At 35.7% G+C, this 288,358-nt stretch overlaps 2 long non-coding RNA genes across 2 annotated transcripts; both read right to left on the bottom strand.

Annotated features, from left to right (window-relative positions):
- Nucleotides 1-94,706: 94,706 nt before the first annotated feature.
- On the bottom strand, nucleotides 94,707-105,743 carry LOC140594869 (uncharacterized). Its single transcript, XR_011996169.1, has 2 exons — nucleotides 105,544-105,743; nucleotides 94,707-95,049 (listed from the first exon to the last, which is right to left on the bottom strand). It is a non-coding gene; the product is annotated as an uncharacterized lncRNA (long non-coding RNA).
- A 39-nt stretch (nucleotides 105,744-105,782) lies between these two features.
- Nucleotides 105,783-264,899, bottom strand: LOC140594868 (uncharacterized). The gene is made up of 3 exons (XR_011996168.1): nucleotides 264,595-264,899; nucleotides 203,171-203,332; nucleotides 105,783-108,152 (listed from the first exon to the last, which is right to left on the bottom strand). It is a non-coding gene; the product is annotated as an uncharacterized lncRNA (long non-coding RNA).
- Nucleotides 264,900-288,358: the final 23,459 nt, after the last annotated feature.

Below are 288,358 nucleotides of genomic sequence, written 5' to 3'. Positions count from 1 at the left end.
ACATTAGTGTCCCATAACAATGCAGCAGTGGAACTTGGCGTGCCAGATCCCAAATCACAGAGCTTCAATCAAACTAGCCATCTAATAGTCATTGTCATTAGTATAAGGGTTATTTATTCTATTTTTTTCCCTTCTGTCAGAATTCTATGTGAATTATTTGGTATTTTTCAGCCCATATTTGTTATTTCAATGCACAGTGGCTAGAATTTCCCCATTTCCTTCCTTAGAATCTTTAGCTTGTATTTACTTTGTTGTCCTCCTTTCTTCACTGAGGTCACTATTAGAAGGTGTGTTGTTACAAGACGATGGAGTTACTTTTTCCTCAGTGGATTAGAATTAGGTCTGTCGATGAAGGCCACGAGGTTAGGGGTTAGTTCATGGTCTCCCTGTGCACTGAATTACTGAATACATGCTCAGCTCAATTTTGCCTATTTTCTAGTAATTTTAAATCCTGTTATTCAACTTGAGTATCTAACACAGAAGTACCCTTTTTGATCAGAATTTTAAAATTTTCTTTTCTTTTAATATTTCATTTATTTATTTAAGAGAAAGAGAAAAACAAGCAGGGGGAGCAGCAGAAGAGGAGAGAAGCAGGCTCCCCACAGAGCAGGGAGCCCAATGTAGGGCTCCATCCCATGACTCCAGGATCATGACCTGAGCCAAAGGTAGACACAATCCACTGAGCCACCCAGGTGCCCCTTGAAGCAGATTTCTTTTGAGAATGAGAATATTTGCAAAATACTAAGTTGCTAGTAGTATATTTCTAACATTTTTGTTCTGTGCAAAAGATTGGATTAAAAACTTACATCAAACAGATCAACGTTACACTGAAATAGCATTGTTACCAGGAAAATTGATACATGAATACTACTTCTGATGTCTATGACTAACTTAAATAACAAGGCAAATCTACTTGATATGGCGGCAGTAGATATAAAAGAAATCAAAACTCCCTTATAGGAGTCATATTATAACATTTTTATGCTCTTGCCTTGCAGACAAGAATACTTTTAAACATACTTTCATCTTATGTGTTAGAAAGCAGTATGGGGACGGTTCTCCCAGATGTCTGTCTCTTACACTCATTCTTAAATTAAGGTACATTTATTTATGCCTCCCACTCAAGGAATTTCCTAGGAGATCTAACCAGAGTGTTGGTTACCTTAATATATTATTATTTAGTTTTTGTAGAAGCTGCACTACTACACCTCAAATGAAGTTTACTTTACACAGAGATGATCAAAGTCTATGTAAACAAAACACTAAAAACTATCAGCCAATATTTACTGGTACTCCCTATAATTTGATATTTCCACAAAAGTTCTATTAGGGGTACAAGAAAGAATTGGTAAAGGTACACCGGGCTTGGAGAGCTGACATGTATTTGAAACTAAGACAGTTGTATCTGATTTTATTCATAACTTTTTGGCTTAACGTTTAGGTTCAGCTGCAATTTTGCAAGAGAAGAAAATCAATAGGAAAGCACCTAGCAACTGGCCCCTGGTTATTTTGAAACAGAGATTTTAGCTATTAGGGTCCAGAGTAGCATAGATAAACTTATCAAGAGCACATTAGTGTAATTATTACAAAACTAAGTTTTACTTTTTTCATATAGTGAAGATTCTTTGAAGGAGTTAATAAAATGCATAGAGTGTTTGTAATTACAACAGAGACTATAATTAACTTAGATTTTGAGTGGCTTTTTTTGAGTCTCTCCCCACAGGCTACCAAAGAAACCCAATAAGTCTGGAGCAAAATTCCCTAATAAATTATAAAAGTAATTAAGGGCTAGAAAACACAGAATATTTATAAATGACCAAATGTGAGCAGCTGGGAGGCTAACACCAAGTCTCATGAAATATCATGTGTACCAGGGTTAGAGTTGTCTAATTTATTAAGTAAGATTGAGCAGAGAAGTGTTCATAGGAAAAAGACAACCCTGGTGAATATATTCTACATATTTTGGAAATGAAGGGAAAAGCAGTATGTTTCATGCAATATTCATTGAGTGGTGATCGTGGCTCAAGCACAATAGAAGATAATGACAGAAAGACTAAGGACATATGGTTTTTGACAGCAAGGAGCTCAGAGTCCATACAGGTGACTTCAGTAATAAGTACTATGATAAAAGATCCAGAGAGAGCATAGCAGTTTGAGCTCAGAGGTATAAGACTTGACCCAACCAGAGGTAAGGTTATCAGAGAATGCTTCCGGGAAGAAATGACACATGAACTTCTTGAAATGTGAGTAGAAGGTGGTCAAGTGAAGAAGTAGGAGATAGGGAGAGGGTAATTCAAACAGTTTTCGGAGTAGAGCTCAGATACAGAGGAGTGAAGTAGCACAGGGCATGCAGTATTTATTTTCCAGTGTTGAGCTGAAGTGTGAAGCAGGGAGTGTCATGAAGAAAGGCCAAATGTGCAGGCAGGGAACCATTCATGAAAGATGTTTTATTCTAAACAAAGAGAAATGGATTTTATCTTGTAGACAATAAAACTCCACCAAAGCTTTAGCAAATGAACTCCATGGTCGAAGTTTCTTATTTGAATGATCACTTTGCCAATAGAGCTGGGCAGAGGGAGGAAAAGTTGATTTAGGAGGGCTGTTTCAATGGTTTGGGTGATAAATAAGGGCCTGACATAGAGTAGAGATGGAAGATATATGGATTAAGGAAATACTTAGAAATTAGCAGCATTAGACATTGATTTAGGTGTAGGAAATAAAAGAATAAAAATAAGTCAAGGATGTTTACTAGGGGCAGAAATGTACATTTGGAGATAAGAGAGAGTTTTACTCCTCTAGCTATGGCCTTGAGGAAGGGTTACTGAGCAATGTTTGGTGAGCTACATTGGAAAATTCAGCCCTGCCCTTGAGAAAGCAGAACAAGATATAATACCTGCCTTTAAAGACTCTATTGTATTGCTGGAACAAGGGTCTCTTGATGCCAGGATGTTTGGGCCCAGTAATCAATTCTGGAAGTTGACATTCTATCTTATTTTTGGCATTCAAATACAGCTCAAAATAAGATAAACTTCCTAAAAGAAAGGACATTGACTGGTTTTGAAAAATAAGGAAAAATAGCAGAACATTTTATCCTGTTTTATTTTCTCTACCTTTGCCCTAGTATATGATGCATAGTGGTATGTAAAGTTACTATGACCCATGGTTCCACGACGAGAGAAATCCACATGAATAGAGAGTAGGCTACTAAAATGTGAAGTCTTTGAGGGAATGGGCTGTATCTTCTGCATCCTTTGTTCTCAGCACCTCACATGGTGTCTAGTACATAGTAGGAACATAAATAATGAGAGCTAGATTTAATTGAATGACATCAAAATAAAGCTGTTTTACTAATTACTTTCACAGATTAAGCTCTGCAAAATGTGTTGCAAAGCATTTTGGTGCAATATCTTGATGGCTGAAATCGTTACTTGAATTGCTCATAACTGGGTTAAGCAGGAGATTTTTTTTCAAATAGCTCTATATTATAAAGATAGGAGGAGAAGCTCATAAAACACTTTTTATGTACCAGCCTAGAAGGACCATAGGCCCTAATTATCAAAAAGATAGCTTCTCTCTTCTTTTTTCTCACAATTGTCTTAAGATTTAATGTTGCTAAATTCTATTCTGCTCAGTCACAATTGGCTTTACCCTTAATGCAGTCCCAGACTTCTTTTACTCCTCCAGGATTTATATATTCCTGCCTATCATGTTGAATCTCATTTTACTACAGAATCCTTTTTGAAATTCTGCAGAATGCAAGCATACCTCAAGTAAATTTTCTATAAGAAGGAAAATTAACATTTATAATGCATCCAATGTTTTACATAATTTTTTTTGAATACTAGCATTATTATATAGGCTAATTCTTGGAGATACCAATACCAATACTTGGAGAGGTTAAATAACTTCGCAACATCCCACAGATACAGGAGCACAGATGGAAAATCAGCATGGGTCTCCAGGCTTCAAAAGCCATGGGCTTTCCACTGGACCATGTAGTCTAACAAATGCATATTTGAGGAACTTTCTTGCCTTCCATGTGTTCAGCTTTAAATAAATGGATCACCTTGGCACAATCTCCATGTTTTCAGCTTTAATTTTCTAAAATGGCAGACTTCACCTACTCAGTACTTCATCTCCCTTTCACTTCCTCATATCCCTGAATACTGACATCACTGCCCATTGCATCATTCATTATATCTTCAATCACTCCTTCAGCTTGGCTCACCTTCAGTTCTCTCCTGGCTTTCATGTCCACTACCCTCCCAGCAGCATTCTGTTCAGACACACCGCTCTCAAACTGCCCTCATTGTCTTTGAGTCTCTCTTTTTCATATGTTGCCTTTACCTTCTCCCTGTTCCTTAGCCCCATTCCCCAGTGGGTCACCTCTTCCTCCCTCCTATACACCAGCCATTCAGAAATGCATGTGGTTCCACAAAGATACTACGTTATTTCATCCCACTGTGTTCATGGCTGCCATCTTCGCTTGGAGCTTTCCAGTCCGACTCTAAGAAGTACTCCTGTCTGCCATGCAGCATTCATCTCAAGTGAAAAATCCTTTAAAACATATCATGACACTTCCGGAGGACAAAATACCATACTCAAGGTTGTAAGACATATAAAGACTTTGTTAAATAGAAGATACATATTAGGCAAAGCTTGAAACCAGAGGTAAAATTAAAAAGATATAGAAAGGACCTCTGCTTTTCCAAAAACATTGTTCTGCTTTCATACCACAGCCGATTAGGTAAGTGAGCAGTATGCTGGTTCGTGTTTTCTCTACTCCATTAGATTATTGGATGGCTACTGTTTTTCTCTCTCAGTACTACCTCTGCTGACCTGATTCCAAATAAATTAGAGAAGAGTAATTTTAGAATCTTTTGTGCTTGTGTATCTTCCAGTACACGTTTCTATTTGCTTTAATTTAATGACAGTATCATCATGTAAAGACAAATATGTAAAAATAAGCCTAATCCCTTCCTTTTTAAAGAAAAATGAAATAAAAATACTGAAAATGCCCCAAGTATCCTTGAAGCTATGTGTCTGAAGGCTTAAGATGCAATGCTAGCAGTGACAAGTGAGCTTTATGCTGGGCTGCAGCTTCCTTTGAAACTCAAGCACCCAGCTGATACACTTGGTATCATTTTAGATGTAGCTGGGGTTCCTCTCGGTTTTAAATTCTGTTAAAAATCCTAGGCAAGGGTGATAAACTGATTCCAATTTTGCTTCTTCTTTAAACAGAATCTAAGCCTAGAAATGAAGCCAGCCACACCTTTGAAGTGTTGTTGAACATGGCAACTGAGTGGGGGGTGGGAAGAAGCAGAGAAAGAGAGAGAGTTGAGAACTGAGCTGAGTTTAAAAAGAACCACAGGATCTGGGTTGCATTTGCTCAGCCTCTGGGTTGTTCAGGTAAAGAAGAAAATATCATTAAAAATAGTGGGGAACCAACAAAACAGTTTAAACAACATGTACCCTGGGATTTTCCATTGCCAGGTGAAGCACTTTACATTCAGCTTAACTTCTACATTGAAAATAGAAAGGTTCAGAACGCATCTGTGCCTATGACTAATAAGGTTTTTAAAAGGATGTTATTGCCCTGTACCCAGTTTACTTCTGGTTTATCTTTTGAGATAACTGACTATCATCTAGATCTATCTAAGTGTCTAAGTGATGCTATGGTGTTGTCCAAAAGTTTCTCATACCCTCTCCAGAAACACTTTCCCAATAATGTGAAAGTCCTAATACTGTAAATCATTTCAGAAAGTTGAGACATGGCATGTTCACCATTGCTTTTAAAATGGATGTATTTCTGGGAGGAATAATAGTAATCCCTTGACACATTAGAATGACTTCATCAGAGATTAGAAAGCAATGATTTGACAAGAGGTTCAAAAGGGCGAGGAAAGGGGGCAGGTGAGTTTTGATTGGTGAGATGAGGGAAAGAAGATTGATGAGCTAAAGGATGATCTAGTATTGCAGGACTTTCATAGGTAGAGCAGGAGAGATCGGGGATACTGCAGAGGAGTCTGCGGATGTGTGAATTCTGTGAGTAATTGTGCGATCATAAAGACTAAAAAAGAGATAGAATGGGAAAATGAAAAAATAGCCCAAACAAATTACTTCTGACCCATGCAAAATTATTTGTGGTAAATATCTAGGGACAGGAACTTTTTCATTTAACCCCTCAGGCTCTCAGTTTTCCCAGTCTGTAAAACCAAAGCAACAGACTATTGGACTAGATGATGCTTAACGTACCTTTTGGATTTTTATATACATATAAATATATATATTTATTATTACTGTCATAAATATATATTTAATCCAAAAGGTATTTTATTTTTTTTTATTTTTTATTTTTCTCTTTTTTTTTTAATTTTTTTATTTATTTATTATAGTCACAGAGAGAGAGAGGCAGAGACACAGGCAGAGGGAGAGAAGCAGGCTCCATGCACCAGGAGCCCGACGTGGGACCCGATCCCGGTTCTCCAGGATCGCGCCCTGGGCCAAAGGCAGGCGCCAAACCGCTGCGCCACCCAGGGATCCCCCAAAAGGTATTTTAATCATGTAAACATATATATACACACTTTTAAATATATACCTCTTTACCATTTTATGTCTGTTTAATACATTTTCAACAAAAGCCCCCAGAAAGAAGATTGAATGAGAATCAGGAGTACTTTGTTCCATTCCCAGCTCTAATAGTAACTTGCTGAAGGATGACAGAGGAGTCATTTACCAGATCTTGCCTTTAGTTTTCTCGCCGCAGAAGAATTTAATGCACTTTCATCCCTAATGTCATGAATCTACTTTTGGCAAATAGTTAAATTGTCCATATATCAACTATAAAAGGAGCAGCTGTATTTCCCAATGTCCTATGGATTTAAAAGTCACCCAACATGGTGTCCTGCCAGTCAGGGCCCAAGATTCATCTGATGCTACAGTTATGCCCTTGCAGTTCTTACCACAGACCTATAGGGAATCGTCTTGCTTCCTTTCTCTTGTCATAGGGCCAATTCCCCATTCCATTTCTCCCAGATTGTAGAGGACTATGATGTCCCCAAAGCACTTCTTTCCTTCGCTTGAAACGGTGTCCACTTTCTTTTCTCTTCTTTCTATAGTTATGTATCTAACATATTTTAAAAAAAAATGATATCAAGGGACGCCTGGTTGGCTTAGTGATTGAGCTTCTGCCTTTGGCTCAGGGCATGATCCCAGAGTCCTGAGATCGAGTCCCACATCAGGCTTCCTCCATGGAGCCTGCTTCTCCCTCTGTCTATGTCTCTGCCTCTCTCTGTGTGTCTCTCATGAATACATAAATAAAATCTTTTAAAAAAATAAAAATAAAAAAATGGTATGCTTCTGCTCTTTTTTTCTGAGGGGAAACTTAATAAAAATTTCTCCTCCTTCATTACCAAACTATCCAGGAAAGGACACTCTCTTCAAAATTAGTAGCAATTCTTCTCGATGATGTGGTTAGTGGATATACTACATATAAAACACTCGACTATTCCAATGACTCCTCTCTCAAGTGCATCATTTCTTTATCCGGGAACTTTCAGGAAGTGACTCCCACCTCAGTTTATCTCCTCCTATTCTATACTAAAAAAAACCCTCTCACTTCCATGATCAGAGACCAGAAAAGAATACCACCATTGAGTATTGTATTGTTTCATCTTTCTGCACGCTGATTTCAAAACCCTTCTGTCAACAGGAGATATTGGTGTACTATGCTGTATGACAAAAGACCACAAACTTAGTGGCTTAAAACAACACATGCTAATTGCCTCACAGTTTCTACAGACACAGCTTAGCTTGGTTCTCTGCCTTAGGGTCTGACTAGGCTGCATTTGAGGTGTTGACTGGGAGTACAGTCTCATGAGTAGTTGACCAGGAAAAATATACTTCATCCTCTCTTCAACTGTTGGCAGGATTCATGACCCTGAAGAGGACTAAAGAGACAAGGTCACTTTTTTTATTTTCCTGGGTTTGACCAGACTTTTCTCAGATCCAAGAAGTTCCCTGAAGTTCCTTGGAGCGTGACCCTCTCCAACGGCCCTCTCACAACATGGTAGCTTACTTCTTCAAGCCTACTGGGAGAAAGTCCCTGACCTCAGGGAGCTCTCGGTCCCATTTTTGAGAGCTTTCAGTACATTAAGTCATGCCTACCAAGGACAATCTTCCTTTCAATTAATTCAAAATCAAACAATGTAGGATCTTAACTATATCTGAAAAATTCCTACATTTTGCCATAATCTGTTTGCTAGAAGCTAGTCATGGTTCCTGTCCACGTGCAAGGGAAGGGTGTTAGACAAAAGCGTGGACACCACGACATAGGATATTGGGGCTTATGAGGGGTGCCTTAGGGTTTATCTGCCATAAAAAGTATTTCCATTACATTTGTATGTTAGACGTGTTCTCATTAACTGGCATAATGAAAAATAGCTCTGTTGTTTTATTTTTTTTTTTATTTTTTATTTTATTTTTTTTAGCTCTGTTGTTTTAAAAGGGGAAATCATTGTAATTATCTTATCTCATACTAGGTTGAAGCTTGTGTGTGAGCCACAGTAGGGAAATAGCAGGTACTTTCTCCTCCAGTTCATAAGGCTTTAGAAGTAACTAAATAAAGTGCAGAACTGAAATTACTGGCATCCTTTAAATATCATAGTTTTTTACCATTTTATTTTTTTCATCATGATAAATGTACTCTTTAATTCCCATCCCCCATTTTCCCCATCCCCAAACTATCTCCCCTCTGGTAACCATCAGTTTGTTCTCTATAGTTAAGAGTCTGTTTCTTGGTTTGCCTCTCTTTCTTTTTTTCCTTTGCTCATTTGTTTTGTTCCTTAAATTCCACATATGAGTGAGATCATATGGTACTTGTCTTTTTCTGACATATTTCACTTAGCATTATACTATCTAGATCCATCTGTGTTGTTGCAAATGACAAGATTTCACTCCTTTTCATTGCTGAATAACATTCCATTGTATATGTATGCGTATATCTTTATATATCTCTATCTATCTATCAATCATCTGTCTATATCACATCTTTATCTAATCGTCTATTGTGGGACACTTGGGCTGCTTGCTTCCATAGTTTGACTATTGTAAGTATTGGGAATGCATGTATCCCTTTGAATCAGTGTTTTTGTATTTTAGTGTAAATATCCAGTAGTATGATTATTGGATCATAGGGTAGTTCTATTTTTTTTTGAGGAACTTCTATACTGTTTTTCACAGGGGCTTCACAGTTTGCATTCCCACCAGCAGTGTGCAAAGGTTTCTTTCTCTCCACATCCTCAATATCATCTTAAAAACCATAGTTTTTTTTTTTTTGGCCCATATTATAAACGCTTAATTTTATGTAATTTTTTAAATCTTTCCAAGTGTTTTTTATTTAAATGTGTTCATGTGATTATCATTGATAGTTTGTCTATATGTTCAGTGGGAAAGGAACAGTAATATTTCATCATCATTTCAAAATTTAAATATATATAAAATTACAGTGTATTTAATTATGTGTATAATTAGATGGCATCCTGTGTGCCAGATGCACACATACTTAGTGCATTAGCACATCAAAGTCATACAATAGCCATTCCAGCTAAGTAATACCAGAACTTATTTTAAAGAGAGGAAGTTTAGTAACTTGCCCATGGTCATACTGAATCAAGAGCTGGGTAGAATCTGGATTCAAGTTCAGGACTATCTGATTCTAGCTGGCACTTACATTCTTCATTATTACACTATAGTATTGGGAAGTCTGTGTTTTTTCTCCATTTATGAATAAGGATATTGAGCTATTTTCCCAAGGGGGAAGTGTCTTTTCCACTTACTCGTGGACTACTTCAAGGTGAAGAGTCTAGGTGAGGACTCTTGCTCACATTTGTATTATTTTCTGGCACATAATGGCCAATATGTAGAGAATGACCGGAGTTGACTGAGGTCTAGACTTCAATCTACCTCTTCTGCTTCTGAGATCTTTGTATTTCTCCTTCCAATCAGAGTCTTCCTAGATCGAGCCCTTACTGTAATAAAATGTCACCTTGAACAATCAGTAATTTATCCAGTGGATCAGAATTCAAAAATTTTAATATACTTGCTTTGCAAGCATGTTAAAGGAATTAATGAGTTTTGGGAAGAGGTTTTTTTCTGGGTGAATAAACTATGTTTTGAGCACTTTAGCAACCACATTAACTCCTTGAGTCTGTGTGAATAGTACTTCAACTGAGCAAATGGTGCCCTAGTGGCCTTTATTTTAATGAATTTCCCAAAGATGGTTGACTCACCTCATCTGATGAGATCATTTGGTGAAATGACTTGAGCCACTCAGTAGGAGAATTGATAAAAATGCAAAGTGATTGAAATGTAAGAAAAACAATCTGAACTAAAGGAAATGACCTGCCACGAAGTTCAAGTCCTTCTCTAAGAAAATTCAGCTATTAATCTAAAAGTGTTCTACACATGACTAAGAACAAAGCACTGAACTGTTGCTTTAGGCATGCTGTGTAGTTACCTTGAATATGAGATAAAGAATGGCCATTTTAGTTCGTAATTTTTTTTTCTAAGTATTTTCTGTTACAGCTAGGATAGCTCTTCCTTCTCAAGCAGAGAATTAAAGGACTCAATTTACTAGTAGTCAAAAGCAACATCCTAGCATCAGATTTACAATGATAGACATTTTTTTTATTAGCTTTCACATTCTAGCAGGCAGAACTAGCAAGAGTTTTTTCTTTTCAAACTTTCAACAAATCAAAAACATCCTCTTTTCTTTGCAAGGTCCTGAAAACGGGGCATACTTGTCTTGTTAGAATTACAGCACACATCCCAACACTGCCCACAGCTGCCTCAAGCCCTAATGCTGGCCCTCACTCCAATTTACAGTAATTAAAACTTGTTTAAGCGAGTTTGTGCATCTTCACTGAAAATCATCCTTTTGCAAAATCTAATTGAAATTAACCAGTGTTTTTATTCTTATTATATACATGAAGCCCTTCGGCATGTAAGCTTCTTTCAGATTATTGTGTAGCTACAAATGCACTCACTTTTCATGCTCTTTATAGTAATTGTCATCGGTTCCTTAAATAGAAGAGTGCATTATTAGTGCTAGTGAATACCATTCTATGAAAACGAGGTGAGTCAGCACAATGGTGTGCTACTCTATTGATGTGTAAGCCAAGGGAAAGAGAAGCAGTGACTTTCCCAATGTCAAACACGTCAGCAAAAGGACAACTGGAAAACCCTGAGCCCATGAATCTCCATCCAGTTGCTTAATGTGCTGAGCCAAACTGCTCCTCTTTAATACCTGAGGTGAATTATTTCCACATGTCCCTAAATACAGCAGTGGTTGAATTAGAACCTGCTGTGTTTTCATGGGACACATTTTCATATAATTGTGATGTCAGTTATATTGATATGACCACCTCATTAGGAGAAACATTCTGTATTAACTGTCAAAACTTACATTCTACAGCGGTTTTCGAACTCTTAGAAGCTATAAATTTTGGAGGAGCCACACCAGGGCCTACCAAATGGTGTGAGGGGAGAAGAAGGAAGAAAAAGAAGAGATAAGAATAGGGGATGGAAAGTCACATGTCTTCTGAAATCGTCTCAATGAAAGAAGCTTATAAACCTTTAGACAGGAGGATTTCCCATGGAATCGTGTCTGGTAAAGCACTCCTCTGCTCAGAAAATATTTGAAGACTCCACATACATACTGAGATATAATATCCTTTACATTTTATGCTGACATCTTAAAACTTGTATTATCATTTGTGTCGATCTAGAGACTGTAGGGATCAAAAGAGAATTCAATCTGCAGCTTACAATGCAAATGGGAGATGTCATAAGGGAGGCTTTCTTATGAAAATATACAACCTTCCTTTTAAATTTTCCCTAACATATTATATAGATGATTTGTGAGAATTTTAAATTTGAGTAGCCAGTAGAAAATAACCCCCAAAAGCCCTCTGCATGTTAGGGTTCAGTTAACTATGGTTAGGGAAATCAATGCTATTAAAAGCAAACAAATTATATCTATAAATTAAAGACATCATGCTGAAATCTGAGCCTCAAGGAGAAGACTGTATTCATTCATTCATTCAGTTCACCAATACCCAAAGGAATATTTATTGAGTCTCAGTATGGAACAAGGTGCCATTCTATGCTCTAGGGAATGGGCATGAGAAGTACGCCACCCCTGAGTTTCAACTGTGCAGGGAAAGAAGGCAGCATTTACCAGATAGTCCTTGCAGTAACTAGATGTAGCCTCAATATTAGCTTCCTAACCAAGGAGCATATATCAAGCACCTATCACAGAGCTTACACTGTAACACAAATCTTATAAGCACACACATTGTTGCAACAAAGACAGCATCTCACCAAACAAATTAATGAGGATTGCGGGCCTGGATTTTTCTCTCTCATCAGCCATGATCCCCCCTTCACTTGCAATTACGTTCTCTCTCTCGACTGTTTTTTTCCTGCTCAAGGCCGTCAGTTTAATTCCTTACATGCAGTATATGGTCAATGAACTTTTATTAAATACATGAATAAATTAGTTAATATAAAAAAAATCCCAAAGTATATATCCAGTCCCTCCTGATAAGTTAAAAGTTTTGAAATACTTAACTAATTAGAATAATGTACTGCCTTTTTCACACAAGCTATCAGGAAGCTTACACTGGCATTTCGGTTCAATTGCTACAATTTGCCTAATAAGATTTTCTTTCAAGCTTTTTATTTTTCTCGCCCCATTTACTTCTTGACTTTTTTCTTTTTTGTCTCATATTATATGATTTTGCCTTACTCTTCCTGAATTTTTTTAAGTAAGAAGAATTAAACAATTTTCAAAAGCAGACACATTCAAATTAATAATAGTATTTAGGAAACACAAAGGGTAGAAAGTAAAAATATTAAATCAGTACATAGTGTTTAATTCTCGAACATATTTTCTTTTTCCTTATCAGGAAATAAGTTGTAAACTTTAGTTTTGCCAGCAGGGGAGGGAAGTAAAAGATACAAATAATTTATTTATACAGAAGTTTTCTTTTCCTGACTATAAAAGCAAAAAAATAAATAAAAAATCATTACTATGGAAAACGTAATTAAAAAAGGAAGAAAATTAATATCATCTCTAATATTTTTCATATGTTTTCTTCTGGTTATGAAAAGAAAGAAAGAGATGCATATCTGGGGCTTATAATAGTTTGAATCCAGATGATTTTCACTGAGATATATCATAAGCTTTCTTAAAAGTCTTTAAAACTTTTTAAACATTATTTTTAGTGGCTGCACCTCATTCTAGCTTACTGAAATTTCTCCTACCACCATCCACTTAAGTTTTCTTTTTTTTTAATTGTTTATTCCTAGGGTGAAAGTTATATACAGTAATCTCCCCAAATTTTGTGTGAATCTTGTACTTCCTTTGGACTTCTTCTGGAATTGTAAGCCCCACTTCTAGGGAGGTTTTTGAAGATGATATTCTAGATGAAATATCCTTCTATGTATCAGTTATTGTGCTATCCCTCTCCTATCCTAGAAACTGATTCCCATTCGTCAAAGCCTAAAATACACTGACCTCAGATATTATTGAACTAATGAAAAGAAATATGATGCTACCATTATCTTTTTTTGGAATTCTGTGCTATCTTTAGGAAACCCCCAGAGTATGCCAGCATTAGTTCTTACAACAGCATGTTGATAAATCATATTTAGCATAAGGCTAACATCTCCCAGCACATACCTCGGACTTTTTCACGTGTATTACACAATGCAAGTTCCGTTTATAGTATTGTCTGTTCAGAAAGCTAAAGAATTTGAGGCTTTGCCAATGCTCAGTTCTGTACTACAGCATTATTTCGATACTTGCTTCACACCTTTATTTAATTAAGAATGTTCCAAAGTGTCACCAACCCATTTATTCACTTATTCAAAAACATTTTGTCATTTAACAAATATTTTTTGCCTCCTAATTTGCACTGGGGACTATATAGTGGGGTTATAGCTATGAAAGCAAACCTTTGATTATATTTAAGTGTTTGGTTTTATATTAGAAGCTACTCAAACAAGCAATTTAAAGAACTAGAGAATGTAATAAATAATACGTTTTGGAAGATAATAGAATAGAATAATAGAAATAATAATAAAATTGATAGTCAAGTAGTACATCTCTTTTGACTAACAAAGCCAGCAACAGTTCTATTTTGAAGCAAATGAGATTATCTAAAGTCTACAAGTCTAATAGAAACCACCCAGGATCATGAGAATCATGACACAGCGATAAAATATTATATTCACAGATACCTCACTTAGACTGTTGGTAAACAGACACTATAATGTTGAAAAGACCCTTAATTAGACTAAGGAAATATAACGTGAAACCTTTTTCACAGTATTTACAGAATATAATTGCTGCCCTAATTGTCATGATGATTTGAACATCGTGAACATCTCAGTTCACTGTAAAGACATAATTTCATTTCTTCAGAATTTAGTTACTCTGGTTGCTTAATCTAGGAAGGTAGACCAAGAGGTGTTATGATGCAAATCTGTGGTAGGCATGAGGATATGCCATCCAATTCTCATTTTAAGAAAGAACTCGCTGCCCAGCTGCAAGGAGGGCAGTAAGGAGTTAGCAATCAGCTTTACACTCCTCCAGAGTCTGCCTCGACTACAACACCACTTTGCTCAAGGCCAAGGCCTTCCCAAGACAACTTGCTCCCAGTGATTGTGTGAGATACGAGTATGTCAACGAGGTATGAAACACTCTCCAGACCTCACTGGTCAAGGCAGGAGTAAACCTGCAGTACAGTTTGACTTCTTCCTCTCACCAATCTGCTTTTGAAGAGCCCTGATGGACTAGAATTGCATCACTAAGAAAAAATTGCAAAGGCATCAAAGAGAGCATTACAAGGGATCAAATACAGCTTTCTGAATTTTATAAAAGTTTACAGGTTGAAATGCAGTCATTTCTATTGAATTTCATCAAATAGCACATGTAAAGCATTCATCTGAGTCCTGAACATGGGAAGTTATTTCAATCACTCAGTAAGTAATTTCTGGGTTATAGGCCCTGCCTGCAGTGGGTATTGAGGATATAAAGATAAATTTCAGACCCAGCACAGAAGGAATACATAGACAGGTAGAGGTAGCAAGAGTAAAGGGTACCTGGGACATGTTAGTTAAAACTGAATAGCAATAAATAAATAAGTAAGCAAATGAACAAGTACATAACTGAATAGCTAAGAAATGTGAGGGAGAATTTCATGTTCCCTAAGGTTTCAAGTCTGTGATCAAGGATATAGCTAGAGAGCACTACCCAGCTGAAGTCAAAAAAGATAATAAGAGCAATACGCAGTGCCATCTCTGCAGATTGCTAAGAACAGACTTCACAATTTCTTCAATTTGCACAATTCTCTCTTCCATGAAAGTTGTTCTCTTCAAACAGAAGCACATTACAAAATAATCATTTAAATAAGGCATTTTGGAGTCTTGCTGACACAGGAGAGGATTTGTGTACATTTTCAAACTGTTCTTTTTTTATTTTTGATAGGGACAAGATAATAGGCCAGCATTGTGTCTTAACAAAGAAGCCTAAATCCATTCATGGGCATAAAAATACGTGAATGCCAGATCCAGATGAGACTTGAGAGTGTTTTGGGGGAACCTGTACATAGGCAAAGATTTAGAACATACAGCCTTCAATGTAAGTTGCAGGGAAAATTAAAATTCCCCATGTTCAAAAATCGTTAGGATTTCAAGACAGCAAAGGAAAACATTAAACCGAATGCAGGGTGCTTCTGAGTCTGTACCCTGTGTAAGGATTCGAGTCACAAGCCTGGGAAGCTGGCATTGTCTCTCTCCTTCCCAGTCAATGGTGGGAAAGAACAAATATGTTTTGTCTACGAATGCCGTGATTGGTACAGAGGGAGCAGTCGCAAATATTTACTAAATGAATAAATGCATACATGCTGAATATAATTTATATTTTACCTGCCATACTCCGTGCTGGTGAGAGGGGGTCTCTTTAGATGCTGTCATCGGCCTCATGATGCCTGAGTTTTCCATAAAGCTTTAGACAGTGCTGGTGGCCCTTACGTCCACCTAGCTTCAATCTGCTCTGATCCTGCTTTTTTCCCTTTTCCATACTCAGACTGTGTATATTTTATATCCCAGAATATCTTGAACAGCTTATGAAAATGCAAACACTGAATAAAATAGAGCCATTAGCAGTCTTAGAATATAGAACAATATAGATGGAAACATGAGATCGGACCAGAGAAAAAGTTAAAATGCAAGCATACAGTCCATTAGAGCCTGTATAGTAAATAAACTAGCATACATACTTGGCTGTGAGATTCCCGAAAAGCAAAACAAAGGTATGATTAGCTAAAAAATCTCATTGTTTATGGGAACAAAGTTATTATAAATATTCTGAAGAAGCAGAGCTTGTAGATTGACTTATAAGCAACATATTTTGTTTTCCTGTGAGGCAATTTTTTCTCTCCCCTTGAATGGAATTAGGGGCAAATCTCATTAATTTTGAATCACTACCAAGTGATAAAAGGTCCTCCAGTCAGTCCTTTAAATGTCTAATCTAGAAATTTAGAGGCCTAAAGGAATTAATATGTCAAAGGTATAGCTACTCCCCTTACAGGTTTGGTTTGTACAAGCTGTAGGCTAGCCTCATGCTAGCGGGAGGGAAGGCATGGTTGACTTCCACTCTCTTTCTCCACCTTTCATTTTTCTCTTTTCATTATGCTAATAATGGCTATTGATTCTTCTAGACAGTATGACCCTTCGACCCAGAAGCTCACTGTGTACCCTATGCTTCAGAGATCCCGTGTTGGCTGACTTCTAGTTTTGCCCTGTCATATGGGACAGAGAGACTATCTACATGGAAGAGAAATATGTTTTCAGAACCAGCATCCTCCAGCCTCACTGTGCTTGGGAGTATCCAGGACCCTGTCATTCTTCATCAAATGATGCTTAGTCTGATTCCATGGGCTGTGCAGGGCTCTTCCTGGGCAGAGTTTGCTTTCCTGAGGAAGGGGAGCTTTGCCGGTATGAGTATTCCTTAGATTGAGGGTGGGGGGAGGAGTGGGGGTGCCCAGGGGCTAACTCTCTGTGACAGTGTGGATGGAACTTGGACATTTGGTCTGGGTATTTGTAAGTATACTTGTGAGATTTCCAAGGTGCTGAAGGGAGCTGAAATATAAAGAGAGAGGCTGCAGATGCTCCCAAGATATCAGAAGGTCAGCAGTAGGCTCTATGCTGCTAATTTCCAGCAATAGACTAAAAGGGTGTCAAGAATTCTAAACTCAACTTCATCACTCAGATATTTAAGAAGACATGTTTTTCAGGTATATGAATAGATCACATTCTATTTAAGAGTTTTTTTGCTTTGATTCATAACTAACTCTTTAGACATATGATGTTACTTGGGTCCCTCAAATTAGAGTCTGGTTCCAAGATCAGTTGAATTGAGGATGCTGGAGAAAAGGGAAGAAGGACAAAGAATTTTACACTTGATTAAAATTGTGATTCTGTGTCAGGCTCTCTGAATTTTGTTTTTTAACATCATAGACAATTAAAAAATAAGCAAAGAGTTCACAGTTTATATTTCAATGGAGAATGATGCGGTTGCTTTTATATTTAGATGCAGAAAAGGAGAGGAGATACTCAAGTGTTTCAAAATGATGCATTTTCTTTAGGACGTTCTGTGGGTTCTCAGAACCTTGCATCACTGGGAAAAGGACAGATATGTTATAGTCAGTGTTTTTATTCTTCCATTTTTTAAAAGGATTTATTTATTTATTTGAAAGAAAGAGAGCAAGGGGGTGGGGCAAAGGGGGAGAGAGAGAATCCCAAGCAGATTCCATGCTAAGTGTGGAGCCCCACATGGGGCTCAATCTCACGCTCCTGAGATCATGACCTGAGCCGAAACCAAGAGTCGATTGCTTATCCAACTGATCCACCCAGGTGCTCCTTATTCTTCCATTAAAGAAATACCTGGATTGCCTTAACCCTTGCCCCTTCACATGATCTTCTTCTTAAAGTCTCTAGTCTTTAAGACAGCTCTCTATTAGATGTGGTCTACATATGGTACACAGAAAACTTTCATATGTGCTTTGCTCTGACAACACCTGTTCCAACACAGCCATCTCTTTGTTATTCTACTGGGAGAATAATGGGTCATCCAGTCTCACCCTTGAGACTTCCTAGGCTTGGTAGACATCAATTGATTTTTGCTTCCCCATTTCTCAGGAAACATAATTTCTCCAAGAGATTTCCTTAAAGTTTTCCTCTTTTGAATCAAGATGAAGAGAGAAACCCACTTATGGGATGCTGTCTCAAGCAACCAACTCTCCTCAAAGAATCATCTTTTAACATCCCACTTCCTAACCTTTTTACATCCTTGTTGTGATGAGGAGGTTAAGAGTTACAGAACAAGTTTTCAACAAACTTATTGTGCAACGTTCATAGTGGTCTTGTACTTGAATTTAATATATGATATATATTGCTTTGGGGCTTCACATGAGACTGAGCATAAAGTAGTGTACTTTAACAGTCTTTTGCAAAGGCACATTATTTATTTTTCAGAAGAAACAAAGTTTCTTGATACTAGATACTTAGATCTAAAGATACTTAGATCTAAAGATCTAAAGGTATTTCTAACAATGGCCTTTCTATAAGGGATCTTACTTATGATAAGTAATAGTAACATTGATAATGGCAGCTCACATTTAACCAAGTACATGTAGTAAAAGTGCAAGTCAGAAGAAATTCTGAGGACACCAAATATGTAATCTTGAAAACACTACTTTGGAATTTTGCTCCATATGTCATGGACATCTATGTGATACTTTCAAACCAAGTAGTTTTGAACTGTATAAAGAAATCTGATTCATACAGACATATCTTCATAAGCAAGTATATGGAAGCATGGTTCTTGCTTCCTCATTGTTTTATCACATTGGAAAATATGCTTGAAATGGGTGATTGGAGGAATTGTGCAAGTTCTCCTTAGGTGAGCAATTCAGTTCCCAGCAGAAATAGAGGACGAGTCAGATGAAAATACATCTCAATAAAAGGGAAATTCTAGCAGTTCATTAGATGGATATTAAGTGTGTATGAATGTTTCATAACGACATGCACTCTGAAGTCCTACCAGCCAGCGTTTTTTGCTTTCCCACCGTCAGCCGTACTCACTCCCTGAGGACCTGATTTTTTCCTAGTTGGGGGAGAAGCGTACATTGCCTGATCTAAGATGTTATTTCTTCCTTGGATCTCTATAAACTCACACATATTTGGCAGCCGAAAAGACACACAATGTCATCCCTGGGTCGTTCCGCTTGTCCAGTGGGAGTGGTTGGATTCACACAAGAGAACAGGTTGCACAAGCTAACTTTTCCAAACGATAACCCTGAAATCCTAGAATGGAGGTGGACTGAACCAAGAAATCGTGGCTCCCTCTAGCTTAATATTTCATGCCCGATGTGTTGTAGCTCATTCTTTGGAAAAAGGAAAATAAACTTTATTTCTGTGTTGAACTCCTCTCATTTCTTGGAAAAGCATTTCAGGTACTTGCTCCTCAGCTTGCAATATTTGAACTATGAATTCCGAATTTGTGGCTTATCAATAAAAACACATTGACTTTCACAGAGGTTGTCTGGTGAATTCCAGTACAGGAGTAGAAACATTTACTTACATTGTGTTCACAGCTGATAAACTGCAGTTGCTAACAGTTTGTTAATTAAATCTTAGTTAAGCTTTGTCCTTCCTGCTTAGAAACGGGAACTCTTAGCATTTGAGGCTGCAATTTGCATGCATCAGTCAACACAAATGCTGAACAAAGTGCTTGTTTAGGTAATAAGATAAGGAGGTGCCCTCTCCACATTTCAGCTCTAACCGCCTCAGAGGCAACATTTCCCAAGATTCCCAGCTGCGGCTTGTTCAGGCAGCTCTGTGGTTTGCGCTGCATATTAATTTCTGTTCGACACGGGAATTCAATTTGTACTGTACATTTCATTTCTTCACAGATTTAGATTTATTTCATGTTCTCTGCTTTTAATTAACTCTCTGGCACAGCTGCTGGACAGGATAGAAAAACTCATTGCTCTCCCTGTGTTATGAGTACACCACCAATCATTTGCCACTTAGATGGTGGTGCAAGAGCTATCAGTTTCTATGGCAACCAGAGCCGTGGTGATTGATTCCTTGCCAGTATGGCATCACCACAGGGAGTGCAGCTTGTGATTTTTCTATGCTCACAACATCCATCTAATTAAAACAGGATTATGGAATCATCCCAGTATATGTTCAACAACTACACTGCCATCCATTTATGTAAATGTCAACACTATTAAATACAGTGGTCAGAGTGTTTATGAAGAAATACTCGTTCTCGTCTTTGGTTCGTGCATTGGAAAGCGAGCGCCCAACCACCTGGTTTTGGCTACAACATTCTCTGAAATGGTAGCCTTCAATCCGGCGCTGAAAACCGTACGAAGCAAAACCAAATGACTACATTTCGATTGGTGCAATGCTAGCTGAGTCTAGAATGCTATACTAAGACCGACTTGAAAATTGGTTAATTAATTTAGTGTGCATGAATTATTTATTCATCAAAAGCTCTTAATTCACGTGATTGATTTTTTTCTTTCAGCGGCCTTCCTCAAGAGCAGAATTTCCTTCTGCTCTCACGATTTCCTTCTCACAGAGCATTCCTCAAGTCCTCTAACGGTTACCTGGGATTTGGGGAAGGCTCACTTATCAGGTGAGATGAAAGATGGAGTAGTCACAGTTTTGCACAGAGGCTCCAGATGAAAAAGGCAGCTCAGAGATTTCATCAGGGGCTAAAATGGGGGAGGCAAGCCCTTTGGAGAATTGTAAGATGTATGTGCACAGTACAAAGGAAAGGCCAAGGGTGACAGATCTGTTAGCAATGTGGTTTTATACATCAGAGTTTTCACTGGATAAGGCTGACAAAATACTCTGTTATTAACATGAAAAGTGACAGTCTGCACTACCTAATAGCTTCATGTTCCTGTGTGTTTCATTTTCCAGTGTGTTTGTATATTATAGAAGCTTCTATTATGACGTGTACAACTATGAGCTACGTGGCATGTGTGTTTGCTGTCAAAACTCTTCATTTTACAGATTTCCCCCCTTGCCTTCATGTATGTTATATGAAGAAATTGCACATCCAGAAGATACTGCCAAAAGTATTTCTGGTTAAATATTAATTATTAGTACTATACTTTCCAAAAGTTTTATGACATTTCAAAGTTCTCATGAATTGACAGTAAAATTATTCCCAAAGCAGGAAATTCATAAAATGACAAAAATATATAAAACATTTTGACTAGAGAAAGAGAAAGGATTCTAATATCAGCATAGCTATCCACAGAATGTGATGATGGGTTGAGATAAAAATTGATGGAAGTAGGAGTGCTTCACTGAAGGTAACTTTAGTATATGTGCTGCCGAAGCGAACACAGAAGGTAACTTTAAAATACATACTGATCTCCTGATTTTTGCTATTGCAAAAGTGTGCAACTATACTGTGGATGTGATTTGCGGTATTCCTTTGTCTGGCCACACAGTTTTGATTATATGTGTATATCTATACCAGGCAATAGTATAGATATAGTAGTAAAAATATGTATTATTCATTGCTAATTCATTAGTGGGAAGCTGATGAGCATCTGTTTTAACTATGATCAGTAGCAGCATCATTCACCCTGCTGTAAAGTCTATTGTACTTTCAAGGTGTTTATGGCATCACCAATGTTTATTCTGGGTCCAAAGGAACCTTTTATTAATGAATAAATTTTAAAAATATATTTTTGAGAGATTCTTTTTTGTTTTTGTTTTTTTGAGAGTTTCTTTTTTGAAAGGGAAAAACTACATATCACAAATGCAAAACATTTCAAGATAATTTTGAGGTTTATTTTCTTCAAGTGAGGTGATCAATAAATTAACCTCTTTTTAAGTTAATTTTTCTTTCTTATGCAAACTCAGAGAATGTAAATCCATGCTTTCCTTCAATTTTAAAATGTTAAAATGATGTAGTCTGCTACATCAGCGTCAGCAAACGGCAAGAGCATATCAGAAATCTGTATTGCTTAATTTGTATATAAGTGCTGGATATCATCACTGAATGCTTGACTAATAAAATCTTAATTACACAAACTGGAACTAGTAAAATTTGAATAATATTTTCTCTGTCTTCTTCCATAAGCCCCCATCCTCAAAAATTATATTTTATTACAGTTTTTAAATAATCAATATCTGCACTGTTCGTATGTAGAAACTGACAATTTCTTGAGAAGTCACAAAATTTATCTAAGGTACAATTGGACATGTTTCATGAAATTAAAGAAAAATCATGCAAAAAGATAAGAAAACATATTTCAGAACCTAGAATACCCTTGAAAAATGCATTTACTCTCTTTCTGAAAAGAATCGTAGGCATTTTTTTAGATGCCTATTATTTTGTACATTTTTTATGGATCATGACATCTTTGGTGGCATTCCATAGTTTCTAAAAATGAAAATATGTACTATTTTTAAGGAGTTTCTTTTAAGAATTTATTTTTTTTAAGTCCTTTACAGCAAAACCAGAGTAAGTGAAATATTGAGTCAAGGACTTGGTTATGCTGCATTCCAGATGGCTGGAGACATATCTGACAGAGCAGGTGCCATGTTAATCTGACACCATTTTTTTTTTTTAAGATGTGTTGAGGTTGATGGAACCCAGAGAGTCATTATTCCACTATCCACATGTGGGGAACAGCTGGCCAACCCAAGATCTATACCTGTGAGTGCACTAACTATATACAAGTGTTGATGGTCTGGAAAAAAATAAAAGATATATATTTTTCACCATTTCTTTCCAAGTATAACAATTGAGTAAAAAGGAACATCCTTTGTTGTTGAAGTGATTGTTGTCAATGTAAACTTCACTCCAAATACAATCCATTTGTATTGGACCAAAGGAAATGTTTCCAAACTACTCTTTGATTTGTTCTCTGGCCTCCTTTCCTTATTCTATATATGTTAGCATTGAGTTCAATGGACAGAAATAGGAGTCTGAGAATAACCAGTGTCACCTCTTAGGAATCTGATAAAGGTAGGATGAGATATATACAGATATGAACTTCAGTTAAACAAGTAAATGGCAAATAGATGGATGAAGAAGCAATAGAAAATTAAAAACACATAGAGACAAAAATGATAGATGATAGATAGATAGATGATAGGCAGATGAACATAGGTGTATGATGTAAAATGTAGTTTTAGTATGACACTTATAAAAATGTTAGGCTCCCTCCCATACAGAAAAACAGGAAAGGATGGACTCATAGCCTATGTATACCAGCTATAACTTGACCAAACATATAATAGTTACTGCTTCTTGGCTACTTACTGTGTTAGACACTGTGTAAAACAGTTTTATAAAATTATCAAGTTTAACTGTTACAATATCCATGTGAGATAGATAGTCTTTCTCCATTTTTTAGACTAGGAAACTGAGACTCAGGGAAGTAATACGTGCATGGTCACATATCCAGCCCACCACAAAATAGGAATTTAAAGTCAGAAGTGCTAAGCGCAAACTTGGGTTGTTTATTGTACTGGGTAGCACATGAATACCTAGTATGTGGCATGAAATATGACCTGGAAGCATTATAAAAGGCTTTAGGGACACCTGCTGGCTCAGCGGTTGAGCGTCTGCCTTCAGGTCAGGGTCTGATCCCAGGGTCCTGGGATCGAGTCCCACATCAGGCTCCCTGCATGGAGCCTGCTTCTCCCTCTGCCTATGTCCCTGCCTCTCTCTATGTGTCTCTCATAAATAAATAAAATATAAAAAAGAAGAAGAAAGAACAAAAGAGGGAAAGAAAGAAAGAAAGAAAGAAAGAGAGAGAGAGAGAGAGAGAAAGAAAGAAAGAAAGAAAGAAAGAAAGAAGGAAAGAAAGAAAGAAGAAGAAGAAGAAGAAGAAGAAGAAGAAGAAGAAGAAGAAGAAGAAAGAAAGAAAGAAAGAAAGAAAGAAAGAAAGAAAGAAAGAAAGAAAGAGAAAGAAAGAAAGAAAGAAAGAAAGAAAGAAAGAAAGAAAGAAAGAAAGAAAGAAAGAAAGAAAGAAAGAAAAGAGGCTTCAGAGGGGCACCTGGGTGGCTCATCAGTTGAGATGAACTCCTGGTTCAGATCATGACCTCAGGGTAATGAGATAGAGACCCAGTTGGGCTCCGTGCTCAGAGTGGAGTCAGCTGGAGGACTCTGTCGCTCTGCCTCTCCCCCCCTTGGAAACTTTCTCTCTCTCTCTCTCTCTTTCTCTCTCCCAATCAATCAATCAAATGGGGAAAACAGGCTCCTCAGGAAAAAATAAATAGTGTCATAGACATCCAACTAATCCTCTTTCTAATCAATCTTATTTGATCTGGGTATATTTCCATGTGCTTCTGTAGACTGCAGCTAAGAGTTATTTAAATTTGGGAGTGGTCAGGTAACATGTGGTTATTTTAATTACATACAGACACATCACTTTGGAACTTTCCAATGCTAGGAAGAGGGAAAATTATATATGTGCATAGTATTTAGACATTTTTAATAGCATAGTAACTCAAGTGCTGCCTGGGCATCCCCCAGCCACTGGACATCTGGCTAAACTTGATGTGCATTGACATTACACAATCTTGTAAATTCTGTGAATTCTCGGAAATCACTTCTAATTTTTTCTCTCTTGGGCCTCTTGTTATCAGTATGCATTTACTGCCTCTATTCTACCTCAAATCAATCTGGATGTAAATTCCAGCCTTGTCATTAATTCCCTCAAGGAAATTAATTTGATAATTTTACTGAAGATTTCTATGACCCTAGGCAATGTGACTTTGAATGTGAAGGTGTCATATAGCTTCCAGTCTTTCTCATCTCACTAATTTAATCTCCATTTCCCCTCGTGTTTTCCTCTCTGAGATGCTGTAGAAACAAGGAAATTGCTCCTCTCGGTTAGTGAAATAACTGGGGTTCCAGTTTCTACTACACATTTAGACTGGTATCTGCCTTTCTACAAAAACTGCAGAAATTCTATTCTTTTCCTAAAAGAAATAGGCGTGACTAGGGTGGTTTCCATCTTATTCTCATATTATTTTCTTTTGTATCTTACTAAAAGTTTATCAATGAAAACTCTAGAATTTCCATTGAAATATAAATCTATGAGAGTTGTTTATATTAGTAGTAATAGTAGTAGCCAAGGTGAATAATTGAAATTATGAATTTCTAGGTTTACAGCAAACTGTATTACAAAAAGGCTTCAAATCATTGAGATTTTTCCTTCCTCAAATTTAGGCTCTGACTTCCTTTACCAAAATAAGTTAGGGGGAAAACTGATAATGTGTCAAAAGCTTAATTTTTTTATAAGAAAAGTGGGGACCACTTGTGCTTATGTTTAATCTCATTATTATCATAGATGTACAAATACTGGTAAGGAATGAGGGGACCCATCTCCAGGGCCAGATACAGAACTCTGACAAAGTTGTTAAATACATCCCAACACTCAAGAAGAGTGTTGGTTCACTTTTTAAAAGCCAAAAGGTGTCTTGAATTTTTCTGCTCTAGAACCAAACCTAGTAAATGAGATGAATTTAGTAAGTGATGTGGTTTCCATGAAATGTCATTTGATCACAAGTGATCAGCAAAAGGAAATACTGTTTCTAATTCAGTATTACTCGTTGCCACCATTTTTTTGCAATTTCTTTGCCTTATAATGCTAATTCATGGTTATTCTTTTTAATTATCAAGTAATATATCCCCTTGTAAAAAGTTCCAACGAGATTTAAGTCATCTAGAAGAATGGGAATGTTCCTCTTCCCCTAACTTTGTCAGTCTTTTCCCCATAGGTAACAGCTGTTAAAAGTTTCATGTAGCTTTTTCTAGTTAATTTTTCTGTATATGCATAAATAAAAAAGTACAGGACAATATAATTCACATTTTCGACTTTGTTATTTAGTAATATGCTTTGGATATTGTTTTATGTACCAATAATTTGTGATTTTATATATTATTTATTTTCTTTTATATTGAAGGTTTTATGTTTCAATGATTATCAGTGTATCTATTGCAGATAATGTCACTGTATATATACCTTTGTGTACATATGCAAATATTCCTTTATAATAGATTCCTGGGAATATGTTTGCTGTATCAAAAGTAATGCACATTTTTTAATTTAATTGATACCAACTGAATTGTGTTTAAAATGAGAGAGGTGAGGGATGCCTGGGTGGCTCAGGGTTGAGCGTCTGCCTTCGGCACAGGGCGCAATCCCAGAGTCTTGGGAAGGAGTCCCACATGGGGATCCTTGCGTGGTGCCTGCTTCTCCTTTTGCCTGTGTCTCTGCCTCTCTCTTTCTGTGTCTCTCATGAATAAATAAATAAAATCTTTAAAAAATAAATAAATAAATAAAATGAGAGGGGTGAGATTTACTAATTTAACATCTAATTTATCAATTTAAAGATTTCTGTTTGCCTCAGACTTCAATATGACTAGACATGCCACTGTATAATCTGATTATGTCTCTATTTACATTTTTGATATTTTATCATTGAGTTTTTTACACTAATCTTTATTTTTTAATTTTACATTAAAATGTTATTTATCTTGATTATTAAGGTTTTTGGCAATATGTTCCTTAGTTGTGTTTATTTATTAACTTTATAAAATTAGTATTATACCATATAGTCTTCTGGACTTCATTTTTCTCAATATTTTATTAATGCTAATACAGTACTGATATTCCTCGATTCACTACTATAGTAACTCATTATGGGATTGAATATATCACAAATTATTTATCCATTTTTATTTTTATTTATTTTTTTTTTATTTATCCATTTTTAATTAGCATTCAGTTTTTCCAAAGGTTTTTGCTGTTATGGACAAAGTCCTATTAACATTCTTATGTTAATAAAAATGTTCAATGACATGCATTCACCAATTGTAGTATCACAAAATATCTCCTAAATATTAATGTGTAAGTGTCTTTTGAAGCTAGATACCCAAGTAAGGAATTTTTGAGTTACAGGATATGTATGCAGGAAGGTTCACATTTTTAAGATAATAGTAATTGTTTTATAACATGATTGTATCATAATGAACCTAAAGTCTTAATTTTAATGTAGTTGTATATATTCTTTTTAATTAGTACTTTTGTTTTATCTAACTAAGGGCTCCTTCTCTATTAGTGGCATATTGCATTTTCCAAAGAGAAGCACAACAAAAAGTCTCATCCCACATACTTTTCTGTAATATGAGCTCATCCTTCTCCGATCAAGAATTAGAGTATGATTCTCTTGACCTTTAATCTAGGTTGGCCTGGCCTTAGCAACTTTCTGAGCAGAAGTGACCTTCCGGAATTTCTGTGGCTAGGACACAGAATGAGTCTCTTGGAATGTTCCCTCTTGGGACATTTAACTTCCAGATCCCAGTCATTGGGCTCTGAGAAGCCCGAGCCACAAGGAGCGCTGTCTTTAGGCACTCTGAGGGGATAGATTCTACTGAGCTCCCTCCCAAAGTCAGAATCAGTAACCGTTCAGGTCAGCGAGCCATCTTAGATGCCTCGCCAAGGGAAGGCTTCAGAAAACTCCAGCCCATCCACTCTCTGTCCATACACTATAACCACAATAAGAGATCTCAAGAGAGAACTACCCAGCTGTAGAGAGAATAATCAATTGCTATTTTAAACCACTACATTTTAGAGTAGTTTGTTGCGTAGCAATAGATAATTGCACTATTACAACATAAATTTGTTTTATATTCTTTTAAAAGATGACATTTAAGAAAAATTTAGCATCCAAATCTTTAATCTACTTGCAGTTGATTTTTTATCTTATTTTATTTAAATCCAATGAATTAACATATAGCATATCATTAGTTTCAGATGTAGCGTTCAGTTATTCACCAGTTGCATATAATACCCAGTGCTCATTACATCACTTGCCCACCTTAATGCCCATTGCCCAGTTACCCCATCCCACTATCCACCTCCCCTCCAACAACCCTCACTTTGTTTCCTGTAGTTAAGAGTCTCTACGGCAGTTGATTTTTTTGTGTGTAATGAATTTAAAGACCCAATTTTATATAATTTATAATACTAATAATATGAGATCAACTTTTCTGTAGCATTAATTTTTATTTTTAAATAGTGATTGTTTCTAGAATCTCTTACCTTGATGTGGGTTTGTGGCTTTATTGACTTTCAGGTTTGTACAAAAATAAATTTAGCTCACGGCAGATTCTAAAGAATGTAATTTGTACATAAAACTAAGATTAGTCATTATTAATTAAATAAATTACTAAAGAATCAGGGAATAATGGTTAAATATACCTTTTAAAGGTCAAATAAGTTAGATTTTAAATCCCGTGCTCACAAACACTGAGCTTTTTCATCTGCTTAAAAGAAACAACTCATTTTTCAGCACTTTTGTGATGCTGAAATAAAATCATATTAAATTACATAGTGTTAGATATTGGCATAAATTCTCAATACATGTCATCTCTCTTGGTCCACAGAAGGTAGAAAAAAAACTAACTTGTGAGAAAATATGCTGGATTTGAATCTATACCCTATTACCTAATGCTTCTTTGAAACAGAATCTTGCATTTTCATGAAAGATTTAGGGGTGGAAATAGCTATCTTACTTTATGAGACTAAATATGTTTCCTGATTCTTTTCCCTACACTATATGTGATGTTTTTAATTCTATTTTACCAATTTTTAAAAATCATCAAACTAAACATGTTCTGAGAAAATGTTTCACAATAAAGAATAGCAACAATTTTTAAATATTATAATGCATATTTTAACAGCTGTACCCTTTTCTTCTGTATCCACAATATCAAGTATCAAGCTTTTACTTTATTAGCATTAATTTGATTTATAGGTTTGCTTAATCTGTTTATGTGTGTAAAGGTGTTATATGAAAAAATATTATCTTTCTCAGGATCTCATAAACAAAGAGTTCTGGTATGTATCATCAAGTACTTGCTGAGGGGTATAATCCTTTAACTTCCTATAATTTCCTATATAATGTGAAATTTAAGCTACTACACTTTTTTATAGACCTGATTTTTAGAGCCATTTTACATCTACAGAAAAATTGATCAAAAAGTATAGTGAGCTTACAAATATCCCCTCACCACCCTCCCAACACACAATTCCTCTATTTTTTATGTTCTATATACATATTTTTATTGAAGTTCGATTTGCCAACATATAGTATAACACCCAGTGCTCATCCCCTCAAGTACCCTCCTCAGTGCCCATTATCCAGTCCCCCCATCCCCCCACCCACCTCCCCATCCACTTCCCCTTGTTCATTTCTCAGAGTTAGGAGTCTTTCATGTTTTGTCACCCTAATTTTACAATTCCTCTTAATATTAACATTTTTCATTAGTGTGGTATATATGTTAAAACTGATGAGGCAATATTGATCTATTATTATTAAATAAAATTCACAGTTTATATTTGGATTCACTTTGTGTCACATATTCTATGATTTTGACAAATGTTTAATGACATGCATTCACCAATTGTAGTATCACAAAAATAGTTTCACTGTCCTAAAAATCCCCTTTGCTCTACTTACTCATCTCTCTTCTCTTCACCCACAAGCAACCACTAATCTTTTTACCATCTCCATAGTTTTGCCTTTTCCAGAATGTTATGCAGTTGGAATTGTACAATATGTGGCTTTTCAGAAGGGCTTCTTTCACTTAGCAATATGCATTTAAGGTTCCTCCATGTTTTTCAATGTTTGATAGCTCATTTGTTTTTGTCACTGAGTAATATTCCATTGTATAGATATACCAGTTTGTTCATCCATTCTTATTAAAGAGTATCTTGATTGCTTCAGAGTTTGGCCATTCTGAACAAAGCTGTTATTTATAACACTCCTGTACAGCTTTTTGTGTGATGATACATTTTCAACTCATTTGGGTGAATACCAAGGAGTATAATTCTTGGTCATATGGCAAGAGTCCATTTAGCTTTGTAAGAAACTGCCAAATTGTTGTCCCAAGTGGCTCTTTCTACTAGCAATGAAGGCAAGTTCCTGTTGCTCCAAATCCTGACCACCTTTTTTTATTGTCAGTGTTTTGGATTTTAGCCATTCTAATAGGTGTAGAGAGGTATATCATTGGTATTTTATTTTACAATTCACTAATGACATACGTTATTGAATATCTTTCATATGCTTATTTGCCATCTGTCTATATTTTTGATGAAGTATCTGCTTAGATCTTTTGTCCATTTATTAATTGGGTTATTTGCTTTTTTATTGCTAAGGATTAAGAGTTCTTTGCATATTTTGGATACCAAGGATTCATCAGATATGTGTATGGCAAAGATTTTCTCCCACTCTGTAAGTTGTGCTTTCATTCCTCCCAACAGTCTTTCATAGAACAAAAATTTTCAATTGTTATGAAGTAAGTCCAAATTATCAATTTTCTCTTTCATAAATCATACTTTTGGTGTTTTCTCTAAAAACTCATCAATGTAATCAACTTTGCAGTTGTTTCAGTCAGTGGTTGAATAAGCTGTCCTTTCTCCATCAAATGTCTTTGATCCTTTGTTAATCAGTTGACTGTATTTGGCAATTTCTAGGCTTTCTGTTCTATTCCATTCCGTTTTTTGCCTATACTTTCACCAATATCATACTCTCTTGATGACCGTTGTAAAGTAAGTCTTTAAGTTGGAGTAATTTCAGTCTCTTAACTTTGTTCTTGCCCTTCAATATTTTGTGGGCTGCTGAGTTGTTTGCCTTGCCATATGAACTTCTGAAACAGTTTGTTAATATCCATTAATGCATAGTATTCTGGCCATATTTCAAAATGATGACTTTTGTCTTCTTCCTATTGGAAGTGTAAGAGCATTTTCCATTAATCTTCACTGTGAATAACCTGGTAGGGCTCCTAAAAGCAAACTTTGGGAAAGTGTGGGGGCTCCTATGACTGACTGTCCCCAGAATTTTAATTTTCAAGCTTGTCCACATGGAACCTCCAGCAATTCATTAATTGTATTTTAAGTTTTCTTAACCCTGTACTGGCTCCAGCAATGGCTTCTGTCCATGGACTACTACTCTGGTAAGCTGTGATTCTCTCTATCTCCCTGTTTATCTTACTGATGTGTGGGTAGCAGTTGGCCATGTGGTTTCTATTCTCTACAAGATCTCAGAAGAGTTGCTGTTTCTCAGTTTACTCAGCTTTTTTCTAATTGTGAAGATGGAAGCAAGGCCTTCCAAGCTCCTTGCAACCTAGACCAGAAACCAGAACATTTCTATATTCTTTAAAATGTTTTATTTTAAGATATTATAGATTCACATATAGTTGTAATATATAATGCAGAGACATCCTGAGTACTTTTTGCTGGTTTCCTTCAATAATAACATCTTGCCAAACCATAGTACAATTTTACTACCAGGATATTGACATTAATACAATCCATTGATCTTATTCAGATTTTCTCAGTTTTACTTGTAACTGATTTGTATTTGTGTGTATGCATGTGGGGGTATGTACGTACATATGTATTTAGCTCTATACAACTTTATCTCATGTGTGGGTTAATGTGTTCACCCCCAGCCAAGATGAAGAATAGTACTTCCAACACCACAAGGATCCCTCTTACTGCTCTTCAATAACCACATCTGCTCTTTTCCCACTGTATTCCATTTTAACACCTAGAAACCACGAAATAGTTTCCATTTCTGTAGCTATTACATTTTTGAAATATTTAATTTGTATTGTATACACAAGTGCAACAATATTAGAATATTGGTAGGCAAATTCTCCTATATCACATTTTATACACAACAAAATGAAATTTCATTATATATATATATTTTTCATTATATTTTATTATGTAAATATATATACATTTCTTTTTTCTGTGTAATATATGAAAAGAAGGGGCATCTAGTTCACACTGGCATGTAATCTTACTACTCAAAACTCTTGAGATATGATTCCTGAGTTGAGAGTCAGCTATGCCATTTGTTGTCATGGAATTCCTTCTCCTGCCAGTGAATATAGAAATCTAATGGTCAGTGAAGATAGTAGCTAATGTCAGAATAGTCTCTTCCTATGTGGTTAGCAGCAGAATGCCCCTATTATATATCTACCTCAAACAGGAGGCCACTTTCTCTCTTTAACAATGAATCAAGGTGAGAGTGCTTTCAGATGAGTGGCCCTGTGGTGGAAGGATTCAGAGAATACCAGCTCAGAAATAGAATATGGTGGGGGCTACATAGGACTTGCATTTTCTTTACTGGAAATCCAATTTGTTAGTATACATATAATTTAATATTACTACATAAAATTATCACTTTTTAATTTCACATAAGATTGTGTTCTTCCTCTGATTTTCATTCTTACTTGCTTATATGTTATTAAAAGCTGTCTTAATAGATGATCTTAATTGGAGACACTAAACTAGTTTTCTGCAGCTTTTACCAAGACAACCTTAGTGATCTCATGCATGGATTAGTGCTGAATTGATCTTTGTATTGATTATCCATCTCACTCTTAAATTATGCAAAGCTTCAATTAAAATATAAAAATAAAATGTGAAAGCAGGGAAGAATTGAGTCTTTCAAAATATGCAGATCAGATGAATACACTTTATTTAGGACATCTCTCCTTTTTGCATCTGTATTTTGAACATATCCGGTTATATGTTCCAAGAATAGGCATAGATACTACAGAGAAAAATCTGCTTTTAAAATGTACTCAGTAACTATTCACTAATCCTTTCCTCAGAGAGCTTAGTCTGCTAAATATGATACAACATATTCTCTTGCATGCATTGATTGAGTGCCAGAACAAGACTCCAAAGATAGCGTAATCTAAATACCCAAGGGTCCTGAAAGAGGAGATGATTTAATCGATATCTGTAACACAAAGGTTTAGCAAAAGGAAGAGTATTTGAACATTGTAATGTCAGTGAGGAGAATTTAAGTTTGTACAGTTATATTGATTCCAAAAATATTATATCTATATCAGTTTATCTCTTTACCTATTATCTTTCTATAATGTGTATATTAGAGAAAGAGAGAGAAAAGGAATTCATACATACACCACACCAAAATTAGATCAAATCCAATAATAAGTGTAGGACAGTGTCGTGAGTAGCTCCTTGTTTGTAGGACATATTATTCTGAAGAAAAAAAATATCACTTCAAAACCTAGGAATATGGAAGATCGTTATGGCATGAATACAGCTGATACCCATTTACTTAGAAAAAAAATGTCAGTATCAAAACTATATGCATATATTTGCTTTGTGGAAAAGATTAACTGGTGAGAGTACTTTTCTTACCCGATACTTATCCCAGCTGCAATTTTTTTTTTTTTTTTTTTTTTTTTGAAATCTCCCTTTTAGGGACTCAGGTGAATCTACGTGGGCCAATTCACACAGGCATTTAAAATGAAAAATGAAGTCTGGGCAAAAGGTAAGCATGTGATGAGTCTCATATCCCCTGCCCTTATGTGGGTGATAGAAATAATTACTTGCAGACATATCACTGCACTGGGCACAGTTGGCACACGGGAGTCAGCCAGGTGTTAGACGTGATAGGAAATGTGCCGCCTGATTAGACCGACTGGAGTCCAAGTGCAACAACATTCTCTCTTAAATGAGATGGGGGCGGGAATTTAAAAATGCCATTTAATTTTTCATCTGTGGCCAACACATGCCAGTGTTTCAAGATGATTTTGTTAATCACATGGGACTATTCCCTGCATGTGGTAATAAAAGGATAGAAAAATGTTTTTCTCAAACAAGGCAAACATGGTCCAACTCCGTTTCATTGCAATCAGAGCAGTGGAGGATTTTTTTTTTCATTCTCTTGGTGTAGTTCCTCTTATAACTACATAAACATATTTTGCTTTGTTTTGTTTCTATTTGAGGCAAAATTTTCTTTGCAGGCATACCAAGATTTTGATTTCACTGAGCCTTTTTTATTGTGATAATTCAGTCGTCCTCTAGGCCATATGGATGCTCTGGAAACTTTATTACTCTCAAAGATACCCTTGAGTTTTTAGCTGAGAAGATGGAAACCTTTCCCCAAAACATAGATCACATATATAAGATTGCTTAACTTACATTCTTATTCAATTTTCAATCATTTACTGATTTTTTGATTGCTGTCACATTTTAAGAATTCACTAATAATAATTATGGTTAATATTTGCTGTGATTTTATAAAATAGCAGGTACAATGCCAAAGCATTTTGTATGCACTATCCCATCATTTAAATATTATAATAACTCTTTAAAATTAATATTACTATTATGATCATTACTATTTGAAATGGAGGAAATCTTGCCTAGACAAGTAACAGACAACTCTAGGCCATACAGCATACATGTGAGGAACAGGACTTTTTCTGAAATTGAAGTCTGTTAGTCTTATTCATTCTGATGAATGTACCAGTTTATTTTTTATTTCCTATAGAGTGTTCTTGAGGCCCTTTCAGGCAGTTCATCAGGTAAAAAATATCTTCATAATAATATTGACATTCTTTGAGACTATTACTTTTGCACAAAAAGTTCATTTATATGATTTCAGACTCCAACCTTTAATCAAATTTTGATAGAGTATTAAGGAGAAATATAAATATTTCTGATTGTCATAAGGGCTATTAGAATATTCCTCCCGTTTCCAACTACATATCTGTGTGAGGCCAAATTTTGTTAATACACTTCAACCAAGACAATATATTGCAATGGATTGAACACAGATACAGACATGACAATTCAGCTGGTGTCTATTAAGCCAAACATTTTATAGATCTGAAAAAAAGACTCTTCCCTTTATTTTTTTTAATTGTTGGGGGAAATATAGTTAAATTTCATAAAACTGTTATTTACATTAACATGTAATATATTTATTATTGTTGTGTTTTAAAGATTTACTTACTTTAAGAGAGAGAGAAAGAGCAAGCAAGTGAGGGGAGGAGCAGAGGGAGAAAATCTTTCAAGCCAACTCCACACTGAGCAAGGAGGCTCAGGTCTCTGGGCTCAGGCTTAATCTCACTACCCATGAGATCATGACCTGAGTTGAAACCAAGCGTCTGTCATTTAACCAACTGAGCCACCAAGGGCCCCTATTATGGTCTTTTTAAACGAATTAACAACTAAATATTTTAAATATACTTAAGTCTGAACACTTTAAATATTGCTAGTTAGAGCCAACATAAAACTCTCCATAACTTGTAAGAATCTAAAGGGATTCTGACATTCCCCAGAAGAAATATTGCTCCTACACTAATTCCTACATATGATTCAACAAGTAAATACATCATTTTGTTCTTCCTTTAATTCATGTAGCCAAAGTCTAGCGTTTTCACAGAGATAATGTAATAATGCTGATAGTGCAGTGACTTCCAGGTAGGGCGAATTTTCTTCACCAACCTCAGAATTCTGAACTGCATCTTGATGGAAATTGAAACATTGATGCTTTCTAAACTAGAGAACAACATAATTAGGGTTAAGTATTAAGAATGTTCTTCGGGCAACCCGGGTGGCTCAGTGGTTTAGCGCCGCCTTCAGCCCAGAGCGTGATCCTCGAGACCCGGGATCGAGTCCCACATCAGGCTCCCGGCATGGAGCCTGCTTCTCCCTCTGCCTTGTGTCTCTGCCTCTCTGTCTCTGTGTGTTTTCATGAATAAATAAATAATAATTAAACAACAAAAAAAGAATGTTCTTCAAGTTATAGTGCGTAGGATCAATGGTGGAGGAGACCAATTGTGATGTTATTAGGTTAGTAAAGGATAAAAACAGCAAGAATGGGAAAGAATAATTGAAGCTGTAAACAGTGCCTAGCAAAAGACTGAAGCACTGTTAACTAGTTTCAGGAGGAAGAAACATTTCCGTGTTAGGATGACATAACTTAGAAGCAGGTATCAAACTGATATGCAGGGCAGGGAGAAGAAGATACAGAAGATACAGACAGATGGTCTTGAGGTTTTGAGACATATTGCTCTATGTATCAAATTTTATTATTATAGTTGCCATAAAAACTATGATGATAAAAATTGAAGGTGCTTTGCAAATGAAAATGGAAAATAATTTTGTACATGTGGCACGTAAGACAATATTTTTAAAAACAAGTATCACTGCTAACTATAAGAAATTAAGTAGAGTGCTTTTCCCAACTATAATTTATGCTCCATTGAAAGAGAAGCATCCTCTGTATATTCACTATTATATCCCTAGACTCAGAGTACTTGACATCTAGTAGATAGGTACTCCAGTATTTAATGAATTAGTGGTTCTGTTGGAGCGAATAAACGGAATATGTTAAATCAAGAAAGAAACTTAGAAATTGGGTAATTCAGATTGAACCTTTTTGACAGATTATTTTTCTTTAACATATTAGATTCTGAAGTCCCAAGCAGAATACAGAGCTGCTTCTCTCTCTGCCTATGTTTCTGCCTTTCTCTGTCTCACATGAATAAATAAAATCTTTAAAAAATAAACATAAAATTTTTCAAAATGGGGCTAAAGTGTTTCCTGCTCCAGAACTATGTATGATTCAGTGGCTTTTTGTCTATACTGTCATTTTATTGTTTTGAACAATTCCTTATTTGATAAACAGAACCATTCAGAATCTCCATATTCAGTATCTTAGAATATTTTTTACTTTTTCTATAGAGGATCTAGGAAAGAAAGTGATGTAAAACATGGATGGATGAGTGAATTATTGTCTCATCAATGCAATTAATATGCCCCTTATGTTTCAGAGTAAGTGATTTAATACAAAATATACTTCAAGGGGCCATGGGGTGGCTCAGTGTCAGACCCTTTCTTATAAAAATTTCTTTATTTATTTGAGAGAGAGAGTGTGTGTGAACAGGAGTCAGAGGAGGGGCAGAGGGAGACAAAAAGGGAGAAGCAGACTCCCCACTGAACATGGAAACATATGGGACTCTTGATTTTGGCTCAGGTCATGACCTCAGAGTCATGAGATTGAGCCCTGCATTGGGCTCCTGGATCAGTCCAGAGTTAGCTTGAAGTTCTTATTCCCTCTTCTTTTGCCTGTCCCCCAAACCCCCATACACATGCACTCTATCTCTCTCTAATTAATTAATTGATTAATTAATTAATATTTTTTAAATGCTTCAAAATAATAGTGTATTGATTTGTTTCTTAATTAAGAGTCAAATACCATGACCACCTTTTAAGTTTCAATTGCTCAATGTTAACATTTTTTTTTTTCATTTCAAGAAAACTTGTTTGATTTTCCATTGATCACTGTTTAAGATCTTGTGACATGATCTGAGTTTGTTTGGCTCTATGACAAATATCATTAATGTTTTTCTTTTTAAATTTATGTCACCTTTACTCATTCATAATCTTTGAACTACTCACTTTCAGTGAGATTAATAACTATCATTCTGTTCTCCTTTTAAAATTCTATAAACCAGAGGAAAATGGGCCAATCATCGATCTAGTAAGTCCCTGAATAAAGTACATGTCTTTTCATCCAATCCCCTGAGCAATTAATTTTTATATTTTGCTTCTTGGCTCTAACATACTCATTTCTGTCTTCAAAATATAAAATGTATAGTATAGGACTTTTGTTGTTTGTGATTGTTTTAAATACTGAACTTTTTGTAAATACGATGCATAATTCTGAAGCCTCTCAAATGTAATGAATCATCTCTTTTATCCAGTGACATTTCTTATAAAAATGAGACATTTCATCATACTGCATGAAGAGAATCCCTTTCACCCTAGATGGAAGCATTTTGTCATCCTTTACAGCTCTTAACTTCTGAATAAAATCGAAACATTAAGATTTTTAAGCGATTATTTCATAATAACTATAGAGGTCTGTTTCAGTTTTCAAATATGTCAGATTCTCTCATTTTATCACATTTATTCAAGGGAGTAAAAGAAATATGACTGATCTCAAGGACTGTATCACCGCTTTTGTTTAGTAACACTCATAAGCATTTGGTTTATCTCCCTAATGTTATAATTATGTGTTCAATCTCAAGCCTATTGAATAAGGGAAAGGAAGGGAAGGAGGAAAGCAAGGAAGGAAGGAAGGAAGGAACGAAGGAACGAAGGAACGAAGAAGGAACGAAGGGTAGGGAAGGAGAGAGGGAGGGAAGAAGGGAGGAGCAATTGCATAATTACAAAAACACTGTAAGAGATTGATATGTTTGGTTTTTTGTAATTGTATAAATCAGTGAAATAAACCTGGAACTGAGAATTTTAAGAGAACGGTATAATAGTCTTGATTCCATTAAAATAGATTTCAAATATAACTTCCAAAACAAAAGAAGTGAGGGACACAGAATTTTGTGAGAGGACATAGGTATGTGGGGATGTAAGAGAATTAGCAAATTGATAGATTAGCGGAAATATGTTGACATGACATACATTGATTTCAGAAAACTAGCAAGAATTCCTTTGAGAAAACACTTGTGGACAAATGGTATCATGATCAAAAAACTCTAATGAATATTTACAACATATTTTTTTGAACAACCTTTTTGTGTTGTGACAGTTTCCCTTATTATGAGTCCTACATTCCCAAGGTAGGATTTGAGTAACTCTGTCTCAGCTATTCTTGCCCTTAGGACATTGAATGTGAACTAGATTTTGTCAACCAGATACAGTAAAAATAGGCATTGGTTTGAAAGAGATCAACGTGAAAAATCCATTCTGTTATATAGGTGGCAGAGTATGGGAAAAAACAACTCAAGCTTTCAAAATTAGCAATGGTAGAGATTGTACTATAAATTGTGCTATATTTGGGTTCTTGTGCTCAGTGATCTCTATGAAAGCTGCAATGCCAATACTCAGTAGCAGTGCCATTATATCTGAAATTTGTCAAGCGGTGTAATATTTGTGTACTCTTTTCTGGTTGTGTAATCTTGGATGGTAATTCTCTGGTGCCATATTTCCAGAGAACCTGTAAAACATTTAGCACTCCCTATAAAATCATTTTGTATGTTTATAAATTAGAAAGGCTCTTATGGTCTAAGATCCAAGATCTCTGAATGAAACAAGGATCACATCTTATTTGACACAAACCATATAGAAAACTTCCTGCTTGCCTATTCATGAACTACTGCTACAAAGTTTTATTCATTTCCTACTAATCTCTCTTTTCCCTCTTATGTCAACAATGATTGTGGCTCAAATATTTTTCTCCCATACTCCTCTTTCTTTTCTTCATTCCTACTATTCACACTAAAGAATTTTCCATTTTTAAACCTGAGATAGTTTGTGTGCAATTTCGGTTGGAAAGTTCTTCTCTAAAACCAGACAATGGAGACAAAAGCCAACAGTCACCTAGTCCTTAAAGAAAAACAGAAATCATGGTAATTATTAGCTATTTCATTTAGAGACAAATACATGAGAATTTATATTGAACAAAGCAACATTTATAGAATACAATCAGGGAAATAAACACAAACGCACAGGTTTTCCCTATCTCAAAACAAACAAAAGGAACAGTAAACAAACTTTGAAATCTACTTAGTGCTAAAGTATTTGAGGGTAAAATGTTGTGAGAGAGGAAAAATTCTCCTCCAACCTCTTTGGATCTCTGGCTGAGCCTAAGAGTTGAACTGACATAAGACAGATAAACAAGAAAAAAAAAAAAAAAACATACAAATTTTATTGAACTGTTGAGACATTTCCATGGAAGACCTCACAAGAAAATGAAGACCCCAAGAAAGAACCAGAGCAAGAACTTTTATGTCATTTATTTTTTAAGATTATTTATTTATTTATTCATTCATGAGAGACACACAGAGAGAGGCAGAGACATAAACAGAGGGAGTAGCAGGCTCCTCACAGGGAGCCTGATGTGGGACTCCATCCTGGACCCCGGGAACATGCCCTGAGCCAAAGGCAAACACTCAACTGCTGAGCCACCCAGGCAGGCATCCCTTTTATGTCGTTTAGACAAATAAACAATATATATGGAACTAATTACCAAAACAAAGGTGTCAGGACCCTGGGTAGTAAATGGTGGAGAAGTAACAGGGACTGTTCATGCAACCTTCTCAGTCCTAAAAACCCTGTCCGTGATAAGCGTGCTGCATCTCTTCCTCCTGGCACAGGGAGACTACCTTTCACATGGGACATTTATCTCTGTTGTCAGGGAAGAAGGGCAAAAGAGGGGAAGGTCAGAGCCACCTTCCCGCTTCTGCCATTTTCATTAACTCCTTCAGCTTAAGGTATTTAATATGCTGGTGCCATGTTTTGGGATAGCATGCCCTAAACCTCATCCTTGACTACATATTCCTTAAATATATTCACCAAAACTACATGGCAAATATTGACAGAGGGATGAATTGGGAGATGAATAAATGGAGAGCTTTTTAATAAACTACTGCAAAAATTTATTTTTTATTTTTTTTCTTTTTTTTTTTGCAAAAATTTATTGTAGAATCTAGAGAGTAAGTATATGAATATTGTACAATTCTTTCACTTTGTGAATGTTTTAGATTTTAATAGTACACTTTTTGAGGAAGATGTCATTTAAAAAAAAGCAATAAAAACAGGTCTGCATTATATAAAAATAAATGTCCAACATCATAACCTATACCTAATGCAGCAAGAAAATTTTTACTTGATTTAGTTTTTCAATTTAAGACATTAGACAACTATATAACCATGGTAGGGAAAAAAGTAAAAAATGCTTTAAGAGAATTAAATGAATAATCTTAATAGATTATGATATCTGTTATTAGTGTCCTTGCATATTTAACAATTCGTTGTTGCCATAAAATGTATATTTTCCCACTATACTGAAATAGTAACCCTGTCTCTCTCAATTGGAGATCAGGATTAGGATGAAAGATTCCTTACTTTTAAACTAAATTAAAAAAAAAAAAAAAGAAAACTGGCTTGAGTCTTAGAAGTCCTTACTTAAAACTTTCTTAATTTTAAACTTGAACATTTAAAGTGACTTGACTAATGTCATTTGCCTGAGTGATAGAGTGAGACAAGGATCCACGTTATTTGACTTCTAACATAGCACTCGTCCTAATACACCACACTATCTTTTTTGAAGAGCAAGTTTAAAATTTGTGTTAAAAATCATATAAGCCTCCATATAAAACCTTTAATCATTACCAGATTTATCAAATGTCTGTCCGTTAATTTTTATTTTGCTTTCATTCTCCTATATCCCTCTTTGAATACTAAAAATTATTCTCATATTATTTTATAACATATAATATATAAAATAATGTGTATATATACAAAAGTATATATATGTATGTATGTCTCATAGAATCAGGATGCTAAAACATGTTGTTAGTGAATGCAATAGCTACAGAAATACAGTTGGCATTTAAACAATATGGGGCTGGATACACCAATCACTGCACAGCCAAAAATCCACAAAAAAGGTTTGACTCTCCAAAAACTTCTAATAGCCTACTGTTGACAGGAAGTTTTACAGATAACATAAACAGTTAATTAACACGCATTTTGTATGTTATATATTGTATTTTTACCATAAATTAAGCTAGAGAAAGAAAAGTATTATTGAGAAAACACATTTACTATACTATATTTATTTGTAAAAAATCCACATTTAAGTAGATCCATGCAGTTCAAACCTATGTTGTTCAAGGGTCAACAGTACACACTACTTTTTGATTTTTTTTTTTTAAGATTTTACTTATTTATTCATGAGAGACACAGAGAGAGAGAGACAGAGACACAGGCAGAGGGAGAAGCAGGCTTCATGCAGGGAGCCTAATGTGAGACTTGATTCTGGGACTCCAGGATCACACTGAGCCAAAACGGCAGACGCTCAACCACTGAGCCACCCAGGTGTCCCCACACTACCTTTTGAAATGTGGAAAGCAAACAAACAAAAAAATCAAAACAACAGCAACAAAAAGAAATGTGGAAAACATTCTCTAGTACAGTTTTATATTCACATGATTTATAAGAGAAAGACATTTTAAAACAAAGATATTTTAAGACACACTATAATTGCATTTCCACACAAATAAAGCATCTACTTAAAGATGGTATGATTTCACTCATAGGTGGACTTTAGGAAACAAAACAGAGGAACATAGGAGGAGGGAAAGAAAAATATGATAAAAACAGAGAGAGAGGCAAACCATTCAAGACTCTTAACTATAGGAAACAAACTGAGGGTCCCTGGAGGAGAGGTGGGTGAGGGGATGGGGTAACTGGGTGTTGGACATTAAGGAGGGCATGTGATGTGATGAGCACTGCGTGTTATATGCAACTGATTAATCACTATTCTATCCCTGAAACTAATAATGCACTATACGTTAACTAAATTGAAGTTAAATAAAAAAAAATTTTTTTTTTTAAATAAAAAAAATTTTTAAAAAGATTCTAGTAGGTCAGTTTTAAAACTGAAGATCTTAACTGCTTTTCATTGTTTGAATGATAAATGAATATGGCAATAACAATTAACAACTCTTTTCATGCTCCTGATTTTCTTTTGTCTACCTAGCCAAGTGAAGGAAACATTAACAGAAGTGAATTCCTGTGAGTAAGGTCAGAGAATTTTATTTCTGGAAGCTATTATTCCTGGCAAATGATAAGACTCCATTTTAAGTACTGAACTCTGTGTGCTCATACTTCACAACATTTTATTATAAAATTTTCCTGTTGAGATAAACTGGAAAATAAGAGAGTAAGAATTTATGTAATCATTTTTTGTAGATCTCATCAACATTTGAAAAAAAAATTATAATATCTCCAGAGAAAAAATAATTGAGTATATTGCATATTCTTCAAGGATATTTTTCTTTCTCAGATTCAGTGTGCAGTAGAATTACTTTGGGCAATTTCAAAAGACTTTTTAGCTCACTCCAGAATATTCAGATTCAGCGGAAGTATCTCCTCCGATAATTCTGAAGCCAGGGTTTCAAGGGCTAGAATTTGAGAATCATTGCTTTAAGAATCTCTATTGTTTTTAGAATTGAGGGTATAGAATCAATGAAGCGTTACCCTCATAGTCCATATGACTCCCAACAATAGTGATTCTAGAGCATTCTGCTTGCATCTTAAATCTTAGAAGAAAATTCTGTTGAAAATCCAATGTCTCAAATTCAAGGGATCAAAAGGTCAGGATCACCTGTCATAATCCTCAATCCCAACTCCAGGCAAAATGCTATTGATGATCCTTGCCTGGCCGACTAGATTCGAGCTTAGGTCATTATTTGGAGGCTAGATCATTGTAACTCTTCTCCTGCCTTCGAGCTTTCCAATTAACTACAGAATTAACCTTAACATGTACTTTACAAAAATACCTCCAATAGCCCTAACACTTCCACCCAACATTAGCACCAAGAGCTTATACTGCCAGGAAGTATCAACTACAGGATTGTAGAGCCAGATCCCTGAAACCCTATTTACCAAGCAAGCTTGAGTGAGCAGAAGAAACAAAATCTAGCAGCCATCATCAAGTTCGGCATTATAAAAATGCAAAGACAGCAGAAAAATAAGTGGCGCCTTTTTAGTAACAGTTGTAGAAAGCGGGAGTTTAGAAAAAAGCTGCCATCTATTCTCTAGGGAAAGGAAAAAGAACACTATTTCCTTAAAATGACAACAAATAGAAATTGTTCACTCTTGTAATAAATATGACCATCAGTGGAAACATTGGATATTAAAACCAACTCTGAAGACGTCTAGATCAGTAAAACAGATAATAGAATCCAGGTACATGTGTATATTTACATACCAAGGATATTTATATGCACACTGCCTGAAGAAGGACAAGGTGATGGTAAAATACACACTTCGAATTTAGAACCCAGTCTATGAGGTCAGCTAAACCATAGCTGGAGTTGTAGGGCTGCCACATGCAACCATTTACTCTCAGGCAAGTTGTTTAACATCTTCAAGACTCAAAATTTCCTTCTCAGTAAAATGGAAATTATACCTACCTGACATGACCATTGAAAAAATACAGATTAAAACTTATGCAAAGTGTCTAAGTATCCGGTTCATGGAAATCTCAATAAATGACAGAAGATGACACTTAAGAGAGAGTGTTAATATTCACTATGCATTTAGGATAAATTGCTAAAAAAAGAGTCAGAAAATAGTTTAAGAAACAGATTACTTACCATTCTAAATTCTTTACGTACATTAACTCATAAAGTAACCCATGAGATGAGTGCTATGTCATTTTTCAGATGAGAATATTGATGAGGCAGAGAAGTAATAAGAACTTAGAGAAAGAACCATAATTGGATATTTTGGAAAGAGATTATAATTTTCTAGGCAAAATTAATAATTTATGACTTTTAGGGGAAAATTTGGTGAAATTCTACAATTCAAGAAAATAATAGTTAAGTATCTAAATAAAAGAGAAGAAATACCACCAGCAGCACTAAAAATAACAACAAAACATTATTTTCATTGCTGCTAAAATCAAAGTAGCTTTTGAAATTTGCATAACAAATATTGCTGCAGATAATTAAGCTACAATCTTTTGAAAAGTTAAGAGAGGCATCTATGCACTTCCAAACAATTAAAAAGATACTTTCTGCAGAGAGCGTTGGAATAACCCCAGGTGTAAAATCACTATCAGTATAATTAACAAAAGCAGGTTCTAATTATAGAAATAAACAAAAATGACCAACAGAAATAAAAGATTTTTGATTAAAAAATAATTATGTAGACAATTATTATATGGAGCCATTGAGGGCTGGCATGCAGGCAGCACATTTAAAAATTATTCTATTTGTTTCTGCATAGATAATACAAACTCCGTGGTAGCAGTGAAATTAATTTATTTTTACTTTTCCTTGGGAGAATTAGAATAGTGCCCTCTTCTTGAAAATATGTACTTACCCAGCAGATCCCTTTGTAAACTGAACATCCATTGGTAGAGTCTTGTTTTCCATTTGTGTTTTATATACTTTGTGCAGTGAATGGTCAGATGTCAAGGGTTTGGTTCAAAGTCTAGAATCTACCAGAACTACTTCTCAATCCTTGAAAAGAATCAGTTGGCCATGGTTAGGCTGCAGGGAAGACTCAGCTGGCTATAGTTATGCTTTCATGATATTTCTCAGGCGGTCTAGAAGATTTCATGACAGCCTTACTTACTTTTCAATGAAAATGCATCATCTCACGTTATTTTGACATCCTTTACAAACACACAATTATCTTCTTTTCCACAAGGTTAAATTCCATTCAGGTAGATGATGATGTTTTCCCATTTTAAATGTGCAAATGATTTAGCATCGTAAGATTCATTATGCAGGACCCTTGGTATTTAGGGGTTCACATTTAACGCAGTGTGTAGGAAGACCATGAGCTGGTGCAAAGATTAACTCTGACATAATAACTGTTTTTAGATCCACTGGGTAACAGTTTTCATTTTATTTATGAGCCTCATATTTTAAATTGACGTTTATGCTGGGCAATGTGTGAAATTATTTGACTGTGACCAGACTTATTTATAAATTCAATGTGAAGACTGACACATTTCATATGCTGTTTGTATTTTGAATATATTGCAAATGGTACAATTAAAATATCTGAGCTTAAAGAGTGGAGGGAAGCAACACAGATCCAGTTAAGAAATAATGTTTGAGTGCACACATATTTAAAAAGTTATAAAAGGAAAAGAAGCAATATGAACTACTTATCTCAGTGCCTGAAAATATGCAGGAAGCAAAAATAAGACCTGCTAAGGCTGGCATATGAAAAGGACTTCATGAAATGTTAACTTAACACATTTGAAATCATATTATAATTAGTACTGGGTGAGCCATAAATGTTCCTAAAAACACCTAGAAGTTAATACGGCTTCTCTCTCTCTCTTTCTCTCCCTCTCTCTCTCTTACTCTCTCATATATTATCAAGTATGAAGGTCTCAGATGAAGATAGTGTTCCTAGAGAGTGTGCATCTCGTCAAATGGCAAAATATTACAACCTCAAAGAGTTTTCTTCAGGTATTTCAGCTCTGAGTGGACTCCGGAAATGTAAGGGTCCAGGATCCAGTTTGTACATGACTACCTGCCATTTACTGTGATCTCTTCAATTTACCTGGCTAGCAACAGGGAAAGGACTACATATCCAACAGGTTCTAACAGTTCATCTTATTGATTCTGAGACAGCTAGGAAAGGGAACGATACTATAATTACTAGCAAGAAAAATTCTAACAAGGCACATTAAATTTGTTGCTTTTTTGTGACTCAAAATTTCTGACTCACGTTTAGCATAATTCATTTCCTTTTAGTGAAAGTGTCAGTACCATCCTTTTCAAAATATTCCTTCTTCAGAATTCCCCTCTGCATTCAGAAATGACATACAATAGCAATAATAGCAATAATTATAGTAATAACAATACCATGTATTTAGTGATTCGGGATCGAGTGATTGACACTGAAGACAATTATTACTAGCATATAGTAAAGAAAAACTGGTTTGTTGGTAGGTAGACACTTGGCAACTAGTGAAATGATGAAATCTGTTACCAAACACATAGCTCATTAGAATCAGGGAGGCTGTCATGCTGATGGTGGCAGCAGAATACTGTAAACTTTTATTTTTATGTATATATCATTTATCTCACTACCGGGCACTTAGTAGGCACTTGATCAACATAGTTCATTTTATCAGGGTGACTGCAGAGTAAGCTTTTGGGACAAGAAAAGTTGAGAAATCCTTGAGGAATGAGGGAAAATTTCATTTCAGGGAGGGATAAAAGCTTTGAATCAGAAACAAGAATGGAAGTCAGAATCAAAGAATATATCAAAAGTAAGGCTAGGCTAGAGCAGCAGATCAAAACATCTGTTAGACGAATAAGAACCAAAGAACGCTTATACCAGAAACAAAACCATAGGTACAAAGTCCAGTCACACAGTCAGAAATTCCAGCAGATGCTGGAAAAAAAGTAAGAAAAGGAACATGAGATGCTAGCACTACAGAAGAAGCGTGATAAATGATGGAGGAAACATTCCAGTCGAGTATTTAAATGAACCCTGTTAAGGAGGTATACAATGACAAAAGCTGAGCGAGGGTGGAGGTGGGTGTTAATAACAGACGCTAATGATAAACTGTACTACACTTAGTATTAATAATAAATAACAGCTGTTCCACAAGAACCAAAAAATCTAAAAATTGACAATAAGGTTGTAGTACTTATAATTTTTTTTTAGTGCGGGTGGAGAGGGAGAGAAAGATAGAGAAAGCTAAGTAGGCTCCATACTCAGTGTGGAGCCCGAGGCAGGGCTCACTCATGACCCTGAGGGCATGACCTGAGACTAAATCAAAAGTCTGTTGCTTGACTCACTGAACCACCCAGAATTTACTATTATAATTTTTAAATGTAACATTTACCTAATACAGTTAAGTGCATAATTGTTCAGTTAAGTGCATAATTATTAGTGTGCTGAATAAATTATATAAATTATAAGAACTTTTAATAATTATTGATGCAGTTAAATTTAGAGTTTCTCTCTTGCCTTGTTAGTAGTCCAATATCTATAGTTACCATTAATTCCCTTGGATAGCCTTGAAATATTTAGTCATAACCATTACAATCATGTTTATCTTACAAGTACTCTAGATCTTAATATCTGGGTCTTAGAATTCTTCAACTACTGGTCATTCCCACCAGAAAAGGAAATGCCCCCCAAAATATGAGCTCCAGCCCCCTCAAATGAAAGAAGTTGGGATAGAGGGAGAGGAAAGGAAAGCAATAGTACACACAAATAGCAAATAGAAAAATGAAGTGTGAGGAAGGAGCTGACCTCTGTACATGTCTGTCCCTTCTGACTAGGCCACCAAAAGTAACAACATCATCCCAAAAAGTCACTTTGTCACCTTGAACAATCCCGCTCCTTTTCCTCAGGCTATGTACTACACCTAAAAAAAATACCATTAGCAAAAATATTCCACCAACACAAACCATGTATTAGTAAAAAATGAACTACCTATTATCCCTCAGGCATGGTCTCTGTGGGCATCGTACTGAGCATGACTAAAAAAGTTCCTAGTAACAACGAGCTGACAGGAAAGCCAGAAAAATTATAAGTAATAGTCATTGTTGTTGTCATTGCCTCACACATTAAATATGCTAGGTTCCAAAAAAAAAAATTGACCAACTTTATTTCCATACAAAATATAAAGCTTAATCTACATTCTGTTTGTTTCTTTTTCTTTTTGCTTGTTTCTCTTATGCTTGTTTGATAATCACTCTCATCAAAACTTAAAAGATTGTTGCCCTGCGATTATTTTTAATTATTGTTTTATGTTTTAAAATAAAGTGTTTTCCCCATTCCTATTCCTAATATGCTTACAGATTGATTCTTTACAGCCTGATTCTCCTAAAAAAATAACAGTTATGAATTCTGCATAAAATAGAAAACCATAATAAGCAATTCCCTAGGGCTCTGGAGAGTGTGGGGGGGAGGGACCCACAACAAATTATGGAAGGGGACTATAATGGAGCAAGTGACGATTTAGAGTAATTTGTTCCCATCCCTGTGGCTTTATCCTGAAGGCAGCCCAGTTGTAGTGGGATGGCAAAAAAAGGCATATGAACTACAGGTAAACTTTGACTTCTTTATGGGTAAGTCTCCCCAGGCCCCTTATCTACATATGTGCAGGACAAATTGAAAACCACTTGCAATTGTGTCTTTTTTTATTATTACTTAAGATTTTATTTATTTATTCATGAGGGACACACAGAGAGAAGCAGAGACATAGGCAGAGGGAGAAGCAGGCTCCCTGCAGGGAGCCCAATGCGGGACTCAATCCCAAGACCCCGGGAAGATGACCTTAGCCAAAGGCAAATGCTCAACCACTGAGCCACACAGGTATCCCACAATTGAGTCTTAAAGGATTGAACTGAGATTTGAGCCTCTGACCACCAGATGTATGATAGTCTGCATTTTGAGTCCAGTCAATTCAGGTATCTACTGAAACAAAATCATGAATTCATTTTGGAAAAATATAAAGAATTGAGGCACAGCTATGATAAAATACAAAACACTGTGTGGCATAGTCAACAATGAGAAGGAAGAAAGTATTAAATCATACTACAGCATGGGTGAACTTTAAAGCATTATGCTAGGGGAAAGAAGTACAGTATAAGACTGTGTGTTATCTGACTCCATATCTAGGCAATTCATAATTGTAAAAGAAATATATTAAATTTATATTTAATTGTGAAAGTTGTATCAGGAAAGTTTATACATAGAACAGCTCATTCCATAGCCAGGGGATAAATAAGATGTTTCTGTTAAATAAGCAACAGCAGGGACGCGTGGGTGTCTCAGTGGTTGAGCGTCTGCCTTTGGCTCAGGGCATGATCCCAGAGTCCCGGGATCCAGCCCGCATTGGGTTCCCTTGCATGGAGCCTGCTTCTTCCTCTGCCTATGTCTCTGCCTCTCTCTGTGTGTCTCTCGCGAATAAATAAATAAATAAATAAATAAATCTTAAAAAAAAAAAAAAAGGCAGCAAGAACACTTGGCAAAAGGCCCCCATCAATCAATTTTAAAATATTACAAAAAAGGGCAGCCCAAGGGGCTCAGCGGTTTAGCGCCGCCTTCAACCCAGGGTGTGATCCTGGAGACCCGGGTTCGAGTTCCACGTCGGGCTCCCTGCATGGAGCCTGCTTCTCCCTCTGCCTGTGTCTCTGCCTCTTCTCTCTGTGTGTCTCTCAGGAATAAATAAATACAATACTAAAAAATAAAATTAAATATTACAAAATAAATATTTCACAGAGGCTGAATCCTTTTCACTTCAAAAGCATAAATAACCACAAATTAAAGTTTCTTAATGATAAAAATATATGCATTAAAGTATTATTACAGAGTATATTCAACTAAGTGCATTTAGCAGTTTGGAAAAATATAGTATTTTTCTCTTTTCCCTATATATAAAAATTAATTTGGGGATGTTTTATTATCAAAGCAATTTTGGATTTTATTCTGAATAAAGATATACAGCCTCACAATTTAATCGCTAGTGGTAGTTGTTATGAAACTCAAGATTCCTACTGTTAAAAACGATAAAGTAATAACAAAGAAAAAAATAGAAGTGAAATTAAATAAGAATTAAAACATTAGAATTTATCATTTATTTCCTATCTTTCCTATCTTCCTAGTACTGGTGAAACAGCATTAAAGGCCCATTTATTTAATATTACTGGAGTTTTAAATAATTTTAATGAATGTATATCTTATTACTTAAAATTCACATATGCCATTCTATAATTAAGTATGCTTTGAATTTAAATTTACTAGTTTTTTTTTCATATTCATGGTTTGAATCACTTTTGTACAATCTCTGTATTTTCACAGCATTTTAAGGGACAATGAATAATTCAGTTTCTTCATATCTTTCAAATATCCATTTTGTGCTAAACTAAGTAAAAAATCATCAAAGAGAAAAGACTTGTATTTTCTAAATAATTGCCATTAATCTCTTTACTACAATAGGAATTTAGAACAGCATAAAAATAATGTATTCAAATTTTTGCAAACTTATAAAACTCTAATTTCACCTTAATTATTCAATATACACAGAGGTCCAATACTTAATTTAGTATTTTTAAACTGTATAACCTTTAATTTTGCTTTCTGTGAAGTTCTACCTTGCTCATTGTTTTATATAATGTTTATGATTTTTCATTATTATTTCATTAATCAGAGAATATAGATGTATAAATAGAGGGCCACTCTTTCCTCTGAGACAATAGTCTACGTAGAGTTTCATTTTCCCCAAATCTGCTGTCTAGCTTATCTGACAGTAAAAGAATTTTTCCTTTCTATTTTCTTTTTTTATGTAAAAAAAAAACACATAACATAAAATTTACTGTCTTTACTATTTTTAAGTGTACAATAGAGTAGCATTAAGTATATACACCCTGTTGTGCAAGGATCTCTAGAAACTTTACATCTTGCAAAACTGAAACTCTATATTTATTGAATAATTCCCCTTTTTTACCTTCCCTCAGCTACTGGAAACTACCATTGTACTTTCTGTTTCTAGGAGTTTGACCCTGTAGATAATAACTCATAAATGGAATCATGTAGTATTTTTCTTTTTGTGACTGGCTTATTTCACTTAGCATAATGTCCTCAAGTTTCACCCAAATTGTAGCATACGGCAAGTAATCTATTTTTTAAATGAATAATATTCCATTGTATGCATATCTTAATACTTTATCTGTTCACCTCAATGGACATTTACATTGTTTCTATCTCTTAGCTATTGCATCAATGCTTCAGTGAATATGGATGTAAAATGTCTCTTCAGGATCCTCTTTTCAGTTTTTATGAATATATACCCAGAGATGGGATTGCTGGATCATATGGTAGTTCTATTTTTAATTCTCTGAGGAACTTTCATACTGTTTACCATAGTAACTGGACCAATTACATTCCCACCAACAGTCCACAAGGGTTCCAATTTTCCCATATGCTCACCAACACTTATTATTCACCCCCCTTTTTTATGGTGGCCATCCTAATAGACATAAAATGGTATCCTATAGTGGATTTGATTTGCATTTCTCAAATGATTAGAGATGTTGAACATCTTTTTATATACTTCTTGGCCATTTGTATATTTTCTTTGGAGACCTGTCTATTCAAGTCCTTTGCCTATTTTTAAATTGGATTATTTGGGGTTCTTTATTGTTAAGTTGTAGAACTTCTTTATATATTCTGAATATTAACCCTTTATCAAATATCTGCAAATGTTTTGACCCATTCTGTAGATTGCCTTTTCACTCTGTAGATTGCTTTCTTTGTGGAACAGAAATTTTAAGTATGATGTAGTCCTATTTTTCCTTTTGTTGCCTCTGCTATTGGTGTCATCCAAGATAGAAGGCCAAATCCAATAACATGAAGATTTTCCTCTATATTTTCTTTTAGAGGTTTATAGTTTCAGGCCCTGTGTTTCAGACCTTAATCCAGTTTCAGTTAATTACTATATAGATATAAAGTAAAAGTTCAAGTTAATTTTTTTGTACATAAATATCCAGTTTTTCCAGCATCATTTGTTGAAAAAATGATCCTTCCCCCATTGTGTAGCCTTGGCATCATCGTCAAAGAAATCTCTTTTATACTCCCTGGAAGCTTTTCATAGTTCTAGAACACACAATTTCTGCTTTTAACATTTGCCAGTGAAGTAATACCTGAATATGAAGTTTGAATGATCACTTCTATCTGGGAAAAGGCAGGATCAGCTGAGAGCAGATTCCTTCAATTTAATTGAGTATGCAGTGTTAGTTGGTATTGTAAATATCTGAATCAGAGAAAATTATAACAAATCAACCAGTTAACTTTCTATAAAATATATTTCAATTATCCCAGTAATATAGGGCTATAAGATGATATAAGCAATATATAAGTAATATGTGATTTTTAAATATATCATTTCTATATAATTGATTAAATTATTCTTTTTATACATAATTTAGGGATTTACAGAACTGAAGACTTTCAATTTTGCAATCAAGCAAACAGGGATTTACTTGATTTGTATCACCAAAGCTCTACATCTATTATTGAAGATTTCCACATTTATTTATAGGACAAATACTATAATGGTGTTTATACTTAAAGTCTTATATAAAACATGAAACAGGCAATGTGGATATTAAGATATCAATTTTGGTAAAAACAAACAAACCCTACATTTCTATGAAATGAAAGAACAGACATGATACAATGGTGCATACCAGAGTCTCGTCCAATTTAAAATTTTAAGAAAAAAGATATGAGTATTGCCTCTTTTAATCAGAAAAAGCAGAGAGTTAGCTTGTGAAACTTGAATGCCTGGTTTTCTCAGAACCACCACTGTGTCTTAGTAAAGAAAAGTAAAGAAAATTGTGCTATTCTAAATTCCTTGTTCAGTTCCTCCTTTTGGGATTGATCATGGACACTAGCATTTTAATACTCTAAATTTGCTGGGAAGGATAATACCTGCATTTAGAAAGCTCCTCGTGTATATGTTGTGAATATCAGCTAATATTCTCAGTAGAGGAGAACGATTGGTATATTTGTGACTTATTCTTCTGCTTATGCGTTTATACAAAGAGCTAAATGCTATTATACCAGCTTTATGCTTTGATCACAGGTGTTAGCATAAGAAAATGGTGAATAATCTTGACTCCCTCATGTGAAATGCAACTTGTGAAATTCAAACCTACCTGTGAAATTCAAGAGCTATTTCATAGATTAATGATCACTAATGGCCTATTCATTCATAACCTGTGAGTTAAAGAATGTGTCTGTGGTTGGAAATATGAAGAAGAAATTTATTAATCTGCCTATTTTCCTAATTGCAAGTGAGTCTATGGACTCAATTATGGCATATGTTGAATGGTTAACTTTCTGGGATATCACCAATCAGTTCAGAGATATCTATAAAACTTAATAGTTATCAAGCCAACGTCATAATTAATTTCATGACTTTGTATTGGATTCATTCTCTCAGCATTTTTTTTTAGTTCTTGTACAATTTGTTTAATGATATTTTGCATCTGTTTTGCAAACCTAACCAGAATCAGCTGAGAATCCTGAAATGTAATTAAATTTTGGAGCTATTTCCTTTTTGATCATTAATGTTCTATTCTTATTGAAAGACAGAGTTTACTGCATTGCAAGATAATTACCTTAAAAGAGCTTCATAAAGAAGCAATATTTTCTTGCAAGAAGTTAGTCATTCTTTTGATTAATACAATTATTAGGAACGACATGTCAAGGGCAAGATTTTGTGGTATTAGTAAATCTTGTTATGCAGAATCATGATATAATTCTAGTTAAAGAAATATTTTTATGCCTAGTTTTTTAGTTTCCTTTTTATATTTGTTCAGTTCTGCCTGAATAGTATTAAAAGGGGACATTTTAATACAGGAAACTCAGACTATACTAACTTTAATTTTCACTTTTTTTGCAACTCATGCTTACAATACCAAATATAAAACTCCCTCTAGGTTCTTGCTCTGCAAAATTATATTCATGGGCAAGCAGCATCTACACCCTAAAAACTTGTTTAAACACAGAATTTCAGATCTGACCCTAGAGATACTGACTCAGAATCTACATTTTAACATTATACTAGTTTGTTAACATATACCTGTTTGTATAACAGACACCAAACAGATATATATCACCTGCTCCTGACTCTTGCTCCAGAGAAGTTTTCAATACAAACTTTAAACCAATTGAGTGAGAAATTTGATAACCAAGAGACAAGAAATAATGTGACTGTTGACACTACTTGGCACTTAGAGGTCTTGATCTGGAATTTTTTTTTTTATTTTAAACTGTCCATATAAAAACATTTGCTATTTGATCCGAGTTTTAGGAAAGCTGTCTCCTTCTTGACATTGCCAGTTTCTGGACAATCTTGAGAAAGTCTCAGTTATTAGATCTCTCATCATTACAGAAGTCAAAGAGGTGGCGCATGATATTTTTCAAGTAGAATCATAATTTTCTGGTTTAATTCCTAGAGTTTTTATCTTGAGAGTGCTTTATATCTCCACACTCTGAACTTTCATCTTTCATATATTACTGAAAGTGGGACCTAAATAACACCACACAAAAAGTATTTTACAACAATAATTGAAAAAAAAATAGTTCATTAAATTTTCATGAATTTTCTGTTTGCTTCATTTGTTTTGGGAGCAGATTCATACAGCTCAATACCTATTGTATACCTAATGTAAATAGATATAATAAACTATTTGGAGATTTAAGTATGTATGAAAACAATAGTTGAAACAATGTATGAAGTGCATCTTTGCAAATGCCTTCTCTGGTTCAAAAGATAAATTTTTTAGCTCACAAATATTATTATATTTGCTTCTTCCACTTCGGTTCTTAATTTTTAAATTTTTCATAAATAATATTTTTAAGTCTTGATAGCTATAAGTATCTTCTAGATACGCTGATTTCATAGTAACTAAAACAAACCATTGAGTCCATGTTTCCTTCTCATTGTAAGGAGTAAAGTAGCAAATGCTTTACTTGAGTAGCCTCCAGGTAAAACTATTTTTGTGACCTTAAATTTACAAAACATATTTGGTTGGAAGATCTACAGCTCTGCCAAGAAGGAAGAATATGGGAAAAAATACAAAAGTCAATCAGGCTATAAAGAGATTGATGAAAAACTTAGTTACAACCCTAGTGATGTGTGCAGGGGAGTGAAGATCCTTATTTATTCAAAATAGAAAAAAAAATATGATTTAAAGGTCCAAACAGAGGGATTAAACTGTCTCAGAGTCAAATAGAAATATATTAAAATGTCTTTAGAAAAACAAAAAAAATACAAACAGTGAAATAAAATAATTGAGATTTAGTGGTTTTAGGGTTCAGTTTATTCAAATCAAAGAATTATATAACCATATATAAACAAAAACTGTGAAAATCAACTCTATAAACAATATAGAATGTGGTGTTTTGATGGCATAGTAACCACAAAAATGGCTTATCCTGACCTTCAGTGATGTAGAATCATCCTGACATGTGCATTATGTTTAAATTGGAAACAAGCATACTGTCCATCAGTAAGGAAAATGTTTGATTGTGTTTACAACTTTATTAGAAAGTAGAATTTTGTAGATGTATATGAAAAAAAAACACCATAGCCCTAAACTCCCGAGTTGCAGAAATAGTCATGTTTTGTTTTTCAGTGACAAAAAGAAATTCAATTGTAATGTGATTAACGTGATATTATTTGTGTAAAAAAAGATAATGGAGATTAACTATACAGTAGTCTAAATTGGTATGAGAAAGGACATCAGAGATTTGTACATGATAAATGTTGCTTTTCTGCAACAGAGGTGAATGTTCCTACAAAATATTTTGTTTCCCTCATGCTTAATGGATCATGGCTAATGTATATTACTTCTGTAATTTTTATTGGAAATATAAAAATTGTCCTTAAAATTAAGGTAGTAAAATCTAATTTGAATACATAAACAAGCTTTTGGATAAAATCACCAGTTTGTAGAGATGCAAGGGATGGAGCAAGTAATTTTTTAAAAATAATACTTTTAAGCTTAATTAAAAGAAGAAATAAATATACAAGTTTATGTATTGAGAGAGAATCTATATTGTTAAAATATCAATCTCTGTAAATTTACCTATAGATTCAGTGCAGGTATGTGTTCATGTACATATTATATGTATGTAAACTGACAAGCTGATTCTAAAATGAATTTGGAAGTTAAGAAATCTTGGAAAAGAACAAAGTTGGAGGATTCATGTTATCAAGCTAAATACCATACTTAATGTAGTATCTAGTGTGCTTCTGTTACAAGGATAGACAAATGCACCAATGTTTAACAGAGAGAGCCCAGGATCATATATATATTCAGTCATATGTGTTCTTGCAAAGGTGCTGAATTGCAAGTGGATAAATATGATCCTTTCAATAAATAATGACAGATTAGTTGATATATATTTGGAAAAATATATCAGCTCATGCAAACACTAAAATTTATTTACAAAGAATCGTGGACACAAGTGAAAAAAGTAAAATAATAAAGAATCTAAGAGAAAACATAAGAGAAAGTCTTCATGACCATTGATTAATGAGAGACTCTTACACAGGCTGCGTTAAAAAAAATCCACTAAGTCTATTGAAAACTGAAAAGGCAAATCAGATGAGAAAACGGTATTTGCAATACATATATTTAATACTGCTATTAGAGTACATAAAGATATACTATAAATCAATGAGAAAAAATGTATAATATTTGTAATAAAAATGCTTGGATTTCTGTTCCCCACCAAGATGGAATAACAGGGAAGAATTTACTCTCTTGCTTTAAACAATTAGAAATACACGAAACAACAGGAATATGAAGTCCTCAGCTACATGAAGCAACTGAATAAGCAAAACATACGAAACAACTGAAACATAAAATATATATACATATAAATATATATATATATATATATATATATATATATATATATATATATTTCCAATCATTTGGCAATTAACATTGCAGAACTGTGATCTCTTGAGAAAATGGAAAGAAAAAAGTAAGCCCTCTCATTGTCAGTCTTGCACTAGCTTAATGCCTAGATTGACAGTCTCACTGAATTGATGAGTCAGAGATTATAAATCAGGAAACCCAAAGCAGTTCTACTTCACTATTTTTTATTTTTTTAAAGACTTTATTTATTTATTTATTCATGAGAGACACAGAGAGAAAGAGAGAGAGGCAGAGACACAGGCAGAGGGAGAAGCAGGCTCTATGCAGGGAGCCCGACGTGGGACTCGATCCCGAGTCTCCAGGATCACGCCCTGGGCTGAAGGCGGCGCTAAACTACTGAGCAACCCGGGCTGCCCTTCACTACTTTTTAAATTTCTTTTTTGTTTGTTTGTTTGTTTTATTTTATTAATTTACTCATGAGAGACAGAGAGAGAAGCAGAGACACAGGCAGCGGGAGAAGCAGGCTCCCTGTGAGGAGCCTGATGCAGGACTCGATTCCAGGATCCCAGGATCACGACCTGAGCCAAAGGCAGATGCTCAATCACTGAGCCACCATTGTGCCCCACTTTTTTTTTTTTAAAGATTTTATTTATTTATTCATGATAGACACACACACACACACACACACACACACACACAGAGAGAGAGAGAGAGAGAGAGAGAAGCAGACACAGGCAGAGGGAGAAGCAGGCTCCATGCCGGGAGCCCGACGTGGGACTCGATCCCAGGTCTCCAGGATCGCGCCCTGGGCCAAAGGCAGGAGATAAACCGCTGAGCCACCCAGGGATCCCCTGTGCCTCAGTTTTTATATTTCTTTTTAAGAAAGGGAAAAAACATGTCATGGTCATTGTAAAAGTGAATGTAATTAATAATAGTGACATGAATACCATCCTCTTCTATGACCAGGTCATACAATCAAAGTTGACTCTTTCTCCTGGACTTCACATGACAATAGTCTGGTGGTTTCCATCAGTAACTACAGATTGACTAAAATCATAGGCAGACTGATGAGAGAAAGTCGTGGCTAAATAAACAATATAGTTTATGCTTATAAAAGGGATAGTGGTATTTTCCCTGGGAACATGATAAATAAATAACATCTTTTCTTTCACTTGATTTCATAAATTTGTCAGGTGCTGACCTATGTAAGTTTAAAAGCATGGAAATAATAAAAATTTCAAGATGGTGTTTATTTTTCAAGTGAGAGGCATTGGAAATGATCAGGAGAGAACACATAAGTTTATCAATAAGAGCAATGCATCATCTAGCATTCACATTTTGTTGCTGGAAAAAGAAACTCCAAACTATGGTAGCTTAACTAAGAGAAATTATTTTTATCCTCCTCCTCTTCCTCCCCCTCTTCTTTCTCCTCCTCCTCTTTTCTTTTTCCTCTCCCCCTTCCTCTTCTTTCTCTCCTTCTTGTTATTCACCTTTTCTCTCATTCTCCTTCTTCCTATTATTTCTCCCTCCCGGTCCTCCTCTCTCCCTCTCCTTCCTTCTCCATTTCTCATTGTCTTTCTTTGTTTCTCCAGTATAAATGGCAAAGTCCTGTACAAATATGGGAGCTGAACAAGATGCCTTTAATCTAATTTTTGAAGAGAACACAAAACTACATCATTCTACTGTCCCATAGGAATGGGAAAAAAGGAAAGGAGGGGATCCCTGGGTGGCGCAGCGGTTTGGCGCCTGCCTTTGGCCCAGGGCGCGATCCTGGAGACCCTGGATCGAGCCCCACATCGGGCTCCCGGTGCATGGAGCCTGCTTCTCCCTCTGCCAGTGTCTCTGCCTCTCTCTCTCTCTCTATGTCTATCATAAATAAATAAATATATCTTAAAAAAAAAAAAAGAAAAAAGAAAGGAATGGGAAAATTTTTTTCAAAATTAAAGTTTGAAGGATTCATAGGTCACTTCCTCTGTTAGTTCACTGAGAATCTAATCATATAACCACATCAAGCTTCAATATAGATTTGAAATTCTAGTATTTAACTATATATTTGTGTGCAGAGCTAGAACTTTAATTACTATAAAGTAAAAGGGAAAGCATATAGAAGGGAGAATAAGCAGTCCCTGGAAAAGCTAGTGTTTTAGATCTTTAGGTGAGTATTGGGTTTATGGGTACTTATTTATCAACATTTATTAAACTACATATTTGATTTATATATTAGTTATTATATCAGATTTTAAAATAGAAAAACATAATCAACTTTATATAGACTAAGATCGATGACTTTAATGGAAAAAATAGAAATCAGCAATAGAAACATAGATTAAAAGATACTAAGTTTTAGGGATCCCTGGGTGGCGCAGTGGTTTGGCGCCTGCCTTTGGCCCAGGGCTCGATCCTGGAGACCCCGGATCGAATCCCACATCGGGCTCCCGGTGCATGGAGCCTGCTTCTCCCTCTGCCTATGTCTCTGCCTCTCTCTCTCTCTCTCTCTCTCTGTGACTATGATAAATAAATAAAAAATTAAAAAAAAAAAAGATACTAAGTTTTAGAATCAACAATAACTATTCCATTAAATAAAAAGTGAGTTACAGAGGAAATCTAAGGGCAATTGCAAAATCTATAACCTTGAATGAAAATTAATTGCTATATATGACAAATTTTATAGAAAATATATAAATAATTACTTAGAGGTGATTATATTATCATTTATCAGGAAATAAGAAATATTGAGGAAGGTGACCAAGGTATTTAAATTAAGAAGTAGGGGGAAAAAAAGAAGTAGGAAAAAAATTTAAATGGACAAATCTAAAGACACAAGAAAAGATCAATAATAAATATAATGGCTAAATTAACAAAATAAGAAACAAAAATAAGAAAACAATATAGAAAATTGTATCTTATTCTCCTCAAATTTATTAAAACAATTAAGTTCTTGGTGAATCTGATGATGAGAAAGAATATTTGCATTAACAAACTAATGAAAAAGATTTCAATAATGGAATATTGATATAAATAGAAAAAAATCTCTGAATCAGCAATGACTATTAATGTAATTATAATTCAAGAACTTTTTCTTTTAAAAGTCCCGGATGCATGCACCTGTGTGGCTCAGCAGGTTAAGCACCAGACTGTTGATTTCCACTCAGGTCATGGTCGCAGGGCTGTAGATGGAGCCCTGCACTAAGCCTCATGTTGAGCCTTGAGTAGGGAGGGCCCTGCTTTGCAAATGAACCCTACTTAGGATTGTCTCTTTCCCTTTCCTTCTACTCCTCCCTCACCTCTCTCTCTACAAAAAAAAAAAAAAAAAAGGCTCAGATACAGATGGCTTTAAAGTGAATCCTATCAAAATTTAAAGATGTGCATGTATATATTGTACAAGTCATAGCATAAAATAGGTAAGAAGAAAGACAATTTCTCATGTATATGAAATTATTCTAAGCTTATGTTGAGAGTGTTAGAAGATGGGGCAAACTCATGAATCACAAAATACACATGTACATATAAAGACTACCATTAGAGGGGCACCCAGGTGGCTCACTGGTTGAATGTCTGCCTTGGCTCAGGTCATGATCTGGGGGTCCTGGGTTTGAGTCCTCAATGGGGCTCCCCACATGGAGCCTGCTTCTCCCTCTGCCTATGTATCTGCCTCTCATTGTGTGTCTCTCGTGAATAAATAAATAAAATCTTAAAAAAAAAACCAAAAAACTAGCATCACAAATTAATGAAAAAAAAGATGAAATATCCAACAATGCTTAAGTAAATTGTACTCCAAATGGAAAAATAAATTATATTCCCCACCTGAACATATGAAAAATCAATTCTATATGCAATAAAAATATAAATATTAAAACTGAAAACTATTAGAAAAAATAAAGGATTTTAAGAAACTAGTAACATATAATATAAATATATTTTAAAATATATTGTAATATAAATGCTATTTATGTATAAAATTATGGGTACATTATCAATTAGATAGATGATAGATTTACAAAAATGTAAAGACTGCCCACATACTGGACAGAAGAAATATAAGTGTAACACCAATAGTTCACAATAGATTAATATTTAGACTAAAAAAAGAAATTTGTTCCAATCAATAAGAAAAGACATGCAACCCAATTTTTAAAATGGGAGATAAGTTTCAACACTCCATTCGTAGAGAAGGAGCTCCAAATGATCATAAATAGATGAAAAAATGCTCAGCCTGCTAATATTTAGAGAAAATACATAAAACCACAATTTACATCATATTAAGCAGATTGGCATAACTTTAAAAGACTGATAATATGAAATATCAATGAGGATGTGAGGAGCTGGAAAAATTTACACTGCATTAGTGGTCATGTGTAAGTTGGTAAGAATTTTATATAAAAATTTGGTGATATGTAGTAAAGGGAAGGGGTGAACTTTTTATGATCCATTAATTCCATATGTAGTTGTGCATCAAAAGAATGTCTCATTAATGAGAAAGAGAAAATGCAAAAAAGAAATAAGGTTAATTGAATTATTTTTATATGTACATATATATGTATGTATAATGTATTATCTCTATAGGTCATTTTTTTTCTATAGGTCATTTATATACTCAAATAGTGAAATTGGCAAATCAAGTAACATGTTCAGATATCAAAATAGAAGGCTGTACTTGAAGTGAACGTCCTAGGTACATAAATAAATAATGGATACATTTTAAAACTTAATGTTACAAGTTACACAATAATGAATAGCCTATAATAACATGTATGCACATTTTCATAAAGCTATAACAACAAACCCCAATTTACATACCATTAATGTCTATGTAACAATAGGAAAGTTGAAAGCATATGTTGTAGTGAAATATATTACAGCCATAAAATAATGGTTACTTCTAGAGTGTGAATAAGGCAAATGAAATCTTTTAGGCAGACCTCTACCCTTAACTTTGATGCTTTATATTCTTTTAAAATATTGATCTGAAATAAATATGGATAATGGTAAGATCTGGTAAATCAGTAGACAAAAATTTGCTTACCATTATGTAATATTTTTTAATATTTGAGACATGCTTTATTTATGAGAAAAAAACATTTTAGTTCTCTTTGTTTGAAATATTTTATCATTAAAAAAGGAAAGAAAAAAGTTAAGTGGGTTAATGACTTGAATTTTCTGTTAGATTCTCCATAGAAAGAAGCTTTCAGGAGTTACCAGGTTTTAGAAGAAAATTATATAATTGCTATTGATTCATAACATTGAAAACACCTAGAGCCCTCCTCTGCTTTCTGTCCTATTCTCCACTCTATTTTAGTTTGCTGAGTTGGCTGGTTTGGTTATATAACTTTTTTACAACTTTTCTTTTTGCTCCTTTCTTTTTATACTGCTCTTTGTCTTAGATCATATCAACCTATTTTATAGGTTTTATTTCTGTCATTTTTTATTATTTTCTCTTCTTTCTCAACTTATGTTGCCCTCCTAACTGTAGCATTGTATTTTTATGTATGCAGAAGTTTTATTTTGTCATTCTACTTTTTATATGACTGGGTCAATTTTTTATCTTCAATAATATTCCATTACTAATTTTATTTACTTTTTATAATGTTTTATCATCTGCCCTTATTATTATCAACTATGAAAAACATTTTGGAATAGGAGCACTGTTGGGCATTGATCATGCCCTAAGGAATATTGGATGCATTTTTTCCCCTTAATAACCTGTGCAGAATCTGTGAACATCTTATTTTTGATTCCTACACTCCTCTCAAAAAAATGGATCATCTGAGTTTAAATTACCAAAATAAGTAATTTAGCAGAGGAGACATAAAAAACACCTCATAGGGGCACCTGGGTAGTTCAGTGGTTGAGCGACCAACTCTTGATTTCAGCTCAGGTCATGATCTCTAGGTCATGATATTGAGCCCAGTGTCAGGGTCCACCCTCAATGGGGAGTCTCCTTGAGATTCTCTTTCCCCCTCTGCCACCCCAACCCCACTGATTCTTTAAATAAATAAATAGACTTAATGGAAGATTTGTGTATTTATGTATTTTTTTGTTTATTTATTTGAGAGAGGGACAACACAAGTTGGGGGGGAGGGGCAGAGGGAGAGGGAAAAGCAGACTTCCAGCTGAGGAGGGAACCTGAAATGGAGCTCTATCCTAGGACCCCAGGATCAAGACCTGACCCAAGTGCAACACTTAACTGGCTGGGCCACCCAGGTACCCCCAAAATTATTTTTTTTAAATGAAAACAAAAACAGCTCCATAATCCTGCTTCTAGTACAATGTGTTATGGCATTATAATGGTATTTTCTTTTTATATAAAACATTCCCAATTCCTTAATTAAATATATAATATATAAAATCATAAAATATATATTTTATATATATAATATAATCATAGTATTTTTTTAAAGATTTATTTATTTATTTCAGAGAAAAACAGCAAGAAGCAGAGGAAGAGCAAAAACCTCAAGCAGCCTCCCTGCTGAATGTGAAGCCCCTTACCCCACAGGACTTCATCTCACAACTTGAGCCAAAACCAAGAGTCAGGCTCTTAACTGACTGAGCCACCCTGGTACTCCCGTAGTCATTTAGCTCATGTTTTCTTCTCCAAGTAAATCCTGAAAAGTAGCTAATTCATACACAAACTGTCAAATCAGGAGAGTTGAGCACACGAAAGGGTCATTTTAAGGAGACTGGGATTTGGGAAACATTCTCAACAGGCAACCTAATCTAAGAAACTCAGGCTTCTACCAAAATTCAATGAACTGCTGTAGTATGTAGGTGCCCATGTGTTGATTATTACTGTCATTGTAGTACTTGGCTTAATGTGCAATAAGAATTCAATAAAATTTAAATACATTAATGAGCAAGAAAGAGGAGGTCCATTTAGTATGTTAGAACTAGGAGTATGTCAGAACTTAGTACATCCTACCTCAGGAGTGGGAATGAGTCAAAACCATATAACCTTAAGTTGCAAAAACCAAATGGCTTGACCTTCTCTGACCTTACAGACTCCGTGGAATATAACTTTCAGTGACTTCCACCCTCTTCTGAAATGAGTGGCTAGAGTTCAAAATGCAAAAGACTTAACTTTTCCACAAAATGCTATTTTATGCTGTTAACCTGGAAGAGGTCAGCCCTTTATATTTCAGAAATTTATTATGAAATTTCTCCACATAATGGTCAACTTAAATTACATATATTCTTATTATGGTTATGCTTTCAAGTGGAATAGAATTATATTTTATGGGAAAGATGGACTAGCAATAAAAAGTTGGATTTTACCAGATTCCAGCATAGGTGCTTAAGAGAGAGAGTTTATTTTTCAGAGATCTTAGTCTTCAATCTATAAAATAAATAGATTAATTTAAATCAGTGGCTTTTAAAACTGATTTATTAAGGACTGCTAGTAGATCGTAAAATAAATTAAGTGATTAAAGCATTTAAAAAATAAAATGGAATAGAAGAAAGATTTTTATATGGTATTGTATATGTAAGGATAAGTAAGTATTATGAAAATTAGCTTCCAATTCATGTATGTGTGTTTGTCAGTGTGTATACTGATAAAATATGCCTTTTGTAGATTATGGTTTTTTTTCTTTTTCTTTTTTAATTTTTATTTATTTATGATAGTCACACACACAGAGAGAGAGAGAGAGAGGCAGAGACACAGGCAGAGGGAGAAGCAGGCTCCATGCACCGGGAGCCCGACGTGGGATTCGATCCTGGGTCTCTAGGATCGCGCCCTGGGCCAAAGGCAGGCGCCAAACCGCTGCGCCACCCAGGGATCCCTAGATTATGTTTTTTAAAAAAAGGTACTTCACCAACAATTCTCCAAACTTGACCAATTCTGATTTGAATATTCTAGCTACTTTAATTAACCAAATTCATTCTTTCCTTACTTATGAAAAACATTAAAAGTATCTAGTTTGGAAATCATGTTCTTTATTTTTTTAACTAACTTATGACAGAAAATAAAATTTTATTTGAATATATTACCTGATTGCTTTCCTATTTATTATATAGCATTTAATGTTTTACTCACTGCCTCCACATCAATTTGTTTTATCATTAAATATTTTAAATTTATATAGGCACACAAAACATAACATACAAAATGGGAAAACAAAGTGATAAAGTAAATCTTTCAGAAAATTCTTGTTTTGTAGAAACCTGATACATTTTCATAAAATGTGACCAATGTTAAGATACAAAAGCAATTTTTAATGATGTGAATATCTACTACTTATGGGCAGATAAGTTAATTTACCTATGGGTACATATTAGTAAAGTGGATGGCTCCGGGAGTACTACACCAAGGTTTTTAGGGAAAAGAATTGTTTTGACCTCCTTGGGGCAAAAAGCATGGAAATAATTTTCTAAAATTTTCTATTTTACTTTGCCTAGGAACTATCATTACAAATGTATAAACTAAACCTTTACATTGATTTTTAATAATATTCTTAGAATTTGTATATTATTCTAAAATAGGACTTGTGAAAAGGGATTTCTTTTAGATAGATCAAAACTAAATATAATTTTGTTATAGGGAAGATCCATAAATATTGAATATCAAACAATTTACGACACTGATTGTGTCAGCTCATTAGCAGTCCATGATCACTTTGAATCTTCAGAGTTTTTCTTGGAACTTTCTGATATTCCAGTCCTGGTCTACTATTTTTCTGTTTGTCATGTTTACTGAATCTTTCACCTGTTGATTGATTTCCCCGTGCAAGCTGTAATATTGTCATTGTGAGGTCATCTTGATTTTTGTTTAAACATAAGTGAACCCTGCCCTGGATTTGAAAGTTCCTTTACAGAATACTTCGTTTGCCTTTATTCTGAAGAAGTCAGTGACCTTAAATTCACATGATTTACTTTTTAACCTTCGAATTCCTTCAACATCAGGTTCCACGGGATTTCTCACAGGTCACTTTTTTTGACTCAAATATTAAGCTTTTGTGTTGAAAGTAAATGAAGATTTCTAGCTCCTACTCACAAGGGCTACAGCTCTTTGGAGCTGGAAGTTTTACGTCACAGATTCCCTTTCAGGTCTCTTCCTTTCTAGAAATCCAGGGCAAAATTCAGCACCCACCTACTAGGGTTCCTATCTAAGTCCAAAACTCCTGAGGGCCATTGGCACTACCAACTCTCACCTTCTGAATTGGTTTTGATTTTGCTTTTTGTTTTGAGCACCTAAAATTTCTTCACTTTAAAGAAGTTATTTCTCTTTAAAGTGAAGTCTTTCTCTTTAAAGTGAAGTTATTTCTCTTTAAAGTGAAGTCTTTCTCTTTATTTCTCTATTTTTCTTTTTATTTCTCTTTTTTATCCAGAATTTCTGTGTTTGCATCAGTTGGGCTGCCTTGCCACATCACCTCAAGTTACCTTGTTACAAATGTCAATCTAAAGCATTTTTCAGGTGAAAGTTTCACCACATATATCCACTTAGTAGAATTATTATAAATGATCCACTTCCAGTTCCAGAAGAATCAGGCCAATTGGTACTCCTCCCCCACAACATAAATGCTATTTTTCAAAAAGAATGTGTTGTTCATAGTTATCAACTATTATTATTATATAATTGAAATTTGCTAAGGAAGTGAAACCTAATGTTCTTATAAAAGGGAAAAAAGGGCAAATTAAAAAGAATGTATTGTTTAAAAGGTATAATCCTCTAATGGAAAGGACACACCAAGTGCCAAACAGAATATCCAAAAATCACTCTTAGACATAGAATAGCAACATTTTAGAATCTTGAAGTAAAAGAGAAAAAAATTACATAAAAGCTTTCTATAACAGAAATCATATTGATCCAAACTTTCCTACTTATTACATTGAATGTAAGAAGACATTGTTTTCAAAGTACTATTATAAAAAAAAGTAACTTAAAATTTTAGACTTTTATCCTAGAATGCTTATTAAATTATCATTAATAGTGAAGTAAATTACAAATCTTCTTCAGAACTGCAAAGACAAATGGACATCTAAATATTACTGGAGGATGCATTTTATTTTTTATTTTTTATTTTTTTGGAGGATGCATTTTAGCAAGAAAAATATATCTAGTAGAAAATAGGATACAATAAACAATCAGTAGGGGAAAAATGACCTATTGTTACCTCTAAAGGTAGTTGTAAAAAAATAGCAGAAATAGAAGCTAAGATCTCCAATGATAAAAAAGAAAAAACATGGTGAGCTTATTTTTTTCACTCAAAAAGAAGATATATCAGTCAGGATCAGGTTTTGCTGTGTATAGCAATAAGTAATCTAAAAAGACAGAGCTTTATTATTTTCTCATGTAAAAAATAGTTTTGAGGTGAGTGATCCAGTGCTAATACAGTAGCTCCACCATTATTTATGTAACATTTATATTAAACATTTGTTTAATATTTAAACATATTTCTCTATCAACATGGAGAACTAATCAGCAACTATAACATTTCCTTCCAAATAAAAATACTTTTTGCAAGCTGTCACTTTCTCCTTTTCCTTCCAATATCCCATATTTTGTTGAAATATTCTGAAGTTTTAATTTTTGGTTTTTATTATATTTTCAATATGCTTCTACTTTTGTAGATGTAAATTTTGTTGATTGTCTTAAGGTTTGTAGTCATACTCTCTATCGAGTATATTTAGCTCTAATTTTTGCTGGTAGTTTTTGCTCAACTGTTTTTCATATCTTATGAATTCAATAGTTCTTGACCTCATGTTTTCATATTTTGTTAGAATAGATTAGTTATTGATTCTGAAAGACTTTCTGACCATCATGTAAGTAAGAATATGTCATTAACTTGCCCTTGGAAGTGAATGATGTTTTTGAAGTAAATAAAATTCTACATAAAATTCTACATTTACCATTTGGTTTTGGAATTTAAAAATATTTGCCCTTTTTTTTTCAAATATCCAGTTATAAAACACAAATATGACACTAGTCTAATTCTAAATCCTTTGACAAAAATCACTTTTTTTTTTTTTTCTGGCTTTCTTCATAGGAAGCTCTTACAAAGCTTTTTAACTTTGGAATTCTTCAATTTCTACACGGAGCCTGTAGATCTCCTTCACCAACACCACCAACAGCCACGCTTGAGGTTTTATTCAGCTCAAGAAAAGTATTTATTTTTGTGTTTCCTCTTCTGCACTTACATCACTTTTCCTACAACTCTTGTTAGACAGATTGTCCAACTTCCAGTACTATCCTAATGTTCTTATCTCTTTATCTTTTCACCAAATATTATGAGACAATCTGTTGACCAAATCAAGATTCAATCTTTGGATGTGTTTATCCTAACATTCAGTCTGTTCAAGTTTGTGTTTACTGTCTGTTTTCTTTTTTTAATTATCTATTCTTTTTAAAATTTTGCCATGTTTTTAATTTTTCAGTGCTCTAAATGTTTCACTTTTGTATATCAATAACTTCTTATGACACTCTCAATAATCTCAATGAATTTGAATTACATGTTTATCTTTTATTTCTCTGATAAACACTTTTATGCTATATATTAATTTTTTCTATTTTTGAAAAATATTTTATTTATTATTTATTTTAGAGAAAAAGAGAACGTGCATAGGGGAGGGGCAGAAGAAGACTGAGAGGGAAAGAATCTCAAACAGATTCTGCACTGTGCACAGCCCCAGTTGGGCTCTAGGGACTGCATCTCACTACCCATGAAATCATGACCTGAGCCAAAACCAAGAGTTATGTGCTTCACTGACTGAACCACCAAAGAACACACTAATTTTTCTTTTTGTGATTGGTTCTCGCTTTCATGTTGCTGATTTCCTCAAATACTTGCTGATTTTTTGTTGTGGTGCTATGTTTAAAACTAAAGGCCTATATTGATCAGTACTGGTCAGTCACATGAAATTCCCTTCCTGTTCAGTCTCAGTGAGAGTTACCTTTATTACAGGTATCTTATTCTCCTTTCTTGTGATTGTAAAATTGGGGTCAGGTATCTAGTACAGGACCAAAGGAATAGTCTTCAGAGAGTCAGATTAACTGGCTTAGAAATTGAAGGAGCTCTGAGTCTTCTGTGGTAGCTATTATTTAACTCCAGACCTAACTTTTCTCTGCTCCCACACATCAGAGAGCGATCTGGATCAGGATTTCCTCTTTCATTTGAAAAGCTGTGCTGGATATTTTAACATCAAGTAATCCACTCTAGATATACAGCCCTTTAATTCCTCAAACTAATGATTATAATTTCAACATATTGCTGATTTTATTTATTTTTACATTTATTTTTACATCATCATTATGGTCTGGGATGATATGTATGTCATAGAAATGATGGGTTTCTTGAAAGTTTGAGAGCCTTAAATGCTAAAAGTGTTGTATTTTATAACTAATTAAATAATAATTTATTCATTATTACTATCCCAGAAAATATTTCAAAGAGCTATTGTAACCTAGAGATGTTTATTTTTGCTTGGAGTATTGTTAACTTTTTTGAAATTAGATTCTTATTTTTTTTATTTTATATATGCTGCATATATCTGTATGTCTACATCTATATTTATCTACATATATAATTGCTATTTTTCCCCAAAATGATAACCTTTTGGAATGGTGAACAATAAAACATGCGTTCATATCCTCTTATGAGTCTTGCTAGGGAATATGTTTTATTAAGTTTAAAGCACTAATCATCATTTACTCTCTCTGTCAGTCAAGGATACAGCTCTTATCCAAATTTATTTTCTCCTTTCATTATTTTATCTTAATTCATCTACCTGACTCTTAAATTATTTATATCTTTAATTTCTATTTTACAAAGGATTTAATTAAAATATCTCAGTATTCATAAAGTAAGTTTTTTCTTAATAATTGCCATGTGGATAACCTGAGTTAATGACATTTCCCATATTAATCTGGAATATTTTGAAATATTTAGCATGTTTTTTTTAACAGCAAAGAATTGAAATTAATGAAACTGTTGAACTTTCAGCCAATAACCAACGATAATCTATTTTTAAGATATATTTATTTATTTGAGAGAGAGAGCATGGAGGAGGGAGGAAGAGAGGGAGTGGGAGAGAAAGAATTCCAAGCAGATTTTCCACTGAGCACAGAGCCTAAGATCATGACCTGAGTCAAAATCAAGAATCAGATGCTCAACCAACTGAGCCACCCAGGTGCCCCCATGATAATCTTTAATATGCATTATATGGCTCACTATGTTGCTACCCCACTGATGTGTATCATATCTTTTTTCACCGGATTTTATTGCTACTGCTTTGTAATCTTATGTAATATATAGATTATTGAGTTGTAGGCAAAATAATTTTGAAAACCTTAAGTTTTTCAATATTCATAGAAATTTGTTGAATTAAGGAGCATGTTGATTTTAAAAGACTGTATGGGGTCTTTTAAATTAATGACTTTTGTAGTCCTTTAAATTAAAAGACTATATGGGGTCTTTCAATTAATAATATGTAATTTTGGAAAACTTACATTCTCAATTGTAATTTGAGTTCTATGCTTTTGAAAGTTTTTCTTTCACTTAGTTTTTCAACTTTTGCCTTTTGCAACAACTGTTCTACACCATTTAAAAATAAATGACCCACTATAAGAAATAATTTTGCTAGTTTTACAAGAAAAATCAACATAGTAAATAACTTTTTTCTGGTTTAGTAGCTAATCCAAGAAAAGTAAAAGGTTTAGGACTCCAGCTGACCGATGGATGCCCCAGACATTCTTAAGTATAGGCTTCAAACAGATAATTCATCGTATACATTATTTGATTTCCCATAAAAAATTTACACTTAGACTTGGACCTCTTTTAATGATTGTCTTATGCAGCACTGTGCAAAATGGGAGGCTTTTTAAAATACTGAATTTAGACTGAAATAATTATCAGCACCATGCACAAGTGGGTCAAGCTTAGAAGAGAAAAATTGCACTGCCAGCTTTGAGTAAGACCCAAGAGGCAAGGCACAGAGCACATGATATGGATCAGCCTTGTTTGATTATTTTCAATGAAGTTCCTCAGCTATTGTGACCTAAATCTCTACTTAGATTGCTTGTTTTCCTTGGTTCATTGTTTTAAATATGCTGAGTTGTTTAAGATCAGTCCTAGACAAATATTAAGACATATATGAGAACCTGTCTTATCTCTAGTAGGTCCTTTGATTCCCTTCTGTACAGAATGCAAATGTATCAGCTAGTCTTCTTTATGTCTTAAACATCCAGGAAAAATTGCTATGATATCCCAGTGATTAAAATTACCTATTTTTATAAAGTAAGTTTACAACACTACTTGTAAACTCATGCTGGACTAATTAAATGCATCTCCTTGGACTTTAGATTCTCTAAGAAACTATTGCCAGTTGCTGGTGAACAGTAGAGATTTAAGGTCAAGGCTACCACAGATATCAACAAGATGATTTCTATTTCTTTTTTCTTTTCCCTTCTGTTTTCTCTCAGACAATCCAATTGAGGACTCTAGAAACTTAACTAAAAGCTAAGCCCTAGAGGGCAGGAGAAATAAAAAGCAGTAAAAATATATATGCTCTTATAGCTATTTTAAAAATTGAAGTTTCTATAAAACCATTTAATAAAAAATATTTCAAGGTCATATGATTTCATTGTTGTATCCCATCAAACTTCTAAGAAATAGTATCAATTCCAAAATATTCTTACAAAAACATAAAATGAGGAAATATTTTTCAACCTGTTTTTATGAAGCCAAAATAACCTTAACACCAAGATCTGGCAAAGATATTACAATATAAGAAAATTAAACACCAATGTCCCTTGAGTACATGGAGACAAAAGTTGTAGACAACATATAGCAAATGGAATCCAAAAAGACTTAAAAATATAAAACATAATGACCAAGTGGACTTACCCAAGGAATGCAAAGTTGGTTTAACATTTTAAAAAAACCTAAGAGATGAATGAAAGTGATATAATAAAATTCAGAAAATGGCAGTTATTTTTAAAATATAGAAGGGAACTTCTTCAGAGAACATAGAGTCAACTCCTTACCTAATGATAAAACACTGAACCTTTATCCCTTACAGTATATTATAGGCAAGAATATCCATTCTAATCATTTCTAATTAGCAACATACTAGATGTTCTAGCCAGGGCAATAAGCAAGAAAATGAAATAAAAGTTATACATATTGAAGAAGAAGAAGTAAAATTGTCTTTATTCACATACAATAGCATTGTTTAAATAGAAAATCCTACAAAGCTAAAAATAATCTACTAGAACTGATAAGTGAATTTAGCAATGTAGTAAGATGCCTACTTGTACCTTTCTGTTTTAAAATGGATTCGATGTACCACCAAGCCATTGGCACTCACTTACCATGCTCTCTCTCTATATATATATATATTTTTTAATATTTACTGTCTTTCTTGAAAATATAAGACTTTACAAGGGCTGAGATCTGTTATCTGTTTCACTAATGTATCATCAGTGCCAAGATAATTGGTAAACACATTCAATAAATAAAAGAACTTAACTGGTGAATGAACCATTGCAACTCCAATAATCTCACTCTTCTTTTACTATAATCAGTTTTAAGAAGGCTTCAAAGTTAGCTATAGATGTAACTTTTAATCTGGCCAATGTGGTTAGAGTTATTTTGATCCTTTTTCTTTTAAATACAGAGTACTTGTATTGTTTAACAAGATTGCTAAACAGTTGTCACAGGAAAAAACTCCTCAAAATATAGTCACAGTTTCTTCATAGAATGATTTTGTATTTTACTTCCTATATAGCTTCAATTAGTTTTACCCATATTTTCTGACTGATTTCTTTCTGCAGTTTAACAAGCCTCCTTAAGGATTACTGAGTTAAAAACTTTTGAAAGAAATACTACTCAAATGTGTCTATCATTTCCTCAGTGGTCATGAATGGTTTACATAGAAGGTCTTGGTCATCTCTGAGATTCTATTTAAAAGAGAATGTATGTGTGCATGTATATACATATATACATACATACATATATACACACAATACACATATAATTTATATACACATTACTAAATTACTTTCACTCTTAGGTCAAATTCTCAAAAAAATCCACTGCTTTGCCATAATGATCTATGTAACTTAGATTTAATACAAGTCTTATTTGTTAATTTCAAAGATTGCTTATGAATAATATTTATTTATTTATTTATTTATTTATTTATTTATTTATTTATTTATTTTTGGTATTCACAGTGAAGAGTCAGAGTAGTTACAAAATCTGTATTGAGGATTCAATCTCATTGTGAAGGACTTTTTTAAAGAAATAAATGGTTGAGAATGACCGACTTCTCTAGATGCATATATTGTTTGAGATTGGAAAGACAGTGATAAAGAAAGTTATTTGAGTCTTGTCAGAGTGATGAATTTGGACAATAAAGGAAAAAATATAAAAATTGACATGGGAAATATTTGGAAAGTTTCAGCAATATAGTTACAGATGCCTATTGGTGAACTTCCCAGCACCTCTGATTCTACATTCATATCTATAGAAAAAGCCATTTTTCCATGCAAGGCAAATTGTCACATTAAAAATAGTTCACCTATATCATATAAAATAAATTTCTTTCCAACAGACTTTACACTTCCAAAGCCCCTTGCTATTGAGTCCCATTTGCACTAAAATGTTCACATATTAAATGGTTCATAATTTGAAGGGCACTACCTACCTAAAATGACAGATTCTTGATTTATTTGGTAGATTTATTAAGCTGACTCATGTTGCTTTGCCAATGCAATACTTATGTTCTAGAATTGTTTATTTCATCATATTTTATCAGACATATGAAGTAATGTTCTCTAGTAAATTTCCAAAAGTGATTTGCTAGAGTCTTAATTTTAAATTGCTTTCATTCATACACAGATTCCCAGAAATGAAGCACAGGCTATCATTTTGTTTCAAAACCAACACAAAACAATTTTCACTACAGAAATTTATCAATATACCAATGAGGTTTGAGGGAAAAATATACCTTACTTAATAAAGTATTTGCAAATATAAGGAAGAAGGCAAAGAATTTTTAACAACTTTGCATACATTCATATGAAATACTTAACATACATCTATAAATCTGATAGCTAGCTCCCTCTTTATATTGGCATGCTTGCTCATTACCTAATCTTTCAGGTTTTATTATCTATATTGCCATCCGTTTACTTGACAGTAAAAATCAGATGCTATTAAAATTTGCTTGTGATTCATACTGTTATTTATACGAGAGTCTTTCCTCTACCTCATGAGGGCTATGTACGTTCCTTTCATTTATATTGTGTAATTTGTTCAAAGAACGTAAGTTTCAAGTCTATTTCTCCTTAATTGAAAATAAGTCTTTCCTAGGCAGATATTTTACAAAAGTAGTGTGAGTGGGTTTTCACTAGGTTTTTCTTACCTTTCACTGAAATGTTGTCAGAATCTGCCAGGAAGATCATAAACCATGGAACTGTATGCTATCGTGCTACATTATCATTTCAGGAATCCCACAGACTTGGTGTGTGAAGGGGAAGCAACTGGGAGAATAAACTCTCCCAGGAGAGAAGTCATCTCTATGTATGACTTCTGGCCTGTATTTGTTGAAACTGCTTAGTCAGTGACCAGCTTTGCGTATGTAGTTTTCAGTCCTGCCTGGAATCTATTCTGGGCCCCACCGTGTCTGAGGCCGGCATTCTCCCCAGTGGTTGCCCCTTTAACTAGAGACCACCTGCTCCATTAAGAAAAGATTATGCTCCATTGGGAAAAATTAAAACTGGCCATTCAAATGCGGAAAGCCACATTTGAAAGCGACTGTGCAACCCAAGGACTTGGGTATAATGGAATTACTATGGGCTTTTTACCCAGGTACAGATCCCACTATATTCTTAACCCTCACTGGAAAGGCAGGTCCAAGTAAAAAAATCCCTCATGAACCTCCAAATTTATAGGATCTTTGGTAAATTCTGCCAGTGATCTTACCTATAATCCATGAATTTCATTTATTTATCCCAGTGTTTTATTCACTAAGTGATTCGGTAAACCAATAATTATTAATTGAATAATTGCTATGTTCCAGGTTATGTTCTAGACCCTGGAGATTCAGTAGTAAGCAAAAGAGACCAAATCTCTACTTTTAAGTACTTACTTTCTGATAGAAATATTGACCTACTTTCTCAAGAAGGGGAGTTATGAGTCAACTCTAAATTATATCCTTTAATCTAGCCCCAACTAGATATAGTTAGTTATATCTAACTATAAATCCTCAATAATATTTATGTTCATCATGCTTTCATATTTTTATAGTGCTAATGTAACTTTTTCTTTGTGTTTGAAGCTTTGATCATTTAAATAGTTTTTGGAGGGTTACTCTGGAAGAATGGACTTCCATTTTCCCAGAAAGAAGAACAAATATCATTGGAACTTAATAACATCACTAGGATATGTAGAGTCATAATCTTCTGTACCTAATAAAATTACCCTTCTCATCATAAAGATAATCTTTCATTTTCCTGTAACTCCTTCCCCTGAACGTCAATTCCTAGCACAGATCAGGAATGTTGCTATAAGTAAATAAGAAAAGGAAATATTGAGTCTTAATGGTTTCAATAGAAAAAAATATAAGGTATGATATTTTTTATTTATATTTTTTTACAAAAGTTATACATGAACCCATACATAAGAATATGAATTTGTTTTATTGACAAATGTGCCTTCTTCATGCTTATGCTAACTAATTGGATCAGATATATGGCAACACTACTATGCAAAAACAGTGCCAATACAATGTATGAGGCATTCACTTTCAAAAGTAACACCGATTATTATTGGCTAAGTAAATGTAACCATCAAAACCAGAAACTATCCTGAAATATACAGAAATTAGTTTCATAGGGAGAAAAAGAAAACAAACACCCAGGCTGCCAAAGTCTACTTTACAAGTCCAAGATAGTGACAGTGTTGAAATTTTCTGGAAATTAAAGCTGTATTATATTGAATTTTTTATAAAAGTGTCAGAATATTTTTGGCTTCTGGATAGACTACAAACAAAATGCAATAGAAAAATAACCCTGTCTTTTTTCTTCCTTATGTAAGGAAAAACCTAGCTCTTCCCTACTGTGCATTTCTTCCCTGTGCGCCTCCTTCACTACTCACACTGGACACTTCACCGCTGACACTTCTGGTCACCAAATGTATAGAAGTTCTCTCCATGACAAACAATTCTCTGGGACACCAGCAGGGTGTCTGAGAATGTAACTCAATTCAGACACTATCTACCTGGAGATGGCATCAGATTCCACAGATTAAGGGCTCAGGCCAAGACTTTCCTCCCATCCCTTCATGTGAGATACTAGTCACAAGTCCAGATTGATACTTGTGTTTCTGGCCAACTGGCTCTAGATTGGAGGTTCCAACAACTCCCTCTTTGTGTTGGATTAATTTGCTAGAGCACCTCACAGAACTCAGGGAAATACTTGTTAACTTGTATGAGTTTATTAAGGATATAATAAAGAATACAGATGAATAGCCAGATGAAGAGATACATATGGTAAGTATGGGAGGGTTCTGAACACAGGAGCTTCCGACCCAGTGGAGTTAGGGTATGTCACCTACCAGGTATTGAGGTGTCCATCAAACTGGAAGCTCTCTGAACCCTATTGTATTGAGTTTTTTATGGAGGCTTCCCTAAGTAGACATGATGACTCCAACTCCTCTTCCAGCCTTTCTCCCTTCTCTGGAGAAGTGAGGTGGAAGGACTGAAAAATCCAAGGTTCTAATCATGGCTTGGTCTTCTGGTGACTGGCTCCATCCAAGAGCCCACCAGGAGCTCACCCAGGGTTGCCTCAAAGAAAAAAAAGTTACTCCTAGTGCTCTTATCATTTAAATATTTTCAAGGATTTTAGAGCCCTGGGTCAGGAACCAGGACCTGAGGGTGGAGATCAATATACACATTTTCTGCTATTCATACAAAGCCATTCCCAATATTAAAACTGACTCATCTTAACAAAATGTTATGGTCTTGCTCCCTTTTGCATTTCATTTCGTTTCATTTCATTTCGTGGTCAGAATTTGACAAATGAGGAGGAGGCATATTACTAGCTGCTTGTCAGAGACCGGCAGGTAAAATCCTCCCAGTGTAGGGTATCAATAAGGCAATACCAGCATAGCCAAACTTTCCAAAACAGTAAACAGAACAGAAAGAGTAGATGGAAAAACAAATCAATGTGGTAACTAAAACCATTTCCTGACAACTGAGGCTGATAAAGTAGCATACATATGAGTATAGACTCTAAATTTGAGATGAGGGGGATTTGGGAAGGGCAGTCTCCTGTCTAGTCTATTGTGGATAGATCTTTTAAGGTGAAGATATTTTAAAGATTAGTAAACATAGGCTATATTATTTGGATAACAGAATGTTAATATGAAGTTCTTTAAAATGGTGTCCATGGCCATCAGTTCATTTGAGAGGGATGTGAGGTAAGGCAGGAAAAGTACTATTATTCTGAGATTCATGGAAGCTATTAATTGACTGGTTCAGTGAGAATTGGAGACCTAAGCCATCCTTCCAGACCTAAGCCATCCTTCCAGACCTAAGCCATCCTTAATCCAGACCTAAGCCATCCTTCCATCCAGACCTAAGCCATCCTTCCAGACCTAAGCCATCCTTAATCCAGACCTAAGCCATCCTTCCATCACAATTATATGGCTTCATGCATGTGCTACTGTGCTTGGGGAGCTTAATACGTGTTCATTGTACTCAGCATACACCCACAATCTCAAATTCTGATTCTAGGAATGAAAGTAACAATGGACATATGCAATATTAGATATTTGGAGGATCTTCATGCAGTGAGAAGTACCTGAACTGAAAACTTTCATAAACAGAGCAATGATAAGAACACCAAGGTTGCATATGGTCTCATTTTTCTTTCCTCAACAAAACAGAACAAGCGATAAATCCAATCTCTCTCTGGAATTTCTAAAGATACCTTTATCTCTAGTGTCCTGAAATTTCATTTATTGTAGTGATTTGAAAAACTCAGAGTGTTTAATTATAGAAACCCATTTATAGGATAACTCATCTTCTAACAGTTTCATTGTTTTCTCCTTCTCAAACTCAGTTAATCAGATATTGCCCTTCCTATGATGACTGTATTATTTTCACTTTTCTACCTGTTTTGCAGCCTTTGCCTTTCTGGTTCCATTTTGGGATTATTTCTCAGCTATATATTTTGAGCCTTTCATTAAGTTTTTATTTTCCTGCTTATGCACTTTAAACTATAGTTTACCCTCTGATTGTCCCTTTGCAATAACTTCTGTTCTTATTGTATAGATACAATATCTTCCTGTCTCTATGAGGTGTTAATTATAATTATTGGCAATATTCTTCTACTCTTTCCATTGTCCTTTCTTCTTTTTGTTTATATTTTTGTTATTGTAATATTTATGTGAGGCTTCTTATTTTTTAAAGATGTATTTATTTATTTGAGAGAGAGAGAGAGACAGCAGGCATGAGCAGGGGCAGAGGCAGAGGGAGAAAAAGAAAGAGAATCTCAAGCAGACTCCCTGCTGAGCATGGAACCCCGACATGGGACTCCATCTTATGACCCTGAGATCATGACCTGAGCCAAAATCAAGAGTCAGACACCTAACCAACTGAGCCACCCAGGCACCCATAGGTGAGGTTTTTAAATAAAAATGTGTTTGGTCTGTATTTTTTATTCATACTTAAAAATGAAGCATAAGAAAGTTTTTTAGACTTTCCATGTATATGACCAAGGAATAATCCATTTTTCTCTATCCTCTGAACACTTCTGACACCAAATATTTGGGTTTTCACACCAAATAGTTCAGTTCTTTGGAGACACCAACTGGGTGTCTTACAATTTAATTCATTCGGACACTAATTAGGTAATTAGTGCAAGCTCAAAGGTTAAGAGCTCAATTCCACAAAACTGCCTCCCACTTCTGAGGCCAATCAAAAGTTTGTAAAAGCAGCACAAATTATTGAATAATCCAAGATAAACTTAACAATAAGAGTACAAAAAATTATGAAACATTTGACTGAAAAATATAAAAATAACAAATGCAAAGTCATCTTTAGGTTACTATATAAATTGAATTCAATCCAAATAAAAATGCAAGTTTTATTTTCCATCAGACTAGAGAAGTTCTTACTAAAATTGACATATAAATGAACATTCTATGACATAAAACTGGCATAGACTAACATTCAAGAATATATATGAAAACACTAAAAACAAAAACTCTGATGGTGTACTAACCTCCCAGCCATCAAAACCTAAGTCATAGAAATAGAATGTTACTTGTGCATGAATAGACAAGTGAAACACTGGAATTGAATAAAAAAGTCCAGAAATAAGCCAAAGCACATACAGATATTTAATATATGATTAAGCTAACATTTTGAATCACGAGGCAAAGATGGACTTTAAATAGAACTGTAGTAAATGATTACCCATTGGAAAGAGAAGAAATTCGATTCTTACCTCACATTTCTCACAAGAATAAACTTTAAAAGAATCAAGAATCTAAAAGTAAAATAATATTAATAATAAAACTATGCAAAAAAAATGATAAAACTATGCAAATATTAGAAGAAAATTCATCAATAACGTCGGTGTAGGAGATGGTTTCCTACCTATGATTCAAAATTCAGATGCAATGAATGAAAGATTGGCAAATTTGACTATATAAGATATTTTTAAAAAATTTTCTCTAGCAAAACACACAAGAAAAGTGAAAGGAAATTGAAAGAATAGAAGACATTTTGAGCACTGTACATCACATTTAATATCATCAGTATATGAAGAAAACTTTCACATTGAGGTGAAAACAGTCCTACCAAAAAAAAATAAAATAAAAAAATAAAAATAAAAATAAAAATAAAAAAAAAACAGTCCTACCTGACAACAACAAAAAATGGGTAAAGACATAAACAATTCCCTAAAATATATACTAAAATGGCTCTTAAATGTATAAAAAATGTTTGATCTCAATCATACTTAGATACATCTAAATAAAAATTATAGTGATATATTTATGAGATATAATATTAGCATAAATTAAAACATGTAACAAATCTCCAATAAAAATTACTAAAAAATAAGAATTTCTATTAGAGTAGTTGTAGAGAAACAAGGACTCTCCTCCATTTACTTTTTGGCCCTACGTTTCCACTTCTTGAATTTATTTTGAAGATATACTTCCAACATTTGGAAACATATATATGCACAAGATTATTCATTACAACATTGTTTATAATTGCATATCAAAAATAAAATGGATGACCATACATAAAAGAGTGGTTGTGTAAACTATAGCATACATAACAAAGTATAATGCAACTATATAAAAGATTTAGGTATGTTTGTGTACTGATATAGAGGGGTTTTCAAGATATATATTCTCAAGCAGAAAAAATATCTATAGCCTTACATTTTTCTTAACAAAATAAAATAAGTTTATATGTATATAGTATATATTTATGCATGAAATAACATATGTGTAATTATATAAACATACATAGTTGTATTAAAATACATAAAAACAAATTGTATATATTTTCTCTGTGCATAAAGAAATGAACAGAAAGGGTGAACATAAACACAAAGAAACACAAACTAGAAATGAATCTATAAGATTAGTTTCTTATAGAAAGTGGGTGCAAATAGGCTGAAAATGATGGAGATTAAAATGGTAGAGAATGGATACAAGTGACATTTATATAAATATATAAGATGCAATTATCTGAAATGCATTTTAAATTATTTGCTAACAAGCAGCTTTGAAGAAGGATTTCTTCAAGGAAAGCTTTAAAACTAAAGGCTAAAAAGAGTTTTTTGGGGTTATCTGTGGATTTGGTATCACTCTTAGTAATCAAGAACTGTGTGTCCTTTTGAGATACAAATAAATAAGCAAAACCCTGAGTCAGAAGTCACCTCCTGCAAAGCTGGCCTTTTATATTTATTTTAGATTTTTCAAGAGATTTAATTTATCATGTGTTTTTATATATACTATAATAAATTGGTTACATTGTGGCTCAATTTTTAAAATTTATTTCTAAAAACTACAACCTGTTTAAAAAATACATATGTGAATGTTTGATTAAAAAAGATTATTATTAAGACACTTTTCTCATCAAATCTCCAGAGGTATAGTAACATGTAATGGTAGTTTCGAAATATAGTCCAGAAAAAGAAAAAATAGAACTGAAAGCAAATGCTCCGAAGTGTCTCTCCTATTCTAGGTAAAAGAGAGAAATTCTTGAGAGGAGAATAATGTTATTCAAGAAGATTTTCTAAATAAAGATTTTTAGGCCAATGGTAAAAATTATAGGAATCAATTTGAACCAGTTTTACTCCTCTTGGAATTTAAAAATCAAGCCGTTAAAATTAACAGTTGCAGTGTTAACAGTGAATGCCTGTTAAAAATGAAGCAGTTAATCACCAGGAACAGCATATTAAAACTGTTAATTTGTAGGTTTGAAACTTCTTTTAATTAGAGCTGTAGGAAAAGTTTCTTGTTCAGGGTAAATTTGAGATCTCATGGCTCTCTCTCATGCTTGTGAAATTTCACACACACAAAAAGTCCTTTTAGTGGGTATGGTTGGGGTGATAAAGGGAAATTTAAGTGCTTGATTTTTGTTTGTTTTCTCCTGGCCTTTAAAAATAAGCTGGAATTAAATGGCAATGCTTTTGATTTTTTGGAAGTGACCACAGACTTTAGACTGGGTAGAGTGAATGGATTGCATCTAGATGACATACATATTAAGAGAGAAAAAGAAGACATTTCTGGAAACAAGATCTAAAAAACTACCAACATAAAGGCAGCTTTCAGGAATAAAGGAGTTGCAGATAACCATGTATTCCAGGCGAATAGGTGTTGGTCCTTCAGGCCAGCTTCTCTACCCAATACCTCTATGGTGAAGGCTGGTAAAATGCAAGCTCCTTGGCCATAGCAAATGGAGATTCTGATTCCTTGGATTTGAGGTTAGCCAGGAATTTGCATTTTAGTGTGCATCCTAGGAGTTGTTTATGCAGTTGCTTCAGAAACTGAATTTGAGATATACTTCCTTTACCTTTCACCCTTGAGAATGCATTTAGCCTCTGATTTTGGTGAGCTCTCTGTATGAATGAGAAGAAATCAGAGGGCACTGTAGAAACTACACTTAAAAATAAATGACGATCACAACTATTGTGAAATTTGTTAAGTACCAAGAGATGAAAATAATAATAAACAAAAGAAATGAAACCATTTCTAATATAGGTACATTGATAGCAACTAATTAAATAAAACAGGAAGTGAAAATGGACAACCAAATCCAGCAACCAGGGTAAGTTACATCAAACTGCATGCAATTGAGTCCAATCATGGACTTCTAATTCTATTTACAAATAAAATGACAGCAAAGATTTCGGGTATACATGTATTGAGCAATTTATCACTCATTCTGTGCCTAACCAGATGAAAACCTATTTCTAGGTTCTCAGGCACAGCACAATGTCTAGTATAAAGAAGATAGTCTATAAATGTTTCTAGAATGTGATCATTTTCCACTAATATTCTACAATTTTAATTTCTTTCCACATATTACAGTCCAGGTAAAATACCCAAGTATGGGCATCCACCAAGGCCATAACAGCAGGACAGGCTGCTAAATAAAGATGCAGGTCCTGAGTCAGTCAGGCTTAATTGCCAGCATTTACCAGCAATATGCTGTATTCACACAATGACATCACTCCTCTAAATCTCAGGATCCTTGATCATAAAATCAGATAATAAAACTAACTACCTTAGTGTTTCACAGATTAAATTAGCATTGTTTGTGTCACATAATGCATAATAAATACAAATGATTCCTTAGAATAGCAACATACGCAGTATGAAATTTCTATTTAATGAAGAAAAAATGTTTTCATCATATATATGCTAGAATATGAATTAAGTTGATGAATGTTAGGTCAGAAAATTAGAAATCCAAATGATGATACTTTGTAATATACTGATTGTACATGTAATTGTATATATGCAATTGTAATATAAAGATAATTAAGGAAAAAGCATGTATTCTTAGTAATGATAGGAAAAGATCAGTCAGAAGTAAATGCACAAAGAGGTACCTGGGGGGCACAGTTGGTTGGGCATTCAACTCTTGCTTTTGGCTCAGGTCATGATCTCAAGGTCATGAGATCAAGCTCTGCTTTGGGCTCCATGCTCAGTGCAGTCTGCTTCGGATTGTCTCTCCTTCTCCCTCTGCCCTTCCTGTTTATTCTCTCTCAAAATAAATAAATAAATCTTAAAAAAAAACATGCTACAAGTAACTCTTAGTAAAACTACAAATATATATTTATTAACATACACAAATTCACATACATAGGTGCATGAATATATATATACATACCACATAAGTCCAGTAACACTTTTTTATGTATAGGAATGTGTACAATCATTAACGACTTTATTGGGATGAAACTGGCATACAAAAAGCTGTATATGTTTTCAGTTTGCGGTTTGATCAGTTTTAGCACATGTATGCATGTGTGAAATATTGACAGTAATCAGAAAAACATTTGTGTCATCTCCAAAAGTTTTCTTATACCTCTTTGTAATGTCTTCCTTCCTTACTCATTTTTTTAAACATCTGTAGAATATATGATGTCTCTTCTTGCATTGCTGACTTTAAGAATTTCTGTCTTCTTTATTCCATCTAGATCAGTATGACTTAGAGATTTAACAGGATGGATTTCTTTTTCCTATGGAATTATATTTTCTAGTTCTTTCACTTTTTTGTGTTTAAAATATCTTAGTAGTTTCTCAGAGTGGAAGTTTAGATCGGCCATCTTGAGACCACTAAATTTCACATGCTATAGAGACACTGCTTTAGCTACATTTCACATCTTTTGGAATGTTTTGTTTTGAAAAGATCAAAGTTAGCCTTCATCTTAGAGCTAGTACACCCCATTTCTGTGTTGGCCTCCTTTAGGCTCTGCTTACCTACCTGTGAAGTCAGTAAAGTTTCTCCTTTCTGGCATCAGAGGAACATAATGATTGCCAACTCCGCGTTTGCTCTGGGAATTACTTTCCATACAGCAGTCCTACTAACTGTTCTTGCTCTTAAGTTATTCTTATCCAACAGAGTTGGGCTTACCCTCTGCATGTAGCGACTTGTGTCTAGATTCCAGGGGATCCCTAGGTAGATTTCTGGACATTTTTTGTGCCTACAGTATACTTGGTGAATGAATAAAAACAGATAAATTTAACAGCTCACTCAAGACATTTGGTTGCTTATTAGCATACCATTAAAACTTATAGGGAAAAACAATACTTTGAATTAATTTGCCTTATGGGAAAAGAACAAGGTACTTCTTTCTAGAAGATCAAAAATATCCTTTCTACTTTTCCATAGCACGAAGATGAACTTAATGAAAGAATAGCAATCTGAGAAAACAATCATTATTATTCTAAAATAGTTACCTTTGCCCCTATTATGTTAAATATTTATAAATAGTGCTGATTGGCATAGTACCTGGTGGTAAAATACAACACGCATTGTTATAAAAACAATCAACAATGATTTACCTCTCATGTAAATCAAACTTTTTATCCTTTCTTAAGAATTTATTTTCAACAAGTACTCAAACTTTACAAGTAGACATGACAGCCTAAAATTAATTTATTCCCAAATTAGGAAGAATATGCCTCCTATATCTAGGGTTGAGGATAAGAAAATTGATCTTTTTGTCAATAATTTTTAAAGAATTTTTTAAACGACAACAAAAAAATGTTTTTGAGATGGAGCAATTTGTGTGTGCATGTAGACTATAAAGCAAAAATATGCCTTTTGAAACTTATTGCTCTTACTATCTCTCAGTTGCCTGAAAAATACACTTTATAAAACTTCATAAATTCTATTCTACTAACAAATAATAGAGTATCTGTAATACACATTTGGCTGTTACCGCTTACACATCCAATAAAATACAAATAACTCAAACTATACTGTTCAGAATTTGATATATAATGTGATACACTACTACCAGTTATGTTGATTTTGATCATGATGAGAGTTGCAATCATAAGTGCAAAAGTATCTACTGGAAATTACATTTGATGAATGCTGGGTAAATCTGTATATTTAAGGGATCTGGACTACTTACTAATCATTGCTTTAGCCCCTATGGATATCAAGTATAAATATCGTTGAAGTCCCATTAAAAATGCCCTCAGGGGCCCCTGGGGTGGCTGTCGGTTAAGTGTCTGCCTTTGGCTCAAATCATGATCCCAGAGTTCTGGGATTGTGCCCCGCATCAGGCTCCCTGCTCAGCGGAAGTCTGCTTCTCCCTCTGCCCCTCATCCCACTTGGGCTCTCTCTCTCTCTCTCTCTCTAATAAGTAAATAGAATCTTTAAAAAAAAAATGTCCTTGGATGAGAACAAGTATGTCATAAACAACTAAGCAAGTCATTACTTTCTAAGGTGTCTGGAACTGCAGATATCATCAAACTTGTAGAATTTTATTCTCATATACGTTTGAACTTGCCCCTCACTTCCCAAAGTGTATCCCTTGTTCCACTCTTCAGTGGACTTTCTCCTCTACGTAAATGCCTCACCTAGTAAGAGCTCAGTTTGACCTAAACATGTGCATAAGTCACTGCCGACAGTGTCACTCCGGGATCCTTACCCGTGGTCTCAGTCTCTCAAGAGTGAAGGGAATTTCCAGTCCTTATGTAGTAGAAAATTGAAATATTACATAATGGAAAGTCTTCGTTGACGTAAAATTGATGACTAGCTTAATATATTTTCTCATTCCTTTTATATTCCAGCCCTCTATTCTACCAAGGCTAAGCAAATTATAACCATATAAGACCACATGATTTAAGTCCAGCTATACTTATATTCAAATCTCAGTGCACACAGTTAACTATTTGCATAATATTTGGTAAATAATATAAACTAAATGGTAATGTAGTTATTTTTTAAAGGATTTTATTTATTTATTTGACGGAGAGAGAGAGAGCGTACAAGCAGGGTGAGCAGCAGGCAGAGGCAGAGGCAGAGGGAGAGGAAGAAGCAGATTACCCACTGAGCAGGGAGCCTGATGTGGGGTTTGATATCAGGACCCTGGGATCATGACATGAGCCGAAGGCAGACATTTAACCATCTGAGCCACCCAAGCATCCCTGTAATTTAGTTATTGATAATTTTAGTTTCACAAGATTATATTAATTAAAAGTAAGTCATACATACAAAATTGGGACAAAATAGGAGTTCAATCCATGAATATATTATTAAAATAAGTTTTAAGTAAACTAGATGGCTTTGGAGTTAGTCAAGTCCAAGCAGATGAACATTAGAACGGACAGTTTTCCTGGAGAAGGTGAGATCTGTAACACGGAGAGATTTTAGCATTGGATGGTCAGTATCATGGATAACTCTCTGTGACAAAATGATTTTCAGACACTCCATTACTATCTGAGCTTTCATCTTTAGAGCTCCAGGGTTATTCTTTACTGCTATCCTTTCTTTGAGAATGGGCTCTTTTAAGAGGGCTTGTCTCTATGGATTTGTGGAATTATATTTCTCCTTAGAGCTTTTGGTCTTCATCAACTTTGTTTGTCTGTTTTATTTCTTTTTCTTTGATAGATTGACAAGATTCTCCCAGGTTGCAGAACCCTCTTATACTGAGAAAGGTCATCCATCATGTCCTCATCTTTCTTGATAAGATAGTACTGATGCCAAGATATAATCCTGATTCCTTTTTACCACAAAACACTTCATGTGGATGGGACAACACAAAGCCACAGTACTTTCAATGTGCAACAGTACCACTAATTTTAGGCAGGATTGATCCATCTTTGCTACATTCTCCTTTACCATTTCTCACATCTGCTCTATTCCTGGACTCTGCTTTCTAAGAAGAAATTTCTGTGTGTGTGTTATTCCCTAAATGAACATCTCTGTCATAACTCTAAGAAATTTTATGCTTTATCACAATTTTAGGAAACAGAATTTGTTCTTAAAGCTAAATAACCACTTTTATATTTTTGTTATCAATTGCTAGAGAATGTTTCTTACAATATAATTCATTCCCACAAAATGAAGCTGCAATTATTTAAGTGACCCATGTGTTGCTCTTTAGCTTTGAGCGTATTTAAGGGGGGAAAATACCTAATAGAACTTCGGAGAAGGGGAGAATTTGTATTCGATATAACTTGTCACAGGATGAGACTGGTGAATAATTTACAATATTAGAACTATGAGGAAAAAATGTTATTGTTAAGATCTCACTCCCAGAATTTTTCTCAGGGAGAAATTTGTCTGGTTTTGGATATATTATAATGTACTTATTTTCTATGAAGTTGAGGCTGAGTATATGCTAAAGGACTGAGACAACCGAAAAAAGTAGCTGAGACAACAACCACTATATATATGTGTGTGTGTGTGTGTGTGCTGGTAGGCCAGGATTCTATCCTGGGAGGAGCTGGGTAAAACTTATGAGAAAGGAATGAACGGCAAAGGAATTTTTAAGATGTGAATTAGTAGTCATATGCTACTTGCCTAGCAATGTGGTATCATTTCCATTGTGTCCAAACATCAACTGATAGTTATCTTCCTCCAAGTCTTATATTACTACTTCCTTATGTAAGTGAAAATAATTGAGATCTAATAGAATGAAGAAATGTGGAAAAGTAGTATAGGCACAGGTTAAAAAGGATCCTAGAGATTGAGGGTAGGTGTTTGAGGCTCAAGGGTACCATTGAGAAACATAAAGTCCTGCCTGCTAAAATAAATAAATAAATCTGTACCCAATAGAAGAAACATTAACATTTTCACTTAAGGAATTTGTCAAATTTAATAAAAACTTCCAAAGAAAAATTGTCTTGGTTGCCATATAATGGGCTGCTGAGAATGCCTTAGTCTTGTATGGTGTCTGATACTGTTAACATATCCTTTGTCTTCACTCACTATGTTTGCTGTAGTCCATCCTTACCCACAGCTTCACTTCCCGTAGTCAATCCTTTGCAGTCAACTGCAGTCAGATGGTCCTCCTTCTGATGTACTGGCAGCAGGTCAGTACTGCTGGCCTAAAACTGTGTCACAGTGTCTCCCTCACACCCCCCATGAGATCTCATCACATAGGCATTTCAGCGTCTCACAGCATTAGAAGGGTGAGTGCAGTACAGGAAGATATTTTGAGAGAAAGAGACCACACTCACGGAGATTTTATTATAGTAATTGTTATAATTGTTCTATTTTATTAGTAGGTATTGCATTAATCTCTTACTATACCTAGTTTATCAATCAAACTTCTTAATAGGTATATGTGGGTAGGAGAAAACATAGTGTATGTAGGGTTTGGTACTATCTGCAGTTTCAGACATCCATTGGAGGTCTTGGTCCATAGCCTCCACAGATAAGGGGGAACTATTGTATTCACGTCTCCCATTAATGTATTTTAGCCATGTGCTTAAATATAACCATGCAAATGTGTTATTAGAACATGCTAGGGGATCCCTGGGTGGCTCAGTGGTTTAGCAACTGCCTTCGGGCCAGGACATGATCCTGGAGTCCCGGGATTGGGTCCCACATCAGGCTCCCGAGATCGAGTCAGTCCCACATCATGCATGCCTGCTTCTCCCTCTGCCTGTGTCTCTGCCTCTCTCTGTGTGTCTCTCATGAATAAATAAATAAAATCTTAAAAAAAAAAAAGGACATGCTGAGGGCACTTTCATAATATGGACCTTACAAAAAGTTTACATTCTAGAAGTCAAATGAACATACAATCATGACCTTTCTAAATGTAGTTGTCTTTGGTTTTTAAGAATAAATATAAGTGACTTTGCTAATAATAGTGACATCCAGACACCATATCCATAAAGACTGTACTTCATTTAATAGTCACAATTATTAACAAGGACTGTCTTTGTTTCTCAACCACCTTTCAAATTTCAGACCTCTACATCTCAGCTATCCCTTAAGATTCAAATTTTTATCTGCAGCTTTAAACACTTCTAAAGTTGAAATCAGGGCACCTGGGTTGCTCAGTGGTTGAGCATCTGCCTTTGGCTCAGCACATGATTCTGGGGTCTGGGATCGAGTCCCACATCAGACCTCCCATGGGGAGCATGCTTCTCCCTCTGCCTATGTCTCTGCTATCTCTCTATGTCTCTCACAAATAAATAATTAAATATTTTTTAAAAATAAATAAATGAAGTTGAAATAATATCTCCCTTTGGTTCTCCCAAGGTTCTACACCTCTTCTCAGTTTTCTAGCTATGCTAAGAACATCACCATTTACTCATTTACTGAACTGTAAACATAGTGCCCGCCCTCCTGTTCCTCTCACCAGCTCCTTGTCATAAAGTACCTTTTCCTCCTCTCCTCTGTCAACAAGCTCATTTCCCATTTCCTTTCTTTATGTCACATCCACTCTCATTCCCTCAAATTCATCTTCCTCATGATCATACTAGAGAGTATCTATGTTACTCTCAAAGATACTTTTAAGAAGCTTGCCTTTTGCTGTAATATTAAGAAAACTCTTTAAGATAGCATCTTGGATAATGTTCATCAGCCTACTGTTTTAACCTCATGTAAGACTTCTCTAAACATCCTGTATACTCTAAACATATCTGAACATTTCTCTCATTCCAAGCACAGCATGTTTATTCTTACTTCCATATTATATCCTGACATTCCTTTCTCCCTCTACTGTGTGTATTACTACTCATTCTTCAACACCATGTTAAAACATCACTATCTCTCTAAGGCAATGTAGAGATGTAACTAGCAAACAAAACAAACAAAATAGCTGCTACTGATTAATACACTAACTGGGAATTAATTAGAATCTGCAAATTTCCCAAATGACAAAGGTGATTTTCCTAGATTTAGGTATGTTTGCCACCAATTCATAGCATATTGAAGAGTGAGATGACTGGGCCCTAGAATTCCATGCTAAGTCACCTTACTACATTGAGGGACCTGAACACCTGGGTCAGATAATTGGTGTTCTTTAATGCCTATAAACAAAAGTTGTTAATACAGCCATTTGAAGGGAAGGTTAATGACTTTTCTCAGGAAATGCATTTTAAGAGAAGGGATTAAAAACAGTTTTGCAGGGTCAGCAGAGCACTGTAGGCAAGGATATGCCTGAAGAAGATTAGGGTCATGATGCCTATTGCACTGGGGAATATCTGCATTTGGCTAAAGACTTTCCTTTAGTAAGCTTGGGGAAATAGCAGAAAATGTCCTACATGAAGATTCAAGCAATAAAAGGAAATCTTGATGTGCCTCACAAGACGAAGAGGCTAGATACAAATTAATTCTCTACCAGGAAAGTAAAAAAGCCAGCTGGCTAACACTTTGCTGCAGAGAGACCAAATACACAATTGGGACACCCATGAGAAGGGAGACCTAAGTCAACTAAAGGAGGGAGAGCATGGGCTTAAATTAGAAACAGATGAGATAGTTCTGCCAAAAGATATTTAAAAAAAATGAATTTTTTCCTAAATGGATGACATATATAGAGAGAATAGTTTTTCGGAATTTTATGGGGAGCCAAGCTTTGAACAGATGGAGTGGGTGGGGAAGATCATAGCCCAGTAAAAAATGAGAAGAAGAACTATGCCTAACTTAGTCCAACCCAATCATTCCGCAGATGAGAAAGCTGAGGCTCAGAGAGGGAGAGATCTTGCTCTAACTCACACTCCAGTGTTAATAACAGTGAAGACTGGTGCTCAGGTCACTTCACACCTAAATAATGCAATGGATTTTTGGAACAATTCCCTCCATGACCATATAAGTGGAACTCTGCTAGTATGAGTATTAGTGTTCTTTTTGTCTCTTAATATACAGTTATCTTGATGAGATGTATAGAATTTGAGAGATCAGTCACAAAATGGTGTGTGGGATAAATTTGTCCTCTTGCTTGGCTTTTGCTAACGGATCTTGCTGTCCAAGGTCACTCGTTATGATGTAGGAAATGTTGGGGTTCGGAGAAGATGGCCAAGAAATAATTCTTGAGATGTCTTTAGTGCAAAAAGGTGGTTTCCTTAAAGCATGGGGACAGGACCCATGGACGGAAAGAGCTGCACTGAGGGAGGTGATGGGTGGCTGATTATATACCTTCAAGTTGAGATGGGGTTAGGGATAGCATAAGTCTTTAAGAAATTTTGGAAGCAAGGTTTTCAGGACTTTGAGGGGGCTAACTATTGATAGGAAAAGATCATTCATACTGTTTAATAAAACCCTAATCACGAGACCCTTCAAATGTATATCAGTGGGTTATATGCTTGGAGGATGATTGCCAACACATATCTTGGGGGGTAGAGATAAAGGAAGTTTCCAAAGGAATTTTTATATGTCAGAGAAGATGTCAGGATCATGTTATCCAAGATTGCCTTTTGCCCTCAGCAAAGTGTCAACACTGAGGCAGCTGAGTTCCAGAGGAAGGTCACTTTGCCTATTTCAAGGACTTGTCAGTGGATTGTAGGCAGTAAGGAAATTTGTTTTTCCTTTGCCTTTGTTTTCCACATCACTTAGAGGTGAAATTTTGGTGAGTATTTATCCTAAAAGTAGAAAGATGAGGACCTGGGAAATCACTGTTGGTGGGGAAGGGAGTCATTTTCTCTTTCTTATATCGTATATCAATAGAGGAAAAACTCTTATGCCTCTAAGTGTGTTATACCTACAAGTCAGAGGATTCATATGTTATTGGTAATTTCTTCTTTGCATCTTTAAGCCTTTAGAAAAGTCTTTTTCCTTTTTTAATGTATCAATGTTTTCTCAGTCTTGTTATTGGATCAATAAAAGAGTTTAGGTCCATAATTGGATATAAGCTTAAGGGAAGTTGCACTGCTATTATCTTATACAGTATCAGAGAATTTAAAAAGATAATTAAAATACAAATCTCAATAATCTGGAAGGTTTAATGCATTATTCCATCACTAATTAGATACATTAGGAATTTAAGTCTCTGTCCTGCATGTTAACAGATTTACCATTTTTATAAATGACTGAAAGGAATGTTTAGAAGACATGTTTATTAATATAAAAAGTGACACCAATCACGAAGGAATAAAAATTACAATGGTTATAGATTTAATATATAAGATGATCTTGTCAGGTTGAAACAAAAGGCCAAGTATTTAATAAGATAAAATTGAAAAGGATTTAATATAAAATGCTGCATTTAGATCTTTTAAGAAATTAATCAAACACATTTCAAGGAAACATTTCTGATAGCTTTCAAAGTTTTGTAGCATATTTTACTTTTTAAACTGATCTTTTAAGTGTTGGTCTTCATTTTCATTACCTATGGTTAAAATGTGTTTTGTGGGTAATAATTTCTACTAAATTATAGTCAGTTTTGTGTGAAAAATATGTTGAGTGCAAGTATTTCTTTATCTGCATGATTTACCAGTGTCTGGTGAAATGATGGGTTGCAATTTTTGCTTTATTAATTTCTTGACTGTTATTATATATGTAAAATTTCATAATTTTTATGTTTCCTAACTCAGTTTTTGTTTGATCATTATGCTACTTATCTATGTTAATGCTTTGCCTTTGTTTTAATTTTGTCTATTATTGTATTGATATAATAACATTCTTCCGAACACTTTTATTCAATACATGTTTGTTCATTTCTTTATTTGGAGCATTTCAATGTGGCTTTATTTTTTATGCATCTTTTAAAGGCAGACAATAGCTAAATGAGGGGTGGTTTTCTATCAAAAAAGTCTGTAATTTGGTAGGTGTATATAATCCATTTATATTTATTAATATATATATTATTATATGATGATATAGTTAAACTTTTTCTACCATTTAATTCTGCATTTTATGCTTTTTTTTTTTTTGGTTTTCTCCCTACTACTATTAAATTAATGTTATTTTCTACAATCCATTTTCTTTTTCTATTCATTTACTAGATTGCAAGTCAAAATAGATAACATACATATGCTGTACTATATATATTTTAGAATGTAATTTTATATAAATTATTGATATATTTATCTAACAAAATAAATTATTATTCAATATTTTTCTCTTCCTCCCAATATGGCAGTAAACATTACATAATTTTTTAAAACATTACCATAATAACTGCTTATTACAACTACCATCCCAGTCAACACATCTTAATATTTTAGAGGTTTTATCTTACTTGCCAAACTCAGAAAAGTTATTATTCTTACAGCCAATCAGTTACTCAAACTGACATTTTTGTCAAGCTCTATGCTTCTGTTCTTTCTTACATCTTATATATGTATATGCTGAGTTTGCTTATCTTCTTAATCAAGTGCAGTTTCCATGAGTTATTTAAGTGACTTAGAGTGCTAAGTTCTTTGTTCTAGTACCTTAAAAAATATTGATTTAGCCCTCACTGTCAAATAACAATTAAGCTAGGTATAAAGACATAAGATAGATAAGCGTCACCTTTTAGTGGATATATATACTTAGGCAAGTCTCTTAACTTCTCAGGGTCTCAATTTTCTCACTTGTAAAATGGGAGTAATTATAGTAACTTTTTCATAAAATAAAGAAATTATATAACAGAGTAAATCCAATGTAACAGTTAACTATCATTGATAATTTGAAGCATCTACAACATTTTCTTCTGGAATTATTTTTGCTGATAGTATTTACTTGTTCATATGAATGTGTTTTTGTTTTTTCCTTTCTAGTAGATTTTAAGATTGTTTCTTTTGTCTTCATTTCTTATAATTTTACCAGCATTTCTTGGTACTCATTTACTTTTACATTTTAAAAAAATGCAGCAATTACTTGAAATGAACTTTTAAAGTGAAAATTCATCTTCCTTTAAGTCTAGAAAAGTCTAGCAACTATTTCTTTAAATATATATTGTCACTATTTCTGCAATTTATTACTTCCAAATATCCTATTAGACAAACTCTGGTGTTTCTCAGTCTGTTCTTCATGTCTCTTAAATGTTCCTTTGTATTAAAAAGAAAAAAAAAGAGGATACCTGGGTAGTTCAGTTGGTTAAGCATCTGCCTTTGGCTCAGGTCATGCTCTCAGGGTCCTGGGATCAAGCCTCACATCAGGCTCTCTGCTCGGTGAGGAGCCTGTTTCTCCCTCGCCTCCCCACTCATGCTTTCTCTCACTCTCTCTGTCTCTTTCTCTCTCAAATAAATAAATAAAATCTTAGAAACAAAAAAGAGCTACTAGACTTTTTTTAAAAAAATGTCTTTATGGTTTGTTTCTAGAAAGTTTCAGGAATACCTTTTAGTTCACTCATTTCCTTGTTACTATGTTCGCTCTAAGTTATATCCTTTTAAATTTTTATATAAATATATATTTTTACTTTCAAATATTTTATATTAATGCATATCATATTAACCTTGTTTAGTATAATTTCTGTCTGTATTTATTTCAAATTTTTGTACTTCTTGTGGGAGTTATGTCTTCATTTTATTTCACTGGCCATAATAAAGTACTTATTTTATACTTTCAAAAAACATTGGCATTAAACTAATTTTAGCTACAGTTAATTCACATTCTGTTTTTCATTTTTGGCATTATATTTCTTCATGTATTTTAGTAGTTTTGTCTGTAAACTCGATTTAAGTGGAGATTTTCTTTTGTTTTTATTTATACAATTTTATATCTCTATCTTTTTCCTTCTGTGTTTATCCCACATGGGCAGGTGATATTGCAGTTGTTTCTATTACCCCTCCAGGCTCCTTTTCCATAACTAAATCTTGTAAATCTGTTACTAAACCCAAGTTTGGCTGCCCGTCACCTGAAAAATCATTACTCAAGAGACAAGTTTTGATTGGAAAGGAATCTGAGCTTTATTCAGGAGGCCAGCAACCTGGGGAAAAAGCAGACTCTTGTCCAAGAGCCAACTCCTCTGAAGTTTCTGTCTGGTCCAGGAGTTTTTAAAGAGGTTGAGGGTAGTTAACCAGCAAAGGGAGTGCAATGGCCTACAACATTTCTTGATCATGTGCAGACTCAGTGATGCCAGCTACAAATACTATCTCAATGCTCTGAGGTTATGGGAGAAGGTCCAGTTCTTCTTTCATGATGTGCAGGAGTACTCTGTTCTTTCGACAAAGGAGGGCACGGTCTACAAATACCCAAAGGGAGGTCAGTAAAATTGTCTGCACGACCTAAAAGAAAGAAAAACATTTTGTTTAAAAAAAATTGCTAGGCTAATCTGAAAGCTGAGGAGGCTTCAAACAGACTCACTGGCCTTTGTGGCCTGGGAAAGTTCTGGTCCTTCACTCCTCAAGGCTAGTAGTCTGCCAGTCTAAAATAAAGGAAATTAGTGTTGTTACAGATCAAGGGCTTTAGGTCAGCAAGTAAGGAGTGTGTTAATTTGAAGCAAGTTAACCTTTAAGACCAGGTGGAGTGCTGTTACAATTCCAGTTCCTATTGCCTTGTGGTGTTACTGTGAATATTGCATATGCAGCACAGAGCTATGAAGCAAGTTTTTGCAGATTCTGATGGAAAGAAGCTATCCATATTTCCTTTTGTCTCTCTACTGTGTGCATGTACCTGTGCGCACATGTGAGTTCTAGTTCATTTCCCGTGGAAAAAATGGACACAGATTTTGTTTTTCATCACCTTCCATAATAAGTTGAGGGTTGCAGAAGTCCAAATGCAATCCCTAGTTTTAAGACAATTAGCCTGGCTTAAGCCTTCTGTTTTACATAGAATATGTTCAGTCATCTTTGGCCCATGTGAGGCAAACTCTAGATATCCCTCCCTGCTTCTCGTTACAGAGCCATTTCCTCCATAACAGTTGTTTAACATTTTCTAGTTCTTCTCTGTGCCTTGGGCATAGCATGGATTTTTTTTAACTTTACCTGGATCATTTTGGTTTATTTATTTTTAAGATTTTATCTGGTGTTGCTGTGTTTAGTATCATTCAAGGGATAATCTTTACTCACTAGGTTGTCTTCTCTAAAAGCTAAGATACAAGAATATAATACAAATAATGACTTCAATGATTAGAGTCATAGATAACTTGGTAACCTGAGGTGAAATAATCTAGTGGTATGGTCTGAGTTTTGTTATTTCACTAGAATGTCACTTTCTTCTTCTATATATGTATGCAATGCTACATCCTCCTTGAAAAATTTGGAAATGAGAAGTGTTTATTTCTCTGTAATAGTCAGCAACAGTAATAATTATGGAGAACTTACTATGTGCCAGTGTTCCAAATGTTTAAAATAAGTTAAATGCATTGAATCCTCACAATAATATTAGGCATAGATTTCATTCTTAGCCTTCTCTTAAAAAGCAAAAGAAAAAAAAAAAGATACAAGAATGGCTAAGTACCTTGTAAGTGTCACCCAGTCAGTAAACAATAGAGCTGATATTTGAGGCTATGTGAGCTGATGCCTATATTCATAACTAGTATTCTCTCTGCCTATTAGCAGTTATGGTAGACTTATGGACACATTGTAAGGTTTCCTACAATGATTCACAAATTCATATAATCCCTTTGAGTTAAAGCAAGAACTGTGACTTGCTTTTAACCAATAGCAAATGGCAAAGATGATAGCACTTCACTCCCATGCTTAGGTTGCAGATGCTATCTTAGCAGACTAGAGCAATAGCCTCCTGTTGACTTCAAACAAGCAAGCGACTATGATTGGACTACCAGTGGAGAAGGCCACAGAGAAGGAAATAGTATAAATTCTAATTGCTTACAACCTCAGTCCTACAACCACTAGGGATTGAATTCTGCCAACAGCTGTATTAGCTTAGAAGCCAACACTGAACTTCACAGGACACCACAGTGCTAGCTGACACCTTGAATGCAGCTATAGGACCCGGACAAGGGAACCAAGTTAAGCTGTGCCCAGACTTCTGAATAACAATAAATATGTATTGTTTTAAGTCACCGTTTGTTATAATTTCTTATGGAGCAATAGAAAAGTACTACAGCAAGGTAGATATGACATTCTGTGTAAGCCATGATGGTATTTTACTTTTCTACAGCTCTATTTGGTCTCTGCTGTTCCCATGACCATATAAGCTAACATTAATGCTGTTGTTATTTTGACTGTTACTACTATGTTATCATTGTAATGTGAATAACAATAAGGCATTAAACAACATGGTAACTGAGCTTAAAAATGCCAAGTCTCTATTCTTTTCTACAAAGCAATGTTATTCAATATAAAAATTCTTTTTAGGAAAAGAATTAAAATATAATGCAAAATATAGGGTGCCTGGGTGGCTCAGTCAGTTAACGGCCAACTCTTGATTTCAGCTCAGGTCTTGGTCTCAGGGTGGTAAGATGGAGCCCTGCATTGTGCTACACTCTCAGCATGGAATCTGCTTGAGATTCTCTCTCTCCCTCTGCATCTACCCCTCCCCCCACCCCCTGCTTATGCTCTTTCTCAAAATAAATAAATAAAACTTTTTTTAAAAAAAGATTTATTTATTCATGATAGACATAGAGAGAGAGAGAGAGAGGCGGAGACACAGGCAGAGAGAGAAGCAGGCTTCATGCTGGGAACCCGACACGGGACTTGATCCCGGGACTGCAGGATTGTGCCCTGGGCCAAAGGCAGGCGCTAAACCACTGAGCCACCCAGGGATCCCCAATAAAACCTTTTTTTAAAAAAAGAAAGCAAAATAGAAATAAACACTTTATGGCACTAAAACTTCCAATTCATTTTTTTTTTAAGATTTTATTTATTTATTTGAGAGAGAGAAAACACAAGTGGTGGGGAGAGCAGCAGAAGGAGAGGGAGAAGCAGGCTCCTCACTGAGCAGGGAGTCCAATATAGGGCGCATCCGAGAACCTGGGATCATGACCTGAGCCAAAGGCAGATGCTTAACCAACTGAGCCACCCAGGGACCCCAATTTAACTTTTTAAAGCCACCTCAATGGGAAAAAAAATAAGTGTTCTTTGAAAATAAGGTCTGTGACAATGCTAGATTACACAAAGTGTGCCCAAATCCTTGCACAAATAAGATTGCCCACAGAGAACAAAAACCTATATTAAACACAAAAAGGGTCATCTGGAAGCATCAGCAAATTGATGATGTATAAAGCATTTCTTAGTAAGAGTGAATGTAGGGGTGGCAGCATGTCATCTCTTTAGTTAATGATGTTGCAGCAGTGAACATATTCAAATGCCTTGGCTCTGAAGGTAGTGCCACTTAATGAGCATAATCAAAGCTCATGACCTATTACCTCAACTCAGAAATGTATATGCCATGCACAACTCCAAGCTCTTACCAGCTTTAAAGATCTCTCACAAACTACAACTGGCCACTTCCTCTTTGATACTCCCAGACACGTATAAAGTAGTGCTGGGCTTGGGTGTGTGTATGCATGCATATATTATCACCATCTTCCCCAGTGCATTGTATTTGTATAAACTCCACGTTACACCCATTTCCATTAACCTTGTGTCTCCCTCTTAGCCCAAAGGTGGCAGTTTAAAAACAAATGCCCTTATATAATGTACGGATATGTCCACACAAATAACCTGTAATGTTTAATTAAACTAAATTGTTATCAACAGACATCATCTTTCAACACCATGTATTGGGAGCTTTATCTGTTGAAAATTGTCTGTAAGATTGACTTGACTTTTAAGGCAGTATGTGAGTTTCTCATTAGCCTTATTATCATTTCTGAATCATAAATATGTAAATGATGAGTTTCACACGGGAGATTTAATTCTGCACTCTTATTTCTGATTAGCTGGAAATACACTCTGGCTCTGTCAGATAATTGGTAACACTGCACACCAATAAGGCATTTCCCTACGCTTCATCAGAGGCAGCTGAAATTAAAGAAGGCAGGGCTGTTACGTTTTTGACAGTTTTGTTACACCAACTTGTTAAAGTTTTAACTCAGCCATTAATATAGTCCATGAATTATTAATACAATTTTTATGTCAAGGTTCTTTTCTAAAGTTGAGATCTAAGACTAAAGTAAAATGCTCTGGGAAAGAGAATGCTTTCATTTTTTCATCATATTTTTAAAACTTCTGTACTAAACAATAAACACCAATGTAATTTGAGTACAAAGAAAAAAAACCATACTGACCATTTACTGTGAACCATCTGCTTCCTAGCTCAAAGTGCCAAAATATTTGTCAACTTTTAAGTGTTTGACTCTAGGTGAACTTTTACTACTTTAATATATGATGTTTGGTATTGAATATAGGAACTTTGTTCCTTTGTTAAAAGGGATTACACATAAGGAAAACCCTACATCAATTTTTCTCAAGTTGCCTAATCATTCTAGAAATAAGAGTTTCAGTTTTACTTCAACCTACCAAAATCTAAGCAGTTTCCATTCATAAAAATCCATTTTTTTTCCTGACAACGGGATGCTTATGTCCTCAACAAGACATGAACTCCTATAGGTAAGAAGTAATTCCCTTTTTCCGTATCTTGTCTTCCACACTAGTACATAACAAAGATGTGCATTGAATGTCTGTTTATTTTAAATAGAGAAAAAAGTTGCCACTTAAAAAAATAGTATTTAAAAAAAATAGTATTTTGAAGTATTCACACTCATTCCTCCCAGCTGTTTTCCTTGATTTTCACCACTTTCAGAGCTGATCACAATACAGCATCTCTTCAGAGTAAGATCAGTTTCTTATATTGAGGCCAAAGCAAAGATTATTCCAAGGTCAATTAAAACACTAATGTTTCAAAATCAATGCATATTTGGTGTAGTAAAAGATCACACAGTCATTTTCACAGGCCTCCATTCTGGCCTCTCTAAATCTAATTCATTCACAGCTGATTTTTCAGCATAAGTAAATTTTGCCTTAAAAAGATAAGTGAGCTATTACATAGAAAACAAGATTTGGTGTGAAATTTAATTCCAATAGTCAGTACACACAATTGAATATACTACATTGTCCTTAATCTTGCACTCATGTGCATCCACACATTTGTTGATTCCACAGTAAGTTATGAAAACAAAAACAGCAGAAAATGTCCTGAATATTACAAAATGGAGAGATGGCTAAATATATAGACTGTTGTATCCAAGACATGCAAATCAATCATACGAGAACAATGTAGATGGCAAGATATCCAAACCAACTGGTTAAACTTCTACTAAGGTAGGAGTGTGACTGTTAGGTGTGAAGCAGTAGTTTCATGACTATGAAAATTGATACTAGATATTCTTGATAATTAGAAATGAGTGCTCACTGTTGATCTGAGAACTGAGCTCAGGTGCACTTATCTTCACACATGAGCCAGCTATATAATGTAGAGTAAAATGAGAAGTGAGCTATCAATTCCCAACTCAATTATCAGCCATCACGAGCTAAACAGTAAGGTAGCATAACACTGGGACACCTGGCTGGCTCACTTAGAGAAGCGTGTGACTCTTGCTCTCGAGGTTGTGAGTTCAAGCCCCATGTTGGGTATAGAGATTACTTAAATAAATATGTATTTTTTAAAGGTGGCATAACACCACAATTAACCACATGGATTTTGGGCACAAATAGGCCTACGTTCAAATTCTGGCTTCACCATTATTTGAGGACAATATCTTTGAGCTTTGATGTTCTTATTAATAAGGGAAATAAGACCTACTTCATATGTTGTTAATAGGATTAAGTGAGATAATGTAAGGCTTGTTACATTAAAGGATATTCACCAGATATCATGAGATTTTTTCTTTAATTTCATTTTCCTGATTATTCAAGAAATATTTGTAAAAATTTAAACACATTCAAATATATATTATATATGTGTGTGTATTATATATAATATACATATTATATATGTGTGTGACATATATCATTCTACACATTTAGCCAAAATATATTTTGTATATATTAACCTAACATCTTACCTTTTGAAAAAAGCAGTTATTGGCAGTATTGGTAGTTCTCCAGATTTATCCTTTTCTTTTCACACTGACTAATTAGGTAATTCATTTTTAGAAGACATTGCTCTGAAAGCTAGAAAATTTTTTTAAATGATCAATGTTGGTGTTTGAAGGGATCCAAAAATAGCAAAACTCTTTCACCATAAGGACTTGCTCGATTGAGTAATAAACCATAAGAGCAAATCAGACAGACTCCATAGATCAGCTTTATAGGTGCTAAGGTTGGGATTGCCTAAATAAGAAACATGTGTTTATTCTATCTGGTACCTTCATTCATTCTTTTGAGAATGAGTCTGAGTATGGACAACAAAATATACAGTTAACTAGCTCAAGTTTATATTGGAGAATGTCACTTAGATATGGGGCAATATTTGACTCCCTAATAAGAAATCGCATAATTAAGCAGTCTTGTCTGTACAGTCACAGGCATACTGGATCCCCACCAGCCTTCCCATGTAGAGGGGCTTCCTCTGACAAACTTACAGGAAGGAGGAACAGAACACAGCAGCATACTTCCAGCTGTCCTCTTGGCTCTTTAGAGAAATGGGGCAGAAAGGCTGTGTGATGCATGCCTGACATAGTTCCCCAACCTACCAGTTTGGTAACTCACCATCTGTAGTAGGAGTCTTGGCAGGACAAGAGCACAAGAATGTTTTACTGTTGGGTGGTAATTATTGTAGAAACAAAAGGTCAGAGGGGAACACCTGGTGACTTAGTAAGTTAAGCGTCTGACTCCTGATGTTGGCTCAGGTCATGAGATCAAACTCCACCTGGGGCTCCATCCCCAGTGTGCTCTCCCTCTTACTCTGTCCCTCCCCACCACCATCACTAGTCAATATATGTATATATATATTTTTTTTTTCTCTGACCATGTATAAATTTACAGCCAAAGAAAGAAGTGACCCCTCCTAAAAAAATGTATCTGGCTTTCTATCTTAGAGAGACCACTCAGTAAAAGCTTGAAGAAGCCTAAAAATTGGATCCCATTCCATTTTCCAATGTGACCTAAATTTTATTACTTATTACTATCACTTTATTGTATTAAATAAATGGAACATTTGAAAATATAAATAAAACATAATAAAAATCACCAACAATTCAATGACTATGACATGTATATTTTCAAACATATACTTCCAGTCTTTTTTCAATATAAATATAGCTAGCTAGATAGGAAAAAAGGATAAATAGTAGTATGTGGCCTTTCTGTATCTCAAGACACTCAAGATATGTCCTTTGAATACTCTTTTCATGGTAATCAAAGAACTCACTGGAGTATAATAAGATCTCAGAAAAATGAGAACTAGCTAAGGATCATGTAGAGGATCAAGCACTTAAAATTTGTTCAAATTGTTTATTGAGCAATATTTATGAGATATCATAAATATCTAGCAATATTTATTCCTAGAATAACCATAGGAATGTAAATTGGTCATGTATCCCTCAAGAGACCACATAACTAAGGCATAAAAGCTGAAGATATCACAAATCTGTTAGCACTCCTGAACCGGTATGGTTGGTACCCAACCAGTCTAGAATTTGTGTCCATACAGATCCTAAAGGCAAAGTGGATGAAGTGAAAGGGACATTCAGAAGTCACAGTGAGGAATATTTAGGTCTTAAATCCTTTATGAAATTGTCCTTTGTTTTGGTTTTCTGTTGCTGTGTAACAAGACTTAGTGGTTTAAATCATCACCATTTATTTATGACCTGAACAGGAAGGAAGGAAATATATCTCTGCTCCATGCGGCATCAACTGAAATGGCTCATCAGCTAGTGTTGTCATCTTGGCATCTTGATTCACTACATGAATCTGTCCATGTAGCTTCTTAGCTGTTGAGTTCCAAGAAGTAAGAAGCATAAGCTGCCAACTCAAAGTTCCAGAACATCAGTGAGCACTTAAAAGTCCAGCCCAATTCAAGAAGATAGGACATAGCCCCATCCCTTGATTGGGGGAAGTGATACATACATACAGGGAGGGAAGAATTTGGGAAGTAGTTAGTGGGAAAATCTTTGGTATCTAAGTATACAGGGTTTATTGTGGTACCTGTTTTATATCCTTTCTTAACATAATGTAATCTCCATGCTGAGGGAACCAAATCTTGTTTCATGAGTTTGGTTGCCAGCCCAAAACCAAGACCACTGCTGTTGGCTGGATAGGGTAGGTATTGTAATAGATGTATTTGCTTTTGGTGTCATCGTGTATATGCTGTTGTGTATCCTTTTATGTTCACTTAATATCATATTTTAATACACTTCTCTGTCATCAAAAGTTTACAAAAACGTGATGTGTAAGTGTGGGATAATATTTCTTTAGATGAAGCATTCAAATTTCTTGACCACTGTTATTGTTGGATATTTTGTGTGCTTTTGCCTTTTTATAAATAAATGTTTAATGATGTTGTTATGTAAATATTGGTGCATACCTAGATTATATTTTTAGGCAAAGCCCCTAGAATTGCCAGAATTGCTGGCATCACGTGTTTTAGGTTGGCAAGTTAGTTTGACAAAATGTCTTCCAGAAAGGTTTTCTGTTTTATTGCCTTTCCCAATCAATCTTGGATTTACAATTTTAAAAGCTTTGTCAGTACTTGCAAATGCCATCTCACTTGTTTTGGTTTGTGTGTTCCCTGCTGCCTTGAATATCATATTACCTATTAAGCACGTTTATTCTTTTTAAATATCTTTCATCTTTCTTTGTTCTAGAAGATAACCTTCTAAATTTTAAGAGCAAGTGATACATATAACACAAGATGGGTTTACTATATAAGCATCTTGCATACCGTGGTCCCCTCTAACCCAAACCTCTCTTTCCTTCCCTCGTGGACAATCACCTACACCTTCTGTAAAACTCAGCTCAACCATCATCTTACCTGGACTGCCTTGCTTGACTTCTCAAAATAGGAGAGTTAACTTCTTTCTCTGTGTCCTCATTGTGTTCCTGCATACTATTACAAATTTTTCTTAGCATATGATAACTATTCCTGTCCTTACAGACTGAGATTTTTCATTAAAATTCAACAAAATTTAGATGCCTACTTTATGACAAGTACTATGCTAAGTACGTAGATTGCAAAGGTAAAAATATATTGTTCCTTATTTATGGACAAAATAGAAATTGTCTTTTTCTTGTGTCTTCCACAGTGCCTTCCTTGAACACACTAAGAGTAACTGTAAAATGCTGTTCAATATTGAATAAACGAATTACCAGAAAAAAATTAAAATAGCCTGGATTCAAGCCATTTTCAGGGAAAAGTCAGACAAAAAGTCCTTTTCTAAAAGGATTAATAAAGAAAGGTAGTAAGCCTGCATAGGCCTGACTTAGCCTATGGAATTTTTAAGTGTTTTGTTCAATGAGTATTTTTGTCTCCTCAAGCATAATTATTAGGCATCACAAACGAGACAAAATGAGGATTTGCTTTCATCTTCCATTATTTTCATTTAAAAATCACAAAGCATCAGCAGCCCTTTCTTTCTATCTTGCTGGTTAGATGCTTCTATTCCCTGCTGCTATTAGTCCCAAGGATAAAAATGTGAAGTTTCTGTAAATGACTTTGTCAATTTTATTTAGAAATCCAAAGTTTCAAACTGACACCAAGTCAGGCAACTCCAAATGTTATTGAACTTCACCCTCATCTGTCTACCTTCAGGGGAATTTTCTTGTACAAAGCAGCAGAAGAAAGTTGCAGCAGAGAATTGTTTTCCAAAGCACAAAATGATTTCCCTTGCTACCAGTGTCACCTACGTGATGACAAAAATTTCAAAATAGATATTTGAGTTTTCCATTTCGTTTTTGTTAAATCAGTCCTCAGAAGAGATAAATAGCTTTTCAATATGTTAGGTAAACTTATTTTTCTTTATCATTGTACCTATTGGCTCGCGTTACTTAATATCTGCCCAGCCTACCACAATGTGCTAAGGCCCCTGAGGATAATTAAAATCCCAGGGGTGACTGTAAAGAAGTGGATAGAAAACAAACGAAGTAATAATTTCTTCTGCATTACATAAATAAATTGCACCATCCTATATTGTAAGCAAGAATATCATGGTCAAAGTTTGAAGAGGTGGTAGGGAAGGGAAGCAATAAAGGAGCAAAACATAAAGAGGAAACAGCTTTAGAAAGCAAACTGAAACCAGAAGAGAAATACAGATATGAAGAAGAGATAAGGGTTTCTGAAATAGCAGCACATCCTGGAGTCAGAGCAAAACTATTGGAGATTCAAAACAAGCTAAATGACAGAGGAGAAACTTCAAATTGCCTTCTGAAAAATTGTAATGTGCTCCTGTCCATTTACAATATTATGTTTGATTCCACTGAGATTTTCTATTTCTTTTGAGAGGTAAGCCGAACAAGTAATCTCATAATAACTTACAATAATATGTGATCACTTTTTCCAGCTACGGTTGCTTGACCTCAGCCTCCAGGTATATTTGAACCCCACTCTCATTTGAATCAGAATGACCTTAATAGAACCTTCCCAAGCATTGCGGAGCTATCTGTCTAGAATCTGTTGCATGAACTTGACTCTGGTTTTCAGGTGATAACTAGGCAATGTTCCTGAGACACCAACTTCATTTTGTGCCCCAGTTTAGCTAACTGGGTCTCTGTCTTCTTTCTTCTATCTTAGTCCCTATTTTTATTATCTGAGAAATTCCCTAATGCCATTAGGACTGCATCTCTGCATTGTTCCCATCTTGTGACCTGGGAAGAGAGAATGGCCTGTATGTTCCAGCCCGGTACTGGAGTCCTGCTCCATGCTGAGATACTAACCCTTGCCTGGTGTCCCATTATCATTCCGGTGTTACACTGGCTTGTTCTGTCCACCATTAGCCAACATTGAAGGACACTGTAAGAATCAGCCGACTCTGTGAAATCCATTCCGTAAGTACTGGAAAGCTGCAATGAAGGCTGTTTCTCCCCCACCTTGCACAGTGAGTTCTTTATGAGGATCCATAAGAAGACTTTCTCTTTGAACCTAGAAATGGGAATCATATTGCTTAATCCAATTATTTCTTTATTTTTTTTTCTCTTTTGGTTTGTTTCTACTTGTTGGACTCCTGAATTATATAACTGACTATGTTTTCCACTTTTTGATAGCTGTTAGAAAATTCAGCATCCACCTCTATCAATTATGCAGAACCACACAGCCAATATTTGTTGCAGTAATCTCATCCCTGATTCTCTCTACCAAGTTATCTCCCCAAAGTCCAGGAAGGCTCACCTAATTATCTTTAGTTTGCTTTTATCTTGCTGAATCAAGTGTATTTTTATAAGCTGTTTATAGTTTGGGGCAGGATGAAGGTGGGATAAAATGCATAAATACTATAGATATACTGCTTATAGCTCCAGCCTGCAATCATGTAATGCACTTACCTCAGGGAGGATGCTCCCCAGCCTACACTGCCCAGACCTTCTGCTCTGATTGTTGGTATTCAGAATCTACATGTGGGTGTGTGCCCCCAGTCTCTGCCTCAGGATATGGGGTAGAATAGTTGTAGGATCTAAGTCTTTTCAGCCTTCTGTGTTGCTAAAGATGATTTGTAAAGAGCAAAGTAGGATAGTCTAATCTTTTGTCCCTGGGCCTTCAGATATAATCAGCTTCAAAAGCATCCTTCTCACCTTTAACAATCTCATTTTTAAATTTCTTCAAAGAAGGAAATTCTACTACCTCTTTTAATAATCCATTTCAATGTACAAGGTATTTCAGGTTTAGAAAATCCTATTTGTGTCTAACCAAAGCCTTATGTTTTACATTAAGCATACTGTTAAGGCTCAAGGGTGGAAGAGACCATCTATTTGTTCTTTCCTTGTTATCTCAAAGATGATCATTAACCATAATCTCAGGTCTGAGCATTTTAAGAATATTCAACTACCACATTGCTTATGTTTTAAATGTGTACCAAACATCCATTAGGCATTGTATATGGAGGAGCTACAACAGGGTTAGCTAGTATTATCATTGGTTTTTGTTACCTTGCATATGCTTAAGAATAAAAATGTATGTAATCCTCTTAAAAAACCTTATGAAATGAAAGCTATCATTATCCCTGTGGTGAAGATGTGGAAACTGAAGCACAGAGATATTTAGGAATCTTCTTGTGGGGGATCCAGGGTGGCTTAATCGGTTGGGCATCTGCCTTCAGCTCAGGTCATAATCCCAGGGTCCTGGAATTAAACCCCACATCGGGCTCCCCCTCAGTGGAGAGCCTGCTTCTTTCTCTCCCTTTGCCCCTGCTTATTCTCTCAGTCTCTCTGCCAAATAAATAAATAAAATCTTTAAAAAGAAAAAAAGAATCTTTTTGTGGTCCCAATCATTCTCAGGTGATGAAGTCAGAATCCAAATTCAGGACATCTGATACCAGAACCTCTCTTTGTATGCTCTGCTGCCTCTAAACTACAAGGCCTATGCAAGTCGTCAAATATCCCCAATCTTTGTAGAAGTCTCTCTTTTTGTTTGTCATTCTCTAAGTTATCCGAATTTTCCTAAAACAATATCTAATATAACACTGCATATTTTATATGAAATTTGAATATTTTGATTTAATGGTGCTATTATAGCCACAGGATTTTCTATTGTTTTCAATGCAAAGGGACAGTATTTTAGTTTCAGACTTGTGTGAGCTCGCCTGGACTCAGCTCTTCATAATTGTGATCTTGTTTCAAGGGACAGAGGGAAAAATGAAAACAATTTCCACTTTCTGTGTATCTGAACTTGAGGATTACTAATAAATGAACAATATTCATAATTCATAAATTAAGAATCTAACCCCATTTTACATAAAACTGGTCAGAACTATCCTCAGAACTATCAGCTATGATTATATCCATTATGTTGATATGATTATATCATCATATCAACTCTCAAATCACAACTCTGGTTTTCAACAGTCATTTGCCAGCACTACAAAATCATGGATCTAAGCCCTTAGAATACATCATCTCATTTATTGCACACAGAACTCTATGACTTATATGGAATTATTAACCCTCTTTTACAGGCAAGAAAAATCAAGACTCAGAAAAGGTAAGTAACTGGCCCACATTGACTCATTTAGTCGTGAGATGGGGTCAGACTTTTGCCAAGTGTATCTAACAGGAAAGAGCAAGGTTTTATCACAGTAGTCCTATAATCCAAATCCTGTAGTCCGAGCATAACTATTTACAAGCATGACATCCTTGTCAGACTCTCAGAGCATGACTGACCCTTTGCATCAAAGCTTATAAAAATACTTTGCAATCTCTCAGCCAAACCAGTTTTGCAAACCAAGTCGCTGAAGGAAGGATCCTGAAGTATGTCCTGTTGGCCACCAGGGGGAGGAAGGTCCAGATCCGTCCTGAGTGGTCCCGAACTCAGCAGGCTTTTTCTTGTTTGTGTTACGCTGGTGGTATAAAGAAAGGGAGACTCTCTCAGAAAAGGCATAGAGTAAATCTAAGGGGTTTTGTAAATCAAAGGTCAACATCTCTTTGAACTACACCTGGTGGTAAATGTATGTCTTTGAGTTATGAAACTTGATCGAGGACTGACAGAATGTGATAAAAAGAAATCAAAGAAATGGAACCTCTACTTCCTCTACACTATTTTCCAGCATTATAAAAATTTGAAAGCGTCTGGCAGAACAGTTAGCCACAAGGGTTTTTGAAGTATTGATTTCTGGGAGACAATTTCTCTTGATAGACAGCCTGCATTTTAATGCTGACCACTTCTAAAGGTGATCTTGCCTGTCTTCATGTCAAGTCATGCAAATTGCCCAAGAGTAGGGTATATATGCCCAGCAAGGCAAAATGTGGATTCAACTTTGTGTAGCTTTCTTTCTCGAAGCACTGTTTGTATATCTAAAATTTATGTGGAAGCTGTTTCCTTGGTGGTATAATGCAACCATTGTCCTATACCTGGGTCAGTTTTGTTTGAATCTATCCGTTGTCATGCAGATTGTCAGCATGGTCCACAATTACGAAGAGTCGTTGATTGTAAAATAAAATAATAAAGAGAAAAATCAGTAGGAGAGTGCCTGAGGTGAATTTATAATGCATTTAAAGTGTGAAGCTGTCCATTTAACCCTTAACAATATTCATTTTCTTCACAGTGTGCAAACCTTGTCAGTAGTTTGAAAAGCTATGAATTTAAATAACCTTAAGCAGCCTGAGAAATGAATAATTTGATAGGTATATCTGGCAGATGGTTGAAATGTCTAAGTTTTTTTTTTCTTTTTCCCTGAGAATATGCTGTAGGGTTTCTGCCAAACTTAGGTTGTAAGGAAGGCAAAAATCAAACAATAAATGCTCCATATTTGCAAACTACCAACACGAAGGTGGCATTTCAGAACAGTTGCCAGTCGCTCCTCCCTTGATCCTTTGAGGAAGGACCTGAAAAGTAAGAGCTTTTTTTGTTTGGTTTTTTTTCCCCCCCTAAGATGTCTTTTTTTTTTAGATTGTCAAAACGAATATTTAATCTGACCAAGATTAAAATCAGTGACTTGCTCGTACTTCTCCAGCTTGTCTTTATTGTTTTGTAAAGTCTAATGTTTATTTCAATATTAATGTGGGTACTGACAACTCCGCTCACATACTTTGATTGACATCTCATTGAAGGGACTCTGGTGAGAAACAGAACATATCTTTTTCCTTCTGGCTGTTGTAGATGTGGGCAGACACACTCCTTATCTTGTACAAATAACTGAAAAAAAAATAGCTGAAAATCATAGTGTTGACCCAGGTCAACACACTTTTATCAACATCTGCTTATTAAGAGCCAATGTCTTTACCAGAAGTGTGGTCTGGATGTATAGTAGATATCGCTGGTGCTGTCAAAGAGGATCTTGATACAAGTTTGCATAGGATTGACCTGACTCACATTCACAGATATGAATGATATACCATCATCCAACAAAGGACTATAAGCCAAAGGCTCCAAAAATAGCCCCAAAACTAAGAAAAATAGCAATATGACTACATTTCTATGAAAATATTAAGGTGGGACAAGACATTTTAAAGCAATAATCAAGGATATACTCAATATAATAATACAAAAGGCATTAATTTATTAATCCAAACTTATATGGTATGTCAGACAGTAGGTAAAAATCAGAAATGTTTGAAGATATTTCTGATAACAAAATCCAAATTTTTAATTTGATGATTACATTTCTTAAATACTTTAGTAATATGGGGGCACCTGGATGGCTCAGTGAATTAAGCATCTGACTCTTAATTTCAGCTCAGGTCATGATCTCGGGGGTTTTGGGATTAAGCTCCGTAGGGGGCTCTGAACTCACTCAGGAGTCTGCTTAAGGATTTTCTCTCTTCCTTTCCCTCTGCATGAGGGCCCAACTCATGTATGTGTGTGTTCTCTCTCCAAAATAAAAACAAATAAATATTTTTTTAAAGAAAGAATTTAAGTACTTCAAATAAGCTGAGATAATAAAACAGGTAAAAATATAAGATATTTCTAAATATTAAAACAACTTTTACACATGGCTTTATTCAAACATTGTATCCTAACAATAATATAGGTGCATGAAAGAGATAAGGGAAAACATCCAATTAATGACAGGCATACAGTCTTTCTAATTCTTCAGTGTCTTTTACTAGACAAAGCTGCAGCAAATTTGTAAAAATTCATTGTAAAACATTTTGAGATTTATAATTGAAATGAGAATCATCTCTATCAATGACCTTAAAATTTTACATGGGAGATAAATATATAAAGTGGAAGTTGTTTTCAAATCTTCATGCTTACTTTTATAGTTTTAGTTACCGGTATGTCTTTGGTTTGAGTTTAATGTCTTGAAAAATTCCTTTCAATTGGAATCTATGTTGTTCTCTATAATCTTCATTCAATGAGTAAGAGAGCCACAGTTCCTTCCCTGGTAAAGCTCCTGTTTTTCTGTCAGGGGAGATATACCTTAAAGAACTATAACAAAAGCAATTTTTAAATTATTTCTGTGTTAACCAGTCAGAATGTCTAAAATTAACAAATCAGGAAACAATAGATGCTGGTGAGGTTGCAGAGAAAGGAGAACCCTCTTACACTGTTGGTGGGAATGCAAACTGGTGCAGCCACTATGGAAAACAGTGTGGAGATTCCTCAGGAAATTAAAAATAGAGCTTCCCTGTGACCCAGCAATTGCACTACTAGGCATTTACCCAAAGGATACAAACATAGTGATCCGAAGGCACACCTGCACCCCAATGTTTATAGCAGCAATGTCCACAATAGCCAAACTATGGAAAGAGCCCAGATGTCCATTGACAGATAAATGGATAAAGAAGATGTGGTGTATATATATATATATATATATATATATATATATATATATATAAACACTACTCAGCCGTCAAAAAAATGAAATCTTACCATTTGTAACAATGTGGATGAAACTAAAAGGTATTAAGCTAAGCAAAATAAGTCAATTAGAAAAAGATAATTAGCATATGATTTCACTCATATGTGGAATTTAAGAAATAAAACAGAGGATCATAGGGGGAGGGAGTAAAAAAATAAAACAAAGTCAGAGAGGAGACAAACCATAAGAGACTCTTAACAGTAAGAAATAAACTGAGAGTTGCTGGAAGGGAAGGGATCTAGGAGATGGGGTAACTGAGTGATGGGCATTAAGAAGGGCACATGATGTAATGAACTGGGTGTTGTCTGCAACTGATGAATCACTGAACTCGACTTCTGAAAATAATATTACATTATATGTTGATTAATTGAATTTAAGTAAAATTAAATTTAAAAACTTATTGTTAAGTACTATGAAATGAGTTTCAAAGTGTTATCAGAAGAAATAATAGGGTTTCCTAAAGTCATCCAAGGGAAGGATCCAAAATTGTTTTTTAGGAAGATAAAAATTTAGCTGAGATTTGAAAAATTAGCTTTGCCAAAATTTGTTCCAGGAAAAAGTCATGAGCATATTCTGAAGGGTCAGAGCATGTTTGAGGAACATGAACAAAGCTGTAAGCTAGAGCCCATTATAACAAAGGTGGGGAGGGAGACTCAGAAGTTCAGACTTGTGGAGTTGACAGTGATCAGCTTATAGAGATGCTTGTAAGAACAGGACACATATTTTGTTGCTTACACGAAGAGGAGTGTTCTATACGAGAGAATGACATGGTTCAGTATGGACTGGATGGCCCCAGTATACTCGCCTCATCCACTCCTTTGTTTCTGAACCTTTTTTCTAGCCAACTGAGGTAGACACTAATGCTTAAGCATATCATTTAATTTCCTATCTGATTTCTATTGCTCCCATCATTTTCGTTGCCTAAAATTATCTATACTTCTTGCCCAACAGCCTCTATTTGGAAATATAACTATGCCATCTACTCTGCAAGTTTGTAATTACTTATTAGCACACCTCTATTTTCACACACTGTGGATATACCACTGGCAGGGAGGAAAAAACTTTGTCTTCCATCCTCTTAGGTTCATTGCCTAGGGCCCTGCAAATAGAACTGACAAAAGACAAATTAACAGGAGAAAAAATGGATATTTCATATGCATATGTCGGGCATCAAAGAAACGAAATGAAAACCCCAAAGAGACATCAGACCTAGAGGTTTATAATCCATTTTTAACAAAGAACAATACATTTGTGGAGAAGTGGAAAGAAAAAGGAAGATTTTGAGCTTCCAGGGGCAGGAAGGCAGATATATGGGGCGGGGGGGAAACTAATGGGAGATAATGGCTACTAGGTAAAGTTTGTGCAGGCCCATGTTGGTGCTGACTTTGCATTTTTTCACGGCAATAAAACTGCCCCAGGGAGAGGGAATTTATGGCAGTCCTCATTTCTAGCAAGTTTCTGCTCCTAGTCAGATAAAGGAAGTTCCAAGAAGGCTTCTTTCTCCACCTGTTGAATCTCAATGGCCTCCAGCCTAAAATAATCCATATGTTAAGCAGCATTTTGGGGGGGTGGCTCACCACTCTGAATAACTCTGACAGCACATCCATGCTGCACTTTATCCTGGACAGTGAATCTTTGTAAACAGGGAGAATTCTCCAGTCGTCATTAAGAGATACTAGGAAAGTCTCAAAAACCTAGAGAATGGACCCAGATGGATGCTGGAGTACACAAGCCTATCCTTCTGTCCAAAATTCTTAATATTAATAATATTTATTTAAAATTAATAAATAGTACTCAGATACAGAAAATTCTATCTGTGGGCCTGGAATGGTAGAAATTCCTAAACAGAAAGGTATGGATCAGATGTTTGAAAGTACTTATAGCCAAAAACTACAAGAGTTTTATAGTTTTGGAAAGTTTTCACAGATTCCAAAAGGGTTCAGGTTGATAATTTGAGGAATAGCACTTAGAATAGCCAGTTTGGCTTCTCAATAAGTGGGCAGAAGAAGCATTCACATATAAGTATGGAAAATTGTACCTTAGAAGCAGGGCAATGTCCCTGGGAGATGGGAGTTTATTCCTTATGGAGGCTTTCTGAAAGAATTACTAATGGGTGTACTTGAGCAAAATAAAAATTAATTTAATATAAACCCCTCAGAGTCAGCTACATCGCATTAACTACTGCCAACTCATCAATTATAAATTACTCAATTAACTAACTTAAAGATGAATTTCAGGTGCTCAGTCAGTACATACTATTTATGCTGGATCCAGTATAAGGTTTCTGACTTAGTGTTACAAGTAGGATTCCACCAAAGGCCAAATCTTCATGTGTTCCTAATGATAAAGTAAAAGTCACAGATGACCTTTTAAATGTCGTCTTTCTGATCTTGATTATTGGGTCATTACAGTTAGCAACATTGATGCAGTGGATATATAGCGAACACTGCACACAATTGCAAATACATATTTTCAAGCACAAGCACATATGAAATATTTCCAAATATGTATAATATGCTAAATCAAATATTCCAGTGAAAAATTCCAATGAATTGAGATCATATAATTTCTTTTGCAACTGAACCAACATGAGTTTGCTCCTTGGTGAGTCACAGATACATCAGGTAGGGTTGTGACACAAAGTAAACTTTATTTACACAAATAAGGTGATCATGGGAATAACTTCCAAAGCCATGACTCCGCAAGCAAGAGTGAATGGGTTCCTTTTATTAAGATTAGGATGAATATCTAGATAGGGAAGATTTGTCATCAAATGTAGAAGTAGACATAAGGCCATACATGTGCTTTAAGGAAACATGCCTATACATACATTGCAAGTTACATACATTGTGTTATGTAAATGAGGCTTGTGCTCCTCCTTGGGTGGAAATTTTAGTATTATAATGAGGTAAAAATAGTTGTCAGTCATTCTAGAGGTCACTCCATCATCCATCTGCACAGATGTGAGTCAGGGGTTACACTCAAACTGGTCAGGATGGTCTGGGCTAGCTGGAGGGCTTGTCGGGGCAGTCACTGTCCCTTAAGGGTTGGCTTCAGTTTCTATTTGCCTGAGTTAAGGGAGCTTAAGGAAAAATATGGCACAAAGATTGATGAGTACTAGCAGGTAGACAGTAAAGTTCAGGTCTTGGGGCCTAGCTGGTGACACTTTGACCAAAACACATTAAGTTAGAATCAGAGTAGGAACACCTGGGTGGCTCAGCGGTTGAGCATCTGCCTTCGGCTCAGGTCGTGATCCGGGGGTCCTTGGATCCAGTCCTACATCGAGCTCCCTGCAGGGAGCCTGCTTCTCCCTCTGCCTATGTCTCTGCATTCTGTCTGTCTTTCATGAATGGATAAATAAAACCTTTAAAAAAAAAAGAATCAATGTAAATACATAACCAGATGATGCCTATATGTTAGAAACTGGAAACTTTGTATCTAAAAAAATCTAAGGTAAGATTGGTAATTAAAATGAAAATCATAAAATATATATATGTATATATATGTATATATGTATATATATATATATATATATATTTTGGAGAGGGAGAGCACACATAAACAAGGGGTGGGCAGAGGGAGAGGGAGAGAAACAGACTCCCCACCAGGTGCAGAGCCTGACACTGGTGCTCCATCTAATGACCCAGGCCTGCGAGATCATGACCTAAGCCAAAATCAAGAGTCAGATGCTCAACTGACTGAGCCACCAGGTGCCCCAGAAAATATTTTGAACTAAATAATAATCAAGGTGCATATAAATCTAGAAAAAAATGTAGTCTTAAATTCATATATTAAAAAAGAAGTAAAGCAGAAAAAAATAAGCTAAGCTAACAACTCAAGAAGTTAGAAATATAAATAAAATCTAATAAAAGATAATTAGAATGAAGGAAACCATAAAGTTAAAAATACTAATAAAAGGAAATAAATATATAATGCAGGAAACAGACAGTAATGTTAGATATTTGAAAAGCCTAATAAAATGAATATCCTTCTAGGAATAGTGACCAAAAAGAATAGAGTAGGCACAAATGACTGATATTAAGAATTTAAAAAGAACATTGCTAAAAGTGGTATGTTTACTAAAACTAGATAACATGCTATAAATAACTGGATGTAGATTTAAAAAATAGATTTTAAAGATATATTCCTAGAAATGAAAATGAACAAAACTGACACTAGAAGATATAATAGATCTGCATAGTCGTAAAATTATTAAAGAAATTATGTTTCTTTAATTTTAAATATTTACATCCCAAAAACATTGAGGCACAAATGGCTACTATAGAAATTTTTATCAACTTTTAAATTCTCAGACTGATAATGCCAAAATCTATGCCATAGCTGAATCCAATTCAAGCCAATTGATGCTTGATAAAACAGTTAATAAAATTCAGTATATTTGGGGGGCACCTGGGTGGCTCAGTGGTTGAGCATCTGCCTTTAGCTCAGATCATGATCCCAGGGCCCTGGGATCAAGTCCCACATCAGGCTCCTTGCAGGGAGCCTGCTTCTCCCTCTGCCTATGTCTCTGCCTGTCTCTCTCTATGTCTCTCATGAATAAGTAAATTCTTTAAAAATAAATAAAATAAAATAAAATTTCAGTATATTTTTATGAAAAAGAGAATGCATAAAGATTAAGACTAGAGAGGAATTTCCTTAATATGGTTGAAAATCTACAAAAAGGATTTATACTATATATTATTGAATTTTATATATTTATATATATGATGTATATATATATACATTTATATATGTATATGTGTGTATATATACATATATATGATCATATATTTCATTGGAAATATTGAATATTTCCTCTTTCAAATATGGAACAAAACAAGGTGCCCAGGACCACCATCTCTTTTCAGTAATTAACTTGGGTTGCCTTATAGTGCATCAAGGCAAAACAAGCAAGCCAATGAACATATGCATAAGGATTTGAGGCGGGGAATAAACTCACTATTTGCAGATGATATGAGTGGATATAGAAAATCTGAAAGAATCCACAAATGCACTATTAATATGAATTTTTGAACTTAACAAGTTTGTTTAACACAATTTCTTATATAGCACCAAAAAAAGGTTAAAAAGTATAATCTTAGAGTAGATGCCTTTTACAATAGCATCAAAATGATCAAATATCCAAGAATAAATATAACGAAGGAGTCTAAGATGTATATGCAGAAAATTATAAAGCTTTTGATGATAAAATTTAAAGAACTAAATAAATGGTGGAAGATTATACCACATTCATCAATGACTTAAGAACAGCATTTCTTTTCAAACTAATCTTCAGATTCTGACTCATCCTAGCTTTTTTTTTTTTTTTTTTTTTGTCCTTAAATCAACACATATATGGTGAAAGATCACAAGAAACTTTGAGAGTTTACTAGGGAGAATTTAACTGTAGAGCTGTTTGCTTGGAGGACCTGCACTCTTCCCTTTTCCCTCCAATCTTACTGGTTGATCTGTTTTGGGGACACTAATTCTGTGAGGTTTCCTTAAGCTTCACATCTTTCCTGTTACTCAGAATAATCTACATGCTTTTGCTTGACAGAAAGACTGCACTGAGTATTGAAGTTCTGCATTTCTCCTATATCTCATAGTCATTTCCAAAATGGGGTACCCATTCTACCCACTTTTTATATCTGTCTCTAAGTTGAAGGAGATTGGTTCACTCTTCCCAGATTTAATGGACTCACCTTTCCCCATCTGAGTATGTCTTTAAAGCATGAAGAATATCATTACCAAACTGTACAAAAATTTCTGTGAATATTTAGGCATTAATTCCCTTTTCCTTAGAAACAAAATTTTTCAAATATTTGGAGATAGACTTGTGACCTGCTTTTTGTTTGCCAAGTCTTGCTATTCTTTGCTGGTGTCTATTAACTTTACTTCAGACCTCTAGGTCAGAAGGAGTAGAATTTCAGATCTGCTCTCTTGTTGAAATAGTTTACATACAAAAGTGTAACCTTTGAAATGTTAACATTATTTATTATTTTAACGTGATAGTCTTCCAAGCATAGACCTAGTAAATAACAGCTGTATAAACAGACCACCTTAAATACTGTTATTCAAAATGAATAACAGAAAATATTTTATCTTTGAATAATTTTGAATCATTACTGTGACTACTTAACTCTATTCTTCCCCAGTACTTTACACCACAATGGAGAGAAGAGAGGTAGAGAGGAAGGAAAAGAGAGATATAGAGTGAGGGAAATAGAAGGAGGACAAGGGAGAGAAAGAAACAGAATGGAGAAAACAGAGAGAGATTGAGAGAAATAAAGAGGGGCCGGGCCATAGGGTCATTTAGACTAGAAAGATGCCATTTTGTATGTAACTTTATTTTCTTTTAAAGATTTATTTATTTATTCATGTGAGACACAGACAGAGAGGCAGAGACAGGCAAAGGAAGAAGCAGGCTCCCCACAGGAAGCCTGATGTGAGACTCAATCCCAGGACCCGAGGATCATGCCCTGAGCCAAAGGCAGATGCTCAACCACTGAGCCACCCAGGTGTCTCTGTAATTTTATCTCAAAATCAATATTCAAAGGGAATTATGATGTAATTATTTGAGATGGGAAGGGATTCTCTACCTCATCTCACACCTGAAGAATCAAGTTCTGTGATCACCATGATTTAAAAAGTCATTCTGCTGGCTGGAGCTATGAGGTTAGAAGTGACAGGGTGTTTATAGTGTTTGCTTGGATCTTACACATGATTTGAGCCTATGTTAAAAAGATAATAATATATATTCTGCATCATTTAGCAATCAAAAAAGAAACCAAGAAAGAACAAGGAAGATATAAAAATAGCTTTGACATTCTCCTTTTTTCCCCCCAACAAACGACTGGGAGAAAACAATAAAGTGCACAAACAAATGTACTTACACACACATACATGCACACACACACACAACAGGCAAACTTGTCTCTTCAAATCTAGGAGCAAAAGTCTCATAGGAGAAAAAGGAAAGGAATGAATTGAAGTTGTTGTTATAGCAGATTCACTTTTCTTTCCATATTTCACCTAGATTATTATTTACAATGGATTGTTGAAGAACCCGCATATCTAATAGTTACATTTCCCAGCACCTAGGCAAATTATTCTTTCACATTAGTTTTGTACTTTAGAATGGTATGCCTTGCATTGAGACCTTGTAAAGCACAGTGTTACATGTGAAACTTTGATCTCCAAAAAAATATCAGGATCAAAGTTTTCCCTGATTTGGACATAAATCTCAGCTCAAATAAAGTGATAATAGTCTAGTCAAGAAAAAGCAACCCAGTACAAATGTCTTTGAATTGGTGTTACTATACGTGGTGGGTGTATCACTGAGTTAATTAATCATTTCTTTGAACTCCCATATTCTGCTGTCACCAGGTTAGGAATAAATGCCAGTCACTGTTACTCTATTGACATTCATTTTCAGAACTAATATTTTATAAATAGAAAGAGAAAAGAGTAAAATTTGTGGCTCTGAGAAACGTAATGCAATGAAAGTTCCTGCTGTAAACAGATGCATAGACCAACTTTAACATCTTTACTATTGTTAACTGGAAAATTCTCATCCTTGATAAAGGACCGATTGAATTTTTGGTTGTTATATTTTTGTGGTTGAAGTTAATTTGAGTGTCAACTGCTGTAATTAATGTCGTTATTAATGTGAAGTCAGGAGGCCTGGGCTTGAATCACAGCTCCTCCAATTACAGCTACTTGAACTTAAGCCAATTACATGACCTCTCCAAGCCACAGTTGCTCCATTTGCAAAATGGGAATGTTAATAGTACCCATCATGTAAGATTGTCACAAGCACTAATATAATAATAATTGTAAAGTATCTTCCATGGTGATTTGCAATATTCCTGCTCATAATTATTATTATATCATAGAAACTTCGAAAATATCTATCAATGACAGGAATTTTAAAGTTGGTTCTAAAGAATTATACAAATTCTATAGACCAGCAGCTAAGGAGATGAGTAGACTGGCCTGAGATTGTCCATCCCCTGCTTCAAATAGGACAGTTGTACTCTTAATTTCTTTAAGAAATTAAGACTCTGTAGAGTCTTAATTGTACTCTTTAATTTCTTAAGAAATTGTACTCTTTAATCTCTTTTTTTCTTGGAAAGTTTTAAATAGGCTTAAAAGCAGTAAGAACATTATAACAAACCCACGTACCCATTACCCAGCTTTATATCATTAATATTTCAATATATTTACATAGTGTTTTTCTTCACAAGATTAGGCTTGCAAAACATCCCTGATGATAAAAATAAGTAAATAAATTTGACAACCTCTGACTTACAGGCTAAATACATTCTAGTGGAAAATAAAATCTTCCTTAGCCATTAGTTGGAGTTCAGGAAACAAAAAGAATGCCATATGTAAAAAGCACTTTAATTTTGAGTCAGTTGTACATTAAACTTTTTTTTTAATATTTTATTTAATTATTCATAAGAGACACACAGAGAGAGAGAGAGAGGCAGAAACACAGGCAGAGGGAGAAGTGGGCTCCATGCAGGGAGCCTGACGTGGGACTCAATCCCAGGTCTCCAAGATCAGGCCCTGGGCTGAAGGCGGTGCTAAGCCACTGAGCCACCCAGGCTTTCCTACATTAAACTTCCTTATCTGTCTCTACTCTTTCTGTCTAGGTAGCCCCATCCAGTCCCAGGTCCATAGCTTTAAACTCTATTGATAGGCCAGTGACCCTGGATGTTATCTCTAGCAGCTATCTCTCTGAGTGCATAAAATGCCCATATGGCTAGTGAAAAAGCATTCAAACAAAATGCACCAATCAGAACTCTCTATTTTCTTAACCACAAACATACCAGTCTCTAGTCTAACTCAGTAAATGACAGTACCACTCACCCAGTTACTTAAATCAGAACTGTAGTGATTATTTTACTTTCTCTCTCCCTCTCTCTCTTTATACTATTTACACCAGAACATTGCTGCTAAAAGAGAATGCATCCCAATTCTATTCACTCCTTATATATCCGCTGCTACAACCCTAACAGGTCTCCAGGTCTGTTCTCTTGCCCTTTTATAATCCATTCTCAATGGGGAAACCCAAGTGATCTTTTAAAAACGTAAATCAGATGGCATCATTTCCCTGCTCAAAATCTTCCAAAGGAGTTCTATTGTTCCTTGAGTGCAACCCAAACTCATCCTGGGGCCCTGTTATCCTCCCTCCACCTCCTCCTGTGTCACTGTCCTCATTCACTATGTGCCAAACACATGGCTTTTTGCCATTTTATGCTGTCTTCACATGACCACACCAAGCTTTCTCCTGTCTTAATGCGTTCGTGCTTGCAAATCCCCTCAACCTGGAGCACTTTACTGTCAGATTTTAAAAGGCTGTCTTCTTCCTGGCTGCTTCATATCCTACAGGTCTCTGCTTAAATAGTTTCACCTCAGAGTCCTTTCCTGCTCACTCAATCCTAACTAGTCTCTCCCAGTCACTATCACAGGAAACCCATATTGTACTGTCTTTATAGCACTTAATCACCATCTAAAATGATCTTTTCCATTTGTTATATTATTTTCTGTCTTCTGTTTTCTAGAAAGTAATCTCTGTTTCTGTTTCTGTCTTTCTGTTTTCTAGAAAGTAATCTCGGTGAGAGGACGGACTCTGACTTCCCTGTTAAGCAAATTTTTCCTCAATGTCTAGATGTTAGCTGACACAACCTAAGTTTGTTGTGATGATATTAGAAAAAATAAAAATAATGTTAAATAGTGGAGTATTTGTAGGTCAAAGATTTTACCCTCATGAAGTTCCCCCCACTTCTAAATGAGTTTACATACTCTTTTTGATTTCTCTAAGTTGTTTTCCTCTGTTTTTTTTTTTTTTTTTAGTGGAGAAAATTACTAAGACACATTATTGTTGAGAAGATGGCATGAAATAACCTAGAGCTTATTCTCCATTTGCTTCCTCCTCAATCCACTCCCTACCCTTCTCCACTCTGCTCTTTGTTGTGGCTGGGTTCCGGGATGTGTATCACCCAGATTTATTTTTCCTTTGCTTCTCGTTGAGTCCTAACAATGAGTGGAACTTCCTGTTCCTGTCAGGCCCCCATCCCCTTCCTGTTGGGCTATGGCTTCTTCCCCAGCTGACTATGGTAGCAGCTTCTGCCTGCAAGCTCCACTTCTTTTCCACGCCCCAGCTCTTGTCAGACACTAATAAGTCTATCCTTCCCTCTTGCCTTTTCAGGGGTAGTAATGTATAGGAATGGAAAAATCTCCCCCCCCCCCCCCAGGTTCTTTGGCTGGTCTAGCAATTAAATTGTCATAAAATAGATTAACAGGAAAAAAAACCAAATTTTTAATTTTGTACCTATGGGAGCCCCATAAAAGTATGAGACCCAAAGACAGTTAGGCAATTGAGGCTTATGTGCCATCTCGAGCTAAGGAATGGAACGGGTCTGGGGCTTCAAAGGAGAGGATTGTGTCACAGGAGAATAAGAAGAGCAAAAGTAGATGTTTGTCCTTCTAGACAGGCCATTCAGAAGAAAAGTTATGTCTGATGGTAGCTCTCTTTCTGAGCCATGCCCCCTGTTCCTTTAGGTAGTTAAAGGAGAGGTAAATGTTTTTCTTGAGCTGCTGAATTTTGATTGATTTAATATCAATCAAGCTTAAAATAATCCACATGCCAAAGTGCAAACTTTGGGGTGGCATATTCTGCTCCCCTTTAGATACCTTCCCACTATCATTAGTTCCTGAATGCCTCACGGCCCAAATCTTTTTAAATAGTTCTTTCCTAAATTAACTTCAGCTTTTTGGTGAGCACTTGTTTCCTGCCAGGACCATGATTGACATAGATATTGTATGTGGGCATTGTCTATTGCTGCCTAACACATTCTTTATTTCGACAAATATTTACTGAATACTTACTGCATACCAGGCATTAAACAGGCACTCAATCAACATTACTTGTATCTAACATATTTACATGAGAGTCATATAAATGTTTTAATTAAAAAAGATAGCTAGGTTTAGGTAAAATTAAAGATCGTAACAAAGCACCACCAAATTAAAATATGGGTTGATAAAACACAACAAACAATTCCTATATGCATCTATTCTTGCTTTAGTGTTTCCATTGATTTTATGCACATACCCTGAATCCAGAAAATAGATACATACACATATATATGTGCATAAATTGGTTTATTTATGCTTGATCATCACTCATAGCTGCAGCTTATCAAACTGCAGGTATGAGTTTACATATGTCATACCAGTTATAATTTCACTGGTATGATAAAATGTGGTACTTAACCAGATGTGACAAATGAAAGAAGTGTTTATTTAGTTTTCATTTCATCAAGCAGAACTCCCTGGTAATGAGCTACCTGTAGGTCTGTTCTACTGTGGTGTTCTTACATACCATGGCAGGCAGGCCCTGGGACATTGATTCTCAAGGGCTCTGATTCGGGGATCAGGGTTCTTGGGTTCAATCGCAGCTTCACATCTTACCAACTCCTTGACTTTGGACAGTTACAACTTACAACTATCCATGTCTCAATTTTCTCATTTGTCAAAAGGACGTTAAAACTAATTGTGCCAGCCTCAAAAGACTATTGTGAGAAAAAAACTGAAATAACATATCAAATACTCCTTGAAAGAGTACAATAAATGTTCATAAAATAGTTGCTGCTAATGTGATGATTAATGATGATCCTGAAGCAAGGAAAGATACTAAAAGATATTCAGATATATAAAAATTAGAGTCTCCATATTCACGATAGCATATGACATGATATCTTTTCTATGTTAAACATTCTATGAACTGTTCTCTCTTATCATCTTATTTTCCTTGAATATTATAAACACACATACACACCTATAAAATATATAAATATATATTTCAGATTATATATAAGGGGCTTCATTGACTGAGTATAGTGTATACTACCTCTGTACTAATCCAGGTTCATTTTTTTTTTATTATTATTTATGATAGTCACAGAGAGAGAGAGAGAGAGAGAGAGGCAGAGACATAGGCAGAGGGAGAAGCAGGCTCCATGCACCGGGAGCCTGATGTGGGATTCGATCCTGGGTCTCCAGGATCGTTCCCTGGGCCAAAGGCAGGCTCCAAACCGCTGCGCCACCCAGGGATCCCCTAATCCAGGTTCATTAACTAAATTCTACGGTTCCCCCCAGTCAAGCCTGTGGATAATCTAGTAGAAAAACAATGATAATGCTGAAGTGAAAATGAAGCTATCTGAGTAAGCTTGCCTTTTCCATGAAATCATCAGGAAACATTAATAGATCTTTTTCCTATGGTCTTCATCCCTTATCTATAAAGCAAAGGAAGTAAATCACATATAGTGCTTTATAAAGCATCATACAGGAACCACTACTTTAGAAATGACCTAAGATCCTGCTGTTTAATATGCAAACTGCTGGCTTCCACACCCTAAATCTTGGAGAAAAGAGAAAAGGCAACAGAACTATCTTTTTTAAAAAATAAAATAAAATAAAAAAACAAGGATCTCAGGTAATTCTTATCCACAGTGATGTGCTGAGAACTTCAAGGACAGAAGATTACTTAAGGTATCTATCTCCCAACCTAAGCCCTCAGTGAAACGTGTCAAACTATTACTATTATATTTAAAATATATTCCTGAACTGGTGACTGACTCCATGGTTTAATGTGAAAATTGGCACTGGTCTAAAACGTACAGACTTTTCTCTCCATGTTAAAACTATTACCATTTACGTTATCTTTTGACTGGAATTTTTGACATCACACAATTTTAGCATGGAAAAAAACGTAGCCTTAATGGACTGTGAAGCAGTAAGCCAATCACAAAGGCAACACAAAATTCAATCACAAACACCTGCAACTCATTACAAATTTAGCAGCACAAATGCCAGAGGCTGTAATGGGTCTCAGATAGTCTGCACAACTCTGCCAATACTCACCTATAATTTGGACTTGACATTTACAAAAAAGACAACATTTACAAAAAGAAAAGGGCAAAGAGTTTTACCAAATAGTCCCACTCTTTCAACTTCCCCCTCCCTGCCAAGAAACTGCTGGGGAAAAAAAATCAGTTCTAAATACAGGTGCTATTTGTATTCCTTCTTGAGTGCTTATGAAACCAAATTAATTGATGAGGAATTAAACCAATATTCACTAAGGGATCTAGAGGTATAATATTTTTCCCCAGAAAGTAACATTCTCTAAAAATGTCTTTAGCATAAAAAATAGGGATAAAGAAGAAAAAGAAAGAAGGAGGGGTGAAAAGTGGAAGGGAGAGTTTTGTTGTTAGATTTTCTTCCCAGTTTGCTTTCCCGATTAGGTGCATTCAATGATGTAGTCTAGAAATCTTATAAATGAAAACTGTCGCACTTGCAAATATGGATCGTTATGGTCATCATTGTGTGGAGGGAAAAGAAAACTAAACTCAGGCATCTAGAGAATTTAATTCTGGCTCAGGATTCATCCCTAGTTGGGCAAACTTGGGAAAGTTGTTTAACAACCTACAATTCTGTTTACTCCATTTCGTTTCAACTTTTGAGGGCTGCAGACTCTGGCTTGGTATCCTCCTTACTAGCTTCTGTTTTAATGTAAGTACTCCTCATAAGCTGTGACCTATAGACAGTTAATTTTTCTCTCCCCATCTCCTTCAATGTTCATTCTTTTCCCTGTTTTTCATGACATAAGTCTGAGAAACAGACACTGTCATTAGGAATGGATCCTTTAATGTGCCTACTACTAACACACTTACTATCCTAAGGAAAAATTATACTTTATACCTCATTCTGAGTATTCAAAAGTCTTAGCATGATTTTCCTTTGACCATTCTCACAGTATATTTTGGAAATCACTCCCCTTCCGTTTGATATAGGTTTATATAGGTTGAGGAAAGCAAACTCATTTCAATATATCTTGAAATTTGATATGTATTTCGATTTGTACTTGAAATACAAATAAGAAAATAGTCTGTTAACAAAAAAATCATAATTAATAAAATATTTTAAGATTATTCTTGGCTTAATAGCCCACCATTTATAAGCTTATTGAAAATTGTTAAAAGAGCTATTATTTGTGTTCTACAAATGTGTGATTTCTCAGCCAAAGTCAACCTCATTTCTTTTCTCACATGTTCTGTAACATTTTTTGGCATTTCTCCATGCTTCAATTAACAAATATGCTTCAAGTTAACGTATAAACACCTTCCTTTATCTGCCAAGTATGCTTATAAAAGCTGAGAGCACTGACCTTCTGTGATTTAGGGGACTCATTCTCATATGTCAAGTGCCATATCAAAGATCTGAGTCTCATCTAGAAGATACCCATGCACATTCATAGTATCTTTTCTTTTTTTTTTAATTGAAGTTGATTTGCCAACATATAGTATAACACCCAGTGCTCATCCTCTCAAGTGCCCCCCTCCGTGCCTGTTACCCAGTCATCCCATCGCCCTGCCCACCTCCCCTTCCACTACCCCTTGTTTGTTTCCCAGAGTTAGGAGTCTCTCATGTTTTGTCACCCTCTCTAATTTTTCCCACTCATTTTCCCTCCTTTACCCTATAATCCCTTTCACTAGTTTTTATATTCCATGTATGAGTGAAACCATATGATAATTGTCTTTCTACGATTGACTTGCTTTACTCAGCATAATACCATAATACCCTCCAGTTCCATCCACATCAAAGCAAATGGTGGATATTCGTAATTTCTAATGGCTGAATAATATTCCATTGTCTATATAGACCACATCTTCTTTATCCATTCATCTTTCGAGGGATACCAAGGTTCCTTTCACTGTTTGGCTATTGTGGACATAAAAGCTCCAAGATGGGGATGCTCAACACCTCAGCAGTTGAGCATCTGCCTTCAGCTCAGGGCATGATCCTGGGATCTGGGATCGAGTCCCACATCGGGCTCCCTGCATGGAGCTTGTGGAGAGCCTGCTTCTCCCTCTGTCTGTGTCTCTGCCTCTCTCTTTCTGTGTCCCTCATGGATAAATAAATAAAATATTAAAAATAAATAAGTAAAAATCAAAAATTAAAAATAAATAAAAGCTCCAAGATGGCCCTTTTATCCCTACAGGCAGTTTGGGAACGTTTCTTTCTTTGAGAAAGAGAATGCATGCAATACCTGGGTATCAGGACAGAGTTCAGCAGCCAGGGATGAAGGGAAGAAAAGGAAATTAAAAGGAGACGAGATGGCCAAAGTTGACTAGAAACTGTGTGTGTGTGTGTGTGTGTGTGTGTGTGTGTGTGTGTATCTTAGTCAGCTTGGGCCGCCATAACAGAATACTATAGGGTGGGTATGGCTTAAACAACAAATTCCTTTTCTCACAGTTTTCGAGACTGGAAACCTGCAGCTACATGGAGCCTTGTCCTCTGGCTGGGATGGGGAAAGAGGGAGAGAATGACAGAGAGATCTATTCTTATTTGCCGCAGTTTTATCAGATTAGGATCCCTCCCTTATGACCTAATTTAACATTATCACCTAAAGATGCTATCTCCAGACACATTGGGGATTAAGGCTTCAACATATGAACTTGTGGGAAACACAGCTCATGGCATAGTACTATTATAAATAATAAGGAGGGGAAATATCCACAACATGTATTAGATTAAAGCAGCAGCTTACTGTGGTAGTGTGATTTTTAATAAATATGTATTTGGTCTTTATCCACTTTTCCTGGCACAGAACTCCTAAAAAATTCCTTGGAATTTCCTAAAGTGTCTTTTGTTAGCTTAATGCTTTTTTGGAAAGCCCCTATGTCACCTAAGGTTGGGCTTTCGAAACCTAACCATGTGATTGGAGGGTTGAATTTCCAGTCCATCCTCCTGACCCACAAAGAAGGGAGATGGGCTGGAGATTGAGTTCAATTGCCAATGGCCAATGATTTCATCAATAATGACTGTGGGAAGAAACCTCCATAGAACCCCCAAAAAGGACTAGATTGATGAATATGCAGAAAGTGGGGAGAGTGGCATGCCCAGAGAGAGTGGAAGCTCTGCACCATTTCCTCAAACCTTGCCCTATGCACCTCTTCCATCTGCCTATTCCTGACCTATATTCTTTTATAATAAACCAGTACTCCAGCAAGTAAAATATTCCTCTGACTTTTGTGAACTGCTCTAGGATATTCCTTGAACCCAGAGAGGGGGCTGTTGTTGAAATTTTCAATCTGTAACTGGTCTTCAGGAGCAGAGGTAATAATATAAGCTTGCCACTAGTGTCTAAAGAGTCTAGTAGGGCAGAGGGAAATCTCGTGGGACTTAAACCACTAAGGTATATTTATGGCTGAAATATGCCAGAGGTTATTGCTTGTTTTGTTTCTTTATGTTTTAATTTTTTGTACTACCACTCAATAATATAGAGTGTCCTCTAGAGCTGAGCCAAGATTGTCAGTTTCTAAACTCTGTTGATCCTACCTCCTAAACAGCACTTGGATCCTTCTACTTTTTTCAGTTCCCATGAGGATGACCCTAGTCCTAGCTGCCGACATCTTCTGGTGACTGCTCCAATTCTGCATTCATCTCCAGGCGGGCTACTTTCAGCCCATTCTCCAGGAGCCCTTAACTTACATATTTTATGTTATGTCTCTTTATGGACAAAGTCAGGATTGAGTTGAATAATGGGACACCCAGCTGGTGTCAGAGAATTCCAATGAGTGGCCCCTTGCCACACATTGGAATTGGAGACTGGAATCTTTTACTTACAAACGACACATCTTAATGTTTCATATACATTTATTCATTCATAGAAAATGACTAGACGAATATGCTTAACATATTTATGATGGTTGCTTTTGAGTGATTGGATCACGGGTGATATCAAATTAACTAGTTTTTATCTACCTAATTTCTTATAATTAGGAAAAATATTATTAATAAATGTTAGTCAGACTGAACTGACATTTCCTGGAAAATAATCTGCTAACTTCTGTAATGATTTATAACTCCCTCACTCAGATCACTGTAAGTGAAACTGTTCTCTGTTCCAATGAACTCTCAACCTCAAAATGCTTTGGGGAGTTCTCCTGGAGTGTAAATTATGAGATTATTCCTAACCTTGTCAGGTTCTGGTGACATACTGCCTACTATAATATAATAGAAGCAATTCATAAAATATTCTTTCACCTGAACCAGTTTCAAGTACTGTGGCTTTGCAGCTGCCATTGTTCTAGTCCCTCACAGATTGTTTACTACTAGGGATCCTTTCTTTATGGGACAGACAGTTGCGAGCTGATTTTACTTGCTAATTCTCAGCATTGTTAGTCTGCTTTAAGGTAGCATTAGAGGCATGCAAAGTAGATATTTGATGAAAATGATCTGGGCTCTGTTTGGTGCTTTGCAAATGCTTTAAATGTATGGCAGCTGATACTGAGCCAGGGTATCTTTGGAGCCGCCAATTGGGGACTGGGGCTGACAGAAACCCCAACTTAATTAAGACTCATTACAAAAACCTCATCAAGGAATTCTTGGAGAGTGAACCGAGATAGCACCCCGAAATACTCACAGGCAGCAGGAATAGTAAGCAGTGGTCAGGCCTCGGGTTCTCGGGGGTGCACACAGTGTAACCTTGTTTCAGCAGCTCATTGTGGGAGGTGAGACATCCTCCATTAAGCAAGGCAGTCAGGACTTTGCTACAGGAAGTTGTGTTCCAATCTAAGGAGTGCTGCACTCAACCAAAGGTGTGGGCCATTCGGTGCAGGTGTCGGGGAGAGAGAGCAGCAGGGAAGGGCTCTTACCTGCACCAGGCCAAACACAAATCTTCACATATGAAACATGTATTTCATTTTGCAGCTGATGAACCCATTCAGTGGCATCCAAACTTGCTCCGTGACATTTGGAACAATGTGCGCCATTTTAAATATAGATATCTGTGTTTGTTGTGACAGTAAAAAGATTGGGAAGCAGTGAGTTAACCAAATAGCATTTGCCATCATCTAAATTCAACCCATTTGGGGTGCCTGGATGGCTCAGTTGGCTAAGTGGCTGCCTTCAGTTCAGGTCATGATCCTGGGGTCCATGTCCAGCTCCCTGCTCAGGGGGAAATCTGCTTCTCTCCCTCCCTCTGCTCTCCACCCTCCCTCACTCATGCTCTTTCTCTCTCTCTCAAATAAATAAAAACAATCTTTAAAAATTAAATAAATAAACTCAAACCAATTATGAGCATTTGAAGCAAAAGAAGATTGAAGATATTTGGTAGTAAAGTAAAAATCATTCAATATGCAGAGTCAGTGTCTCTGCCCATTTAGCTGCCTCTTTGACTAATGGTCTAATCTGTGGAAGGCTTAAAATTTAATTCATTTGGTACTTCCTTTGCTGCCAAGCAAAACCCAGTGCAAACCATTTTCTAAGATGCTCTTCAGCCACACAGTACTCTAGCTGGCAGTTTACCCCATTACAGGACTAAGAGACCTTGATGAGTGTTTATTTCACATTCCACTAATTAGGGGTGTGAATTTGACCTTGCTAATCTCTTCAGAGAAACCTGAAAACAGGTATTGCATTTTAGACATAATACTCTCTAAGTGAGAGCTAGTATGGGAGGTGAAATTGAAGTCCCAGACATGTATTCAGGAGGTGCTAAATATCCTTATCTATTTATGTAATCTTAGGAAGACTTCTCATTTTCTTGATCCAAAAATCAGATTTAATATTTGCCCTACCAAAGGGTCTGGGATCACAGGGAAAGTAGGTCTAACACTTCAGGTTCAGTTTTGAAACATGATGTGCTATAGACAGCGATAGTATTGGAGGGCCCACACTAGAGAATCCTTTAATAGGTTGGTTGACTTTCTCTCTAAGAATATGAACACTCAGGATGCCTGCATGGCTCAGTAAGTTAAGCATCCAACTCTTAATTTTAGCTCAGGTCATGATGTCAGGGTCTCCAGATGAAGACCAAGAGCCCTGCTATGGGCTCCTTGCTCAGCAGGGATCTGCTTCTCTCCTCTTCCTCTACCCCTCCCCCTGCTAGGTGCACATGCTCTCACTCTCTCTATAAAAACAAATAAATAAATCTTAAAAAAAAAAAAAAAGAATGTGAGCACTCATCAACTCATCAACTTGTTTTTCTTTAAAAAATGCAAACTCTATTTCTGTTTAGTCTGTTCATTTCTATTTATAATATACTTCTGTTTTTCCCTTTAGATTTAATTACCGTGGACAGCCATGAGGGCCACAGAGAAAATGCTTTATTGCTATTTGAGATTTACTTTTTTATAAATGATGAACTTATCTTTTACTGCCTTTCTTGGGGTTAAAAAGAAAAGATAACAGAAACATCTAGAAATCTCAAAATCTTCCTCAGTTTTATTCACTTTCCTCCTCCCTTAACCCCCACAGCATCCTTTTAAATTTTAAATCTGATAAAAGAAAGGAAGCAAACATTAAAGATCCCAAGGCTTAATTCTCATTTTCTGCAGCAGTGGAAGTATAGGACTGTAGTTGAGAACTTGTGTTCAAGAGTTTAAAAAAACTGGATTCAAATCCCAGCTGCACTGTGTAACCTTGAACACAATATTTAACCACAATTTCTTTGTTTCTAAAATAATATAACAGGCCTCAGAGTGCTGTGTAAGGATGAAATAACAAGAAAAGTACCAGGCACATAGTGATTACACAATAAATCACATTACTGTTATCTATAAAAATTAACTGTGACATAGTAATTATTATTCCCAATTTACTATGGAAAAATAAAGACTCAAAGCATTAAGTACTATGTCAGATGTTCATATGGTTGGGGAATCACAATCCATATCTTTTTAACTCCAAAGCATATTTTCCATTCATATACAATTATAGATATATTATAGGTTCTTTTATTTGTAGGTTCCAATAAACTCTAGTAAGGACTTAAAACAAATGAACAAAAAATAAATAAATAAAAACCAGCTGGTTACTGTTGGTCTTTCATAGAACATATATTAATAGTTCATGAAATCCAACCAGAATGGCCTGCTTCAACCTTTTCATCTTCAAATCCAACTGGCTGGTGGTGTGCAGCAACAGGAAAGATCCAGGATGCTTCTTCACTAACTGAATTTGTTTATTTGTTTGTCTCTTTCTCCCCTACTAGGTCTGCATTAACATTTTCTTTCTTTTATGAAAAAAATATTCAAATGCAAAGAGGAAGCAAAACACTTAATCCACTCTAGTAGGTCTGTCAGACATATGGCCTGTGGAGTAATTTAATCCAGCCCACCATGGAATCTGAAAATTGCTTCTTCCATCCCCTGCTGTACACGAATCTGAATGTGGGAAGAACAGTCTCAAAAACAAGAGCTCCTGAGTGCTGTTTCTAAGGGGCAGGACCACAGAGGTGCACAACAGTGGGGGTTTATGAATTCAATTTTCTCATATTCAGAGCAGTAGAAGAGAAATGACTGTAGTTCATTGTTTCTTACAAAACTCTGCATTGGAAAAGAGAGAGAACTCAAAACTTCTGACTCATTTAAAGAAATTAACAGAGCCAGATTGGACCTGGGAGCAGAAGGGGAATTTCTGGAAATTCAGATAGCTCCCATTGATAAGCTAATCTCTTGCTGACAAAAAACTAACATTGTTACCTCTTCAATAATGATGGTGCTTTGTACAAACTACCCTAGTCAGCACACACATATACACGTATTTTAAGAGCTGCTGATTTATAATATTTCTAGATCTTTTAGGAAAAAAATAATATATAAATTTGCTTCAACCCTCTTTTAAAAGGTTCTTGGATATTCTTCTTTGAGTACGCATGATTAAAATACTTAATGATGCCTCTTTGCAAAAATATAAGGCTCTCTATCTCGAGAAGTTATATGCCCTGTAATAGTCTCATTAATTTGTTTCCTCTTAATCCCTATTCCAATCTATTTTATTTTATTATTTCCTCCTTCTTGGATTTTTAGTGGAATTTTATTATCCATAGGGCTGGAGCATGTCCAAACATGAACATGACAATTACCTTAAATTAAGCCAGTGGCCAAGAAATATGATGCAACATAAAATATAAAGGCATGCTCAAGAAACACAATTTGGTAGAGATGTTTTCAAGGATTAAAATATTTTTCCCAGCAAATATTCATTATATCCCAGAACACTGTAACACACATAGAAGATGGCATATGAGTTTCCTTTAACAACGTGCCATTGCTGAATCTGGAGGTAAAGTATCTGTTGCTCTCTTTGATATTGTCTCTTCAGCAGTCCATTCAGTCAGTTGATTGAACAAATTATTTAGAATATTTTTATATCTGTAAAGCCTGGGTTATAGGCAAAGATGAAAAGACTCAGTCTCAGGGGCACCTGGCTGGCTCAGTCAGTGGAGCCTGTAACTCTTAATCTCTGGGTTGTGGGTTTGAGCCCCATGTTGGGTGTAGAGATTACTTAAAAATAAAATTAAAAAAAAAAAAAAAGACTAAGTCTCCGAGGGCTAGTTTAATGGATTAGTCACCTCTTATTGCTTTCTGAACTTAGCCCACTCACTTAAACTCCAAGTTTCCATTCTAGAGTTTACTGAATAGGAATACTACTATTTATCCTCCTTATTGGGAGGATTAAATGAGTTTATGTAAAAATGCCTAATTGGAGATGATTTCACTCCAGATTTATAAAAATGTTAAAATTATTATTCCAGTCTTTGTTAATCTTACCATGATCAGGAAGGGACTTCTTATTGAGAAAATATGATATAAGTGACATTACTGGACAAAATTGGAATACAGACAATTAAGTTAGATAAAGTTGTTGGATCAATGTTACATTTACTGAAGATGGGAATTACACTGTGGGTAAGTAAGAAAATATGCTTACTCTTAGGAAATGCACACTAAACTATTTTTTTTAATTTTTTTTATTATTTATTTATGAGAGTCATACAGAGAGAGAGAGAGAGAGAGGCAGAGACACAGGCAGAGGGAGAAGCAGGCTCCATGCACCGGGAGCCTGACGTGGGATTCGATCCCGGGTCTCCAGGATCGTGCCCTGGGGCCAAAGGCAGGCGCCAAACCGCTGCGCCACCCAGGGATCCCCCACACTAAACTATTTAAGGTAAAGGACCACAATTTACTCCCAAATTGTTCAGGAAAAAAAAACACACGCGTATGTACATATATATAAACATATATACATATGGGAGGCATGTGGCAAGCAGATGAGGCAATATTTTAACAATAGGTGAATCTGGACAAAGGATATGCAAATCTTTTATTGTATTTTTGTAACTTTTCTGTAAGTTTACCACTGAAATTTATAAATAAAAAATAAAATAATTATAGTAGTAAAGACAAACTATGTAAATATGGCTAGAGCCCAGCCCTGCTGTAACTGAGGAGTGCAGAAGGGAGTTAGGGCATGCTTAGAATGGAAGAAACTATAAAGAATCTGAATTCATCCTGGGTAAACAGGAGAGATACAGAAGGTGGAGGTAGAGGTAGAGGTATAGAAAGTTTCCCTTGGAGCTTGTGAAAATGGATAATAGAAGAAAATTACATACCATTTTTATTTAATGAGCAGAATGACAAGAAAATTTTAGATACTCATCATTTATTCCCCAACAGGTAGTACAGTGAAATGTAATATGTTAAAATATATATTTATCTGAGCTCATGGCTGAGAAATCAACCTACAGTGGACCATGGGAATTACTGTGCTGATTCTCTAACCTACTTTTCTACAGAAAAGTAGTCTGCTGATATGTTCCTAGGGGAAAAAATTGTAACTACCAAGTTTGGGAAATGCTGCACAGCAGAGTCTGGTCTTAGAGATCCATGATGCATGATGGCATATTATAAGTTCTAAGAATTTCAGAAGTGAAAACCTGGATGAATTCCCAAACATTTAATAGGGAGTCTGGTATCATTTTGCTGAAGTCATGGGTTGTGCTTTCCGACGTAGATATTGAGATGGAGTTTGAGGTACTAGGGGAAGCATTCTATCCTACCCCAAGTCACTGGAAGAGAAAGACTAAGAAGGCAGCTCTCTGCAGCTGAGGCTCACCCAGATGAAACTGAGAGCAAGACACAGTCTGATAACCACACGCTCTCCTCACTTCCTATAGCTGAGAGACCAGCCCTTCCCTGAAGAGAATGTATCTCCATGTTGATCACATTTGGTAATACCAGTTTCTATCCTCCATAATACACTTTAGGAAATAATGCTCTAAACTTTTAAGAGTGAACAAGTTATTTCACAAACCAAATATTAATTAAACTGTCAGAGATAGAACACTGAAGTCTATGACTACTGCTCTCATATGTAACTTTTCTTTTATTCTTTGTGTCTGTTCCTGGTAATAGAATACGTTGTTTAAGGAGCACATAGTATCTACACAGTATCATAGGAGTAAACAGTTAATACTTTGGGTGATAATACCTCATCTCTCTTAATTCCTTCTTTAAATAAAACCTTAGATGTTTAATATCATGAGACCTACTTTTCTCCTAAATACCTTATGGTTTAAATTTTTTTTTAATTTATTTATGATAGTCATACAGAGAGAGAGAGAGAGGCAGAGACATAGGCAGAGAGAGAAGCAGGCTCCATGCACCAGGAGCCCGACGTGGGATTCGATCCCAGGTCTCCAGGATCGCGCCCTGGGCCAAAGGCATGCGCCAAACTGCTGCGCCACCCAGGGATCCCTACCTTATGGTTTAAAATGAACCATATGGTCATGGTTAAGTATGGTAATTAAAAAAACATTAGAATTGGTGACAAAGAGACCTATCCAGATAGCAGGTACCAACGCTAACGTTGGTAAGAACATAAGTAATTTCAACTCCTCTTTCCTTTCTCTATGATAACTGTCAAGTCGATATATGTGAAAACATTTTGCAAATAGCAAAGCACTCTAAAATACAGGGGGGTTCCTTTCTTATTACTTTCATTATCATCTTCATAAAACCTAGAACTATTACTATTACATAAATAATAGATACAGTCACACGAGAAAGATACAGAAGAGTTCAACCATTGCTTACTTATACATTTGTTCATTCAACAAATATTCTTTTTTTTAGCAATCTATGATAAATCAGGCTATGTTTTGGGCTTTATATCAAAAGAAGAGTGCCTTGTTGCTGCAAAAGAGGCATCAACAGTAAAAGGTTTAATATGATGTGTATGTAGGTTGTTATTGTTGGAAGGGCTGTGACTTCAGGCACATCTACCTATTAATTAAAGTTGATTATTAGCATTACAAATCTGTGCCAGAGTCCAAGCAAGGGAAAGAGAATTCTCCATGGTTAATCATTTACCATTTGGGTCCTGCACTCTCATCTCTATCATGTCACAAGCAGGGGCTCCTTTGAAAGTCATTTGACAACCAGTTCACTAAGTGTGTGCCTCCCCTCAAAGAAACCAAAGGCCAAAAACAAATGACATGTTCTAGAATTATATTATCAAGACAATAAAAGTTGACTACAAGAGAGTCCTGCTTGGTCTTAATGAGAAAGTGTTTTCCTCAATCTCTGTGGCATTATCAGTAGGAAGGATTGGGGAGCAGATGGCAGAGAAAAAGGAAGAAAGGCAAATCATATTCTTTTTTTTTTTTAATTACAGCATGTTAAAAAAAAACTTTCTAGGGCTGTTAAACATATGAATCATGTATCCACTTACCTATCTATTCTGACACTTTATATAAAACAGAATAAATTAATAACATATACTTAGTGTATCTCAAACTCCTCCTACTATCATCTCTTGGAGCACAGAGAAGTGAGAGAGACAAAAGGGAAAAATAGGAAGAGAGGGAGGGAAAGAAAAAGAGAAGATGAAAGTAGTGTGTTTTATTTTACTGACTGTCAGGAGATTTTATAAGTTATTGGAGAAAGATATTTAAACAAAATTTAAACTAAATAAATTATTTAATAAACAGATGCCAAGTGGAAATGCATAATTTATTGCTAATATGCATAAGCTAGTTTAAGGATTCCAAGGTTTTTCCTTGTTTGCTAAACTAAAATATTCCCACACATAACCTTTGCACATTTAAGGGAAAAGCACAGAAATAGTTGCATTCAATCAATCAGTTTTCAATTTGGTTTGGCAATTATTTCTATAATGTACACATTTTCTTATGTGTTTTGAGAGTTACAGAAATAAAGACACGGAAACTTAAAGAAAAATACATAAATATCAAAAATTGTTCCCAGATTGATCTCTTCTACCAAATATCTTCTAATGCTCACCTTGTCCATTGAATTAATTTTGGCCACATCTTCATAATTCTGGGGCCTGAAATGCCTCTCCCCACTTCCCAGACCTGTGAGATGGTTCCTTCAAGGCACAATTCAAGGGTCATTTCCCACTTCCCCAACTGCTGAGTTGATTCATTTACTGCATTTCATATATGCTTTTTTTTTTAATTTTTATTTATTTATGATAGTCACAGAGAGAGAGAGAGAGAGGCAGAGGCACAGGCGGAGGGAAAAGCAGGCTCCATGCACCGGGAGCCTGATGTGGGATTCGATCCCGGGTCTCCAGGATCGCGCCCTGGGCCAAAGGCAGGCGCCAAACCGCTGCGCCACCCAGGGATCCCGCATTTCATATATGCACCTGATAAAAATGTATTGTAAAACATATCATGGACTGGTAATTATTGGTTTAGATAAAAGTGTAAGCCAGTAAAATGTAAGTGTCTTGGCCTCAGGGAAGATGTCTCATTCTGCTCACGAAATGGATAAGGTATTATTATTATTATTGAAATGGCAAACACTCTGAGAGACAGAGTGGAGGGAATTATGAGGCTACAAACATATGCCAAAAATGTGCAAAACAGAGATTCTTTAACTTCAGTGTCCATTCCCTGTGCTTCAGCTTCTTTGTCTCTAAAAGTACACTGATAGAATTTACCTCATAACATTTTATGAGGATGAGATGAGTCAATGCATAAGAAACTAATTCAAAATGCATGGAACTAGTTGAAAGTTAAAACTTGAAAGGGAATGGTACTAACACATGGTAAGCACTCAAAAAGTGTAATAGTGGTGATAATAATAAGATGATAGTGGTGACGATGGTGACTGTGGGGATGGTGGGGATGGTGGGGATGATGGTGATGATGGTGATGGCAACATCTGCAAGGCTCCTTGATAAAGCAGTTTGATAGCACGTTATTTGAGGGAATGGATGTCAAGAGCCTTAAATTTTTGCTTCTGTTCTGCCGAAAGCTAGCTGTGTAACTGGAGTAAAGTATTACACTCCTTGAATCTCAGGATCCTCATCTGTAAAATAAAAAGTTTAAAGAAAAACGTTTTTGCTAAGGTTTCTGCTGTTCCTCAGTCTCGTTTTAACTCCCTAAGCAGAGTTCCCACATTGAATTTAGTCCTTTTGTTTGTAGTTATAAGGTAGAATACTGATCATAAGGAGTTTTAAAATTATTATCCTTTGAGGCAGGGTTAGGATAAATAGTAGACCTGTTACTTAATATGAAGGCCAACAAAGCAGGAGTTGCAAGAGGAACAGCTTTCATGGTTGGTAAGTTATTCCTCCACCAGCAGGGAAAAAATGGTAATTATTTGCTAATAATAGAAAATGTTAGTACAACTGTCATTACTAGGGCCTGAACTGCTACTTTGTTAAATGAAGTGAGATCTGCAAGCTGACCTCAACATTTTCTTCCTGTAGGTTGTCAAATGCCCCATTACAGGAGGAAATGTATTTCCCGGTAATTGTATCAGAGTAAGAGCAATTCCAGATCATTATGATGATCTCCATAAAATCAATCAGTTGCTTTCCCGAGTTACTCTCTCTTTCTCGAGCTCAATTCTTCCTTGTCTTTTTAAGGGCAGTACAACCTGAAGACTGGATTTTAACATCCAGACTACCTATGCCTGCATTGGAAGTATTGAGGCTTCCCCTTTGGTCAAGCACTGCTCCTCCTTCTGACCCATTTCCCAGCTCTCCACAATCATAAACTTCCAGATGTCCCCTACCTCTCTCTCAAATTGCGATAACACAATTTGATCAGTTTTCAATACCTGGCCATCTTACTTTTTGAAGCCCCCGATGCATCCACCCTTGCTCTTCCACCTGTAGCCACTGGCCATCAGTGGTGAAGACATCGGGTGTGGTTTTCCATCTGGGTCTCAGTTCAATCCAGGCAGCAGCATTCACTGGCAACCCCACCAAGCCCTCACGTTGGCCAAAATGACTCTCCTGACAAATGCAAAGCTGTTAGTCCACTCTGTTCCCACTGGGATGACTCAGTGGTTAAACTTTGAGAAGGGCGTTTAGAAATGGTCTCATTCAGCACATTCCCGTAGAGGTTGGTGCAACGACAGAAGCATTCCCGTATGTGTGACTACTACGCGTTGGAAATGTGCTTAATACCATTCATTAAATGAATTTTTAATTTTATCTAATTTAATTTGTTTTCATTTTAATGTAAACAGCCATATGTAGCTAGGGGCTACTTCAAAATGGATTTTAGGGCAGCCCAGGTGGCTCAGAGGTTTAACGCCGCCTTCAGCCTGAAGCGTGATCCTCGAGACCCGGGATGGAGTCCCATGTCGGGCTCCCTGCATGGAGCCTGCTTCTCCCTCTGCCTGTGTCTCTGCCTCTCTATCTCTCTGTGTGTCTCTCATGAATAAATAAATAAAATCTTTTTTTAAAAAATGGATTTTATACATGAGGAAATGCACCTACAAAAGTGCAAGTTACTAGCCTAAGATCAGATAGCCAATCATAACCTTGTTTTTTCTTTCAAAACCTACAATCGACCCAATAGCAAACTCTAACTTTAAAATATATCCTTATCAGGGCACCTGGGTGGCTCAGTTAAGCATCTGACTCTTGATTTCAACTCAGGTCATGAACTCAGGATCCTGAGATTAAGCCCTCCACCATCAGGCTCTGCACTGGGTGTGTAGAGCCTGCTTAAAATTCTCTCTCTCTCTCTCTCTCTCTCTCTCTCTCTCTCCCTCCCCCCCACTGCTCCCCTCCCCACAATGCCATTCACATACTCTCTGTCTCTTTCTTTCTCAAAATAAATTAATTAAATGTATATATCTGCACTATCTGAAAACTTCTTGCCATTCCCACTGCTACCACCTTCTCCTAAACCATCATCTTCTCCCTCTGCTTCCATCCTTGTGTACAGGGATGACATACAAGATCTTGCATGAATTGGCTCCTATCACTTTTTGACATCATTTTTTAAAAAATATTTCTTATTTATTCATGATAGACACACCACACACACACACACACACACACACACACACACACAGAAAGAGAGAGAGGCAGAGACAAAGGCAGAGAGAGAAGCAGGCTCCCTACAGGGAGCCCGATGTGGGACTCGATCCCGGGACCCCAGCACCACGCCCTGGGCCGAAGGCAGGCACTAAACCGCTGAGCCTTCCAGGGAGATCCCCTTTTGACATCATTTTACCAATCTTACCCTCCTTCCCACACTTTGGCTTCTTTCTGTTCTTCTGACACTCCAAACACACTACTCAGGTATTTAGACTTGTGATACCCTCTGCCTCTAGAGCCCTTACTCCAGTACCTGCATGGTACATTTCCCCACTCTTTTCTTCTCAAAGAAATTATACAGAGTTGTGTCCATTTAACTGTGCAGCTTTTGGAACACAAGGCTTGTGAAAACAGTGTCTAAGTCTTACATATACAAAGAAGGAAAGAGGGTCACCCGAGAAAAATTGAAATGCCAAGGGTATGCCTTGGCATGAGGTCTAAATTGATACTATTCATCCCAGGATAAAGCTTAATGCAAAAACTGATCTGGAACCAGGAAAAACACTTAGGCTCTGAAGAGAAAATTTGAAAAATGCCTTCTAGGGACATTTTGCTTTTGAAACTACAAGTTTAAGGAGTCCCCACCAATAATACTAACAATAATTTTTGCTGAAGATGAGTTCACAGTCAGAACTTCCAAAGCACTCAAAGAAAGAAAGACTCCTGAAGGACAGTGAGTCAATGTTAGGATTCATATCCAAGAACCAATGACAACAGGAAAATTTGTGACTTTCAAATGTTTCATTCCAGTATGAACCATGCCAGCAATTCCAAAATTTGCAGAGCAGCCCAGCAGATTGGAGTAGTCTAGTAAGGAAGAACTGATGTTAGAGCGGGAGTCTAAGGCAACCTGGAGACAGAATTCCTTCTTCCTCTGTCTTTTTCTTTTAATATTTTTACCAGATTGAATGAGGTCCACCCACATTATGGAGGGAATGTAGTCTGCCTTCTTCAAAGTCTGCTGGTTTAAATGTTAATCATATCCAAAAGATATCTTCACTGAAACATCTAGACTGATGTTTGACCATATATCTGGGTACCATGGCCTGGCCATCTGGACACATAAAATTAATCATCTCAAAACCAAAAATGTCCTAAATACAAGGCAGCAGCCCAGGTTGTAATGTCCTACAATTTTAGCAATGTTATTTGAGCACGTAGTCCTACAATACTTTATTGTAATATCTCACCTGGAATTTGTATGTGTGTAGCCAGAGAAAACACAAGAAAACTCACTGGGTTACATATGTGTGTATTTGTTTAGTCTGCAGTGATTTGTTTGTTTTTGAAAAGTTGCATCATTTGGTCCTTAATTTTTTTGCATGACTATCTCACTCACTGAAACAGAATGGCATTTCAAAAAGTCATTGAAATAAATTATGTTTTTAATAGGATGGAAATATTTGTATGATATACTGTCTCATCTACTTTCTACTTCTATAAGGAAATAAGTCCTAGTAAAAGATGGCACTCCTGCCTGTTTGTATATTGCTACATTCTATTTTCAACTCTCTTTCATCACTACGACAATTCACAAGCATCATAAGCATCACTTTTCTCTAAGAGAAGTGGAATAAAAATACTTTAAGACTTCTTTTGGAATTTCTATTTTAAAGTTTTTATTTTTGCATGTGTGAACAGTTCATTATTTATATTGTTCCCAAGTAGGTTATAAATGGACCTGGCTCTTTCTGATAAATGGACCTGGCTCTTTCTGTGTCTCAGACTACCCAATGTCCAGATTTCATATCAAAGAGCATCAGCACTTATACTACTTAAATAATAAAATGAATGGAGAGACTCAATATTTTATGATAACCTAAAACACTCACAAAAAAAGCTCTTTTGAACTCCCTCAAGCCAATCACAGACCTCTATTTGGATACAGAAAATACAGGAGATGATTTTCCCTGTCAGAAATAATTATTCTGTTTAATAATATGTTTTGAGCAACGACTACATCAGGCATCATCATACAAGACATGAATAATAAAAAGTGAGAATAGAATGAAGAGTTTCAGGCAATGCCATTATGGAGATTTTTGTCAAATAAACCACCCTTTTACCAAGGAAAATAAAGAAAGCAAAAGGAGGTCCTCAAGATCCAAGAAATGAAACTAATTGTGCAGACAATAATTTTTACCCCAAGTAATTCTGACTCCAAGAATAAAGGTAAGAAGACTTAGGCAGGCTTCATAATTGCTTTTTTCCTGAAGCTAGACGTCAGCTCAAAGCATCCAAGTTGTGTGTGAACATTTGGCTTCCCTAATAAGACACATGCACCAGAAAGCCCCTTCTATAGAATTAACCTGTCAGCTTGCCCAGGCATTTTTTCCTGCCCCAGCAGGAATCCTCCTGGCTGAGATAGCCTGGTTCTTCCATCCTAGGATCTGCACGATCATTACCTCATGTGCACTCTGCATGCCGTCCACCGGATGTTTAGTGTCTGTGAAATATCCTCCATCCGATTCTTGCACACTTTTGTCCTCATCTACTTGCCTGACTTTTAACTCACTCCTACTCCAGTGTTTGATATTTTGGACATGGTGGCCTACATCTGTCAGCTTTGTTTCAGCTCATTGCTCCTTCCTAAACTATCTGAATTGCTTAAAGGTCTTCTTGACAGGACACCAAGCCTAGAGTAACAAATCTGGAATATCTACACATTCTTCTCAGCCATGTTCCCAGCTTTGTCACTAGACTCTACCAACATGCAATAGTACTGACAATGGGTCTGAATTCAGGTGTCTGGTGTGCTAATAATTTACATTAATACTATAAGTAAAGTAGTTTTTCCCCTCCCCTAAACTTTCTTTAGAGGTTATTATTAAAATGTACATACATGGAAAAAGTGCAATGTAATCAATGATATATAAACCCAGAAGTATATATGTATGTGTGTATATATATATATATATATATTTAAAATAGATTAATTGAATTATATCTGGTTTTTATTAATCTAAATCTTATCATTTATCATGTTTACCATAAAATGCAATTGGGAAATTTAATTTTACTCCTTGGGTATCATATCTGGTTTTTTAAATGTTATAGTGGGAAAAGGATGTATTAAGTACCTGCTTCTGAGTGTTGTTGAGTGCTAAGAGCCCCCTTATACCTGTGGCTTTGATGTTACATCTGTATTTCTTCACAGTGCTGGGCTTAGTGGTTAAGTATAACATTTCTCCCAACATAATCATTGTTATGGTTGGTATATTGACAGAGACTCACAAAGTTCCACATGAATTTTAGCTGTCATCTTTTTTCTCTTTACTAATTTCCAAGTGAGGATATAATTTTTCATTTTATTATCACTCTGTGTGTTTTTCTCTTTATATACTGTACTTTATTTCTTCCTTTTATTTTGCTTCCTTTGATAGCTTAACAGTTGGATATAAGAGAATGTCACTTTTATTTATTCCCTTTTTTCTTTCTGCTGATGGCAAGGAAATTAGCACCTTAATGGAAGGCACACAGTATAGAACCTATCAGCTTCATGGAACTCTTAAAGACACATCTGTGTTGTATTATTACAAAACTTAAAGAAGCCATGGCAATTTTCCACCACAACTCCTGTGGTCACACAAAATGATGGTAATAAAAATGTGATTCTTGGAAAGCAAACTGAACCTCTTTAGCATTGGTATCAATCCAGGTGAGAAGCAGGATCACATTTCTGCCAGTGTGAAAAGATGAGCTGACGGGGACTGGTAGAGGACATTAAATCACACGTTTCCTCAGATATTCTAACGTTCATTTGCGCTTTGCTCTCAGAGAGGGTCTAAGATATTGAACACAGAAAGCAGGCATCGATTATGTACTTCTGAATGAAATTTCAATTCCCAGAGAGGCAGAAGCTCTTCAGAATAGTTTTGTGAGAAGGGACCCCTGGGACGCTCAGTGGTTGAGCGTCTGCCTTCGGCTCAAGACCAAATCCCGCAGTTCCTGGATCGGGTCCCACATCAGGCTCCCTGCATGGAGCCTGCTTCTCCCTCTGCCTCTTTCTCTGTCTCTCATTAATAAATAAATAAAATCTTTAAAAAAAAAAGAATAGTTTTGTGAAGATAATTTTCCCATATTATTTAAGACTTGCCTCACAAAATTCTACTTGGCAGAACTTTTATCCTTTAAAGGCATTAAGACCCTTTTCTTCACCATTACACAATTAGCAGGCTCACCCTGTATAAATTTATAGGAGGATAGAAAACCTCCTAGAAAATACCATATCTAGAGGGGAGGGAAGGCCAAAACCAAATATATGTATATAATGTTTAAAGTATCTTCTCAGAGCTCACTTGAATATTGTCTGTGGTACAAGTCATGTTTCATAGTTTACTGAGGGCAGATGCAGAAACTATCTTTTTTTATTCTAAATTAACCATAATAGAGTTTTGTTATCATTAAAATGTATATGTGTATTCCAGGTCTCTGTAGGACAAGTAGCTACCTATATTTTAATCGCTCCATACATTCTCCAAAATTACTACAAAACTATCAGAAGAACAGAAAATCAGCTAAGATCCATGTTTAACCAAGTCTAGAGACACTACTATGTGAGTACCTGAAACCAACAGAATTGGATCCAGAGACCACACTAGCAGAGAAGGAAGGAATTTTGCATAGAGCAATGTGCAAAGTATTGGGGTCATGGAAGTGGCCCATTAAAAGTATCACTCCTGAAAAGACTGGATTCTGTCTCTACTGGGGTAATAGTAAGAACAGCCCTGAGACTTGGTTGTTCAGACCACTAGGGTCTAAAAGAAAGGAGCTTGGTGACAGGCTTGGAAAGGCAGTACATTGAGGGAAGATCAAGGCAAAAGTGAGGTGTGAAAAGTGAGGTGTTCTTTATAAGCTTTTTGGTGAAGAGAGGGGGGAAAAGATGCAACTAAAGATGCTGAAAAAAGATTGCATCAAAAATTAGAATTAGATGACAATATTAGAACCAGCTAGGAATCAGAGGAAAACTATTATATAATGTTCCAAGAGGAATTAAGTAAAATTAAGCACTTGTAGGCCTAAAAGAATATAACAAAGCCAGAATTTAAAAATTCAATGTAGTAATGCAAAAATATTAAGGATGTGAAATCAGAGCTAACCAAACCTAAGAAAGAAATTAAAGGATATAACAAAATCATTTCAGGAAGGACAAAGTAAGTTACAAGATCTGAGACAGAATAAATCTGACCAAACACAGGGACATAAGAATCTAGGTACAGTGAAGGATCAGGAAAAAAGTGGTGATATAAAAGACCTTCCAGGCCCTTAAAAAGACCCAAAAGAAGATCTTAGTATCTAAGTGGGCAGAAGAAAAATGAAATTGAAAGTTTTAATATAAAAACTATAATGACATCATAAAAAACTATAACTTAAGATAACTTTGTTAAAATAAGACTTGAATCTCGTATTGAAAGTTCCCATCAAGTGTGTGGGAAAAATCAATCCAGTACTGTCAACTATAAGACATATGGCGGTAAACTAGTATACTTGGAGGAAAAAAACCCTGGGGTGATAGTCAGATATGAGGTCATTAACAAGCAAAAAGAGAGTGTTGGCATCTAATTTTTCAGCAGAAACATACTATGCAAGAAACAGTGGAGGGATGTTTTTAAGAAAAGCAAAGAAAGAATCAGCAAAAAAGTTAATATTCAGCCAAACTGTATATCACAGCCCTAAAAACTCAATTTTAACATAAAAATCTGTGGCAGCTTTGAACTCACGAGCTCTTCCTGAGGGATATCCTAGAAGGAAAGTGTTACCCAACTAAGATAGCACTGGGGAAACTATAGTAGAATGACTGCTGATGAATAAAGTAAGTATTTGATAGTAAATCTAAGACTAAAATACATGTGCGGATAAAAGTGGAAGGATACTATGCTAATGTTCAATGATAATATGGAAAGAACACAAATTTTTAAATGTAAGGTAAAGGAAAGAATAGAATAAGTTCATTCATTGCCATAGATAAGCTAGTCAAAGGATAGCATTTGAAATTGACAAGCTGCATCATTTAACTGCGCGAAGGCATTGCGCAAAACTACCACAAACCTCAGTGGCTTAAAGTGAAAATCATGTTGTTGTGAATGGACTAAATTTTGCTGAACTAGACTACTGACCTCAGCTTGTCTCAGTCTTGCATCTGGATGTTCCCTGGAGACATCTAAACTAGGTAGAGCTCAGCTGGGGAAGTTCGACTTTACTCCACCTGTCTCTCATTTGCATCTCGAGATTTTCTAGCTAGCCAGCCTTGATCTTCTCATGCCAGGGAGAGAAGAGTAATAGAGCCCATGGAAGCACACACAGTTCTCTTGAAGCTTAGGCTTAAAAATTCATACTGTTGTTTATATGTCCTTCTATTGGTCTGATAAAGTCACACAGTCAAACTCAAAGTCCAAATGCAGGGAAGAATAGAAGTATGCCCCAACCTAACATGAGATTTCCACAAAATTACATGGCAAAGGGCATGGATACAGGGACAGTTGGGCAATTGGAGCTCACAACAGTCTGTGCCACAAACAAATAATTGGAGCCTAAGGAAAGAAAAAGGGACCATGTTCATTCTGTGGAGTTATTAATATGAAAATTAACACTAGAACAAAATACAAAATTTCATAACTACCAAAATAAGTATAAAATCAAAATAAAAACAAAACCAAATAAACCAGATCATATTGTGAAAGAAGCAGTAAATACAACATGATACATTTAGTAATTTTAACTTAATGTGACTAGACCTCAAATATATTAGTCACATTAACAAATATAAACAGGGTGAGATGACCTATTAAAATTATTTTCTAATTGAGCTCGCCTGTCATATCTCAAAAAAACCCCATGTTGAATATAAGCAGCAAAGCTGAGGAGAAAAAGTACCAAAAGCAAAATTAAAGACACAAGCAAAGGACAATAGGAAAAGTTCAAGTAAAGTAACGCAGAGGCTGCAATGTTACCATCTGACAATGTTAACAATCAGGCAAGAAGCATTAAGCAAGAACCACAAAAAAACAAGATTTCACAATATGAAATATGCAATTCACAATGAAGATAGAGCAGTTATGAATAGCTGCGCACCAATCAATATAGCAGCAAACTTCACAGAAAAGACACAGAAAATTATATAAGAAAACATATACAGGAACCCACTAGTTGGATTCTTTAAACACAGAGTTCCTTGCTCAGTTCAGGTCAAGTAGACCAAAATAAAAAAATAATAAATAAAAAAATAGATAAATAAAATAAACTGTGAGGATATAAAAGACCTAAACAATTAAAACAATACGGTATAACTTATGGATGTATATCATATTTGGCACTCTGAAACACATTCAAAGTTAAAAATTACACGGGGTGCCTGGGTGGCTCAGTCGGCTAAGCATCTGACTCTTGATCTCAGCTCAGACCTTGATCTCAGGGTCGTGAGTTCAAGCCCCATGCTGGGCTCAGTGCTGGGCGTGGAGCCTACTTTAAAAAAAAAAAAGTACAAAGAAATTGTAAATTTCTCTTGATGCCTACAGCTAAAGATAATAATAATTTTAAAAAACTACCTGTGGTAGAACAAGATTGGGTTTGCTACTTTCTACAGCAAGTGAGCATGCACACCAGAGGAAATTGTGAGCTGTCTCAATACAAGGGTGTTAGGAATGGACTGTTACAGGATTGGACCTATGTTACATAATTATGAGAAAGGTTCAAAGAAGTGAGAGTTTTACCTGGATTGAGTGCATCAGAAAGGCAGAGCAACTTATTTATTAGGTATCTTACTTTTTATTTAGGAGGCAGGAGGAGCTAGGTGGACATACTATAATTGATAAAGAAGAAGCAGTCAGTCACTTCTGTGAAATGGGAAAGGGGGATGTTTGAATATTTTTGTAATCTGCACTGTTTTTGCCCTGTGATTTGCACTGTTTTTGGTGTTCCAACATGATTATGCCATGATCTTGTTTTAACCTGTGTCATTTTAATCAAGAGTTACCTCCGATGTTGGTGTTGTGAAATTCCACGAAAGCAAATATGCCATTTAGGATATTCTACAAGACCACCCCCCCCCCCCCGGTTTCTTCAAATACTTGATGTGGTAACTGTAAAGATAGATCCACAGATTCTTTGATATTCAACTCTTTGTGAAGTGCAGCTCAATTCTTTTTCCCTTGACTGCAGCTTCCATTATGATCCCAAGCTCTCTCTCTGTCCTCTCTCCATCATTCGTTCTGGGGGAGCCACCTGCCATGTTTTGAAAAGTGCTCTGAAGAGCCCTATGTGGCAAGCAACAGAGACCTTCTGGGAGGTCAACATGCACACCAACAATTATGTGTATGAACATGTGAGTGAACTTTGAAGACTAGCCTTTAGCCGCAGTGTGTCACCAGATAACTGCAGCCCCTGCCCACAACTTGACTGGCCCTAAGCCAGCATCACCTAGCTGAGCTGCTCCTGGATTCCTGACCTACTGAAACTGTGATGTGATCATGTTTGTTACTGAAAGCCATTGAGTTTGAGGGTATTTGTTACACAGCAATACAAAACCAATAGAGAAAAAAAAGTTTAGGTTAATTAAGACTAAAGAAATATATTATTATCATAGAGATGCCTGGGTGGTTCTGACTTGTGTCTGACTTTGGCTCACCTTATGATCCCAGGGTCCTGGGATCAAGCCCTGTGTTGGCCTCTGCACTCAACAGGGAGTTGGCTTCTCCCTCTCCCTCTCTCACTGCCTCTCCCCCTACTTGAGCTCACTCTCTCAAATAAATAAAATCTTTTTTTTAAAAAAGAAATATAAAATTACCATAGCTAACAAACACTAAAGAAATATAAGAAGCACAGCAATGCATAAAACAATTTTTTATGGCATAGAGACATTTTAATATGAGGAAAACAGATGATATGAAGAATTATTTCTCAGCTATGATAATTTTATTGTTATTATATAACAGAATGTACATATTTTTAGGAAATGAAGTTGAAGCTTTTAGGTTTAAGTGATGTGATATCTCTGCAACTGGCTTTCAGAATGGTTCAGCCAAAAGAGTCACATACACATACACATAAAGCAAACATAGCAATATATTAAAACTGCTTAAGCTAATTTGTGGATATATGGGGGTCCATTTTTTCACCCTTGAGAAATTCAAACATTTGTTTGAATGTTTGAAAATTCATAATAAACAGTTGGAAGGAAATTACATAAAGGTGCCCTGAAAAGAAATTTGACAAATATGTACAAATTGCCTTAGAGCTTGCCAAATTCTTTGATACAGTAATTTCGCTCCTTGAAATGTAACTCAAGAAAATAATCAGAGATGTGGCATAGGTTTATATAACAGGACATCTATTTTGGTGCTGTGATAATTGCCAAAATACAAATTCACACAGTAAAGAATGAGTAAATAAATCATGGTATGGTCATGTGATGGTGTATTTTGCCATAATTCAAAATAATGTTTTAAACATGCTCAATAACATAAGAAATTGGGTTACCATTGAATATTGAATGGCAATACCAGATACAAAATATGCAGCAGGATTTTAAAATTATATGATATTATAAAAATTATATACATAGGCTTACTTTTTATTTATTTTTGGAAGAAAACATGCCATGAGATGTTAATGTAATTGTTCATGATAATAGTATCATAGTAGGTATATACTATTCTTTATGCATTCCAACATTTTTTTCTAAAAAGAGTATATATTACTCTTGTGATCAGAAATATTGATAATTTAACTTTGATCATTTTTATATAATTATATTGCTATAAAATATTATATAAAGATGTTAATCCTTTATAAAGAAAATATTTTGAGAAGACATATGGTTTAGCAACTGGCCACTTTGTAAATATCTGAAATCTAAATCAGCCCCTTTTTTTTAGCTCTTAACATACCACAATTCAATATTTACTGGAGTTTGGCAATTAGATTTCATTTTATGATATCTTACATTTTGTTTCAACAGCGTGACTTTTTTTTGTATTGTCATAATCGACCTCAATTTATACACAATGCATTTAGCTTTACCTTAAGCTATTACTTTAGGCTTTAGCTCTGTCTTAACTTGATTCAGGAGGAAGTTGTTGTGATCTTTGATGGTTTCTCAGTGTGAGGTATTGCTGCTCAAGTCCCCGTAAACACCTCAACCTGCTGCTTGTCATCTAAACTGGGAGTTTGATCATATTTAAGACAAGAAGCTCTGTTTCTTGTGCATTTATTTCACACTCTTGCTTTGATGGCTCAATCTTGTTTAACATGAACTTGAGAGCTTTTGTAAAACCTTCTTTATTCTTTCTTCTCAGTTCCCTGTGTTCAACCAAAATGCCTTTAAATGATAGAAGCAGCCCAGCTGTATTAAATCACCAAAACACTAGTCTAGTTCAAGGACACCTTATTTGATTACAAATTGTCAAGTAAATCTCTTTTCCTGTAGCACAAAAGAAGGAAGGAAGGAAGGAAGGAAGGAAGGAAGGAAGGAAGGAAGGAAGGAAGGAAGGAAGGAAGGAAGGAAGGAAGGAAGGAAGGAAGGGAGGGAGGGAGGGAGGGAGGAAGGAAGGAAGGAAGGAAGGAAGGGGCGTTCTTAAGCTTTAAGTAAATCGATACAAAAGTTGGTTCTAGATGAAATAAAGCCAGCCCCTTCTCATAAATTCTTAGTTCTTCAGAATAGTTGAGGGGAAATCCATTTAAAACATTGAACAAATACGTGTTGAAGTTCAGGCAGCAAAAGGTTGTTGACCTTTTTTCCCCAAATCATTGCAGTATTTATCACTCTCCTGTGTACTTATCTCTGTGCTGTGTGTTGCAGGTACAAAGATGACTAAGATATAACCCTGATTTCAAGGAATCATGTACTAAGGGGGGGATATGGACACAGAAACCTATACTGGTAATTTCATAAATACTGTGAAAGGGATGTATGCACATGGTACAAATCAAATCCAAACCCAGGAATTCATGTGATATTTCACACCTATTAGAAATATCCTTCCTTGGCCTGGGTTTTGTGCTCATGTTCATTAACAATAGAAGCAGACTTATTCTTTTTGACACCATTATTCCTTGAATTTCATTTCTTATACATAATACCATTATTTTCATCACCATCACTATTAACAAACTAGGTTCAAGAATGTGGGAAGTGAAGTCTGCATTAGTAAAAGATTGGAAGAGATTTAATTTCCCTTAACACAATTACAATTGAACTCTCTGTCTCTTGCTGCCGACTGTCTTTTTTATTTATGGCAGGGATGGTTTTGTATATGCATTTCAAACTAAACAATTTTCCCTTTGTTTGGGCTTTTGATTCTTTCATCACTTCAGTCTGCAGCTGGCATGTACTTAATCTTTTATTTAGCATTTGCAATGATTTTGGAGACTGGTATGGACAAAATTTCTAACACAGACTTAGGCAGTGCATTTTACTAACTTTTTTCCCATGAAAAAAGTAAATCATTTAGCTCTGAGAATTTTGCATTTAAAACTCTAAGAAAAATTTGGCAGGTTTTAAAGTCATTTTGAGTTTTTAAATTATTCTGATCTAGTTACAATACTTATGGATTACCAGTTAGCTCTCATGTTAACATGTTTGAAATTGCTATTGAATTTTCCTAGCTTTAGAAGCACACATGCAGTCCATATAGAGATAATGATCAGCAATTCTTTCAAGATGTTAATATTTTTTCCATGATTGTTTTATTTGTCATTAAATTACTAATCCAACTAATATGGGATTGGAAGGTTTTGTCTCAATTTGGACAGATGTTTCACCTCTTTTGGGAAACTCTATTTAAACATTCTATTTGCTATTTCTAACTGTTCTGTTTCCATGATTCCATTATAGGAATATAAATAGTTCCTATACTTTCCAAGAGTCTTAGCCTTGTTACTTTTTGCTTCCTTCCATAGCAGTCCAACCGCCCAGTGTCTCATGCTATTTAATGTGTTTTTTAAACTTCATCTGTAAAGTCTACCTTTGTTCAGTTTGGAGAATAACGATCAATACTAACCCACCACCTATGAATAGAATATTCAAGGTAGAGTATTCAACATAATAAAGAAGTACTTGGAAAATTTTTCTTTAACTGTGACTCTGTGACACAAAGAAAGATTTGACAATAAATTTGTTGTCTTTTTATTTTTAATTTGTTGTCACTTTTTAAAGAGACACACAGAGAGTGCGAAGGAGTGACAGTACAGCAGGGAGGGAGGGTCAGTGGGAGAGAGGCTGAATCTGCACTGAGCAGGGACCCTGATGCACAGCTGGATCCCAAGATCCTGGGATGATGACCTGAGTGGAAGGCAGAGACTTAGCAGACTGCGCCATCCAGGCGCCCCTAATTTGTAGTCATTTTAAATAATAAAATATCTGAAGTTACTTGTCACATATTGATTACTAAAAAAACAATATCTTGTATCCTTAATTATAAAAGAGGTCAGAGTCAGTGGCCTCGAAAGGGGTATATACATACCTTTGGTGAGGGAGGGGTGAAAAAAGGTTCCACTGGGTTAGAAGAAACAAATCACAATTTTTGTATTTACTTCTTTTGATTATATCCTATTAGATTGTCTATTTATATATGTCTTCTACATAATATATTTATGGAGATTTATAATAATTTAATTTTCTGGATTGGTACATACTCAGAAGAGTCCAGAATCCACTAGATTAGATGGGTTTTGTTCAAACTTCAGTCCCTTACATACTATTGCATAAATTTTCCTGAATTTGACTATCCCTAAAGGTATTTTAATGCACTGCTGAAAAGGACACAGTGAAGGGCTGGGAAATTCAGCAAGTGAAAACCCATACTAGAAAGATGATAATAGACAATAGACAGCTGGATGGGTGGATGAGCAGTGGGTTGATGGATGGATGGAGAGGGAGATATCTCTTTAGAGCACCATCTTTCTCAGAAGACTTTCAGCTAAAATTTAGGTGGCACGTGCTTAAAACAGTCATGATCATCCTCAATACCACCCCTATATTTTGTATGTTCTATATAAAATAGATTACAAAGTTCCTACCTTTTTGCTTTGTCTTGAAAAAACAATATAGCTGGATACAAATTACAGTATGCTATTAACATTTGTATAATACATATTCAGATAAATACATAATTATTAAAATAATATAAATAATTTGAAGCCAGTGTTGTCTGAAATATTCTCATTTATTCCCAATATGCACACTCAATTCTACACTCAGAGTAACACTAAACGCCCACTTAGAGGCAGGTGTGTACAATGAACACAAGATGTGTCACAGATCTTTCTCTTACATCTGTCACATGCTAGCTTTAAGTCACTGAGCAAATAATGTCCTTTGAACCTCAGATCTCACTGCAAAGTAGGGATGGTACTAATTATCCTGAAGGACAGTCATGATGATTTGACACTACGTAGGGGACTAGCTCAGTGTTAGGCACATGGTAAACACCCAATAAATTTGAGCTACTAGCTGTTAACAATCGTTCGTGTCCTTGTGTTTGTGTTTCCACTTGGTTGGAGGAAATTTCAGTTAATACTGGTGCCGTGAATCTAGCATTAATAAGCCTTCATGTGCTGTCCTATCTCCCCTCTGTGATGAAAGCTCGGATTTATGACTGTGGCAAACCAGGAAATTAATTTCAGATTCAATTTTGCAATCTCCAGTATTCCTTTCTCCAGGTATCTAAATGTTGATTTTTGACATCAATGTTCATACACCACATATGAGGAAATGATCTGGTATCTATCTCCAAAATTGTTGCTAGATCTCAGTGCTCACAGCTAATATTAAGAGTCCTCTCAGACTCATTTCTCCAAGTTTCTGAGTTCCTTGAACTTCGTCTAAGGTGGATACACATATCAGCCTTTCTCATTCTCCTTGCAAAATGAAATTTCCTTTCAGCCTTCTCCTCCGCCCAAAGCAGGAAACAACCTTCCTGCTCCCCAGCAGTTCTCACTATGTTTCCACAATATTAGGAGGCACTGTCTGCAATTTGAAATCATTTTGGCTTATTATAAGGGCTCATACTGTACTTCATTAGCAGGGCTGCTGTGAAATTATGAAACATTTTGATGAAATTACAAGATATTTAGACTTGTTTCTTGCTGAAAATATGCAAAGCCCTTCAGGGAAAATACAGGCAGATGGTGTTTGAGACATTTATTGTTTTCCTATGTATTTGTAAACAAATACTATAAATTAAAGAGTTTCAGAATGATCTTTAGGAAATCTAGCAGCAAATTAATATATGAACTGACACCAAATTAAAGAAACTGTGATGCACATTTTTATCCTACCAGTGTTTTTTTCTTTCCTGTCTTTAATATTTTGAAAAGGTTTCAAAACTGTTTCAAATTTGATTGTTGAAAAGCTCCAGAAAAAGAAAAAAAACAGTAGCCTTTTTTTCTAGGCATTTCTAGGCAATTGTTGTAACTAATGTAAGCTCTATAATTAACATACCAAAAATATTATTATTTCTTATGTTTATATTGCAGTATTTGCTTGTATCTACCCAGAAAATCTTAGGTAGCACAAATCCACAGGCATCTAGAAATGAATTGAATTATTCACTTCTTACCATTTAAGGGTCTAAAAATGTAACTTATATCCTTTGTGGGTTCTCTCTGGGGAAGGGCTGTGATTTTTGGAAGCTTACAAGTGCTACCCTGAGGACTTTCGTTGGAGCAAGTGATAGCACATGAGTAGTTATGTGTAAAGGAAACTATCCTTAGTTTCTAGCTGCTTTGGCCATACATTACAAGTCTCTAAGGCAAGAAATTACTTATTCATTGTAATAGAGTTCAAAGAGGGCTTTCATGCACATCAGCAAGGTATATTCTGAAAATATAAATCGTCTATTTCCCTCTACCACTAGATCTAAACTAGTGATTTCCCCGTGTTCTCATGGTGAGCTCCCTTCACATTCTATTCTTTCCTTGCCCGATTTTGTTTACAGAAAAGCAGATAAAAGGTCCAAATGAAGTATTTGATCACCAGAAAATGCTTCTAAAGACTGTAATGGAAATAAAACACCTTTTTGAGAATGTCTTTGAAGATAGGTTATTGATAAGCAATGCTATTTTTGTGCAAAACACAATTGCATCTTGACATTCAGATTAATTTTCTCTGGTTGAAGATGAACACAAAAGCAGGGAGAAAACATTCTATTCTAGTGAAAAAGGTTAAGCTAGTGAATCACATTGTTTTTCTGACTTTTACAAATACATATAGTCATTTCCCCCAATATTCTCATAAGAATTGAAGTTAGAAATTGAATTGCCTATTCTTTTTCTCTCTTTCTTGCTTTTGTTGTATTTTCCGCATGGTCTCATTTTTACAAAAAAAGATTAATAAATAAATAGACAACATCTCAGAAGTTGCTGGGAGTTTATGAAGGATTATGAAGATGTTCCTAATGTTACGGGCAATAGTTAGGTGTTCCTCTTAAAATGGATTGCTGATGAGGATGAGCTATGACTAGTCCAGCTCTATATTCTTTACAGACTGTCCCCACAGGTAATCTAGTGAAAATCATTCATTTTAAGCATTTCAATGTGAAGAAGAATATGTCTATTAACTCCGTAACTAGTGGAGGAGAGAATTATAATACAGTTCTCTACATCTTGATTCACAGTTTAAAGTACAAAAACAAAATTAAATAACATTGGTTTAATGAATATAATGCTGAATGTCTCCTCTCATATGACATTGATCCTTTCTTCATTGGTTTATACCCTGCTTTTGCCTTGAATGACTTAATTTATTCCAGAACATTCTTCAGATGATTTTTAACTTGCACCAGAGCTTCCTAATTGGCTCACTTTCCAGTCCACACTTTTCCACTTTGTCCTTAAGTACCAATAAAATGTTTTTAAAATATGCTGCAGAAATCAAAGCACTTCCTGCCAGGGGATCATGGAAGAGACATAGTTCATCTCCAGACCTGGAAGACCCAGACCATCACCCACTTTCTTCAGTTCTTCACTAGGAAGAGAAGAGTACTTGGCGACATCACGGTCGCCATCCTTTGCCTCCTACATGTAGAAAATAACCATAGATCCATTACATGTGTTTTCTAAAACACCGTTCCTCTGTTACCCCCTTCCCTTTCTGGTTCCTGCCCTAAAAAGCAAACCAAGCTGTCTAAAGTTTAATCACATAAGCTAAACAAGGGAAAGGATTTCCAGACAGTATCCAAAAAGTGCTGGAAACTAAAACTTAGTTTCTTCAGAGGATGTATTTGTTTAAGAAACCCTAGAAGCCATTCATGATATAGAGTTACTTATAATACCTTGAGACAGAACAGTGGCTTCTTTGCACCCATTGCAAGTGCCTCTGAAAACAAAGCACCTTCATCTGTGTTCTTCATGAAGTTTGCCCACTCAGGTCATAGAACTTTAGAACTCAGAAGGATCCAGATACTTTGAGTTAGTAGATTTAACACCTGATAAGAAAAAAAATTCTGCTTCAAAAATAAAAATTATGCTCTAGAAATGTGACTGTAAACAAATGGTGAGTAGTTTCTGAAAAGGAACCACACTTCCAGCTCCAAAAAATTGAGCTTGGTTAAGCCATGCTGAAAGCAAGCAACAGAGCAAGTGCGGCGGGACAGCACTCTTCTTGATGTTAGGATGGTTCCTACTGGACTCAGGACAAACCACAGGGGCCTAAGATCACATCCAGGTCGCTGGCATCTTGAGGAAATTCAAATTTAGCCTTCAGGTTGTTGAGTTATAGGATATAACTTCTCATTTCCAAAATAAAATGGGGTGGAGAGAAGAGAGTGGAGAATTTTAGAATCACCAAAATATTGAGTGGAGAACTTAAAAATAATCTCAAATATCTTCCTTATCTTATAGATAACGAAAAATAGACCCCAAAATCAGTGAGCAGTGTGAGCTCACAAAGAATCACAAAGAATCTGATTCTTTCATTGGACTAAAACTGATGGACGTCTTGGAGATAAAGTAGCCAACCAAATAATCTTTCCCCAGTTGGGCTTTATTTTGAGTGAGGGAAAGAGACAAATACACAAGTAAATATATAGTATATATGAGAAAGATTGGTGCAATGAAGGAAAATAAAGTGGAGGAATAGGGAGATAAGGAGGGAGGTTATTTTATGCAGTGTTTTCAGGGAAAGCCTGACTAACATTTCAGTAGAAAACTGAAAGTAGGGGCACCTGGGTGGCTTAGTTAAGTGTCCAACTCCCGATCTCAGCTCAGGTCTTGATCTCAAGATTGTGAGTTCAAGCCCCGAGTTGGGCTCCATGCTGGGTGTGGAGCCTACTCAAAAACAATAGCAACAACAACAGAAACTAAAAGTGAAGAGGTGGACCACATACTTATGCCCTCACTTCTGTTCCATGCTTTCCTACCAAACCAGCTAACTTTTGGATCACTTACTATTAGAATATTCAATTCCATGAAACTAAGGCAAACTTTGTATCATTGACAGTGTGGCCATTGAAAAAGTCAAGCTTCTTCAAGCCAACCTACTCCAGAATTAGCTTTCCTACAGGGGCCATACTTCTTACTCACCTAAGCTAGTGGCCCTTTCCAGATCTCCATTCCCTTTGATCTCTACATCATCGATGTTCTCATCTTTCATGAAATGCTTTTCTACTTTGGATATTGAGACGCTACACAATTTGGGTTTTCCTAATAGCTCCCCAAGCCATCTCTCTTTTGCTCTCTTCTCCACAAATTCCCTGAGTTCATTTGGCTCTGTTTTAAATTAGCTCATAATGTTCTGTCCTCTTTCCCTGCTACATGTTATAAGCTGAAACTTGGGCTTTGTGAATGCACTTCCTGGCTTTGAAACCCTGAGTCTGACTCTTCTTAGATGAGTGATTTCAGGGAATTTACTTGCCCTTTGAGTACAATAATAATACCTACCTTCCAAAGTTGTTGTGTGGATTAAATGAATTTGGAGCAATCCCTGGTATACAAGACAGACTTGATGCGTGTTAGTTATTAGTCTTTAAATGTTGTCTCTGGTAGATTGCAGATTTTTAAATGAACATCTCAAGTTCTCAATGTTCTTCTGAGATTTACCTTCAAATTTCCAAGTTTATGTTGAGAAGATTTTCCTAGATCAAAACCTACTACCCCAAATGACCATGTCCCAAACTATCATCCCTTTTTCTTGTACAATTCTCTAGATCTAGGGGAAAAAAAGGTCTAAGTCAGCATGTACAAGAAAAACTCCTAAATGGGAAATTTTTTTCTTCAGAACTGCCTCATTTCTTCTTTTTTTATAATTTTTTTAAAGATTTTATTTATTTATTCATGAGAGATACAGAGACAGAAAGAGAGAGACAGAGACACAGGCAGAGGGAGAAGCAGGCTCCATGCAGGGAGCCCAACGTGGGACTCAATCCCGGGACTCTAGGATCACACCCTGGGCCGAAGGCAGGTGATAAACCACAGAGCCACCCAGGGATCCTCATTTCTTAAGAAAGTTAAAAGCCTAATACCTAAATAAATCATTATTAATATGTTTAATACTTAAGCGAACATTTTACAACTCAGTCTAGAAGCGGGACATGATACCTAAAATTTGGGGTCATAGGACAAGGGAGGAAAAGCAGTACATGACTCATATTTTGCCATGTTTCCCCCATTTCCTTTGCTCTAAATTTCTGTTTTGTTTCACTCAGCTCTGGTTGCTAAAGTAAATGAACAGCTTTGTTTTTGTAAATAAATATTCATAAATCTATATATGTATGTGTATGTATCTATAAAATGAAGAAAATTTTATTTACCAGAAAATCTCAAGAATTTCTAGTAATCTCAACATTCACAGTGAGCAAATGGTAGACTTCCTGGTACAAGAGCTATGAAGTTGCTGGCCCCCACCTCCCACCAAGCAGCCTGCATAACTCAGAATTAGTTACAGATATCCTGGAAGCCACTCCTGGCCAGAGAGCACAAAAGAAATCAGAGAAAACAAAAAGAAGTGAGAGAATGAGGGCTAGACTTTTCGTGGTTGCCCCGTGAAACATGGATACCCACAGTGTGTGTTCTATGCTATGAGGCTCCTGGGATAGATAACCTCTTAAAGAACACCTAAAATAATACTTACATTATTTAGGGTTCCAAATGGGATTTGTGATTTCTTCGAAAGAAACCCCATGAAAAAAACTGAGCCATGTATAACATGCATTTAGACTATGGCTCCTCAAAAATATCTTCTCGTGTGCTCTTAAGGCTTCGGATAAAACCACCCCAACTAGCAATACTAAGTCATCTGTAAATAATGTTTACTAATACCCTAGTCTAGAAACCAGTATCCAAACACATACAAGTTAGTATAAACTCTATGACCTACAGGTCTCTTACAGTTCTGATTCTAATACATTGTGACCAGACTCAACCCTTGAAACCAGTGACAGGAAGAGATGTATTGACCTGGTCATACAGGTAAGTTTCAGAATTATGCTGCTATTTAAGGACAAGTGGCTGAAGCTTGGCAAGTGTACAGGGTCAGCAAAAAGACCAACATTACCCTAATTCTCATTTCCTTTCTTCCTTCCAACTTTTGCTAATGTGTCACTTCCCTATTTCGCTGAGCGTGTCTCTTAGAAATAATACTTCTACACTCATCATCGATAATGTGACTGCCACAGAGAAAATTCAGGCCAGTTACAATGCATGGTACAAAGCTATCTAAAATACAAGTGTGGGTGTTTCGGCTTGGGTCTTATCTCATTTGAAATTGAAATATGTTTGCAGTGCTTGAATGTGGGAAGATTAATTATCACCTCTGTTTCAAAATAAGCAGCAGTAGAAAGCCATCACATGGAAATGTGGAAGTGACATTGTTGACAGCTAACAAGAAAGGTTTTCAGCTGGAAAAGGGTGCAAACAGAAACAAATGCATTCGTATTTCTCATCTGCAGCCAAACAAAAATGGTGTTTGATAGCGGCTGAGCTCGCCTCGGAAAACCAGGGCCCCGTTTCAGTTAGGACTCTACATGCAGCAGGATGAATGAAGCGTGGAGTTCTGTCTCCTTCTTCCATCAGTGATTTCACATTTCCAAGGTTAGGCCGTTTCTGGCTTTTTTGCCCCTCCTGTAAGCTCCTCCCAACCCCCTACCCCCAACCCACCCCTTGTATGAGGAGAAAAATTCTACAGTCTCACCACTGACTAGCAAAGTGGCCTAAGGCAGAGAAATTCATCTCACTGTCCCCATTTATAAAGTGGATATCCTAAGTATATGCTTAACTCAAAGCGTGGATGCGAGTCTACTGTGCATTAGTATAAACAATTAGCACAGCACCGGGCAGGCAGGAAGAGGTCAATACTTGTTAGCTACTGCGGTTGCAAAGTCATCTCACTCTGCTCAAAGACAACTAAAACAAAATTCTTCCTATCTGAACGCAGCTCTGTGTCAAGTAGTAAAGGTTCAGTTTATCCTTTCTCTTTAAACGTCAGTGATTATAAGAGATCATTTTGATGCTTCATTTCAGAAAGACACCATCTTCTTTTTGTTTGTTTGTTTGTTTGTTGTAAATGCCACCTCAAGACCCCCGTAGTTAATGTCAAGTCTGAGAGGAAGGTTTCTTGGGGCCCTTTGACCGCTGGCATTTTGAAGCTCAGGCCTCATGTATGACGGATCTCTTTTGTTAGTAGGAAAGGTTGAAGTTACAAAGTCTGCTGCCTGCACCATACATTAAGATAATGGGAGGAAAATGGTAGAGATGCAGATCATTTGGCCCCCTACCCCATTTCTATTTCTCTCTCAATTTGTTGCACAGTGACATAAAGTACCACCTTTGGAGGTGAGCCTGCCCTGTGGTTAATCATCCTGATACATGCTAAAATACCCCACACTATAATTTAACATGAAGAGCTAGAGGTTGTGTTGAAACTGTCATGACTCATAGGAATCTGCTAATTTTGTCCTGTTCACCTTCATTCTATAACTTTGCAAGAATTTCTGCCAACAGTGGCGGGGGTGGAGAGAGAGAAAGAAAGAGAAAAAGCAGCTCTTTGTGAAATGGCACCTCGAGTCTGTGTCATTGATATCATCTTCCTGATTCCCCAGGCAAGCCCTTTCTGAGCCACGCCAAGCCCTCCAGGGACAGTTTCTTTTACGAAACTTAAGCTTCCCTCTACTGGGCTCTCACATCTTCAGCAATGGTAATCATTCTTGAAGCTGGAAGTGTTGTCTGCTATCTTGATGTTGCTCGTGCTGAAAGAGGCAAACAAAGTCAGCCTGATTGTTTTAGGTTTGGATTAGTCTGGAGTATATAGAGAAACATTTTAAAAGACTTATTTTGACTATCAAAGTGAGTCAATATGACAGCAGTCGTCAGGGGAAAAATGTGCACCAGGCAAACACACAAACATCACACAGCAACCAGCTCCAGCTACTTTGGTAGCACGTTAGAGGGGAAATTGTTTTCCATCAGTGAGAAAGAAGGCAGTTTTGCAAGTTACTCAGGAAAAGGTACAACCACAGACTGGCATCCAGGAGGACACAGAGGTCAAAGGAGTTCTGAAATAAATTCTTACAGCACATAATCTCATTGCATGATTTCGTGGTTAATACCCAGGTATCTGTGAAAATGTAACTACTTATAAATCACTTATGGATTGGCAGATAGTGGTCCATTATGCCCAAAGAAACTAATACTAAGGAGGATAATTTGGGGTAGGAAATTAGGGGAAAACAAATGAGCGCATATCAAAATAAAAGCAAAAGCAAAGTTAACAACTAGTTATGATACCACTTACTTGCTGAAAGCAGTTTTAGAGTTTATTTCAACCCCTAATATATCTGAATTTGTGAATGGAAAGCTATCTGGACCATTCTGATTATACTGTGAGGGGCTGTTTTTAGACTTGTCATTCAGATGAGAAAACCCATTAAACTGGCATGGAAACTGCACGACTCTCACCAAAATGCATGAAATTAAAGCTGGATTTTCCCTATCCCTTCCAATAATCAAATTTCTATCTAATCAGTTTGAAATGTCATATGATTGCCATTTTCCAAGAGAAATTAAATCTTCCAGCATTTATCTTGGTAAAATATTGATGTCTACTTAAACACAATTTGTATCTCCCAGCTCTTCCTGTTAAAAGATGGAGCACAAAAATCTACTCACTTCAGCACAGAGTATTATTTGGAAATAATCATCCTCAATATGTTCCCAAGAGGTAGACACACATTGCGGTGTGATATATTCCAAATTTATAGACATGAAAACAAAGTGAGGTAATTTCTTCCTATTACTGAGAAAAGAGTTATACAAAATACTCTTTCATATCATCTGGAGAAAAATGTATGAAATCATATTTTAAAATACTTCTAAAAGAAAATATTCAGAATACTTTTTTTCTATATTTTTATGCCTACATTTCTCATCTCTTAGTAGTTAGATTCCCACACAAAATAACAAAACAAATTCCAGATTTATTACAGAAATAAATACTAAAAGATCAGAGTTGGCAGAATGAAAGTATGCTAAGACCTTCATCTCTTCGAGAAGCATTGTTATGATTCCTCAGGTGCATACTCAGAAGCTCCTACCAAGAATGGAGGGATCTTGTGGGAAAGCCTGGGCCTCATACCCACTTCCGGGTGAGAGCCAGCCTGACCTGGTCTCCCCTCTTTAATACCAGGACTGGTTCCATCTTCCCATGCTATGGACAGACCGTGGCTGTTAGGGAGAAAATTCATCATCCAATTAAACACATTCGTGTGTGTTTAGATTTCTCTGTCATTTTCCAAATACACCCATTCCATGGAGCAATATAAAACTACCTCTGTATGCCTTCCTCCTCGGTGGGGAGTCCTAAAGCAAAGGAAGGACACAGAAAGCTTAGAAACCTCACCCAGGGTATGGGTGCCCTCGGTTCTTGAGGCTGACAGTGCAGAAACCAACTCGAACTTTTCAAGGAAAAATTGATGTGAACCAGTGCAGTCCATAGGAGACAATCAATTCCCAAATCAGAGGTGAGTCCTAAAGCCCACTGGGTATGAATGAGTGGTGATTCTAAACTTTTGTAATTACTGTAACGTACAAAACAGGGTCTTGAGATAATCAAGGGCTAAGACAAAGGGAGCTTCTTACTACATTTCCTTACCCCTCGGGGCCAGGAGTCCTGCCACTGGAATTCATGGAGATTTCATGAAAATTAAATGGGTTATGAAAATATTTTTCAAAGAGAGGTTGAATAACATTTAGTTTCTTTATTTGCCCTCTTTCTCCCCCAGAAAAGAGTTAACAGAGCAAGAAAGATTGCTATCCTAAGAAATGCCTGCTTGCGAGGTTGGGCCTTGGTGGGCATCTAGGAATTTGGATTTTATGAGGTACCTACCCATTCCCTCACTTGATAGTATTGACTCATTGTGCCTAAAATGTACAAATTCTATGGTTTATGCTGAACAAATGCCCTTTTTTTTCTGGAAATCTCAAATTTTCATACATGCCTGGCAGAGGATGCTATCTGACTAACCCCCCATAAGAACCTTGGCACTTAACATCTAAGGAGCTTCCCTGATAGGCCACATGTCACAATTTAATGCTGGAGGAATTAAGGAACTAAGGGACTCCACAGGGAGCAGACCCTTGGAAGAGGGCACCTGATTTCCTCCAGATTTCGCCCCATGTACCTGTTCCCTTTGACAATTTTGCTTTCATTTAGTAAACCTTAGCCATAAGTAGAACTATATTTAGAGTTCCATGAGTCCTTCTAGCAAATCACCAAGATAATACTGAGGGCACCTGACCCAGCTTCTAACTTCCTAGCCACTTCCCTCAAAGTCAGTTCAACTTTCCAAAATATCTTGCATACCATCCTGTATTCCTGTATTTTTTATTACTGTATTACTGTATCCTATATTTTTTATTACTGAAAGATTCTACACAGATGCACAGAAAATATAAACCTGAATAGATACACAGAGAATATTGGGTGTAGAAAAAGTCATACTTTCTATAATTTGCTAGTGGAGTTAAAGAAAATATAACCATATATTCTATATATAAAAATTTCAGTCTAGAGCTATAGTTAAGTCAACATATTTGATTATTTTACATATGCAATTGATGCCCAAGTGCTCATATCATATTACAACATTTGTAGTCTAGGAAAATTTTAAGGCAGGTGTAACCAAGATGACTACATACACTATGCCAAAAAGAAAAAAAATGAACAAAAACTCATAGAACGCCTGGCTTTTGAGCAATGCTCATTTAAAGTGATATATCCAAAATAAAACAACTGTAAAGACTACCTCAAAGAAACTGGCTGAAGTGCAATTATTTTTACTTTGGTCTCCTTCTACCTAGAGCTCATTATTTTTCCTCAGCTGATAACATTAAGCTCTCTATTCTCATGTTTCTGGAGGGGGGGGGGAGTAAAATAATGCTTTTTTATTACTGAAAGATTTTCTCTTGTCTTACATTGTCATTAAAAATGGTGTAGGACACCAGGGTTTACCACGAGCGGATAATTTTCTTAGAAAACAGTAATATAGGTCTTTTCTCTTTCCGAAATGAACAAGCTCTACCAGCATAGAAAGTAAAAGGCCCACTCAGCATTCATAAATAGGAGTTAATAGACTAATTTAGGTGGCTTAAGGGAGTCTTGAGATTTTAGAAGATTGCAGAGCACAAGAGCAATTCCCACATGCATCCCCCTCTGTTTATTTTGCCATGGGCAAAAGATAACATGTAATGCCCATGTCTCTAAGAGCCCTCTCATTGTGTCAAATGTCCAAAAACTTTTTTTTCAGCTTTTCTGAGATACAATTGACAAATAAAAAGTGTATATATTTATTTGCTAAAGAAAAAAATACAGGGCTCTAGCCATAACAGGAAGGGGGGCTTCATACTGAAAACAGATGGATTTAGTGAAACTAATATTTTTATGATTTTATTTATTATTTATTTGAGAGAAAGAGTGAGCAAGATAAAGAGAGCACAGAAGCAGGGTGAGGGAGAGAAAGAAGCAGACTCCCCACTGAGTGGGAGCCCAATGCAGAACTCAATCCCAGGACCCAGAGATCATAACCTGAGCTGAAGGCAGGTGCTTAACTGACTGAGCCACCCAGGCACCCCAAAACTATTTATTCTTGAGACTTGCCATCCCTACTTCATCTCCTCCTCCTAGATCAACTTCTACCAACAACAGGCTTATAGCCCCTTCCCAGCCAAGGAGGCAGCATTATTAGCAGAGGAAGTAAACAGATGTAAGAAAATATAATTTAGTACCACAGTTAATGTCAGGGATAATCAGAAAGACCTGAGAATTGGAGGAGTGTGGTTTTCTCTCCAATTAAACTGGCCAGCATGAAATAAAACATCCAGGAATTTGTGTATAACTTGATAAAAGAGCCATATATCCACCTGATTCCAATAAGGGAGCCCATCATCCACCTTGTGCCACCCCCAGGCTCGGGTTGCCAACCTATGTTTTATGCTTTATTGATAAACAGCCTTTAGTTAATTTTTTATTTTTTATTTATGCTTTGTTGATATTATTTGTAAGCAGCCAAATATCATGAGACATTTGACAACATTCAAAAATGAAAGATGATAGCCAAATGCCCCTAAAAGGAACTCAGAAAAATTAGAAACAAATGTGTAAAAAACTTAAATACTGTCAGAAATATGAACAAGAATAAGATGCTATTTAAAAAAGAGAGACCCTCAGAGAATAAAAAAATATAGCCTTCAAATGCTAACGATGTGATAACAGAAACAAATATCATTCACAGAATGGTTGAAAAATGGAGTTGAAGAAAACTCATGAGAAAGGAACCTAAAATTCAGAAAGGAAAAATGTGGGGAAAAATTTAACTAAAGGAACAACCTAGGGAGTCCAACTCCCAACCGCATATTATCTAAAAAAAAATATGTGGAGAAAATAGGTGGGAGAAAAATATTAAAGAAATTATGTAAGATTTTCTTTCCTAACTAAAAGACATGCATCTCCAGATTTAAAGGGCATGTCAAGTGCCAGCATAATGAATGGAGAAAGACTCACAACAGGACACATCAATGTAAATTTTCAAACATCATGGATAAAGTAGAGATCCTAAAATAGAGATCCTATTTCTAGCTTGGGAAAAATAACAGATAAAATAGATACAAAACTTAGAAAATACATTCCAGTTCTCAAAAGCAATAGTAGAACCTAGAAAATACGGGGGAATAAAACTTCAAGATCATTTAAGAAAATTATTTTCAACATGGAATTCTGCATATAACCAAACATTGAATCAAAGGTTGAATAAAGATATTTTTAGTCACACAAAGGATCAAAAATTTTACTTCCTTTTTACCCATTTTGTACTACTGGAGCATGTGCTCAGTAAAGTGAAAAAATAAACCTACCAAGAGAAAGAAATGGAATCTACAAAAACACAGTAATCTACAGGCAAAAAGGCAAAGGAAATCTCTAAAATAATGATGACAAGAAATAACAAGATGAATTCACAATCTAAAAAGGATGAAATGTTAAGCAAACCGTTATTGTCTAGTAGAATGTAAAATTATGTTTGTCTTCCTCAGGGGACATGATCTGACTGCGGGGAATGATAGCCCTTTGTGAGAACCTTTCCACTGTATACTCAGAAAATGGGTATAATGGTCTTGATGTCGGGTTTGAAGAATAAATGTATAGTAGAGCACCATCAGGAATTTCTTTACCTGGTTACCAATCTCCAAAGTCACCAAAGGCCCTGTGGTCAGTCCCTGTGATCAGGTTCCAACTAATCTTTCTATTATGATATATGACACTCTTCAGCTGGCACCCTGGGAAATCTGGGTATGACTGCTTTGCACTATTAGAGTGACACACTTATTCATTTGGAAAAAAAATATGAAGTGCTTTCTATGTCCAAAACACTAACCTATGTGCTTGGGATACATCCATGAACAAATGTACAGAGATCTATGCCAACACGGAGTTTACATTCTCATGAAGGTGTTGTCAACTAACAGAAAAAAAAAAAACAAAGTAAGCATGATAAACAAGAAAATTATAGAGTGTATTAGAATGTGACAAATGTTATAGAAAGACACGGAACCAGGCAAAGCATATGAGGAGTACTGGGGGGCTTTGATTGCAATATCATATAGGGGTGATCAGTATAAGCCTCATTAAAATGATTTTTGAGCAAAGACTTGATAGAGGTAAGAGAGTTTGCCAGATAAATATCTGCAGAACTGTGCTTGAGGCAGAGGGAACACACAGTACATAGAGCCTAATGTGGGAGCATTGCTGACATATTGGATAAAAGTAAGGCAGATATTTTAATGGAGCCATTTTGTCTTCAGGGATGTCTTCTTCCCCAGCCAGAGTGCACTCCCTTCTATTTCCTTTTCCAGCCCACTCTCAGGCTCTAGGGCATGCTCCTTTCCTCATCCTTTCTAAAAAGAACCACCATCTTCATGAATTTTATGATATTCCCTTTTGGTTGGGAACCTCTGAAGAAAGATGGGCAGTGACACCTCCCTTCAAAGATGAAAAACTTGATATTCAGAGAGCTTGATTCCTTAAGTCAGATCAGATGACCAAAGTCCAATACCAAATTTTTCACTGCAAGCCCACTAGTCTTTCTGCCTCTGCCCATGATGTCCAGGATTTGCTGAAGAAATCCTAGTCAAGTCTCTACTTTGGGAGGGTGATGTAAAGAACAGGATATGATGGAAATCAGGGAAAGAAGAGAAGTAGGTTGACATTTACAAATAAAAGTTTGAATAAAAAAGAGATACTCATTGTGTCTCACTTCAGGTGTGGATATTATTCTGCTGTCATGAAAAAAAAATCCAACTGTTCTCATTTCCTACGCACATGCACACACACACACACACACACATATGCATACACATACATTTATGAAAGAAATCCTCTCCATATTTCTCTACCCTACTCTCTGCCATGGGAGCAACCAAACTGAAGTTATCTGGCCCCATGCATAAAACACAAATGTACAGCATCATCGTGACTACAGGTCTCTATGAATTCTCTTGAATGCATAGTGTATACTTACTGTTTTAACCTTTTCAGCTTGTTTTGAGTCTTCGGTGATAAGATTGTATAGGGTTACAGTTTCTCTCTCTGTCCTGTCTCGTTACATAAACCCATACACGTGACCTGTTCATAAGCCAGTGTTAGGGGTAAGGTAAGATGCAAATTGCAAAAATCCCCCCCAAATAAGTGTTTTAAAATTTGTGGGCATGTAGGAAGGACAGGAGAAATAGCTGGGTTTTTCTTTTCTTTGTCCATACACTAACCATTCTCTTTCCTCATGTCTTCAGTTTCTATTCCATACTTGCTCTGGAATGTGACAGTATCGATTTTGATTCCCTACGCCCTGACAACATCTTTTTCAGTGGTCCCTTTTTAAACTTGCCTTGAATTATCCTAATTTGAGTGTGCCATCTGTTTCCTGCTGGAAACGTGACTGATAAAAGCACCATCTTCCCCTCTACTAAGCCCATAGAAATGATAAAGTATAAAATGATAAAAGTAAAATCAAATCCTGAAGTTCAAATGGGAAGATAAGTACTGCTTTGGTCCCATAATGAAAGAGGGATGCAAAGAGTCATCAGTCCTAAAAAGCAGATCTATAGAACCTCAAGTCTGCAAGTAGAGAGCTCTATTCCTACACGATCAAGGAGGTTAAAAGTTCTTCATACGAATACAGGAGAACAAACTAGACCCAGGCTCCCCAAGTGAAATGTGTGGCTATGGCCTCCCTTCTCTATCTACTAAAGGAAACAGAAAACTAACATCTCAGTCTTACCCCAAATTCTGGCTGCCTATATCAAGCTGAAAATGAGGGAAGAAGGTAGTGGATATAATCTTGGTGGATCAAGACTTGAGACAAACTATCGCTCTGGGTGACTACAACTCTCCAAATCATCACTTTATCAAGATCTCTGAGCTCCTGATGTATGACTAAATCTAGATTGGGACCCCTAGAAAAACAAATAGAAGTGTTTACAAAACTGTTCAAAATTGAGGAGTTTGAGGAAAAAAGGGAGGGATAATAAGAATGGGAAGGAAAAGAAGGAAGTTTTCTTTCTTTTTATAAGATTTTATTTATTTGTGAGAGACACAGAGAGGCAGAGACACAGGCAGAGGGAAAAGCAGGCTCCCTACAGGGAGCCTGATGCGGGATTCAATCCCAGGATCCCTGGGATCATGACCTGAGCCAAAGGCAGACGCTCAACTACTGAGCCACCCAGGTGCCCAGAAGTTTTCTTTTTGATGAACAATTCTGAACACCTGAGTAAGCCTCTCAGTAAGCCAAGCAGTCGATGAAATCAACCAGAAGATTAATTCTTCCCCCCAAAAAAGAGAAAATAACAGAGTACTCAAAAATGACTTTCTTATCGTGCATATCATTAAATAGTGTTACATTAATAATATGAAGTGACAGTATATTAAAAATAGGACAATCCTGATAAGAAACATATAGAACAGATTCTTAGATTCAAAAGCAGTACAATAGGGTTACAGAAGAAGAAGACAGAAAAAAATGAAGAGGAAAAAAGTCATTGAAGAGATATCAGCTAGGAATCTTCTTGGAAGAGAGACATGTGTCCTCATGTTGAAAGTGCGTATTAAGTGTTGAGCAGTATAAGTAGAAAAGAAGTCCATGCCTATTTCTTAAAGACAGAAGTGATATTAAAAATACTTAACAATCTGAGGGACACAAGTATCAACACATCAGTGGGATGTTAGCTTTCATGCTAAAGCAGGACTCGGGATGCCCTTTGCTAAAGTTCCTTGAAACTACAGTCTTTGGTTCATAGGGAAATCTGGAATTTTCAGGGAATGGGCTGAATATAAGTCAGGGGCTTGGCCCTGTAGCTATTTCATACCAAAGGGTATGAAAGGATTTCAATATTTTTACCATCAGTATGAGCATACTGATAGACATGAATATCATCTCCTACCTACACTACTTGTGCTAACAGGTTCCCTTCTTTCTATTCATTATACAATTAACTATTTCACTGCCCTTATCACTGTTTGCCAAGGCAATGGCAACATTCTACTAATTTTAAATTTTTTTTTTTTCATGATAGTCACAGAGAGAGAGAGAGGCAGAGACACAGGCAGAGGGAGAAGCAGGCTCCATGCACCTGGAGCCTGACGTGGGACTCGATCCCAGGTCTCCAGGATCGCGCCCTGGGCCAAAGGCAGGCGCCAAACCGCTGTGCCACCCAGGGATCCCCCATTCTACTAATTTTAAACCCAGATCTCCAGTTCCTTTCCTCAAAGCTCTGCTTAGTGATCATTCAAACCCTCCCTATTAGTGTTTTCACTTCCTGAACTTTTGATAATACCATCATTGCTGATAATAATAAAAATAGTTAATACTCACTTTTTTGTTATTTGCTTCTCCTCTGATACTCTGTTGTCTCTTTTAGGTGTTAGATGGTGTTGGCCTTTATGGTTTTAGGGAAATTTTTAAAAATGTGACATTTTTACTTTTTTTTTTTTTAATATATAGCAAAGGTTTCCTTTTGGGGGCTAAGAGTGGAGAGTAGTATTAAAGGCAACATTGAAAGCAGCAGTTTCTGAACCAGTTACACAGCACTAAGAAAATACTTTAAAAACACATTTTTCATTAGCTGAAGGTTTGGAGAAGAAAGCCTCACTTATGTTTTCCTATAAATAATGGATTGGTGCCATCTGACTTGTGAGAGTAGATCTTAATCGATGCCTACACAGAAAGTAGTAAAAGCTCAGTATTTAAAATAATCCTATCCTGTCATTTTAGTTTATAGCATTGTGTTTTTACATGACCATTGGTCATTTTTAGTGATTTACATCATTTCTAGAAGAATTTGAAGATGTTTTTGGCTCAAGCATAAATTCAACTTGCATATTATTAAATCAAAGAGGAAAACCAAAAAAAGTGATCTACTATTACCTACATCCTGGTGATTGTTTTACATGCTTTCAGTGTGCATCTAGCTTCTATCATACATAGATATCAATTCTCTGCTAATTTATACAATTTAAAATATATTTGGAAATAAAACGACCCTGCAACACACGTCAATTTAACCATCATGGTCAGTTTGTGGTCATGAGGATAGAAAAATAAATTTTTTAGAATTTTTTAGCATTCTCCTTTCAAATTTTTTTTTTTTTTTTTTATTTATGATAGTCACAGAGAGAGAGAGAGAGAGGCAGAGACACAGGCGGAGGGAGAAGCAGGCTCCATGCACCAGGAGCCTGATGTGGGATTCGATCCCGGGTCTCCAGGATCGCGCCCTGGGCCAAAGGCAGGCGCCAAACTGCTGCGCCACCCAGGGATCCCCTTTTTCTTAAAAATTTTTTTTTTATTTTTTTTTTTATTTATGATAGTCACAGAGAGAGAGAGAGAGAGGCAGAGACACAGGCGGAGGGAGAAGCAGGCTCCATGCACCAGGAGCCTGATGTGGGATTCGATCCCGGGTCTCCAGGATCGAGCATTCTCCTTTCTAGCTCTGGTCTCTTTATAATTAGATGGCTTTCTTTAAAAATATACATTTCTACTATTAATCTGTTTAACCTCAGTATATTCAGTCAATTTTCATTTTTTAATGAAAGCATCTATTTCCATAAAGCCATTCATAATTTACCCCCATAATGATTCCTAAGTACAAGTAATGCTAATATTTTATGCCTAAAGATTGGATGCATGATTTTTAACAATTCCGAATGTAATTTTAGAAACAATGGAATAGGATATTAAAACTCATGACTATCCAAGAAAGTCAAAGCTGCATGCTTGATTGATATAAACCTACAAATGCATTTCTAATTTTTGTTTCTTCAGTTTTTGGATTAGGTAAACAAAACTTTTTTCACAACAAATGCTACTTCATAATGTGTTATAGTTCTGTCAGTGTTAACATAAATTTTCAAATAATATTCATAACATATTAAATATTATTTATAAAATGGAATAGCACCTCTATATATGGCAATGTATAGTAATATTATATTCATTATGTCATCATAATTGTGTAATAATATTCGTATAAGAATTGCTAAACCTGGGATCCCTGGGTGGCGCAGCGTTTGGCGCCTGCCTTTGGCCCAGGGCGCGATCCGGGAGACCCTGGATTGAATCCCACGTCGGGCTCCCGGTGCATGGAGCCTGCTTCTCCCTCTGCCTGTGTCTCTGCCTCTCTCTCTCTCTGTGTGTGACTATCATAAATAAATAAAAATTAAAAAAAAAAGAATTGCTAAACCTATTTAATGTGCGTTTTCAAAACAGGAAGTTCATTCACTCAAAGAATGAAAATAATTTTTTCAAAGAATGAAATTCTAATACTTGAATTTCAGCAACTAGGTGCAAACCCTTAAAAATATTTAAGATCCCAAATCACATCATGCTGTGATCTAAGTATAAGCTCTTTTGAATTAAAAATAAGAGACAAACATTAACCAAAGTGGAGATATTTATTATTAATTACTTTAAAAAGGATGCATAACTATTGCCTTCTTATTCAAGTAATTTTGAGATAATAAAGGTTTTAATATTTGCATTAGAATTATATCCCAAGAGGAACAGGAATTATTTGTTTTATTCACCTCTGTATTATTAAAGGTGGTTTTATTAAAGCACAGGAACAGAACCCATGGGCAGAAAGAGCTGTACTGGGGTCATGGGAAGGGACCCATTATAGACTTTCATGTTGGGAGGGGGGGGTTAGGGATAGAGCAAGCCTCCCAGGTGTTTTGGAAAAAAGGTTTCCAGGATGCTGAGGGGGCCAGCTATTGTTAGGAAAGGTCATTTATTACTGTTGAGTAAAAACTCAGTCAGAGACCCTTCAGATATATATTGGTGTGTCATATGTTGGGGGATGATTGCCAACATGTATCATGGGTAGGTAAGGAAAAGGAAATTTCCTTTTGGGTGGGTAAAGGAAATTTCCAAAGGAACTTTTATATGTTAAACAGACTTACAGGCCCCTGAGGATTGTGTTAAGATTGCTTTTTGCCCTTAGCAAAGTATCGACATCAAGGCAGTGGAGTTCCTAGAGGAAGGTTTCAAGGACTTGTCAATGGGCTATAGGGAGTAAGGAAATTTAGTTAAGTTTCTCCTGCCTTTGTTTCCCACACCACTATAAAATATTTTCTAATGTATAGATATTATTTCCTACCCTGGTGCACACAATTGCTGATTACTTATAATAAAACAGTACTATCAGTAATGTGACATTCTTTAGAAAAATAAATGCAGTATGTTGATAACATTGTTATGCTGCTTCAGTTATATGATTAGTTCTTATAAGCTTAGAAGGAACAGAACAGGAATCTAAATTGGCCTTTATTATATTTTTACTGGATAAGAAATGCCATACATCATCTCTGGACCCTGGCAGCCTATGGTAAGCATTTATATATCTGGAATATTTTTAATGCTTTATTAATAGCTGATGCTATTTCTGCCTATCAAAATTTCTTTTTTATTTTCTTGCTCTGTTGATATTCCATTTTTACAACTTCACATTTTTAGGAAATTGTGTAAAATTACATTTCTGCATTTTTTTGAATCTTAAGAATGGCTGAACAAATATTTTAAGGTTGTATTTCAAAGAAAAATGTAATATTCTACATCAGCTGTAATATGAACACAGTACTATTTCAGATTCATCAAAGATTGAATGTGTAACCAAATTTGTGGAGAAAATAGAAAATTTTAATATATGAAAGTGTTTGTTTACAGCTTTTAAATTTGAAATCAATAACCCATACTATTTTATTACAGGTGAATTAATCATATTTATAATTTATACATTCATTAGTCTAGTGCTTAACAAATACTAAACATTTACAACTTCAAAAGTATTTATTTTGACTAAGTTTTCCTTTTTAAAATAAATAATGACTTTTACATCACTTCATTCAAACTTAGATTTGATCTAATAAGAAGACATTCTGAAACTCTTACTTCTGGAATACTCTTGTTGTTCAATATATAAACATCCTTCTATCTCCTTCAGTGTTGGAACTCAGATTCCACATTAGCCCTTAATGGACTATCATTAATCCAACAAAACACCCATCACTGTCCACCTGGATTAAGACTGGCATCTACAGAAGTCTTGGTAAAATGATTCTGTCTTCTCAGTCCACTTATACGTCTTGATTCTACATAGAGTTCCAAAAATGCAAAATTTTGAAAAAGTGGGCGTAGCATCATTTTAGAGAAATTGACACCCAAATGCTCAGGGCTTTCTGCCATGTGTAATGTTAAATTTGACAGAATTTTTTTTCATTCTGGTTAATAGTTTACTCAAATAATCCTAGAATTCCACAAGAAATTACTATCTTTCATGCGATCAGTTTACTCCCAAAGCAGGGAAACTAAAGGAGATGCTTAGCTTAATCAATGAGATTAAACAACAAGTTTCAAATCAAATCCAATCAAATGCCAAATTGTTTGCTCTCTCTTTTTCTTGGATTTTTCACTTAATTATTTTAGAGAACGTGGACAACTCAAAAATGCAGATTCCTTTGTGCTTCTCAAACTTGAGCATGCATAAGAATCACCAGGAGAGCTTGTAAAAAGATTCCCAGCTCCCTCCTGCAAAGATGCTAAGTTAGTTACAGAGTGTGGGAGGAGGGGTACAGAATTTGCATTTCCAACAAGGTTCCAGGTAGAGCGGAGGGCCAATTGGAACAGTCCAAGGTCTGCTTTCCCAGTTTTGTTCTTCTTGGTCCTTGGATTATTTTGCACTGAACTTCACCTAATCAATTTCCCCCTTCCCACCACTCATCTTTAGTTTTAACAATACGTCCTTTTATATCAGTTTTTATTTTCCTATCTCCTTTCCTATCTTGTCCTGCATCTTAAAAAAAAAGAATAAAAATAAGTAACAGGGCATATAAATATCTACTTATTACAAAGTAGATATTTGTATCTAATGTATGATAAGGAAATGTCCACATGCCATCTCTTTGCCTAGGAGATAGCTTTCAATAATTCTGCTTATCCCTTCGTTGAAGGAAATACTGACATGGAGGCGTTTAAATGGCCTACAGGTCTAGGTCATCATCCCACAAATTTCTGGAATTACTTTTTTAAATTTGTTTATTCATAAGAGATACACAGAGAGAGGCAGAGACATAAGCAGAGTGAGTAAAAGGCTCCCTGCGGGGAACCTGATGCAGGATTCTATCCCAGGACCCCAGGATCTTGTCCTGAGCCAAAGGCAAATGCTCAACCAATGAGCCACCCAGGTGCCCCACATGGCTGGAATTATAAACAGCTTCATTTCAGCATCGCGCGCGCACACACACACACACACACACACACACACCAAAACCTTTTTGCTTTGGGCAATAACGCTTATATGCCCCAGTCAAAACAAAAGTGACTTTTTCTGGTATTGCCTTTGAACTTGAAAACCTCTATTCCTTTCATAAGCTTCTAAAAAAGATACTATACGGGCAGCCCTGGGGCCCAGCGGTTTAGCACCGCCTGCACCCCAGGGTGTGATCCTGGAGACCTGGGATCAAGTCCCAGGTTGGGCTTCCTGCATGGAGCCTGCAATAAATCTTTTAAAAAAATTATACAATATTCATTGTATAATCATCCTAAGCCCTGTGGGATCACAGAGTTAAGTGCTTAGATTGGTCACCAGCTTATCTGTACATGTGTGTTCCTCGCAGTATTTTAGCACTTGATGGAGGATAGTAGCAGACACCAATGTTTTATAAGTGATTTCTAGGATGAAAACCTTTTCTAATAACATGAATATTCCCTGAACATCTGGCACTAGAATGATTCCTAGGAAGAAAAAGTTTGCTTTGCTGGAAACTCTCTTGATAAATCACCGGAAACTGAAGATAATGGGCCAAGGGAGTCCAAGCAAGAATAGCAAAAGAACGAATTTTTTAATAAACATCTTTGTTGCTTACACTGTGCCAAAAACTGTTCTAAGCGCTCATACATATTAGTTCATTTAATCATCATTACTACGTTTGTGAGATATGAATCCTTTATTCCTTCATTTTGCAGATGATGAGACTGAGGTAGAAAGGGTAAGGAATCTAATCCAAGATCAGGTCACCAGAGGTAGACCTGCAGGGATTCAAACCAAGGAAGCTTCACCCAGCATACAATGCTGACTTCATCTGGTAAAGAGGAATTTTGTAGGTGTTTGTTATTTGTTCTAGGAAAAAGAAAAGGGGCAATGGGGGAAAAATAGAGCAGAAAGAGAAAAGAACCAGACAAATGACAAAACGCTGGAGGATGATGCAGCACGGCTCTGCCTTTGGTAGCAATGTGACTGAAAGGGTTTTTAAGAGCTGGAGAGTTTAATCTAAAATGTAACTTTTTTTTTTTTTTTACTGATCAGAGTACATTGTGGTCCCTCCTCCTGACCCTCACATCAACAGTAAACCTAAAATCACTAAGTCTTGTAGAAATTAGCAAAAGTGCAGAGTTTCACATCTGGCTTAATGTTGCATTGAACAAAGATCTTTCAGGAGGAAAAAAAACCTCTCTCCTCTAAAAGCACAAAAAACCTGAGCCCAGAAATATAGTATAGCCAACAGAACATAATCCCAGGCCGTCTCAATGATTTTGGACCAAGCTTTGGACTTCCGGGCCATGAAACTGTGGTTCGAATAACCTTTTCTAACTCTCAAGAGTAAGAGAGCTCCCAACTCACGTTTGCATTTCATGTCAAGAAAATCATCTTGTTTCCTCCAGTATAAATTAAAGGGGTAGGAGACATAATACTGTCCAATTTTAACGACGGAGCACCATGTTCTGCTCAAGAAATACTATGGGTAGTTATTTTAGTTGTAGTAGGAAATTGTATGAATACTTTTAAGAATAATAAGAATACTTTCAAAAATTTTCCCTTTATCTGTGGACAAGTAAACATCTCTGTTTACTTTAGATGGACAATTTCTGTTCCAGTTCACTTTCAATTTTTAGGATGTTCTTGAATTATTGTAAAGATATATTTCCACGGGGCAAAAATAAATCATTTTCTTTCACTTATAAAGCCAAGATTCTCCTTGCTCATATATGCACCACCACAGCCCAAACAAGAACAGGCAGGCTGAATGAGGGCCAATCCCAGGCTGACGACCTGGTTAACTGTGTACACTGGCTGTTCCTGCGCAGCTGAGGCCATCTGAGCCCGGGAGGATCCCCAGGCAGAGCTTTAGCAGGTGGGCTTCTCAGTAGAGTCAATGAAAGTGCTAATAAGCTTGTCTCAGCTGGATGATACTCTTTGCATATCTTTGCATTTCCTTGTTCTTCCAAGGAACTGCCTCCAGGAAAAAATTCATGTAGGTCACCAATTACAGTGCTCCCCAATTGGTTTGTAGATGTTTCAGCAGACCTTATTTGTTGCACACAGGACTTTTTTGGTTATTCCACTTTGTTCTCACAATTTTTTTAAAAAAATAGAATTAAGCAACTTTGATGGCTTTTAAAAGAAGACATTTTCATTTATTCATGCATTAAGCAATTCAAAGATTTTTATAGAGGATTCACGATGAGCTAAACCCTACGCTAGGCACTTGAGGGGTGAATAGAGAGCAATAATAGTATTTATTGTTTGCTATATGCCACCCACTATGTGGAGGGCTTTAAATCCACCCTCATGATTTTAACTTTCACTACAACCATATGAATATATCCCTGAGGTACAATTTAGGAAACAGAGGCTCAGAGAAGTTAAAAGTTCTGCCCAAACAGCCTCTAGGTTGCAAAGACTAAGTATTGTTCTAGCCTAAGTGACTCCAGGAACCATTCTCTTAATAAGTCTAGTAATACATGGTTCTGGCCCTCAAGAAGGCCCATTAGCAAGACAGATTGAAATAATGCCACATTTCACACTTTTCACTGGGAACATAGGAAACTGTTCTAGGTCCTCCAGGCAACTTGCAACTGTCATGGTATTCCAGGCAAGTGAACACTAAAGTAACAGCAAAGGGTCAGAAGCAAGAGTTTGAGGGGAGATTTGAGACCACCAATATAGTTCACTACAAGAAAACCATTTAGCATCTGGGTGTGCTACTTGGAAATATGGGTTGAAGCCAAATCAAGAAGTATCTTGGATTTTATGACACAATAAAAATATATCAGTGTGTAGTGGTTAACAGACATAAACACTACAGAAAATAAACTTTAATCCAGTTTTGCACGTCAGTGTGTACATTATTAATAAAAATTACCTAGACTTTGTGAATTTCTTCTACTTTGCCTATCTTCTTTCTTCTACCCAGTTAACATAGATTGCATTTCCCTAAATCGCCGGGCAGTCTGACATAATTCTAGGTTAGAAGGTGTTACAAGGCACAAATGTACTCTCCTACTCCTCTCGGGTTCAAAATTTAGGTTACCTTACTGATGATTGAGATGATGTCTAATTTTTCTTAGGATTAGATAGAAAAGAACTCCTGAAATCAAGCTCTTTCAGCTTTCTGATTCTGTTCTCCTAGGTTGATGGCTAAAATGGGAAAAAAGAAGGAGGGCCAGGTACATCAGAGAGCTCCCTGATAGATATAAATGTCCCAGTGTGTGTGAGAGACAGAGACAGAGACAGAGAAACAGAAAGCATGAGCATGTGGATGTGGTTTCCCCTTCCCCTGTATCATGTAAATAGGCTAAGTATGCCCATAATAGGACAATCAGCTGTTCCTCTTTCAGTGAAGACTTTGAGTTAATCATTTTGTACAAGAAAACATGGTGAGGGAAAGGATAGCAAAAATCATTTTGTACAAGAAAACATGGTGAGGGAAAGGATAGCAAAAATTAGAATTTTTAAATGAATCATTTTATTATATGGGTCCTGAAATAGTTGGTTAAAATTTCTGATTGTTTTTTCTTCAAACATATTCATGTGCTTGGCTATTTGCACATGTTATGACTTTGATAGAACTTAGTAATGTACCGGTATTTGTTGATGTTTATAGAATTTTTTAAAACTTTAAATATTTCTGATGGAATGCAGATAAGAAAATCATTTATAACCTAGGAATCTGTTCGCTAGAGAGTTTTAGGACTTGGCCTTCCAAAATCAATGTCTTTTTTTTGCCTTGCTGAGTCCCACCAGTTAACACAGACTGGTCATCTTTCTTCAGGAGGCCAAGATAGAGATGGACAATTTGGAGTTTCCTGTGTGCAAAGCTGATGTGTGCAACGCTAATGCAGAGTCTAATTTAATTCTGTATTACAACTCTGGGACCTGTCCTTAGCCCTTCCTTGGGGAAGGGCAAAGTTTCAAAGGCAGCCATCAAGGCGATTGTAAATCCCATTTTGCCCCATGAAAGAGAAGTTAATCCTAGCAAATGTGGTGCTTTCTTTCCTAAGTATTTGTGGACCGTGGAGTATACACTAATAGATATTATGCTGGTTTTGCTATGGCAACAGCAATGCATTGTCATCTAAGTCCTCGTGTGTACATAATACCAGAGGCTTGGTGCCACTAGGACAAACCCCATCAGCACGGAGAGTGAAGTTGATGTCAGTTCCCTTGTTTTGTTTTAATGTCCTGCTGAAATATCTCTGAAGCCTCACAAGACACTTTGCTTTGATCAACATCCTTCAACTTTCAAAGGCATCCTGGAGGTGTTTGTAAGACAGCTGCTTGCTGAAATAACCTTGATTGCTTTTTCTAAGAATTGTCACTGCATGCCTCAGAGATCTGTAGAGTCTCTAGCAAAAACTGCTGATAGTGGCACCCAAGTTCATCTATATTCAACATACTCAGTCCCCCCACACACTATTTTTCACAAGTGATACCTTATACGATTGTGTGCACAAATGTGAGTAAACATAAGCCATCGAAGATACTGCCCTTTTTTTTATTCTCAATATTCACTTAATGTTTAAGTAACACATGCTCAATTACAGAAAATTCGAAAATTCACAATTACGAGAGGAAAAATATCCTGAAACCACCACTGAAACCTAAGTGTATTTCTTTCTAGTAATCTATAATATGAATAGGCTTTTGTTTTGTATAATGTTATGTATAATTATAATTAAAATGTATATGGAATAGAATGTATAGTTTTATGTTTAAGTAATTACATAACACATGCCTTTTAATAGTAAAAAAATAATCATCCTGGTGTTACATTGACGTTCTGATTAAAGATCTCCTTATTCTGTCAGCATTCTTATATTTTCCTGTTACCTTCCCAAGCGTTAACAATACTATTTGCCACAGAAAAGGGAAAAAGCCAAGTTAAATGGTTGGACACTTGAAGAAGTGTTGGATTGGGACACATAAAAATCAACTTCTGAATTGTAGAGTTTTTATTATTATTATTATTATTATTATTATTATTGGACAAAAGAACACAGTGGCACTCTAAGTATTCTGATTCACTGTCCCATGTATAGAAAAGTGAGTTTTCCATCTACTCTTGTGTTGCTTACAGAGAAAAGATTGTCAAGGTGCTAGGGAAGATAACCAGTGTCTTCCTGGAATGGACTGTGGGACAGTAACAGGGAGATGAAAAGCTATCTGAAGGAATTGGAGGATAAATCCATAGACATTTACAAAATTTTGTAAACAAAATAGTAAAAGATAGACAAACGAACAGGAAGAAAAGAACTAGCTAATATTTTGGTTTGGTACCTGGACCAGGCACTGTGCTAGGCATTTTCCAAACATTACCTCCTTTATCTTTATAATCATGCTTTAAAGCAGAGTGACACATTGAAGGACAGAAATGTTAAATAACATAGCCATTTTTTTCTAGCCAGTAATGACAGAATGCTCTCAGGTTTTCAAAGCAAATCCAATCAGAGAAAAGGATTTTTTAAAGATTTGTACAGACCACTGAGAATTGACAATAGCTAAGATTTTGTGATATTTGCTTGACACTGGTTATACAGGATTTTGAAATTTGGGGTTTTAGTCATATATTTTTATACCAAACGCAGACAACCATTTTAAAGAAGGTAGCATGAAGAACTGATTGAAAGTAACCAATCAGAGAGAAGTATTAGAGATCCTCTTCTGAAAATTCATTTTGGCTGTATTCATAAGTTGAATTCATCTCACAAATTTATCTCACAAGTTCTTATATGGCCCATCAATATGACTTCAATGTTTTAAATGTTTAAAATACATAGCAACATTTCTATTCTTTGGACTTTCCACTTATTAGAAATAAATACATTAGGGGGTGCCTGGGTGGCTCAGTGGGTGGGTGTCTGTCATTGGCTCAGGTCGTGATCCTAGGTCCTGGGATGGAGTTCCACATTGGGCTCCCCCATAGGGAGTCTGCTTCTCCTTCTGCCTATGTCTCTGCCTCACTCTGTCTCTCATGAATAAATTTTAAAAATCTTTTTTAAAAAAGGAAATACATTAGAAATAAAATCAGAAATTCAAAATGATAGACATTGCAACACATTATTAGAGGAGAAACGTTTGCAAAAAGAGCTCAGCATGGTCTCTATTATTTCATTATCTAAGATTATGTATGAAAGTTATATTTTTAAAAATGGTTGAAAAATTCCAAATATGAGACATGAAAGCAACTTTTATCTATTTTGATGAAAGCATAGTCTAAATACAAAAATATAAAATATAACCTTTCGCATTTATCCTGAAAAACACTTTTAGATGGATATTTATTTAATGTGCATTAACAAAGGGAAGGAATAATACAATTTTATCCGTTGTGAAGATATTGAATATTGTATTAAATTAACTTCATAGATTAAATACTGTACTGATAGGAAATATTTGGCTCATTAGCTATATTACCTACACAAAAAGCTTGAAATTAATGAGAAATTTCTATAATTGTTTACAAGATTTTGTATTATTTTGGAAGAGTTTTACAAGTTAAAACAAAAACCGAGAAAGTGAGAAATGCTAGGTTGGACGCTGTCCAAGGCCTTCCCACACTGAAATGCCAGGATTAGAGGATACTCATCCTTCCTCTACCCACGAACTGAAGGCCTTGACGGAAAGAAATGGAAAAAGAAGATATATAATAGCTCTGGTGGATCGATTCACTCATGAGGCATAAATCAAAGGGAAAAGTCTGGATTATTTTTAAGAAAATCTATGTACCCCCAACCTCAGATGAACCTTCTTGGACAAAACAGTCTGACAAAACAAAATGCGAAGCTCAGGAATTGTACCTAACAATAGTTCTCAAAACTATTCTATCAGAACTTTGAATTTCCCAGAGAGCAATATTCCTATGATGACTAATTATTCTTATTTGTTTTTTTCTGCAACCTTGGCTGGTTAACAAGGTTAAAATGTTTAGCATCTGCTAAACCTGGAATGGCATATAATGACTGATGAATAAATTGAGCATGCCCTCTGGCCTTTCTCTGGATTGAACTTCCTGTTGTATTTTGGGGAAGGTAGTGAGTGTGTTAGATAAGCAATCACTGCACTTTGGTGTGAAAATTATGAGAATTATGGAGAAATATATTAAGGGATTGAATTCAGCATTACCGCAAATTAGCTAATCTAGTCTTTTGGCACAAAATAAGCAGCCTGCTTTGTACACATTTGGAAGGTTTTAAAAACAAATCAATATAGCCATACACTCAGGACTATGCTAAATAGAGCTGCTGATACGCACACACTGCTCCTCCACAGTGGGCCCATTGTGGAGAGCCGCCACATCCAAAACACCTTCCAGCTGTTGGAGGAACCCACAAGAGAAGCAAGTGCAGACGCAGACACCCTCAGTCAGATAATTACCTTGATTAAGATTCTCAGAATTAAACGGAGTTTAATCAAGGACCCTGTGAAATTGTGAGAACGCCAGTTTTCTGGGCTGGTCCTCCTTTTCTGCAGATGGTGAGTTGCCAAACAAAATCAAAGGAGTCTTAATTACAAGGATGAGAGGCAAAGTCAAAAGGGAATGAGAGAATCTGTGCTTTGTGATGGAGATGGACCAGCACCAATCAGCGGCTCTCCCCTGCAGGGACAGAGCTACAGTGCATCAAAGCTGAACACACTAGCAACATTCCTCAACATTCCGGGCAATCCGAGGGACTGAATTCATAGCAATGCCAATATATCTAAGGTAGGGGCTAGTATCAAATCTCTTATGATATATGTGAACTTTTTAGACAATATTTGGAATGATATTAGAAAAAACAACCATGTCACTCCAGCTGTTATTAAGAAAGCATGACCCAACCTGAATCTAAACCAAACCATTTGGAAATAAATTGCCATATAAATAGAAAGCCTAAAAACCAGGGCCATGGGGAGGTCAATTTTTTTTTTTTCAGTTTTCCTGCTTCCTCTTAGAGTTTTGATCACAAATAGAATTGATTATAAAAGTAATCCATTCTATGACATGTGTCAATGTCTCCTTTAAAGTCCACTTACTACAACACTGACATCCTTGCCATGTAGGCTGCTACTAAGCCTTTTCCTGCTGTCCAGTATGTCTGTATTTGGTCTTTCGATGTGCAAAACCTTATATTTCTATTACTTTGTTTCGCTTTCATAAAATTTGGCCTATTATTATAAGTAACATCAATGAATTGTCATCTATTGGTGGTAATGAATTTGGTGCAGCCACTCTGAAGGTAGAACAGTATAAAAACCATTGTATCTCCTTTCCAAGTTATACTTAAGATAATGTCTCCTCACATAAATTTCATATGTTTTATATTTTGTAAATTCAACAAAAATCCATCCCTGTCTATTTTCCTGTTATTTACCATTATTACAAGCCACAGATGCAATCAGTCAGGGTCAATTTCCCTACAGGTTTTCCTCTTATCAATGCTCTACAATTTCTATTTCTAAGAACTGGCATTTTTGTTATTATTTTGTTTAGATCTTCAAAGATTTCCTTTGAGCTGTTCTTCATATACTCCCTATCCTTTGCCATCTGAAGTTTTACATTTTCTCAGGGTATGGAACCCCCACTGTATTCCGACACCTAGTGAGTGATAGATTCTTCTATTTTGGGCTTATAATTCTTATGATTTATTCTTATATTTTCATCCCTCTGTGCATCTGGAATGATCTCTGTGGCTCCCATGTCTGTAACACTGAGGACTTAAAGCTAACTCTCTGACCATATGTTATTAATTGCTTCCCTCCACCCCCACCCCACAAAATCCTCGACAAAGGTCTTTCCGCAGCATTTTTGCAACTAATGCCTATTCTTACTTTGTTTTCCTTCTACCTTCTCCTGCTACACAATTTGCTATCCTATTTTCCACAATTCTTCCTCAAGTGCCTTCTTGCAGCCTTGCTTTATCTAAAAGATAAAAAGATTTCACTTCAATCATTCAAATACAGGTTTCAAGCTCAATTGAATGATTTGTTTTCTCTGCTGCATGTTGTGTAGATATGCATAAGCAATTTTTATCACTCTTTAGATATTATACACTCAAAATTTCCTAACTGCATATTAAATCCTAAACAATTTGTACAATAGTCCAACATATGAAAAGTAGCACAACACTAGTTTAGAAGTTAAGAAACTTGGAATTTAATTCTAACTCTGTCACTAATTTTATGGATACTTTTTGTTTTGGTTTGGTTGGTTTGATGTTTACCAGGGAACACAATCAAGTAAAATGGTTGATTTGTATAGTACTTGTATTCTAAGTGAAAATGACCAATCTATAACTTTCAAAAACTACTTTTAAAAAATAAACATTCCAATCCTCCCCCTATAACTGGCTCCAAAGAAAAAGAAAACATCTTTTTAAGGTTTTAAAAAGATTTCTTTATCTATTGTAGAGAGAGACAGAGCGTGGGTGGGGAGGCAGAGGGAGAGGTAAGGAGAGAATCCCAAGCCGACTCACTGCTGAGCACAGAGCCCAACCTGGGCCTCAACCCCATAACCCCCAGACCACGATTTGAGTCTAAACCAAGAGTCGGATGCTCAACTGACTAAGCCACCCAGGCACCCTGAAAACATTTTTTGAAATGTATAAATGTCCTGCATGTATCTTTTGTAATTTTGTTCTGTGTTCTCTTTTATATCCTGAATTCTATGGAAATTTATTAGTCATTTAGAAAATGAACTCTCTTATTTACTTTTGAATTAGGCATGGAACCCTAAGAAGGTACCACTGCATACCTATTACAAAGCTAAAATTAAAAGTACTGACCACCCATCAAATGTTAGTGAGGATGTAGAGGAACTAGGAACTAGAACCTTCATTCACTGCTGGTGGGAATGTGAAGTGGTATAACCACTTCGGAAGGTAGTTTGACATTTTTTTTAAAGATTTTATTTATTTATTCATGAGAGACACAGAAAGTGAGAGAGAGGCAGAGACACAGGCAGAGGAAGAAGCAGGCTCCATGCAGGGAGCCCGATGTGGGACTCGATCCCAGGTCTCCAGGATCACACCCCGGGCTGAAGGTGGTGCTAAACCGCTGAGCCACCCGGGCTGCCCTAGTTTGACATTTTTTTAAAAAATTAAACACATACCTGCCAAATGATCCAACCGGCCATTCCACTCCTACATATTATTGCAAAAAATAAAGTATATGTCCAAACAAAGACTTGTTACTGTTCGTAGCAGTTTAATTTGTAATAGCCAAAATATAGGGAATAACCCAGATGCCTATCAAGAGGTGAGTGGATAAGAGATGAATGGATAAATATATGGTAAACACATAAAAAACTTGGTATATCCATACAATGGAAGTCAACTCAACAATAAGAAGGAATAAATTATTCATGCAGATAGAAACATGAATGGTTCTCAAAATAATCTTGTTGAATAAAAGACTCGATGAAAAACCATATTGTATCAGTCCATTTAATAAAAATTATAGAATATGCAAACTAATACATAGTATAAAGAGCAGATAATCAGTTGCCTGGTAAATGGTGGGGAGGTGCTTGAGGGCAGAAATACAGAAGCACAAACTTCTGTGGATAATAAAGTATGTTTATTATCTTGATTGTGGTGATGGTTTCATTGATATATAAATATGTCAAAGCCTATCAAATTGCGCATTTTAAACATGTGCAGTGTATCATATATCAATTATATCTCAATGAAACTGTTTTAAAAGAAATGGGAAGTGTAGAAACATCATTCTATTCAACATCTGGAAAATAAAATTTAGCTTATATGAAGATATGACTTTGAGAGAAAAAAGGAATTCTTAGCTTGTTAAATTTTATTCCATTTTTAAAAATTAACTATTGCCTTTTTTAAGTATAATCTTGTCTTAGAGACAGGAAAAAATAATTAAAGCATATTTCTTCTGTTCCAACTAAGGTGAATATCATTAGAACCATGACATTTGCTTAAACAATCACATTTTCTTGAGTATACAAAAAACACTCCTTTCTCATCAAAGTGGTCAGAGGCATAATACGAGCTTGAGAATACTGTAACCAGTCAGTATAGGGCAGGATCCAAAATAAAGGTGGGCTTTAGGATCTCAGTATCAGGAAACCAGAAGGGAACAAAAACCAGTATAGCAAAGTAGCTGATAGTGTAGAGTCCACAGCTAGATTTCCTGGATTTGAATTCCAGCTTCAACACTCACTTGCAGTATAACTTGGCAGCTTATGGAACTCTTCAGTCTTCAGTTAGCCTACCTATAAGGTAGGTGTGATATGAGTGCCTACCACATAGTGTTATAACAAGGACTAAATAAGCAAATTTATGCAAAACACTTAGATATCCAACACTATAAAGTGCTATTATTTGTCACTCAATAAGAACCCACTATTAAACTACAAAATGATCATTTAACATTACCCTAGATCTGGAATCAAAACAATTGCAGTTGATTGAAGTTTGATAAGGAAAACAATAACTTGAGTCTAAATTATAAAAAAAGTAATTATAAGTAAAACAGACTTAAAATTTAGTTGGAAAAAAGTAGGTATGTTCATAAGCTTTAACAGATCAGACCTCTTTATTTTTTTTCTCTACCTCTTGATTTTTGATTAATTTTAGAAGCCTTGTTTCTCGATTTTATATCCCATGTAACCATTATATAAAGTAATTCAAATCAGATATGAACCTAGGTTTAAATAACTTAATATACAAAACTGTTGACAAAACCAACAACTACATGAAATAAAGTATTTTTTTAAATCTCTTCATTTTTCTCAAGTGACATCTGGTGATAAAAGAGAATATTCTTACCTTACAAATGTACTGCTACAAAATGTTACTATAAGATCATTTCCCTAGCGTATTTGTTAGGAGCTTTTAAATTTTAGTAAAGAAAGCCCAGTCTCAATAATAGGGAAGCCAATATCTGCACTTAGAATGGAATTGAACTAGAACAAGAAAGCTTTCATTTTTATTGCCACATTCCCAGCATCTAGAACAGTCCCTGGAACATAATAGATTCCCTGTAGATATTTGCACAATGAGTAAATAAACAAGAATCGAGGCAACTCTGGGGAACTGCAACTCTCTATCTCATGATCTTATGTTTTCTACTTCTTTTACCTCGAATTGTCCTATTGTCCCTACATTCTTTCTCTCCAGGTCCCAGAAAGTGATCATCTTGTTACTTTAAGTACTATTATTCCTCCCTGCTAAACAGCATGGGTACCAGTCAACCCAAAAATATAGACTACTCTTAATTAAGTATCCATTCCTGCTTCAAATTATGAACAGCACAGTGAAAGAACAGCCTAGTGGTATTTTCTGGAATAGGACATTTTAAGTGGAGCAGAACATTCTCAGAGATCGTAACTACAGTTCTAGTTTAGTGCACCAGTATCAGAGAAGATGGACCTAACTGGCAAGTCACGAGGAAAGAATGTATATTGAGTCCTTGAAATATTCAATGTAACTCTGAACATTGAGAGAAAATATGATATATTTACTGAAGAAAATTGCTAAGAGTAAGTGAAAGAGGAGCGCAATTATATTTTTAAAAATTCCAAAAAACTGAATGTCATCTACCAAAAAAGGAATTATAGGGCACCCAATCAAGATTGTCAAATGATTTCAACCGCTCAGTTTCAGTTTATCAAATCTTGACTACTGACAGATTAGCTAATATTTTTATCACAATTGTCTGTCTTTTTCATGTAAGCTTTTTGAAGAAATGATCTGCTCTTTAAAGTATATTTACACAGAACTGTTCAGGGTACACTCTATTACTGCATTTAAAAATGTGATATTTATTTCATCCTGGGTCATATGCTTTTTCTTAAGTTAAATAACATCTTGGGGCACTTGGGTCGCTCAGTTGGTAGGGCATCAGCTCAGATCATGATCCCAGGGTCCTGGGATCAAGCCCTGCATGGGTTGGGGGAGGTCCCTGCTCAGCAGGGAGCCTGCTTCTCCCTCTGCCTACCTCTCCCCTGCTTATATTTTCTCACTATCCCTCAGTCAAATAAATAAATAAATAATTTTTAAACAGAAAAATTACAGCTCTAGTATTACAAGAGAAAAATAGGCATATACTTATAATTTTATAAAATTTTGATTTTACTCGAGGACAAATGATACTATAGCAAAGGTAAGTAATCTAAAAATGCCTAACTTACCAGGAAAGAGAATATAGTCATAGAGGAAAAAATGACCTTAAACATACACAAAATTTAGTTCTATTCTAAAACTTTCAGCTCAGCTGGATTGTCAGTGTCCTTATGTGTTATCCAGCCTAAGACTTCAATTACATAAAGGAAAATTGAGCTTCAAAAGTATTAACGATCCTTCTTTCAGTAATTGGTAGAGAAAAATTTGTACACCATCAACCCGGACCATATTTATAACTGTAAAACATTATCCCTAAATTTGCAGACATATGTACTTTTTAAGGACATGTAGTATATTCACCATTATAATGTGTTAAGCGATTGAAAGAAACAACTAAACATAAATTTTAAAAACATAAATCATATAAAGTATGTTCTTTGATCACAATGCAGAACTCCAAAACAATAATATATCTAATATAACCCAAAATATTTAGAAATTAAATAATTCACTTTTAAATAATCCATGAAGTCAAAGAAGAAATCATAAGAGAAATTAAAAAGTCTTTCCAAATAAGTGAAACTATATAAAAATTTCTTAGATGCAGCTAACGTAGTGCTCAGAGAAAAATTTAAGAGCTTTAAAACCAAAAGAAGTCTGGTATAAAAATCAATCACCTATGGTTCCAGCTTTGGAAGCTAGAAAAATATGAGCAAAGTAAATGGAAAAAAAACAAAAGGTGTGAAAATTATTCAAAATATAAACAATAGAAAAAACTAATACATTGAAATTTGGTTCTTTGAAAGTTCAACAAAATCGATAAGTTCTTTTTCAACCTGATTAATAAAAAGAGAGAGAACATAAATCACCAATATCAATAATAAAAGAAGTATGACCACATCAGATCTTACAGATTTAAAATACTAAACAAATATTTTTAACAAATTTTATTGCAAAAAATCAATAGTTTAGATAAATGACAAAATTGTTGAAAAATACAGCATACCACAACAGACAAGATGAAATACAAAATCAGAATGCCACTATCAATGAAAGAAATAGAATTCACTATTAAATTAAACCTCTTCACAACGACTAGTGCTAATAATACTTTCTTATTGAGGAAAAGACTTATATAATGTTTATTGTTTTATGTTATATGATTATGCTATTATTATTTCTGTAATAAAATTATTTGTTAATCATAAAATAAAGTATGAAATTGACAAATCACTATATGTAATCTTACATAAAACATGTTATTTATCTAGTGTATTAGTTTTATTATATACATAATGTTTATTATGTACCAGATAGTTTACATACGTCATCTCATTTAATACAACAATCCTGTGACATAGGTTTTATTATCTCCACTTTACCAATGAAGAGATGGAAGAACAGAGAGACTGATTATTCTAAACTCACGCAGCTAGTAAGAGGCAGAGCTGGCTCTAGAATCCATTGTGATGGATTGAATTTAGAATGTGGAAGGAAGGAGTTTGATAATACTCAAATATTTCCAGATGTGGTGACCAGTGTAGGGTGGTGCCATTAGCAGGTTTAAGGAAGTTAATAACCAATCAAATTCCACATGTTCATGGACCTCTTTCTAAGTGTCAAGCAGTATATTCTAAGGAGTTCACAATTGTTGCTATCTTTATTTTTCACACCAACTCTTGGATATGAGAGAACTGAGACTCACAGATGTATTAGTTAACTTACTTTCACCGGATGATGCAACTAGCAAACAAAAAAAGCCAGGATTCAGACCCATGACTCCAAAGTCTTGCATTTTTTTACCTCTATATCAGGGTGGAAAGTTATTCCAGGTTAAGATATACTAAGATACATAGCCTTCTGCTTTGGACCTCAGAAAGCAGTTAGAGCAACCAAGAAGTCACTGACTCCATATTAAAAGGTGATAACGCTCTGTTCTGCTTGTCCAGACAGAATAGCTGCCATTTTAGTTTTAGGAAAGTGCAATAAATCTAATGAAAGACATATTAAAGCTGACATTTTAAAGCCAATCTCCAAGGTTGACATGCCAAGAATTCATTCACCTCTAACCTCGCAGGTAGCATAATTCATGCTGGGAGTAAAGAGCTTTGTGATATGCAAGTTTGGTTTTAGTGTGAGGGAAGAAAAGGGATGATGTCAGAAAAGAAAGATTTTGAGTGCTTCATGGTGCAGTGTCACTTGAATTGTGTTGACTCTGATCCGACCTACTAGCAAAACTCAGAACAGAAGAAAAAAGTGCATTTCCTCCCATTTTGATGGAAAGAGTGAAAGATCCAGCTACTTCATGACTGGTATAGGTGCTGAGAGGAGATGACAGCTAGTACCACACCCTGGCCAGATCCAGGGCTGACCGAGCAGTGACTGTGGATCTACACCTCCATACAGTGAGTCCTAGGGCATCAGCAGAGGGATCGTGGATACCTTTCTATGATCAAGAGATCATTGATCATAGTGCAAGGCAACGGTCCATGGAAGGACTGCTGAGGCATGCAGAGGAGGAGGAGGCTTGGTGTCCATACCCATGAGGTCACAGACAACAGGGGATTGCTTTTTGCCATTATTCCATGCACCTGATGGAACTGCCCTGGCCATTGTGGCTTGAGCAAACACACATTAGCAGTTGTTCCTTCTTTCCTGTTACTAAGCAATTTTTCTGAGCTCTGCATAATCAGTTCTAACCAATCATTCTAAAACTTGCTCCAGGAAACCTGAACATCTAGTTTAAAATCAAGATTCCTTTTTATGTAGAGGATGCAAAGTTCCAGATTTATATTGCAATGTTTTACTAGTGCCAGACAGAAGCTAATATTTTCTAAATTACATTCATCGGTGTATTGTAATGCCAAAATGGTTTTCTAATTGTGCTAAAAAATAGGATTATACATTCACATAATTAGATATGATAAGTGCACAGAGAAGTATATGATGAAAAGTTAAAGCCTTTCACAAGCCCACACCCTGAGTCCCTCTTCTCAAAGGAAGCCCATATTAACAGGGGCTTGTCTGTAAGTCTGAAAACAATTTCCAAGCATATAGCTACATATATTTTTAAACATAAAAAATGATCACACTATACTCACTGTTCTATATCCCAAGTTTTACTTAGTAATGTATCTTTAAGACTTTTATTCAATCAACAGGTACATATCTTTTCTTAAGCAGTGTCTATTACAAGAACCTTAATTACAGTGCCTTACTGTGATTGATTATTCTTATGAAGAGAGCTATAATCACATCAGTGTACTTATATTTTTTAAAAGTTTTGAGTACAGTTGACACACAATGAAACATTATCATCAGGTGTACAACATGGTGATTCAACATCTCTATACATTATATTGTGCTCACCACAAGTGTAGCTACCATCTGTCACCATACAAAGCTATTACAATGTCATTTACTATATTCCCTATGCTGTGCCTTTTATTCCCATGACTTAACTGGAAGCCTGTATCTCTGCTTCCCTTCACCCACCTTACCCATTCCCCTACCCTTTTCCCTCTATTTGTTCTCTCTTTTTATAGGTCTGATTCTGCTTTTTGTTTGCTCATTCATTTGTTTGGTTTTGTAAATACCACATGTTAATGAAATCATATATTTGTCTTTCTCCATCTGATTTATTTCACTTAGCATTATACCCTCTAGGTCCATCCATGTTGTCACAAATGGCAAGATCTCATTCTTATGGCTGTGTAATATTCCTCTGTGTGTGTCTGTGTGTGTGTGTGTGTGTGTGTGTACACCACATCTTCAATATCCATTCATATATCTATGGACACTTAGGTTGCTTCCATATCTTGGCCATTGTAAATAATCCTGCTATAAACAGGGGGGCATATATTTTTTGAATTAACATTTTTGTTTTCTTTGGGTAAATATCCAGCAGTGAAATTACTGGATCATATGATAGTTCTATTTTAATTTTTTCAGGAGCCTTCATAGTGTTTCCGTTGTGGCTGGACCAATTTACATTCTCAGCAACAGTGCATGAGAGTTCCTTTTCTTCCACCTCCTTGCCAACACTTGTTATTTCTTGTTTTTTTTTTTTATTTTAGCCATTCTGATAAGTCTAAAATGATATCTCACTGTTGTTTTGATTTGAATTTCTATGATGTTTAGTGATATTGAGCATCTTTTCATTGTTGGCCATCTGTATGTCTTCTTTAGAAAAATGACCATTCAGGTCCTCGGCCCAGTTTTAATTGGATTGTTTGTCTTGGTGTTGATCTGTATAAATTCTTTATATATTTTGCATATGAAACCCATATGACCCATTAATTGACTATATGGTCAATTAATCTATGACAAAGGAGGCAAGAATATCCAATGGGACAAGACAGTATCTTCAGTAAATGATGTTGGGAAAATGGGATGATTACATGCAAAAGAATGAAACTGGAATATATTCTTACACCAAACACAAACATAAATTCAAAATAGATTAAAGACCTAAATGTGAGACCTGAAATTATAAAATCCTAGAAGAGGGCAGAGGCAGTAATTTCTTTGACATAAGCTATAGCAACATTTTTTCTAGATAGTCTCCTAAGGCAAGGGAAACAAAAGCAAAAATAAACTATTGGGACTACATCAAAATAAAAAGCTTTTGCAGAGCAAAGGAAACTGTAAACAAAACAAAAAAGGCAACCTGCTGAACGGGAAAAGATATTTACAAATAATATATCTGACATCAGTATACTTATATTTTGATACACTTTAAATTTCAAATATATTTCAGATTTGGCAAATACTTCCAGATTTTATTTAAAAATACATTTCATCAGGTTCCAGTTCACCAACAGTGTATGACAGGCCACCTTTCCCTCCAGAACTGATATTATTAACCTTTAAGATCTTTGTTTAACTGATTAAAACATTACTATATGGTAGTGGATAATACCAGTAATAAATGGAGGAATCTGAGACTTTGAACATAATAAAAATAATAGTAACAGATGAGTGCACCAGGTTTGTTCATTAATTTCAAATTACGGTTCTATGTTTCATGGGCTATGTTTTTTCTCCAGTGTGTTATTGGGGTATTTAAAAAGTGAGAGGAAAAAAATCATTTGGGATTCCTGTGAAATTAAATGAAAGAAGATATAGATTTTCCTCCTATTATGAATTGTGTATTTTCTACATCTCCCTTAACAAATCAGCATGGAATTATATAAGAACCCCAAGTATTGAATTTTCTGGAAAATCAAATATTTGTCTTGGAAAAGAGAAATGACATAGTCACTAAGGATAGTTAAATGAATTTACAAATAAGAAATACATTTTATCACATCATAGGATGTATCTCATTGAAAGATGCTTTTATTACATTGATCCTAGGAAGTAATTTTTATTGTACATTTGTACTTTCCTAGATGGCATAGTCACTGGAGAAAGAGGAGTCAAGAAGAGAGAAAAGTCACGGGAGGGAATGGAAGAGAGAAAGACAAAGAGAATGAAGAAAAGGAAAAGAAAGACAGAAACTCACTGATGTGAAATGGCCTATTTTCATTTCCTTGTGGGATTCCCTTTACTTACTGAAAGATGTTTCTTTCTGACAAAGAAGATTCAGGCTGAATAATCCCAGTGCATAACATTTTCTTCTGAAATTTGGTTTGGTTTTGATGAAGCTGATCCCTGAGTAGACTGGGTTCACATTTGGGGGATTATCAGGTGTAAGTCAGCAGAAAACAAAATGCTTAGATGAGAATGGATGATAACAGAATACGCTTTAAACTGTTCAGCTTCAACGAATTCTCATCCAGAGTGATCGAATATAAAATTAACAAAGATTTATTCACCACTAGCTTTGTTTTAAATGGTACAGGAGTGTGGTACAAAGGGAACATGGTTACACACGCTACATGATGTAAATGTTAAATAATGTTTATAGGGTAAAAGCTTATAAACAGAGAAATAGCAGAGAACAGTGCTCCCCCTATTCCCTCATTTTTCCATAGAGATATGTGCTAAGACAAGCATAGCTGGGCTGGATGCCTTACTGCTGAGGGGCCAGCCCTTTGAAAATCTCATGTATTTATGAGAACCCAGGGGCAGGTGGAACCTATGTAGCTATGCAACAGTGGAAGCTCCCTCATCTAGAAGAGAAATGGCAGAGGTGGGAGGGGAGTTAGGGGACGGTGCTGGGAAAGGGCCTCCAGATTGTTCTTCCACTAAACTAATCCAAATCAGCTAAGCCAGGTCTTCACTAAACTGCCAATAAGCAGAAGGAGGATGTGCTTCTGGAGTCATTTAGATTTGTTTCTCCTCGGTTAATTTGCATACTATTACACTGAATGAAGGTCCTAGGAATACAGATCCTACTACCATTTCACAAAACACAATTAACTTGTGTCTTGGATTTAAATATAATGTAGGATAAACATGAACTAGCTTTTTTTCTCCACTTATTTCACTGGGCACTTATTCAGTATTTTGGAGTTCTAACTGCTAACTTGCTACATTATGACCTTAAGCAAGTTACTGAACTTCACTAAGCCTCAGCTTGCTCACTTGTAAACCAGAGCTAACAATTCTTGTATCTGAGGGTATCGTTTAAGGAAGAAATAAAATAAATAATGTAAAATGCTTATTGAAGTAACTGCCTTTTTTAATAAGGAAGGAAAGAAACAGTTTTCTAATTTGGTTATCCTGGAGAGAGAAAACCATCTAATACTAAAAGCTTCATTTAATAAAATTCTTACCTAAATAAGACATGCTAAATTGACATCTCTAAAAGTTGTTACTTCCTAGGTTTTATATCTCTCTGCATAACATCTTCTATTTAAGAAAACAGTGTGGAGTCTATGAAATTCCTAAATCTTATGGTAGGGGGATGTTTCTGAATAGTTGTCCCATCTTTGAGACAATGTGTCACAAGCGGTATAAATAAAGCATAGTTCCCAAACAAATCTGAATACCTGGTGTAGTCAAAAAAGTTCAGAGCAATTAATCTGGTTGAAGAAAATAGACTGAGCCTCCCAGGAAAGCTGCATTTATTGTACATAAACTCACTAATTGTACTAAGTGACAGGAAAGTCATGATTCTCATCTTCAAACCTACCATGTTGAAACAGAATTGTTTAATTATTTTAATGTGAGCGACAAGGTTATAAAAATTAATCTCCAAATATCTCTAGTTTTAAATCCATAAAGCTAAATTAAGCTCAAACCCTAATCACCTGAGAATTTTTAATTTCTTTGCTTGTAGTTCTTGGTAATTCTTAATATGGTTAATGTTCAAGCTCAGACCTGCTATCATCCCATTTCAGCGCATGAACACATACTCTAAGCAGAATAGAATGTCTCCTTGGTATTAGTTTTAGGGAAACAGGACATCATATTCTTCTTTGGGTATTCTATAAAGAGCTTTTATTTGAGAGAGAGTGTCTCAAGAATACATTTGACCTGAGGCATATCTGAAATGGAATAATAGAGACATGTGTCAAAATAGACTATTCTGTTACCTGAAACATTTCCCCAAATCTCCCACTGGTAAAATAATGACATTTTGATTCTGCAAAGTAGGTCCACTCTGGTGGGAAAAGGCAGAGTCATGAGATCATCAATTCTGGATTTCCTATAATCTTCAGGTACCAGAAAAAAATGCCACATTTTTCCCGTTTGAGAACTCAAGTTAAAAATGCCTTCGAAAATAGAAAATAAGTGAAAACTTTATTGTTTTCTAGATTTGTGGCAAGTATACAGTTACCTCCTTTTATCTCTATAGGATGTATCTTTGCTCACCTCACATCATCCATGGGCATTATGGAAACCTCTGAATTTTAGAGCTCTTCTTAGGCCTTGTCACTATGGGGCAAGCTAATGAGCCTCAATTTCTCCATCTCACCTTCACAGATTTAAAACAAGGATTGAATGTAGTCATAAATAGCCTGACCATTATGTAGAACCTCGAAAAATGTAAATTTCCTTTTGTTTGGTGAAAAAAATCCAAAAATACCATCACACAGAGGAATAACAAAAAAGCAAATGACTGATTCTCTGCTCCAATTGCAAAGCAATAATACGTTCTTGAAATTCATTGCAAGATGCAGTTAAGTTTAGACCAGTTGCATTCTTCAGTTCAAACAGCTGCCAATTGGTCCCCTTTCCCCACTAGCTAGTCTGCTTGGAGTAACATAGTCTACTGTAAGAGACTGGCTTTTAAAGTCCAATAGTCTAAGGCAGCCTGGGTGGCTCAGCAGTTTAGCACCGCCTTCAGCCCAGGGTGTGATCCTGGAGACCTGGGATCGAGTCCTGCATTGGGCTCCCTGCATGGAGCCCCTGCATCTCCCTCTGCCTGTGTCTCCACCTCTCTTTCTCTGTGCCTGTCATGAATAAATAAATAAAATATTTTTAAAAAATTAAAAAAAAAGTCCAGTAGTTTGAACCATGACTCCATCTTTCAACTGCTGCACCATTTATAAGGGACCTATACTTTCTGAGGCCATCTACAAAATGAGTTAAGAAAAGCGTTAAGCACAATGTTATATTGCATGCTGTACTGCATGTTGTTACCACTCCATAAATGTTATGTTTTCTCCAATGTTTCTATTTTCAAAGAAAAAAATACCAGGTAATGTGTAGGATTTGAAAATTCCTGCTAATCAGAAAGAAAAAAAGATACTAAAAAGAGATTTGAGCAGAAGATAAAATAAAGGTACTAATTAGGTAAACACAGTAAAAGAACCAGAAAACCACCTACTTCAAAAGAAATGTTTTCTTCTCCTATCACTGACATTACAACAAAATGCTATGACATCCAGACAACATCTCAAAATATCAGAGTGGGCACTTTACATGAGGGTTTTTTTTTAATATGAGATTCATGAGTTTGATTTCTAGCTGTCAATCAAAATGCTACCTTTATCTTAATAGTTCCTGTCAATGTATTTTGATGTGAATCCCATTAAATTTTATTGAAAAGCAGCCTTTATAAACAGTTGCCATCCAAAGCTAATGAATAATGTAACACATTGTTCTTATTAATTCATAAAATCCATAAATAAATGAGACATGGAATCTAATCAGTACATTTTAGACATAAATGTTTATCTTTAAGGATGATGTGATGAACTATATTAAATTGTAATTGTCATTTTGTTAAAAGATTTACAATTTAACCCATATGACATCTTTTATCCTGTGCATTTAAGCTTACTCCAAGGTAGCTAGCTGTTTGCCACTAAAGTAACATATGGTAGAATTAAACAGATGTCATCACTTGCAGATGAGGTTCAAATTTTACAAAAGTTAAGACAACTATGTAACTCACAGAGAGTCAAAAGAATTCTAAACCCTTCTCCCCCCAGATAAGGTTTGTAACAAGTGGAATACAATTCTGTCAGAAAATAATCACCTCCAGAAAATCCCAAGAGAAGTTATACACATTGTTCCATTGCCTCTTCATTGATTCAGGTAAGGTAGCAAGAAAATTAAAAAAACTAGTTTTGTGTACAGAAGACACTGTCTCTCTTTCAATACTTTTAAATGAACTCATCTCATTCTTATTCATGGAAGGAAAACACCTACACACTTCTATGAACCCAAAGTCAATAGAAATAGCCACATAACCAAGATAAGGATTTTTGTCAAAGGAGAGGTGTGTTGAAAGTATTCCTAACATCGAATAACTTTTTTTTAAAATTTGACAATGTTTCTTTTGCTGAAATAAGTGGAAATGCAGCCTCCAAACTCATAAGCTATTTTTTCAGAATCTACCCAGAAGTATAAAATCTGCATCTCTTCAAATATCAAGTGAAAGACATTTATCCTTACTTATAATTGTTTAAATAGAAAGTGAAATAATATTAGAAAAATACTCTCAGTTATAAGGTAAATGTCTTGGCACAAGCAGTAGTGGCAAGCTGGTGGAGAAACCAGCACTTTGACATATTGTTGTTCAGTATGCAAATTGGTATAAATGCAGTGGAGGACATTTTGACAATGTCTATTAAATAATTTATTTACAAACTTTCAAGTCAGATTCTTTCCTGTAAGAATTTATTCTATGAATGTACTTGTACACATGAGCATGAAAATGCCAGTTGCCACATTTGTTCATAAGAATAAAACAACAGTGTTTACACCACTTAGTGAAAAATATATGACTATAAGTTTGGTGGCATTAAGCAGAGATGTAAATCTGGTTTGATTAATTAAACATTCAGTCGCCAAAAGAATCTCAAATAAAAATATTCTTCTCATTTGGGCTAGGAGACAGTAAGCCACACTTCTAATGTCTGATGGAAGGGAAAGTTAAAAATGCTAAAAATGAATGAATTAATTAATGGATGAACACTTCTTTAGTGCTGAACTGGTAAACTTAAAGCTATAAAATGCACAACACCTGGCTACCATGAAACAATATTTCTATCTCTCCTCCCCATCCTTATATTTTTAATGGTGATCCTAAATACTGTGATCCCCATAGATTTATAATTTTTCATAGGACAAAGATTATAGAAATTATCTTTACAATTAAATTCAATTATATATAAGAGCAGTTTATCTGGGGGTGCCTTGGTGACCAGTTGGTGAAGCAATAAGCTCTTGATTTTGGCTCAGGTCAGAATCTCATAGTTGTGACATTGAACCCTGCATTAGGCTTCACACTGGATCTGGAGTTTGCTTATGAGTCTCTCTCTCCCTCTCCCAAATAATAATAATAATTTTATTTTCTTTTCTTTGTGGGATGGGAGGGAGAAGGGAGAGGAAGAGAGAATCCCCAAGAAGAGCCTGAGATGGGGCTGGATCTCACGACCTGAGATCATGACCTAAGCTGAAATCGACAGTTGGCCACTTAACAGAGCAAGTCACCCAGGCACCCCTCAATAGGGTAATTCTGATGAAGTTCTTCAATTGCAAAAATTTCTGATATAACTGAGTTGCTTTTCAAAAAACTAAAAATAATAAAATACATCCTGTGTCCATCATGCACACTGACCAATACTTTTACAGATTTACCTTAAGAATTTTGGATCATTCAGGTCATCCACCAATTTAAAGAGGTCTAAGAACTTCCAAAAAGTAAAAGAACATCCAAGTACCTGGTAGTCAGTTTTACATGAAAATGGTAGGATCTGTTTTCATTCTATAGACTTACTAAGGTTATGACGTTTATGAAAAAAAGCCCAGGAATATTAAAAAAGACAACTTTGTTGTAGAAATGGCTCTGACATTGATTAGTTTTGTCATTTAACCATGCTCCTCAATCCTGGGTTTCTCTATTTTTATCTGTAAAATTGCAGGCTTCGGGTTGGGGAAACTCTAAGCTTCATTCCAGCTTTAAACTACTTGATTCTATGACTTTGCAAATATCAATGTTATAAACTGTACCATCAATATGGAGTTATCCACAGAGCATAGATAGACGAAAGACAGAAACTCACCTGTGAGGCAAAAAAAAAAATGAACAAAAGCAGAGAATGACAACAATCTATTGCCATTTCTACTCTTGTGCTGCTGTGTACTTCCAAAGATAACTAGGAAAAAAATTTGACATTGATATTCTTCTACATGCAGCATCTTTTTTCTCTCTCTCCCTTACCTCTACACTTTTCACATTTCCAGTCTTCCATCTCCAAGTGAGAAATTGCTATTGAATTTAGCAAAGAGAAGAAATCTCTTCTCTACATGGATTATTCATAGATCACTTGCTAATTGAGCAATGAAACCGATATTCACATACTGCTGTACCACTTATTGGTATAAAATGACAATATAAAAAGAAAGCTTTCAAAACATGTATAACATTTGATCTAATAATTCCACTTATTCAAATGTACTCTTTTAAATTATTTTGAGATAATTTCAGTTATAGATGAGTTGTATAAATAGTTCAAAGAATCCCTGTGTATCCTTCACCCACGTTATCCAAATGTTAACACTTTACCACATTGTCATACTCTCTGTCTGTGTCTTGTCTGTCTCTTTAGATATTAAAAGCTATTCATTGGAGCATGACTTATAATGGGGAAAACTGGAAGAAATCTAAATGACAAGCATCAGGGAAATGGTTCCTTAAATTACAGCATATCTACTATATGGAATATTAAACAGGAATTAAATGTTGGAAGTAATTATTGTAAAGTTCAGGCTTATTAGATAACACTAAGTCAAAATGAAGTTAATAAAATTTTAAATGATCATTATAAAGACTATAGTATAATGCTCATTAAATATTGCCAAGTGAAAACTCAGGATACAAATGTAACAATATTTAAAGAGACTCAAATGAAAAAAGACAAGAAGGGAACAATGCAAAAATAGATGTAGTTATCAATTCAAGGATTAGGATTAGGAATGAGTTTTCTCTAGTTTGTAAATAATCTAACTCTTGGGACACCTGGGTGGCTCAGCAGTTGAGTGTCTTTGGCTCAGGGCATGATCCCAGAGTTCCAGGATGGAGTCCCACATTGGGCTCCCTACGGAGCCAGCTTCCCCCTCTGCCTGTGTCTCTGTCTCTGTCTCTCTCTCTCTCTCTCTCTGTGTGTGTCTCTCATGATTAAATGGATAAAAATCTTTAAAAATAAATAAATAATATAAATTTTTATGGACAATTCTTTAAGATCTTATAGATGGCTACTTGAAAGTAAGCACAAGAGTATATGAATTTGGGAAATTAATACTAAGTTGGGGAAATTAATCATAAGATTATAGAGAAGCTGTTTGAATCACATACTATAAATTCTTATGTTTCATGGGAGAAACAAGAAAATGCATCATTTTTCCCAAGGAGAAAATAAAGAGGACTCAAAACAAAGAAGAGATCATTTGAGTTGACATTTCTAGAAAAATCAAACTCACACAAGTTTGGGATGAATGTTTAATAAACAGAATGCTGAATTCTTCTACACATCGGTTTAATTTTCTACTATACTCCATGACACAATTGGATTGCTTCTAACATGAAATTTTACTGAGACATTCATTCTCTGGATATTACTACTGGATATGTGCAATCTGACTGCCAGATCAAGAACAGGTTAAAAACCAGTGAAACACATATTTTTAAGCACTTAGAATTTCTGATCATTAAAATCTAAAAGAAAAAGATGAGAATCTTTTGGCAAAGAACGTTCAATGTATATGACTTTTAAAAGTTTAATGGCATATTCAACACAAAGGGAAACATTTCTAAAAACAAATTGTTCCACATCCACTGAATTCTGCTATCAGGTGATGTGGGGTATAAAGAGATCTGTTTTGGATATTTGAAATATGAGATGTTTATTAGTCAGGCAAAAGGAAATAATTAAATATCAAGCAGGCAGTACCAGTAATAATACATGGTGAATTTCTGACAAGAAATCTATCAGAAAATCTAGTCTACAGAGGGCAGAGGCGATGAGTCAGTCCCTTCGTAAAACAACCAGGTACACACAGACTGGATCCCTTCTCGACATGAAACCATCTGAGTAGGTTTAACGCTTTAGAAGCTGGTACTTCAAACCCATACTCTATTGAAGATAATATCTTTATTGTAGCTAAGATAGACTTCATGGTGTGTTAAAACTTTGCTCAAAGAACACTGAAAATCTAAAGCTGATCATAACTCTAGAGGGAAACTCGCTTTTTTCTCTTTTTAAGAAAAGGATGCTTTTATTCTGCTCACAGCTGAGTTTGTCATCTATTGTTATTTCACAGATGACATAATTCACAAGTTATTAAAGGTTTCGCTGCAGTCTGAACCTTTTATTGCTACACATTCCAAAACACTTTCAATTTTTTCTAACTACTCTCTAAAGTAATTTCAGTCCCAAAGAATAGAGGAGGAAAAAATATACATTGAACATATAAAATAGAGGCAGAACACTGATCTATTATGACATTTATCTTTATAAAAGAAAAGATGGGATGGCTGCTCATGGCTATATTATTTATAAGTTCCTTCTTCTCACTCATCTTATAGACACTTGTTAAAGAGAGGTTAGAATTTCTTCACATTTTATACCAGTTATCTTTCTTCTGTCTTCACGATTTTCATAGCTGTCAAATTTCAAATACTAGTGGACAACTTATTTTTTTCAGAATTATCCCAATGACCATCAGTATATCCAATGTTTAGGACTCATTCTTGAGTAGAAATACAGCCATAGTTTAATATTTTATATACACCAATAAAAATTAGTACCTGTGAAATTCAAAATTGTATCCAGATCTGGTAATACTCAAAATAAAAAGGACTTTGAATCTCTTCAATGTGATATTTGTTGTACTTTTAAATTATATAGTACTAAAGTTTCAATTATACAAGATGAATAAGTTCTAGGGATCTGCAGGAAGACATTGCACCTGTAGTTAACAATACCGTATTGTGCACTTTAAGATGTATTAAGAGAGTAGATCTCATGTTAAATGTTCATAAATAAGTTCATAAACAAATGAGGTAATTAAATAAAATAAATGTACAATGTCCATCAGGATACATATACATATGTGAAAATATAATTATCAACAGCAATGTTTGTATATGTCTAGAATGAAATTATATAAACTAACTATACAAACATATATATAAACATATATTTAGTGGTTTTTAGTGGTTTAAGTGGTTTTTTTGTGGAGTAGGAATAAAAACAATTATTTTTTATTTTATACATTTCTATATTGCTTGCCTTTTACAAGTATGAGTTGATGATTATTATTTATTTTATACATTTCTATATTGTTTGCCTTTTGCACCAGGTGTAAGTTGTTTAGAAAAACTAAGTTTGGGGATCCCTGGGTGGCTTAGTGGTTTAACACCTGCCTTCAGCCCAGGGCATGATCCTGGAGTCCTGGGATCAAGTCCCACATCAGGCTCCCTGCATGGAGCCTGCTTCTCCCTCTGCTTAAGTCTCTGCCTCTGTGTGTGTGTGTGTGTGTGTGTGTGTGTGTGTGTGTGTCTCATGAATAAATAAATAAAATCTTAAAAAAGAAAGAAAGAAAAACTAAGTTATAAGAGGAAGAATGAGAAATATGTGGAATAAAATAAATATGCAGCAATCATTAGAGCAAGTTCACATTTGTGAATCTGATTCAGAAGTTTAATGCAATGTCAAAAATAATTACAAAATAGAAGACATGTTATATGAAAATAAAAATTAACTATCGTTAGTATAATCAAGCTTCTGTAAAAATGGAGCAATAGATATACAAAAGAGATCACCCTCAAATTCTTCTATTTAATTTAGAAAATGGTTATTAAGCCTCTAGTATATAGATGGATCCCAGGAAAAATCAAAAAGAAAAAATGTTTATAGCCTTCAAGGTATATGCTACTAATAAATATCACTTTCATATACTCTAAACAACCTAACTGAACCATACAGGGATTCATATCACAAATTTGACTACATTATGATTTTGAGGATACTTTATCTATTAAAAGAAAAAAATTCTTGGTTTTAAACTATCCTTAGAAAAATTACCTCTTAAGAAATTAAAAGGTAGGAGTACCTGGGTGGCTTAGTGGCCGGGCATCTGCCTTTGGCTCAGGTTGTGATCTTAGGGTCCTGGGATCCAGTACTGCTTCTGACTTCCTGCAGGGAACCTGCTTCTCCCTCTGTCGATGTCTCTGCCTCTCTCTTTCTGAGTCTCTCATGAAAAAATAAATAAAATCTTTAAAAAGAGAAAAAGAAATTAAAAGATAAATTCTGGGTCAGTTTCAGTCACTAGGTTCTAAAACTTCTTTTAATCATTCTGCAAATATTTATCAAGTCTTTGTCATGTGTCAGAGATACAGAAGTGAATAAACAAAACCATTGTCCTGGTAAGCTTTCATTCCACAGAGAAGACAGAGAATAAATGAAATTAATAAGAAAATATAGAGAATGTTACACTGTGATAAGAATGGGGAATAAAAACAGAGGGGAGAGAGGGGAGAGAAACAGGGATTGAGAGGATGGTTATGAGTTTATAGGACCATTAAGAAGGGACAAGTCAAGATCAGAGAGAGATGAGGTTAAGAGACCACTACTTGAGGGAAAGGCTTTCCAGGCAGAAAGGGTAGCAACTGCAAAGGTCAAAACAATGCCCACTTTTTATGCTTAAAGAGTAAAAAGACCAGTTTATTGGATCAAAATGTAGAGAGGAAGTCAGGTTGGGGCAGATCTTGCGAGGCCTCCAATTTTAGGACAAAATTTTGCTTTTACCTTGTATAAGATAGGAAGCCAGGAGAGAATTTTGAGTAGGGAAAAGACACATCTGACTTGAGTTTCATCAGTATCCTTCTCACTTTTGTACTGAGATTATTTTGAAGAGAGATAAAAGGGAAAGCTGGAATACCAGATAGGAAGCAATTGCAAGAATTCAGTAAAGGATGATGGCTGAGAGCCATGCCAGCATCAGAGGTTAGAGCAAATAACACCAGTGCTCTGCCCATATTCCCTGTGTCTATTTCAGTTCATGCCATCCAACTTCCAACTGCCATCATCTATATCTCTTTGCTTCAGGGTCTTCTGTGGTTGGACCTAGATTTTCCCATACATGCAGAAACCCAGAAACATCAAGTTTGTCCTCTTGGATAAACCCCCCACCAATGATAGACAGGAATTAATTTCTAAATACCATAGATTTTTCACCCACAGAGTAGAATGAATCTGAGGCATGTGTTTAAACAAAAGGATCCAGAGTTCACCACTGTGATTTAGGACCAGGTGCCTACTGTGGAAACTTGCTGGTAATGCACATTTTACCAGCTGTTCTCCCTTGCTTATCTCATTTCCCCACTCCCTACTGAAGTCTTCTGGAATTGCATCCAAAATAAACAACTAGCACTCAAATCGTTGTCTCAGGATCTGATCTGATTCTGAACAAAATCCAAACTAAGAAGTTGTCCTAGAAAGCAAACTTCAAGATGGAATTTTGGAATTTGACAACTTTCTGGTTGGCAACAAGGCTACTGATGCTGGTATGAGTAGGGTGGTGATAAACCATGGATTGTTACAGCATAATGGTTCCTGAGACTCTCACTTGTGATGAATTGGGTGGAAAAGCAGAAGTGAATGCACTTGCTTTTGCAATAATGCCAGTATTTTAGATACAGGGTCAATAGTAATTATAAGGTCTATGTAGTTGGCTGATTATTAAGTGAATCAAAAGGCTAAAAGAAGCACAGCTGGCTCATGTCAGCCAATCATTAATTCAGGCACCATATGAAAGCCAGAAGACCTCTATGAAAGTATTTAAGCATTGCATCTCCTATGACCAATGATAGAATATGCTGAAAATTAGAAGCAAGACCTGATTATAACAGCACTATAGTTACCAAGTTGGCTGAAATCACAACGCCAGCACATGTCTGTATGTGAAGCAGGACCCTGAAAGAGAATTCGTACTCTGATGTCAGAAATGGGATCATCTGAGAGGATGCACTTACACACCCAGGAAACCCAGCCTCCCATGAATCTGCTGGACTAGTGGAAGTGGCCTACAACCTACTTCTTGATAGAGGATAATAGCCTCCACTTGCCTGGGCCCATGCAAAGCCCTCATCAAAGCAGATGTCCATCAAGATGATGCTTTCCTTCCTCAAGATCTTTTATACCTCTTCTCATTTCTTCTAGGTCTAAGCCAATATAGTTCAATTGCATCATGGGCTAATTGTGGAAGTACAATCTCTGCCATGAGAGGAAAGAGGGTATTAACAAAAAAGCTGCAGGACCCAGATAACATATTTGGCAGGAACTTGGAGTATGTGCTGGAGAATGGCTGGCTCTTGAAGGTACTGTACCACTAGAGACAGAATAGCAGGCTAAATGCTGCTATTCTGCTATTCCCTAAATAGGGAATGTTTATTGGTATAAAGTCACTCCTCCATGACTCAGGAATTGATGAGCTGTCAAGAACACTTTGGAGACAGTCCTAATAAGTTTGAGGGAAAAAATGGCCAATAATTAATAAATGGGAGAGGCTAAAACTGCTTTGGCAGAATATGGAGAAAAGAGAGGCTCAAAGATCAGGCATGCTAGAAGATACTTACTAGGTAAAGCCATAGAAAACATCAGCTGACTGCATTACCTGGGAAGGTCCAGAAGATACGCTCTTCACTACAACAATGAACAATGTGCTAATGAAATGGCCACCAGCATCACTGAGAAACTTAAGGGTGGCTCTTCTCTGTGGGCCAAAGTTGAATAGAAGGGATGCTTTTGGGGTGTGATAAGACTCCAGAATAATAAAGGTGGAAATATAATATTTAACTCTCAGAAGCCTGATTGATGTCAGCTACCATGATGAACCCCCAAAAAAGTCCAGAATGGCAACTAGGAAGTTATGATCCACAGGGTTTATGGTGATGGCTGTGACCACAGTGGCCCCAGGGGTAAGAGAACCGGGAAACCAATGAAGGCATTATTTGATACACATAACAGATAAAGATCCAAATGGGTGAGCAGAAAGCAGATGACATAAGTCCAGCAATAGGGAATCATGAACCCTTGGCTCAATTTTCAGTCTTGAACCTGTTTCTGACCCAAAGTTCATCGGCTGAAAGAGAGGGAAAGACCACTTGAGGAAAGATCTTCCAATTCCATTACAGATCGACATAATAATGATTACTCCATTTCTAACCCAACGTCTATGGCCATTTATCCAAGTAATTAATTGTCCATTCTAGAGAAAAGAATATCTAAATCATCTGGGGGATGTGGAATACAGTGTATGAGCTAACATTGGCACTAGCAAATTCAAATCACCCACCCTTGATGGAGGTGTGCAGAAGCAAGTGGAAAATGAGGTCCTGGTCCAGATATTCCTCACAGTGGAATCAATGGGTCCCTTATTCACTTGCTATTTCCCCAGTCCGTGAATACACAGTCAAGATAGACATACTTGCAGCTGGCTGAACACTCATATTTTTGCAGATTTTTTCTTCCCTACCTCCACGGCAGAGTATATTTACCTTTGTCAACACACTTGCTTTGGTAACTAGGATATTAGCCAACATGACACAAGCAGAGACTTCGAATGTTATGATGCAGCTGGGCTTATTCTCTTGCACCTCGTCCATCACACTAAGAAAACTTTTCTCTATGTTGCTGCTGCTACGTAAGCATGAACAGAAAATTGAACAAATGTAGAATGGACCTAAAACCAACTAGTATTGTGAAATGAAGGCGAGCCAGACATTCATATTTAGAGCTTCAAGCAGCTCAGCCTAAATCAGCTGACCCCTGGGCAACTTACAGACAAATGAAAAAAAAATAAGCAATTGCTATGTTAAGGCACTGAATTTTGTGGTTGGCTTGTTGGATAATAATAGATAACATATTTCAAAAACATGTGATATTAGTTTTGTAACATGACACTGGCCAGTGAATAAACTGCTCTAGGAGGCTAGAAAAATGGTGACCAGCATTATATACCAGCAACATCTGGTAAACTCTTGCCTGCAAAATATGTTCATTATGAACTGGAAGAACTGAAAGCAAGAATCAATGGGAATTTTTAAAAGGATGAGATGGGGGATCCCTGGGTGGCGCAGCGGTTTGGCGCCTGCCTTTGGCCCAGGGCGCGATCCTGGAGACCCGGGATCGAATCCCACATCGGGCTCCCGGTGCATGGAGCCTGCTTCTCCCTCTGCCTGTGTCTCTGCCTCTCTCTCTCTGTGTGACTATCATAAATAAATAAACATTTTAAAAAAATAAAAAAAATAAATAAAAGGATGAGATGGTTGCTGCTAGCACATTGGATAAGGTACCATAAGAAAGAGATAGGCTTCAAAAAGAATTGGCTACTTTGCAAACCCATTTTAGGCAGGATATTGAAACCCTTACACTGCAGTATTGAATTTTTAACTATTTTCAACCTAACAAAAGGTATAGGCTTTATAACACAACCTTACCAAATCCAGGAGTTTCCAGACATATCTTCAAAGTGGGATCCTTTGTTAAGACTTGTGAGAGAATTTAGATTGGCGCCTTGTTAATACTCTCAGCTAGACAGAAGAACTCCTAGAATGATTTAGGCCACAGTCTCACAGAACCTTCACATGTCTAATATATATACATAATTGAAGGTAAGAGACATTTATCCCAAAACAGAATTGTGCGAGTCACTGAAATTCAATAACATAAAAAACTACAAAAACTCTTGAGAAATCTTTGTTTTTAAGAACTAAATATGGTTGAGACTGAAATGTAAAAAGACCTCTAGTCATAGACAGAGGCCTAGCCCCAAAGCATATTCTACAATGCTCTCTTCAGAAATGATTGAGGATAATAGAAAATAGCTTCAGAAGCCAGCTCATAAGGGTTGTGGACAATAATAGACACAGAAGCTACTTTCAAGAAATAAAATCAGGCACTAAATTAACAACATTTCTTACATCTTGAGGAAAGGGTTCTGACCAGTTTTGCTTAGACTTCTAGCAGAAATGCCTTGGATTAGTTATTTTGTCTTCTTTTTTTCCCCTTTCCAAATGGGGATGTTTGTTGGGTCTCTCCTACCTCTATTTCACTAGTGTGCATTAAATATATGTGAGGCAGGTCACCTGTTTTCTTAGCTCATGCTTTTTTCAGAAAAGCCACTTCTGGACCATGAATGTCTGGTGGCCCTGATGCTATGATTAACCAAGAGTTTGGGGAGTATTGAATGAGGTGACTATTTAGCATTTGGGAGTACCAATATTTATGAAAAAAAGAGCAGATGGTAATGGATTCAATTATTTAAAATTGTTCATTTACTCCCCTTGACTGTGGCACAGCTATGTGACTAGCTTGGTCAATGGGATGTTATAAAAAAATGACATTAGCAGAGGATAAAAATGTACATGCATAGCTGAGTGGTCCTTCTTGCACCTCTGCTATTATCATGAGAGAAGGCCTCCATAAGGAAGCCACCACATCCACAAATCTCTAAGTTTGAAATAATTCAAACAAAAAGCTAAGAATTTCCATAGAACTTCTATCTTACACATGGGCAAGTGGTCCAAATTAACTGGCAGGATTATCATATACTGGATTACATGGCTTCCTCTATGTGTTTACCCATGGTTCTGAACTACGCTAAAGGTAGATGGGTTATGGAGTAACTAGCACTTCAAAGATTTGTACAGTATTTAAAGGAATAAAAATAGGACAATGTATTACATACTAGTATAATGACAATTTGTTCCTCATGATTTATAGAATTATCTTTTTCTAATGCTATTCAAAGGTGTTTATGATTGCAGCAAAGCAAATCTTGGTCATAGGGGAGAGGAGAGAATTATAGATACAATATGTTATAGAGTTAAGCTTGAGCTCAAAATACTTAAAGTTGTCGTTAATAGTTTTGACACCATAATTTGGTCATGAGATTTGGATCCGGATTTGAAATTACACCAGAGAAGGCTCTAAGGGGAAGGTGATCAGAAATGCTCAGAATGAAATTCATCAGTGATGAGCATAAGAACAGCATAATTCACTTGAGGGAATAAAACCATCTGGGAATCAAAAGTTAGGCTCATTTCTGTCAGGAGTGATTTAACATAATCCTATCTGAGGGCAGGAACTTTCTGAATCTTTTCTAGTTCTTTGATACTAAGATCTAAAAGGAAAAGGAAACTTTGGGGGAAAAAATGAGTGTATGACTTTGAAGATTGTACATTGGGATTGATATTTAATATTACCATCCCATTTCAAATGTACAAGTGTTTAAAAATATAGAATTGATACTGGCTATCTTTCACTTTGCTTTTAAATGATATTTACAAATACTCAAAGCCCTGCCAATTAATTTTGTAATATAGCCTTGTGTGTATGTTAAAAATTTCTAAGGGATACAAGGAAGCTTTGGGAGGTGAGGGATATGTTCATTACCTACATTGTGATGATGGTATCATGAGTATAAACATACGTCAAAACTCAGCAAACAGTATTATAGATTTTTTTGCATATCAATTATACCTCAATAAATCTGTACAAAATTTTCTTGATGGATCCACACACAAACTACTTGCTCATAAAATTTTGGTCTATTCTTCATGCATTTCCTTCTTCCTTCTTCCTTTTCAAATGTCATAAAGACCAAGGAAATGAGGAAATCATGGTGGGCCAAACATGATCTGTGTTCAATGGTCTACTTTATACTTTAAATTTTTGTTTAAAAAAATAATCCATGGAAACACTTCTCTTTTTCAATTTATTTTATATGAGGAGGGCTTTGATCCAAGTCACTTCAGTTCAGCCCCATTCAACATGTGGATTTTGAGCCCTCTCTATTCATCAGGCCCCAGTGAAGATGACTGGTTGAAAGTTCCCTGTCCTCAGGAAGCTTAAAGTTCAGGGTAATGGTTTTTTTGTTTTGTGTGTGTGTGTGTGTGCGTTTTAGCTTATGTTTCATCTTCATTTGAGGCCATGTAAGTTATTTCAGATGAAACATAAAATACAAACATAAAAGTGAAATTTAAAGTCACATTTAAAGTCACCACCCAGAGAAACTACCATGATCAATTAGACAGATCTTTCACATTTTTTCTATGCATATTTAGATACACACACACACACAAAAAAAAACATTTTGTAAACACTATTTTGTAACCTGCCTGTGTCAATATTTTGGAACCATCCTTTGATATCAATAAATATAACTTTATCATATTGATTTTAGTTACTATTTCATGCTACATATTACAAATAAGACTAATCTATTGAATTGTTCCTTATTTTTTTTAAATCTAGCTATGGCCAATATTTTTACTATCATAAACAAGCATCTTTCACTAGTCGCACTTTTTAGTAAGAGTGATATCCTGGTTTTAAATAAATATGCCATGTTTAAGACTTTTAATATATCTTTCCAAGCTACACTACTTTTCTAGTAATATTTATAGAATTATCCAATCCTAATATACTTCTCATAAAAAAGGAAAAATTGCTCAGAGCAGTACTTCCTGAAGGATGTTGGACAAATCCCTTCTGCCTTCACTTGATGCTGCCCAGGAAAAGGGTTTGGTTCAAAGAAGTTTGTGGAACATATTATATCCCACACTTTGATATTCACAGCTCATATTAGCATTTCAAAGACTCTGAAAAGTCCAGCACTAAAGAAACGTGTTCAATTTTGTTTAAGTCAACATTTATTAGCCAGGGCACACCGTTTGATGTAATACTTATTGGCATGCTTTAGAACATCCCTTGCTGCTTGAGAAAATAATTTTAAAATGTCCAAGTTTAAATAAAATGAAAATGCACTGAGATTTTTACTCAAAACAAGTATAATTTAATATGATTTATTTAGTGGCTAGCATTTGAAATACAATTTAAAATAATTATAACCATAAAGAAATATAATGGTATCCTTGAATAGCACTATTATTGGAATGTCTCAGTCTGATAGTTTCCACATTTTATTGACTGCTACACTTCAGATCAGCACTTTATTTTTACTATGTCTGAATGCACATTGTAGTAGCAAATTGTATTTTGATGAGATTTTATAGTATATCTAAGAATGAGATTGGGGTGAAGGTTTGTAATATATATATATTTCAATGGTTAAATATAGTTCCCGTATGTGATACTGTAAGAAGATGCTCTAAATAAATCCTGAAGTAAAATTAATTTTATGACCATTACATATTAACCAAAAAATAAATAAGATATTAATGCATAATCAAATACTTGCTGGTTATCTTTCACTTTGCTTTTAAATGATATCAATTCTTAGATGGAAATATAAGGATATATTGATCTTTTTCTTATGTCAATCAAATACCTAGTTAAACATGAGTAGAGCATCATATCCATGTGTAAAAAACTGCCATGTCAATCAAACATCTTGTTATACACAGGTCTGACATCAGATTTAAGTATAATAAAGCATAAGATTGACAACTAATTAGTCAAATGGGAGAAAAATAAATTGTCCTTTGTTTTCCTTTTCTTTTTTAAATGAGACAGTTCTTAGTTTTTCATTCACTCATTGCTACTCTAAGTTGTAACATTTCATTTTTATTGCCACTTAATTTAATTTTGTGCCATTCTTCTTACTTGTATTGGCATGTAGATATCTGTGATCTACCTATGTTGATTATATGGTACTAATCGATGGATTAAGTATTAGTGGATATACAGCTACATGAAGCAAATTTTTTAAAATAAGAAAGCCAGTGCTTCACAGGTTATCCTAAAGAATGTAGCCACAAGGTATCCTAATGAATGTAAGCCACAAACAACTGAACCCCCGAAGAATACACAAACTCTGAACTTAATGACATTTACTACTAAATCCATAATAGCCCTCTATGCCAACAAATGTCACTGAACTTGTATTTTCTCTCTCTTTCCCAGGATCTAGAAGATGCCTGCCTATGAGGATGGAACTCATGTATAGTGGAACCTAGTATCCTAAATATGGCTTAAAACTGCCCTACCAGCAAGGCCAAGCAAAAGGAACACCTGAGTCATCACATCAGTTTAGCGATTCTGTGATTGTGATCCATGAGTAATAGTTCTTTAGGAATGCATAAATTTTGAACAAATTTCATTAATCTGAGAAGAGGCCAAAACTGTCCCACCACCTTGGTCTTTTTTAATACTCAAAGGGTTTGAAGGTCACCATCAGTTTTTTTGAAGCCAGAAGCACTAAGTGATATGTATTCAGCATCATGGACATAGGACTGAACCAGAGCAGTTTAATTCAAATAAAAATGTATCAAGCTCTCTCCTAGCACAAGACATAATGCTAACTCAAAGAAAGTAAAAACAAACAAACAAACAAAACAAAACAAAACAGTAGTTGGCAGTATACAATGACTGACTTCAACCTATTTGCTCGAATGGGTGTTTGAGAATAAAATAAAGGAATTTAAAACAAAGCAAACCCTTCTTATGCTTTCAGAGAGCCACTGCAAATATTGTGAGAGATCAGAGAAGGAAGAATCCATATTTATGGCAGATCATGAAAATGTAGTACTTGACCCACCCAGGCCTTGGAAGGAAGAGCAGAATTTTGACTCAGGAAAAAAAAAAAAAAAAAACGGAAGACAAAATATCATGGTGTGGAAGTTCACATGTACTAACTTTGGTGGAACAGGGAGAAACTCAATTAGAGAGAGAAAGAGTTGAAAAACCAGAAGATAAGTGATAAGTTGCTTGTATCTTGTGAAGGGATTGAATGAAGCCTGAAGGTTATGTACCCAGTTTGAAAGGTAGTCAGTAATCAGATAAAAAAATCTTATTGATTTTGGTCTGTTTTCGACAAAGACAAGAGACAGAAAGACCATCTGGGAAGCTATAGCATCATTCTCAGTGAATGACAATTAAAATATAAATGAGAAGAGCCAAAAGGAAAGTCAAGAAGAAAATGGAGTTGAGAGGCATTGAAGAGGCATATTGTACTGAACTTGGCAAATATCTGAAGGTGGAAAATGAGAAAGGAGACACCACAGACCTCCTCAAGCTACTGTAGTGAAAACAAAATGAAGGTTGAATGGAGATCTGGAGAAGGAACATGGAGAATTAAGAGTAGAAGATAAACAGTACAAAAATAAGTTGGAGAACCTAATTGTGCAGATGATGAAAGTTTAGAAAAGTTAAGAGTCAAAGGGACTGGAGACAGAAAAGTTGGAGAAAAAAGCAAATTACAATATATGATTGAAAATACAATGTATGGTGGATATAATATCACACAGAAATGGAATAAAAATAAAGCTCTTCACAATCAACTAGCATTTCTTTGCACCTCTTGCTAAAGCACTGCAAGCCTTAATCTAGAGTTAAATGGTTGCCTTCAGATAAAGGTGCCTCCCAGCTCCATCAAAGGGAATTATGCTCAACCATTTGCTTCCTTTTTTTCCCCCTCTCTTTTTAAGGTTTGAATGCAAACCCACAATGTGTGAATGGCAGAACCAATCCTTCAATTCAGCCATATTCATTTTCCTCTGGCAAGATTTTTAAACTGAAAATGGAAGTTTTCAATGGAATCATGGAATAAAAGGCTAATCTCTATGGCATCTTGTGATCATGACACCCAGACTGTATTATGGTCATGAAAGACCTTTTCACACTGAACAAAGATGTGTTTTCTGAGCCCAGTCACACTTATTGTGACGTCCTGAGGCTGCATGTCACAAGAATATTTTTGGTAGAGTATAATCATTTTCTAACAGCTGTGTGCTCTAAATACTCTTTTTGAAAGTTAGTACCTAAAAGAGAAGTTTTCACTTGAGTCTAGTAAGCATTACATGTTAACTAAGATATCTTCAGATGTACATATTCTTTATTCTGATATATCTTGTATTAATCTTTCTTCAAATGAGGAGGCATTTCTTGAAAAACAAAATTATATCTATTGGGTTTTAGATAAATGCATGATATGGCAGGTAGGGTTATTCTAGCAATATAAACAGAGAAAGGGAGCTAAAACTGAAAGAAAGCAATAATCTATTCTGACATGTGACCTTATCAAGTTTATAAGTGTCATCATGGTCATTTACACGTTCTATGGAAGAGATGATATGTTATTTTAGGAGGTTAGGTTTTATTTACTATTGAAAAAATTTTGATGGCCTAGTAGAAAAAAGAATTTACAGAAATAGGAATGAAACACACACACAGGTATTTCAAAAAAACTACAGATTGGATCTTGAAATCCAAGTGCTTAACTGCCATTTGGTCTACTTTAGTGCAAATTGAGGATATGCAATAATTGAATAGAATTCTAGCTTGAAAAAACTGACTATCGACATGTTAAACATATACCCTCACTTCTTTACATTTTTTACAGTTGCCTTTTTGTTTGAATCAAATAATGTGAAAAAGATGGAAATAAGGTATTTCTCCTTTTTCATCAAAAGTAACAATCTTCCTTTACCTGTATTACTATAAATAATATTACATACAGATTAATAGAACCATTTGTCCAAGCAAATGTGCTATGATTGGAACATGCCTGGCACATACAAGGGACAGTAAATTAGGGTGACTGAAGGAGAATGAGGGAGGGAGGGAGAAGTGGCATAAAAAGACAGGAAACAGGTACCAGATCCTGTAAAATCTTTGGCCATTGTATTCTAAATGGAATGAGGAGCACAGCAGAGAGTTAGGAGAGAGGTGATATGATTTACCTTATGTTTTAAAACTTTCACCCTAACTACTCGTTGAAGAATTGGGTGGAATTGGGGATCCGTAGGTGGCTCAGCGGTTTAGTGCACCTGCCTTTGGCCCAGGGCATGATCCTGGAGTCCCGGTATCGAGTCCCACTTCGGGCTCCCTGCATGGGGCCTGCTTCTCCCTCTGCCTGTGTCTCTGCCTCTCTCTCTCTCTCTCTCTCTCTCTCTCTGTGTGTGTGTGTGTGTGTGTGTGTGTCTCATGAATAAATAAATAAAATCTTTTTAAAAAAATGGGTGGAATCAAGATGGCTAGTTAGGAGACAATTATTCTTATTACACTACTTCAGATAAAAGATCGTGGGAGCTGAAAAGGAGGTATAAGCATTATGAGGGGTAATAAGGCTGAGTTTGTGGATATATTTTGGATGGTAGAACTTGCTAATGGATTGAGTGTGAGTTGTTGAGGAAAGAGAAGATTTAAAGATGATATCAATGCTTTTGTCCTTGTACCTTGGAAGGATGTAGTCATTTACTTTCTTCGGGAACATTTGCTTTCAGTATCTTCATGACAAAAACAAGTTTAATACATAGGAAAATGATACTGCTTTGGGGCTTTTTATTGAAAAATCTATTGATTCAGGCTCAATTAATTCAAAATTTATGATGACCCACCAGGATTAGATTGGCCAAAGATTTCCTTTGTATCATCTATAACGGAAAGACTTGCAAAGAATATTAACACTACCTACAAAATTCTAGAAAGGGAGGAGGGAATCATCAACTTGGAAAAGAAACTCTTTCTTTCTGTTTTTTTTTTTTTTTTAGAAGTATTCCTTTATACAGGAAGATTTTTGTCTGTATAGAAATCCTTAAGGAAAGACTGTGAAACCTGAGCTTGGCAACATATATTTTTGTGTTGCTGTGAACAGCTGCTTTGCCTGAGTCAACCATGAAGTTAATCTGCCTCTCCCAAATACATATATGGGAAGACTAACCTAATAAAAAATCTTCAGCCTAGCTGGTCATCAAAGCCATGTGAATTAATCAATAATGATATTCTATATGACATCCGCCAAATTTGTCATAGTTTGAATTGTTTAAAAGAACATCTGATTTTTCAGGTTCAAAATTGAGTGCATACATTTGTCCATCCTCCTGGCCAAAAATCCACTGAAATTAGAGTTGAGTAGTATATACATGGGTATATGGGTATATAATGGTAATAGCAAGGGAAGTGAACACCATAAGCAGATAAGGGATTTGACAAACTTTTGGGGGATGGATGGGGGGGTGGAGTCATTTTTAAAGATATGCCATAATGGAAAGAGCAAAAGCTCAGAAGTGCATGAGAAGATTTTATTAAAGGTGAAAGTCATCATTTCCATCAATGCCGTGGAGAGGTGCCAACCTTGCAGTCAGTAGATTTGTAGAGTAGCCATGAGCTGTGGAGCTGAAATCAGTACAATTAGTAATGATGCTGTCAATGGAACAGCTGGAAGATCCCTGACCACAACACACCTGGTGCACATACAGAATGCTGGCCTGATGGCATTGGCTCTGACCAGAAAGAAGCTAGAGAACTCTTCTCCGAAGAAATGTGACAATACTGGGAAACAGTGGGGAAAAGGGAATCTGAATAAATTTAAATTTAAAATAAATTTAAAATAAAGTCGTATTCTTCATTGAGAAACGGCAACAATGAGAGAGGTTGTTTTTTTTAACCTAAAATATACATTTATCTGAGAAATATTTAACGTAATGGTTGTCAAACTTTACTATCCATAAAATAACACTAAGTGATGGACAGTTCTCAAGCGTAAGTGTTCATAAGATTACTGGAAGAGCAAATTAAAAAATATAACCTCTGATTTAGTAGGTTGGCAGTGGGATTTAGGAATATGCATGTTGAAAAAGTATCCCTATTGGCTCTGATGTACATAGTAGAAAATAGGGTAAACGGGAAACAAAGAGCAGGCACACTTGGTATGCTCCTTTGTATTAACATCTGTGTCCTCATCATTCTCTCTTTATAGATGGCTCCCCTGTTCCCCCATATTTCTTCCTCTCCTAGCTATATGTCAAAATCCAAGTCTTTACCTGCCTCCACCAAAATCTCTTTTCTCTGGATGCCTATACTGCTTTTTCTTTTCTTTCCATTTATATGACAGCTATGCACTTTTTAAACATTACCTGTATTGTATCATTGAAATGTTATTGATGCATTTCATTGTTATTAATATCCTCATGTTTTTCTCTTGTCTCACTATACAGTGCAACTGAGCCAAGTGCTTTGAATACATTAGCAGTACCAATAATTATTCATAGATGATAGACTTACTGTCTTTATAGTATAAATTAAGTTGATATTTCACCATTCTGTTGCTTTCCATCATATTGCTCCACACCAAAAAAAAAAAAAAAAAAAGCCGGGGTTGGGGGGGGGTAGTTGCTGTTACTATTGCTAAATGAGGGAGGAAAAGAAAGAAAACATATGCAAATTCTGGAACCGTGTCAAAAGTTTACAATACATCATTATTAATATCTGTATTGTCATTTAATGAATTTCAAATTAAATAACAGAGATGTTGAAAGATAAATCTTTGGAATCTTGTGAACCTGTACTGGTCCACATGTTTTTCCAAAGTAGGTATTATGTATAGGTATGCAGGATGCAAAAGGAGCTTATAGTAAACATGAGAAAAAAATAAACATCAAAAGATAAATCCAACCATAAACTCACTGATTTGACTTTAGAAACCTACAGCAAAGCATTGGTATATTCTCATACAAATATAATCTTAAGAATCCTAATTTATTGGGTTTTTAGATCATTTATAATCATAATGACTTGAGTTTGAAAATATTTTATTTTAATTTTTTAAAAAATGTTAAATTGCAGATGCAAAACATACTCATGTTACTAAACAGAGACATTGAAGAATAAATAAGTAAAAGTGTTCTTCAAACTACTCATCCCCTTCTACTCACTATACTCTTTCCCAGGGCAAATTGCTATTAACAGTTTATGTGAATTATCCAGAGTAAGTTTCTATATAGTCACAAAATAAAGGTGATAACATTTATAAAGTGTTTGCTTTGTGCAGAACACTGGTGTATGTGCTTTTACTTGGAATACTTCATTGACTCTCAAATGACTCTATGAAATACAGACCATTCCCATATCCATTTTGCCAGTAAAGGAACTGAGACTGGGAGGGATTGATTGATTAACCTGTCCCTCGGCATAAAGCCAATAACCAGTGAAACCAAGATTCAAACCAAATTAGAATGGTTCAACCTCTGATGTCTCCATATCATAATAGAGCTGCCAACATATGGATCAAATCATATATGGGAAATACATAAATGAGATATGCTTAAGTGTGTATGGTTTTTGTTACATAAGTGAGATCATGTCATATGTATTTTGCTATGACTGGGAAGATTAAATGGGATGGGCTAAGTAAGCATCAAACATGGTACATGGTATCATCTCAAACGGTCTCCTTTCTAACTTCTAGACACATTTGATCAGAAGTTATTTCTGTTCACCACAGCACCTGTCACTTACTGGTGCTTAATAAATATTTCTTTCAGCTTTGTTGCACTTTTTAGATAGTCTTCAATTTAGGTTTTAAGAGAAACATCTTAATCCAGGATTTCATGTTCTGTGCTTTACCCTTGAAGCCAGTTTACCAGTTTACCACACACACAAAATATGGCATGGAACTTAACAATAACATTAGGAAGTCAGGGGCGCCTGAGTGGCTCAGTTAAGTTAAGAGTCTGTTAAGCATCTGACTCTTGATTTCAGCCCAGGTCATGATCTCAAGGTCCTGGGATGGAACCCTGTATCGGGCTCCTTGCTCCGTGCTTAGCGAGGAGTCTGCTTGAAGATTCCCTCTCTCTACCTCTGCCCCTCCCCACATTCACACTCACTATTTCTAATCTAACTCTTGGGACACCTGGGTGGCTCAGTGGTTTGGCACCTGCCTTTAGCCCAGGGTGTGGTCCTGGAGTCCCAGGATCGAGTCCCACATCAGGCTCCTGGTGAGGAGCCTGCTTCTCCTTCCTTCTGCCTATGTCTCTGCCTCTCTCTCTCTCTCTCTCTTTCTGTCTCTTATGAATAAATAAATAAAATCTTGTGAAAAATAAAAGGAAAAATAGAAAGATAGAAAAACTGATGGCACCATCAATTTTGACACATATTTTTAACCAAAAAACATATATATATATATATATGTATATATATATATGTGCATATATATATATATATGTATATATATATATGTGCGTATATATATGAATAAAAGCAGGGCATTAAATGCCCCCATATTCTATCAGGCTTTTTTTTTAATGCAGAGAAAGGGGACCCCTCTTACACTGTTGATGGGAGTGCAAGCTGGTGCAGCCAATCTGGAAAACAGTATGGAGATTCCTCAAAAAGTTGAAAGTAGAGCTACCCTACGACCCAACAATTGTACTAGTAGGTATTTACCCAAAGATACAACTGTAGCGATCCAAAAGGGCACCTACACCCCAATGTTTATAGCAGCAATGTCCACAACAGCCAAACTATGGAAAAAGCCCAGATGTCCATCGACAGAAGATGGATGAAATCTTGCCATTTGCAAAGACATGGATGGAAGTAGAGGATATTATGCTAAGTAAAATAAGTCAATCAGAAAAAGACAATTATCATGTGATCTCACTTGTATGTGGATTTTAAGAAACAAAACAGAGGATCATAGTGGAAGAGAGGAAAAAATAAAACAAGAGGAAATCAGAGAGGGAGACAAACCATAAGACTCTTTTTTTTTATTGACCACTGCCTTTTATTTTATTTTTTTAATAGTAAATTTATTTTTTATTGGTGTTCAATTTGCCAACATACAGAAAAACACCCAGTCATCCCGTCAAGTGCCCCCCTCAGTGCCCGTCACCCATTCACCCCCACCTCCTGCCCCCCTCCCCTTCTACCACCCCTAGTTCGTTTCCCAGAGTTAGGAGTCTTTATGTTCTGTCTCCCTTTCTGATATTTCCCACACATTTCTTCTCCCTTCCCCTATATTGCCTTTCACTATTATTTATATTCCCCAAATGAATGAGAACATATAATGTCTGTCCTTCTCTGATTGACTTATTTCACTCAGCATAGTACCCTCCAGTTCCATCCATGTTGAAGCAAATGGTGGGTATTTGTCATTTCTAATGGCTGAGTAATATTCCATTGTATACATAACGAAGGCAAAAAAAACAAAAGAAAAATGAACTATTGGGACTTCATCAAGATAAGAAGCTTTTGCACAGCAAAGGATACAGTCAACAAAACTAAAAGACAACCTACAGAATGGGAGAAGATATTTGCAAATGACGTATCAGATAAAGGGCTAGTTTCCAAGATCTATAAAGAACTTATTAAACTCAACACCAAAGAAACAAACAATCCAATCATGAAATGGGCAAAAGACATGAAGAGAAATCTCACAGAGGAAGACATAGACATGGCCAACATGCACATGAGAAAATGCTCTGCATCACTTGCCATCAGGGAGATACAGATCAAAACCACAATGAGATACCACCTCACACCAGTGAGAATGGGGAAAATTAACAAGGCAGGAAACCACAAATGGTGGAGAGGATGCGGAGAAAAAGGAACCCTCTTACACTGTTGGTGGGAATGTGAAATGGTGCAGCCACTCTGGAAAACGATGTGGAGGTTCCTCAGAGTTAAAAATAGACCTGCCCTATGACCCAGCAATTGCACTGTTGGGGATTTACCCCAAAGATACAGATGCAATGAAACACCGGGACACCTGCACCCCGATGTTTCTAGCAGCAATGGCCACAATAGCCAAACTGTGGAAGGAGACTCGGTGTCCATCATAAGACTCTTAATCATAGGAAATAAACTGAGGGTCCCTGGAGCAGGGCCGGGGGGGGGGGGGAATGGGGTAACCGGGTGATGGACATTAAGGAGATCATGTGATGTAATAAGCACTGGGTATTATATAAGACTGAAGAATCACTGACCTCAGCCTCTGAAACCAATAATACATTCTATGTTAATTAATTGAATTAAAATTAAATATATATATGAACATATATATAAAATATATATACATACATATTAAACTTTCATACTTGGGGAAAACCAGAACTGATTTATCATGGTGGTGATTGACATTTTTGATTAATGTGTAGATATCTACCCAGAAAAACATCTCTAAATTTGTGCTTCAGTTTTATATTATTTCCCATTTTCTCAATTCTTGTATTAAAAATGTATAAAACATACTTACTAAATACATAGATAATGAAAAGAAAAAAAGAAGGCATAGATGAGTAAAAAGTATAAAAGTTGGAAATGGATCAAATTATTAAGATGCAAGAATCATTATTTTTAGTACACAAATAATTTGTGATTTTGATTTTTAACAAAATAATGGGTGGTGACCATGCTATTATGTTACATCTTTTTCAAACAAATTTGGCTAAGAATATTTTTTAAATCTAAGAGTTTATTCAAGATAAAACTCTATGAATAATACTACAATAAATGGCTGTTGGAAAGACAGATGATAGAAACTTATTTGCCCCTTTGGATACACATGGAAGGTTTCCAGAAGGTTACACTTTCATTCTATTTTAAGGAGATCATTTTAAATAATAGGCACAACTATAACTGGGGAGCAATCAGATATTTAATCAAAGAGGATTTCCTTTTAGTAGATTGCATGGTCTTAAATTTACTCACGTATATTATAGGGAATTTAGTCTGTCTCAAAGTGGGGTTCATGGACAACCTACAGCAGAATCACCTGCAGTACTTTTGTAAAAAAAAGTGTCATTTCCTGGCCAGATGCAGACTGTCTCAAGTGTGATCTGGAAACTTGAATTTTTAATAAGAATTCCACTTGAAACTTATGTTCCTGAAATTTTAAGAACCATTGATTTGGATTTTACAGTAGAATTATGTTGCTAGAGGCATTAAAATGCATTGAAAAATGTTTAAATTGAGCCAAAATTTTCCTAATTTTTAGTGCAAAGATAATAGAAATATATGACTTTTGCCAGGAATCTTCCTTTTGAATGAATGACTTCCTTTAAACGCCTTTGTGTATGGTATAAAAGGGCGTTAATATACATTTTGATGCAACATGTCACAACTCCTCATGTCTAGATAATTTTGCCAGCAATAGCAAGTATAGCCTTCCTTTAAGAAATTAAATGTTAGATTTTTCACACTTTGTTTTGGTTTCCATAACAGGCATCTCTTTTGCGCAGGGCAAATTATCAAGTCTTCACTGGTTTGTGTTTTCCTCTATGATGAGAAATTGCAGTTTTTGCCTCTCTTACTTTAGAATGTGTTAAATCAAGTCCAAATTTTTTGAGGAAACAGTATACGGAATGAATTTGAACTGAGTCTATAAGCAGGGAGAAAGCCTGCTTCAAATTGAATCAGAACTGAAATTACACTTTGATTTAGCTATCTCACTCTGCCCCCGAAAAAGTGTTCCACAAATGGTGGAAAACAATGCTTCCAACTTAAACAGGAAATAAAGTTCTGGTTTTGTGGCATATGGGACCACTGAAGGTTTGACAGAGGGGTGGATAAACTATAATAAATATCGATATTAATTGCACACATACGAACACTGTACTGGAGGATACCCAGTAGATAAGGCATGGTCTCTGCTCTCTGGGAGTCAACAATCTATAAATGGAGGAAAAGCATGACACAACAGAGCAAGTGAGAAATGTTATAAAGGAACATGAGTAAAATGCAAGGGGAGTTTATAGAAAAGCAAGATTACTTTTGAATGCAAAAAGATTATGAAAGTCTTCAAGTAAAATTGACATTTGAAGTTTATCTTAAACAATTATAAAAAAGAATGAGAATTCAAGGTGCTGGGGTCTGACAACTCTTTCTACCTCCCATTTTTTGTTGTGCCATAGTCTCCTTGGTGGAAGAAAGAGCCAAACAAATAGAAAACTGTCACAATGTTTTGCAACCCAAACTAGTTACAAAAATCCCTATACCTGGAGAACAAATTATACTATTGTTCAATTTGGGGGCCTCGTCTCACAAATCAGTGGCCAGTAGGCAGAGAGGTGAGGCAATATAGACCATCTAGATGTTTACTTTGTCTGTGGGAGACACCATAAGGTCTACAGAAAAACTGCAAGCCCAACAGGCTCACTGAAATCAGTATTATAGACAACCACAACATTTTCCTGTGAATTCGTCCTCTGCCTGATATAGAATCCTCCCCTAAAGTCCTCCTAGATCTTACCTGAAGGCAGTGTAGTTAGATCAGGTGTTTTTCCACCCTGATTACTGTTTTACTTTATACACATATGCTTTAGATCATCATAAAATAAAAATAACCTGAAAAGGGGCCCTATCCCTGGGCAATGTTTATGCAATTCAGCTTAAAATGTATTACATGCACTATTTGGTCATACTCCAGTGGGATCTTGGCGCATCAACCTCCCTTGGGATATGAATGTAAACATTTTTCAGATGCCACCTCTGGAACTGGTCTTCTTTTCTATGGAATATTTCTGACCTATACATTATCTCCTTAACTCACACTGATTATATCAGTTAACTACTGATATAATAATGCTAAGTAGTAACCAACCATAAGATCTTAGTAGCCTATAACAATACACATTTGTTTAGCTCATACATTTATGAGTCAAATGGGTATTGGCTGATCTAGGCTGGGCTCAGCTGAATAGCTCTGCTGCTTTCAGCTAAATTTGCTCATGCATCTCTCATTCCCCTTCTGGGACCAACAGGTGAACCAAGGCATGTTCTACACATGAAATGGCAGAGATATAGCAGAAGCAAGCAGAAACATGCTAGTCTCCTTAAGGCTAAGGCTTGAAAGTGACACATTGGTACTTCTAGTTCATTGTTATCAAAAATAAATCATAAATTCCATTCTGTTATCAAAAGCAAATCACAAAGCCAAACCCAAATTCAAGAGGCAATGCCCTTTTAGTAGGAGGAACTGTAAAGCCAGATGGCAAAACTCACAGATATGCCTCACACATGAATTAGGGCTTTCACCTGCATACTTCCTTGGCACATGGTGTTTACTGCTAAATCTAACAGCAAAACATAGTGCAGGGATCTTATCATTTGCTTCAAGAGGATCTCTAGAACCTCGAAGAAAGTCCAACATGTAGACACTAATATTTCTTGATAGACAGAGGGCAGGGAGGAAAGAAGCTAGACTATCTCAAGCACAGGCAAAATTCCTATAAAGGGATAGCATGACTTTATATGTCAAGTTTTTTAGATCTAGTACCACCTTTTTATTTTTTATTTTTTGCTTTTACTCCTCTGAGAATAATTGAAAATAAGTTCTTAATAATACCTGAAGTGAGCAGAGATAGAAAAAATATACACTTAATTTTTTTCTCTTAATTTCCTCCATGAAAACTTGGATTAAAGTATTCCCCCACTCTGGGTGTTTTTTCCAGATCTTGGAATGAGTAATATCAGTAGTCACTGCCAAAGTTACCGGATATGTGGTATGGCCAGGAAAGGCACTCACTTTATCACTTGGCAGTGGTAAGAAATTATGTATTTTTAAAGGCCACTAATATAATTAGGTTTGGTGCATGCAAAGGTGAGGATTTGCCAAGAGACTAGGACATTTAGGATTAAGAAATGTGGATTTCTTTACAGGTCCATTTGGATAAGCTTCTTAAAATTAAACCTCCTTAAGGCTCCTCCAAGCTTCCGTTGATTCCATATGGGTAGATTTTATTACTAACGATGGTCAGTTCTTTGTGTTTGTAGTGGTGTTGTTTTTTTATTCAAAGAGTTCCATTTACTTAATAACAGTAGTGATTCCTAGGTGATCACTACTCACTACTACTACTTAAGTTCAGGATGCTTATGGCAAAGTGCGAGTGTGCCTGACAAAGTGCTAGGGAATTTATATACATTATTTTTAATCCTTAACCCACTGAAGAAACATCTTTTGTATTTTTTATAGAAAAGCAAGGCTTAGAGAATTTGAGACATGCTCAAACCAACCCAAAGAAATACTAGAGCCAGAATTTAAAATGGATCAAGATGATTCTGAAGTTTGTCAGTTCTCTTCATAATACCTAGTTATATTCTGCATTTTAGAGCATTATTTATTAAAAATATAAATATGTTTTCTAAAACCAATAAAATAAAGACTTGAAGTTATAGGCAATACCAACGTCTGTTACTTCCTGTCTGACAACCTGTGGATGCTAAGCTCACATGTAGTTATTGATATTCAAACAAAATAATAACGGCTTCAATGCCCAAGTATTTGAGTGGAAAGGCAAAATGCACTAACAGTACAAAATTCTCCCGAAATCTATGTATTAGATTACATGTACTTTGGACACTGTCTCAGGGTTTCAGGGCACATGCTTTTACATGCATTTGCTTATTTATTTTTAAAGATTTATGTATTTATTTTAGAGAGAAAGAGAGAGACAGGGAGACAGGGCACGATCATGAGTGGGGAAAGGAGCAGAGGGAGAGCAAGGAGCCCACCATGGGGCTTGATCCCACAACCCTGAGACCACAACCTGGGCTGAAATCAAGAGTCAAATGCTCAACCCACTGAGCCACCCAGGCACCTTTTCACACCCTTATTTTTGAAGATCTAGTTGTATTTATTAGGTAAACAGGGGAAGGCATAGCCGAATGAAACATCTGAAGAATATGATTTTATTTTAAATGGCAGATTAAGAAATCAAATGGATCATGACTCTTACCTATATCCAATAATATCTCAAAGTTGCCAGCTGTCAGAAAGAAAGATCCTCTTTTCTTATTCTCTCATACTCTGTCCCCTTCCTTCTTTTCTTTCCTTCTATTTTTTTTCTTTTAAAAATAAGGGAAATTTATTAGATTTTTTTTAAGTTTATTTTTTAGCCAGACAACACTTTAACTACATTCATGGCATTTGAAATAAATGCTGAAAATAATCACACATGATCCTGTTTTCATCTCCCAACCTCTATTCAAGGTGAAGAGAAAATAAGATGATGCAGGTAGGCTAGCATAAACACCAAATAATTATCTCAGTAATGAATTGTTAAAGTGCACAGAGAGGACAGTGCAAGTCAATGAATATGTCTTATCAACACATTAAAAAGGCATTTAAAAGTGAACTGTGATCTTTAGCCACTATCGCTTCAGAATTATAAGTAGCAAGATCAAAAACCTAGGTCAGGGAATGGCATTAAACTGGAATAAAGAGAAAGACTGGCACTAACTATGTTTTTGTTTGTTTTCATTTGAATCAGGGATGCCCTGGCAAGTATTTAATTTGTGTAAATATACACATTGGATTAAAAAATAGGATTAATTAACATGTAATCAATTGTATTACATATGCCTTAACCCGTTCATAAAATCAAGAATCCACACATAAAATCCAGAGCGTTAAAGCCCTAGATGGAAAATTTGAGTGGCAGAGCAGTTGGGCACCAGACAGAGGTCACTTTGCTACATAGTGATAGATTCCTCATTAGACACCATAAAATGAAGAACAAGTCAAGAAGCAGCAAATAAGCTCATGATTTTGCATGTGTTACTTTAATCTTAAATATAACTCTCAATGATACATATTACTAAGCAAGAACATTTATATTTCTCCAAAGAGACAGAATGTACAGCAAAGACAGGATTCTAGCTAGCTATGTGTGTCTGACAGAGACCACCATGCCTACGCAACATCGTTATCCTTCTGGAACTTTAGCCTCATCTGCCATTAGCAACTCCTCATAAATGGATACTTGGGGCAAAATTCATGATTGAAGTCTTAACTCCTTTATCCAAGAACATATTGTAGACATTGCATACAATGTATCTGACTGAAATATGTAGTATCATCACTGGTTAAATATTGTCACTCCTGATTGCCTGATGTGTTTTCTACATAACCATCACCCTTATATTGGCTATAAAAGAAGAGTAAACATTATACTTCTTAAATATGAGAAGAGAACATAGAATGGAATTGGGCTTCCTGTAGGGAGCCTGCTTCTCCCTCTGCCCATGTCTCTGCCTCTCTCTATCATGAATAAATAAATAAATAAAATCTTTAAAAAAAAAGAACATAGAATGGAACCTGAGGTACAGAAAAGATTCTTAAATGGATGTGTCATAGAAATAACGATGAAAACAATCAGAGATGAAAAAATGTACTACTTGAGTATGGAACACAAGCTATATAGATCCTACTCGCCTCAAATCCAAAGGGTAATTTTTTTCTTCACAAGGAGAAAATAAATGTGTGTCGGGAATTGCCAAAAATATGAAACTCTGCTAAGAGGGTCATCTGTACCCCACAAACTCTGTGCAGAGATGATATTGTTTCCAGTTGATACATGACAAATATGAGTATGAGAGAGGCTATTTAAGTTGTCAAGGTCACTGAGCTAACAAGACAGAGAACTGAGGATTCCTGAAACAAAAATATATGCTCTCAATAACACAAACTGCCTCTGACCTAAGCCACTTTTGTTGTCCAATTACAGGGGTCTTCAGGTCACAGACGCTGTATTCGCATATGAAATTTGAAATTCAATACACACATGCCAAAATGAGAAAATAGATTCTGATGCTCAAATTGAAAAACTTAAAAAAAAAAAAAAAAAACGAAAGTGAGGATAATCCTATCCCAAAGGATATTGGATTGAGTACCCCTCCACCATTTATTCCTTCATCACAGAGTTCATTACCATTATACTGAGATTATCTGGTATTTTGCCTTTGCCTTTTTCATTTTACCAAGCTGAAGAAAGGTGGAGACCACTGAATTTAATATCTTACTCACCTTAAAATGCTTTGTAATGTCTGGGTATCATTGTATAAAGGCTAATTTCTGAACTAGTTGAATCGTCACCATTGGGGTCTGCAATTTTGCTAGCATTTTAGAACTCTTCAAGATTTTTGGTCTGTGACAAGCTGGCAAGCCTGTGACATATTATGTATCTAGCAAAGTGGTAGCCATCTATCCAGTGGTAGCAGAACTATCTACCCCTGACACACTTAAAAAAATAAAAGGCAGTAAGGGAAACTAGGGAACAGAAGTTGTCCTGCATATTGAGGCCTTCTTTGCCACACACAAAAGGGTCTTTCTGCACTACTGGGACAATGGAGAATGGGTACCCAGTGCCTGCAGTCATCAAAGCCTATCTCACATAATCTCTGTTACGTCTCTTCAAAACCCAAGAAGATACAGAGCCTCAAGGCACACAGTCTCATCAGAGACAGATGTGAAATAGAACTACCAGCCTCCTGAAATAAGTTCATCAGCTCAGAAAAGAACAAACGAGACTTGACAACATTCTTGTCAAGAGAATTGATAGGAAAGGCCAGGGCTTTGCCACATGAGTAGACACTGATTGTTGCTCGGGGCTTAGAGAATGATGAGCAAGTGGAGGCTCTTCGCCGGGAATGTTAGCCATGAACGTTCAGAGAAAGAAAAGAGTGATTAGAGCGAAAAGTTGTGAACTCTCAGATGCTATTGTACCTGAGAACAAACTAACTTTTTCTCTCTGAGTTTTTTTGAAGCTGATTTAAAAAGAAGAAAAAGAAAAGGGGAAAACCTGCACATTTTTTTCTTTCATTTGTGATAATGTTTCAATGCCAAAGAGAAAATGTGATGAAAATGCCAAAGAAAAGAACTGTGGAATCTATAGCATTCATTGTGTTTATATAGAGATTATGCTTCTGGTTGTTAACAGCCTCCAGAAGGTAAGCAAGTGCTATATCTATGCATTTAAAATAGAAGAGAGCGGGCACAGTTCCCATTTTTTTTAGTAGAGCAAAATGATTTGGGGGCTGAATATAATTTCCTTTTCCATATAATAAAAACTTTATAAGAAGTTACTCTTTAACTCAGAGTTCCTGTATTTTTTTTTTCTCTTTTCTTTCCAAAACGTCTTCATGACAAAAAGCCCCGGCCACACAGTTTTGATATTTCACAACCTGAAACTGTGAGGCAATTAGAAACTTGAAAAGGATTAGCACGCATAAATTCTTCCTCTTGTCTTTATCTGCCCTGATTACGGTCATAGGTTACTCCCAACCTCTAGTCTACCCTCATTCCACACATGTATACATATTAGAAAATACATGCACACACATTATTTCAGGCTTGAGTATAAGTTTATGTTCAACGCATTCAGAGCAAAACAGAACGTGTTCCATTTCTCAGAGCTGCAAATAAATCAAGTTGAGAAACACAGATATGAATATATTATTCCAAATGACTCCATTTACAATGTCCCCAATATTATTGCATCAAGAATGTGCCAAGTGCATTGGTTGAATGAATGATGGCACAGGCATGCAATAGTGGCCTATTGTATGCCCATTATTAATGGGGTCTTGGAAGAATGTAATGACTCTCAAAGATGTCCATGATATATAGTTGGCTGAATAAAGAGACTACAAAACAATGCCTCCAGTTTATTCCCAATTTTGAAATGACAAAATTTGATCACTTGACTACCAGTCTAATCTGCATCTAAGAGCAAAGAAAAAAAATTAGTCTAACCTGAAGCCTTAGAATGTATTTTGAAAAAAAAAAAGATGGAAAGCAAAACATCCCATTCCCCAAAATGCATTTTTGTCTGAATGGAAGACTTTTTTCTTGTTTGCTTATCTAGTAAACTAAGCAATGACAAATGACAAACAATAAGATGGCCTACCTTTTCCCAAGATCAGTGAGTTTGAGGATTTTTGAAAAATAACCTCACAAATAAGTAATCATTGGATATTTTTTAAATGAGCTTTCAACAAAGAGAAATTGCTTACTGATCTCTCAACCTTAAATAGTGAAATGAATTACGTAACCTAGACAGAGTCCCATTAATCATCATTAATATGATTGTGAAAATCATACCTGAGAATGCAGAACTTTCTGTAATTTGGAGCCATGAGAAAAAGGAAGGGGAAATTTAAGGCAAAAGAAAATTAGTAAAAAATGTATCACCTTGGGATGCCTGGGTGGCTCAGCAGTTGAGCATCGCCTTTACCTCAGGTCATGATCCCGGGGTCCTAGGATCAAGTCCTGCATGAGGGTCCCCAAGGGAGCCTGCTTCTCCCTCTGCCTATGTCTCTGCCTTTCTCTGTGTCTCTCATGAATAATTAAGTAAAATATTTTTTAAAAAATGTATCCCCTTACAATCTTTCTTCCAGGTTTCTGCTTCTCTATGCATATTTTTAAATGAAATTGTTTCAAAGTTACATAAAATACAAAATGTAAAGGTAAATCATTACTGGCTCATAATGCTTCTCCTTTAATCTGCTTCTGTAGGCTGGGTCTTATCCACTATGGTTTTCCATGAAGATCACTGACCACTCTGTATCAACTAAAAATGATTAATATAGCTGTATAGTTGGAAGGAAATTTTATCTGATGTTAAGTTTTCTATTTTTTTCTTTGATAAATTTGAGCCTGGATTTAAGCTAGTTCTTATGCTTATTAAGCATTCTGTGGACATTAGAAGCCAACAATATAATAATGATGAACCATCAAAACAACAGGACTAATTGAAATTGTCATACTGAAATTTTACTGGACAAAACACTTTATACATTTTATAAATATATACATGTATAATTTTCATAGTATTTCTGATGTACTGTTATCCCTATAAGTAAGTTTTTTTAAAAGACACAAAAACCTGAAGCTCAGACTCATCCCAATTCACCCACACTGAGCCAGCAGCCCAGCACTGGAATCTGAATCAAAAGTGCGGGTTTGTCCAACTCATCATCTGTGTACCAAGTATTGATTTTATATCTCACTTCTGGCTAGTTCTTTAAAAACAGAGTTTTGGTCAATCACTAACCCACCAAAGTATTTTTTAAGATTTTATTTATTTGAGAGAGATAGAGAGAACAGGAGCAGGTGGAGGGGCAGAGGGAGAGAGAGAGGCAGATTCCCTGCTGAACACGGGCCATCTTGAGCTCCATCCCAGGACCCTGAGATCATGATCTGAGCCCAAGTCAGATGCTTAACTGACTGAGTCACCCAGGCGCCACCACAAAAGTGTTTCTTTAAGTTTAATTAATGATTCTCCACTGATGTGAAGATGAAGTTATGTGAAGATGCAGTTAGAGACACAAATTACAACAGGCCATAAAGCACAGTTAACTTGGAGGTCACAGTGCACCTTGACCTCACATCACTGGTCCTAATCCATCATAACAAAGTCCAGGGGAGCATAACAGCCTTGCCTTGGAAACAGAGCACATGCCACAAGCGGTTCTAAGTGAAGAAATTCTAATTAGCTATTTTAATTGTGCATCTCTTTGCACATTTGTATTTAAGGTGGAGGAAATAGAGATACAGCTGTTTACGCTTTGGGAGGAAGAAAAGGAGAAAAAAGAACAGATGGGGGGGAAAGAAAAGAAAATATGGAGATTCAGATATTATTGCTTCTCTCTGCTTACAGCATCCAATTCATTAATTTAAAGTTTCTGAGATGTGATCAGTTCTTTAAAAAATTCGGATTGTCAAAAGTGCAAAATAAATCAACACTGATGTAACAAAACTAGTCAAAAAATGAGAAAAAAAATGACATCTTTCAAGATCAACTGTTCCACAGAGTACAGAACAAGCTGGCAGGCTACAGAACATCATACATTAACTAGCATAAGCACTAAAAAAAAATATCTGACAATCAATGCATATCAGAGTTAGGAGGCAAAAGAACCAACCCTCCCTAGGGACTGATGTGTTGTGATATCTTTGACGGTAGAGATTTCTTAACCACATCCAAAGGTCTTATATTTTATTGTGTCTATCATAATATACATTTTGTGTGTCTCTCTTAGAATAGAATCCATAGCCACAACAAAAAAACACATAGACGAGTATGAATATTAGTTTGATATAACCAGAAAGTCTGAAAGTGCAAATCACTTTCTCCATTTATGGATACTTGACAGAATGAGTCAACAGTGGGTATTATGGACTGGGGTTGGGAAGAGGAAGGTAGGGGAGCTTAAAAACTAGATAAAACTAAGAAAAATGGTGACTTATATGATGTTCATTCAAAACACCATCACTTATTTCTTCCCTGCTGTCCATTCTTTCTTTGAATTAATTCATTTTGTGTGTGTGTTTTCAATAAATCTGTGTCATTTATCTATTAAACGTTAAACATTTTAATACATATTAAAGCACTAGAGAGGCAATGATAAACTAGATTTAGATTTTGCCTCTAAGGGACTCAGCCAAGTTAATTTTTTGGTGCAAAACACTGATTAATCTTGTAAAAGGTGTCTTAGAAATTTGGGATCAATAGCTACTGAATAAGAGTCAAGAAAAAAAGGGTAAAGAATGAAATGGGAGTTGGAGAACTTTGGAACAGAAGGAAAGGGACGAATAACGCATGAGAAACAGGACTACACAGAGGAACAGGAGGAGCTCAGCACAGACGGAACTGATTAAGAGAGGATCACATACTGGAAACTAAAGCAGGGAGCTTTCATAAGGGTATAAAAAAGGCACAGTAAATATGGCAGAAGAAACTAAGGAGAAAGAAAAGTGTGAAAGGAAAATTGAAGAAAGGAGAATATTGATTGGGAATGATATAGTATGAGGCAAAGACATCCTACCAAGAAGTTGAACTCGTGAGATTATTGGCTCTTGTACTTGAGGTGAACTGCAGAGAAATATAGAGGGAATCCAATTGAGGATGAAAATTTTTGAAAGCCTTGTGGATGGTAGATGGGGTTGGTGGGAGAAATGGGTGGTTGTATTAATTGGTTTATCTGACATAGTGGCTCTGGGTTGGAGCAGAGGCTGGAGCCCAGCACAGCTATGGAAAGATAAAACAGGACTCATTAGCATTCTTTCTTGCTTTTCCTCCACCATTGCCTTGGGATAAGTAGGACTTGTTTCTACAGTAACTAATTGGACCTTTAGTGCTAGTGCAAATGTTGGGAGAGAAAAATTGGGAAGAGTCCTATGTTATTGAAGAGTCAAGAGAATAAAGGCAAAGATCAGACTAGGACAATCCCTTCCCCATTCTGTCTTCTTCAAATTCCCAAGGTGCAGCATTCCCACCTAAAATGTCTGTTCTTCAAATTGGGTTTCTCCCTTATGTAGCTAAGGATGGAGCCCTCACCTGAGTAGTTCTTTGGGGTAAGGGTTGAGTGAAAGTTGTTTTCCAAGGCCAGGTTCTCTCCTAGGGCACATTTGATATCTCCTCAACCCTGCTCACCTAGTTGAAAAGGAGCCCCCAGCTTCCCACGCACACATTGCCTGCCCCAGAGTGGACAATGAGTCCAAGAGAAAATGGGCTTAAAGATCTGAAAGCTTAGACATTTGAGGGAACAGCTATTTTGAAATAAAAACCATAAACTGGACTAGACAGTTTTGTTTTGATATTTTTAGACAAAGTCTAAAATTAGAACAGGTGCACCAGAATTTAAAATGAGCAATTTGGAGATAAAATTGTAGATTCTCTAAGAAGAAAAAAAGTGAAGAAAAAAGAAACAGATAATGTATAAACAATATTAAGCGATAAGAAAGATTAAACAAAAGTGCTAGCATCCAGAAGATAGAACATTCAGAAAGAAAGGCTATAAAAGTGGAGAGAAGGAAATATTTGAAAAAATAATAAATTTATCATAATTAAAAAAGATAAAAAACAGATTTCATGGTTCCATGAAATATCAGAGCATAAATATTTTTTAAAACTCGCACATAGAGAAAATGTTAAGACTATTAATGACAAAACTTAGAATTATCTTAATAATTTCAAGAATGAAAAAGCAGAGTATAAAGAAATCAGAACAGTGGATGCAGGAAGACAATGGGGTAATATTTTCAAAATATTGTGAAAAAGGAATATGAACCAAGAATTTTACATGTGGCCAAACTATGATTCAAATATAAGGTAATGACTAAGAAAATATACCCAGCCATAGAAGCCTTCAAAATTTTACCGCATAAATACCCACTTGAAAAATAGTGGATTAAGTACTTAAGAAAGAGATATTTATTTTATCTCTTAAAAGAGATGAAATATCTCTAAAAGAGATATTTTATCTCTTTTAGATTAAGATTTATCTCTTCATAGAAATAAAATAAATACAAATGCTGCTGGAAATGTATGAGGCAAAAGTGAATAAACATTTAGTTCATGTTTATTGTAGTCTTCTAACAGTAGCTAAGACCAAGAGACAGAAAAGGTAGAAAATACAGACATTAAAAAGTCCAAATTGATCATAAGGGAAAGGAGGGAAAATGAGTGGGAAAAATCAGAGAGGGTGACAAACCATGAGAGACTCCTAACTCTGGGAAACAAACAAGGGGTGGTAGAAAGGGAGGTGGGCAGGGGGACGGGGTGACTGCATGATGGGCACTGAGCGGGGCACTTGACAGGATGAGCACTGGGTGTTATGCTATATGTTGGCAAATCGAACTCCAATAAAAAAAATAATAAAATAAATAACAAATTAAATTAAATTAAATTAAATTAAATTAAATTAAAATCCCAAATTATAAAACAATTATTAGCACCATGGAATGGGAAAGAACAAAATATGACCTTTCTCAAATTCATGTCTTATTATTGGCAAGTTATGGATTTTAATTTTTAAAAATAAGGGAGGGTACAGATTTTAAAGAAATAAAGTGATTACTTCCTCTAAAACTCAACAAAGGTGAAGTGGTGCTCTTGAGAACCACCTTGGACGACATAGATTTAAATCTGCTAAAGGAGATTGCCGAGCTGAACAGGCAGTTAGGAATTACAGGCCAAAATCTGGAAGAGTAAAGAAATACGGAAAGGTGAACTAGGCATTTGGCACCATTTTTACCCTGGGAAGCTCTGCCTACTTGAGAAAAGGAATCTGAGAAACCGAGAAGCTCAGCAGAGAGACTGAACACTATACAGTCCAGGGCCCACCAAGGAAGGCCAAGTGGCTAATAAAACCCCATCTTCGAGTTGGGGACTGAGAAAGCTTGATTCAGGTCCAAGAATGAGCAGAAATAGACTAAACAGCCAAAGGATCAAAGGCCCCTAATAATTTTCAATACCTAATTGAAATAAGGCAATTCCTACTAAAAAGGAAGATTGCTACTTATTGCCTCTAGCCAAAAGCAAACTTAAATTCCTCTCATGAAAGATAAAGGAACCTAGGATTCAAAGAATCTACAATTTATATACTATAGCACACAATATAAATAATCAAACCTGTAAAATTAGACATCAATAAGATCATAAAATGAGAGGAAAAACAGAAAATAGAAAAACCATCCAAAGGGGATTCAGACTATACCATCATCAGACATAGGATCATGTCATCAAAAAATCTAAAAAAATATGATCTGTATAAGGTCATCATAGTAACAACAAATAATAATAACAGATGTGATTAAAATACATAAACAAAATAGAAACAGAAGAGTAGAACAGAATTATAGTGTTCTCAAGTCCTTATATCTTCTGGGAAAATGTAAAAGTATAAATTTATATTAAACTCTAACAAGGTATGCAGGCTGTAAGTAAATTATTGAAAAAAAATAAAAGGATACTAATTATAAATAAAGGACAATTGGAATAAAAATAATCAAAGCAAAGGAAAGTATGAAAAGAGGAAATGTAAAAAAAAGGAAAATAAATAGTAATAACATAACAGATATAAACTCATCGTATCACTGTTAATATTGATAATGGTAAAGTACAATATTTATATAAATTAAATGCTCCAAACAAAAGAAATTGCCTAACAGATTTTAAAAAGAAAAAAAAGTATAACAATTTCTTATTACAAGAGAAAGATTTAACATCTAAAGCTACTAAATAAATAAATAAAATCTAAAATTGTAGAAACTTCGAAAGGAAAACTCTATATATCATGCAATCACTAGTGAAAAGAAAACTGGTATAGTTAAAATATCATTGTAAGAAGTAGTATTTATTTATGTATGTATGTATTTATTTATTTATTTAGAAGTAGTATTTAAAGAAAAAAATTACCACTAGAGATAAAGTGAAAAACTTGACTGGATACAATAACTAAACTTATTTGTACTTAATGTAGCCTTGAAATGTATTGCGCAAAAATTGCAGAATTAAAAGAGAAAAATGGGTATATACATTGTGTAAATGTGACATCAAATTACGGGCTCATAAAATTTGATATGTGTAAATTCATAATCCCAATGGGAGATTTTAAAACACATTTATCAGTAACTCCAGCAATAAGCAGACCAAAAAATCAGAACAGATGCAAAATATTTGAACAGTATAATTAACAAAGTTTACCTAATCAACTTAAATAAAATACTGCACCTAACAACTACAAAATGCATTTTCTTTCCAAACACAAGCATATCATTTCCCAAGATTAACCACCTACTGGTCCATAAAACAAGTCTTAACAATATTAAAAAATAAAATTATGCACATTACATTCTCTTCACAGTAGCCCAAACCTAGAAATCAGTGTCCAAAAGATTAGAAAATTCCTGTTTAGAAGATTTACTCTTTTATGCAACCAACAGATCAAAAAAGAAATCACATTAGCAATCAGAAAAAAATTTAACTGAATGAAAATGAAAAATGTGGTAAGCCATATTGTCAAGATAGAATTACAGGGGCGCCTGGGTGGCTCAGTCTATTAAGATTCTGACTTTTGATCTCAGCTCAGTTCTTGATCTCAAGGTCATGAGTTCAAGCTCCACACTGAGCTTCATGCTGGGTGTTAAATATAAAATAATCAAACAATCATTTCCACTTAATAATTCAAGCTATATAAATGCCCGGGTACCTATTCTGTCTCTTGGAAGTAAAGACATACCCAAAGGGTTATTTGTTGTTACTTTTATTTACACTTGAAATAAATCTCAGAAACATTTACATAACCTAAAACTGACACCATCAACTTTAGTGCTCTTGCAGCCTCTGCACATAGTTTGATAATTTTTCAACTTTTAAATTTGCAGAACCAACACCTGAAAATGATAGGTAAATAGAGACACCAGAGTGACTCTGTGACAAGCCCATTCTTCATAGCCAACAGAAGGATCATTGTGACCCAAAGTTTACACATGCTGGTCTGGACATATTTCAGAAACAAACGTCTTTCTCAAATACTAGTGTAAGAGAACAAGTATCTACCTGAAATCAAAGAAAAGCAAGAAATGAAGAAACCATCTAAACAAGCTCAGTACAAAAAGCTCTTTGGGAATAATTGGTTCACGATAGGCTTGCATTTTCTCCAGCCTGGATTTTCAAGATGGCCATTTCATTGACTCATCTACTGTAGTGATAGTGCTGGATTAAAACCCAACTTAGATAAGATCCACCAATATAGAATTAACAGACACCCAATCAAGACAATAATGAAAATACGGAATTGTGTAAAATACAAGTAGTATGAATAAGTTTAGAAAGGATATATTACTCAGCAACAAGGAGGTGATAATTGGATAACTATTTAAAAAAAAACTTGAACTATGTTATGAAACACTAAAAATAAATTCTAGATGGATAAAAATCTAATTATGAAACATATGAAGTATTAAAAGAAAATGAGATCATTAGTCTTATACTTCTGAAGTGAAGGAGACCTGTCTAAACATGACATCAAACATTTAATGATAAAAGATTGATAGGTTTCACTATACAAAAAATTACAATATTCTCAAGAACAAAAGCCCCATCATACATCAATGAACCTAGTTAGTAAGTTAGCTAGTTCCCTATTCAGTTAGAAGTATCTTCATACCAACAGCATCTGAGGTGACTCAAATATATATATATATATTTATGCATTTAGTAATATTCCACCATTAAAAATATACTCCAGAAGATTATAGAAATATGAAAATAAAGGTTGAAAATACAAAACTTACACTTAAGTGGTCCAAAATAATACTTATGTCTACATCCTTGAAACGTGTTCAGTTATGGCTAAGATGGCAGCACCCTTTCAAAACATGTTTCACATGGGTTTAGATCTTTTTTTGTGTGTGTGTGGATTTAGATTTTTACAGAGTTCTGAAACTAACATTGCTGGGGAGAAAGTAAGTGGGTTTATCATTTGTTCTGATGAAAATCGTTCTTATATTTTCAACCTTATGAGGTAGAATAAGAAAAACTGCTATGAGAGGTCAGAATAATTTTCAATGAATTATTTCAATTGTTTGCAGGTAACTGAACAGTTCTAAGATATTTAAGTGCCCCAAAAGTTCTGGGTATTTTGTTTTAGTAAATGTGTGTTTTCATTATGATATAATACCAATACATTATATAAAACTAGAGAAAATAAGGGGAAATTCCACATAATTCCACAACATAAACACAACCAATGTCAGACATTTCACCTCTTGCTTTCCAATAGCTTTCTCCTTTTTAAATCTGCTTAGTTAGATTTAAGAATATAACATCCACTTTACCATCTTTACAATGAGAAAAGGGATTTTTCAAGCTAGTACCAGCCCCATTCAAGTAATCACCAGTTCTAAATCAAGAAAAGTCCAAGGTAATGAGGTTTTCCAATGTCACAGAGAAAGATTTTCTTTGGCCCCCAAAGTGTAATACTTCTGTATAGGAAATGCCTTGGAGGATGTGCTGAACCTATAGCATAAGTTGCAATAGTTTAAAATGTCAGTCTTGTTTCCTATTACATGGCTTTTTCTTCTCCTGTATCTTAGCACTATCTGTGACTATTTTTGAAGAAATTTATTTTTTATCAGGTGGCTGCACGGGTTAGTTATTTTTTCAAGGCCAATTCAAAAACAAATTCTTGTGTTTTCAATTCAGTCTCTTTCTTCTGTTGGCCTCATTTTGGGTGATATGCGAAGAAAGTGAACCTTTTAAAAATATGTATCGGCAGGAAAATCCAAAGCTTCTGAAACTTTTGGGACCTTAAACAAAATTCAGTCATCTGCGTGTGAGATCTGCATATAACTAGTAGTGACATTTTACAAACGCAACATGGTCCAAATGTTATAAAAACTGATTGTAAGGCTGTGTTCGTAAAATATTCAACTTGGTGTGAGTGAAATAACATGTTTTTTTACCCATATAAAAATAGTTATATTTCTTTCAATACATGAGAAACTACTATATGCAATTTCTGACTTTGGATAGGAAAATATGTATTTCTTCTAAAATTGCTATTATCTTCTACTTTCCATCATGATTTCACAGGTATATCCACCGGGGAATTGGATAAATTGAATTAATTTATGTTAGTATTTCCTAGAAGTTCACTCTCCAAATGACACTCTCCAGTGTCATCAACCAATTAGCTGAAATTTTTGTTTTTCTAGTAATAATAAGACAATTCCTTCTCAAACTTCCTGTCATAGTTTGGAGACATGTACCCTGATTGATTTGAAAACTCAATCAACTGAAAACCCAAAGACTAAATTAAAATACCAAGCCATGCATAAGTATGCAAATGCAAAGATGTCTCACTAACATCTCATGATTCCCGATTCATAATCACTTAGAACCTGGCATCAAAAAGAACAGAACCCTGGGTAAAATTTATAACCACACTTCACAAGGAGTTGTTGGGGAAAGGACATTGGTACATTGTGGCAATGACATCACAGGAGTTGGTAGTTCTGGTTCCACCATTGACTATCTATGTGATCTTGGGCTAATCCTTTTCCTCTCTGAGCTGTGATTCCATGAAAAAGTGCTAGGGCCACAGAGACTCAGGAATGATACAAGGAAAAGAAAAAAAAAAAACAACAACAAATATTAATTGCACCAAGAACTCCGAAAAATGAAACATCTAAGGTTTCAAATATTTTCTGGGTAAGCTCTCTCTCAAGTAAAAGATACAGCTGGCTATTTTCTGTTTTTGTGAGGCAGCTCTTGAAATGAAATGGCTTGCCAGTATTTTTCTTAGAGTGGGGGTGGGAGATTGCCTTCTAGTTCTAAGAAGGTAAAAATCTTTCCAGAAATTACTTCCACAGCTTTTCTTATCTTAACCCAGGTTCTTCTTCTTCTCTCTTTTTTTTTTTCTTTTACTTCTCTCTTTCTTCTTAAAATCACCTTTACTACAACCATCCTCCTCCGCCCCCAACTCTTCCTGGTAAAAAAGTATCTACTAAATCTCTCTTCTCTGAAGTCTGATCTTGCACCCACACTCACATCCCCGCCCACTTTTCCCTGCATGATGAGGGACTTAAGCTCCAATTCTGACCCATTTGGAATAATAAAGAAGATGGAAGGGTAAATGTGGGATGTAGAGAGTGAATCCTTCTAGAATCCTCTACTACCTTAAGTACCCTCTGGATATCTTCCTGATATTTCCATGTTATTCTACTTGACAAGAAACTCCTCTCCCTTCCCGCCCCCTTCCAAAAGAAAGAAACTATATGAAGTCGCCAGCATCTCAGAGCTTGAAGAGTTATTAGTGACAAAAATGGAAAACCCATCCACCCAGTTTTCTATTCTTCATTCACTGAGATTCTGTGGGCAGCACTGTTTCTCAGAATGTACTTCAGAAAATATGCAGGTAATTTCTTCACATTCAATACCATCAATTAGCTCCTATTTCAAAATGGATTTTTCTGTCCTCCAAAAAAGCCAATGCCCATTTACTTTGATCTCTTTATAGTTGTCCTTCCTCTTTAGCTAGAAAGTCTTTCCTTGATGTTAAGTATCTGCCAACTTGGAAAGCTAAAGCACCCAAAACTGGCAGAGATACATTATTGTCATCCCTATGTTTCATTTTCCCAGAACCAGGCATAGGGGGAAAAAAATAAAAAATAAAAAACCTATTTTCACATGCAACTGACACTAGCTCAGTTGCTGAGATTAGCTTGTGCGGGTGGGGGAAACGTGCACCAGTTCCCTTTCATATATGTATCCTTTTTATCCTCTTCCATCTGCAACTCAATGGAGAGAAAATGTGATGGGTTGGAGAAATCTGTTCATTCTGGTAAACTGTTTGGAGGTGTCAAGGCTAAGAATAGTCATGGGCTGACATTAAATAGTAGGGACACATGCTGAGCTGGCTCACCCAAAGCTGGTGTCTACAGCAGCACACTAAATTAGAATTTAGATGGGAGACCTTTTTTAGAATATTCTTGGGTCTGATCAGAGGCATTTCAATTTAGAGATGCAATGTGGCCCTTGGAGGCATGAATTCCAATGGACAAGACTGGTCCGGGTGCTCTTAAAAACCCTCTTTAAGCCAGAACATAGAGGTGAAAACCATCTCAATATCCTCCCCTCTATTATGTGGGAGGGGAATTTTTCCTGAACAAAGAGAACGCATATAAGGCAAGCAGGTTAAGCAGTAAAGCCAACCTAAGAGAAATTGTAACGCTTTCTAAAATTATGGAACAATCCTGTTCTTTGACGTTTTCCAGCTTGCAGATTTGTCTCAGAGCTTAGCTGATTCACATCTTGGCAACATCCATAGTCAGCCTAGGTTAAATATATGTCTAAATCTATGTCACTATAAATGTCACGATTATGGCAAAAATACTCATTTCCTTTGGAAGTCATTTCCACTTCCAGTCATTGTTCCTTTAAATCACTTGTATGTGTTTAGACTTAGATGCCAAAGTGGTTAAACTGGTAGACTTGGAAAAGAACAGGTCACTCTTTAGATCAGATTTGGGAAACAATTTTTCAGTGGATGTACCCATTCTTCCACTCTGGAGATTTCCCCAAGTTCTCTATTAAAAATGGATCTTTCACATGCCTTCAGATTTCACCAAACTACTTTTTAAAAGTCTGTTTTCTCTCACAAACTATCAAACATGTTTGTTCAAAGAGATGTGTTAATTCACAGACTCACAGGGCAAGGAGCCTTAGGCTTCAGAGCTCCTGTGGCATTCAAGTATAGAACCCTGCCTCCAGGCAGGGCCCTGCCAAAAATCTGTCAAGAGAACTGAAAGTGTAACCTGTCTCCTAGAGCCAGAGGAAAGAAATTTTCAGTGATCCCAATGTTTAGACACCCCCATGTCGCCTACCTATATGCCTAAAAGGGATTCCCTCATTTTGTTGTTTAAAACTATTTCTTCACATTTTGTTCACCACAGAGTTGGAACACATGTGCTAATAAGCCTGATGGTCATGCAATTTCACAGACATTAGGCCAAAGAAAACCCACTCTGCTTTCCTTTTCCTCATAGATCCACACATTAATATTTTAGTTAACATCACTGTTTTGTGCTCTTGCGTTGCCATGGGAAAAAATACATTCCTCTATGCAAATAAACCGCATTCTGAGCTTATTTATTCATTCAACAGTCACTGAAAGCTCCTGGGGCGCCTGGGTGGCTCAGTCAGTTAAGTGCCTTCAGCTCAGGTCATGATCTCAGGGTCCTGGGATTGAGCCCCACGTCAGGCTTCTGCTTAGCCAGGAGTCTGCTTCTCCCTCTGCCTCTGCCCCTTCCCTGGCTCATGCTCTCTCTCTTAAATAAATAAAATAAAATCTTTTTTAAAAAATGTTATTTATTTATTCATGAGGGACACAGAGAGAGAGGCAGAGACACAGGCAGAGAGAAAAAAAGCAGGCTCCATGTAGGGAGCCTGACGTGGGACTCGATCCAGGGACTCCAGGATCATGCCCTGAGCCAAAGGCAGATGCCCAACCACTGAGCCACCCAGGTGTCCCAAAATAAAATCTTTTTTTTTTTTAAATAATTCACTGAAAGCTCCCATGAGTTAGACTAATTCTAGAGACTAGTATTATAAAGATAAATAAAACATATAAAATCCCTGCCTTCTTGAAATGTAGAACCAAAAAAGAAAAAGAAAAAGAAAAGAAATGTAGAACCAATCTAGTGGGGAGAGTAGACAATCAACATAGTATTAGGTAAAAGAAAAGAAACACATATATAGATTATAGCTTTTTCTTTTAATGAGAAGGAAGTCCATGGCAAGTACAGATTTAGGAGACAAAATAGGCAGTACTATTTGAGATCCTTCTTGGATTTCTATTACATTTGTCAAGTAGACAGTTGGATATATGATTCCAGAGTTGAGAGCAGATATCTAGGAATCATCTGTTGACTCAAACTTAGGATTAATTTCCTCATGTCATTCATTTCGTGATGAGGAGCCTGTCATTTCCATTGCAACCTGTCTCCCTACTCCATACTTCTTTATCTTTTGGTCAGAACAACTGCTTGATATCATCAAGTGTTATCCTAATTTTCTAATACAACTTAACAAGTATTTACTTGACTATATTTAATTTCTAAATTTAATGAGAAATTTCAGCTTCTCTCAGATGATATTTTTACCAAAACTTGTTAGATGTTGTCTTGTGCTTTCTCTTTTGTTAAGTTTTGTGTTTTCTCTTTCTCATATGTATCATGTCATTTAATTCGCCAAAACCTTTATGAAGTAGGTATTACTACAATCTATATTTTGTTAATGAACAAACTGAAAAGCAAATATACTTAGCAAGTTGCCTCCAGTGACACAGTCAGTGTCTTACCAGCTATACAGCCTTCCGATGAGTGGAAATGTTCCCTACCCCAGGTTATTCCTCACCTTAAAGATGTGTATTCAAGTCTACAAATATTCACTAAAAGCCATTTGAGTGTGATACAACCTCTATAGAACTGGGCTCAAGACAAGCAGGTATCCAAGAAAGACATTTACTGATATTTCCTGAAATGAGGACAGATGAAAGATTGGGCATTCCTAGGTGTCTTTGCAGAATTATCTTTAGTCTTCACACCAAGAGTTAATGTTATCTAAAGCCTCAAATACATCAAGTAACCAGCCCAATTCTTAGAAAATGTGAAGTCCTGGATTAGACTTACAGCATGTCTCACTCCAGAATCATATTTTTTTTCACTGTGAGAAGCTTCTGCACCCTTTAGTCTTCTACCAGAAGAATCTAAACACTGATGAAGGTTAAGTGTGTAGATTACAATATTTTCTCCCCACTATTGCCATGAATTTCTAATTACATAGCACCTGTGAGATAATAGAAACTATCTTTTTTTCTAAGATTTTATTTATTTATTTGATAGAGAGAGAGAGCGAGAGCATGAACAGGGAGAAGGGAAGAGGGAGAGGAAGAAGCAGATTCCATGCGGAGCAGGAGGCCTGACGTAAGGCTCAATCCTAGCAACTTGGGATCATGACATGAACCAAAGGCAGACACTTAACTGACTGAGCCACCCAGTGTCATCTATCTATCTATCTATCTATCTATCTATCTATCTATCTATCATGTCTACCCACCCATATGTCTGGCACAGAGCTCCTAAAACCCCTATCATTTCCTAAGTGGTAAGGACATCTCTTGATCTTTGACCCTGCCTCTGACTCAGGGTTTCTAGAACATCTGTAAGTTTTTGAGTGATAAGAGCACTAGGAGCACCTTTTGCTCCATGAAGACAACTGTAGGAAGGCTCCAGGATGGGGGCCGGTCATCAGAAAAATTAAGTCACAATTAAAGACTTGGAATTTTCAGCCCACTCCTCATCCTTCAGAGAGGAGACAGGGACTAGAAATGGACTTAGTAATTGATCATTACAGAGGAAAGGCTCCGTGAGATGCCAATAGTACAGGGATCAGCGAGCTTCCAGGGTGGTGAACACATGCACATAACCAGAAGGGTGATGCACCCCAACTCCACGGGAACAGAAGCTCCCGTACTCAGGACTCTCCCAGACCTCACCTGTGTATCTTTTCATCTATTTGTTCATCTGCATCCTCTATTCTGTCCTTTAATAAGTGGGAAATGTGTTTCCCTGAGATCCTTGAGTCACTCAAGCAAATTAATCAAATCTTAGGAAGGGTTCACGGGAACCTCAGATTTACAGCCATCAGTCAAAAGCACAGGTGACAATCTGGACTTGTGATTGGCCTCTGAAGTGGGGTGGGAGGAGTGTTGTGGAACTTAGCCCTTAACTTGTGAGATATGATGCTATCTCTAGGTAAATAGTGACAGAATTAAGTTAAATTGTATGACACCTGAGTGGTTGCTTGTAATTATTTGGTGTCAGAAAAAAGCCACTGATCTGGTGACCAGTAGTATCAGAAGTGGTGTGTTCTGTGTCAGTAGTATAAGAAATGCACAGGAAGAGAAAGACTTAGGTTTTCCTACTCAGCATCATTTGTCTGTGAATAATGGAAAATAGCTATCACTTACTGGGAGATAAGATATATCCTCAACTAAAAAGAAATCTCAAATGAAGAGCAATTAAGTGATTCACCCAAAGCTGTCCATAAAATTAAGGGCAGGACTTAATAACACAGGTGTTCTGCTTCCAATCCTGTTTTCTATGCTGCCATATATGTATACAATAGAGCCTATTAACTCAGGTCGTGCTGTGAGACAGAAAACCATGAGAACCAAATTAATCTTATTCTCTCAAAGCCAATATTTGCCTCTCTGCTCCTTGCCTCAGTGCAGTCCTCAAAGAAACCTGAAAAACAGGTTCATTTCTAAAAATGGATTATTTTGTGAAATTTATACCATATAACGAAATGATTTAGTGTGAAGTCACTGTTTCTTCTTCCCCCACCTCTTATACTTTTTCCCAAAATAGATCACAGATTATGTAATCCCCCTAAATTATTTTAATGCTAGAATTGCTATATTGCTGGGATTCCTACCGGGAGGACAACTTCCAGGGAGGTTTATTTATAAGGAGGTCATTTTGAAATTTCGGTAGCTTGGATGGGTTCCAGGAAATACCTGCCTTATGATGAATTTTTCTCTATCATGAATAGAATCCCAGAATATAGCAAGGTTGGGTCTAATACATCCCTAGTTCATGATGTAGAAACAAATGAACTGAGATTGAACTTTCATATGATAACTAGGACCAAAAAATTTTCTTCAAGCTATGAGAGAGTAAAAATGAAATTTATTGTGGGAACAGAGTCTCTTCCAGATGGGGGAAAAAAAGTTATGGAAGTAGTCTATCATAATTTATAGCAATTTATAACTTCAAGTACTTTTATTGCATATTCTAATATTTGGTCCTGACAATAAGTAGGTGAAGTATCAGATGTCCAAAGTACAAATGAGGAAAAGAAGGCTAAGGAAGCTTAAGTGTTCCACCAAGAGGCAGACCCCAGGATAAGATTAGAATTTCAAGAGACTTATTGGCAGAGAGAGCAGGAAGTGTGAAGTGAGCCTTCAGACTGCAATGTGGGTCTGACACTTATGGGAAAAGAGAATGAAGGAAAAAAGACTGGACAGAAAAACTCCTGGACAACAGAACAATAGCAAGAAACTTGCAGCTGAAGATTCTCAAGCCTCTGGTGTTGCCAGAATAGACCTGCTTTTTAATATCTCCACCATGCCCCATCTTTGGCTGAGAGCAGCCCACAGGAATCATGGCCTCAGAGTGAACACAGTGGTACATCCAGAGGGGTAGGAGCTGGGAATGTTCAAGTTTTCTCCTCACAGTTGGAGAGTTGACCAGAACATTTTCATGACTTCACGATCCCCTCTGATCACCCAACAACAAGGAGAAATGATGATCCCAGAAGTCTCCTGACATCTGGCAGAGTATTTTATTTGGTGTTTTAAGTATCCATGATACTTATAAAATTTTTTTGCAACTAGAATGTGATCACTGAATACAGTTATGTAAATTGTCCGATTCTTTTTTTTTTTTTAAAGCCAAATCTATAATAGCTATGCATATAAGCCCTGAGTTGTACAGTAAATGTACTAAAATGTTTTGGATGTTCATAAACTATTCTGAACACAAGTAAAAAGGAAAAGAAATTATCTCCTGTGATTTTCTTTAAAAAGATTTTAGTTATTTATATGAGAGAAAGAGAGTGTGTGTGTGCCTGTGCAAGCCCGCAAGCAGGGGGCAGGGGAAGAGCAAGATGGAGAAAGTCTCAAGCAGACTCTCTGCTGAGCACAGAACCTGATGCAGGGCTAGAGCCCAGGCTCCTGAGATCCCGACCTGAGCCAAAATCAAGAGTCAGCCACTTAACCAAAGGGCACTACCCAGGCACCCTCCTGCAACTTTTGAAAGACTTCCACAGATGAGTTTTGTCACTAGTTGCTATTCACTCTAAACTGTCAATATACAAATATTTGTTAAGGCTCACTAGGTGAAATCTTGATGGATACAGAACATTCTAGAACCCATTTAGGTTCAATTGTATATCTATGTAAGTGAATATGCATAAATGAGTTATATAAAATTTTAAAAATCATTCCTAAAAAGAAATAACAGATATATTTATAGTTATCCATTACTACCTGTCTAGTGCACTGCAAGGAAACCCTCATTTTTTTTTTTCCTGAAAACAAGTCTGTAGAACAAACCATTCCTCCAGTGTGCATATGAAGTGATATGCATTAACAGCTTAAGGTGTGACAGGGCATGGCAAAGTCTATATTTGAATTTGGCTGTCAAAAAGACATGCAACATAGCCAACAAAAACACAGATTAAAATACTACGGCTTTAGACACATTCATTGGTTGCTTAATATTCCTTATTACTTGACTGATATACAGACTTTTTAAAGAGTAGACTATCAAGAGATACAAAAGTTTTAGAAGTGATACACTATCGTCATTGTCTTTGTAACACCGAAGAATGGTTTTCCTTCATCCCCAACTATTCCACTTCTGATAAAATCTCAGCAGAAATTCTTGGTATTATGGATCAAGAATACTATTGAAATATGTTTTTGTTTAGACCATGTTTTGGGAGATTCTAGAATAAATCAGATAATTTTTTAATTGAATGGAATAAAAGTTTTTCTCTCTCCACAGGAATGTAGAAATTTGACCAAAAGAAATCAAACATAATTTTCAGTTTTTTTCCCAGGTCACTATATCCGTATCATTGTATATGCTTATTTTTTGTGCCTAAAATACTCTTCGCATATCTCTCCCATTGAAATCAGTCTTTAAGATCCAGTTTACATTTACCTTTTTTTCCTGTGAAGCTTCTGCACCTTTCCTCAGTTCACTCTCCTTCATCACATCTAGAAGATTGTTGATTCTTTTTCTGTACAGTATCCCAACTCTTTGTACAATACTTCCATTATAGCTGCCAAAATACCACTGTGCACTTTTTGTCTGCCTTGCATGACAGCCAAAGAATTTCCTTGAGGACTAAAACTCACTTTTGCTCAGTTTTGTGTCTTTCATAGCCAACACTTAACAAATATTTGCTGAAGGAAGACAAGACTACATGGTAGAAAGCAAATAGCATGGAGAAATTAGCTATAGATATTAAGAATCCTAAAAAGTATGCCATTTATACCTAGCTTTCTAATGTCCCTTTTACATGCATAATCATACAATTTTTGCAAGGAAAAATTGATGTTAAATTTTTGTTCATGTTTCTGTTATTATTACTATCAAAGCCAAACTATAGAGACTAAATCATAATTATATTCTCAAGATAACATTCAAAATAATATATATATTAAAATGATAGATGATGGGGATCCATGGGTGGCTCACCAGTTTGGTGCCTGCCTTTGGCCCAGGGCATGATCCTGGAGTCCCAGGATCGAGTCCCATGTCAGGTTCCCTGCACGGAGCCTGCTTCTCCCTATGCCTGTGTCTCTGCTGATCTCTCTCTCTCTCTCTCTCTCTCTCTCTCTCTGTGTGTGTGTCTTTCATGAATAAATAGATGAAATCTTTTTTAAAAAATGATGGATGAATAGCTAGATGGATAAAGTATACAAAAAGTAAAATAAGGAAATAAGTATTTTAATATATTTATGAGTCCCCAAAATAACCAAAGTTTTTAAAAATATTGACTCATATTTCATGTGAATAGAAACACAACAGAAGACAGAGTGACCATGACTTTAGTATCAAGTAAACTTTCCTCTTTTCACTAACCTCGAACTTGTGTTTTCTTAATGTGCCCAAATATACTATTAAAATTTCATCTATGGAACAAAATTGACTACCTGAATTACAAGTTTTATAAATTGTAATACAGTAACTTTAATTTTGTAAAGGTTGCAATAGCATAATGTAAATAATTTTGTTTCACTTGGCTCAGTATTATATAGTTTATACATTAGTATCTACATACTATAAATCTCTTGATCTTAGCCTTCCTTATAAAGTGCCAAAGGGTAGCCCAATATCTTGTAGACAACAGGCACTAACACATGATTATCAAATTCAATTATAACAAAAATAAAAATTGAAAGGGAAAAAAATATCTTGAAAACAAAATTTTAAAAATCAGTTTGTGGATTCCTTTCTGCCAAATATAAAGCTGCCATTTTGTCTTAATATAGGCATACAATGTTTTATCATTTCTGTCCATCACCGAAAAGCATTCATTTATAGGGCATTAAGCTCATCGGAGTATTATGTTATAAATCTAACTGTATAGAAAATCGCTGTGCCCTGCATTCTGATAATATCCTTGCAGAAGAACAAAGCAACCTGTCATCAGAAAAAAATCAAGTCACAAATCTTCCTGAGAATAAAAAGAACAAAAAAGGAAAATGCTTTATATTAATTCTTGAGTAAACATGACTCAGTGCAGTTATAAGTTTACGGATTCCAAATGTGTTTGTATAGAGAACAGATTGTTATATGTTAGAAACAGATTGTTATCTAGTAAAAAAGTGACATGGAGTTAGATAAGGCAGAACCTTATCTGTCATTATTTACCTGTGTGACCTCACACGTGCCCCTTTATCTCTCAGGTTCAGTTTCCTTTTCCATGGATACCTAGCTCACAGAGTTTTTATATGGAACAAATGAGAGAATGCATATTAAATCCATGTTAGCTCTAAACTAGAATACTCAGAAACAGTATTATACCATGTTTATAAATCCCACATAAATGCATAGACACACAGTGTTCAAGAGAATTAAAATATATCCATTACATGAGCATATGTGCATTCCACAAGTAGCACCATGTCCTAACAGATTGCTGTCACATTGCATTTGTATCTGTAAGCATTAGTGCCATTTTCGCATACCTGTTAAGCAATCTTCTGTTATTACTTTGCAACACATCATTTATGTCTCTCTCTTTACTAACATAAGACCATTATCTTGCCATTCAGCAATGACAGATGATTCATCCAAGATTCCAAATGACACCTTCTTGATATAAGGGGGGGGGAGACCAACAACTTTGCTTCTTCAGTTTTTTTTTTTAACAGATACATTCTGCATGTGCCTTGGATTCAGTTCCTGAGAAAAAGGCACAGAATGTATTCAGTAGCCCAAACCTCAGGAATTCATTATATTTTCAAGGGGTAGAGGACAAAAGATATAGCTTCTTCACCAGTTACTTGTAAATTTTAACCCTACAGACTATTCTGCATGGAGAATCCAAAATGTTGGGAGTTGGCAAAGCAGAGAGTGGGAGAAAGGAATGCAAAAAATGATTAACTCAATAACACAAACCAAATTCACTGCCTATCTTCCCAGTCTGTCATCAGCACAAGATTGGCATGGCAAAGAGATAAAAAGCCTTTCCTGCAGTCTTTGATATAGTGATCCTATGTTCTGTCCCAAGTCAGGATTTGCTGAGTGATTTTTTTCTTTGATTTGTAATTTTATATGTTAATATTTTATTAACAATGATAAATAACTTGTATTGAATGCCTATTATGTATTAACCATTAGATCATCTCATTTAATCATTAAAACAACTTTGCACAGCAAGTAGATACAAATAAGACTTAGGTCATGTAGAGAATCAGTGAAAGAGCTTGGATTTGAATCTAAGTGTACTAGAATCCAAAATCCTCTGTTTTTAACAACTCCTTTATTTGGCCTGTCAGGGCAAATGGAAAGATTGTCATGGAAAGGCATGAAATTAATTGACACTTTAAGGACACCAAATCCTCTTTACTGAAAAGTTTCTCTTCAAAGGGGAAGGATGGCTTGTTATTGCCATTCCTTTGTAAAAATTAACCTAATAAGCACTCTTAACCTCTGTAGATACAAAGTCACCTTCTAGTAGGACATCTGTGTATGTAGGAAGACACAAATGAGAACAATACAACACAATGAGCAATTATTGCACATGCAATGAACAAAGCATATACAGGTTCTGTAGGAGCACAAAGGTGGCCTCATTGCCTGGTGGCATTAAGGAAAGACTTCCCTGAAAAATCCAATCCAGGACAGAATTTTGAAGGGAAAAATTTCCAGAGATGTGGAACAGTAAGGAGAAATCTGAGAAGAGTGAGGGCATTTAAGGCAGAAGAACAGAGCATGCAGAGGAGTGGAAGTAAGAATAAGCAAGGTGTGCTTAAGAAGCTCGAAGGTGCCTTAAAGAGGAATGAATAGAAATGAGATGTAAAAAATACCTGGAGCCAAATCATAGCCTTATACGTCACACAAAAAATTTAGGTTTTAGGCAAGACAGAGTTATTGAAGGATTTTAAATAGGGCATTGAATTAACAGCCTTGCATTTTAGAGAAATTATTTAAGTTTTTGTCTAAAAGTAGATAAAATGGGATCAAAACCACAGACAGGAAGACAATTGACAAATTTGCTCAAACCAGACTTTTTAAAGTGAATAAATTCTCACCCAACTGAGAAATCTAAAAAAAAAAATAATAATTTTTATTTTTTTGAGTATATAAAGGACAATCTTATAACCAACTATTGCCTTAGAACACTGTTGTTGCATCTATATTTCTAATGTCAAAATGACAACAATGGTCTCAGGTACAAATCCATATTCGTATTCTTTTCCCAGTTAAGATAAAATTCTCCTTTGTCATTAAAATTTTCAGTTAAAAATATTTTTCTTAAAAAAAATATTTTTCATAGACTAAGGCTTTAGTTTCTTAAGTTATTTAATAAAATGAGACTTAGATTTGATATCACAAGAACGATGCAATAGAGAGAAACTACTACTTTAATTGTTAAGGGAAAATAATAAAAGAATAAAGACAGATTTTTAAGTGATGAACTTTCAGATGAGAAACAGTGATGAAAATTTTTGATTACCATGTACTGCACAGTAGTGCAGGTATAATAAACTTGAAAGAAGCAGGGGTATAGTATCAAAAGTACAATTCTTTTCATCATGTTTCAGTTAGAAAGTTATCAGTAAATAAGCAATAAAAGAACTTTTATTATATTTTAATGGTAATGAATCTATGATTGCTATTAAGTTCATAGACCTATCAATATAATTATTTAGTTATTAAAATACCACTGTTAAGAAAGAAAAAGGGGGATCCCTGGGTGGCGCAGTGGTTTGGCGCCTGCCTTTGGCCCAGGGCGCGATCCTGGAGACCCGGAATCGAGTCCCGTGTCGGGCTCCCGGTGCATGGAGCCTGCTTCTCCCTCTGCCTGTGTCTCTGCCTCTCTCTCACTCTCTGTGACTATCATAAATAAATAAAAATTAAAAAGAAAAAAAAGGACCCTGGGGTGCCTAAGTGACTCAGTCTGTTGACTGTAAGACTCTTGATTTCAGCTTAGGTCATGATCTCAGGGTTATGTGATCCAGCTTCACACGGGGCTCAGTGCCTGCTCAAGATTCTCTCTCTGTCCCTCCCTCCCCACCTCTCTCTCTTTCTCTCTTTCTCCCTCTCTAAAAGGAAAAAGAAGAAGAAAAGAAGAAAAGAAGAAGAAGAAGAAGAAGAAGAAGAAGAAGAAGAAGAAGAAGAAGAGGGAGGAGGAGAAAAGAAGAAAAAGAATGAGGAGGAGGAGGAGGAGGACCTAATATAATCATGTTGACGGTAATTAGACATAAATGATAGTTTACTATACTTAGAGTCAAAAGGATTAAGCAAATAATAAATAAAACAGAATTCAATAAGGCATTTCCAATAGCAAACACAACTTCGGCACCTTGGTTTCAGCAGGAAAAAAAGTCTGTGACAAATCTTATTTTGAATGCTATCATTTTGCTGTTTTGCTTGTATTTGCTTTCTAAATTTGTTTAGATTCGAGATTTCATTAGAAAGTATAAGCCCAAGGAGTTTATGCCTAGTGTTATGCAGTGTGATAAAAATAATTTCAAGTCGATATTTGGCATTTGTTGGATTTATTTCTCCTAGAAATGGACACATATACTACTAAAGTTTAAGAAATACTGGCCTGGGGTACCTGGCTGGCTTAGTTGGTACAGCATGTGACTCTTGATCTCAGAGACCTGAGTTCAAGCCCTAAGTTGGGTACAGAGCTTACTTAAAAATAATAATAAAATAAAAATCAATAAAGTAAAAAAAAAAAAAAAAGAAGAAAGAAAGAAAGTAAAGGAAACACTGGCCTGCATGAGAAATGATGAGGGTTTAAACTAAGACATGTAAGGAAGAGTTGGAAATGATCCTGTATCAGTGCTTGGGAAATTAAGTGGATAAATTCATTCACTCACTTTAATGAAAACAACTCTCATTGGCTAACTATAGTATATAAGTTACTGTCTTCAATATTAAGGGTACAGAGATAAAAGCGATAGTCCTGCCCTGGGGGATCATGGAAATTCCATTCTTTGAGTGATCGCAGTGTGAAGCTCAACCAGTATTGCTCCAGGATTTTATCCCTAGTTGCCTCAGAAATCCCTGGTGATTAAGGCTCAAGAGAATATTTTCATCATTTCTCTCTAAATCAGTGGAAAAAATCTTACCTGCCAGTCAGCATTTCCTTTATAATATTAAAAGTACAAAAGGTGATAGCCTAAAACAGCCTTCAGGCAAACTGAAATATTTACCAAGCCCTAACACTTGCTCCAATCTTGAATATTCCTGAGAGATACACAGGTAGCCAAGGACAGAAAATTACAGTTCCTCCTTATTTGCCAAGCAAAACTGATGTCTCTTCTCAGGGAAATGGATATTGGTCTTGAAAACTGATGAAGTGCATGCTAATCTTTAAGTCGTGTTTATATTAAACAATATTTATAAATATATTTGGATAATAATTATTTCCCCTTGCTATTTTACTCCATGTGTGCTCTGATAAACATTTTTAATTATAACAAAAGAAGGAAAAAGAGAGAGAAGAAGTAAGGAAAAGGAGAGGAGAGGTAGGGAGAAGATGGAGAGAGAGGGGAAGGATGAAGCATATCAGGAAGAAGTCCTTAAATCAAGATAGACATATCTTAAAAGATGAAATAAGATGTAATAAGATGAAATCCCATCTTTATCTTTGGATTGGCAGAGGAAAGATGAGCACAGTGACTGTCTTCAAGCCATCACCTGAAACATTTTCTTGAAGCCCACAGTCAATCTTATCCCAGTTCTACTACTATTTCTTGCTGGTAACATCTCTGTTTTCAGTTTCCAGATGAGAAAAATGGACAAGAAAAGGACTAACTCAGGGGAAGGATGACAGGATTAAGACAGTAATGTACATAGAGCACTTAGAACACCATCTAGCACACAGGTGGTGAATGGTAAATTTGGGTTCATTATTATCAGTATATTATTTACTGGGTGTCCATTGCGAACAGAACACCATCCTGGTGGCTGAGCTGAGCCCCTAGAAAATTGGCAGTCAAAGCTTCTGCCCTCCAGGGACAAGACACACTGCTTTGGGACCAACAGGGAGATGAACGTTTTATAGGGGAGCTCTAGTTGACATAATTATCACCTACATCCACCTTTTGCCTTTTGGTTCCAAGCCAAAACCTTGTATGTGATTGTATAGACAATAGGCATATTCTTTCATAGGTTTGACATAGCAAAGGCATTCCCAGAAGCTTATCTGAAAAGTAACTGTATCAGAAACTCCTGGGGAACTTAGGAAAAGTATAAATTTCTAGGCCCCACCCCTAATGAATATATATCTTGAATCTTTAGAAATGGCACACAAATGCCATCCATGTGCATATTACTCATCCTCAGACACAGAAAACACAGCATAATGGAGAGCATTCCAATATGTCAAAGAATGCCCAGAACAGACATTAACATCATTTATTTGGAAAGGAAATGACTCCGTATCACTGTATGACTCATGAGGCACTGCCTGCCCCAGACATCAGGAGGCAGCAGCCTTAAGTGAAAGCTCTGCAGCCAGACAGACTGAGTAGAAATCTGGCTCCTCTTAAGAGCTGGGTGAGCCTGGGCGGGTTACTTAACCTCTCTGTGCCTCAGAATCTTCATATATCAAAGAGGTATTAAAACCAGAGGTCTCACTCATTGGTGATTATGAAAATTATGTACAATCAACGTAAGATACTTGAAACACTACTTGGCACACAAAATTTACTCAGTAAATGTCAGTTATCATTATTAGCATCAAGAATTATTGTTAATCTAAGTCCACAATATAGAATCGATGAACACTTGAGCATTAAGGGATTTCCCCTCTTCTATTTATATTCTCAGTAACTCGTTGAATTAGAAGTCTTTCTTTTGCAGCTGTCCCTGAAAGTAAGCTTTCCAAAAAAAAAATGAGTTAAGATGAAAAATAACATTTCAGCAGCTCAGGAATTAATCTTTCCAATTCCATGAATATCTTTTTAATTTGGCATGTTTTAATGCAACACAAGGAGAGAGAATTGCTTAGCAAATTCTGAGCACTTATTACAGAAAATTTCAAAAAGTCCAAAAAAAAAAAAAACACAGAGAGAAATATATCTATGGGGTGAAGACAGAGGCAAAAATCAGTGGAAATGGAAAAAAGTTAATCAATAAATCACCCTATCATGTGAATTCCATTTTTTTCCATGTAGACTTGTATTAAAAACAAAAAAAGTAAATAATCTGTTCACTGAAAGTATATGGAAAGTCCTACTCATCCCTGCCTTATAGATTCCAAAGAATTCACTGATACTCTGTTAATACAGAAAATTAGTCGTTGCCTAAATTAACTAATGTGAGTCAGAAATCTGGGAACTTCTGTGAGATTACACTTTGTGTGAATTGCTCCTTCACAAATACCCTCCACACTACAGGCCCATAAATTATTAATGTCTGTTATGGTTGTTAGGGGCAATGTATGGAAATTTATCCAGATTCCAAAATCCCAAATAAAAGTAAATGGTTAAAAATGAAAGAGAAAGAAGGAAGGAGACAATTATATTGGTTTGGTGAGAGCTGAAGCATTTCTCCTACTCCATCAGCATTGATTTTAAAGATCTAAATGACATACAGACTGATGAATAATTCAGATTTCATTTATTAGTCCACTGACCCTACACATGGCTTCATAAAAATGAAAATAATGTTATTCTCCTGCTTCATCCTCCGTAGAATGGAATATGCCTATGTAGCTGGGTAGAATTTTTTGATGTAGTTTGCTCTGGCACATTGTATACACATATATTTGCATGTCATACATTTGGAAGAAATGTTGAGATGAACAATTTCAATAACATGTATAAAGGAGACCATTTTGCCCCCTACTGGTAGATGACTTAGGTCTGTAAAAAACAATGCTGATTATCATGTAACAACTGGTTACCTGGCAACTAAAAACTAGACAATGTAGCAATACAATTCTATGTCCCCAGTTTAGGATTGACACAAAGGGAATTGCCACCAATGCATCTACAGGGCTATATCCTTAGAAGATTATGAATTTTCTCCCATGGCCTCCCATCTCTGTTCTAAGAATTTAAAAGCATCACATTAAAGTCTGCTGCAGAGACAAAGTAAAATAATAAATTTGCAAGAATGAATTTTATAGACTAATTTTTCTGGTTTTTTGATACAAAATTTCAAGAAAATTTCTTTCAGGATTTTAAAGAGTTGGACTTCAACTTCTAAGAACTTAAACTATAACTTAAAATATAACTTGAACTATAACAAGTTTCAGAGCTTTTGGGATCCCTGGTTGGCTCAGAGGTTTAGCGCCTGCCTTTGGCCCAGGGCGCGATCCCGGAGTCCCGGGATCAAGTCCCACGTCGGGCTCCCGGCATGGAGCCTGCTTCTCCCTCTGCCTGTGTCTCTGCCTCTCTCTCCTCTCTCTATGACTATCATGAATAAATAATAAAAAAAAAATTTTTTTTTAAGTTTCAGAGCTTTAACTTCACCCTGGAAAATTTTAGGAAGAATGAATTTTTTTTGTTTTCTATTTAAATTTTTATTTATTTATTCATGAGAGACACAGAGAGAGAGAGAGGCAGAGACATAGGCAGAGGGAGAAGCAGGCTCCCCGAGTGGAACCTGATATGGGACTTGATCCCAGGACCTCAGGATCACACCCTGAGCTGAAGGCAGATGCTCAACCACTGAGCCACTCAGGTGCTCCAGGAAGAATGAACTTGTATTAAAATTTGGAGCACTTCTATATATTGTTGGCCTTAAATTGTTAGTATGAATTAATATTGTCATAAACTTATTATAAAACTATGTCGACATATACTGGACTATGTGCCTGAGAATTTTGTAATGATAACTGAAGAAGCAGTGAATTTTCATTCCTGAGTATAGATAGTGAGGCCTTGATATGATTTAATTTAATCAATTTAATCAATTTAATCAATTTAATCAATATGCTGTCCTAATCCATTTCTAAGATTTCTGGAGGCAAAATTCACACCCAAACCAGCACTTCCAGGAGGATGCTCAGAGGAACAACTGTTATTAGGGGAGACAGTGTATGCAAATGGAAGTGGGACTCAACACAGGCTTAGTATTTCAGACAAATGGACTATGAGAAGCAAGAGCTAAGAAAGTGAGGGAATAGCTCAGAAGAGACTACTTACTTCCCCCGTTCCTCAAGTTTTCACGTGGAGTCATGTTACTGAAGCAATACTGGCCATTTAGTTGGTGAAAGATAGCTATTGGCCCCTCCTTCTTATTTCCTACTCAAAGGTCAAACATCAATAATTGGGCCTCTTTCACTCCCTCTCTGCCTGTGATTAGGAGAAGGTGACAATGGATCAATGTATCTTCTCTGCAGAATCAAAACTTCCCTCAGGTGGGCCGTTTCTACAGCTAGAGTGGGAATAGAAGGGAAGAGGGGATTGCTAATATCATGTGTTCCTTACATCTAAGTGAAATTGAGAGCAAAATAAACAACAAATGAGAAAAATGTGTCCTCACCAGACATGCAGGAAAAGAAATGGCAAAAGGAGTTCCCCAGAAAGAAGAAAAAGGACCCCCAGGGGAAAACATGGAAATTCAGGAAGAAATAACAAGCAATGGAAGAGGTAGCCACATGGAATAAATCAAAATATATTGACTTTTTTAAAAAAAAAGCATCACAATATGTTTAATATGCCTAATTGAAATACATGGCAATACAAATTGTGAGCAGCAGGTGGTAAATGAAGTTAAAGTGTGTCAAGGTCCTAACATTATCAAGCAAGTGGTCAACATAACCATTTTCATTAGACTCTAATAAGCTAAAATGCATTTTATAATCCCCAGGTTAACCAGTAAAACATTAGGAATGAAAGCAAAACTAAAGGATCTCTAACAAATTAGTCAAGGAGAAAAACAGATTGATAAAAATATCTAAGTACTAAAAATGGAAGGACAAAAAGGGAACATAAGATAGGTGGCCTAATTTGAGATAAATAATAAAATAGTAGGAACAATAAACACATATATAGATAAACTACTCAAGTAAAAGTATATTATTATTAGATTGGATAGGAAAGTAAAAGATTGTTACATGCTGTTTATAAGAAAACCACCTTAAATATACAAATATCAAAAGTTGAAAATAAAAGGATACGTCATCAACCAAGCTATAGTAATATCAAATAGACAGATTTGAGGCAATAAATGAGATAAAGGAAGATATTTCTCAATGATAAGGAAGAATGATAAACCAGGAAGATACCATTTTCAATAGCATTTAATAAACCAAATACATTGTAATAGATCCAACAAAAGATTCAAAAGACCTCTGCAGTGAAAAACTCTAAAATAATATTGGGAGGAATTAAAGAAAGTATAAATAAAAAGAGGAACATATGCTACCCATGTATTAGAAGGCTCATTATAGAGATATCAATTCTCAAATTGATTTGCGGATACAATGCAACCTCAATCAGAATCCCTGAGAGATTTATTTTTGTGTAGACATTGACAAATTGATTCTAAAACTTACATTGAAAATGAAAGGTCAAGAATAGCCAACATGTTGTGGAAAAAGAACAAAGCTGTAAGATTTATCCAAATATCAAGACTTAGTATAAAGTAATAGTAGGGTCACCTGAGTGCCTCAGTGGTTGAGTGTCTGACTTTAGCTCCGGTTATTATCCCAGGGTCCAGGGATCCAGTCCCACATCAGGCTCTCTGCAGGAAGTCTGCTTCTCCCTCTGCCTATGTCTGTCTCTTTCTCTGTGTGTCTCTCATACATAAATAAGTTTAAAAATCTTTAAAAACAATAAAAACAAAAATAAAGTAATAGTAATTTAGGTAGCATGCTGTGGCTGAAAGGAGATAAAAAATAGACTAATAGAACAGAGAGATGAGAAACAGACATGAATGATATAGAAGAGGAAGTACAAAAATAGACCCACATATATTTGGCATTATTGTTTATAACATAAGTGATGCTCCAGTGCAGTAGAGAAAAGGTAGTCTTTTTAATAAATGGTTCTGATTCAGTTGGTTAACCATATATCAAAATTAAATCTATCTCCATACTGTACACATATCAATTCCAGATGGACTGGAGATCTAATGGTGAAAGCCAAAATAATAAACATTTTAGAAAAATAAAATACTTTCAAAAACTTGCATAGGCTAAAATTACTAAATAAGGATGCAGATCACTAACTATAAAGGGAAAAAATGATAAATTGAACTACACTAAAACTTCAATGTTTTATTTATTAAGACAGCATCAAGAGGTTCAAAAATCATGCCATAAAGTAGCAGGGAATATTTATAAGAAATATATTGACAAAAAACTAATATACGAAAATGTATAGGGTTCCTATAAGTCGGTTAAAACAGTGGCAGAGATTCTCAAAAGGCTTCACAAAAGAATATCTCTAAATGATAATAAGTATATGGAATAGTTGTTAAATATGATTACTTGCAAGGGAAAATTAAAATAAAACCACAAAACATAGATATATTCATTAAAACTGATCTTCAACAATGGTGCCAATTCCTTGGGGGAAAGAATGGTCTTTTCAATAAATAGTGCTGAAACAACTGGATATCCACATGCAAAAGAATAAATTTGGAAACCTACCTCACACTAGATCAAAAAAAAAAAAAGCTCAAAATTAAAGAACTGAATGGAAGAGATAAAACCATAAGATTCTTAGACAAAAAATACAGGTGCCAATTTTCATAACCATCAACTAGGCAATGGTTTCTTTTTCTTTTTAATATTTTATTTATTTACTCATGAGAGACAGAGAGAGAGAGAGAGAAAGAGAGAGAGAGAGGCAGAAACACAGGCAGAGGGAGAAGCAGGCTCCATTCAGGGAGCCAGATGTGGGGCTTGATCTGGGTCTCCAGGATCACGCAGGCGGCGCTAAACCACTGAGTCACTGAGGCTGCCCAGCAATGGTTTCTTAAATATGACACCAATAGCATAAGCAACCAAACAAAAATTTGATAAATTAGACTTCGTCAAAATTAAAAATATTTTTTCACTAAAGGATATTATCCAGAAAGTTAAAAGACAACTCAAAAAATGGGAGAGAATCATGTATCAATGCAAATCATATATCCAATAAAATTCTAATATACAAGATATAAAGAACTATTACAATTCAACAACAAAAAGACAAATCAATTAATAAACAGGAAAGGGATTTATATAGACATTTTTCCAAAGAAGATAAGCAAATGGGAAATAAGCACATGAGAAGATATTCATTAGTATCAGCCATTAGGAAAATACAAATCAAAATCACAATACAATACCAGTTTACATCAACTAGGATGGCTATAATCAAAAAAGGAAAACAAAAAGTATTGGTGAGGATCTGAGAAATTTGAACTCTCATACATTGTTGAAGAAAATGTAAAATAGTATAGCCATTTTGGAAAAGTTTGGCAAATCCTCAAAAAGTTAAACGTAACATTACCATATCACCCAGCAATTCCACTCCTAGGTATATATTCAAGAGAACTATAAACATATGCTCACACAAAAACTCATACATAAATGTTTATTCATTATACCCCCAAATGGAAATGAATCAAATTTCCATCAACTGATGAATAGATAAACCAATATGGTATATCCATAAAATGAAATATTAGCCATTCATAAAAAGGAATGAAGTGCTGATTCATGCTACAACATGGAAGAACCTTGAAAACATGCCAAGTGAAAGAGGCCAGGCATAAGAGGCTACAAATTGTAAGATTCCCTTTACATGAAATGTCTAGATTTAGGCCAGCCCATAAAGATAGAAAGTAATACAGAAAGTAGTTTTCAGGGCCTGGGGTAGAGGGAAATGGTATATAGCTGTCAAGAGGTAGGGAGTGTACTTTTGGGATCATGAAAATGTTCTGGAATTAGATAATGATTGTTGGGTAGTATCATGAATATTCTAAAGAGCACTGAATGGTACATTTTTAAAGGGTGAATATCAGGGACACCTGAGTGGCTCACTGGTTGCGCGTCTGCCTTCCATTCTGCCTTCCCTGGAATCCTGGGATTGAGTCCTGCCTGGGGATCCCTGTAGGGAACTTTCTTTTTCCATGTCTTTGCCTCTGTCTCTGTGTGTCTCTCATGAATAAATAAATAAAATCTTTAAAAAATAAATTAAATAATGGTGAATATTATGGTATTTGAATCACATCTCAATTCTAAAAGTATAAAATAAAACAATAATCAATGCCATAACACACCCATCAGAATAACTAAAATGAAAAGGGCTGACTACCTTATGTTGCTCAAAATGTGTAACAGCTGAACCTCTCCCATGCTTCTGGTGGAATTACAAATTGTAACAATCACATAGAAAACTCGTTAGTTGTTTCAACTAAAATACGAAATATGTATACCCTATGATCCTGCAATTCTCTGGGCATAGATGCTACAGAAATGTGTATGTTCACAAAATTTGCATAATGTATATTGCAAGGTTGTTCACATCAGCACTATTCATATCCCCACAATGGAAACTATCCAAATGTCCATCAAGAGTAGAATAGACTAAAACCATTGTGGCAATATTTGCACATTGTAGCACTGCATGCAGCAATGAAGATGGACAAATTATTGCTCATGCAATAACATAGATGAATCTCATAAACATAATGATGAGCAAAATAAGCTTTGCACCAAAGAATACCAACTATATCATTTCATTAATATAAACTTGAGAAATAGATAAAACCCATCTACTGTATCAGAAGCCAGGGAGCCTGTGGTAATGAGAAATGTGTAGCATGAGAGACCTGAAATTATGGGAATGTTTCCTGTTGATCTTCATACTGGCAACAAGGGTGGGTTAACTTTATGAAAATTATTGAGTTATATATTTATGTGGAGGGCACATATTTGTATATATATTATACTTCAACTTATAAAGCTTATGTTAAAAATGAAGAGAGTCAAGAGAAAACCATGCATATGAAGATATATATTAAAACTAATATTTCAAATAATTTGATGACATTTTTGGACTGGGATGATAATCCTAAGATTTATGTGGAAATCCACTAACGATTTCCCTCAGTGGGGCACCTGGGTGGCTCTGCCCATTAAGCATCAGACTGATTTTGGCTCAGGTCATGATCTCAGGGTCCTGAGATAGAGCCCTTCATGAGGCTCTGCACTGAATGTGGAGCCTGCTTGGGATTCTCTCTCTCCTTCTATTCCTGCTCTGCTCAATCTCTCTCTTAAAAAAAAAAAAAAAAAAAAAAGAAAAGAAAAAAGAAAAGAAAAGAAAAGAAAAGAAAAGAAAAGAAAAGAAAAGAAAAGAAAAGAAAAGAAAAGAAAAAATCTTTCCTCCAAGTTGGAGACCAGTCTAATAATACATTCTTATAATAGTTGATAATTAATTTCAAATGTTTGAATTTGAATTGGCAATACTTTCCCATTTCCCATTTGATTCTTTCTTTGCTACAATCCTGATATTCCATAGCACTGGCTTTCTCCTGCTACAAACTTAGCATAATCTCCAAAAAGGAAATGAGAATAAAGAGACTTGATTTTTCTTAGTAAAACTATGCTGGTCCCAGGGGATTATCACAGTTTTTTCCAGGTTTTCTCATTATAGTTTAGAATATTGAAGAGGACTGAGATTAAGGTTATTTGCCTACAGATTTAATAACCTATATCATCTGGTTTGAAAAATTACTAAAGAATTTCTTTATCTCTAGTTTTAGGGGTGTTTCCATGATCTCTCAAATAGTAATAATTAGTATGTTTCCATGTCAATTTATATATATGCAAAGGAATTTAAAATTTCATTTAATCCCAGTATTTATAATCAGCTACTACTCGTGATCATTCATGCTTAAAGTAAAATAAATAATTTTGATATTTGTAATATTCCAAGCTGTGCATCTCCTTATTGGGAAAAAAATTTTATTAGCTATTAAATTTTTTACGCTTGCAAGAGTCCACAACATTTTTCAAGGCTGAATTCAATTCCAATTCCCTGCCTTCACATTAAAGCCTACATAAACTACTCCATATGAATAGTTATTTAATATTTTATTAGAGCTTTTAATTTTACTATCCCTTCAGTGACTTATTCCCTAGCTTACAAACCTTATGGTCAAGAAATTCTTCCCAAGAGCTAATATGAATTTTCCATCCTGTGTTTCGCATCATTCTAAAAGACTTCTTAAATCTCCCTGCCTGCCACCAATTCTCTAATAACACAATTCCTTTTTTTTGTTCTGGTTCCATTCCTAATGCCAATTCTTGCCGCATATTGGCTAACATAAATAAGCTGCCCTAAATGAGCATAGAATGCATGTTAAGGTCATCAGCATAGGATCCAAAAGCTTTCATATTATGAGTGTAATCTTAACTAAATGACTTAACTTCTGTCAACCTCAGTTTCCTAATCTAATGAATCAAAATAGTATGTACTCCGTTAGGTTATTGTGAAGATTCTATGATACAGAATATGAGGTAAGCTAATGTTTGCTTGTACGAAAAGCTCAATCATGTTATAATTACAACTGTAGTTGTTAAGATATTTTTGGTTGCAAGTCAATGAAATGGGTATATTTATTCAAAAAAGAGGAAAAGCAGGGCATAGTATTTGAATGACATTTACAGAAGAATTCGAGAATCAATGCTTTGTATACTTAGCCATTAGAGTCACCAAGGGGACTGTTGCACAGGTCTAGCACCATTAGCATTAGTGGCACACAACACCAGATGTGCTTTCTTTCTCCATTCCAAGTTCCAAATTCAAGAAGAGAACCTTATTGCTCCAACATGGTTCCCCTGACAGAGGGTCAAATAATATATACAATTTTACCCTTCCAGAAACATAAAACTCATGTCAAAATAATACTTAAATTTTTCTTCAAAAATGTCACCATTGCATCTCACTTGATTCTGTAATAAGAATGCCAAGTAGGTAAAGAGGATAAAAGTTTAAAGGCATAGATCAGACAAGAGATCTGCTCAAGGCCAAATGGAAGTCTATGGTCAAGTCAAAACAAAAGCCCTGTCTGCTGATTTAGCTACATGCTTAAATGCATGCATTGCCTTAGCTCCAGGAGGTATCTATTCCAGGGTCTGGGTCCCTGCCATACATTGGCCCTTTTATCTGTACTTGAATATCAGAGCAGCAACAAACAAACAGGTATAAAACCAAAGATACTCGTAATGTTCAGAGCAGATACAATGTGTTGCTTGTGTGAAAAAAAAAAACAAAAAATTAAGACTCTGTAAGTAGAGGAGAACCAGCATACTAAGTAAAGAAATCTCAACAAAGGCACAAACCAGGAGAAATTTACCTCAGTTTCAGGAAAAGAAAAAAAAAAGTGGAGAAAAAAAAGATAGTGTATATGGAGAAAAAAAAATAAACAAATCTCAAAACGCTGGTGTAGCTTACCTGCCAATGCAGCACGGGCCAATCACCAGTATTCTGATGCCTCTACTTATCACATCCAGTCTCAACAGAACAGCTGAGTTACAACTAAAAAGCCAAAAGACTCATGGTGGGTTCTAGATGAAAATATACAAAATGAAGCAATGAAAAAAAAAAAAAGAACTAGGCTATTTTCCTCAAAATATTTATGGCAACCATGCTGCAAAGCTCCCGAAGAAAAAAATAAAAGAGGATTGTTATGAGGTGAAAGGAAGCAGGATAAAGAAGAAAGGGACACGAATATAAGAAAGAAAGGCCTTTCATGGAATTTGTACTGCGCATGTGCACTTATTTTATTCAGAAGAATGTTGCTGCACAACCCAGCAGGGGTAAACTATTATTTATCTCTGGTTATTAGCCAAGCCTAAATTGTGTAGCAAAAATAACAAAGGATTTTCTTTACATCTAATTAGACATAAAGACTAGAACAATGTTCTTGTGAAAGGATGCTTTTAAGATGCTTTTTTGGAATTGAAAGAGTAACAACATTTGTTTTGTGTGGTAAACAGAAGCCTTTTGGCAGTGCAGTTGCTTTCATTTTGAAACTGCCAAGAATTATTTGCTTATCTATGGAATTTCAACGACTTTCCCTGCCTGTGAGTCATATGGATGCTAATCTAGAATAAACAGGGCTGCAGAAGAGAACACTGGGGCTTACTAACATGGCCAGCGGGCAACTCCCCCTCCACACCGGGATCACAGTCAGGTGCTCACAGTTTTCCACCAGAGACAGAGGGTGGAAGAATCGACGAAGACAGAGAAGACCATGTAAAGGGAGGGAGAGAAGTCAGGCACGGAAGTATCTATCCACCCCCTCTCAGAAGAAATACAATAAGGGAGGGAAGGACAGGAGATCAAAGGAAGAGCAGTGAGAGAGAAGATGACACAATTCCCAAAGGCAGAATCATCCAGGCAGACGGGAAAGGTGTCAATAAATAAATACATACAAAGGAAGAAGGAACAGGGAAAAATGGGAAAGGGTCCGGTAGACAGAGCAAGAAGATAGAAAGTGAAAGGAATATGAGGGACAAAATAGGAAAAGGCAGGGAAAGACTTTGGGAAGCAAAGAATATAGCCTAATATAATTTGGAAAGGACTATAGTGTTGTCTAAATGATAATGGTATCGGACAGTTTGATAGGTATTTGTGGCTGTTTCCAGCCTCTCTGAATACTATATAGATTATCCAGATTTTCTAGGGTTTATCACCACAGGCATATAGGATTAACAACCCAATTAAGTAAAGAATTATTGTCCAATCCTATCCTTAGGCTCATATAGCACTCTTTCCAGATTCTCTGAGGATGGTACACAAAATGCAATAATCGGGAAAGGTAGGAGTGTGTGTGTGTGTGTGTGTGTGTGTGTGTGTGTGTGTGTATAAATTTATCTATCAATACTTAAGATTTTTCAAAATCTAGGTCAGAAATCCCCAAAAGTACTAGGTTCAGAGAAAGTCATTAAATTAGCAAATATTATTTAGCATGTACTATGTATCAGACACCAGGAATTGAGTGGGAAAAAAAAAAACAGCGTCTGCCACACAGAGCTGAGACCCGAGTGTGGAGTATATGGTAAATAGTGTGACAGAGGAGGTAGTACAGAACCATCGCGATCCATCATGTAACCAGAAACCCAACTCAGCCCCAGTGGAAGGTAATGTCTGAGCTGAAAACTTAAAGATGATTGAAAACTAACCAGGTAATGACTGAAAGAAAGGGAGGGGTGTTGCAGGGAAACAGGAAGGGAATATTGGAGGAATAATAGAACAAAAGGATAGTCTTTTGGAGCACCTGGGTGGCTCAGTTAAGCGTCTGCCTCCAGCTCAAGTCATGATCCCAGGGTCCTGGGATAGAGTCCTGAGTCGGGCTCCCTGCTCAGCGAGGAGGCTGCTTCTCCCTCCCCTCGATCTTGCATTCTCACTCTCTCTTTCCTTCTCAAAGAAATAAAATCTTTTTTTAAAAAAAAAAAGAATAGTCTTTTTGCTCCACAATAAATCTTTCCCTATGCCTCTGAGCACAGTAGATGATGACCCTGTTCAAAGAAGATGTTGTAAAAGAAAGCAGAGCCATGTCACAAGGGACGTACACATCTGCTGTGGATTTAGGGTTTTATAATCTGGGCAGTAAAATGCTACTGAGATGTTGTTCAGGTGGGAATTTAACCCTACAAACCTTCTATTTTATAAATATCACTCTTTATAAAGGCAATGAAAAGTAGAAAAGACAGGTGTCAGAGGTTCAGTGAATGTTATTAGACTAACCCATACAAGAGAAGACAGTGGGCTGGACCTAGTTAGTAGCAGTGAGGTGAAAGAGATGGATCTGGATTCCTGAGATAGTAATTTGCAGAACCAATGGGATTAGGTGGTTGACTAAATGTGGAGAGATCCAGGTGATACCCAGTCAGTTTGTACAGCTGGGAAGATGGTGTTGCTTTTTACTAATCTGAGAGGAAGGGATCAGAAAGAGTCGCAAGTCAAGAAGTTATAGGAAGATCAAACTCCTTGACACCAAGACACATGAATCTTTAGCAATGAATAGATCTTTTTCCTCATCACTAGGAGTAGCAAATCTTATACTCAGAAAAGAATCAGTCTTCTAGTTTCAGGGAATCTAGTACTGAAGATGCTAAATGCAGAGCAAAAATAAAATCCACAACAGAAATAGTACCGAGACCTGAAAGCTTCATTTAAGAATGCAAACACAGGTTTACATACTTTATAGGTATTGATTTTTTTTTTCCTAGGGAGATGAACAGTTGTAAATAATCGTATCCTTGTTAATGCTTTAAAAGAGGCCCAATTTAGACTTCAGACTTTAGCATAACGAGTGTAACTTCTATCTTACTACATTCTTGGATGCATGCATCTATTTAATGATCATTTTAGTATGCTTCGTAAAAGACAAAATAAGGTAGCAAAATGGCTTCATTTCACCCTTGGAATCAGAGCTCTCTGGGAGTTTTAAGATCAAGACAATGAAAACAAACAGCAGGATCTAATAAAAATTAATTCTTAATTTGCTGTATTTTAGCACGTGTTTGCCACACATACACAATCACACATGTAACTGGTGGTATAGCTAGTGTATGCTAAATTATCCAATCATCACCTGAATGAGCTCTTTTGCCCTTCTACGGAGCTTCCAATGCAACACAGAGAAACTCATTTCTCACCCAACTCAGTTGTCAGCCTATTTAATAATTCAGAATTGAAACAGCCCTAATAGTAAAGGATAGGATGTTTCAGGGAATAGAATTGTCAGTATGTAAAGTAAGAACTTCAAATCTGTCACAAAAGGGCAAAATCTTAGGAGCTCACATGGAACATATGGCTCTGGGTGAGAAGCAGGACAAATAGCAGAACAAATATCATTGGTCTTATGGTTAAATTGTCTTGTTCATTTCTATAAAGGAAGTAATCTTTTGTCAATGCCAAAATTCCATTCTCTGTTGTTTGAAACTCCAGAGGTATCCATTTTATTTCCTAAATTATTAGTGATTGGAGAAAAACATTCAAAACACAGAAATTACAAAGGATTTATCACCTTGTATTCATTATGATACATTATTTGCCCTGCTCAGACCTTTTTCTCCTTGTCTTTAAACAGGGATGATAATTATTCTCTTTTGGGACTATATTGTAAAGCTTAAATGATTCAGTACGTGACAACATTTAACAAACAGGATGCTGACTCAGGTGAGGTGTGCAACAAAGGCTAACAGAACTATATTTTTTTGATCCGGTTGAACTCAGGTGCCTGGTAACTTAGTCAGTTAAGCATCTGCCTTTGGCTCAGGTCATGATCCGGGGGTCCTGGGATCAAGCCCCACATCAGGCTCCCTGCTCAGTGGGGAGCCTGCTCCTCTTTCTCCCTCTGCCTTTGCCCTTCCTCCCTGCTTGTGCTCTCTCTTTCTCTCAAATAAATAAATAAAATCTTTTAAAAAAATAAATTGGGTTGAACTCTAGGAAACAAGACAGAAATACTTTTTCCTCCATCCAGTTCCTTCCAATGTGCTAGCCATGTGGGATCTCTTTTCTGGTCCTAGACAACACTTTCAGTGATTCCTTCAGCTTTCTGATCACTTCATTTATGAGACAAAAGTCAAACTTTGGTAACTGAGAGTCCACTTTCAGAGACTACACAGACTAGTATAGACCATAGCTGTAATTTTATACCCAATTCAGTCTATCCTCACATCAATTTATAGATGACCCAGGTTCAGCGACATTTGTGGGGAAGACGGGCTTTGACTCTTCCTTCTTATTTCATTTTTCCTTCCCTCCTTCCCTTATTTTGCTCCTCTTTTCCCTCTCGGAGAATGCTTGGTCTCCTTTCTCCTCCACTGTAGCATGGCACTCAGGGGAGGCATGGGGTGGGAAACAGGACAAAGCACTGTCATCTGATCTTTTGTTCCTGGCAGAAGCCTACATGCTCCCTGGTTTGTGGACCACATTCACAACTCTTTCATAGGCCCTACAGTGACCTCCCTACTGTATAAGGTCCAGCAGCTGACAACAACCCTCTGATCTCTTGCAACATTACACTGTTCATCTCCTGCTATCTGCAGTTACTCCTCTAATCTTATGCTGCTGGGGGCTTCTTGCCTAGGCAGGTTATCCTCACGGGTATGGTCCCACCAAAATATCTTAAGCCTAGTTACCTTTAAAGGTGCTCAGTTAGCCCAGAGATGACTAATCTATTCTTGTCAAACTGAAAGTTGAAGCTTCCATCTACTTGTTACAGCCCTCCTCCATTGGCCTGCTGTCACAGAATACTCCAGTCAGTTTCTCAAGATAGCGGCTGAATAGAAGTGTCTTTATTCATGTATACTCTAAAACTCAGGATGCATGTCAAGCACTTCTGAGCACTCTCCCACCCTTGCCCTACCACTGTTTCAGAATCAAGTGAGTAAACTAGTCTCTGTAAATCAGCACATATCCAGTTAGTGTGTGAGATGCCAATCTCCCATCTTGCCACCACCTTCAAATCCCTGAGGGATTCTCTTGGAGCCTCCCTCACTTGACTTGAAGGTGAAAGAGAGGAGAAAAACAAAAATATATATTTATTCTCAGCTCATTACTCTTCACTCTAATGCATTTTTTTCTTGATTTCCTATCTTCTGACTCTATAGGTTGTATAGTGAGAGAAGAATTCAAAGGACCTTCCTAGAGGAAATTTCTTAATACAGCACCATTAACATTATGGATAAGATGTTTTCTTATTTGAGGAGGCAGGGATGTGGATTATAGGATATTTCATGGTGTCCCTGCCCTCTACCCACTAGATGCCAGAAGCCTCCTGTCCCCTTGAGGTATGACAACCAAAATGTCTCTACACATTGCCAAATAGCCATGGGGGCACATCACTCTCAGCTAGGAACTACTGCTCTCATTAGCTGCAGAGGTACTTTTCTTGGCAGCCCTTAGCTTTGGAGTTTTGCACCTAAAAGTTTCAGGCAACAAAGAAAAGTCCATATAGTTAAATTAGTCCCCCCCCCCTTATCTCCATTAATGTAGCAGACATTCAGTTTTCACTAAATAAGTATCCCCATTCTCTATGTACCACTGTCAAAGGCACTTTCCTGGAACAAGACCCTGCCCTCTGGGAGCTTACAGGTTAGTGATACTAGAGGCACCATAGAGCATTCAGTAGATAGACAATATGGTCAAAGTGGCGACTGAAGATTACCTGGGCATCACCGTGTACAATGAAAACAAAGGAAAATTATGGAGCCAGGAAGACCAGCTAGGAGGCAGTTGCCATTAAAAAAATAAATTAAGGGAATAATGATCTGGATATGATGTCTGGGAATGAAGAAGAAGGAATAAAACTAAGGATGAATTTGAAAAAAATCAAGAGATTTGTAAATGGTTGAATAGATGGAAGTAGAAAAGAAAGGGATTAATATCTTCACAGTTGTCCTAATCACTAGAAGATACAGGATTGTTGGATTTAAAAAAAAAGAAAACAGAAAAACTGTTAGGCAAATGATTGTGGCAAAAGCAGGTAGGAGCTTGAGTTTTTGGATATTTATAAATAATAAGTTTGATTTGAGGATGGACCATTATAGGCTACTCTCTAGATAGTAATCCAAGGTAAAAACTTCTCTAAAAAAGATGCATGGCCTTCACCTCATTTCTCTCTGAAATTCATAAGATACATGCAAGTGGATTGATCCCTCAGTTACGTTTTCAGGAAAATAACTTATTACTAACTCAGATTCTCAGACTACCACTCAAACTATCCAATAATAAAATGATAAAATTTAAATTACGTCTGATGACTTTACCTAAGCAGAATCAACCTGAAGAAAGAAAATCTTTTATCTTTAAAAATCGAATTAATCTTCACAGGCCCTTAGGATGACAGATATTTTTAAAATAAATACTAATTAGAAATGTAAGAAGCTTTTCTTTTAAATAATACAGCAATTGGACAGCACTTGTTAAAATAATCAGGTTCCAAAGATAGTGTAAAAATATAATTCAAGTGGCCATACAATTGCTTAGCTTAAAAAAAATTGTTTAATGGTACTAGAATTTGAACTATTTCTTCTTCCTCCCTTTTCTCCCCTTGTTCAATTGCATTCTCTCAAATTTTAGATCAGGAAGGTTAAATTGAGGAAAGCTTTGTTCTTTGGAAATGAACCTATTATCTCATAATCCCCTTACTCCTCAGCCAACCATTTTACAATTCTCTGGTTGGTTCCTTCATTCTTCCTCTCTCTCTCTAGCTTCTGTTGAGATGTAAAGAACATTTTTAGGAGTACTGCAGCCTTAAGCTCAGATCTCAAAGACATCCAAGGTTACTATGAGGTTACTCTATTAAGTCGGGCAAGTCCTTCTCTACGATATCATTTCTCTCAAAGAGAGAACATTTTCGTTACATGGTTGTTATGTCAATTAAATGAGTTAATTAAAGAGGCACATAACAACAAGCACAGAATTCATTTTAGATTTTCCTCTTCTTTTCTCCTGCTGCTAAGTGATTTAGTAATAGGAGATATGAAAAACATGATACCTGCTGTGTATTTGCCATTATATGTTAAAACAATGAAGGTAAAAAAATAGTTTTTTATGCACTGCAATTTAAATAATGCCAAATCAATAAGATAATAAAAATGCATAAATATGAATAGAAAAAGAAATGCAAGGATATAGTTATTAACAGTGATTATTTTGGATGGTGGAAAAATGAATAGATATTTGTCCTTTTCACTGTTCTCTGTTTCCCTATCTTTGTATAATTAATATTTAATTTCCTAATGAAAAGCATAAATAAATTTCATAGAAAAAGAAAAGAAAATTTTTAGAGTAAACTAAATTTCAATATTCTGATTAATGAAAGCAAAGTTTACTGGGCTAACTATAACTTGGAAAAATAATCTTCACACTAAATAAGAGAATGTTCTTTCATATTCCTCCATGAACTATATTATGAGTGAATCGAACACCAGTGGTGCTCATAAAATATACTGTCATACTCTGTCTACAGCAGTGACTCTGGGCTTTTTTTAAATAAAAAATATGATATTTTTCAAACAAATCTAGCCATTATCATGATAATAGCATTAATCTAATCAGCTTTTAATAAGGCGATTATATTTATGCAGATTAATACTAAATAGTATGATAATTAATGTGGCTTAGGCATGTGTTTTTTTTCTAGCAACATTACAGAATAAATATCAATAGTTAGGAACATATATTCACAACATTTCAGCTCAGTTTTGTCTTTTTTCTCCTGATTTAAGAGCTACTCAAAGTGTTGAAATAGTGCTGCAGTGCAATCTAATCCACACATCACAAGTTTAACTCAGAACCACCCAGACCCTAGTTAAACTACTCCCTCTCTGCCCTTGCCACCCCTAGCTGTGACCTTCAAAGGGAAAAATGAAGACTTCAATCAAGAACTTTCTTACTCTATTGCAAATAGTCACACATTTATTTTCCCATAATACTGTGTTCTCCTTTAAGACAAAGCAAAAGTTCTGATCTTTTCTGTATTGCTAAATCAGTTGCTAAAACATAGGACATGTTCAATCATAGATACAGAATGAATGAATGAATGAATGAATGAATATTTGAAATGGAAGGAATCTTAAAGATCAGATAGCCCTACTACCTACTGACTTTTAGAACACTCTCCATGGCATAAAAAAAACAAATGATCTGTCAGACTTTCTTTGACTCTCATTATCCTGTGACAGGACACTTGGGACTGTAATCCTTTTCACCTGATTTCAGAATCCAGGTCCATCCTAAACCTGCTTTCAACTGAAATGGGTGATTCATGGATTATTTTTCACAGAGGCCTCTTTTATTTTCCTGCCTTCTGTTTTTCTGAACATATCATACTAGCATAGCTCTTTCTAAAAATTCTTCCAGACCATAATTCTAAAGAGTGCCACTCTGAATGTATCTCCTCCCTATTCACCTGGTTTCAACTGTCTACAAGGCATTATCCAAATTATTCGATCTGCAAATCAGGAACCAAGGTTCCAGCTGCATGCTTTGCCATTTATTAATTTATTCTTATGACCATTAATTATTTGGTGTACATCTATTCTCTTCCTCACAGTATACTGGATCCTGGTGTATAAGAAATAATTTTGACCTGCCTAGAGCATGAAGCCCAATGGAGAACATGTAATAATATTTTAGAATAGTGCTCTCCCTGAGTTCACTTTCAACTGAGATACCAAATAGATAGAAATTTACCAACCTAAGTATGAGACAATTATTTCCCCATATGCAGAATTAATAAAGAGGCTGAAGAACCTCTATACGTACTTCACAGATCAAGAATATTTTAAAAATCAGACTTTAACTTTTGACCATAATAAAGTCCACCATAAAGAACACAAGAATGGAAAAAAACTTTATGAAATGACTGTTTTTAAATATTGGGTGATAGCACAAGTCTTCGATCCCTGAGAGAAGGGAAACAGATAAAGTGAGCCCTATGATCACATCAGCATTATGCTTCTAGGCACATTCCAGACTGCAGTGTAGGGAGAGAGAGAGTCCAAAGACAGAGAGCACTGTGGCCTTTCTGAGTTAAGGGGAAAGAGATCAAAGCGTGGGTAGCTGAAGTGATTACAATTTGCGGGGGGGAATATACCAGAGAGGAGGGAGCTATGCAGAGAAAGGGCTCCAGATATTGCATAGGGATCCTCCTGAGTCTTTGGTTGAACATAATCTGTGCTTATATAAGGTAAGCTCCATGAGGCAGAAAAAGAACAACCATCAGAGAGATTGGAGGTGAACAATTCCCTAAGTTCACATAAGGCTGGGAGGGACAAGCACTGTGTCTAGCCAAAGGAGAGAGAATTTGTTGAAAATGAATATACTGAATAAAAACTCCAGAAGGGTCACGTCTTAATAATGGATTAAACAGTCCTAGAATATAGTCTACTCTGCAAACACCAGAAGTAAACTGAAGGGGAAAAAAGTTTCAAAATGATCAAACAGAGCCTTAAGTTAATTAGCTGTCAGAAAAATAAATTTCAGGACACCTGGGTAGCTCAGTGGTTGAGCATCTGCCTTTGGCTCAGGGCATGATCTCAGGTCCTGGGATCAAGTCCTGCATCAGGCTCCCCACATGGAACGGGCTTCTCCCTCTGCTTATGTCTCTGCCTCTCTCTGTGTGTCTCTCATGAATAGATAAAAAAATAAAATAAAATCTTAAAAAAAATAAAAGAAAAACAAATTTTCAATGCTCCTTAAAAGAAGACAACGAACTTAAGAAAATCAACAGTGTGAGATCCATAATGGACAGCATCCATGAACAAATAACATCAGGGCTTCTGCTTCTATCAATGAAAAGAGTACTACAGAAATGTCTTCTTACCACAAACAATTAGAAACTGAAAAGTATATGAAGCAGCTTTTTCAGGATTGCCAGATAAAATATAAGTTAAATTAGAATTTCAGACAATAATTTTAGTGAAAGTATACCCCATGCAACATTTGAGACATACTGATACTAAGAAAGTATCTGCTGTTTATCTGAAATTCAGATAAATAAAAATTACAGGTGTCCTGTATTTTTATTAGCAATCCTATATACATTGGAAAACAGTCACAAGATTGTGAGTATTGAAAAGAGGGAAAATAATGAGGTCAGCCCAGTCCCAGCTCCAGGTTATGGGTCAGGGTAAGGAAACAAAACAGGTCCCAGAAAATCTGGACCAAAGTAAACCTTCAGACAGAAATTGGAATTTAGGGAGGCAAAAGGTGGCTGAACTTTATAAGACAGAGTATCATAAAGAAGAGATGTAGAAACAGACTTCTACAAATTCAATATTCATTGAGTCCTTGGCTGTGATTGCTTAGGATAAAATTTATGAGGCAGGGAAAACAACAACTTCCAGGAAAAAAAGGGGAAAAAAATCAAGACACTATAAGCTAAATAATTCCCAGAGCTCACACAAGACTAGAGTCTCTATCAGCCCAAATGGAAAGATTCTAGTAAATATGTGGGACTTTTAGTAAAGACTCCAGAAGGATGAAAGCTTAATAGTCAGGATAAAATAGCTCTAGAGTAATTCTACTCAGGATGTATTACCAAAAGATAAATAACAAGCCTCAAAAGAATCAAACTCACATACAAATAACTATCACTGGCTCAGACCAAAGACTAACACTAAATATCACAAAATTTACTACTCAGGAATGTAAAATTAATAATCTTGAGCAACCAATAAAATATTTATAGCCATAAAAGAAGCAGGAACATATCTATTGGGATCCCTGGGTGGCGCAGCGGTTTGGCGCCTGCCTTTGGCTCAGGGCGCGATCCTGGAGACCTGGAATCGAATCCCACGTCGGGTTCCCGGTGCATGGAGCCTGCTTCTCCCTCTGCCTGCGTCTCTGCCTCTCTCTCTGTGTGACTATCGTAAATAAATAATTAAAAAAAAAAAAAGAAAATACTTAAAAAAAAAAAAAAGGAACATATCTATTACCAAGAGGAAAAGCAGTCAATAGAAACAGACTGAAAAATGCAGAGAGAACACAATTAGGAGGCAACAACTTTTACACAGCTATTTTAAATATGTTAAATCTGCACAAGGCTATAACATTAGTATGATGTGGAGACAAATGGAAGATATTTTTTTAAAGAATCACAGAGAGGTTCCAGAGCTGGAGAATACAATGCCTAAAAAGAAAAAAATCCTAGTTGCACTTAATAACAAATTAAATACAACAGCAGAATTAAAAAAGACTTAGCAATAGAAAATAGTCAAACAGGGAGGAAAAAAATGGAAAAAAAAAAAGATACAGCAACGTGTAACAATATCAAGCAGTCTAGCGTTGTAAGTAATTGGAAAGAACTTCTCCCAGAGGAGAGAATTTATGAGGTCACAGAAAAAAGATTTGAAGAATGACTAAATTGGCCCAAATGTGATGTAATATGTAAATTTGTAGATCTAAGAAGATCAACAGACCCCAAAGAGGAGAAACACAGAGAATGCCACATTCAGCACATCATAATCAAATTGCTAAAAATCGGTGATAAATAAAAAGTATTAAAATCAGCCACTGGAAACAGGCACACAGTACATAGCAGAAAACAGATCAGAGTATTCCCTGATTTTCTGTTAGCAAAATGCAAACCAAAAGATAATGGAACTATTTCAACCTGCTGAGAGAGGAAAAAAAATATTTCATCTCAGAATTGTAAATTTAGGGGAAAAGAATCTTTCACAACAAAGATAACCAAAGACTTTTCTGGAAACACAAAAGGTCAGAGAATTCATCATCAAAATTGTAGCATAAAAAAATGTTAAACTTCTTCAGGGGGAAGATTCTTTGCCCAGTTATAAACTCATATCCACACACAAAAAAATGAAAAGCATTAAATTGATAAACATATGGTTAAATATAAACAATGTCTTTTCGTGTTTTAATTTTCTTAAAAGATTAATCGGGAACTGAGACTTCCACAATGGCATAACATCAAATCTTCTCACCAATAAACCTTGATAAATTTGTCAAAAACAATAACTTCAGGGCTCTGGAAATCAACCTTAGGCATACAACAAATGTAAAAGTGTTTACTCAAGAAAAGCTACTGAACCTTGGGTAAGAACAATGAGAATGTGTAGTGTTTTAGCCAGGGGCTATCATACAACCCTCCCCCAGCTTCATTGGAATAATAATTCTACCACAAGAAAATAACCTCTGAAAAACAAACTTTGCTGCCAGAGGGGGCTGACCTGATTTTTAAGTAGACCATGAGTAAACAATATGTCCCTGCACACGGTAGGTCATGTTACACCTAATCTGAAATTACTGTTTTGATTGTGGAAGCAACAGATCAGCTAGATAGGCAGAAATATAACAGGGAAATTCATGGAGTGAGAAAAGCATAGTAGGCTTTGAGGATCGTACTTTGATGGTCTGAAAAGCTATGTGCATTTGCAAGGTTGTGCACAGGATCAAGAGAAGGTAGAAAGGAAATCAGCCAGTTACACAGCCCCTAAATGAACATGAAAACTTGTGTATGCACAGAAGAGACATGAGAGCAGAAAGGAAAAAAGTGGGTCAAACTTATAAAACTGCCTGAACTTTGATTGCATTCCCCAATCCAAACACAGATCTGTAGGCAAAGGGTAAAATCCTGACTCAAATGAGATTGTATTTGAGAAGAAACTTTGACCAAAATTAATGGCTAATCACTAAATTATGCTGACAGAGGGATTTTTTTTTAACTTGAGCACACATATTGATGTCCATATACCATCACACACCATGAGGGAGAGCATGTCCACAGAGTTAGTGCAAGCAAGTCATCAAATAGACAATAATAATAACAAACCTGGGAGGTTTCTAATACAGAGTTGCTGTAATATATTATCTAAAATATCCAGCTTTCAGCAAAAATTTGTAAGACAGAGAAATAAGTAATATGACCACACTCAGGGAAAAATAGTAGTCAATAGAAACTAAGGCACAGACTTAGCAAACAAAGTCTTCAATAGTCTAGAGGAGCTATTATAAATATGTTCAAGGAACTAAAGGAACTCACATCTACAGAGTTAAACTATGACAACAGTGAACCAATAGATGGAGAATATCAGTAGAGATAGAAATTATTAAAAAGACTCTATATATAGATATATAAATATATCTATATATAAATATATCTAAATATTTATATCTAAATATAAATATATATATATTTAGATCTGTCACAATTCCTTCTATTAGCATTTTGTAGTCTTTCACATGAAGATTCTATACATATTTTATTAGACTTCTACCTAAATACTTTATTTTGGGGATCCCTGGGTGGCTCAGCTGTTTAGCGCCTGCCTTTGGCCCAGGGTGCGATCCTGGAGACCCGGGATGGAGTCCCACGTCATGCTCCTGGCATGGAGCCTGCTTCTCCCTCTGCCTGTGTCTCTGCCTCTCTCTCTCTCTCTCTCTCTCATGAATAAATAAATAAAAACTTTTAAAAAAATAAATACTTTACTTTTTGGAACTATTATAAATGCCATTTTAAAAATTTCTCCAATTCTACATGTTATTTGCTGGTATATGAGGTTAGAGTTGATTTTGGATCACTAGTCTTGTATCCTGGAAACTTGCTAAACTTACCTATTAGTTTTAGAAATTTTGATAGATTCTTTGGTATTTTCTATATCCAAATATTATCTGTGAACTCACTTTTGTTTTTAAAGTATAGTTTTGCTGACTATAGAATTCTTGGTTTACTTTTTTCTTTCAGTACTTGAATGTTATCCCACCACCTTTTGAACTTTATCATTTCTGGTGAGGGGTCAGCCATTCATCTTCCTGTTTTTCTTCCTGTATGTGTGTTCTTTCTCTCTTCCCATTTTCAGGTTATACTTGTCTTTGGCTTTGAACAGTTTGACTACATTTGTAGGTGTGAACTTCTTTGTGTCTATCCTACTTCAAGTTTATTGAACTGTGGGAAGTCTAAACTAATGTTTTTCTTCAATTTGGGAGATTTTTAGCTATTATTTCTTTACATATTTTTTCTTCCACTCTCTATTTATGCTCTTCTGGGAGTCCATTATGCATATATTCATGCATAGGTCTCTAAGGCTCTGTTGCTTTTTCTTCTTTATTCAGTTTTGCTTTTCTTAAGTTTGCTAATTTTTTTCTTCTACCATTTCAAAACTATTGTCAAGCCCTCTTGCAAATTTTTTATTTTGGTTACATTTTTTTATCTCCACAATTTGCATATGGTGCTTTTTAAACAATATGTATCTCTACAGATCATTGTAACTTATTATGTTAATAGAAAAAATGAAAAATATATAATACTTTCAATAGGTACAGAAAATATTGAACAAATTTAATATTCATTTAGGAAAATATTTTAAACAAACTAGGAACAAAATAAGGGATTTTTCTCAACCTGACAAAGAGCATCTATGAAAAATCAGTAGCTAATATTGTATTTAATGTGAAAGATTGAATGATTTCCCCTATGACCAAGAACAAGGCAAAAATGTTCGCTCTCATCATACTATTCAACTTTATACTAGAGGTCCTAGGCAGTGTAATAAGGCAATATAAATAAGTTAAAGGAATATATATTAGCAAAGAAAATCATCTTTATCTGTAAGCAACATGACCCTGAATGTAGAAAATACTAAAGAATACACATAAAAAAATTAGAACTAATGTATGAGTTCAGTAAAGTCAAAGGAGCCAAGACAGATATAGAAACATCAATTAAATATCAGAAATGAACCACCCATATATGAAATTAACAATTCCATTCATAGTAGCCTCAAGAAGTGAAAAATGCTTATGTTGAATATTAATAAAAGGAGTAAAGTCTGGTACACCAAAAACTACAAAACATTGCTGCGAGAAAGGAATGAAGATATGAATAAATGGAGAGACAATATATGCCCGTGTTAAATAGTGTTAAGAAGGCAATTCTCCTCAAACTGCTCTATAGATTCAAAGTAATCTCTACCAAAACACCAGCAGGCTTTTTTTTTTTTTTTGCAGAAATTCACAAGCTATTCCTAAAATTTATATTAAAATGCAAAAGACTGAGAATACCCTAAACCATTTTGAAAAAGAGTAACAAAATTAGAGGATTTATGCTTCCAATTTCAAAACTTACTTTAATGATACTGTAATCAAAATAAGGTGACATTGGCTCAAGAAAAGATATGTAACATCAAAGGAAAAACACTGAAAGTCCAGAAGTAAATCCTTATATTTACAGTTAATTGATCTTTAATAAACATGCCAAGGCAATTCGATGGGGGGCGGGGGGAGAAATAGGCTTTTCAACAAATAGTGCTGAAACAATTGGATATCCACACATAAAAAGATTAATTTTGACCTTTACCTCATATCATATACAAAAATCAACTCAAAATGGATGATATACCTAAATGTAAGAATTGAAGAGCTAAAACTTAAAATTTTTAAAGAATTCATAGAGAAGATATCTTCATAATTTGGAGTTAGGCAGAGTTCTTAAGACTATACCCAGAACAAGATCCATATAAGAGAAAATTGGTAAATTGGACATCTTCAAAATGACTCTGTTGTGCTTCAGAAAATGTGATTGAGAAAATGAAAAAAAAAGCCATAGATTGGGAAAAATATGTATTATGTATTCATAATACATAAAGAGCCCTTAAACTCAATAATAAAAAGATAAACTCAATGAAAAAAATTGGACAAAAAAATAATTGAAAAGAACACTGTACCAAGAAATATATGAATAACTAATAAGCCATTTCCACTTTTGTAAGCTTGAATACCACATTCCTCAAGGAGATCTTCTTTAAAATGTTGTATTTATCTTCCATATTCATTTAACATTTACTATTTGTCATGTGTTATTAGATGTCCTTATATATGCATGCCTTGACTATTAAACTGGTCCAGAAATTTGGAAATGCCACTGAACAACATACTATAATTATTTGAGGAAGCAGAGACTAGTAGGATGTTGCACAGAGTAGCTATTAAATAGTGATGATTAGGGAGTCAGAACACTCTAAGAAACCTTCCATATAGCTTCTTCTATGGAAAATTGAATGTAAAAACTTAATTCATACTTACTTTCCCCCCTCATATCTACAGGAAATTTTCAGAACTTCCTTTTCCAAGTCTCTTTAATGTTAACAACTCTCACCATCAACCAGCATTATACACAGTTGGTCTAGCACTTTTAAGTTTTATTCCGGTTAAAATAGCAGTTTAATTTGGTCACTCTAACAAGTGTGACTGTTAACAATCAACTTCAAATTCTATTCCACCATGCCAAACCAGCTGAGATTAACTTCATTAAATTCACAAAGACATGAGTGATACTAGACAAGAACTACATAGTCTTTAAGTCCAAACTCTTAAAGATAATATGATATCCTGGAATTCTACTATTGGTACATCTAGGTGTGTGGTCTATCAAATTAATAATTATTTCTCAATCTGGTCATTTTCTATCCATTGTTTGGTTTGTTTGTTTGTTTGTTTGTTTGTTTTAATCAAACAGTAAAAGACACTGCCTCCCTGAACTGAGTACAAATACAAAATAATCATTCATTATGGATGACATTATATACCAATTATTTGTGAAGAAGTCTGAGAGTGTTACAAATATAATCTCATTAGTTTTCTCAAATTTTCCACAGGTTTTAAAAGTAATCATTGTTATCTCCATATTTAACATATTACTATGTTAATAAAAACTATAGACTATTTTACATTTTATAAAGCATGTTTACATTTATCAATCCACTTGCCCTTTTGTAAAATCGACACTATTATCATCTTCTTTTTTCCAATGAGAAAACTTAGGTTTAATCACCTCCAAGATGTTGGTAATCATTAATATTAATGAAGGCTAACTTTTACTACTGAAGAAGCACCTTATTCAAAGGATCATTCTGATATAGAAAAGAGTTAGAGTAGTTGGCCTGATATTAGGAAATGAGATGGTAAGGGGCAGAAAGGGAACCTTTGAGGACAAGACTAAGTGGTATTAATTAACTCCAATGCAGTCAAGGTCTAAAATTTGTTTTGTCATTGCTGCCTTTGGTCCTAAGGACACTCTCACCAAAATTTGAACTGATATGTTTAATCCTTTTTTTAATTAATTTTTTAATTTAAATGTCATTAACACACAATGTTATATTAGTTTCAGGTGTACAATGAAGTGACTTGACAAGTTTATTCTATGCCCACAAGTGTAGCTACTGTCACCCTACAACACTATCACATATCATTAACTATATTTTCTATGCTATATTTTTTATTCCCATTACTCAGTCATTCTGTAAGTGGAAGCCTGTATCTCTCAGTCCTCTTTACCCATTTGGCCCATCCCCTTCCCTTCTGATAACCATTAGTTCTCTGTATTTACAGATCTGATTCTGCTCTTTATTTGTTTATTCGTTTGGGGTCTTTTTAGATTCCACAGATGAGTGAAATTATATGATATTTGTCATTCTCAGTTTGACTTATTTCACCTAGCATAATACCCTCTAGGTCCTTCCATGTTGTTTCAAATGGCATGATCTCATCCTTTTTATGGCTGTATAACATTCCATTGTATATGTATATGTGTATGTACATCCGCATAGATATGTGTGTGTATGTATAAATATATATTTCCTCTAGGTAGCTAAAAGAGTTTTCATAATTGCTGTTAAGAAGTGAAAGCCATTTTTGTGTCCACTTTAGAAAAATGTCTATTTGGGTCTTCTGTCCATTTTTATTTTTATTTATTAAAAAAAAATTTTTTTTTGAGAGAAAGAGTGTATGTATGAGTCAGGGGCAGAAGGGCAGAGGGAAAGGGAGAGAGAAAATTTTGAGCAAGCTTGATGCAGAGCTCCGTCTCATGACCCTGAGATCATGATCTGAACTGAAATCAAGAGTCAGCTATCAATCAAGAGTCAGCTATCTAACTGACTGAGCCACCCAGGCATCCCCTTCTGTTCATTTTTAAATTAGATTATTGGTTTTTGTTTGTTTGTTTGTTAAGTTGTATGAATTTTTTTTATATTTTGGATGTTACCTTCTTATCAGATTTAAGGTTTGCAAAATCTTTCTCCCATTCAGCAGGTTGATTTTTCATTGTTATTTCTTTTGATATGCAGCAGGCACATGAAGAGAGGCTCAGCATTACTAATCAGAGAAATGCAAGTTGAAGCCATGATGAGACACCACCTTGCACATGTTAGAATGGCTCTTGTCAAGAGGACAAGAGAAAACAACAGGTGCTGGCAAGGATGTGGTGGAAAGGGAACCGTTATACATTATTAATGGGACTGTAAGTTAGTTCAATCACTGTGGAAAACAATATGGAGGTTCCTCAAAAAGTTAAAAATAGATCTACCATAGGACCCAGTAATTCTACTTCTGGGAATATACCCAAAGGAAATGCAAACAGAATTTTTACAAGATACATGCACTCCTATGTTCATCGCAGCATTATTCACAATGCTAAGATATGAGAACACCAATATCAATTAATAGATGAATGGATAAAAACAATATGGTATATGTGTGTGTGTGTGTGCCTATGAAATGGAATATTATTCAGCCATTAAAAAGGAGGATATTTACAATTTGAGACAACATGGATGGACCTTAAGCACATTGTTATGCGAGATAAGTCAGAGGAAAAACAAATATTGTTTGTCACTTATCCGTAGGAATATAAAAAACTAAAACTTGTAGAAAAAAAAAGAGTAAAAAAATGGTTACCAGAGGAGAAAGGGTAAGGAGATAAGACTGATGCTATTTGAGGATACAGATTTATAATGAGTAGAAAATAAGTCCTAGAGATCTATGCACAATATAATAGATACAGACAATAATATTACACTAGAATTATGTAACATGATAAATATCACTGCAGTGCCAATCATAGTACAATATATAAATGTATCTATCAAAGGCACACACTTTATACCTTAAATTTATACAATGTTATGTGTCAAATTCATTTAATAAAAATATAAATACATACTGCTTTCCAAAAAAAGTGTTCAGGAGAAAAATGTCAAAAGGCTACTGTCACATACACTCTATCTCCTGGTGGCAGATAGGAACAGATGCCACAGAATGTCAGTGGAGCAACCAGGTAAGGTTGTAGCCATGGGTACTAGTAAGTAGCACATCTGCCAATGAATAGCTCTTTCTTCATGTTGCTGACGTCTATACTAAGCACCATAACACTACTGTTACACTATAACACAATGCTATATTGGGGTTTTTAATATTTGTTTTGATGCATCAGTCATTTAGGCAACTGATAATTATTATAGGTAAAAAAAAAAAAAGCAAAAAAGAAGACAAAGATGAAGCAGCAGCAGCAGCAGCCAACAATCCAATGGCACGGTATCTTTTGGCAAAAAAATAGCCCTTAGTTGTGCAAATACAAAAACCATTGTCCAGGGAAGAAACTGAGGAAGGCAGTAGAGGCGGTATTGAAATAGCTCTGCTCCTAAATAACTGTGAGGTTGGACAAACCACAATTCCCTAATTTGTAAAATAGTAGCTCTACTGCTATCAACTGAATTCATTTAAAATATTGGGTACATATAACCTCACCAGAAAGAAGGATTTGAGGCAAAAGTCGGGTTGGAGCTTTGGCTGTGCCACTTACTCGACATATTTGTGGTCTTTCAGAATCTTAATTTTTTCCCTATGAAAACTAGAACTAGAAATGTCTAGATGCTGAAGTTAACTGATTATTTTTTATTTTGAGAAGCAAGTGCAATAATGCCGGCAAACTAACATTATTGACAATAGTTTTTTAATTAACTATAAAATTATAAGAATTTGCTAAGCTCTGGGTATCAGATGGAATCTCTCACACCCAACCAAAGCAAAGGACTTTCTTCCTTTTCTACCACCATCCTTAAACCACTCTCAGTGCCATTCTTGTCACCATCATTTGACAAAAGAGGTGTCCTATTCCCTTTAAATCAGGGACAGAAGTCCACCTATACTACAAGGTCATCATGAAGAAACAGGGAAGCAGTAACAGTATGTATACTAGAAGATTTACTTTGAATTAATTATTTCCCACACACTGTACTGCATTCGTTACAATCCATTCAGGTGACCACCATGCCTTTATCTATATTTTTGTGCACTTTGGGCATTTACCACATATACCAAATGTTGAATACAATAGATTTGTAAATGAGTGAATATATTTTATGGGATTTTGTAAAGTACTGTCTAAATACATGCTAACATTACCATCTCTGATAACTTCATTGAAATGTTTACAATACAACTTTGAGTCATGTTTAGCAATCAAGGGGGGGAAACTTTGTTCTTTCATACACTCAAAATTATTTTTAAATACTTATTGTGATATGCAGAGGTCACGTACTAAATACCACTTATGAATCAAATATACATGATTCCTGCCTTACAGATTTAATATAGTAGTGGGAGAAAGTTAATAAAGAAATGAAGCAAGCAAGTTAGCATATGCATCAGTCAGGTTGGGCTACATTATGCTATGTTGATGAGCAATCCCCAAATCTCAATGGCTTCATCCCAGCAAAGCTTTTTTTCCCCCCACTCATGCAATATGCTCAATGCAAGTATAGGAAGGGTCTGCACACCTTTGTCACTCAGAGAATCAGGCTGATAGATGCTTTACCTTAACATGTGCTTTCAACAATCTCCACGGCAGTGGAAAATGAGTGCGGCAAATCCCACAGTGATCTTAAAGTCTCTGTTCAAAAGTGGTTCATATCCCTCCTACTTATGTCTCATTATGCAAAGCAAGTCACATGGTTATATTTGAATTTGAAGATGGAAGAAATTCAAAAAATATTCAGTGAACAATTCCAATGATTACCACAATATAAAATTTAAATAAACAGGGGGAGGAAACGCCTTACACGGAATGTCTGAAAATTCTATTGATACATGAATGAGATGAGAAGATGAGAAGAACTCAGCCAGATCGTGAGAAGAAAGAATTCCTGTCAGAGTGAACATGGATGGAAATTCAAAGACTGAAAAAAGTTAGGCAATTACAAGGAACAGAAAAAGGGTCAGCATGATTGAAGCATGTTAGGTGAGAAAGACCCTGGAAAGAAGGGCAGAATGAGATATTTTAGGGCTTCATATGCCACAATTAGGAGGGTGACGCCAAGGCTTTAAGCCAGGTAGTGGTGTCATCTGATCTACGGTGGCTGCGTGGAACACAGTGGTGCAGGTCAAAAGTGGGAACCATGATGGTGCAGCATTATTAAAAATAGAAGGAAATCCACCAGCATCGGAGAAAGAAAGGACAAACACATTTCCAGACATACTTTGGTGGTAGAAACAATAAGACAGCCAGATAGAGGAGCTATGGGACTTAAGGAAAGGATGACTCAAGAATGACTCCTGAATTTCTGCTCTGAGCTACCGCGTGGGAGGTGTTATCATCTACAGAGCTGATTAAGACAGGCAAAGGACTGGTTTTGTGGTTTTGTTTGATTATTGTTTAATTTGTTCTTTTTTTTTTTTTTTTTTTTTTTTTTTTGGTTAGCTGGTCGGTTTGTTAGTGAGGGTGGCTGCCTGAAAGATTAAGAGTTTGATTTAAAAGTCAATGTTCATAAAGCTGTGAGATATTCAAATGCAGAGAAGTGCAGAGTCAAGTCTGGAATCCATAGGTGGCCTGGCTGGTTGTATGTTTTTGGAGGTTGTCAGCACATGTGGGGCAATTAAAGTCAATGAAATAGATAATATCTCACCTAAAGAGTGAATTTAAGAAAGAGAAGAGGGTTCAGGATGGAGTCCTGGAGAGGTCTGATACTTAGAAGTCAGTAGGACAAGAGCTGGCCCAAAGTCCGAGGAGTGGCCAGGGACAAGACGATTCTAGCTTCTTGCCAATTATGGACCAAAACTGTTCTCGGTGCTCAGAATATGGTGGCAAATAAGACAGCCAAGGTTTCTGCCTCCATGAACCTTACATTCTATTGGAGCATACACACAACAAATGAGTAGGCAAATAAGCAAGATAATTTCAGTGGTGCAAGTGCTGTAATGAAAGAAAGACAAATGTTAGAGGATTATTAAGCCAAGTGAATTAGATTTAGAAAGAGACAAGGGGCATCAACATGCCACCTAACATGTAATTATAAACAAAATCTGTTTCTCCTTAAGTTGAATAATAGCAAATATGATTTGGTTTACAGCATCAGAAACAATGTGAACAGAGACAATAGTGGGAGATACAAAGGAAAGGGAACATTTATGATGCCAGCACTGGTGCTAACTCGGTGAGGAAAAGAGAGAAAGCTGTCTGGGGCAGTTGAAAACATTAAGCAGTATCTCTGGATACTACAAACTCCACAGTTATTTCTACCATATCACAAGAACTGCGGGCTTTTCAGATTGATGTTAACATGTTTTCTATCAAATATTTTCTAAGAGAAGCAAATATATTTTCTGTGTCATCTACAGTTGTGCTCCATATAATTAAGATGTGTGACAACTGTCTATATGTATGTGTTCCAAGAAGGCAGTCTGCCAGGCAATGCAAGAAAGAAAATGTCATTTATTCTATACTCTGACCATACCCCTCCTCCCAAATTGACTAGAAACAGATATTGTCCCTGCTCCAGAGAAGGCCATTCTGCTCACAGAAGAACTTGGAGTTCCAGGGAGAGGGAGATGTGGCAGTGAAATAGCCTGCAAAATCTCTTTTAGTGGAGCAAGTTTGCAAAACTTTTCCAATGACCACAAAGCATGAGCATGTTTTCCAGGTACGTCAAGCTATGCAAGTACTTTTTTTTTTTTTATTGCAGGTCAGAGTTGGTCTTCCTAGAGCCATCTGCACCAGAGCTGAGTGTAGGGCAAAAGAGTTCTTTTAGGAAGCCTATTCTAGATCACTACCTGAAAGTAGCAGGGGGTTGAATTCAAATCTGCACCAGTTAAAATTATTTCCCCTATTTTCTTTAGAATTGGACCATTATAAACTTATCTACCATTTAGACTCAAGCAATTTCAAATCTTTAATTTTCTTTTACCTATTAAAAAGAGCTAACTAGTCATAACCTATACTTTCTATTGCCTCAGAGGATTTTCACCTTCCTAGAGTAGATAACTAAGGTGCAAAGCAATTTTAGTTCTCATCTGATTCAATATTGTTGCCTATCCAGTAGAATACAAAATTCTATAAAATTGCTGCCAAGATATTAAGAAACACCTAGTCCCTATGGGAAAGAACTGAAGTTGAAAAGTACCTGAAGCTTATGAGGAAAACATGAATGGGGACAGGATAGAAAATATCCCAATGAAAGTCAAAGTCACTGACGCCTCTTGTCTCTCGTTCAAATATTTTCCTTCACATCAACACTCTCCCAGGTAGCAATGTTGGTTGGAGACTGAAATACTTAAGTAACACTAATTTAAGAAGTGATTTCTATGACCTACATATGTCTTCTATTCAACACACATAGCTTTGAAATAATCTTTAGTTATCTAATTGCCTGTCTCCCATGAGGCTTGTTGGCTTTACAAACAGTCTAAATTTTCTCACATTCCTGAAATCCAGATTGGTCTTTTTCTTTATTATGCTATCCTAGAAACTCAAAGGAATGTGAACAATGAACTGATAGCCTAAGTACTAGACACTGAAATTTTTCCATTTCACCTAAGACCAAATCTGCATGTCCCTGGCCGGGGGAGGGGGGGGGGAATATATGAAAGGAAGGAAGTTTGGCATCAGCCTTTCTTTTACCCTCTCCCC

Source organism: Vulpes vulpes, chromosome 12, assembly GCF_048418805.1.
Source record: "Vulpes vulpes isolate BD-2025 chromosome 12, VulVul3, whole genome shotgun sequence".
Taxonomy (NCBI): Eukaryota; Metazoa; Chordata; class Mammalia; order Carnivora; family Canidae; genus Vulpes; species Vulpes vulpes.
This window is presented reverse-complemented; position numbering and strand designations above follow the sequence as displayed.